Raw genomic sequence first — 288,358 nt, 5'->3', positions numbered from 1 at the left:
CAGATTATACATAATAAAGATCACTGACTCATATCAGCTGAAACAAAAAAAATTACCATCACTGTAAAGTATCACCAAATATAAGTCGAAAACAGTCACTATCAGCAGCTTTCACTGGTCAAACCAAGAAGATGTATGTGACCCAGGAGGGAACCCTATTACCTGCTCACACCCTTGCATTTTATAGTACTCCACTCCTCCCTCCCGGGGGAATCGTTAATATCTTAACACAGCATTTTCTGAAGGCTCGGACCAATTAGGGCTTGATTGATATGGCTGGGATTACCACCCTAACTGTTGAGGTGGATTAATGAGAGGTAAGAGCCCACCCCCTCTAACCTGATGCTGTCTGTGGAGCCGCAGGCAACATAGCAATATGTAATGGGTGATGAGATCTGCCTTCATAACGGCACCAACTTTTGTGAAGCCTGTACATTCTAGGTTGTCAAAATGGTTGAAACTGACGAATCAACTTCACATCAACATTTTCGTATTCACAGTTTTTATGTTGAAAAGTTCCGGTTCAGACAAGGGAAAAAAAAAAAAAAAAAACTTTGGGGGACTGTGAGACAGTCCATTAAACCACTGCAGATGAATAGGGGGCAACAGGATGGACCACTGAGGGGCATCTCCGTCACTGTTGACGGTCTCGTTGGTTGCAGTGCTGTCCAGAAGGGCACTGAGGGAGTGTAGCAGACTGAGTCCAGTGATCCGTGGATGGAGGGGGCAGAGTTGTCCATCAAGCGGTTCCAGAATGTCAACTGCCTCATTGCAGGGTATGAATCTCATACTGCTAACACAAAGGATCCAATCCCCACTGCTTCTCTGCCTAAGGAAGGAGCACACAGTAGGGCTCAGAGGCAAGTGGTTTCAGTGTGCTCCGGAAGCAAGCAGGACTACTACGGATATGATGTACCTAGTGTTGTAGGCTGAACAAATCTGGCCATCACTTGCAGACAATATCTTCTTCTCCAAGTTAAGTATTTTGTGCTTTCTTAGTGGTTGCAGGTTGCTGGAGAAAAAAAAAGGGAGCTGGCTACATGGTCTCAGGGCAATTTGTACTCAAGGTGAGATTGTGAGTGGGGCCCACATGTGAGGTGGGCCGGAATTAAAGCTGGGCACAGTGCAGGCACGCGAGGGATAAAACCACTTCAGATGGCCTGCTTGGTTCCAGAGCACGTATTTGCATGTTCTCCAGTGCTTGAGTGGGTTTCCTCAAGTCTTCCTCAAAGACTCTTCCTCCTCCTTCTTTCTTAAGTGTATATGAAACCACAAAATAACAGACAGAAGCTGTTAAAATAAATACATAACATGCTTGATAGGTCAACAGCCAACAAAAAATAATCAACAATCCATTTTCCAAAGAGAGACACCTGGTCACAACAAAAATCAACTCTGAGAAACATTGATTTGAATGCACATCACGAGCGAGCCATTGCTGAAGCTGAATGTAGCTGTCACCGGCCGTGACCTTTCAGCAGATAACATTCTAATCCGAACAGGTACAACTCTCCAGGGATCTCCAGGCACTTCTGCCATCTCGTCTCCCTCAGGAAGGAGTACCATTCTGGGACGCAGCCTGAAGGGAGAAGAGGATGTGGATAAGGAGACGCTGACATTTCTTTGCACTGGGATCTGGTCCTGCATGGATTACTGCCATACTTGAGTCCTCTGGCAGTGGCTGGTGGTAATAGATCTTCACCTTTTGACCTCTCACGTCCTCTCTTGTTTTTTCATTAGCTCGTCTCTCCTAACTGAGAATGAGTAACGTGGAAGTGGAAGTTTGTGTTGACATACCTCTAATATAAATATTACAATTAAACATTAAGTATTCATTATGATATAAACATGGCATTTTTTTGCTACTCAGTGTTAGTTTGCTCTTGATAAAATCACCAGGGTGGGAAAAGACTCATGTTACACTAGAAACACCTCATTTTGAGCTGCCTCATCTGAGTGAACCTCGTTTCTGTGGCGCACCTCTCTTCCCGCCTCTGCACTGTTAAACCACACACGCAGGAAAAGTCAATTTCAAGGTCAAGAAAGTGCCGGGATATATGGTTGCGTCACCATGAACAAAACGGCCCAGTCTCTGCGGTCACATTACGTCGTACCTTTTTTTAATATTTCCTGGGAACCATAAATCACACGTTTAATCTCATCTGCACCAACGCTCCATAAAATCTATGACATTTTGTACTAATCAATGACTTCATGGGTGGGTGCGGTTGCAGGAGCAGAGCGTAGCAGCCCTTTCTGGGACATAACCGCCACAGTGAGAGCTCACAATAGCGGTGAGGAAAATGTCTCGTCTCATTCATTTTAAAAATGATTTCTTATTGTGTTCCTGCCTCACCTGACCATGTCAACACAAGGAAACGAGGAAGAGACCACGGAATGTAAAGTGACGAACGCCAGCAGCTGGATCTGACCCTGCAGTTTTCTTCTTCAACCTGAGTGGGAAAAGAGTGATGGAAGGAAGGAGGCGAGGCAGGGAGGATGAAAAGATGAACTCATAAAATAAAAGTGGATAAACATATAGCTGGCAAATTAGCAGTAGTGAAAGATAACTGCTTTTTTATGAGCGCTTCTAAATGTGTCATGCAGATTTTCATTTGAAGGAAATAAAATGTGTCTTTTCTGCTAAATATCACACTTCTCTCTCTCTCTCTGCATGACTGACCCATATGCAGCTGCAGCGCTGGAGCGGCTGCGTTTGTCATGATTACCTCCCTCTCAAGTCACTCAGTGCCATGCTTGACTTGGCATCAGCATGTTCAGTGCAGCTCAAGCTCAGCACGCACACACAAACGCTACACGTGCTTTCACGAAGGGCGCACAGGCTACATGTAACTTACTGATGCATGGAGACGCACGGCATTTTGGTGGCGAATCTCCGAGGTCTTCAGAGAATATTTCACATGAGAAATTAGCTGTGTAGATTTGATAAAATCTACATTTGGGCTGTTTTAGGAAATGAAAAATGTGATCCAACGTGTTTGGAGATGAGCACCTCAACAAGAGCCTGTGGCAGAAGCTACCAAGGCAGCTGGCTCTAGCTGCCTCGCTGGTCGCTTACAGACTCACACGGACCACTGCAGCCAGTACAGCCAGGTGTGTGCAAAATATACCCGGCAATGAAGTCACTTCCACTGATTGCTGCTGCAGTCGGCTTCATGGTTACCGACCTCAGCGGGGGCCACTGTTGTTGTCAAAAATGACTGTACTAAATTAGTGCGCTTCAGTTGCTGGTACTGGCTATTATGATGCACACACTTGAGAGGGGTATCAAACAAAGCAAGCAAGATTATTCCCAAAATGTTGAACTGTTCCTTTAAGGAGGTAGACAGTCTCATCGGACTTGCATTTTAAGCATCAGGGTGAATGCTGCACGGGGGCCGAGTTTGACATTAAAGAGTAATGAACTGGAAAAATTGGAGCAGAATTTGAATTTTAGGAAACCATTATACAGGTGAACTCTAGATGAGGATGAGCAGGAGATTCAGTTTGATGAAAAACTTTGCACTGCAAACATTTCATTTAGGCTATGGGGAGCACACAAACACACTCAAATTTATACAGGGACAGAGACAGACAGAAAAAGTCCTGAGAAAGTTCAGATAGATCACCTCTTCTCTCAGCTCCTTAGTCCATAGATTAAGTCAAACAGCAGGAGCGAGTGTTTCTTTTCGAGGACAGGAAGTGATTTGGATTTCTGAAGATGCATACTGGTGCTGGAACACAAGCAGATTTGGATCCATCCCCGAAACAACTGTTATGACCCAGATTTAGATTTAGCCTATTTTTAACCTCATTCACTGCCAATGCCAGTTATAGCCTACTTACAAAGTGGGAGATCAGGCCGATAAATCACTCAGTCGATAAATCACTCAGTAATCTTTCACTACAGTGGCAGAAAACTTAAGAAAACACATGCACGCCATTGCATGTGTTAGCTGCTCACAGCAACTCTATACAAACAGGGGTCATCAGGGCTCAACTGTATTGATTCTTCCCTTACTGTCTCTGAAGCTCAAAAGCACAAGGGCGAAAGTTGTGTTTCAGAGCTGTGGCAACTTCTGATAGATTTAAAATGTTAACTCCTTTTACTCTAGGATTGTGAAGTATGCAGATGACACCATAATCTTCTGGTGAATTATAAACAGCAAAAACAGTTCATGTTAGGAATCAACAGTGTTAGCAAAACCAGTAAACTGACAAAAGGACAAAAGAATAGACAATCCCCATATTGTCAATGGAGCTTAGGTAGAATGTGTTAATGTGAACAGTTTTAGGTTCCTTGGAATTGAAGTTACAGGTAACCTGCCATGACTTTCACACATGTGATGTGATTAGATGATATGTGACTGATGAGAAGTTATGCCATGCCAGATGAGCAGAGAAAATGAGCTGCTGCTATGCTATCAAATCAGAGAGTGGGAGAAAATAGAGGGATGGCAAGGCTGGAAATAGAGTAATGGCTTGAAATGGGGTGGCGCATCAACAAGCACCGACATGTGTCTAGCCGACGGTATGGGTGGGTGATAGGGTGGCTGTTCAGCGGTGGTGGTGGTTGCACTTTAGCAGGGGAAGCAGATATATAGATGAAAGGTTTTTTCAACTTTAAATTGAACCCACAATGACAAGAAAAACTGAAGGCCAAATTATCTGCAACACTGCCATAATATAAAAACTGACTGCAGTAAAGCACCAGATCTTTGCTGTAAATTGTCTCTAAGCAGGCCTCTGATAATTCTGCTTTAGCCCAGTGCACATTCCGTCTGGGGGTTTCAATGACCTGGAAGTAGGCTGCTGGAGTCGGTCCCACAGCAGCCAGAGTATTTAGTTGAACACAGTGACACCACGTGCCTTAAATACACATGTCATGTCAGCGAGAGGCACAACATTTCCATTTTACACATTGTGTATTTTAACATGGGGCATTTGCATTTACTGTTGCATGTGTGTGTGTCATGAGAAGAGGAGGGGGGAGGAGTGAAGTAGCCAACATGATGCTTGGCAGCAGACAGGATGAGTCTCCACAGTGACATGATGTCATTGGCACACAGTGCAGGTGGTCAGCTACACACCCACTCACACACATTACAATCAATGAAATGTGTTTTGTTGCAAATTCATTTCCATGTTGTTGTTCCCTGTCACACTGTAGTGTTTCAAGAGCCCTCTAAGGGTCACCAGGCAGGAAAAAGAAATTGGATGTTGAACTCTGTGGGACAGGACAGGTCATAAGAATGATCATGTTTATTAATATGGGATGGGGTGTGGGTGGGAGAAATAATTCATCTTGATGAGGAGCATATTACCAAATATGATTACCCTGTCCAACAAAAAAAAGGATAAATATTCAATAAAATCAGATATGAAAGAAGTACCAAGACCAATGAGTCAATGATGAATACAATGAAATTGATTTAAATGACCAACTTTGGTTACTTGCAGTTCAAACGTGTGGAAGGTCCCATTGTTCACCGCTCAATATGGAAAGTAGCTCCTATAAACCACTGCCAGCTCACCAGCCTGGCCCGAGGTCCTGGGAGTGCTAATAAAAGTACAGTTGGGTGAACATAATTCTATCAATGGGCTGTAATCCATCTCTTTCTGCCAAGTCTCAGTCAGAAACAGAAACTTTTGGGGACCGTTAAATCAGAAGATTTCGCGACTGACCGAGCATTTAACAGCGCCATCCTAGGGGGCACAGACTCCCCACTAAAAATCAGCCCAGAAAGCTTCACCAGTGGTCGTATCAAGCTGGTGGCCAAATCAGTACATAAAACTAATGATCCAGAGGTCTGATTGCGAAAAACTTTTACCCGATTATAACATGTAGGTAAAACAACTAGGATCTAAAAAGGAGGCATGTTCACATGTTTTTTTGGAGCTCCAATATGAGCAAAAAGCCTTTTGTGAGCCATCAGTCAGAAGGTCAGACCATCATCCATTTAAGGGTTGCTACAATTAAACTCGAAGAATAATAATCTCTGTGGCTCTGTTTTTATTTCAGCCAGCCCACAGTCTCTTCTTGCTTTTCTATGTCTTTCAGTCCTCTTCCCCGCCCCTCTCCAATTAATGATGGAGCAGATACTTGGCCCGTGTTGACCATGTTAATAACAGCAAAACATATCCCGTCCGCTCGGGGCAACACAAATCAGAGCTGAGATTCCAATTGGCTGCACTGACTGCCACACCATGGCGAATTAATGCCTCGACATTTTCACACTCGTCACCTCTTCAGCCGTTACTCAGGGTGGAGGATTAGGCGGCGAGTGGCCTCTGACAGTGTGATGCAGTAGACATAAGGGATGTGAAAGAGCTGTCTTAATTAGAAAGGAGGAGGTGTCCTATCTATTAGCTCCCTGGAGTGTTAGAGGCATGCATTGTGATGTTCCAGTTGATTCGTCATTGTTAAAGACATACCTAATCACTTGGGCCTCATGACTAATCTCAGATGACTCTATCATGTATACAACGTTACTGAGCAGTGCACTACAAGCACTGCTCAACACATGCTGTGGCACATGTATAATTAACATTGTTTTGACAGACCAACAAAAACTACAAAAGTAGTAAATGGCTTCACTTATTTAACACTTATATCCAAAGCAGTTTACACTTCTCCTCTCATTCACCCCTTTACACACTAGAGTCTCGTCCTGTCAATAAATCAGCTGGTCCTGATGGTTTAGACCCACATTTTGTACAGATTTACAATAAGTATATCGCTGAACTGCCGATGCCCATTTTAACCTGACTATGAAAAATGGGATCATGCCTGGTGTGTAAATAGGCGTGTTCAGCTCATAAATATTCAATTAAAGGAGTTTTTATAAAGATATAGCATTTTGAATGGTTTACAGTCTGGTCAGATAAACATTCACAGTGCCTCCCAAGTTTGAAGAATACAGATGATGGGGTCTATGAGATTGTTATTTTAAGTGAAAAGGGTACTGAACAAGTCTCAAATTATAAATGCCTTGTTTTTTCTCTTAGAAGAAAACCTGTCTTTTAAACCCCCCATCACCATATTAGAACAGAATTATGGGTGAATTGAGTTCCTGTTACAGTAACGATGCTGGTCCTGGTCTGCGAGCAATTCCGATTCAGGACTCTGAACCAAGAAACCGCCGCTCCGTGCAACTCCTAAAGATTCTCAGTCTCTGCCATCTCATCACAGTCTACAGTCTCAACTGCTCTGCCTCTGCTATTCAGCCAATCTGCCCTCTGCCAGTAGCCACTATTGCAATAAACCTGATTGAATGTTCATTCTTAAATACTACCTACCTGTACAGTGAACATTTATCTTATTATTAGTAGACAGTGGCATAGCCCAGCTATACTTGAACACCGGATTTCCAGCCTGTGGAAAAAGTAAGTGATGATTCACTCTGGATACTCTTTCCCTCCTCTGCCGGCATCCTGACTGAGGACCACCTCACCCGAGCAGCCAAATGGGAAATTGTTCCTGGGTAGGGAGTTTCCATGGTGACCAGCCTCAACTTCTGATGTGTCAGGCTTACACTGTGTGCAGGCGCACAGACGCACACAAGCACAAAAACACACGCGCACACATGCACAGGTGTGGCCATGTACAGAGCAATGACAAACAGCATTGATTCCCCTGGTGCCTGCCAAGATGAGGTTAAGGAATTGCTTCAGAACGCTGCGACAATTACCACTCCATTAGAGCAGATAGATATCACAGAGAACAACTTAACTGCGACCTGTACCACCACACACACACACACACACACACACACACACACACACACACACACACACACACACACACACACACACACACACACACACACACACTGCTATTGGCTTCCTGCCATCTACACCAATCACCAATACAACTACTGCTAGCACACACACCAGTATGGGACGGTGCTGTATAGAGTGATTTTATTTATTCACAAGTGATTTTATGGTCACAATGTGCATATTAATTTTAGCAGGCTGAATAATTAATAGCTGGTGCAAGGCAAGGGCATTCCTCGCACACCCTAGAGCTAGACGGAGAGGAGGGGAGGAGGGGAGAAAAAGCTATTAGTGAATTATCCACAATCTTTTGCAAAACGAATCATGGGTAATCTGATAAGACAACGGGGGCCAAAAGAGTACAATTCTGAAATAAATTAAATTCCTCTCAATTAAATGATCACATTAAGATCATAATCATCATTATTATTATTGACAAGGTCAAATTCCTTCCAAAATGACAAGTGCGACACCACCCTCTGCCTCAGAAACAAATGGAGACAGATTGCTTTCCCCTATCTTATGCATTTCAAACAGAATTCCCTCCTTTTCATTGGCAGAGGGATTATGTCATCGAATGAGATGTGAGAAGAGACAGTGGTTTGCAGACACATTTCTTTTTCATGCTCCTGCTGCCATCTTGTGATAATAGGTGAGTATTACAGGCTAGACATTTCTTGTATCACAGAGTGCAAAAGAAATAGCTTGAAGGCCATTCACACTCAATTTCCTCTCGACCGTCTCCATCACTTGACATTCTTCAGATAGAGAATTCTGATGTCAACTTTAAAGTCACTGACAAAAGGACAGGGTGATACAGCATGTTAGGACTCTAGTTGGATTCCTAATTGCTTACACATGCTGTATATAAAGTACCTGAGCTTCAGCAGTAACACCAAAGCAATACTTTATTTGATTTTTCACTTTGCAAACTATAAATGCATTTTTCTGCAAAACTCTTTTTACCAGTCAACAAAAGAAGCAGAAATACTTTAATGGTCAATATCAAATATTAGACACATGCGTCCTACAAGAGCAGAGGCAGAAATTAGAAAATTAAATCAGGGAATTATTGTTCAAAGAATTTAAAAAATATATGTATTTAAGTATGAATCTAGCCATCTGATGCCAACTTTCAATACTCGACAGACTACAGACACTTTACACTTGGTATCAAAGACTCACATAGATTAATTTCACAGCTATTTCTCAAAATCAACGGTTTTACCAGATCTGACTGGTAATTCTTGGCAGCTTGTTATGTCCCAGTGACCACTGGAAGTTAAGCAATTGTTCTACCCGACTCATTCAGACAGAGGCCTGGTCTTGTTAGCCCAAAATAACTGCCTGGGGCGTTTCCAAGACGTCTACCTATGGTGGCAAGACTAAAATGATTTTAAGTAAAATGATTTAATCATATAGGGGAAAATACACTTAGTGTATTTTAGTACAAGTACAAAACCAAAATGGAGCTCATCAAGGACTTGAGAGAGCTGTAAAGAGCTCAAGCTCGAAACTGGCAGCTTCAGGTTATAAATCTTCAGGCTGAGGGAACTGACAGAAGCCAGGGGTCAGCTTGTGAAGAGAGACTTCAAGGATTTAAAAATCTGACAAAGACTGAAAGCAGAAAACTCCAGAGAAAGATGGGATGAATACAGCTTCTGTACAGAGAGGCCTGCAAAGACACAGTGAAAGTTGAGTAGCTGCAGCAACTGACGTAAAGAGGCAGCTGACTTGGGGAGAGACATCCGCCAGTTGTGGTGATCAAGGTTCCAGGTCACAGTAGCTCTAAGTAATATATGATAGGCAGCTGGACTTTTTCTTGAAGACGTCTCACTTCTCATCAAAGAGGCTGACATATCAGCCAATCCTGTTGTTGCACTGATGGACTGTTGCAATTCGTGACAGTTTTGTCCCACTTGGTTCGGTCAAGTGATTCACATGAGGAAGCTTGTCTTATAAAGAACATGTACTGTACAAATGTTTCTCTGTTACGTTCCTTATCTAGAAAGTAGGTTTTTACCAGTGAGTCACCTGAGCTCACGCTGCAGGGATATTTAATGTTAGTAATGTTTTGTTAAATACAACTAGGTCGAAGCAAATGCCAGTTCATCACCCTCGTCCAATGCTTTACCTTCCCTAAAGAAAACATGTGTAACAGATCATAACCAGGGGTGTAGTTAATTATCGGACCGCACCTGAGACCCGCTCACGTCTGCGTACATGCCCACGCCCACTGACATGCAAGCATGCAGTTATCTTATTTTTAACAATTAACAGTTAATTCACAAAGACGCAGAAAAATATTTTACATGTTAGACATGTGAGTACCACACAAAGTGATATCTGTGATCCCTCTCCAGTGTTCCTGGTGATCGTTTTAAGCGTGCGGTTGTCCGATGCTGTGCATTCCCCTCGCAGATGCCAGCGGTTGAGTGCGCTGCTCATCTCTGTCCTCGTGCTGACACTGGTCCTCGCCGCTGCTATCATCTGGAGACAGCCACAGAGCACAGCTAAAGCTGCTTTCATGGTAAACTGGAAGGGGTGATGGAGTTGGACAGGATTTCACGCATTCTGAGGATTTAGTTCCAAACGGGATATCTTGTTAGGAGGGTCAGTCCGTGAACCTTACTACAGGTCCGTTGCAGGGCACAGAAAGTTTGTGGCGAAGATTTGACGTGCCCATCGAACGGAGGCCAACCCAGGTTACACAGAGCTGTCTGAATTACAAAGTTTTTCATTTACAGAACAACATTTTTGTAAAATGTTGTAACCCACAAGCTTCACAAACTGTGATAATTAGAGTTTAGCATGGTGATTTTATGTAGAGACTTATAAGTGAGCACTAGAGCTGCTTGTATGCAGATTCATTTAATCAAGCCTTTTTTTTTCTCCCTGTGTTCAGTCTTTGTGCTTACCTAAGCTAACCTGCTGCTACTATAGTCACAGTTGCATGTCAAGCACACATGAGTGGTATCAGTCACAACATCTAACTTTCTTTTATTCAGCTAATGAGGGAATTTTGAAAATATCAGTCTTTGGCTTTATATACAGAACCAGCCATGTGCTCATATGTTTTTTGTCTACCTGTAATTTCAGTTTTGAATGTCCCATATTATATGTTTTTCATTAATTTCACACAGCTGTCAGAGGTTCAACAACACTGTATTTGATATGCATTGCCCAAAACCCATCCATAGTCCTGAATTTCAGCTGTCTAAAAGTCGCTCAAGTGAGCTCTACTGAGAGCTGGCTGTTTCTGTGCTGGCACCTTTAAATGCTAATGAACTCCGTCTGTCAATGTCTACGTGCCTGCTATGTCACTCTCAGGAAGACGATACCTCTCACACTAGCGGTAGCATGTGCTTATGTTATGGTGGATGTATAAATATGTATAGCGGCTCGCGGAGATACTTCCATTTGACCAGTTTGACCCAGAATTGGACCCAGAAGGAGAGGTTCCTGAAGAAATACAGACCCTGCGGCTGCTGCGGGACATTTCAGGATGGTTAGTGTGTCTGAATAATGTTTGTTTGTATATGTTGCTACAGTTACTACTGTGTAGCTAATGGCTAACAGCTAGCAAAAGCTGTGTTTGTCTCCAACACAGTCTCCAAACTCTTGGACACTGTTCGCATCGTCTCTGTCTCCAGTCTGCACGTTTCCAGACTTTTTACTGTGACAACCAAGCTCCCTCGTAATATTATCGACATTAAATTCACTTCAAATGCCATTGCATAGTGGACTGAAGCAGAGCTAACTAGTTAGCCAGTTTCAAGCTGACTTCACCATACTTGTAGGCAACTGCTCAGGTGCAGTTGCTGGGTCCGGTATGGTTGGGACTGATCCTTTTATGAGGGTCAGTGTTGAGGCAAAGCCAGCTTTGTACTGACCCTCGTTACTGAAGCAGTCCAATGTGAAGTCATTAGCACACACATACAAGCTAACACGAACTGCAGCCGGCACACTGTCGTTAAAAAATGAAACGCAACCACCGTCTCTTCTGTTGTTCTGTGGCTGGGACAGAATATAGGCACTTGTGTTGATTTATACAACCAACAACAGAGCAATTTGTGTGTCTAACTCTGAACAACGACATTGCCAAACACTGCTATCTTACCGCTGGACACACCGAACTTCACCTCAGGGATGAATGCCCCCCTCTCAGATATCTCTCCTATCACCGTGCAGAGGAGGCCTGCCTATATAAATGACACCTTTCGTTATGTACAAAAGGAGCTGAATCTGAACAGCATGTAGGAGTGCCATAGTTGGTGGGCTGCAGAGACCATACAGGAATCGCTTGTTTCCCTCATTGTGGGAGTTGGCAGGATCAGGGAGGACCAGCTTATATATGTCAAGACCAGTTTTTCATAATATGGGACCTTTAAGTGTCTAATCAATCAATCATCAAAAAACCCAATAGTAAATATTGTTCATCTAAATGTTAATGTTGCTGCTTGACGCTGTGTGTAGACTTGTGAGACATACTGCTTTCCATTTACATGAATTAAGATGGCCACAAAATTCTAATAATGATCAAGAGTTCAGCTCAGAGCAAGATTTACCTGTTTGTCAGATGTCTCCTGATACATACTTTCATGCTGACAAGTGCTACGTTGATATGCTTGTTGTTACATGACAGAACAGAAAGAACAGATCTAAGCAAATCTGTAGAGATGTGTTAATTCTTTGTGGGTTCATTGCACAACAAGCAACAACCTACACATAAACTTTAAATCTATCATTATACAAGATTTTAATTCATATAGCTTAAAGGGCTTGAAAAGGGTCTGTTATCTTGTTGTGCCTCCCCTGTTTCAATTATTTTAAAGTTCTGTATATATGAGCCCATACTGGCTCCTCGTCCACGACGCCTTGTAAATGTTAAGTTAACTTGCTTTGTCAGAGCCACTGGTAATAACATTAACGTTAGATAATTAGCTGACGTTAGCTAGCTAGATATAACGTTACATACTTTATCATGGCAAGCAGCTGGATATATCAGGTGACATAATCAAGACTGACAGCTAACATCACTGGCTAACGAACCTTAACTATCAATAATCAATAATCAGGCATGGAAATGAGTCAGGGGTGATAAAGTTGAGAAGGATATGACCCCTCTCGGGGGGTCCGAGGGCATGCTCCCCCAGAAAACAATTTTGAATATTTCATGTTTAAAAGCATCAATCTGATGCATTTTGAGAAAAAAAATCAAGCAGAATTACAAGACAGTATGAATGTGTAATAAAGCATCTGTGGTCACATTATGCTGCACCTTCTTCTTGTGCTGTTTGACAGTGTGCCTGCAGTGCATGGCTGCATTTCTTTGCATAGTTAATGTCTTTCTGACAGATGATGCAATGTGCAAATCCCTGCTTACTGATCTTTCTGAACATATCTGCTTGATGGAATGATAGCTCTCGTCCTTTCACTGTGACTTTGCTTTCTAGCTTGAGCCATGACCAGTTCCAGCTGCACTTGATCCCTGCATCCAGTTGTTTGGCAACCACAGCATTTTTCTCTCCTAACACACGCATTTTTGAAAAACAATGTCAATGTTATGGTTAACTTATGGTTTAGCCCAAAGTTAAAGTTAGCGAGCTTATCAGTCTAGAAAAGCTAGCTAGCACAAAAAGCTGACGTTGTTAGCTTGCGCCAACTTTACCTTCAGCCTCCAGTCAGTCCTGTAGAGTTTAGATTCTCTGCCTGAGCCCAAGCCTGAGCCTGACAGTCAGGTCAATATTTCCCGCCACTATCCTCAGGCCGGGCTGGGCTGGGCCCTTGATCAAGCATTTGTGTTTTTTTTAAGAACTCAAAATAATGACTGTATTTCCAGCTAGAAACCGCGCATCTCTTCCCTCCCTCCATTGTTGTTTGTGTTTGTGTCGCTGCGTGGTGTTACACGTGAGTTGTCCTCATGATGAAAAGGCGACTTGACGCGTTCGTGACATCACTTACCGTGACGCAAGAAGAAAGCAATAAAGTTTTTACTAAGGAAAATAACAAAAATATTGCAGTATGAGTGTGCGTGCGCCATGTACAGCGGTTCATTATGAGACTGTGGCGGGACAAATTAGACCATGGCGGGCCGTCACAGTCTAGGTAATTAATGGGAAACACTGGTGTCATATGTTAACTGTTTGTCAGCAAGATTTATTTTGAAAGGCTAGCTGGACGTTGCACATTGCTAACTTGGCCTAACTGGCACTAGGTAGAGAGTCTTAGTTTGAAGCCTCAGGCCCCTCGTACACGGATAAGACACAATCAAAATCAAAATAAAATTTGTAATTGTATTTTTGCCTCTCCTCCAATACAGACATCTCTGACCATGAACAGTGTCCTGTTGGTCGACATTAATCCACCAAACACACTCGACAGTTTACAGTGGAAACACTCTCTTTGGATATGTTGCTTTTATACTTTGTAAATTGCGTTTTTTAAACTTCCGGAGACAACAAATTCAATTGGCATTTACCTGTATTGTATTGAGGTGGAGGCAGAAATTGTAAAGGCAAATATCTGAAATCAAGTAAAAGCCCTAATCATCTGCGCTGCTAGATAACAAATAGATAGGAATTTTTAATTTGGATGAATTGACCCTTTAATTTCTGTGCATTATTTGCCGCGTTGACTAGTTGAACCTTTAATCTTCATCTTCGTACTCCTGACTTTATTTAAACAAAGTTGCACATAATGAATAACGATGGCTGCTATTTCAGTGCATTGTTCGTCATGATGTTGACTCACTCTTTGAGCCGTGTCCTTCCATCTCACCACTCTTCATTACATCTCTCATCCGAACATCGCCCAGTTCTCAAAACACTCCATTCTCCATCTATCCTTTTGTCTTATCCATCCCTGCCACGCCCTCCTTCTCCACTGCACTCCCTCAATCACAACTCTGATTGATCTTGTGAACGCCGAGCTTCGTCTATTACGGGGTGTCTACACAAAGAGGCTAATTTATGTAGCCAATTTAGTGTTCATTTGTCAAGCATCACTCATCATTTGTGGAGCCTGCTGGACACGCTGCTGCCAGTCTCTGAGGGCTTGACATATGTTGTTTTGTTGTTTTGATTGCAATTAGAGGATGTGTCTGCATATTAAGGAAGCAGTGGAACGTGGCCACCACAATATGGCCGCACCTTCTCTCCTGTTCCCCCCTTTTCTCCATCCTCCTGCAGAGAGAGAGAACAATAGGAGGAGGAATGAGGGAGGGAGTTTCTTTCTGTCCTCCATGGCTGTAAGGAAGTTTGTTGATATTGCACAGATAAAAGACTGTGATTGTACAGTTTGTTCACACAAAGGAGAAAGAACAATATGGTAAATGCATACAGTATTGTACTGGTGTAAAAAGACAGTCTACAGTCATGCCAGCAGCTCTATGAGGCTGTATTCAAAATGTAAATGCTAACATCAGCAGCACACTAACATGCCCCAAATCGCAACATCTGTGTGCTGATATGCAGGTATAACACTTACCATGTCATCATTACTTCAGTTAAATGTGCAATTTCATCTTTTTAGCTGCAAGCATTAAATAAATAACTGAAATTACCAACAGAATGTGAAGAAATAACAGTTTTGACATTATGATGTCTGTGTATGGTGTTGTAGAGACTGAAGCTGGCGTGGTCACCGGCTAGCTTCGACCTGTCTCAGCCCAAAGAAGCTGTGCCGGAGGGTAAACACCAACACTTTCACAGTGCTCCGAGCTCCCAGTCTGAACAGCTAACAGAGCTAATCGTAATGTCAGTTGTTAATTATCCTGGTGGTGTGCGGCCCCCTATTTGTTTTGAGTATGAATTTGACAAGACAAGTTGGTGTCAGTCTTTAAGGACAGTTTCCTGTAAATGAGTTTGTTCTCATACTCTGATCTAGAAATCTCCACTTCAGTAGCTCTTACATACACCAAACTTTCCATTTATTATCTGTAAGCTGAAAGTTTTTACAGAGGGGTTTGTTCATATGTCATTCCCAGCTGATTTATAAAACATCTTATTCCTGAAAACATCATGACAATGGAGGACTTTTTATTTTATTATTTTGCCATTCACAATTTATTTTCTGGTTTATGGATTGATTAAAAAGAGACATCCAAAATTCCCTCTGTGAACGCCTTTGATTCCGATATGTCAACAAAATGAAACAAGAATTTTGAACCCGGCTTTAGGCAGTGTTCAAATATTTGTCCTGAAAATGTATGCAAATAAATGCATTTTTAATTCATCAGTGCCTGATTTGCATTTTAAATATATCATTTCAGATAATGTACACATAGTGATGGAAGTAATTAACTAAGGAAGTATCTTCTTGATATGAACATGAAACTCTCTTGTCTTGCTTTCAGAACCAGGAGAGAAAACTGTGCTGAGAAACAGCCGTAAATCTGACCACCCTTATTATAAATTCTCGCGTCCACGCTTCCAAATATGTGAAATTTGCTGGGCTAATGTGTTTTAGGTGAAGAAAATAAAATGTAGAATATTTCCCCTTATTCTGCTCCAAGAGCCGTCAGATCTAAGAATCAGTAGCTGTTAACAGTACCAGGGTCCGGGCTTGGAACAAAGGGGGATCATGCTTTTATGGTGTTTTAAGCCCCTGATGATCAGCTGAGTCAGTGCCTCAATTTAAAAAGCTTTTACAAACAAAATTGTCCAGATCAGCATTTGGTTGAAAAGCATTGCTCTTTTATATTTTGTTTTGTCTCTGAATGTTTTATGTTCTGTGTTTCAGTGCTCTTCAATTCCCTTTCTTTACTGCACTTTATTATCTTTGAACCTATATTGTATGGCATTTTGCTCTGTGACGCACATTGTGGCATAAGTGATGCACACTGAGACTTTGCTTCAGAGCACGGGCACACACAAAGTACGCACACCAACCTACAGTATCTCGTCTGTCTTTCCCCACATTTTCTGTGTTGTCCTGCCCCGGTTTTTATTTCCTCCTGTCAGTCTCTGTGGCTCATCTGAGCAGCTGACGCCACCAGCGCTGAAAATAAGTCCATCAGGACCCCAGACAGATTGGCCGTCCCGAGGCCCAGATGTCTGTGACCTCCCCACGCCCCCTAAATGCGGAGTTATTGTGATTAAAGCATGATTGGCAGCGCTGGTTATTAATTCTAATCTTGGGCACATATGCAGGGTGGTGGGCAGAGGGCAGGCAGCGGTGTGTGCCAGGCGGACGCCACACGGAGGCTAATTCACTCTGACACGCTATCAGAGCACGGTCACACACATCCCCCCCGACACACAGACGCCAGGCCTATAAGCTACACACAGCTACCCTCTCCTTTAATGCACAGGAGAGGGGAGGCGAGGAGAGAAGGTTATCCTTTAACAAGACATACACTCACACACAGATTTCACAGCACTCCAACACAAAAGTGGCATTTTCTGAAAACCATTAAGGCGCTCTGTACCTTCAAGTACATCATTTGAAAGCAGGTGCGGTGCGTGCGAAGCAAATCAAAGGTCTTGCATTTACCACTTAGAAGCGGAAACTCAAGTGATGGGTTATTTTGAATATATTTTCTTCCATCACGGTAAAAGCCTTGAAGCAAATGATGTCTCATCCGTCTTAATAAGTCTCTTCTCCGGTTAAGATGTGTCCTCAGAGGCTGGAAATCACTGCAGCGGTGTTGCAGACGGAGCGGATGGAGTCTGATCACTCATCAGGGCGATGTCGGCATCACAGAGCCGAATGAGGATGACGGCCAACAGAGAGCGAGTCAAAGGTTAGACCGACCGTACTTGTAATGATTTGGTAATTTGCTAAAGACATCATATCAAACAAAAAAGTGTGTGAACAAGGCAAAGTTTGTCCTGAACACCAAAGTGAATGAATGTTTTTGAGGCTTGTTTTTCCAGCATGCCGAAAGCAGCAACAGCTTTGCTGATCCGTGCCAGATGTCAAAAATGTGGTGTCTTCTTAGAATTCAGCGTGAGCAGGGAAGTAATGGATTTGAAGTCAAATCTGAGCATGTCGGGTGAAGAAAGACTCCTGGTTCTCCTCTTTTTCCTCTAGAGGGCATTGTGATATCGTGCAATCAAGAGTGCGCTCACACACTGTTCATGATGACACTGAGGAGGCTCATAGGGAGTCGGTGTTTGCTTTAATGTATGTGCATCTCTAAATACGTTTATGTCACCCTGTGCAGACCGGACACACACAGTCATGCTGACAGTCATTTGTCTTTGGGAACATTAAACAGTGTTGTACAAAAAAAAACTACAACATGCTGCCAGAGGGTATGTTTCACTTCCATTATGAGAAGCATTTAGCTCAGTGATCATCCACCACATCCTGCTTGCTGATGGCATTAAAAGAAAAACCCCGTTCACCACAGCTGGCAGTGAGGGCGCAGATATCAACTGGTGGAGCGAGTCTAAGCACGAGCCAAGTCGGCAGAGTAAGATGTTGGCATTGTGTGTTCATGCAAACCGCAGATACGCTGAAGTTGTTTGTGCGACATGTATCATACATACCAGCATTTCTTATATCCTGACTTTCATGTTAGGAGGAGGAAGGGATGGTGGTGGCGAGGCAGCTGTGAAACAACTGGATATTTTTAAACCAATATTACTCCTTGCTCCCATAAACAGTAGCCTGGTCTTCGGCCATACACCCCACTACAGTTTGACACTGTAGTTACCCCCTGGCGTCACTTCACGAAGTGTCTATCTAGTGCAGCAGAATAAAAAGCGAAGAAAGTCAGAGTCAGGCAGTAGTCGGCTGGGTCATACAGTGGATTGTCGCTCTGAAGACTGGGGTTTGCATCCAGTTAACGTACGTAAATGATGTAACTTATGTCACTTGCATAATGTGACATGAGTTATGTCATTTACGGAACTACCAATACTGAACATAGTTATTTTAACCTTGAGCATGATTATTTTCCTAAACCTAACCAAGTGGTTCTGGAGCCTAAACCTAACCAAACTACAATGGTTTAACAGCATTAATACAGTCTCAGTTTTCCTCTGTTCCCCTCTGTCTTCTCACCTTTGACCGACATTAGTCCGAGGTGCATCCTTCCATGACCCCTTACTCCTCCATCCCTCACTGTTTACCCCAATCCATCCCACTTACATAATCTAAAATAACCATAACATGCAATAAACTTCAAAATTCACAATGTCCTTAGTATGGTCATTGTCAGTCAAAGCTCACTTTGTGCCAATAATGACTGACAGATTGTCTGTTTAAAATAAAAACCAATGGGCCTTGGTGGGACAGCAGGAATACTCAAAAATTCAGAGTAGACTTCACTTCCCAGATAGCAAGTTTTGTCCAGTTCTGATTTATTTGTTTCACTCTTGGATGACATGTGGCCATGGCGTGGCCTGCTTGGGGCAAAGATCAGGCAAACAGGCAAACAGGAGTGGACCGCCTTAGTGCAATCAGCCCACGCAGTGTGGAGGCCAGATGAACTAGATACAATACCGGGCCAGATCTGAGCCACAGCAATTTCACTATCCGGGTTACACAAGTTTTGCTGGCTGTAAGAATTGGTTGACATCTCCAAAAGCCAGTCAGCAAATCTGCGTGTTGTATGTGTATTGAGTGCTTTCTTGTTTAAGATCCATATACAGTAAATTCCCCTTCCTTTCAATTCAAATTCACTTTATATACAAATTTCAAGATGCAAAGACCCCAAATCTTTTCTATAACTATTATCATTGTTCCTGCCTTTTTCTTCGTTGTTTGTTGCTTTGATATATTGTTTCACTGCAGGTGTTGTAACAAACACTTTGGTCAACAAACATCGCAGGTTCCTAAAGGTTCTTTTAAATCTTTACGAGTTCCGCAGGAAGTGCATCTGGAAATGGAGTACAGCAAAAGGCAGAGACTGAGAGAGTGACAGAAGTCAGTGAAGTGAGAGAGCAGGGACTCTATAGGAGAGGATGTTGATTATAATTAATAGCCCGCAGTGCATTATGGCGCATTATGGTGGCTGGTCGTAAACAGTATGGAGTCGAGGACTGAGGTGAGAGTGCTTTAACAGGCTCCCACCATCTGCACGTCGACGTTTAATGACAGCAGTGCGGGCCTGTATGACAGCAGCCCCTCGCTGCATTATTAAAGCGACACACACACACACACACACACACACACACACACACACACACACTGAAACCACCTTGATTATCAACAGCGTTTACATAAGTCATCGTGTTTATCTCAATAATGACTCCCGGGGGCTTGAATTAGAAGAAACGAGTTATTCCTAACATTCCTTATCCTGTCCTTTTGCCGCCTCTGCTTTCATTTTCTCTCGCTCTTCATTTCTCCCTCCACTTATTTCTTCACCCCTCCCTTGAATTCTAACCCTTCCCTTAAACAAACCCGTCTCCCCTTCGTCCTCTCTTTCTTCCTCATCCCTACTCCTCATCGGCATACCTGGAGGTGTGATTCGAAACAAGCCGATTGCTATTTCTACGCGAATTCAACATGAAAATAGGTGGGGAATGACAGAGAGGAACATCAGGAAGATAAACTCAAAGCCAAAAGGGACACAGAATGCCCAAGGAGCAGAGAGCAATTTTTCATTTATTCAATTAGCTAACGAGGCGAGGGAGCCAGACACCAACGGAGGATTGATGGTGGGGGAAAACTTCTCTCAGCAGGCGATGCTTACTCAGGACTTTCGCTCCTGTCTCCCTTTGCTTGTGTCTGTCTCCCCCCTTTACACAGGAGGGATGTTCATATGGGAGAGAAAGAGACTTGAAGGAAGGGGGTGTTGACCTTGAGCAACTGTTTTCTGTCTTGGAGGACAGAATATAGAGCAAATGAAGATGGGAGAACAGAAGTCTCTTTGAGATGTTGAAATACGTAGTCGCCTGTCTGTTCTGTGGTAACTTATCATTTAGGTATGGCTTTTAGTAGTTTACAGAGATGACTCATCTAATCCCAGCATGCTTTGCCAGTGGTACACAAGCCCTCTTGTGACGTCAGGACTCCTTACTCTTCTTTGGGCTTCAAGTAGAAGCCTTGATGTGTGTTTGGGTTGATCATCACAAAGATGCAACCAGATGTTGTTGACCCCGTTTACACCAGGTATTAAAATACGATCTATATCTGACATGTTAGTAGGATGAGGATAAACACAGTCTGGCTCACATTGCGTTCGAATCTTAGGGTAGAATAAGAGCAATCTGTATCTGTATCATGTTGACATCATGACAAATTTGAGCAATTGAGAGAGGAAACATGGCTTGAGTTACATTAAAAGTCAATTTGGTGCCACAAGTCGAGTTATGTACGGAGAATGAATGACATGCAGTAAAAGATAACTCTGTGAGTGACTCATCTATGTAGCTGATCTGGTGTCAGCAAAGCATGTTTTTTTAATCTAGTCACAGAGTAGCCTACTCACCAGCTCTGTGATTAAGTTACTTTTTTACCTACTAATGGTGTGGTCACTCTGGGTCTGCCTGCTTGTGTTTTAGATGCAACTGATCCAGTTTCTGTAAAGTGTTATAGAGTTCCTTGATTGCCCCCTTAGAAACCTTCGGTCCAGCCCTGATTTGACACAGACAGAGCCCCTCTTTTTTGAATTTGACTTTTCACTTTTGAATACTCAAACTCTAAGTTGCATAACTATTGTTATTCAACAAAAGTTATGCAATTATATTTTGAGATGAAGATATTCAACGTGATTTCAGACTTTTGGACTGCATATCTCTGTCATAACCCAACTTCTGGCTGAACCTTGAGACACTTCATGTCAATTTAAACGGTTGCCGCTGAAAACACACAACAAACGACACTTATCGGGGTGACAAGTGACTCACCGTTTTGTTCAGCATATCCGAAAGGGTGCGAAATGTCACTGCACACAAACCCTATAGGTCATGGCAGAGGCAATGTAAAAAATATAACAGGACACAACCAGCCTTGGCACTTTCACAAGTCTGTCACATCCTAAAACCTCTGTCTCACAAAGAGGGAAAGAAAATGAGAAAACTTCATACATGACAGTGGTAAAAGAATGTGTTAATAACATGTGGATATTAGGTAAAAACAAGAACAAAGAAACAAAATAATACAGTACAGAGGGTCCAGATTTAGAACAGATTAAATTATTTTAAGGAACACAATCTATTGCATATTGGGGCCGCTGGTGGTGGTGACAGGTAACATTTATTAACCACAAAAAAGTAGTGCTAGAGTAGTACTGATCTTGTCATATAGCTCTTCAGCAAAAAGGTGAGAGGGCATTTTTCCCTAAATGTTGAACTACTCCTTAAAGAGCACCTGCTGTGACCCAATCCGTACGTATGGATGAGATTAGAGTTGCTTCCATATTGCAATTTTCACAACCCAGTCAAAACCCTAAGTGGTGGCGGATAAAGTCGCTGACAGTCTGAAGGTGGACTGGAATGTTTCCTGGCTGACGAATGTCAAAAGCGGCCTTTTTTTAAAGCCACAATCCAGTGCTTGGGGGTGAAGTGTTGACCCCTGGCCCGAGGTCAAGGCTTGACATTCAGCTTGACATTTCAGAAGGACATCAGCTTCCAGTAAAGGTCACTGTTGCTGTCCTGTCAGCAGGAGGTCATGAACTCTGACCCTGAGGGGACGCCAGGATGGAGATTGGACAAAAAGAAAGAGAGAAAAAAAGGGTGTGCGACGGTTTTAAAGAAAGAATAGGGACGAGTGTAACAAATAGTTCCTTCAGACGTCTGTGTTGATCAAGGCATGCAACCGTGCATACACACACTGCTGACCGTGAGGGGTGTTGGATTTGGGTCAAGATCAGAAAGTCTCACAGCCCATCTGTGCTACTCTGGAAACCCTGCAACTGCACAAATCCACTGGGGATTTGTTTGGACCGTGGAGGACACCTTTCCTGTTGTGACTGAATAGTGCGATACGACAGATGCCAAAAAATCAGACGTGGTTTGTGACAGTCAGAACAAAGAATTCTGAAGCAGGAAAAATAAGAAAGGAAATGAGTGACAGACTTGCAAATAATAAAATGTGATGCGAAGAACTTTGGTACTATTCAGTTCAGTGCAACTGTTTAAAAAAAAACGTCCTAGGGCCTCCAATTGTGTGTGAATGCATATATATGTGTCACCAGGGTGATATCGGAAGGCTTTCTTTGCCTTATTAATACTATTATTCATGTTTTAAATAAATAACAAAGACACAGAAATGACGCACGGATAGGGACTAATATGACATCAAGATAAGGACTGAAGACAACGTAGGATTTTGAGATAAACTGTGTGATGCACACAGTGAAGATGTGTGGTGGTGTTTGTTTTTTTAGTGGTAATATCCCACTTGGCAGCTCAACAGATCTGGGAATTTTTTATATACTTTTCTTTGAATTGTTGGGACTGTTTTTCTGTTGTTTTTGTGTTACCTTTTCTTACCACAGATTTAACCACTGTGAAAGGTGTTCCATTTGAGCACAATTGTTATCTTAGCAATAGTCAGGACTACCAGTTGAAATGATGTGATCTGTTTGTATGTTCTTTGTTCCATGTAGGGTGATTTTGCCCATTTTTTTTTTTTTTTTGAATTTTTATATAATTTGCAGTAATATGCTTTGAAAGTATTTTTTTATGGTTCGGGGGTCCTGGGTGTTACTCCCTGCTGAGTCTTTAATTGTGGATGTGATTGATTTTTCTTTGTTGCTGTCGAGTTGGTTTGCTAGGTATGTTTGAAGTGGTTATAGCGTAGCGATTGGACCACGAATTGTGTTTTTGTGTTAGTAATGGATTTTTTTTTCTTGTGTTTTTTTTTCTTATGAGCAGAAAAATAATTTTACCTCTCAATAATGCTTTTGATGTTTCCCAGACGGGTGTTGTGAGAGGTAATGTGCGGAGAGTTGTTTGTTTCCATGAGGCATGTCCAAGCATATGCTGAATTCTTTCTCTTAGACCAATGATCTTTGTGGTGTCAGATACGTTGGTCTTTGTTGAGCTACTTGTTAAAGAGTTGTTCATTCTTGAGAATGATTGGCAGAGTGGTAAAAAGGTCTAAATTATCTCTGGAACCCCAAAAAACTTTGACCAGACATCAGCAGTGTATGGGTGAGAGCAGGTGGCTACCTGGGATGGGTTCTGTAATGAAACCAGCATCTGGGAGTCTACCCAAGGATCTACTGCTGGTGGGGTGTAACAGGAAAACTTCAAAAGGATGGCGCCCAGGAGGTCTCAAATGCCTGAACCACCTGGCTCCTCTTCATGCAAAGATACATTCTTTTGGTCACTACCCAGAGCTCAACCATTGTTGAGGGTTGAAACCTGGAATGATGGGCAAATTAGAAGCTCCTTCCAGCAGCTTCCTCTTCACCACAACAGTTTAGTACAGAGTGCACATTACTGATGATGCTGCACCATGCTGACTTACCATCCTACCCTCCACTTTTCCCTTCACTCATGAACAAGAGCCTGAAATACTTGAAACCCTTCACTTGGGCAGTAACTCACCACCACCCAAAGAGAGCAAACTACCACTGTCTGGCAGAGAACAATGGCCTCAGACTTAGGAGTGCCGATTCTCAGCCTGAGAATTTGATATGAACCATAAATGTCCCCGCCATGCTAAGAACATGGTCTGATGAAGCCAACAGATCAACCTTATCTGCAAAGAGCAAAGATGCAATGCTATGGTTCCCAGATACAGACTCTAACTAGATCCTGTCCATAAAGATCACAAAATGAAAATGTTTTGTTGGAACATTTGCACCTAGAGAGCTGGCTCTTGGCCTTGAAATGGCCAAGTTCCCACAATACTGCAGCGCAGTGGTGCAGTGTTTGGCACTATTGCCTCACAACAAGATGGCCCAGGGTTCAGAGTTCAAATCCCAGCTAGGGCAGAGTCTTTCTGTGTGAATATGCATGTTCTCTGTTGTGTGTGATTACTTTGGGTGCTCTGGTTTCCCCCCAAAATCAAAAGACGAATATCAGGTTAACTCTCTGGTCAGTGGCCTCGACCGAGGCTCAGGCTTGGATCCCCAGTTGGTCCCGGGTTGCCGTATGTTGGCTGCCCACTCCCTCTCCGAAAGGAATGATGAGAGCTACTTTCACCACACTGTACACTGCATGTGATGAATAAATTCTTCATAATAATTTCCTCTTCTTCAAAGAAATTGTAACAGCTGCTGGCTTGTGGTAGAAGTACGCTAACAACTTTAGGGTCCGGGTGACTTTTCATTTTCAGCGTGTAGGTTGTTGCTTAGAGGTTGAGGTTGTTGTTAACAGTGAAGGGTAACATGCAGATAGTGAAACAGGGAGTCGGGGTTGCTGACTAAAATAATCAGCCAATGGCAGGCTCATACCGACAGTCTACATTTGGTGAGCCAAACTATTTCTAAAGTTTTAAGTGCCTACTTTGGAACTTTTCTGAACAAAGACTTATGAGTTGAACAAATAATGGTAAGCCTAGCACGGAAGAAACAAGCAGTAGGCCTTAAACTGAGTTTATCCAACCAGCTGGCTGTAAAGTTGAGTAAACTCAATGAGACTTTGCAGCTGGTTACTTATTTATTTTTTATTTATTTTTAAATTTCTTTTCTTTTTTTTTTACAGTGTTGGAATTAGACTAAAGTGCAAACTTCAACCTCAAACCTCAGCAGTATTTTACATTCTCACTATCTTCCCCTTCGCTTACGGTCATTATTCGCGGAGAAAGTAAGCAAGGGTAGTTATAGGTGTTCAAACAAGTGACCAATGGATACTTCTCTCCGCTCTCTTCTTTTTTTTCCTGCTGCACTCTTCCTCTTTCTCACCTCCATCACCCTCTTTCTCTCTCTTCCTTTGTATCCTCCCTTCTGTCACCCCATTAGTTCTCTCCTTCTCCAGTACCTCGGTTTAATCTTTTTTTCCTCCTCTCCCTTCCCTCTTGTTCTCTCCCTCCCACCTTCTCTTCTCTCCCTCCTTCACTCTCTCTGTGATCCTGCTGTGTTCCTTCTTTATTTACCACAGGAGCCGCTGAGTTTTCCAGCAGGCCCCGACACTTTAGGCTCTGATGGATAGGCCTGTCAGTGGACGAGTGTGATAAACGGTAAGGTGATGGATAGATGTGCCGGGGCGTTGGAGACGTCCCAGAGCAGTTTCACTGTTTCACAGCTCCTCGCCAGGCAGCGGGAGCCCGAGGGCGGCCATTTTGTGCCAAGCCATGGGCCCCTAACGGAGGAGCTGGGGCCTAATGAGGCCCGATGATTAGACAGCAGAATGATGGGGAAGCAAGGGGATGGAGGGGGGCCAGTAATCTGACTCCAGCAGAAGTGGAATGACTTTACTGAAGTAGTACCACTGGTGGTAAAACCTGAGTGAAAATGCAATATATCCCATTAAAAAGACGCTTTAGAGTTTAAATGCAATGCGGTTTTAAAATAAATGCTCATGCTGTATGCAGTATGAACAAGCCATTGACTACAGAATCAGTGGACAGCAGCACTGTGACGTCAGCCCTTTAGGTTTCTGCCTGCTCTGTCTACTGCCCCGCTCCTTCTACTGTCAATCACTCATGGACTACAGACAGATTGTGATGCGACCTCTTCCATCAAATAGAGGCCTACTTAGGCCAGTGTTTTTTGTCCAAACCTCTACCAAACGCAGCTCACCTGCTGTTATTACAAAAAATCCTGATAAAATCCCTTGTAATTAGGACCGTGGCTGTTTTGAGTGCCAGGTACTGAGTTTGTTTTTTTAACCTTAGAGATTAAATACTAGTTTTGTCATCACTCATGAAGACAAGCAACTTCCTTCAAAATGTAGTTGATTCATAAAAGTAATTAATTATTAATTTATACATTTTGATGGTGCATTTCTGAAGAATGACGGGAAGCTGGAACACACCGATTGATTTCCAGCCTTTTATAACACTACAGCATCTTCATTAGAAAGCAAAAGCTAAATAATCAGGCGTGCATGGTGCGTTGTTCCTGTGAGACGAATAAAACCACTTGAGTTGAATGTTTTGTATGTTGCCATCTGTTGCGTCTTTCCACCTGAATGTGATAATATACCATGTATCATCTGTTGTGTCTCTGCATTAGTAAACACACTTTTTCCTCCAGCTTACCCACTGTGATGGAGTTAAAGCACATCTACTGTCAGGGATATGAAGAGTACAGCCACTGTCTTTTTCTTTCATCACTTCGAGAGGATCTCAACTGTTTCCAAGTGAAGTCACGGGTCATTCGCATTTGAATTAAGTGATTTTATGTATATGAACAAGTTTAAAGTAACCAGGCTAATGATTTTAGTCTGACTTAAATCCAAAAGAACATAAAACATATGATATATAACATTATTCATATAACCGTCTTCTGACCTGTCACCACTGTTGCTATGTTGGTTGGACTAAACTGAAACCTAGGGCTCATGGCTACAGAAAGAGACGACACTTGGGGGAGACACAAGCCAAAAATGGGTAATTTTGTTTTGTGTCTGTGTAAAGGTGTTGTTTGGGCAGAGCACATAACAAACTGACTCCACATTTGATCTTGCAGAAATATCCACAAATGTGTTTTAAACATTAGAAATAAGAGAAAGATGAGTTCACTGACATTTTCATTATCTGTGGTCCACTTTTCTGACGACTGGTTGTAATGACAGGGAATGTCCAGCAGAGATCTCTCTTGTTCTGCATTTGGACTGAGACTGGAGTCTTTCACAGGCCGTGTCCTGAGGCGTCAGTCAGCTCTCTGTGTTTTATGTATAAAAGAGAGACCACTGAGACTAGAAGTAAAAAGAAATGTCAAATGGTGCTGTCGGAGTGACAGAACCTTTATTCGAATGTGGGCCGTCAGAGGGGCTCTAATTGCCTGACACGGCGAGACCAGTGGAAAGAACTTGGACAAAATTGGACTCTCGCTGTTTCTAAACACAGAGAAGAAGAATGAATAAGACACAACTGTCCTGTCCTGAGGCAATCATATTGAAATTCACCTGTTATGATGATCAATACACAATTAATATGTTTCAATTGAGCAGAGCCCGACTCAGCCCAAACTGCAAATGAATCTCCACCAATAAAACATCTTCCATTGAGAAAGTAGCAGATGTTCTGAAATGATCAAATCTTATCAAAGGGCTTGAAGCTATATCTCGATGCCGGTGGAACGCCGGACCTGATTTTCATATAAAAGTCATGCTTGGAGAGACATTAGAATAATTTAATGCTCAATAAATCTCGAGGCTCGCATTCGATGTAGCGACAACAAAAATCTTAATAAAGCTCCTCTACTTTGTGAACAGAAGTGTCACTCAGCATCCCCAACTTGGCCTATAAAAAGTCACTTTTCCAAACACTATGCTGATATCATTCCTGCCTCTGTGGATCACTTATGAGATTGAATGTTGGTAATACCTAATAGCACATCTTACATGCAACAGTCGTAAACATGTCCGTCACCCGATGCTTAATGTGATGATAGCTCGGCTGCTGCCGCAGGAAGCTACCATCAGCCTGTTACACTTAGCAGTCATGCTCTCAGCTGGCCACTTTAGTAAATAAGAAAAACCTTGATTGTTGCATAGATATTTTATACAGTGTGACCTTTTTTATTCAATGGAAAACGCTTTAATCACTATGTTATAAATGTTTCAACCCGGGAGCTCTTAAAAGACAGTCTGGCGGTCAGACGGTCTGCCGGCTTCTGAGTTGGCAGGGCAGACAGTAGCTATTCTTAACAGTTCAATGTATTGGGAATTATATTCTTGTCCTTATGGGAATAAGGCTTTCTTTTAAATTGGAAATGTAAGGAAAGTTCTCAATCATATGTCTGCATATAGAAAAAGCCTGGGGAAGGTTTGAGTTAGTTTAGTTTATTAAAGTCCTGTGCCTAAGTATTGATTTTAGTTACTTGTACTTAACTTTCCATTTTGTGAAACTTCACACTTTGTCTTTGTACATCTATGAGGAAAACCATTTTCTTTTACTTCACTATATTTGTCCAATAAGTCATCTGCATTTACCTGCCCAGTGAAAACCATGTACCGAATGTCCAGGTGTGTTGATGTTGTTCCTTTATGTGTTTGTTCTCTTCCTTTTTAAGCTAAATAAACTCTTTTAAAAACCGTCTTGTATTGAAAATGTGGTGGTTCTCACAGGACAGTGGAGCTACAATGATCTCATAGAGTATGACGCATGGCTGTAGATTAAACTAGGCAACAGTTTTATAAAGTGGTTAAAAATGAGCTCAATCTTAGACACCTTAGGCAAAATGACACATACTCATTGATGCAGCAGTAATATTAATCCACAAACATCAGATGTGAGAAGAAAGCACTTAAAGGGAACAGTTTACTGAGACACCAGTACTTACACTCTTCTTATTGTAAGTGGTCTACTTCACATGAAAAACCTGCACCATAGTGTTATTACAACGGTTGTTGCGGTTAAGATCTGCGAAACCAGGATGATGCCCATTTTTATTCCATAGATAATAACATTTAATATCTTTGCTTTAATATCTAGCTTTGTCCAGAGTAAAAATATATGTCTAAATTTCACCTTTAACAAATCCAGCTTACACTGTATGTATTTTTATTTCAACCTAAACCTACAACATACAAACAGAAATTTAAAACCATCAGATTGTCACTTTACAGCGTTATATGCTGGAACTAGTTCTTGGGAAAGCAACTGCTGGGTGCGGAGACTTGTCAGAACCAATGGCTAAACACAGGTTGAAGGTACTGTGGGTGGCGGGCAAATATCAGCTTTTACAAACGTCATTTCAGCGATTCTGTATGATGATAGCACATTAGATACAATGTGTAAATCAGCTCTGGTAGACATTAAGTGTTCGCAGATTTTGTTCAACCTTAACAGTAACCCGGGGTAGCTGTTTCTTTCTGCCTACAGGCCTTATGCTTGACTAGGCTGAACAGGTCTTGCATCCTGCAAGACTTGTAGGGACAAATACCCCCACATCAAAAAAGTCAAAAACATGTCAAACATTCAACAAACAGGATGACTCTAGTTATGGTTGGACTGAACCAGGCTAGCTGTTTACAGTCTGTATGCTTAGCTAAGTTAATCAGCTCCCAGGGTAGCTTTACATATAATCGATATTGCTTTAAATAATCAGGGCACAGGCAGGTATCAATACTCTCACCTCACACTTGAGAGTGATTTCCTTAATATTATAGTAAAGTATTTCTTAAGGGGTAAGGGATAGTGTCGTCCTTTAATCTATAATCATAGAATTGCTGATATTGTAAAACTGTTTGTTTTTCTCTCTGTTTTGGACCTCCATTTAATGTAAATCTGAAAGCTGTATTGATATATACTGTAGACAGACAGACAGACAGACACATAGATGGATTAATTTATCATTCTAACACCTTTGTGTTATTCTCCTTGCTGTTACATTTTTCTCTTCTTTTCATCATTTTTTCCTCCACCGAGCCCCTTCCCCCACACGAGCACTTGTACTGGACTGAGTAGACGTACACACACTCACACACAAAAATGCTGTCACAGACACACTCACTCACACACACACACACACACATGCGCTCACGCGTGCACACACACAAATGCACACACACAGACACACACACACACACACACAGTGTGTGACGAGGAGGTAACTTTTTGTGGCGGCTAGCTGTGAAGAGAGCCACCTAATTAAAAAGATCATGAATATTCATTAGACACTTGTACTGCAGCAGCTAATTACATATTCAGAGAGGTTTGGTCGCCGGCGCTGGTGTGAGTGGTCTTATTCAACTCCGAAGCACACTGACAACTCAATAAAGCGCAGGCAGCCACGTTTCAACCCGTCGCACCATCAGTGTCTGGACATAAATGTGATCTCCTGGCTCCATAGATGTATATAGTAATGTATCTATAAGAGAAGAAGAGGGCGGTGGAAGTTGTGAGGAGCCATGCCGTGTTAAAGCCCTGACAAGCGGAGCCATGCTGCCATGACGTGAGTGTTTTTTTTTTTCCCCATGCACTGCACAGCTCAGCAAGGTAAAGGTTTTGCTTGCCGTCAGTCTGACTCACCAGATGTAGATAGAGTATCTGCTGGTTACTGTTTTTAAAGTCAGGAAACAACGACAACCTTGCAGCTAGCAATCTACACTCTGAACATGGCAAGCTACCCTAACCAGGCTAGGTACCAACCTGAAAGAAGCGAGCAACTGTTACCTTTCCTCTTGCAGCAATTTAGCCTTTATAATAAGAGGCCTCCATACAATAAATAAGTTCCCCCCATCACTATCATGCAGGGGGCACCACTTCTGCTTCCTGGGTTTTGCACCGCTCAAGACAATTGCGAGTGGTTAAAAGAAATACAAACAAGCCAGAGCATTATTTTCCCCACTTGATCCAAGAATGAGAATTGGTGCAGCCAGGCCTTTCCTCAGCACTGTGGAGATACTAACTTGTGGTCACAAATTACAAATGTGGTCACGAATTATACTAGAGCTAATAAACGTCCGCCAAATTGCATATCCTATGGCTTCTTCACAATAAAAGCATCCAACCTCATATCAGCAAACCATGCCTCTTGTGTGCAGCAGTTTATACTCTAGTTAACAAACATAGAACGTAAATTACAAAACGTGGGTGGTGTAACACTTTTAATAGGCTTACAGTCTGATGGAACCATGTCCCCAAAGTTCACCAAATTTGTACCTGGCATAAAAAATTTGCACAGCTTTATGTCCCTCTTCATGGCAATTTCATTAAACAAATTGATTTGCTCTGATCTGAATTTCACGGCTTTAAATGCTGGTACTGAAACGGAAGATGATCAGATTAAGCAAAAGATTAAACAATCAGTTATTCTGTATGTCGAAAGAAACACAAATATAGCTATCTGTTGCTGGGAAAAAAAAAACAGGTGACATGTTGCACTGCAGAACACGCTGGTCCAGCTCCAGTCAAATCAAGTGTACACCAGTCATGTTTCCATTTATTCTAATCAACGTGTCTATCAGAGGATATTTTTCAGTTTCAAACAAATATTATCAAAATTAAGCTGCACTGAAGTTATTGCTGAGCAGACAGTGTAAGCCTCCGCAGGAAGGATTGCACGGGCGCATGACGAAAAAATTCAAACACATTACCCAGTGGACAACTCCTGAAGGAAGGATGCTAAAAAGAAAGGGGGGGGGGCGTGAACTGAAAGACTATATGGAGGAAGTGGTGATGGGAATTACAGTGCAGAGTCTGATGGGTCGGCTAATCACCACTTTGCCCTGCCTAATGTGGAGCCCCTGTGGCAACAGAACATGTTTTATTCACTGATTTATTACATCCCAGTCCACACTCACTGATAGTTAGCAGTTAGCAGTTAGCACAAGAGAGCAGGAATGAATGGACGCCGGGCAGGATCTCCACGCAAGCTATGCTAATCGCAGAAATGTTAATCACGTTGCGCTGGAAAATAACATATAAGATAACGATAACGGTATCACTAATGCTCCGTAGCGCACGTGTCCAAAGTAGAGATAAAAAACACAGCAAGCCTACCAGTAGCCTGCAGCTGCACTTTCAAACACTCATGTGTGCATGAAGACAATACAGGAAGTAAATACAGCCGCATCAGAGAAGCTCAGTCTACTGACTTTTTCATAGATCCTCTCCTGATTTGGTCGGGAAGAGGTTTTACTCAGGTGTGATTTGAAAAACTGAACTTTCTAACAGACAGGATTCCTTTCTTTTGTTGTTTATTGGCTGAATGCCCAATGGGTGATGGGTTTGGTTCATCTCTAGAATCTTTGTGTTTGGTGACTGTTATTCAAATATTACAACATTAGAGGATATAAACCCTATACGTGCATTACCCCTGGTCATTTTAGCTACATATTTGTTAAACCTACCTGTAACTGTTTGATGGATATATAAATGAAGAAAGGCAAAGCAAATGTTCTTCTGTTTGTAAGACTGTAATTTTTGTCTTGGTGTAAAGTCGGTTTCTTTCTGCATCTGTCTTCAGAATTGGTAGTCAAATCTATTGTTTCGTTAACAAGTTTCTCCTTGTAGGTACAAGTGCTATTTTCTAGGGATCGTCTCCACGAGGAAAGCGGAGAACAAAACTAAGATCTTGTACTGTAAGTGACTCATAACATGGGAAAACGTCTCACCTCATTGGAACACTCAGAAATGTATGTTTTTAGATTCATCATAGGACCTGTTTGACTTAAATGTGTAACAGAAACTGAAGGGTAGCAAAGGTGGACCTGGATTATGTTCATTTTTTAATTTCTTTTGCAAGAGACTCTGACTCAGAGCAACCTCCCTGACAACACAAATGTGTTGAACAGGAGAAAGAAAAAAAAATGGAAAAGGGGGAACTCTGGATTTAAGATGAGTCCTCCCAGAGTAATTCACATATTTGAGCACGCGCTAATTATTTTTGCTGTAGTGCCGAAGTGTTAGTGTGTATGTGTCAGAGTCTGTGAGCTCACTGGGCATTTTTGTGGGGGACATGCTGGCCATATGGAAAAGACAATGAAGCAGAGTAATTAAAACAGAACAAAGAAGAGAAGCGCTGGCACCATAATTAGAACACTGATTAATCAGCTGATAATTTTATCTTGATTAATGTGACTGATTTTCTCTTCATTTTGACCCCAGCCAGTCAGGCCTGGTCCAATTAAATTTAAATTATGCGTCGGAATCTGTCCAGTCCGCCTCCCCCTTCCCTCCTCCGTCGCCCGAATATACCACAAAACACACAGACACCTCAACACACACATGCACATGCACATCACACCACATGCGCCGAGTCCTGTTCTTTCTTTTTTCACTTAAAGGAACAGTTCACAAGAGAATGAAAAATACAAATGAAAAATCATCTTCTCACTCCCGTGCAGGTGGGAAGTTTTACTGTCTACAAATCACTTTTCCGGAGCCTCAAAGCAAAACAGTGTCGTAGCATTCTCCGAAGCAGCTGAAGCAGACTTGTTGTGTTGAAACAGACAACCCAGATGACATCCTCTTGAAGCCTAAATCATCACTGTGCCATGTTAAGCTAAAAGTGTTGACCGCTGAGACCCTCAGGAGACTTGAATTACACCGGGCGACCTGTGTGGTGCCATTTTATGATATTTTTCTGCTGATTTTTTGGAGTTTTCAGAAGAAGTCCCATTTACTTGAAGTTGTTTCGGAGAATGCTGTGACATTGTTTTGCTGTGAAGCTCCAGAAATGTTTAGTGGACTTGGTGACGACCAGGGCCCTCGGGGGGGAACCCCTGGTGCAACATGTATGTGAGACTCCCCTCTTTTCGTCCTCCCTAGCAGCTCCAGCAGCAAAGCATTTTATTTAAAAACACATCTAGCACAAAAACCGACATACTGGCTGTCTGACTGAGAGAGGACAGCCCACAGGAACTGGGCAGAGCCGGCCTTTAAAGCTTCCGGCTTCAAGGCAGGAGCCTATCAGCTCCCTGGACAACCTACACTCACTCAATGAATCAAACTCACCTGAAACTAATCACAGGCACACACACATACACACACAACAACTCCACAAGACAGTGCAGACTAATGTGGGTGACAAAGGAGTGAAAAATCATTTTACAAAATGCAGAAATGTGCTCATAGACTGGCATGCTGTGAAGTTTTGAGAGTGTAACAGTTTGAGTGTGGATAAATCAAAGCTTTTATCAAGACAAACACATGAACATCAGTTAGTTTCAGAGGGAGCAGCTCAGTTTCAAGTCTTAAAGTCTCCTGTCATTGCAGATTCCTGCCGTCCCCCCACCCGCTCTGTGGATGCCCCCCTGATGCCCTCACCTACAGCACACCTGTTCCCCATTCCCCTCATTACTGCCTAAACACATTACCCATCATTCCCAGACAAACCGAAGTAGCTTATTATGAATGTGTAAAACAATGACTTTGTTAAAATGACGCCTGAATCATAGGTCAAAAATAATACTCAACCACATCATGAAACAGAAACATGTTGAAGCGTAGGCTATGGGGCCACGTAGGATCCATTTTATGATTGCAGCCTTGTAGTCTCACACAGACACGACGTAATGACAGTTAACATGCCGTAGAACATATGAATCCATGAGGGACCATTCCACGAGTCCGCTGGGTGGCCATTTGGATTCAGCCTCCAAGTGGCTTATCGTTCCAATTTCGTGTTCTGGTGGGTTTGAGAACCACCAGCGACAAAACCCTCTCATAAGAAAAATATATAACACATATGTTGAGCTCACTATAGGTCACTGTTGAGTAAAACCAGTTGTAGAGGTAGGTAAGTGAAAGAAACGTTGGACGCACTGGAGCAGTTGACCCCCTGATTTGCTCTCTTCTCTTTCCCCCTCTGGCGTCCCCACAGGCGCCAAAACTCATTTCTGTGATGCCCCACAATAGCAGGTGCATTTATTCTGTCAATTAGAAGAAGAGGGAGAAAACAGTTGGATAGCTAAATGAAAGCGAAAATGCTCCTCTACTTTTCCCTCTCTTCATCCGTCCCTTGTTCCCTCCCCTCCTCTCTGGCTGTCTTTTTATTCCTGGCTTTGGCTCAACTGACTGGCCCGGCGCCAGGGCCTGCCGAGTGACTTTGGGCATGGCTGCCAACGCGAGCGAGCCTGAGCCACACACCGATCCTCATGTGCCAGCGTTGGCGGGGGCACGGCGGTTGGAGGGCAACGCTGCTGTCGTCCGTGGCCCGGGTCCCGTGGGGGAAAGCATGCGGGGTGAGGGTGTTAATGCTTTCAGATCTGGTTAAGAGCAGGGTGACAGCTCTGTTACCTGGGCAGGAGGTAAGAAGTGGGAGGGAGGAGGGGAGGAGGATGGAGGGACTAAAGGGCATCTGCTCCCCTTCCAACACTCAGACATCCAACAGGATGAGGCCGCGGAGGACGCTTCAGCACACTTATCCAACGCTATATATGTAAGCATACGCTCGCACAGGCACACAGTATGCTTGAAACTATAGGAACATATTGCAGGCCAGTGTGTTGCATACAGCGCGCTAAGTGCTCTGAAGAGCCTCTCTGCATCGCCACCTCATGTCGTGACTCGTCTTAGAAGAGGGTGGAGGGAAATAAATCAAACTTCGGCACCTTGTTCCAGTGAGGAAACCTTTGTGAAGAGTTTATAAATCAGTTACTAAATGCTTCATGGATCATTGATTTGTTCATGATTGATATTCCGTTCATCTTCAGGTCAGTTCGGTACTGTAGATCGGGATGGCCACCAATCTAAAGTCTCAAATATCTAAAAACCTGGGAATGAAACTCAACAATCAACTGTCTTAAACTTCTTGCCGTTCCCGTCATCCTCTGCTGTACTTTATTCTGGACTAATTAGCTAAAATCATATAACTTGCTGAGCTAAGATGTACTGGTAAACTGTACGGAAATCACAACCAGCACTATACGTATCATAAATACTTTACGCCTACATGTTCAGAAAAAACGCGGACTACCCAACAATACTCGAGAGATCATAAAATAACTTACATCATAACCTTCAGCTCGCACCATATCGGGCCTAAACTGTGGCAGAGCTGTTTACATGACAGCAGACTCATACCATGCTCTCAATCACGTGATCATATTTGCGTGGAATTTAATCAGATCCAGGACACTGACAGTGTCTGCATGGATCGTGACTCTGCCCTATACACCGACATTTTCTTTCCTCGTAGCTTTCTCTCTCACACTCCACTCTGAATGGTCTCACGGTTATGGGAGGCTACTTATTAAATCCTGAGAAAATAAAAGCGTCGGTGCCTCTGCTCAGTGGCTGCCGCCTTCGCTGTCAGTGGTCAGCGGGCTTTTCCAGAGAAATAATGTTGTCTCCTGTCAGCCTCTCCGTACCTCCTGTCCGAGGTCCTCGCATTAGTGTGCCAGCCTTGCTAGGTGATAAATAAATGATGAATTGTGAAATTAATAAAAACATGAATGACTGTGGCGATGACACTGTGTGACAGCCCAGAGATGGGAATTAGGAGCTAAAGCAGCGCTAAAACTGGGTTATTGGGCAGGGGCCCCGCTAACGAGCCGTGAGATTGAGTTTGACACGTCGAAGAACAGGTGCTCGTTTATTTTCCCAAATAAAAGGACTGTGCCACATCTCGCCTGTCCAAAATAACACATAACAAAGTAAAGTCCTCGGATGTTAAGCTTCGCGAAGAAACCTACCTAATTATATTTTCCTGCAGGATTGTTTTTGTTTACATCTCTGGCTGTACTCTAAGCCAGCTTGATGCCATCGTTGACATTCTTCAGATGTTGTCGGACGCCTTCCGGGGCTGTACCGGCATTTTGCCGGGCGCAGGTGTGGCGGTGTGGGCAATAACAAGCGGAGAGTAATTACCACAGCCATATCCATAACAGCCCTAAACCCCCAAAGTGTGCTCAGGGTGCCCCTGTACCCCCTCATCTCCTCCGCCACCTCCCTCCATCCTCTCCTCTCGCTATCACTCTCTCTCCGGCTAAATCATAGAACTGGGCTCAGGTCCAGGGGCCTTTGCTGCCGCTGCCCGGTTTCTGGCGGGGAGGGAAATAAAGCTGGACGGGCCTCTCGGGATGCTCTAATGTCAGCGTTAATTGTGAGTTATGGGGAAACATGGCGAGAGCGCAGAGGTCAGGCCTGTCAGCAATCACACTCTTCAGGCGGAATTTACGCTTCCTATTTATCTCCCCATCAATGGGGAAGAACGCGAGGAAATTAGCATTAGCACACCGATCTGTTTCTATCGCACCCTCTAATTCATCCCCCACTTTTTTTTCTTTTTTTTTTAACTCCGCTCAATCCTTCCTGGCTGCCTATGTCACCCCCTTGGTTACAGTATGAGCTGGAGTGGACCAAAATTTGATAGCGAGTCCTTTTATTTCAGCAGCTTTGGGAAATATAAGATTTTATAATACCTCTGAACAGGGTAATACTGTAATGTTATTCATTTAATGAGATAATCTAAACTCTCTGGCTCAAAGGTGGAATGAGAGCAGTAACGGCGCTCATGATGGGCCATTTTTCTCTATGAGTCATTGCACACCCTGAACCCGGTGTCGATGTCCCAATCTCTCATTAGTGCGTCGGTACAGAGCCAAATTAGCTAAAACAGACGGTGTCAGAGTGTGCGGAGAGCCAACTTGCATGTCATAGACATCAGGATGAAAGCCAGTTTAAAAGCCAATAACTGAAGTATATTCCCTTTTTAAAATAGAATCTATGCAAAGAATGATGGAGATGACGGAGGAGATCGGAGCCGGTTTGGTACTGAACAATATATTGCTGTAATAATTTCTCTGTAATTTACTGTTCCAATTTCAGTAATCCTATTACACTTAGCAAAGCAAAAAAAATAAAAAAATAAAAATTTATCCCTTTCAATTCACAAAACTATATCTTACTGTATCTCATGATTTTTTTGTGTTCCTCCCACTGTCAGTTCATTTTACTGACACTGCTTAGCTTAACTTCTGTTGTTGGAAATATGAGCTTTACTTTAATGGCAAATGGTGGAAAGAAGTGGACGGCATACTGGCAATGCTACTGCTATCCATATCTGTCCTGAGATATACACTGGGGAGTTTACAGGATAAACATTTACGGGTGACAGCTCTGCTGCTTGGCGGAACTAGTGTAAGTAACGTTACGTATCATAATAAATAATGCAATGGCAGCACTTTCAAGGCTTTGGAAACTTAAGCTAAGTGGGCTTAGCCATATGAATAGTGTTAAGTGTTAATAGTAGTATTCACATGATAAAGTCGCTAACCTAGATCTTTATGTACCAATTACTCTAAGAAGGAGGATTAGTGTCCTGTTACCGTGAAAAACGCAGGTTCTGGTTAGCCTAAGTGACTGAACATGCCATAAATTGTGCCCATAATTTGCAAGGTACCGAGGGGAGTTGGAACGAGGTGGACACTTAAAATTATAACAACAAATGTGCAACAACTGGACAACCCAATGTTAGTTATTTTCCCAGTAAGAGTCTACAAAGAGATGGCTAGGATCTCCTCTTTTAAGCCAACAAAAAAAAGAAATGCAGTCTTTTGGTAGCTAGGAAAAGTACAAATTAACTTTGCTGTTAGCAATTAGAAATTTACTCGCTAGTCTATCAACTAGCTAACTTTGTCTGCCTGCTGTTTGTTGAATGGCAGGATGATGGGCCGTATGCAAGGGTTGATTTTTGGCCCAGACAAATTATTTGCTAGATAATGGTCTAGAAGACTTGGATGACAAAGACAACACTTTTCGCATTATACATTTAATCGACTGTTTATACAATAAGAAAAATGAAAATTTTCACAATAGCTGTTGCCAGACCAGTATAGTTAATTTGCACATATTATGACTGATATGGTGACATCTCAACAATACATATCACCTTCACATTAGATGCAATTGTCATGTCAAGAAGTGGAGGGAATATGGGTGGAGTTGCAGGTTAGCAAGAAGCGTTTCAACATTTCTAAGTGTGACACCACTGACTATTTTTAACAGGACGTGAGGACATTTTCCAGCGTGTGGCGACAGCAGGTATTTCAAGCTAAAACTTAAAAAAAAAAAAAATGTTAAAATAATTTTATAACTCTCACCAAGCGTTTTTTGTGCTTAAACTTAAGCATACCATTGTCACAACATGCATTTGAATAACTGAACCAAAAGAAACATTATGTCAGAAGTTGGATTCTAGCACTTAAGCTGTTCATCCAACACTGGTGACAGAAGAGATTGAAATCAGAAAAAAAGGGTGGAGAGATGAAAATAATCCTTTAGCAAGTTAATATTCAGATTGAAAGCCACAGCTAAGGTAAGGCAAAGATCAAATCTGAATTCATGACAATGTGTTATCATCCTTGCAGCCTGCAGGCCCTGCCTCCAGAGCAGAGGAATGAGGTAGCATTACTTTAACAGCTGTGCAAATACATCTAATGCCTGCTACTGCTGTTTCTCCTCCCAGTATGCTGCACTGCTAATCATAGCACATGGCCTGTGACCCTCTGAGACTTTACCTAGAAGCCCACAGAAGCAAACCAAAACGCACCTCCAAAAACAACATCCTCCTCCAGCTCTCTCAGGCATTACATAGAGGATTAGATGGGCCTAAACCTGAGCAGGTTTAACTGGACATGCTCAGTTAAGTGACTGCATCAAACCACAGATAACACCGGCAGATCAACAACCCTGACCGCCGCTCAGAGGTTCTCTTTAAAGCACATTTTAGTTTTTCCGATCACATTCTGTATGTTCTAAAAACCTCATTATCTAAAAGTTCTGATGTGACATTTCCGACCCGGGTCAGCTTTTTCTCAGACTTCTGCCCTGCCCTCTTGGAATTGTTTGGGCTCAGTGCGTTACAGGTAAGGCTTTAAGACAGAATGGGGAGGTGCTCATTAGAACAGTGGATGCAACACAAACAGCAAATATATAGGGAAATTGAGCCCTGATCCAGGATTGTGAACTATGTATCACAGTCCTGTATTGTTTCACGGAAAATCCGATCTGAGTCCTTCAAAAATAAATCGACAGTCCAGCAGCATTGAACAACTTCAACAAATCATGCACAGGCAATGGAGAGAAACAAGGAAGGTCTCATTTTTCCTTTCAGGTTAAAAATTTGCTCATATATGGCCACAAAAAAAAAAAGAAAGAAAGAAAATAATATGTGAAAAGTATTACAAATTGTTACATATAGCCCCTTTAAGAAAAATCACTTTTCATTAAGATGGATGTGAAATGTCCAGTATATCCAGTATAACTTGGAATATTAATATCAGTATATCAGTTTTTACTGTGTTTCCATCTTACGCATGGTCAGACTTCTTAATGACTGAATGCAGTCCTCATATATACACACAGTATGTGAACTTCATGCATACACATTCACGTCAGGAAAAGATATCACTCGTTTCTGATGTAATTGTCCAATCAGCTCACTGTCCACTTCTCATAAGATGATATGGTGCTTTTTTCATATTTCCATTTGCACTAATCAGCACACTCATTAAGAAGAGATGAAACCCGATCCCTCCTGGACTGTCACTGAGCGGACGCTGACCAGCAGCGCTGAGTGATGCGTGTACGTACAGATAGAGTATGTTAAAGCAGTCATGAATAATACACAAAGGACATCACAGACAATACTGCACACTCAACTCAGCTGTCCCCTCCACCCTCCTCCTCCCTCCCTCCTCCTGTTTTCCATAAATAATTCAGTAAAAGGAGGAAGAGCTTGTTTACTTGTGGTTTGTGTGGCTCTCCTCTGGCAAATTATTTCCCTCTGTTTGACTGATGGGTCAGATGAAGAGGAGACTTCATTTTCAATATCCTTCCCTTTTTTATGCTTTTATGAACTTGTTATGTGTGTCTACCGTAGTGAAAAGAAATATATGAAAAAAATAATAAAATAAATATCCAACAGCGACTCCTCTGTATTTTACATATGCAGCAACGCATCGCGGAAGACATCTCCAGAAGACAGACTGTCAAACTAACACTGCCAGACAACTGGTGAGTTTGTATAGTGGTGGTCTTTTTTACACACAATTTGAAAGTGTGACATTGCTGAAGGTTGAGAAATGTGACAGAAATGCCAACGCAGTCGTACCGGACTGTTAGTGTAACCATCAGCAGGTTGTTAATTGTTCTGTCTCAGAAAAAAAGTGAACACTTCCTCAGTTTGTTTACCTCACCAGATGCCATATCAACTATAGTGAGGAAAGTCCTTGGTTGTGCAAAGACTTTTTCAAATATATTCCACCATTATGTTTCCCAAGCAAAGTGTCGACGGAAAGCAAAAAACGCAACTCCGCCAGAAATGCAATATGTGTACAGTACCGGGAGACAATTAAAACCACAAACTATAATGATTGAAATAAGGGTCTAATGAAGAGGCTCAGACAGAGCATCGTCGACCCTCTCTGACCCGTACATGAAAAGGGAAGCAGTCGGCAGAATGCCTACAAAGCGGCGTCCCTGCCTCTTTGAAGTGACATGGAAAACTCGCCATCTGGCGTGATCATCACATTTTCACTTTGACAATCCTCAAATTCTCACACTTAAACCAACTGGCTGAAGCAGCTCCGCTCTGCCTCGCATCTCCTCCGTGACGCCTCATCTGCAGCACAACACAGGCCCGCTGCTCTGTTTCACGAATACACAGTCGGGTGTCTTACCTTTGCTTGTGCTTTAAGGATTACTTCAGGGTAGCACTTGAAATTAGTGGTGTTTGTGTGGATAGCTAGTCTTTCCTGCCATAAGAGACTACGGACATTGATGAAAAGAGCTAAAACGAAGGATCTGTTCGTAATGGATGTCTTTAAAAGACGGGGGATTTTCGTGTTGCAAATAACTTAAACAAGTGTGTGGAATACTGGAAGCCAACATCATGATGAGCTACTCAGTCCATGTAGCTTTACGACAATCAACACATCCTTATATCAAAACAAATGAATGGGTTGATTGCAAGTGACTGCCAAAGTGACATATATCACCGTTCCCTATGACAACACAACTGATGCAGTGGACCAGCAGCAGGCATACTGAGCCTTCACCGTACAGTCGCAGCTTGGCTAGGTTTTGCTAAGAAAAACCCTTGGTTAGGTTTAGATTAACATTGTTTGGTGTTATTGCTGGCACCTCAGTTTGCAAAGACAACTAGATCATTTCCATTTTCCTCAGAGTTGCAATCCTGAATTTGTTCAATCATTTAGTCTATAACAGAAATAGCTTCACTTTTCCAAAGAGATTGGTAGGATAACAGAAAAAGCAACTATATGGTCACATAGCAGGCTGCAGTTAACTGGCAGAAGCTACCTTGGAAGGTTAAAAATTAAACAAAACACGGTCGGATATGTCATTTATGACACCCTTAATATGCTGTAAAAGGCTTCTATGCCAAAAAATTGAAACAATAATAAATTGCATTATAATAAAAGCCAGCTATACCTCTTTCATTTCTATCTTCTTCAACTGTCATCTAGTCACAAGTGTCATTGGACTTGATGAAACTTAATGACATAAACCTGCAAAATAAGGCCGACATTGTTTCAGGTCTGCTGCGTTGAGACTTTTTTATACATGGAGGTGGACGCTTACTATCATTTGTGAGCAGTTCTGAAAACCACTCTGATAAACATTTTTTGCTAAGCTCTGTTTTCTCTCATGGAAGTCTCCACCTATTGTAGATAGAGGGCTAAACTTCAGTATGAGAGATCAGCTTTGGTGTCTCCAGATTAGCATGGACATGACCTACAACACGGTATGATCAGTAGAAATAGTAGCTCATATGTTCTCCCTCCCCGTGTTCCTGTCGAAGAATCAACTCTGCTTCTGAAGTGTGTGATGCCGCACCTCAGCGCATCTAAATATGGCTTAGCAGTGTTGAATCCAGTAGTGTTAAATATGCACAGAGAAATCCATCTTACACTGTTAGTGTAGGTGCAACCGTCACCACCACCACTCTGTCCACCCAACCTGGCAACACGCAAGTGTGAGCCACATCGCCAAGCCCTCAACCTGGCACACAGACGTGTGATCCTCACTTCAAGGTCTGTAAATTATTCAGGTCAGATGACAAGTCTATCAAGTTTACTTTATTTCTTTCTTTTACTTTTAAGGATAGGGATGCTTGATGTTGGGGGGCAAGCTGCCTGGTAGTGTGATATACTACTGGTTTGTCTTTCTTGATAAAACTGGTCAGTATAAGTAGCACTGTGAACCTATAGTCACTTTACCCTCTATGAATTAAATTTCCCTGCACTCAACTCAAAAACACTGGACAAAAACACTGGACAAAAACAATGTTGTCATTTTAGTGTGAAGGTATGATATACTGAATATGGTTATGGGAAATTGCTGCTACAACAACTTCTCGAATTAGTTTGTACATGCCAGTGGTGCTCATTTGCATTGCAAAGTTAAACAAAAGCGAACTGGATTAGTTTGATACTATGGGGGGGGGGGTATGATATTCACAGCACCATAGTAAATGTGACTGTACTTAGTCCACCATGTTTGCTGAGTGATCACAAGTGAAACATCACGCTACATGTGTTCTTGCTCGGCTGCTGACTCGCTCTGCTCTGCCTCTGATCTGCTGACATTACTCTGACAGAGTAGGTTGCCAGTCCTACAGTGATCGTCAGCATCCACGGATGTGTTTTAACTGAGTGAATACACATGACACACTACGTTACCATCCCCTATGGTTTCAGTCATTCTTCTTGTGAGTCTGATCGACTGCTTATGTGATCGGCCACCACAGCCGGCTGCGTTACTTTTTTTCTGAATCCAAAACAAACTGCCCTCATTAAAATGAATGAGTAAACCTGAGTTTCTGCAACACCACTGGATCAGTAGTTCTGCTGCTGAAGTGATTGAAAACTGCGGGTAAATATAAGCTAGCAGCTAGTGGCTAGTTAGCGGTCCAATTCTCTAACTTGGCCTCAGGCAGCCAAGCAATAAAGCCACCTTCTTACTGTATTCCCTGTTGTCGAACCGGCCTCCATCTCTCTACAGACCGAGTTGGTGGACTGCTTGTTCCCTGGCGAGGAGGCATAACACACATTTAATGCTATTGGCTGCAAATGTTAATCAGTATCCCTCCCTACCTGACCGCTTTTTACAGGAAGCGCATAAATATGCAGAAGCAAACAGCACTCGGCTTTCTGTTTCATGGGGACTTTAAAATACAAGTCAGTTCTTTTTCATTATTTGATCTCAGTCCAATGGCACCTCTGTTACGACAATTTACTATACACACACAGCTCTGAAGACTTTTATTCACTATTTTTCAGTGTTTGTGAATGTCCTCCTCATATTTTACCGATGTTTTACTTGCCCACTGGGTGTCATCGGAATAAGAATGTCTGTGGCCATCTTCCAAAAGATATTACCAGAAGGAATTTGGGGACTAGTTTGGAAATAGAAATAAACTTGGTGACAGGAGATGATTGCGTATTGTGCATGCCTGTGGAAGCATACGCACGCGCGTATGTTTAAAATCCAATATGCACGTGGATACATGCATGTGTGTGTGTGTGTGTGTGTGTGTCACGTACGCCGCTGGTCACAGGTGAGTGTCATGTGTGATGATCATTATTGCCATACACCTGCTCCGCTCCCGCAATTAACTTTGCCGATGCAAATGAGCCTTATTGCATCACCGAGGCCTAGCCTCCTCCCCAACAGACTAGACGATGTTCATCTGCTGGATCTAATTAAGGTAATGAGAGAGGGAGGAAGAGATGGAAGGATGGATGCAGCAGTGGAGGAGGAAGGCGGAAGGTGGAAAAACAGGGAAAAGGGGGGATGAAAGAAGATGGCACGAGAATAGAAAATAAAGGCAGCAGTAGAGATAGGTGTCTGTGTGTGAGCCTGCGTGTGTGGTTGTATTTTTGATGTATTTGCAAAATTTCATGCGATTGTGTTTCCAAGTGTGTACAGGCTCTTTTTACAATGTGCATGTGTCTATGAATTGATGAAGTGTCGGTAGGAAAAAGGAAGCAGGAGAGAAAGGAGGGGAGGAGACAGCAGGTGTTCTGACAAGGACAACAGCCGTCACACACAAAAACACACACACACACACACACACACACACACACACACACACACACAAAACACAGACTACAACAGAATTATGCACATGAACATGCAGTCAAACACAAATGCAGGTACACACACGTGCAGAAACACACCTAAGCACAAATGCGTCATTTCGCCCCTGCACACACACCTATACACATTTGCACTCGGCACACGTGGCTGTTCACACACACACACCTGAGTGTTCCGCGTTCTCACTTTGACTCTCAAAATACCTTTTCACTCACACCTCGACTCGAACTTGAACGTACGAGCAGCTACAGTAAAGAGACACCGCCTCCTGCTCTCGGATTCGTGCGGTGTTGAGTAATTTCTTTAAGGATGACATCAACATTTCAGCGACACACAAAAAAACCCAACTGTGCCGGGGGAAAGTGGCTGCGGTGCACTGGCATGACAAAAGTCTAAACTTCTATTAGTGTCCCCTACAGGGTGCAAAGTGGTTTATACGAGTAATGAGGAGAGAAAGGCACAGTGGAAGCAGCGGGGACGCCAAAGGAAATGTACTAGGTTATTAATGAATAGCAAAAAATACAGAGCTAATTGTTTCCAGAGCACGATAGCTAGTGTTTCTGGTGACCTTTTGACCCTTCGTTTAGAGACACCGTCAGACAATCGATCTACGAGTAACGGTGTGTTACTCATGTGCGTCCAAGTTGGAATTCGGATGGAATGGAAGTCGGGGTTCAGCGACATAAACAGACATCACATCACAGCAGCACAGTAACGCACACTGTGAACACTTACTTTCTACCTCCTCATCCCTTTTTTACTTTACATAGTGTTTTGTTTAGTGAAACATGCAATAAATACAACTTTGTGGTTGTCAGTTTCACTGTTATTCAGTTGATCTGTACCGACTTCTGACTTTGAATGGAATGCAGCCTGAGGGTCAAGTTAAGTTTGTGCGGGACGAGAGTGTTTGTTGGATGGTCATCCTGAGGCCCAGGTGTAAAAGATGTGACGGGTGAAAAAGTCCCCAAAATCTTTTGTTTGTGTTCACAGTTCCAACATGTATGCAGTCGACTGTTTATTCAGAAAATTGTGCTGCAATCCAATGCAAACATTACATGGTGCTTATTGCCCTATTGTGTTGCATTCAAACATTTACGTGCGATTGAAAAGGACAACATTTACAGCTGTAATAATAAAATCAGATAAAATGTCGAAATTTATTGCAATAGCTTGAAAAATATTTATATTCTACACCATTTCCAATAACAGAGGGCAAAACTGACACTGCAAAATAACAAGTAAGTGTAAAATATTAATCTTTTTGAAACACTTGTTTTCTTCTTTTAGTCCAGGCCTTTCAGAATATTGTGCTGGGTTTCCACCAGAACAGTTGTTAGACCTGGTGGGGTGTATCAGAGACGGGGTTTGTCACTCAAATGAGAAGAGCGCCTCTACCTCAAAGGTCAGCTCAGGGGGACCCGGTGGAAGTTGTCTCTTACTCCTTGATTAACCCCCTTAACTTTAAGCAGCAGGTGGGAAGCAAGACACAGCATGGTTCAGGTCCTGAGGAGCTGTATTTATTCACCCCTGAAACCAGGGGTGCCCAAACCTTTTTCCCTGGGACGGCCAAAACTTAAACTTCATTGGCAAGCCTACAAAGACCTATTGTATTGTCTTTGTAGTACTGTATTGATGCAAAATGGTACAAGGGTACTGATTTACCGTAATTGGCCGTGTTACAGCTTACACAAAAAGGGACTCTGCCGGAGGACACACAGAGGCCCGCAGTGAAAAGAACAAAAAGCACAAACATACGTAAAGCGAGGACAAATCTGAAAAACACAGGGAATAAAATCAGGGAACACGGGGAACACACGAGCACCAGGGAGACACAAAGAGTGAGGTGAAAAACCACAGGCTCAGATACACAGGAACCATCAACTGACTGAACACAGGAAACAGGAAATTAACCAAACCAATAATCCAAACCCAGACAGACCGCGAGAAGACGTCGGCCCGATGAGAGTGTCTTTGGCTTATTTCTGCCGTAACAGTAACGTACTCACCCGATGACGGCCTCGTCTTCGCCGCGCCCCGTCCCGTCCCCGCACTCTCACCTGCTGCTTTCACTTCAGATAAGAAACGTAGTCCCCGCTGGGTTTACTAGCCTCGTACGCGCCGACAGATTTAACATTTTGCCGTTTGAAATGATTTTTGCATCATGTCTACATGTTTTCCCGTTCTCAGATATTGTCTCGTCCTGTCATTATAAACAACGTTATGCCACAATACATCCCGAGGTGTTAGCGTGAATCACTGCAGTGTATGATTCACCAGGTGCTGTTCTCATCACTTACCCGGTAAACGGTACCAAATATTTGACACGTGCAGTGTTATTGTCTGCGTTTCTTCGCTTCAGCTGTCCTCTCCCTGCTCCTCCTCTCTCCCCTCTGCTTTTTCCCTTTCTTTCTGTCAACCTCCACCGGGTTTAATCTGACTAGCCGCTGTGGTGACTGATTGACCAGCGAATGAGCTGTTTATTGGATGCAAGGGAAACAAATTGCAGTTTGACGTGTTCCCCGAGTTGTCTAATGAGAAGCAGGATGAAGTATATCACTCTCTGCTTCTGCTCTCCTCTCTCAGCATGGGCTAAACCCAAAACAGGGTTTGGACCTCTGCCAGGCCAATCTCAATCATTCTGATGCACCAGAGAGAGGCCAGACAATGTGGTGCGTCCGCGCGTGTGCACGTGTGTGACGGCAGAAATTCAGGACACCTCCCGAATTAGCTTTGCGGCTCGTACACAGAACACTTTCGGATGACTTTGCCTTTTATTCTGTAGGTTTTATCGGCTGTGACTTAACAGGACGGTGCTTTGTCGCCAGATTCACAGTGAAATTATTGCACACTCACAGCAGTGTCTGACTGGTGAAGGCCGGCCATCTTTGGTGCCTGAAGATTTGTTTCCCGCTTCGGACAGTTGCACAAAAAAAGAGGTTAAAGCTCATCGAATGAATGAATGAATGAGATAAATCAGCTTCTCTTTGTTGCCTATGTAAGAATCCTATCTCTAGGATTACATACATAGAACCAACAAATACTTCCTAAGATGTTACAAAAATATGTAACATCTTCGATGAGTTGCTAAATGCTGAGCACTTTTATTTCCCTGTACACAGATGCTGAACACCAAAACTTTCTTTTTTAATTTTTTTTTTTTTTTTTTGCCAACAAACCGAGAACCCATGCACACAAAGTTTTCTCCAGTAGGTTTCACTTCGTTCGCGTCCTGTCATGGTGACCGTGTTGAGCTATTTAACGGTTAAGATTTAGTATTCATGCGGCGTGCTGCAAGATCGCAGCACATAAAAGCTCAGCCTGAGTCCATCACCAAACAAACGGGAGCTGCGTGTTTTTCTGATTTATTAGAGGGGCCCTCCCTTCTTGTTCTCCTTCTCCTCCTCTTAATCTTTCATTATTGTCTACCCCCCCCTCTCTCTCTCTCTCTCTCTCTCTCTCCCTCCTCTCCTCCTGTGTTACAGTGTGAGGACGGCACGCACTCACTTTTTTTTTTTTTTCACCGTGTGTGCGAGTGTGTGTGTGTGTGTGTGTGTGTGTGTGTGCGTTGCCCTTGTGTGCGCACGGGTGTAAACATGACGAGTGTGTGCATGTGCAGGGATGTCACATGACGTGTCCTTAATGACAATCTGTCTGGAATCTCACATTTCTCTCCTTAGCTTCTCCTGTTGATGAAGCATGATGCTTTCCTTTTGTTGCCCTTAATGGAGGCTTAACGTCTCTACTCACAGATCAATATGACTTTATGAATTACTTGCTCCGCGGCTGTTTTTTCCTCTTTTTTTTTTTCCCTTTTTTTTTCTCTTTTTCTTAACACTTGCTCATTAGCATGCCGTCTTTATTAGCCGGGGCCACTGGTGTCTACTTCTGCTCACATGTGTGTGTGTGTGCACGTGTGTGTGTGAGCGTGGAGTGTGTACTTTAGGTGTTGTGTGCGTATAAGTCGTGGTGTAATTAATCTGCTTGCCCTCCACTCTGATTAAGCTCAGAATTCTTCCACACAGCTGAACACTCTCCACCTCCTGTCTCTTTGGCTCCTGCTCATCAACACGCTGTGAAATACGCAGTCGAATATGATGATTTTTTTGTGTTTTTTTTTTTTTTGTTTCCGCGTGTCAAGATGTACAAAGCCCGACAAAGAAAAGACGTCGGGGGAAGCGCGTTGGAGACGATGTAGATTTGCATCCACTGAAAAAGGAGCTCAAAATTAGGGGCTGCACAATTACTCGACATGTTATCAAAATTACGATATGCTAAATGTGAACTATTCAATAAAGGTAAAAATGTCCAGCAAACAGCATTTTGATGAAGTGCTGCAGAGACACCTGGTCTACAAATCTCGTTCTTCAGCTTTGGAAAAAAAAAGGAAACATTTGTTTGGTTCAGACCCTAATAAATGTCTCATCATTAGGATTTTTTAACTGTCTTCCCAGTAAAAAAAAAATAATAATAATAAAATGAAATAGTGAATCAGAAAGGATGATTTCCTCTAATCGGGAATCAAATTGCAATCGTAACGTCTGTCAAAATAATTGCGTTATGATTAGTTTTGCATACCTCCTCCAAATCGTTCCCTGTCAGATGTCAAAAATAAAAAATAAAAGTAACATCTCATATAAAAATTGTGTATAAAATTACCAACCGTTGCTGAACTGGGGTGGGGGGGAGGGAACAATTCCCACATGCATACACAATAAAAGAAACAACAGAAATATAATTCCCCTATTTCATGGCTGTTGCCCTTTAGCTGATATGAGAAGTCAATAAGCTCTATTGTACAGATCTAATAAAAAGCTGCTTTATGTGAGTGTGTGTGTGTGTGTGTGAGAGAGAGAGAGAGAGAGCGCACACACACATACTCTCCTCCTCCCCTGGCGTAATCTGTAATAATTGTAGCCGTAATAATCTTGCAAACAGAGGAAAAGGTCAAGTCTGCGAGGTGAGTACGGGAGGAAGGAGGAGGTGAGAAGAAAAAAAAAAAAGAAAGAAAAAAAAAAGAAAAAAGGAGGAACAACAGCAGAGTGACTGAGAACGAGAGGAAAGGTAAACAAAGATGACGAGAACGAAAGGGGAAATGGAAACTAAGTGGAGAGGAGAGGAGAGGAGAGGAGTGGAGAGGAGAGGAGTGGAGAGGAGAGGAGAGGAGAGGAGTGGAGAGGAGGCCGGGCGCACGTTGCCGCCTTCCGCCACTAGTCTCTGCTGTTGCATCGAGGATGAGTGATGTTCATCAGCGGACTGGAGCGCCGCACACTTCCTTCCGTCTCCTGCCTTTATTCCCTCTCAGTCTTGAAAAAAGCCCAAGGTCTCCCAGGCTGTGTGCGAATTCCTGTCGAACCACGCACACGGAGCTGTTGCAGCCCCGCGCCGCTGACAGCTGTGTTGTTTCCAGTCGCAGGAGAAACAGCACATGTGCCCACAACAACAAATCGTGCTCCACTAAACCACGTTTTTCCCTTATGGAGGACAAAGGTGACACTCTACTTAAAGCATTATATGGAGCATCGTGCATTGTGGAGTGTTACATAATGTTTACAGTGCGGCTCATTATGGCTCTCGTAGCGGGCCTAGTAAGCAGGGATGGAGTGGAGGATTAAAGCGCCTCCACTCGTTCGGCTCACCTTTTCAGACCGCAGGGATGAAAGATTTATTCTGAAGTCAGTCTTCATCGACTGTTGAATTTCACCAATGAAACGTTTCCATTCCTGCCACGACTTCAGGATTCATCTTCTGTACACAGTGAGTGGTTTTTTTTTTGTTTTTTTCATGCAAAATCATACAGTCGAGCAGTCGATGCAGTTCAATTCAAGTCAGCCTTGTTTGATCCTGTAAATTAGGCCTCACCTTCTGCAGTGTTCAAGAAAATGAACTCATTCGGAAATGACGGTAAAGTAGCGGGGTTATATTAATCCCCTGGTTTCACCCTTTATACGCAATATATTCACAATTTAATTAAGGGTTTATAACACAAAGGAGAGATAAGGACATTTTTTAAGAGTTAATTAAAGTAAAAACAAGTCACTGACTGTAACTCCTCCTGTGAAGCATCTGTGGCAGATAATGACTGACTGATATTGTATTACATTATTCCTATAAAATGAGTTGTGTTACTTTTATGAATTAAATAATCATGCTTGTTATCTTTAAGTTATGAATAAGCTTTATATATTCACACTCTATTTTCAGGTACATTCCATAAGATACATGTCACAGCCACAGAAGTGGGCCACGCATCAACACTTTCTCGGCCAACCTCCTATTTTCATGCACAACATGTCATTTTCTTCATTTAAATGAGATTGATCATTTTCATAAAAAAAACATTGTAAAAAAAAAATAATGTTTTTTTAAAGTCGTATTACACCCTGTGTGGTTTATTTTTGGTTTCAAACTAATTAGTTCTTATGGTCGTGGCCATTCTTAGCGCTATGCACCAAAACACAAAGGCATATTCTTTGTTTGTGCAAACTTTCTTGGCAAAAACTCTTTGATTTATTATGTTATCTCTCATTCATTAACTGTTTATTCCTCCAAATTTGACCAATCATCTTCATCATGATGCCGTGTTTGGACAAAATTCCAAGGTCATGCGGCAGACATCGGAACTGGAAATAGCCAGATTGCATCTTCCTCGAGGGATTAACTGTGAGCGCACAGAGATCTCCGACTTTTGCTTGAAATGTTTTATTTTATTTCTTCTTTCTACGCTGAAGTTATGGGACAATCGGTTTGTTTTTACCAAACAACAGAGCATCTCTGTATACACCATTAACTGTTTGCACAGATATGCTGTAACCTGTTTAAAATAAATGGATCATCCAAAATAGAGTACATCATCATTTAATCCTGGGAGGGCCATGCAAAATGTCTCAGTCTGTCTGGTACATGATGGATGGTTGCCTGCAAAGTCGAGAAACACTACAGCGAGCTGAACTTCCAGGAGAACCAGGGGTGCTCCGTGACTCAGCTGTTTTTAAATATCTCTTACTGTGAACCATTTAAAAAAAAGGTTCATCATTGTCACACCAAAGCAAAATATAAAGATGTGATACATATTACACACCTTAAGGGTTTATGTGTGTTATTAAATCATTTAGTATGCATTGGCAGGTTAAACGTCCATATGGTCCAGGGGACTGAATAATCAGAAACACATAATAACACGCACGGTGCTCGGTGAATACCACCAAAGGTGCTGTTTTACTTGTATTTTGGAAGGACGGTGTCTTTACTAAATAACCATTAAACTCATCTCATTCTGTGACGCCGCAGTCCGTCATTAAGGTGGCATCCTCTTCCTGCTGAACACTGGATTTTTGATTTCCTGGACATTGACCCAAACCATTTCACCCTGATAATTATTTGAAACTCAGATCACAGAGGAAAGATTGGATCCACTGCACCTGCAGGTTTAACAGTTCAAAGGTTTTGCTAAAGTGGATTGGCTGAGCTTCTGCCTCCTGATCATTACACCTGTTTGGAGCCAGCCCTCTGCAGCATGGGCACTGTCTGCTTTCTTTTTTCCTGCTGGTACTCAGTGCTCTGCCGTGCTGCACTGAACTGGACCCAGGACGTTGTGAAATTCATAGAGATTATGTCATCTTTTACATAGACAGTGTGCTTCTATAACTATACATGACAAAAGTGGATATCAGTTTTGTCGAGTGAAAACTGTACCTCAGCATAGCATCATCATTATGTGTTGCTATTTAAGCAGTTAAAATTCTAATAACACAAACATGAGAAATTAGATTTCACAAGATTATATGTTATTATTATTACAGTAGTAATGAAGAAATATAATAAAGTTAACAACTTTAAGATTCCTTTTGGAAATATTTACTTTAAGAATTCCACCTGGAGTCAAAACAATTTTAAACACTCTATAAAATGTAAATAAGAGAAGAAGGCAGTGATTCTCTCGTCCTTATTGACGTACTGGAGTACATTACAAAGACAAGAAATATTATGTTCAAACTGATAAACTTAGTGTTTTTTTGTTGTTGTTTAAATGTACACTCATTATGAATATGATGCCTGCAACATTTTCCAAAAGAGCTAGGACAGAGTCATGGCTAACACTGTGATTTCTTTCAACAGAACTGAGTGAGTGTTTTGGAAGTGAAATTCTTTCTTGCTTGGCGACACCTGGATGGCAGTGCTGCCCGAGTAATCAGAGGTCACGAGCTGTGTACCTTCAGTGGATTATGGATGGTGAAATTACCAAATCTTAAGCAATTCAAGCAGTCTTTAATAAAGTGGTAAAACCTTGCCCGTCCTTGCTTGTGAACAACTGAGCCCTTTGAAGATGCCCTTTTCATACCCATATCATGAGACTATGAGACCAGACATCATCTGGTTGAACTGAACTTGTTTACCTGTGGAATGTTCCACCAAACAGGTGTTTTTGGAGCTTTCCACAACTTTCCAAGTCTTTTGTTGCTCCTGTCCCAACTTCTTCGAAACACATCGCTGCAGATCCATCGCATTCTGTTTTCATTTTAGACAAATTGTAGACAAAGGAATCACACATGCATTCATATCTCATTCTTACTTTGCAGAATTTGACAATTCATCATTCAAAATCATCTCTTTGTAGATATCAGAGTCACATGTCTTAAACTTCCAGCGCTGACAGACAGAATATGACTTTAGAACTTATTTGAAAGCAAACTTCAGTGTTGTGGAGAGGAATAAAGGAAAAAGGGAAAAGTCATGCATGGCAAATATCACACAGCGCTGATTCACTGTGTGACCAAACGCTGAGCCCAAGTTGAGACTAATGAAGTCTTTAATTTGGTTATAGTTTATTAATGTCAGAGACACTCCCCCATTAATCATATTATAACGCCCCTGAGTGTGCACACGCTCGCACTAATGTGTATAAGGCCTGTGTGTGAGCGCGAGTGTCACTTTGTAAGCATATGTCTGTGTGTTTCTATGAGTGCGTGTGAATGTACACATATAAGAGTGTGTGTGTGTGTGTGTGTGTGTGCGTGTGTGCATGTGTGAGAGAGAGAGAGAGAAAGACAGCAACAGAAAAAGTGTGGCGCTCTCCACCAGCAATAATATCGCATACATTTTAAAGGACCATTATCGCCGCAGGTTACCCCGCGGCCCCCCATCACCAACCCCACAAACCATTTTCATTCCAAACTCATTAATATGCAAACTTATTCAAATGAGATTGTAATTAAGCATCTACTGAGTGGGAACCCTTTTCATGATAATTTATGATAAACTCCTCGGCACCTTTGATTGAGATTGATTTTTGGCGCACGCAAGGCGACCTGAATACAAAGCTACACCTGAGAGACCTGGAGGGAGAATAACACTTTTAAAACAGCAAACTTATTTCATGGCTGATTGTGCCACAATCATCTTGGAGGAGTAACAAAGATCTATTTGAATAATGCATTCCCACTGTGCTGGCAATGTGCGCAGCCTGAAAAAAAAAAAAAAAAGAAAAAGAGAAGAAAACTTGGGTATATCTGTTCTTGGCATCGAGGTGACAAAGTGATGTGTACGGATGTGTCTGTGTGTGGCTTTTATAATGGAAGGTAAACCAAGCAGAACTGCGTTTACCTAGCATTTCACTGGAAGAATTACATCCCTTCTCTGACTGAGACTGACACTTTGAGGAATATCACCAGTTTAATGTTCATATGAATGCTCTTTTGGCCTCATGGTGATTATCTGATTCCCATATTTCATTTACCGTGATGTCATCAAACGTTGCATGTGCACACAACTTGTGGGCTGTTTTGCCACCATGATATGTTGTCGAGTTACATTATCCTGCATGTTTCATGCAATGTTCAAACCTGGAGAAATCCACAAACATACTTGCGGTAAAATGGTGTGTTTCATTTCGTCACTGGTGCTGTAACCTCTGGGAGGGAGTCAGAGAGTGAGGGAGGAAGTCGGGTGAACGTGACTAAACATAACATGACTAGAACATTACCTCGTCAGTGAACATGAGTGCCCCCGGAGTCACACCGGGCAGCTATGGTGGATGTGTAATGCTGTATTCACACTGGCGTTACTCGCCAGATTACATTACCGTACATTACTTGTAAAAAGGGGGCAACGACACTCACCTAGGATTTGTGTTTATGTGTTTATATTCAAGTCGAACCTCTCACAGATCTCAGCACTTAACAGAGACTCTCTCCCTTTTCTTTTTCCCCTCTCCCCTTTGCATGTTACATTTATGAAAGTTTTCCCCCTTCTACTTCAGTCAACAACCGTGACAACGGAGGTCACCTGAGTGGATCGCTGCCGCAGTCAGATTGATAAATGTGAGTGCAGATAAATCCACTTTTTTTCTTTTTTTTTGCTTTTAGCGGAGGAGGACTCTGTTTGACAGGACAGCTTGAAGAGTTGTCAGGAAAGCCAAGGACAGATCCTCTGTACATAGGGTGCATGCTCAACCAACTGGGCGAACAAATAAACTCCATAAATCCACTTTTTTAATCCAAAAAGTTAAAAAGCCATCTCTGAACACTCATCCTGTCGATAAACAGCTCAGGATCAGGGCAGAAGCCGATGTGACCATGGGTGTTCATTACTCCGGAAGGTCTGACTCTGAACCAGACTGTGAGCAGCTGAACTGAGCTCTTGAGTAGCTCCAGGACACCAACCTGCTCTAGATCTCTTTCAGTCCTCGAAATACCTGCTTCGTCCTTGATCATGATGGACTGTCAAACCAAGGAAAATGGTCAACCTTCAAGGCAAAGTCAAAGTCATAGAAGACAAGCCAAAAAAACAAAAACATCTTGAACATGACTGATTTGCACACTGTTCATCTGCCGATGTCACAGCTTTGTCTCTTTGTTTTCCAGTCGTCACCTTTAGTGAAAACCGCTTCATCACGTGACACGATGATCCACTTTCCACCGAACTTAAAAGTCCTCCTCAGAAGTGTGTGTGCGACCCACATCAGGATCCTGGCCCGCAGTTTGGGAAACGGCGGTTTGGATGCAGATGGTAATCGCCTTTGTAATTAACACCGAGTGAGCACCAGTGGGGGATGAGGAGAAGGAGAGCATTGTTGTTTGAGGAACAACATCAAAGACAAAGGTAGTCTCTGGCAAATGATAGTTGTGTAATTGCCCCGCGGTACCTGCGAGCCGTATGACCGCACTCTCCGAGCTAGTTAGGAGCCCCAGGTGAGAGAACAGTAGGGCCGGATCTCTGCATCCCCCTGTAGTCTGCACACACACACACACACACACACCTGCATAAATTGGATAGAAACTTCGGGATCAACATCAGAGACGCCTTTGTGTTTTCAAAAAGTATATTGTTTATTGGGGTCAGAGTGATTTCGGGGCGGGACTTGGGATGAAACAAAAGAGAGGCAAAGTGCTGTTTGTTTGTGCAACTGCAAAACTCTAGTTAGCATAAAAAATAAATCAATAAACTCTCCTCTGCCAGCAGTGTTCCTTTGTTGTTGCGTTGGATGATTCGTATTGCCGCGAGGAGGGAAAATAGGTGAGTCTTGTTAGTGCGAACGGCTCGCGGGCCAGCAGCCTCTCTCCCGATTGTGAGGTGTGTGAGCTGCTGCAGGTGTTCACAGGAACAGATTTTTTTAAAAAAAAAAATTTTTTTAAGATTCCGAACGTAAGTTTTTTCTAAATGTTTTTATTTTTCCACAATGTACACATGATTCATCCTCACACTGATGTCTGCCATGTTTTTTTCAGAGAAGAAAAGGAAACGTTTCCTTGAATGTGCAGACGATCTGGAGGCTCAAATGACGGCAACAAGTTCTCGACTGATATTTTGCAAACAGAGCTCTCCCTGTCTGGACGCGATGCCTTCGAGTACTTAATGTTTCTGCATTTCAAAGCAGGAGGCAGGGTTTCTTTACCTAGAAGCTCACATGGAATACGCAAATTGTACAGAGTTGCCTCTGATTTGCTACACAAATAAATTCCTGTCCATATTATTTACATCAGAGTCATTCACATATCCCAGATAGCAAAATTGTACCAGACACCCTCATCTGTCCCACCAGAACAGAAATGAACTGTTGCCCTGATTTGGGTCAGTTCTGGTTCAGTCTGTTCGCTCTTTGCTGCCATGTGTCCGCAGTATGATCTGCTGGTGGCTCAGATCTTGCAAACAGGAGTGGACCTCCCATGTGCCATCACTCCACAACAATTTTGCTATCTGGAAAGACACAATTAATCTTGTACCCTCAGAGATAAATGCTACGTAGAACATCACGCTACAGCCATCACAGAACAACATGTTGTACTACAGCTCACATTACACACATTTTTGCACAGATTGAAGTTGACAATGCTTTTTTCTGTCCTGGTTTTCTGTTTAAGAACACCAGCACCATTTAGCAAATGATGGGCCCCGTGTACTGTCGGCTGCAGCCTTCTTGAAAATATCATCATAAACCACCATAAGCTACTGGTCCAATCCAATTCTGACTGTCGAAACAAGCTCAAAAGTGTTCTGTTTTTCTCTTGTGAAGTTTGCAGACAGCACCACCATCATCGACAGAAAAACAATGTGTGCAGACTGGTGCCCAGTGAGCAATCTACTGCTCAACCGCCACAGAACCGAGGAGCTGATTGTTGATTTTAGAAAAAGGCAAAGACTCACACCCTTGTCTAAATCACTGGAGCTGAGGTGGAGTCAGGTGAACACATTTAAGTTTCTGGGAAGCAACGATACAAGAGAACCTGTCATGGTCATCACACAGCACCACTCTGGTAAAGGAGACTCAGAAACAGGAACTCAAGAGGGCAAAATTCCTGTCAACTTTAAGATGGCTGGAAACATTAGCAAGTGGCATGGTCTGTTTTGAAACTGGCAGACTCAAGTCAAATTTATTTCAAAAAGCAAATTTACAGCAAATCACATCAACATCAAAGTCTGCACAGACCAGAGCAGGTTAAATACACAAATACAAGAAACATAGACAGCCCAGAACGCCACTGGTACCCATCTACCGAGCATTGGTGCTAAAGCGTGGTGTCTGTACAGAGCCCCAAGGATCCTAAAAGACTACACAAAAACATCAGACCAGATTTCCCAGAAACTTGGATGGGCCTCAAATCGACCCCATGAACTTTGTATGATGGATGTTAACATGTTAACACATAGTTGTGCCCTAGTCCTCTTATAAGGCCTATCATAAAAAAAACGTTTACAGGTGTATTAACCATATTTGTACATTGTAAACCAAACCTGCGTTTTGCCGGATGTGAATAATGTCTTCTGCGGCCCCCTTAGGAGCAATTAGAGCAAGAGCCATGACACGTGGCTGACAGTGACAAAACTGGCCTCGCTGGATGTTGTTTACTGCTTGATTTATGGTTCTTAATGTCCCTAAGGCCCAATAAACGGATAATGTTGATAAGCTGCTTGAAGAGATTTTCAAACAGTCACAAACACTGACAAAAAAAAAAAATCAAGTTTCATGTTCTTCAACAACTCATACAGTTCTTCAAAATGTAAAACAAACAGCGTGTTGGGAGAGCTCTCCATTAACAGGGTGTTGAAGCCTCCTGTTTGCCATAAACAAGTCAGCAGAGGGTAAACATCATCATCCTCATGATCCGTCTATTTCATCTTGTAAAACTCAATAATCAGAGACAGTATAAATGCACTGCAACTGTCACGCTATCCGTGACAATACATTTCAAACCACAGCTTCCTTGTTATGGACCACAGCTTCCTTTTTTGTCTTTTTTTTTTGCATCTGTTAAAGTTCAAATGTTTACAGAGTAATTCTGAACTTTAACAAAACTATTTCAGAACTTGAACTTAATCGCTGCATTTGCAGAAGCTCTCGAGAGATATTTATGTAAAGTGATTCATCAGATGAAATGAGAAAATCTTCATTTGTATCAAATCTGCTTTCTGTATTGGATAAATGGTGCTCTTAGATTGCCGTTCGCACATCTGCGTTCTCAGATTGTCATAGTAGATGTTTGAGTGGATCTTGGTGCTGGCCAAAAAAGAAGAAGGAGAAGAAGATGAAAAGAAGAAGAAGAAAAAGACAAAGACGACGAAGAAGAAGAAGATGCAGCTTGATACTACCACAGTGTGTGACTCTGGGTGCTGCACTAAATCATTTCGTCGGAGATGACCAACAAGGGTAAGACACTTCACCCCAAGTGTGGGTAGGTAACGCAATATTTTCAGCAGGGTAACAGAAAAATACTGGCCCAATTTTCAGACAGAGTTTGTGGAGGTCAATTTTGGAGGGAATCTGCATCAGGAAGGTAGATAGCAAAATTATTTCCACTTTGCAAATAAAACAAACTGGCCAGTTGGCCTCATCTGCAGCCACTTAAGCCGAGTTCACATTGCATGATGTTATCTCTGATCTAAAGCTCCTGCTAACGGCGGTCGGTGTGAAACGCTCAACGACAAGAAGCAGGAGCTCAGGGACGTCTTGTCGACATGTCGTCGACGTCTGCTGGACATCTAGCTGCCTAAATATATGGTGACAGGAACACGCTGCAGCCGGTGAGAGCAGACGCTCCTCTCCTCTCCTCTCTCCCTCTCTCCTCTGCTGTCATCATCAGTAGCTCTCTGAACCCAGTCTCATCATACATCTGTTAGTCTGGAGCCGGGGCAGTAACAGCCCATAGTTTTGATTAGAATAAGACACATACACACAGGCGTTTCAGTACATTGTGAATCCTTACTGCAACCACTGCAGCTTTATGTCTTCCAGCTCAACACTATCACTTTGCTTTGCAATCTAATCCACTCTCGCACCTGTATTTTCTTCTCCCAGACTATGAGGCAGAAAGTTTTGTAGCGTGAACAGGGCAGCAAACTCATGACTGATACTTGAATCCAAAAGTTGGGTTTGTACATCTGTGCACTGTTGCACCCCTATATTGCAATAATTCCAAAAAGACGGAACAGGTATCATCCTGTAATTCCTCTCCAAATCTTACAAGAGTTGATGAGAGTGTACTAATCGATTGTAATACTAGACCCGATGAAGGGAAGTATGTGCAGCTACAATAACATTCAAGATGAGGAAGGCAAACTGCGGCATTATTACATGAAGTACTGCAAGGAAGTCACAACGCTGGAATTTTCTTTGGTCTGACTACTTTGGTTAATTCTCAGCCGAGACTCTGAAGGTACAAAGAGGGTCCCTATGTGATGTGCGACTGTTTTGTCGGGAGAAATGCTGCCGTGACCCCAGTCCGTGAACTGCCCGACAAAGCTACATAGAAGAGTGAAGAGAGGCACGGTCAAGCCACGGTTTAAAACCATATCCAATCATTGGCGCTCAAGGTAAGATGGGGTAGAGACGATGAAAAGTGTTTCAGAATTTCTTGCGTATTTTGTCACCTTTCTCTATCTGTATTCTTTCCTACTCCACTGGTTAACACTGGACTTGGTGCTGCCTTGGCCAAGGTCATCCGAGTGAATGCGTCAGGCTGTGAATGTGTCAAGTGCCAGAACACGCTGCTTTCTGCGGCGCACAACGAAGGCAGCTAGGCCAGCAGTCCGACATTCCAATGCAATAAGACAATTAATTTCATTTCGATCATCCCTTTCGTCTCACTTTTTCTTCATGTGCACATCCCAGATTGATGTGAAACGTTTGACAGAGGAGCTTCCAGTGGTATTGTATCGATCATTGTCAGAAGAGATAATTGATATTGGGTGTTTAGCTGTTGGAGGCTATGGCTACTGTCAGGGAGACCTTGAACAGATACAGTGAGGCTGTGGAGAGAAAACAGTGTCTTATTATTTATTAATTTCACTTATGAGTGGATTTTTCATTTAAATAACTGATTAAATGTGCTATGTGGAGTTTTCTTGAACATTTGCTTTGTCCTAAAAGTTAATGTTGGCCTTCTATCTTGTTCACACTAGCAGTGCTCAAAATGGTGGTATTAAACAATTGCTAGAATTTGCTAATTGATGCCTGCACACGCACACACACACACACACACACACACACACACACACACACACACACACACACACACACACACACACACACACACACACACACACACGCACACACGCGCACACACACACACACACACACACACACACACGCGCGCGCATGCATTCACAAAACAACAAAAAACTGAGTACAGCTGGTGGGAGCATACATAGCTGTTTTTTGTTTTTTTTTGTTTTTTTTTTTAGTTTTTGTACACTAAATGTGCCATTTTTTAATAAACAATTTGTGTCTAAGTCCATAAATTAAACTAGTTTGCTAATGGTTTGCTACCACTTGGGCTTAGAGGTCATGTGGGCCCTTGACCAGTGCATTTACCTTTTTAAGGCTTACAGCACTTGTCAAGAATCTAGTCCACACTGAGTTACCCAGTCGAATATAATGCATTGTGATTTTATTGGAGAACTGATCGATAGTCTGGTTGTTTATGATGAGCCTTTGAGCTTAACTGACTCTGATGCAACGCTTTGATTGATCTTCATATACTACCATGAAGACTTTACCCAGCGGTGGTGGTGGTGGAGAAGTATTTGGATATTTTACTAAAGTAAAAGTAGTTCACCTTTAAGTATGGAACTTGAGTAGATGTAGGCCATTAAGTTGCTTTCCACCACTGCTGCCACTGATACAAAAGTCAGACAGTCAAAATAATTGATTTAGAATTAGGTTTTTAGACTAAATGGCATAACAAAATCCTGTTTTCAAACCTTCACTGATATACTCTTAGGACCGCTTAATTCATTTGCTTGGCTAATATACACCAGAGAAAACAACTCATAAGTGCGTACATTTGAATTCAGTGAAGGGGGTTGCTGAGGGGTTGTAGATTAACAGAAGCAAACAGGCATAGCATCGCAATGCAAATCCAGACATGCGTCTTTTGTTCATGTCTCTTAAATGCAATGTTTGCATGAAACAAAGCAAATTACAATTAAACAGCTACATGTCTCCAATTTCCAACTGCTGGGCCACATCAGGAAACGTAAAGGACTAAATGATGTTTGGTTTGGGCTTTTACATTTCGCTATTTAGCCTCAGGTCTGGAAGCCATTAAGGCCTAATCTGAATCCTGGTCAGTGCTTGCTCCCTGAAGCAGAAAGTATGGTTTTATTAGCATCAAATCATACACGGCGTTTGGAATGCACACACAGACGCACACACACACTGGCAAAGACCCAGCCCACAGCATCTCATTACTGGCCATTAGATTTGTATTACTTTCATTTGAACCGGCAATACATCTCATATTCATAAACGGAACAAAGTCACAACATGAAATAGTGACACAGCTGCGTGATGGGAGCTGAGAGACAAGGCCAGGAACAAATGATTCGTAAAATGAAACGGTTTGAAAATGTCATTTATGATATGGGGCAAACTGTTACTGACAAAATGTAACGCCCACTGGTTTTCTGACAGGTTGGACTACTGTAGGTAATTAAGCACATAAATACATCAGCTTTTTTATTTTTTGTGAATGTGGTCCAGTCTTTCATTGGAGCCTATGTGTAGATGTATGTGTGTTTGAGTGAGCGAGTTAGAGGAATAGAAAAGAGGGCAAAGAGAGTCAAACCTCCTCCATCTCTTTGGCACAACGTCCATACTGAGTATCTCTTACTGACGGACACAGCACATTAACTGGCTCATTATCAGCCTCCCACCATATGGACTCGGGTCGGGGTGGGTCAGAGCCGCGGCCGCCCGATCCGCACCCCCCTAATTAGGACAATTACGCCATCTCCATCATGAGGGCCGGTTACACAAAATGATGTCACGCCCTTGCCGAGATTGGTGTCACCGAGCCCAGACTACGAGAGGAAACCGCAGTGTCGTTGGGAAGGCATCGCCGAGCTCAGAGCAATTACCCCAGGTGAGAGGTGGCAGAGTCAGAGGGGGGAGAGAGGGGAGAGAGCAGGAGAGGTAGAGGGCAAGTGAAAGGAGAGAAGACAACAGAGAGGAAATGGCAGAGAGATGGAGGCAAGGGTTAAAACCCGGACCACAGTGAGTGGTTACAGTATCAATGAAGTTAACACTGGTGACTTCTGGATGGATTGGGTATGATGCTGTACAGCGGTGTCCTGCTGGATGGGGACAATAGCTTTATCTATCATTTAACCTCTATTGATGCCCTGAAGTGAAGTGTCTTCTACTGCAGAGCTGGTTATAGGAATGTGGTGCAGGGCACACTGACTCTCTGCAAAAGTTCAAAAATTCCACCATGACCACTGATCACATTTTCTGTGGTTAGATCAGGAAACTTGTGTGGAAATAATGATGCAGCAGGATGAACAGCATGGTCCCATGTGGTCAAGAAAGTCCAACAAGGTCAAAACTACAAAATGAAAGAAATCATAAACATGGTTTAACACTGATTGCTTCCACCATATCTTGAAAAAAATATGTTTGTATATTACTAAATTCTTCTCATAACTATGTTGTGCTGCAGCATGGTGATATCAAATAAATCAATATCAAACATGCAAAGTTCAGGACTGTCAAGCAGTAGTTGGTGATTCATGTCCAGACCAGAGGCTGAGTTTGGACAAAACAAGCACTTTAGTCCAGGTTAGGAAGAGATTGTTTGTATGGTTAAATTGTGATTTAAAAAATAATATAAAATGTGTCTAGTCACTGCTGAGTTCCTGCATTTAAGGATCTGTCAGTGTCTAAACATTCACATTAAAAAGTTGAATAAAGATGTGGGCTACTCACTGCAAGTCAATAGTGTATTGCAAGATTGCCTATCCAGGTTGTGTTGATTAACATTTCCTCATTTTGTTTTCAGAAAACGTTACTAAATCAGCATGACATTTCCCTCAAAGCATATTTGCTGTTGTGAATCAGTAGTATAATGTAATTTCTCCAAGACAGGTCTAAACACTTACTGCCACATCCTGTCTGTCAGAATCAGCATCTGTCACCACTTTGTTTGCATAGATTGCTTGTTTTTATCACTGTACCTCCTCAGGTTGATTGTGAGTTTGTTTTTTGTTCTGCGCGTGCAAGAGGACACTGATATTCTGTCTCAACAAAGTAAGATTTAATTGGATTTACAGACAAAAGGCCACCTGGCCGCATAAATGCACCTAGATGCACAGATAAGATGCTTTCACAGCAGGACACTGCATCCAAGTATATATTGTGTCCATTACTTGGCTGGACTAATTTTTTTTTTTTGGCCTTTTCTGGCTTTATTGACAGACAGGACAGCGGAAGAGTGTGACAGGAAACAGGGTAGGAGAGGGGGAGTGACACGCAGCAAAGGGACCTAGGCTGGGACTCGAACCCGGGTCCACTGCAGAGCCTCAGCACATGGGTCGCGCGCATGTTTTCTCTGGTCTCTACATATATAAGCTGGTCGTCCCTGAGCCTGCCAACTCCCAGAATGAGGAAAGCAAAAGTCAGCTTGACATTGGCTAACTAGTTAGCTCCTCTTTGGTCCACTATGCAATGACGTGTGAAGCGAGTTTAATATGAATAATATTACAATAGAGCATGGTTGCCACAGTAAAAAGTCTGGAAACATGTGCAGACTGGAGACAGAGACAATGCGAACAGTGTCCAAGAGTTTGGAGACTGTGTTGGAGACAAACACAGCTTTTGCTAGCTGTTAGCCATTAGCTACATGGTAGTAACTGTAGCAACACACAGAACAAACTAACATTATTCAGACACACGAACCATTCTGAAACAAGCTGCTGCTGCAGCTGCAGAGTCTGTACTTCTTCAGGAGCCGATTCTCGTCAAACTGGTATGGTTGAATGACAGCATCTTGGCGAGCCATAGCGATACATCCACCAGAAACATTAGCGCATGCTATCGCTAGCGCAAGCAGCAACGTCTGCCAGAGATTGGCGTGTAGCAGGCAAGGAAGGCGTTGACAGACGGAGCTCATTAGAATTTAAAGGTGCAGGCACAGAAACAGCTTGCTCTCAGTAGAGCTCGCTTGAGCAGCTTTTAGATAGCTGAAATTCAGGACCATGGATGGATTTGGAGCAATACATTTCGAATACAGTGTTGTTGGACCTCTGACAGCTGTGTGAAACTGATGAAAAACAGTACAATATGGGACCCTTAACTAAGGTGAACCACCAAGAATTATTTAAACATACAAATGGGCAATTAATATTGATTAAGACAGATGTACACACATTTATATATAGACATGCATTAGCTGGAGAGATGTCAGGAAATGTTATCTCTAGTATCTAGTGAGCTTTTGAATTCCCGGATCTTACATATCCTATAATGCAACAACTTGTTGCCTTATATAAAAGTGATGAACAGGAAAAACAAGAAAGTTGCAGTGGGTTCAGTTGGAAAGCAAATGGCACACAGGTTAAAATCTGTTCAAGGATACTTCCCTGAAAGACATTAAAGTCCAAAACTCTGTAAGGATATCTTGCAGTGCTGAATCAAAAATGTATCAACACCACACTTAGGATGGACACATTCGTAAAAAGATGTAAATGAAGGACGGAATAATTAAAAGAATTCCAGAGCCAATTAAAGAAATAAGAAAGAAATAAGCTCAGTTAATAGCAGGCATTTAGGTGCACCATAGGCTCTGTAGTGCAATAATTAGGCCACATTCATTCGAAGTGTCGTTCCATTGATCTTCAGACAAACAGCGCACACGACTTAGAGCTCATCTTCAATCCAAAGCAGGCCCGGTTTCCCCCCAGTTTTCCTTATAACTACCTGATGTTCAGCCGACGATGTTTTATTTTCTTCCTTTCATAGCAGAATCCTTGAGTCTTAAATTAGGCCCAGAGGATGCCTGTAGATCGATAGGCTCACTGCAGGTGCACGCCAACAAGAACAACAAGAGAAGGCTTTTTCCCTCTCCTTTCATCAGAATAAAACAAGCTTGATTAGGGGCGATGAGCGGAGAGAAACGTGTGAGTTTTCTGTCCACCAACAGCTCCAGCGTTACATTTGTTCCTGCAACCTGTGTTCATTAGCCAGGCGTGGTATTGAACATGTTGTACAGCAAAACGGAGGTCAAGCTGGGCTACAGCAGGGACGCCTGAATTCCTGAAAACAAACTGCTATTGATTTGTGAAAGTAAGTTGAATAAGCAGTATACAAGAGGCTGCTGGGAAGGCCCGGTCCCTTGTCAGAATCCAGCACCATCTCTGCCTCCGTTTTACTGCATGTTGCTGTGAGCGCTGGCTGCACTTATTGAACATTCAAAGAGTTACTCACGCAGAGGTGAAGTCCACTTCAGTGTTGTGTAACAACGATATACCAGCATCTGTGTCAAATTTTACTTCATGGAGCACCAGACATACTGACTGACATGTTTTACAAGGCACAGGAGGATCTTTTTTAAACTGAGGTTACCTGCAACATCAGTGTTGATAGAACTTAACTCTTAGAGGAATTATTGGAATTATCTGCTCTGTAAAGCCAGCTGACCCAAAACTATTCAGTGGCAGGGAAATCTCATAAATGTTTAGACTTTACATGAAAAGTTTACCTTGAAAATGACAGAATGATTAAATAAATTAATTCAAAAGAAAATACATTAACATACAATTTTGCAAGCGAAGGACACTTATGGTTAGGGTTCTAAACAGAATTTGTTGTATCCAGAGAATATAATGACACAGATCCATAAACAAAAAAACTGTTCAAATGAGGTTATTGAGGTTTATTTCAATTATCGTGGCACTAAGAAAAACCTTCATGCTGAGAATTGCAGTGCTAATGTCAACGATCATGATGATTTTACACCAACCACTGAATGGGATCTGATGTCACAAACAATATTTCTGAAGACAATCTTGGATGCTGGAGAAATAATAAAGCTGAGATGTCAGCTGGATGCTTGGTCGAAGAAAGTCCACTGATTTCTCTTTGGCTGGACAGTGAGTTTTTACTGAATACGTTCACACATTTGTTTACCATTACATCCAGTGAGCTGTTAGCATGCTGCTAGCTTTGACCACTGACTGTAAAAAAAAAAAAAGAAAAAAAAAAAGAGCCACATTGATGTCACTTGTAGGTTTTTGGAGAGCCAATGTGAAGCCCAAAGTGGGTGGTACCAACCGTCGTCATCTTAGCAGTGAGGTGGAACGTGCATGGGTAAAGCTAAGAGCCGAGTGAAACCTGGCCACTGAAACATGCCCATGTGTGTTTACTGTAGTTAGACGCACTTTGACTGTGGGCTTATTTGCCCAAAATAGCCAGGACACCTCACTGTACATTTCCTGTAAACTAACTAGCGAGCAATGGCAGGCAACAAGGGTGTTGTGTATTTGTGTTCAGTTTAGTCTCTGATTCTTCCTTTCTGTTATCTTCCTGCCTCTTTTCTTTTTTCCCCATACATTTGAACATTCATTAGGTAAATTGCATTTCTCCTCCATCCAGCAGTCAAATAAGACAGAATTACAGTACAGTGCAGCAGATTTTGGCAGCTCCACACTTGTTGCGGCAGAGGTTGAGAAATGAGAGTGAATACAAATACATTTTAATCCCAAAAGTTTAAAGAATTAACACTGAGCTCTCCTCCCGCAAAGGTAAATAGCTCTGGTTGTCCCTTCCAGAGCTTGCCAGCTGTAGCAGCTGTCTGCCAACAGGGTCGCTTGATAATCCAAAACACCAGTGTATGTCCCTTAGTCTGTTAGAACAATTAACCGCACAACAACCCATATTATTTGTCAGATATTTGTATGAAAAACTCTCCAAAAGCCTCAAGTGGCCATTCCAGGATCGCAGTTTTTGGCACTTCTGCACTGACTTCATTTTTTAAGCCTTGACGAAAGGATTAATCATCCTTCTGGCTTGGATGAAAAGAAGAGTCGCACCACATCTTATGTGTCCTGGTCAAGATCAAGATGAAAATTTAGATGCACATTAAATACACCCTACAGCTGTGAAGTTACACGAGTATTCATCTTCCAGGGTGCTGAGCTTGAGCCGACCCAGTAAAGCAATATAAACATAGAAATTTCAGCACAGACCAAAAATGTCTAGTTTGTCCTGATTTATAGTCCAGCCCTATGCAATTACAAATCTCTGTGTGAAGACCGCTTTGCATTGTGGGTTCTTGAGTCTTATCCTCGCAAGAGAGAGTTATATGCTTTTGAAGCAAGGACATTAACATTTCTCACTGCATCCTCTACATTAAGCAGAGGCAGCCTTCATGAAGCCTATATACATATTACATGTATGGATACCACAGCATAATCAAAATAAAATACAAATCTAATGTTATATTAAAACATTTATTCAAGCGTGTCATCTGATTGTCGAAAAGTTTGCTATATGTCACATCTGATTCTGACAGAAAGGGAAGTGAGCCAGAAGAGATGTATTGTTTTTTTGTGTGTGCAGATGCTCAGGACAAGTTCCCAGGTGGTCAGTGAGGCAGATATAGTAAATGCCAGTTAGTTCCCAACTGTATTCAATGACTGAGTGAGAAGAACCCATGATGAATGAAAACCTCTCAAACACAGTTGGATGCATGTTAATTTGCAAATGTTAAATCAACAAACAAAGTTTTATGGTCAGAATCCAAGAAAAAAAAGCATTGGATGCCGCTGTCGCCTTCTTCACAAATGTGCACTTTTTCTGTTCAGAGGCTTTTATAAAACTGCAGGTTTGGTAGCATGGGATTATTTAGTTCTCTTCTTGCCTGGAGCTATGGTTTTCCTATACAATATGATATTGGCTTCCAAAAATTTGATGGCTTGTAATCCTTTAATTAATGTTTACCTTTAACCCCTCGTCACAAGTTGGAGACAGAGAAATTAAATAATTTTCTTTTAACAGTTTGTTTTTTCTTATGTTTCTAATCATCTCAGTTAACCCTTCTGAGTTATTGCCGTTGTAGTTCTCCCAATTCTAACATTTGAAACTGTATTCAGACTGGTGTGATGATTTTCCACAAAACCACATAAATCCTGACTGACCATCATGGCTGACCTGCTGTTGCCCTTTTCTTCACAGACTATCTTTATATGCACGCTGTTAAAGTGCACTTTAAAATCTATTTTGATAAGGAGTACTTTAACATACTTCTCACTTTTAATGTAAATGGTGGTGAAGGTGGTGTTTATGTTGCTCTTGTTTGTAGATTACCAAATGTGTGTGACAGGAATGTTCAACCTCAAATAACAAATATATCAATAAAAAATGAGGAAGATATCAGGTTCTAGCCTTGATTGGGATTGGGGCAAGTCCTCTAATAATAAATTACATCTCCAGCACGTTGATTTGTCGGCATGAGAGGAAATACTGCCTGTTCCCGCCTCTTCTGCTTCTCTATTGGATGAAGGAACGTTGAGAAACTTTTTCTTGCGAGCTAATTGGATGCGCGGCGTTGCCCAGTGACGAGTTTCAGGAAGTGAATACGTTCATGTTTTGGTTTCTATTTCGCGCCGGGTGTTTCCCAAGAAGGCGTAACATTTCCTGAAAAACGATAAAGTGTTAATTTGGACATCTTATTCTATGAAACACTCAACTGAAGACAAACGACTTGGGGTCCCTTCGGAGGGCGGTGTACACTCTAGCATGTGAGTCTCATAATGGAGCTACTCCTCTTGCTACTTAGGTTAGCTTCTAGTTTAATAGCGTTACTTTAGTTGTTCTTAACTGCCCGAAAATCAGCGAACTGCACTGTGATTAGCCCGTTTCTTTTGTTTTAAGTTCAACTTTACAGCTATTTCAGATGCTATTCACATATTTTATCTGGCTAAAACAAACAAGCTACTTAACCGTTACGTGTATTTAAAGTTGCTAGCTTAAATACTAGACACTCATTCACACTTAATACTGAAAAGCCACACTACAAGACGACAGAGACTACATCCAGTGTGATAAGAGGGCTAACACTAACCAGCGGCATACTCTCAAACTATTGTGTGGCTTTTAACAACAGTTTTGTAGTTGTTCAGATACTGCCACTCAAACTGGACAATAGTACTAGATTTGATAATACCAAATTTATGTCATTTTCTGAAAGATGATATATTTCAAAATGGTGTTTGCGGACATTGTCCTTAAATTATGCAACAGAGAAATTGCTTTATGATGTAATGTTTACTGTTCGCTCGCCTGCAATTGAATTATTATTGCCCTTATATTGTGTCTCTATAGCCTGCAGTTTTTTTGAGCAATTCGGGATCACAGCCATATCAGAAAATGTCATGTCAATCTGTTTTGCATGTGCCCCTAGTATATCAAAATATTTTTCAGTGTTGTATTTTACATGTATATTCTGATCTTCAGTTCTCATGGCGCCACCAAAAAAGAAGGGGTTGCCAAAACCTCTTCCAGAGGGCTTCATACTAGCTGATACTGAAAAGAAGAAATGGAAGCTGGGTAAAATAATCGGTCAAGGTGGCTTTGGACTGATCTATCTAGGTACACACCCTGTACATTCACACTCTGTCACATACTGTATGTAGCATGCATGTGGCGCTAGCAGTATGTACACGCATGCTTGCAGACTAGTAGAATAAATCCCTGTCTTACTCTGACAGATACTCACAGAGTTTCTGGGAGAATCTGATTGATCTGTTTTTCTCTTGGTTGTGAACGCCTTTTGAACTCTTCAAGATTGCTGCAGGAGTGTCAACATTTCATCTTGTCATGTACTTTGTAACAGTTCCTTACCCTCTTAATCTTTAAAGACCTCTCCAATAAGTTATAACTCCCAACATTTGTTAATTCATTAGTGCTTAATGCAGCATTTTGTAATTTTCTGGCTTGGTTGAATTTGAAAAATCTAGAAGTCATGGTCTAGTCCGGGACTACACAAAATGTATCACAACTTTATAGACTGTATTTTTTTCTCATCTTTCCTTGTCTCCTTCGGTCCCAAAGCCTCCCGGGATGTGGGTGGACCTGTAGCAGCAGACACTGGCTTTGTCATTAAAGTGGTGAGTACATCTGTGCTGCGCAGAATAGCCGATTCATCTCAAGGGACACAATAATTTATGCTTATTGTAAAGTTAGTAAACCGCAGATATTAACTGTTATTGTGGTTATGGACAATGATACATTAGAAAATTGTTTATCTTTATGTTATGAGGACTTTTAGGAAGGTCCAATCTATTTTGGCTGATCCCAGCAACTGCCTGTCCAAATAGTTTATGTTACCTCTGTCAGGCCGAAGATAGATTTTTTCAGTTTCATATGACTCAGAGTTGCGGTTTTAATTTCAGTATCGTACACATGCAACAGGTGATGCTGATGGCAGCTCTTCTAAACTAACTTGAGTGTACACCCCATTTTATTTTTTTGCCTCTCTGCCTTAAAAGTGTAAGCCACTTGGTTTCTGGGAATTTCCTCAAAATAACTTTGAACCCCCCCAAATAAAAGTATTTGTACTTAACTTGATTATTCATATTTTCTGTTCCTTTACTCTTCTACTGCACTGCATTATGCTCCAAATGGTTTTGTTTGCATATCAAAATCACTCTAGTTTTCTTCCAGGGGAAGAATCCCCCTATCTTGCATATCTAGAGTTTTCAGGTGTGAATTAAAATGCCTTTGTCTGTGCAGGAGTACCTGGAGAATGGCCCCCTGTTCTCGGAGCTCAAGTTCTATCAGAGGGCAGCCAAACCAGAGAGCAGTGAGTAGCGCTGCCCGTCCACCATCCCGGCAGGTCGCTGGAACACGAGTGTGTTTGACTGATGAAGTGGCCGCAGACACAGAGGCTTGCTGTCTGCCGCACAGTAATTAATAATAAGCCAAAGCAAACATGCACCTCAGTGGCAGTTAGCCCCCTCTCTGTGCTTGTCTGAGCTCTCCAACGCCTTCGTTTGGAGAGGAGCTAGAAAGAGGAAGCCACTCAGACGTAATGATGGCTGGGCCTCCGCTGAGCCCCTAACCACCTGCCAGCCTGGTTGAGCGCCAGTCAGGCCAGCCGCCATAGAGCCCTGAGCCAGGCCCACTGCTTTGTCTGGAGCCTGTGTGTGTGTTTGTAGTTGTGTGTTTGTACCCTCAATACAGTAAGATTGATATTTGCTTGCATGCATTATTACACTTACGAGGACAAATTAGAGTTCTGGACAAAAACATTTTCTCCTGGAAAATAAGAGGTGTTAGCTCTGTTAGTGGGGGTTAGGTCAAGGTTAGAGAATCATTAGACTCACATCAAAACTTTTTATAATCACAAACCATTCCCTTCAGAATTGTTGTCTGTTCAGCTAAGTGGTCCAAAACATCAGGCTTTTCTGCTTTCTCAATGTAGATATTGTTTTGGAGTTTTAATTGCATTCTTGTAAATTTAATTAAGTTGGTGGTTTGAATCTTGTCATTCATTCTTTTGAGACACCCAGGATTGTGAAAATAGTGTGTGTGCATGCACAGACTGATTTTTTTCTTCTCTAATCTTGTTCTAGTTGAAAAATGGAAGAGAAGTAGGAAACTGGATTTCCTTGGCATCCCAACATACTGGGGATTTGGGCTCACTGAATATAATGACCTCAGGTAATGATGTAGCCAGCACATAGTGAACAACATGTTATTGCATCATTAGATAATGAAAATAAACATTATCTATGATAAAATTAATGGAACACTTTAATAACACAACTGATATCCCTGAAGTTTAGCTGACTTGGTGTTTTACTGTGACAATGTGTTCCCTTAATTTGAGCGGTGGATTACATGTCAGTGTAAAAACATGAGCATTTTCTCTGCACTCTGCAGTATTGTGGAGTTGTTTCTAATATGTTGCACCTCATGATGGCATTAATATATAATTGGAGCATACTGTTGTGACTGGAACATTTTATTTCTTGTTTTTGTCTTGTTTTGTCATAGACAAGAGAAAAAGTGAGCAGGTGCAAATTATAAAAGCAGATTTAGTTCCTTAGACCCCATTTACACTTGGCGTTAAAATGTTATTTGTGATCAGAACGTGTTTGTATTAGCTAGATGCTGTCTGGAAGTGACTAGCCTCGCATTGCTCCAGGTGTAAATGCAGTTTGTACTTCGTGACCACATTCTTCAGGCAGCCAGCTAACAAGAAACACTATGGTAATAAAATTAAACAGTAGCTAAAATATTTTTCTGCAAACGTATTAGGAGAAAATGGTCAGTGAACAGGATTGTGGTAATTTGATCAGAATTGCCTTGTTTTATAGATGATCTGAGGTCAGCCTCTGTTTTCAAAAGACAGGAAACATTATGATGTCCACTTCTGGATCAAATATTTTACCAAATCCAGTCGAACAGTACACTGAGATATGTTTCTGGAAATATTTAAGGTAGTGTATTAGCTGAATCTTGGTTTATAGCTTATAAGCACTGCATAGTTTAAATAGTTTGATCACTTAATTCGAGAGAGAAAGAGAAACAGGGGCAGCTCTCTCTTGATCCAACTATTCTCTTTGTGTCCGTGGATGTTGGCATACAAAAATGCAAACATAGTTTGTAGTTGATACAACAGCCCTGGAATCCACCAGATGTTCCATTTTTTTGTGTCATTTAGAGGATTTTTTCTGGCAAAAGAGTTGGGGGCTGTGGATGAAAGCAAAAATGAGAGAAGTTTATCTGTGGTCATTTGCGTGTACTGCAAACACAACATGCCTGGATGTGCATTTGAAGCACACTGGAGACTTCTGCTAACTGAGCCGGCTAACGTCCAGTGTAGTACATGGCTAACTTTAATGGGGATAGTATTTATGCCTGTCATGTTGTAGGTCAGACAAACTGTGGGTCCTAATGTGAAATGTGTGCACCGAGGAACCAATGAAAGTATTCTATTTGCCTGTATTCTCAGAAGTGTGTGTTTATAGACTTTAAACACAGGTTTCAAGTCACATTCCAGCTACAGCTGGGTCAGTGGGCTAACTTTCAGGCTAGCTTTTAGTTACCCAACCTTTTGCATTCCTTTTGACCAGTGAGAAGTTCAACTGAAGATCTATCTTATTTGTTAAGTCATTGTATTTCAGTTGACATACGTCATTGCCTTTGAAGGAGGGCTTCAAAAGTTGTCCAAACTCTGCTGTTTACTTTTTTTCATCTTTTGGGTTAATCCAACATTTTTTTTTTTTTTTTAATATAGTAATCCAAGTTACATGTCAGGAATTTGACCTCTGATTTTTTCCCTCTCAGGTATCGTTTCATGGCCATGGACCGACTGGGCAGTGACCTTCAGAAAGTCTGCGAGCACAGTGGAGGTCAACTGAAAAAGGCCACCGTGCTCCAACTTGGTCAAAGACTGGTGAGATTACCTTATTGGGAAAAAAGGCAGATCCTGGTTCTTTTATGTTTATTGATTGTTGTTTAAAGAAGCTGAATAGAGCTGGAGCTGGAGCAGCTTAGATAAAAACACAGAGTCAAAGGCCACTTCGTCAGATAATGACCCCTCTTTGCAATCAGAGCATGCCTATGAAATTGTGCCTTCACCTCTATTTTATCACAGTGTGCTCATATTTGTCACTCTTGTTTTTTGTGTCTGTGCCAGGTTGATGTATTGGAGTATATTCATGAGAATGAATATGTCCATGCAGACATTAAAGCTGCCAACCTCATGCTGGGTTACAAAGATCATGAACTGGTGAGTCAACTGTGGACATCCACGAATTATCCCACATGTGCGTAGAAGACAGGTTGCTCTGTTGTGCATATGCACTTGATGTATATAATGCTATTACGGGCTAAACTTCTGTTGTATAGTAAAGCAAGTGGTCGGTTATCATTTATCCATTTTAATGAGGATTATGTTTCTTTAGAGGACAAGCCACTGTTAAGTGGCTTTGTAATTTGTGATGTATATGTATCCTGGTAGGTCTACCTAGCAGACTATGGGCTGTCCTATAGATACTGTCCTGATGGAATCCACAAAGAATACAAGGAAAACCCCAAGAAAGGCCATAACGGAACCATCGAGTACACCAGTGTTGATGCCCACAAAGGAGTTGGTAAGCCTTTCAATTCATAAGAAGATCAATACTAGAGACAAAAGAGGCCCTGATGGTATGTTCATACAGAAAGTGAAGTGATTTTCCATGCATGCTGATTACATACAAAGTCAATGCAATGACTTGAATAGACACGAATTTCGAATTGCGAGCAGAGGATGAGATCAATGTTACAGGAGTGGCAAACAATTATTTCTAATGCACTGCCATTGTTTGGAAAGTGCTGCCTGTTGCGTAGGTAAAACATTTTTGCTTGTGGAATGCCAGCCTGCCACAGTTGCATGCTATCTATAATCATCCACTCGGGTATCACTGTAAAATATAAAACCAGGTGACATGAAGCGGGGTCTTCATTGCGGCAGTTTTGTGCAATCATTGCAGGCTTCAAACTGCTAATATTTATGAGTGATCTTAGTACTTCTTTGTGTTACTTGTGAGATGAAGGACATTTATCCACAATTTACTGTATTCAAGTATTTGTACAGTACCAATATTACTGTAGGCTCTGCTCTCACTGATTGAATTCTTTGTTTGTCAATACATGTAAAACAGTCTCTCCACCCTGCCACCCTCTGCCTCCCTCGGCTGATATTGGGAACACATTAACTGGCAAATTGCCTACATGCTCCCTCTCTTCATTGACCATCGATTCTCTATCCACAGCCGCTGCTGAATTCTCCGGTACCATCTCTGTTTAACAATTCCCTAATTAGCTGAAGTCATAACCTGCATCGTGTATTCATCCCCCATTAATTAAGGGCTTTGATGTTTGGTTAGAGCAAGGCCCCAGCCACTGATAACCTCTATGAGCCCCACACCAACCAACTCCACTACCCTCCGGTTCAATATTGTGAGTTAGCATGGCTCAGACTACCTAATCGCTACGGTAGTGTTTCTATCAACTCAATCGATGAGTAAAAGAGAGGCAGAAAATGTCCTGTCAGCAATCCCTATCAAATGGAAGTCATGTTGATTTTACAGTTATTGAAAGGCAAGGGAAAGAACAAGAGAAAGGTGAGCAGGAAAAATTGTGATGCACTGTTTTGCTATTAAAAGTAAAAGTAAGCATATATTTCCACTATGTGCTCCTATTGGAGTTACAACAGTGTTGCAAGTCTGACAGGTAATGGTCATTTAACCACAGATCCATGCCTATATTACACTAGTCAAGACCTGAGGAAACTGCTACATGTGTGAAGAATCTTTAACACCTGCTTAAAACCAGACAAGTGTTGAAGCATTTTCCACTGCGCATGGAGATCAGGGCTGAGGACCAGACCCTTATCTGCCCTTCCCTGACCCGATGACATCAATCCCAGTAAAGATGTTAACAAGTTGCCATGGTGAGGTTTGGTGAACACAGCTGCCGACTGGCAGGCCTTTGAACCTGGAGCTAAACGGTGTAATTACCAACATTCAGTGGGCGTCCAGCGGACAGAGGACCGTCTTTAAACGACAAGACTGTGAAGCAGAAGGGTTAAGAGTGTGACACTGCAGCATGCTTTAGGGAATCTGAATAACAATAGGAGATAATTAACAACAACACCACTGCCGCCTCACCTCCCTGTCTAAAGCATGTAGAGAACATGAGTGTGGTGTGTTTGTATGTATTTATGGTGGTGCTCTGTATTTATGTATTGTGCATGCCCAGCCTTCCTTTGAGAGCTGTTTAAATGTGTGTGTGCGTGTGCGTGTGCGTGTGCGTGTGTGTGTGTGTGTGTGTACATGCATATCTCTCTGCACTATCCTGTGTCATTCCTCATATGAGGGCAAAACGCATTAAGTACAGAGGAGCAGACACACACAAAACACTATTATGAGCTTCAATAACATGCCCAGAGCACGTACAGAGGGCAGCAATACTTAATGTAGTTGTTGATCTTTTTAATTGTTAATCTATTATGGTGCTCTGGGAGTTGCAACACTTTTTCCAGTGTCAGTATCACATTTATTTTTCATCTTTATTCTCCTTTAACAGGCTCTCAGTAGCAATGAAGTGTTGTGTAATTATTTAAAAACAATAGCAAGCCACACTGTAATGCTGAGTAAGTGCGTACTTTACACCCACAAGGGCAAACAAGCATAACTCTTATTATTATTGTCTTTATTATTATTATTGTTATCAGAGTTGCTGAGATGTAGTGTATCAATCAGTTTCATATTTTAAGATAAGGTATAGTTGACACTTGATGCTGTTTTCACTGCATGTTTCATTGGATCTGTTTCTTTTAAAATCGGTTGTAAAAGATGTAAGTCAAAACTTGTTTTACTATGCTCCCCTGACCTATCCTAATGTAGAAGTCAGCCTACACACTATATTTGAAATAATTTATAAGCAGACGTAAACATATATTGCCATAAAGAGGGCATACGACCGATGGACCACCACCTGATCTTATCATTTGCATTGATCGTCATCATTTTTGATGTGATTTCCTTTCATCACTCACATTCTTCTCACTTCCTTATATCTTGATATCGTGTACCTATGTTTAAAAAAAAAAGTGATCACTTTTATTTCATAAACTACATATTTGTTAAGGTGTAATCATATTACTGCCCATTGCCCAACCATTCAGTGTAATCTGGTCCTGTGTGGCAGTGACCATGCTCCCTCTTTAGACCAGCCTGTTGGCTGGGGAGGATCAATGTTGGCCGTGGCTCAGGGAGGAGATTTCTCCCCTCTGATGGAGCCAGTCGATAGGTAATTTCTCCAGAGATGTGTGGTGGCCGTTACAGTATTGAGTTGCTAAAACTCCCTGGGCTTGACCCCTCTGGATGGACTTGGTCGACAAGTATTGATAGACCTCACACAATAATGCAGAGCCATGCAATCACACGCTCTCAATAAGATGCAAACACACTTTTGAACTTAGCAAACACACTTCAAGAAAGGCTTAGTAGATGGGGTATCACAACGGTATTATATAAACTATTTTTTATGCCCTTAAATACCAAATGCCCTATATTAAATTTTGTCGCTAGCCCTTTGCAGATCCGATTCCTGAAGTACTGAAGGTCTTTTGGTTATGATGTTGTGAAATGCTTTTTTAACTTCAGGAGACATCCAAATCGCAGTTACACAGCTGTTTACAGTTTTGTTAATAATTGAATACTGAGGTGTGAAGCATATTTTGAGCACCGGAGTTCTTCAGAGTGCTGTTAAACACTCCACAGTCCACAGCTGATCCTTCTGAATGGTGCCCTTCAGCAGTAATATCATTCTTTATGGATAAACAGACAATAAATAATACATTTGTCACCTTACTTACACTCAATGCACATAGTGACAAAAACATTTCAACACTTGGGCAGTTTCCAAGTTTTCTTTAAACCATTTAAAAATGTTGCCCCTTGTAAAGAACTGCAATGCTATTATTATGAGAAGTGAGAGATATTTTTTTTTTATTCTTTCTGAAAAAGACCACAATGCATTGAAATGACAGGGCTTTGTGCTTATTTGCTAAGGTTAGCATGCTGACACAATAAACATGTTTACCCATAAAAACAGAATTAGAATCAAATTGTATTGTTAATCTTTTAAGTGAAAACATAAAAATGGTTTCAGCTGTTTCAGTAAGTGTCCTGCAAAGACAGAAGTTTGAAAGAGGTCAATAGTGCTGTGTTTAACTCTGTAAGATGGTAGTGATTTGGCTTCAGACATTTCTATGTTGTACAAGTGTCACTGTAAATTAGTATCTGTACTGCAGACTTTTTGCTCTATTTATCTTTGTGAATCACAGATTGGCTTTGACTTGCGAATGTCCAGCCTTGACTGCTCTAAGGAAAGATCTATTGTTCGAAAATACTATGCAGTTACTCTTTGTGGTACGAGTGAAACTACTACTGAAGCTTGTTAAATGTTGTTATAGTTTTTGTTGAATTACTCTAGAGATCTGAACTGGATCTTAATATTAACCGCAGCTCGATATTAGATGTAATATTTATTCTGACCGTCTTCATGCCTTGTGTCTTAATAGCTCCATCCAGACGTAGTGACCTCCAGATTTTGGGTTTCTGTCTCCTTCACTGGTTATGTGGGACTCTGCCCTGGGATAGGGTTCTCAATAACCCAGTTCAGGTCCAAGAGGCCAAGGTCAGGTAGGTAGTCACTTTAACTGTTTTCACAGCAGAGAGTTAACACAATGTTTACCAGGAGAGTAGTTGGATGTGTCCTAACTGTGCCTTTTTGTTATAACCTATACTATGAACTTGTGCAAGTGCAACAGCTCTGCCCTATAGCTGTGCCCCCCCTCCCAGCAGGACAACGCTCCCTGACACACAGCAAAAAACTTCTCAGGAACAGCTCAAGGAATGTGACGAAGACTGTAAGGTGTCAATATGATATCCAAAGATCTGATCCCCAGGTCTCAGTGTGATTGAGAATCCATGGGATGAGCCAGAAAAAGTCAGAACCATGGATCGGACCTTTGGTGGTGTCCTGGGATGTCAGGCGGCATGAGCTGGCAGTGGATCCTTTAAGCCTTGTGGGTTGCGAGGTATGGCCTCCATGGATCTTATTTCTTCCGTCAGACTCCCGGATGCCAGACTGGATCTGGGGAATTTGGAGTTCAGGTTGACGCCTTGAGCTTTTTGATATGTTTCTTGGGTCATTCCTGAGCAGTTTTTGCAGATTGTCCTCTGGCTGGGGGGCTACTGGTGTAGCAAAGAGGGGGTGGTTGGGGATGTCCATGGTCTCTCAGCAGAGCATTGTCACAAGATGGAAAAATAAATCCACTTGGTCTTGCAATATCATTAAATTCTTAACCTTCAAAAGACTGTTGGAGTGATGTTGATTTGAGTAGTCAGTATCTGCAAGGTTACTAGGAACAGCAATATTTGAACTGATAATTGCAACAAATAAATGCATGTTATTGTTTTATGTAACATAATTTGGGACAGCTTTCTCTGCTGCATTCTTCCCATCCTGCTTTCTGCTACATCTACATCAGTCATGCTGTTTCTGTCCTCACTCTCACTGTTTTATCTCCCTTTACTCCTCCATCAGACTGATGGATAATCTACCAGACTCAGTCCTGCATCTGTCAGTGAGCGGAGCCAGCACAGGTAAGCCAGGTCTGCAGGGCATCCTCAGAGTTATAGGACAGGACCATTTACTCCTCAGGTTCAACAAGAAGTTGGAAAGTAAACACTCTAACCAAATATTTTGATTGTTCTGACTAATTTAAAAATGAATAGCTGACAGGAAATGTATCACTTTTGAGTTTGTCCTTCATCTTGATTATAATGAAAATTAGGTAGATAATGAGTGATCTACCCTTAAACTAGACACGGGGATATGTGATTAATTGTGATATGGGCACATGAGACCCTCAATAGACTTTTCCAGGAGTCTATGGAAACAAAGTTAAACAACAGTCCAGACTACATGAAGATCAAATCCTTTATCTGCTGAAGGTTTCCACCCAGAATGAACCACTCCATCTCTCCTCAGTTGCCTTAAAGTCCTGAATAACTTTGTTCAAATTAACAGCTGTCCCATTGACACACTATTCAAAGTTTGTCATGTTTTATCTCTCCTCTCTATAAGGAGAGGTCACACCTGTGTGAGGGCTTAGTGTGTGATGTATGGTTGGAACCGGGTGCTCCTTTGCTGACAAGCTGCCCGCCTCAGATAAGAGCCAGGGTATGCATCAACTGTGTGTGTGTGTGTGTGTGTGTGTGTGTGTGTGTGTGTGTGTGTGTGTGTGTGTGTGTGTGTGTGTGTGTGTGTGTGTGTGTGTGTGTGTGTGTGTGTGTGTGTGTGTGTGTGTGTGTAAGATACAAGTGTACCGCAGTATGTGTCATACACGTTGTCTGGCCAGTGTGTGATGCATCGCAGCCGGCTGTGTATGACACTTCCACATACACACACAATGCATGTCCATAGCTGTGAGCATGCCTAATCTACTCTCTGTGGGAAGATACATTGCCAGGCAGGGTATTATCTATACTGTGAGACCTTCAGGTTCATCCTGCCTTTACTGCTGTATGACTCAACTAAGAAATTCACACTGACGATGCAGCACTGGTGAAGCTAGTGCCTGTCTAATATGGTATGTCAACTGTAAAATCAAACCAATGTCTGATAATAGCTTGTGCAACAGATGACACACGGTTCACGAACATAGTGACTTAACTCGTGACTTCGTTGTTTGACATTCACTCTGTTCCTGTCATCAGATGAGCTGGCTGAATTCCTCCTTTATGTGAAAACAATGGGCTACCAAGATAAGCCAGACTACCAGTATCTCAAAGTGCTATTGGCCAGCACTGTCACAGGGAGGCTTGACTTCTCTGCACCTCAAGGACCTGCAGAGGCGTCAGCCACCAAAGTACAAGATCCCCAAACAAAGGAGAAGGTGAGAACATGACAGGGTCAGGGGCTCAGTGGCTTAGACTTACTAAGCTATCTCAATTTGAAAACAGTTTTTTCGTGCAAAAATGATTTCTGTCTTCAAACGATCTATTTAAATAGAGTTCCCTTAGATTTATACATTTAAAAAATGAGACTGCATTGGTCACTGCTCAAAATGGTGTTCCCACTGACAGAATGTTTCCCTAAAAGACTTGTATGAGGACTTCAGCACAGGGAGCAAATCAACCTAATAGCTCAAGTTTGGAATCTCCCCTTTTGTGTCTCTGCCCACCTACAGGCAGGTACAGTGAAAAGTCAAATAGGTGGCCCTCATCACTATCCTGCTGTGAGAATGTCTCAAACACAAATATTCTGAATGTCTGCAGTGACAGAGGTGCATAGATTCAGTTTGAAGTCATCCAGTTTGTCCCTGATGCCCTGACCTGGTCCAACAAACAATCACTTACTGCTCATCACTTGTTTTAAATTCAAACAGATTGGCAGCCCGATGTAAAAGTCACATTAACAGTACTGCGCTGTGTGCACGCCACCCCCAACTGCAGATAGTCAGGAAGCTGAGGAGATGGCTGAAGGTGTAGTGGTATAGGACTTGAGCTCCTCCAGCTGTTTGAATTTTTCTTCTCTTGGTTTCAGATGGATGAACATGCACAGGGTGTTGTTTTGGAGTATTGTTGGACTTGTGCAATTAGCACTGATAGTATTTCTTCCCTGTATTTATTTTTAAACTGATTACAAAGGCCTCACTTTAGACTTTTAAGTACAATAATCACAGTGTGGATTGTACAGTACATAGATTAGTGTATAGGCCCAATATGTTGGTGTGTATGTGCTTTTGCTACAGAAAGTATGATTGCTTATTAACAGTTTGATAAGATTTCTGTTTTACATCAAAATGGTTCAGTCAGTGTGGAATATTTGACACAAAAACATTTACATTCAGTGAACATCTAACAACTTGAGTGTTGGTCACAAAGATTCTTGTTCCCTGTGTTGAGTCTCTTAACCCCAGAGTGGAGAAACGTGAAGGGGAGGGTTAACCTGCCCCTCACCCCACGAGCATGTCAACCAGGGGTTGGCAGGTCTAAAGCTGGAGGAGGACTGTGATTCTCATCAAATTTACCAGAATCACTTCTTGACCCGTCGGGCCCTGCGAACGCCCTCTCGATGGTCCAATTTGAAGAAGTTGATGACACACACTTTCCGGAGCACAGGGTGTCTCCAATTATGCTCCTGATTTCCTCTCCTCTCCTTGTGTCATTTAATTTCCATGCTAAAGTGCTGGCCAGTTTGATAAACAGAAGTGGCCATTTACTGGCGGCTTAGTGAGGAGAGTAAATGTCAGCCGAGATAAAGGCCACTCGGTGGGCATGTTCTCTAAATCATTTGTCACAAGTATGTATAAATATACGATTACTTTATAGATGATGATTGTCATGTAGTGAGGTGAAATTGACTTAAAGTAGTCAAATATAGTTTAAAATCCTACATTTTAGTGTTATCTGAATTAAGTTGTTATATGTAAAAGCAGCTGTCACTTGTTTAATTTGACGGGGACATTTAAAGAAAGGGTAAGGTACCAGCTGCTAATACAGCTGTACAGTGACTTAATAATGCAAGTGAGATTCCTGTCGCTAAAGGGGCATGAATGTTGAGCGAAAACTAAGCTCTGACTGCAGTAAGGACGTGAAAACATGCAGTTGAAATCATCCAACTATTGTCTCAGCATAAACCAGGACGAGCCAGAGGGAAGCCCAAAGCCAAGGCTGTGCCCAGAGAGGAGGATGATGAACAAGAAAAGGAAATGAAGTCTAAACCAGTGCTGCCTCGCTACATAAGAGGACCACCCATCACTAAACCCCAGACACAACAGGTAAGGTCTCAAATAACACTATGTTAAAGTGACTTTATTTCATTTGTGGTCTGTGGTGCTTTCCAGTGACACAGATTAAGGAGTATTTGGCAAAAATTATACACATTTTGTGCTCCTAAGCAGCTAAAAGGAAAAAAAAAATTAACGTCAAACATTTACGATGTGAAGAATGAACAGTGTTCATAGACTTTACTTAACAAAGAAAAAGATCCATGGTGAAGCTGGCATGTCTCCTTTTGGGAATCCTGTTTTAGAAACGTATGGAAAAGGATCCCTGCAGTTAGTGAGGCACTGTTAAAGGTGGGTAAACAAATCCATTCACATAAGAATTGAAATTCTTACCTTCATCATTTTCTACATTTTAATTAATACTGTAACATGATGGAAAGAGAAAGGCAGAACTCAACAGCTAGGGCAGTGCAGCATCAGATAGTTTACAGCACGTACGCCCCAGAGTTATCTCATAGTTCATCTTTAGAAAGGGCTGCGGTTGCGAGCATTTCTTGTATTTACTGATTCAATAATTACCTTTTGTGAAGTAAATCATGTGTCTGTGAATGCTTTATAAGATATTACCTGGAGACAACAGCAGCATTTAGCAGCTTATACAAACTCTGTGCTAAAAAACAAACTGTGTTCTCTTAAATCGAAGAACCTGCGCCAGCTCAGCATTTTGTACAACAATGGCTCCCCCGGAGCTAACAGTGCAAGAGGCAGGAGGCTGCTCTCCACTGTCAGACTTACAACATTAATAACACAGAGGAACACACCACCCTGTTTTGTTATCCGTGTGCAGACAGAACTGTGGGATACTGTCAGATTCCCTCATTAATTAAGGTCTTTTTAAAAAAAAGATATATTTTTCCAGGAACAAAGTCAGTGGTTGCGCAAGACAAAAAATAGTGGACCCTCTTCTAATTATCAAATAGAGAAGTGATCACGTGTCAAGAATCTTTCTGAATTATAAATCAATTCCAAATCGGCTCGGACACCCATGAATTGGATTTGAATCGTACTGAACCCTGTCAAACTTCTTGATCAGTCACTAATGAACAGCACATTTTTGTTGATTGCTCCTAGGAGGAAAGAGTTTCGCCTGTTGCTACAAGATCACTGAGGCCGAGGCCTGGGCATATAAATTATGAAGAAGATGACAGTGAAGATGAGGGCAGTGAAGATGATGATGAAGAAGAGCAGTGGGAGTCCAGGGCCAGACCCATTCCTGCATGCAATTTGAGACGCCCTCCAATAGGCTCCAGGGCTCAAGCTAAACAGGTGTGAGGCAAAGAGACTGGAGCTCCTCATGTATGATTGTTTTTTTAATGCTCATTATTTGGTTTGAAATTGTTTTACAAAATGGCTCTGGCACAAATATTTCTTGTAAGCCTTTATAAAAAGACGAAGATGCTCAGACTTACTGTTGTGACTTGAGTTCTCAAGGAAGTTTCACAGAAACACACAAGCATTTAGTTGGCAAACAAGATTTTATTTTATGTTTACATCATGCAGAAGAAGTATGTTATGGTCAGTTCTTAAAGTGCCACCACTTGCATTACCTTCTTCAACAGAGACTATCAACATCGAGTGGCAGGAAATCAGACGACCTCATTGTGACTGCCGAAAGACGGGAAGGACGACAGAAAAAACATAGAGAGACAAACAACACACACACGGCGTACGGGGATAGATGGGAGGATAGATGCTATGGTGACTGGGAAGGGTCTGCTCACAGAGGTCCTCAACAGAAAGCTGGTCCCACACAGGCGAATGGACTGTTCTCCTGGTTTGTCACAGCGGGCCTCTCCCTTTTCCTTGGTGCTGTTCTCAGTGTTGGAGTTAGTGCATGGAAAGGTCCCATATTGTAGAACATTTAATTTACACATCTTTATGCACACTTTCCATATTCAGAAACTGTGCCTTCAGGTCAGCTGTCAGGATTTGTATGGTTTTGATGTCACAACTATACAGTCACCACCCTCACAGAGGAAAATGGTTGCCCTGTGAATATGGTCTGACATCACACTCAGAGTGGGGAGCTCAAATGTTGTACAGTTGTTCCAGGTAGTAGGACAACACGACAAATTATTGATTAGCAACTGAAATAAACAATAGGTGGGAATCCAGAGGGACTTTGGTTTATATTTCCAGGGTTAATAATAATATTTGATAACCCTGGAGCTTCTGTTACACAACAACTAACGTCTAAAATTTCACACACATCTGGAGCAGATATGTTTGAGCCAGGAACGGTTAGCTAGGAAGTAGTTGAATGCTAACGTTAGCCAAAGGGTTATCAAATGTTTTTTGTTTACCTTGAAATATGGCCCGATATCCTCCAGATTTCCACTACCCTCATCCATGCAGTGGCTGATGAATCAGGAAATAGTCAAATAACAATTTTTCAGATGCTCCATATTTACAAGACGTGTAACATCCCAGCAAACAAGCCTCTCACCCTGAGCATGCTGTCAGAGAAAGATATCATGTGACTATGGTCTATGCCTCCAGCATGGCTCATGCAGACACAGGATGATCAGGCCTGTGAGGGCTGACCAATCAGAGAAGACCAGACTTTTTGTAGTAAGGCCTTAAAGAAACAGGCGCTAAAACAAAGCATTCAGACAGCATTCAGGGTATTTTCAACATTTGAGCATGTAAACAATTTGAGTAGACAACCAAAATAAAACAGAATATGGGCCGTTTAAACCTTTTAGAACAAAAAACAGATGTTTGAGTAAATAAGGGACCCACGAGGTTAACATAGTCTTTTGAGGCCGTTCCCCATTGTAGAGACAGGAGATCACAGGAGCACAAAACCACTTCTCAGGACTTCTGGGCTGCCATTTTCACAGTAATGGGCTGAAATAAAAGGAGTTTGTTCTGCTTATTAAATGTTCAATATAGTTACCATTTAATGTTGTATGAAGGCTCACTTTGTGAAAAAATAAAGTAGACTCGTTTCTTACTGGACTGTAGATGATGGACTCCCAAATGCACTCAGAAATCATACACACAGTGAGAGTCTTCGCTGTATTCACAGATATCGAGTATCACATACTTTACTCACTCCTTTATCACACAAGGAGACGCTTCAGTCAAACTGACTGAATGCAGTATATTGTTGTGAGCAGGCTTTGAGCAAAGAGAAGGCTATGTGATGCATAGAGCCATTCTAATTAAGTATGCTGAATGTCTATTGACTCTGCCGTGAAGGCCTTTATGAAGAACCGTGAAGGCGGCTGTCAGTCACTGTGATGTGGGGTGCACACGTACCTTGCTGCAGTAAGGACACTCTCCAAAAACAATGTTGAAGCTCTGCCTGCTGGAAGGGAGCGCTCGCAGCCACTGAAGGGGGGAAAAAAAAAAAAGACTACTTCATCAAATCACTACCTTGGATCTGACGTGTCCGTGTCAAGTGATAATAATGCTTGTTTCAATGCATGAGTATTACTGCACACTTTAAAGGTATATTCAAGATTTTTCAACACTGAAGTATTACAAGGGCTTTATGTGGACATTTTCAATGTACTCCTGACATTTTTTTATCTCTCTTAAAAGAGATGTCAGTATGCTCAGTCTCAATGAATGTGGAGGATATAAACAACATCATCCCAGTTCAGGCAGATGGAGCTCATTTCCTGTGTGTTGTCAAGCTGCACCAGTCCAACTCAACGATCCCTCCCAGTGCCAAATGGAGAGGCCTGTTAGGACCTGTGACAGTCTTACTTTTCAATTACCCTCAGCCTGGTTTAAACAGCTACATTCAGACCTTCAATGACCAGGATAACATCAGCATTACAGCTGTTACAAGTTCCTGCTTTTTAACTGTGGCATTGAATTATTTACATCCGCAACAGTGATGTGTACGAAGAGGGCTATTAATTTGTTTCACATCTCTCGTGGCTATGAGGAGCACCGTCAACTCTGAGAACAGTTAGCGCTGCTAGTTAGTTGATTATTTTGATAATCTATTGTTTGAGTGATCAAAAATGTCAAACATTTTCTGTTCCAGTTTAAATGAAAGGATTTGCTGCTTTTCTTTTTGATTAATGTCGGCTAATGAAGATGAGATTAGATGTTTTCTTTTTTACAAAGAAAATGTGTGTTCAAAGGGTTTCAGACCTTAACAAGACAGGATCCCCTCAACCTCTGCTGTTTTGATTGAATACTTTTTGTGAGGCCCCCAAACTTTATGTAATATCAAATCCCCAGAATCCTCCTTTAACTGTCTCTGTTCTCTCCATCATCCTGTAAGTGTGTATTATTTTGACTAATCAAATCCTGCTGCATTTAAAGCACCCAGGTTTGTTCTGTTTTCTCACTATGGAAGCCTGTGCAGGTGTGTGAGTCAGTCAGTCAGTGTGAGTGTATGTGTGTGTGTCTATGTGTCTGTTTCCATACCTCGTACAGACATGCTTGATGGAAGGGCTGGCCACAGCGAGGGTCGTTGCACACGTGATCAGGGATTGCAGCTTCGAGACGATAGGAGTAACAGATCCCACACTCAACGCTGAAGGTCTACATGCAAAAAAATATATATATTCAGCACGCTTTCACACGTGCACTGTGTCTACAGTTGCTTAAGACTTGGGTGGGGCCTCTGTTACCACTTAGTGTTTAACAACCTTCTAGTTACAACTCCCATGCCAACATCATCCTGTACCACACCTCTCCCTCCCTCTCTCCCTCCTCCCAGTCCCATCATCACACACTCAATACACACTTTCCTCTCTGCTCTCGTTTGCATTTTGGCGTAATGAGAAGCTCCTGTTTTTCTGGGGCTATCCATTAAGAGAGAGGCAGGTAAAAAAAAAAAAAAAAAAATCAACATCTGGTCAACTCAACTTTTTTGCACTCCTCTGAATGTTAATGAAGCTGAGGCATTAATCACCGCGGCGACAGCGAATAAACACGACGCCCTTTTAACCCATCGGCAGAGAGGGGAGGGGAAACGAACGAGTGTTTAAAAAAAGAGAGATAAATGGTTTTGCGTGATTAAAGCGATTTGATAGTGCAGAGAATTCTGCCATCTTTGTTATTCTAATGATCTTTTCTGTAAACAACCCAATTAAAAGGAGAATTTGTGCCCACCTCATGGAAAAACAAAACACGGAGAAAAAGAAAAAATATGGAAAAATAGGCAATAGCGTATGTCCGCCCCCTTATAACTTGAAGCTCAAACAGACACACAAACAAGCAGGAGGACGCATGCATAGATATAAACACACACGCGTGCACACACACACACCACCTTGAGGTAATCATGATGGGAATGGACATGTTTGAAATGGAAAGGGGGCAACTGTGTGACATACAGATTTTTCGTGGGTGGCAGGTGACGGGAATTCGATCTCCAAAACATCCCGGAGGTTGTGCAAGACGCTGGAGTCCGGGTTCCTGCCAGCAGACCACAGACAGCTCCTTCACACACTAATTAACCACATGCAAATGAGCCTGCAAAGACACTGGGGGATGATTAGGAGACTTTTACCACTTGTATAGAAATATAGATAAAAAAGATATATATATATATATATATATATATATATATATATACATATACACATACACACACACACACACACACACACACACACACACACACACAAAGGAAGAGTGTCATGGAGGGAGGCTAATGTTAAAACCTGTGGTGAAATTAAAATCTCTATTTTACTTTTAAAAATCAAGCGTGATTGTGTGTGTGTTTTTTTCCCAGCTGCATGGCTTGTCTCATCAGACACTGATAACTCCACTGCATGTAATAGTGGGACAAAATAGAACTGGTTGATATATAAATGTATCTTTGTAGCATTGGACTTTGGCTACACATTAACCCTTGTGTATGCTTTTCTGACATATTAGTCTTATTTGTATTTTTAATGAGTGAGTTAATTGTCTGTCTTTCTGTCTGGGAGATCAGTAAAGTATTTTGAATTGCACTGACAAATCTTTATACCTACTCTACTAAAACATATTAATAAGCCACGCTGTAGCAAACAGTTGGCTTTATATGCACATTGAGCCAATCTGGAGCAACCTTAGCCTTCACTTTGAGTCATGCTTCTGACCACCACATGAATCCTAAAACCTTATAGACACTGGGGCGCTTTTTTTTCTACCATATTTGTGCCTGTACAGGAATATCAGTCGATATATCAATGTCAGAATTTTCTTTACTCTGCAATTTTGGTATCTGCCCCAAAAATCCTGTATTGCTCAGGCTCTATTAGTAACAAATTGGCAAAGAAACGCCATTAAATAATTATATTGTATTTTCACCCAGTAAAATCTTGGTGAGGCAGAGAATCTTACCACAAGTGCATGTTGGCGTTCAGTTTATTCCTCAGTGGGGTCACCGCTGCAACAGCAAAAGAAAGAAATTATTTGGTAAACTGCGACTAATAAAAGCTTTAATTTCATTCTAAGTCTCTTTTCATTTGTTTTCAAGCAACCTGCAGATACACTATTATTGTATGTAAGCCCTCAGAAAATTAGACTGTCTTAAAAAACACACTCTGCATACCCACAAACCCCGTCTGTTATTTGACAACAGCCCGGTCCAGCACAGACAGCGGCATCACCACTGTCAGATATGAGCCATCATTGCTTCCTCTGTTCCACAGGGGAGCTTTGTCTCCGTGCAGCACTCATCACTTTCACTATTTGTTATTCCTACATGCAAAAAGCAATATTTCTGCGCGACCCCTCGTATTTGAGGGTCGCCGCCTGCCTCCCGTCTGGGTAGTTGAAGTGTGTATGTGTTTAATATCTTTTGAGTTGCATTGCTAGGCAACAGGCTAGGAGTTGCATGACCTTGGGTTTACAGAAACAATGGCCGACAACTGATAGGAACTTAAATAGACAGCTGAAGCTGAAGCTCGCCGGCTTGCCCTGGTGTTGGTGTGGTGTGAATGAAAACGTGCCGTCGTGGAAGCAAGTCCTTTGACATGACAACAGAAAACAGTCAACACAAGTTGTCTGGTAGAAGTTCAGACATGTGGAGATCAGAGAAAAAGCAGCACTGCTCCTTTTTTTCCCATCTACACCTGATGGCTTCTCCCTGATCTGATCTGAATAATGCTGGCCACAGGCTCAATCTGTACTTTATTACCTGTGTTGATCCTCGGCTGGCAGGTTATTTATTGACAGTGGGCGTCTAACCTCAGTGATATGGGCCTTACTAAGAGGCTCAGCTCAGTCATTCTCACTAGTGATGAAACAATTAATCAATAAGTTAATTTCCCTACGTTTCTGATAAATTGTTGCCAAACATCTGCTGTGGATCTGCTGCTTCTTACTTTTCTCTTAGAACAATGCAAATGGAACATTTCAAAGGGATTTATTTGGATAAAATAAGGAATTTACAGATGTTGCTCAGTCACAACAGTTTTAATCATAATCACTTTATTTCAATGTAATCGCTGCAGTCTGTGGCATTTCTTGAGGTGCTTTTTCAGTTTTGTTAAACTTAAAATACGTTTATCAGTCACAAACCGTCTTGATAGCAAGGGTGTGATGTTCACAGGGTACAGCAGGAACATCACCCCTTCACCTGTAAAATTCCAATTATATCCTCCCCACTTTAACAGTTTGGTGGATTTTTTTTTCTCACACCTTTAAACTGACAATATCCAGATGAGGAAATATTCTCCTTCAGTTATCAGCATGTGTTCCGAGCAGTATTACATAGCTCCTGTGCTTTCTTGTCTTTTTTTTGCACAGGCTTTCAACTCTAAGGACAGACAGAGGTCTGAGTGAGGTTACTGAGTCTGTACACAGCCTGAGAGGAAGATTTACATACAGGTTGTTCAGCTTTTGAGTTAGATTAACTCACTCAGATAAGATAAAACTATATTATTACTACACAGAATCAAATCTGGTTGCAACAAAGTGCAAACGTGGAGAAATTATTTGTTGTTATTCATTTGATGACAAAACATTCTACAAAAATAATCCATTTCGGGACAAATTTCGACCCAAACCAGTGAAAAATAATTGGTGAGTCTACAACAACATAAAAAAGTATCACAAAAATTCGGAAATTCAGTTCAGTATGTCAAAAAGACACGTCCCTCCTTCACTTGCTGACTGCCATTTGTCAGTTAAGTCAACTTTTTATTGGTGACTGTCACCTGTGAATCCTTAAACGACCTCAAAAAACAATTTACTTGCAATCCTCATAGGCACCAGATGACTGCATTATAATAAGGAGAGGATTTCACACGCTGTAATACAGTGTGTCAGTTCTGAGTGTGCATTAGTTCAGATATACTTATCATGCCCTTGCACTGCCTGAAAACACACTTTCAAGTGTTGCCATGTCTCTGGGGTGCTACCCACCGTGCTCGGCTCCCAGCAGGCAGCACTCTGGCAGCATCTCAGGGTGTCTGGGATCCACCTCCACTTTGATGGATACGTTGTTTCCTGCACACACGGATGGGAATGTATTGCTTTGTTATCATATGCTATGATTACTGTTATGTGGAGATAATCATCTGTGTCCATTGAGATACTTAAGTATATATTTTGTGGGCTATATATTTAAATTGTGTTACTTGTTTTTGACAATGCTGTGATCTCTTTTTATGTGTACCGTACCAACAGCGATCCGCCTCATGGTGTCGGACCGGCTGGGTTTTTCCGGCTCCAGAATCCAGGTCTTGCTGTCAATCTCGTCCAGGACGTCCCAAAACTTGGTCAGGGACTCCAAAACCAGAAGGAACTGATTGTAAAGCTGGTCCAGAGTACTCTAACACACAAGAAGACAAACACTGACACGCTAGAGAATTCCAAGGTGCTCCTACAGCATTCTCTTCATTGTTACTGAACATTACCTGCAAATGTCATTTCTTTCATTGCATGCTAGTAGCAGTCCAGCATCAAACAACGAAAATGAAACTGAGTTTAAGCCCCTTTGTGCTACATAACAAACTATATTCTATAATGGTAGTAGGGCGATATTTATGTGTCTTTTGCCAAATGACAGCAGGAGGAATAGACTTTGGTTGGGGTGGGTGTTATCTTTTTGTACCCATTGAGCTTTATATAACAATAATTGCTCCAGAATTTAGCCTTCAAGATTCGTCATCTGGGATTATGATTGCATTAGTCTTGAAGCCTGCATGAAAGGTGTTGAACTCCTTGGCCAGAGACATCAGCAGTCAGCCTCCTGGAGGAGCTCGCTTTCTAGTCTATTATACTCCACAATCGCTGCTACAAGTGTCTGGATTCAGTCTGTTGTAATTGTTATTTACTGTTCTATGGACGTTATGTGAATGAGCTTTGTATTCATCCATGTTTACAGTTACAAGTGGCTGGGCTGGCCTTCAGAGCGTCACAGACACAATCGACAAATATCATCTTAGAGGTCCTAACTGCAACCTTACGAACAGTATTGTTCACCAATTTGCCAGTAAATCCGACAACAAAGTCTGTAAACAATCAATGTTTTTATTAGAGCTGGACCTGAAGATATCCCAGTTTACATCACATAAAGCTTCCTGCAGAGCTGTCCCAGTCCAGCGGCTTAACCAGAAAATCTCATTTCAGCCATTTAAACCACCAGAGTGCCAGATTTGCTGAAAGCTGGAGGAGACTGCGGTTTGTTTGCAACCTTGATCGATGTGCACACCCTTCGAATTTAGCACTGTTGAAATCCTCAGTAACAATGAGGGCTGCATCTCCATTGTTAGCTTGGTAGCTAAAAAGGACATCATTCAACTCAGACAAAGCAGGTAGCCTGCACTGAAGTTCACTGAGACCAATTCCAAGGAAAGAGAGAACTGGTCGCATTCGATTGTCAGGAGCTTCAAGCTGGGCGAACAACAGAGACACCACCTCCCAGTCACCTTGAGTTTCATGTCCCTAGCCTTATGTCTTATGCCCAGTTGTTTCTCTTAGTGCCTTCTTTGCGCCTTCACACCAGCATTTTCTCTCTCTTTAGAATTGTGCTGGGCAAAACAGATGATGAAAACCTTCATTTCTGTCGCATGAATCCATTCCAATTATCAAGTGTGTGTTGTGTGCGATGAAAGCTGAAGTGATCAGTTCAATCCTTTGATTTTATTATTAGTTTGTAGTTTAGATAACATTTAAACAGCACACTGAACTGTAAATTTGTATTTTTTTTATACAACCAAATGAAGAGTGCTACTACAGCTACCTTTCATTTGAGACAACTAGAGTGAACTGAAAGCACTGACAGCAGCTGACCGATTGGTAAAAACTAAGAAGACACACACACACACACACAGAGAAGAGAAAGGGAGGCTGATAGAGGTGTCGGAGAGCAATACAGATGGAATGAGAGGGAAAAAATTAGGGGAAAAAATGAACCAAAAATTATGGGTCATTGTGCCAGCACAGTGCACACAATTAAGCATCGTCCAGGTGCTGAGAGCCTCAGCAATTACAGCCCAATTAATGCCAGTGGCATGATTATGGTTATAGCTCAGTATAACTACGCTAGGCCCAGTTCAGAAAGAAAAAAAGAAAGAGGAAAAAAAAGAATAAGAGCTGGTAATTGAATTCTTGCTGTATCTGTGAGAAGAACATGAGTGAGAGCAGAAGTCTGTAAGAAAGTATAAAAGAGCCTGAATCTGAGCTGAGATATTATCTATTTATGCTATCTCCCACTGACCTCAATTTAGCTCTTTAAAGCAGCCAGACCGAAAGAATTCACTCCTCTTTGAATGGATCCTATTAAACTGCACTGTTTTAACCTCTTTTCAGTAAGTTATGTCTCACTGAGCAACTTCTGATTTATAAAGTGATTAAGACTGAAAAAAAACAAAAAAAAAACACGGATGAATCCCCACAGTCTCAGACTGCTCTCAACCTATAGGTGTCTTTAAAATCACAAGTCAACACTTATTTAAAAAAAAAACATATTTGTCTTATTTATGTACAGTATGTGTTGAAATCTACTGTAAACTGGACAACATCACTGTATTCTCTCTGGCAATATAAGTACAATACACATTAAGGTAAAGCAGTTATTAACTGGAGTATGTGTGAAGTGAATACAGCGTGTAATTGTAGACTTTAAATAGACTTACTAGTCGGATCCTTACAACTAATTTGGGACTGCATCTAACAATTATTTTATTCATCTGATTGACTGATTGTTTTAATTAAAAAAATATGCAAAAAGGGCTGGATTTTGGACTACTGGATAAAAATAAGAAATGTGAAGATGTCACTTTCTGCTCCGAGTATTGTGATGAGCATTTTTACCTCTGTCAAGGACTTGTTTCCTCTATGTTGTTGGTCGATTGGTTTGTGAGCAGAATAAGAGGACAACTACCAAACAGATTTCCACAAGATTTGGATGGAGGATGATTCTTGGTCTTGAATAGACCCCATTCATTTTTGGTGTTGGGCCAGATAAAGGGATGTATCCAGGAATTATTTCTCAATTCATTGCAAGATAGGGACATTTTCAATAAGTTCTCAGGGAGTAATGCAAGGATGTTGATGGGAAAAATCTATGAGTGAGTACAATAAGATACTCTATAATACAGATCCTAGATCTGGTGATGTTAAATTATGGTTTAGAAGTTATGGGAGGTTTCAATTTTAAAACAACAAAAATAATACTAATATTTTAAAGTGATACAGGGCTTTCAGGTTGGATATTGAATTAGGCATGATTGGCAGAGGCATGGGTTTTACTGACGGCAATTCTTGCTCATTTTTGCTTGAAAAATGACTGGAACGGTAATAATCAAAATAGATATCTTTATATTATATGATCATTATCTTTCTTTTGATTGATGACTTAATCAATTAATCAACTAGTCATTGCAGCTCTTCATTATATGGTGCTAACAAGACACAGATACGAGACAAAATACACAGACACATACATACAGTCAAGTATTGAGTCAAGCTATGATGCACGTTCAACGGTGCTTCTGTTTCTGGTGTTTACACTCACTTTCACCTTTTTTATTCACACTGAAACCTCCTGGACGTCTTAATTCATGCAGGATTTGGTTGTTAAAAATCACCCTTGTGTAGTCTGCGAGCACAAAGGACACAAACTACACACAGGTTTATTTCTCTTCCCATTCTAGTTCCACACAAATGCACAGAGTGGCATGTCTTGGCCCTGCAACAGAGCAGGCAATAATTACTCATTCAAATGAACATGTCAGGACTGTCGACAGACAGGCCCTTCCCCCCACCACACACACGCACACACACATACACACACATCAGACAAAACACACTTGGCACAGATGCAAGCACATACACAAATGCGCGCACACACACACGCACACACACACACACACACACACACACACACACACTTCATGTTGCAGTGTAGGAGAGATCCATCAACGACCCAGCAGGCAGACAGGCTCCATACGGTAGCGCTGTTCTAAGCTGGTCCTCACTGTACGCCTGCCATGTATCAGCTCAACAGTGCACGCACGCACATGCACTCTCTCTCTCTCTCTCTCTCTCTCTCTCACACACACACACACGCACGCACGCATGCACACACACACACACACATTTGCATCTCTCTGCTCAAATTCTCTTTCTCACTGTTCTATGCTCTCTGATTTTTGTCTACACTGTCACACACACATACGCACACGCACTATATTTGAAACACTAGACAGAACAATCCAGTGCTCAGATATGGAGCAGTAGTTTTCGCGATGGAAAAAGAAACTGCGGGTGTTACACCCCCCCTCCCAAGACGTATATCTGTAAGTGTGTGTGTGTTTTTGTTGAGTGAGTACAGACAGACACACAGACTGAGAGGCAGTGACAGAGATGACAAGCGGAGTCGTGGGTGAAAGAAGCAAGACGGCAAACAACAGTAACGAGGAAGCAAAGAGATACAAAGAGCGCACAGCTGGTTTTACATCAAAACAGTTTCATGCCAATTATAGTGGACTACATTTGAGGGGCTGAAAGAAAACGTCTTCATACAGCAGGTGGAGAAGTGTTTTGTCAAATTATGCAATAGGTAGCACAGGATGAGTCAAGTTTTATTTGTGTAGCCCTTAATCACAGTTTGAGTCTCAGAGGGCCTCAAATTGTCACATTACAAAACATCAAACACGCCTGTCCACATTTGAGGCTCTGAGGTTCAGCAAAAAAAGAACCTAAAAAATATCAAAAACATCTGACAAAGAAATAATGTGACAGACTTGGCACAACAGAGTCTCACAATACAACAGCTGGAAATTTGTGGCCTTGAAATGTCTATTAGATGTCTTTCCACTGTGACCTTTTAAAAATGCTGCACGTCATGGCGATTGAATTTGGCACCATTTTTTACCGACATGAAACATACAGCAAATAAAGGATAATCAGGGACAAGTTCTGCGAATATTCAAAAAATAAATCACAGAGCACAGGAGAACACATACCTCCGGATTTTACAGTTTCAGATTCATTCTCTTGCTTAGTGTCCTCTCGACTGTCCAGCTGCCAAACTACTAGATCAGGGAGGTGAGTTGATAAAAGTACTGATTTGCTTATCTGGATAGGCCTACAGTGAGGTTTATAGCAAAACTGCTTCAGCAGCAGCAGTAAGGGCACTGCGGAAGTTCTACCTCTCTGGCTACACAGCTGCCTTTCTCTCTTATAGGTGGAGACTGTTGACATATACAAAGATGGAAGACGCCAGGTGCGGATTGGCCATCAGGAGCACTGGGAGCATTCCCAGGAGCCTAGCAGGCTGATTGGCCTGGACTGTCTGGCCAGTGCTATAAAATGCTAAATTAAAAATGGGTAAATCTGAAAGAAAACACCACAGGGCAGCTACAGTCCCCCAGAACTGTACACCGTCCCCCTCCCATGTTGTAATCGCATCAGTCGGTGTGGAGAGTGCGTGGGGCCGTGACGTGGCGAGGAAATCGACAGCACAGTCTCAACAAGAGGAAGAGGGGAAAAAAGTGCAGAGAGAAAAGCCTGGGAGGAAAATGCCACTAAAAGCTGTTAAATTACAGATATCTTCACAAGCAAGGGACATGGTTGGTGTTTAAATAAATCAAAAAAAGAGTCTAAATTATGTGACCTCAGTGATAATTCATGTTTATGTCACTGTTCAACGCTAAAGTCTGATTTTTCACTGACTTCTGTTTCAGTTGTGTAAATGTTTGTACTTCTTTGTTTCTATTGACCCTCCTGACAGAATAACACCTTTTCGCAGCCTTTCCAATGTTTGCCAACAATTTCACTATACAGATACAGTTTGTGTGTACATGTACATACCTGTGGTGTCCAGGTTATGACCAGAGGGATTGGCAGGTCAGCTGAGCATTCAGGAGCCTCTGCAGGGTGCTATGGGTGTAGAAGATGGGCTTAAATTAATATCTCATTACACATAAAAAAAACTCAAAAACTGATCTTCTGAAACCCTTCAAGTCTGTAACAGCACAAATTTCTTTAATGTGATAATATGGGGATTCGTCACTAAATATGAAGTTTCCTGACACCTCTCTTTAGTTGCCTCTCCTCAATCTCAGTGATCAGCGATATACAGTCTCGCTCTGTTCACCTTCAGCAACAAGCTACTTCCAGTCCTCTCCCTGTGCTACTCCTCTCTCACTCCGCTTCCATCCAAGCCCTCGTGTGTCCATGCCAGTGCTGCCTCCTCCCTAACTGTGCCTGGCGAGGGATGACCCGTCTCTGGATCTGGCGGAAGCAGCTGGAACACAGGGAGGACTCCATGCTATTTTTACGTGGTGCCAGAGGGGTGAGGGGGGCCAGGTGGGCAGGTGGGCAGGTGGGCACAGAGTGGGGTCCAACCACCCTCCCTTGTCCCTGGTGGATGTCATCTGGCCTTAGGTAAGCACCACCACACTATGCCACTCACCCACACCACCTACGATATGCAACCCCACTGTGAGATGTTTACACTGCCAGCTACTAGACAGTCCATTCTGATTTAGCTTTACTGAACTGTACTTTATACTTCTGCTACTTAAACAACAGGAAATTTGACTTCTTTGAATTATTTTTAAAAATGTATAGACATTTCATTGCAAATGTTTTTACAATTTTACAAATTATAATACAGGTACATTTATTTATCAACATGTCAATATGTCAGAAATCACACATTTCTCAGAATGCAGTGTAACATGGAGGAGAGTTGAGGTGGAGCGCTACTGTCTTCCAGCAACAACTATCCATGCGATATCTCACGTGACTTTTCCGGCTTTTGATTTTAGTATTGTTTCTTATATAAGGCTCCTTTTTCAACTTCAAGGTCAATATTGTTTTTCGTTAAGGACAAAACAACAAATTATCCGAGCATTTATATGAAACTGAGCTTTAGGAGCGTTCCACCTTAACTCTCGTGCATGTTACGTCTCATTCGGAAATGGATACTTCTCCACCGGTAGGACAGCGGCTAGCGGAACAAGCAACTGCTAATGTGAGTTGTTCAAAAACGTTCTTTTTAGTAAACTCTGTGTACACAAACAATGTTCTTAATGCTCGCATTCATGTGTAGAGACCCTGGTGAAAAGTTTCATGTTGTGTCGAGCCTTCTTAGTGTTTTAAAAATAGTGCCCATAGCACTCCCACTGAAAATGAGTTTGACCCGAAAACAAAAATATGGTAAATCATAAAAGTGCCTCTTTCGTCATAATTACGCGTTTGCATGAAGGTTTGACTTGGGTACATTCACACAAAAAGCCTAGGTTGCATTTTGGCGAGAGTTTTGCTTTGAGCAGTTCGATATGTCGGGTCAACAGTTTGACTGATGTCTCTTTTTATGGCAGTCAACCATGGATGTATTAAGAGAACTGGATACACCACAACTAAGCAAGACCCCCAGGAAGACATTATACATAATTTTTTATACTGCCAAATAAAAGTAAACATAAATAAAAGTTTAAATAATCAGACTGCACTCTTGGCTTTTTTACAACCTCTCTGACTGCTACTGTTTCTTGTTCCATCCATATATTGTTGCTTATAATGGGGTCCAGGAACTCATGGGTAACATTGAGCCTATTAGAGGAAGCTACCAGCAACATGAGGGGCATTCTGATGTCACCATTAATTGAGACTGTGGATGTAGAAATATAATAAACTGACTAGTAGAGAGTCTCATCTGGATGCAACTACAATTCAGTATTAAAATCAACCATAACTGTTGCGTGTTCCTGGGAAGAAATATCATTATCATATCATAACTCTGTCACCTCTTGTCTGACAATTTGGAGAAATGTGACATGTGAGCATTTCAAACTCTGTGTAATACACTGCCATTTCAGAGACCTACATTTACCTTTACCTACAGTGGGCAAAGGTTTTGTGTACTTCTCTCAATAGCAGTGATCAGAAACAGCGGCTATGCAGATGAGTGTGGGTGTATTGGTTTATCTCTATGCATAGAGGAAGATTTTCTATCATGCCGGGGTCTATGTGGAGATTTTATCTGTACTACATCTCAGTCACAGCGGGTTATCATGTCTCTCCACACCCTCTCCAGTTTGACCTAGATTTTGGGGCGCAGATGTAAATCACTGATTTGCTATCAGCAATTTGAGCATCCAATATGCGTTTGGTGAAGTTGGCCTGTTTGGATTTGGATTGGCTATAGGTCAACATCAAGCTGTAGAGTATTCCATTTGATGATGAATAATATTCAGTGTGGAAATTATCCAGTCCTCACAGTAAACTGTGTGTGTTTCTGTATGAGTGTCTTACCTTAGACCTGAGTTTAATAGTGAGGATGTGCTCCCTCCCAGAGGAGTCCTCTGCCTTCAGTCTCAACGTTTGGAACTCTGTGTTTATGAAGAGCAGCCTAGAGATGGACGCACACAATACATGTGCAATAAATCAACATCCATTCACGGAGAAGGGTACACATAACTCTGTAAACTGACATCAGCCATCATCCGCCGTTAATCACTGCTGCAGAGAGCAATATTGAGACATCAACTCTGCCTTTAGATTTATCGCTGCAGGTTCCAACACCGTGATATTAAATCAGGCTACAGCTACGCAATCACGCCCCAAAACACACAGGACATAACTATAGGCTTTTCTTTTCCAAATTCCAATTTACATTCTTCTCCGGATAGTGTCTTCCTAATGCTCTAATGGAAGAATGCCACGAATCATGCATAAAGAGATCCAACTGCACGGAAGCTGAGAGCATCATTTCCATGCTGAGTAACCATCTAAACATCCTGAATTCTTTGCTTTCTAATATAATGTGCTCTGACACGCTGACGTTTGCCCTTCAGCTCATACACATCTTACCTGCCACCTACTTGGTACTGTGCACATACACATGTTCTCAGGTGAGACTGCTCACTTTTTGAGCTACTTTCATCCTCCGGGAAAAACTGTGTGTTAACCTCTTTCTGAGCACTTGCTCAAACACTTGCAACTGAGGTGCTAGATTTACTACCCCTATGTGGCATTTAACTTCCCCGGGTAAGGCTGCTGAAAAGTGAGGCTACAACAGTAGTCTTCCCCAGTCACTTGACCCTTACATTGCATGCAGGCCGGAGAGCCAAATGTCTTGCCCACACCGTCCCACAGTGACTACGCACTTGACATAACATGAAACAGTTTGTGTGCCTCCACCTTATTTTGACTTCATCCCCCGTGGCATGCTTGACCCTTGCCCTATTGCTTTTACTGCTTGATTTCTTAGTCCTTGGCTCTGCCTCGAATACACAGCACCACTCACCAGCTAGTCAGCTGCCTGTCATCAGAGGCAACCATCAACAATAGTTCTCCCATAATCAGTAAAACAAGGCCCATTCAAGGTGCAAGGTCGACTAGGAGAACCAATCAGTTCAAGCTGCTGACAAGTGGCTAAATGACAGTACACAAGTTGTCACAGACATTAAACGTCATCATGCTGAACACAGGAGCTCTTACTTTAGTTGCAATATAGTCTCACTAACTTTACAATGTGTAGACTTATTCATTTACAGAAAATGTGTACAATATTTGTGTAGTGGGACGCGTCATGGTTGTGACATTTACAACAGAACCAGGGCAAGGCCAACTTTGGGGTTGGCCTACAAAAATATGTCATCCCACCACAATTCATCGTTAATGGTGAAATTGGGACATTAATGTTGATGTCATTTTGTCAGGGCTCAGCGAAATATTCATTAAGAGTTTGCTTAAAGACACTTTGGTGGGACTCATAACTAAACAATAAAGACAGGAACAAGCTTCAGCCGACATCAATCTGCCACTTTTGAGTGAAAAAAAAATGTAATACTAACACTGCAAGGACTTTAGCAGATAGAGGAGACCGATTCAAGCTCTCATAGAATTATGCGTCTCACAGTGACCTTAGGAAGGGTTCATATTTTCAAGCTTTAGTCAACCTGTAAATCAGACCCCATCCTTCCTGAGCTAATTATAACCTATTGAAGCTGAGGACAAAACACTCTCAGATTTACTGCTGCTCCAGCAGTCACTTCCTCCCCCTTCGTGTCCCTCTCCAGTCTACTGAGACCCGAAGACTAAAGACTGGTCTGAGACAAAGGACTGGGACAGTCGTCCTCCTAGATTTACAGTACAGCACGATGGACGCTCTATGCTGAGGCTGACATGGCTGTATATCTGCTGAGGATTTATGGAGTGTGTTAGAGAGGAGTGATGTGAGCAGTGTGCTCAGGAATGACACACACACACTTAGGGAAGTGATGGAATGATGCGAGACAGTGTCGGATGTGCCCGATTCATAAAAGTGTCTGCTCGTTCAAACACTTGCAATCAAACGCAGGCAAAGGGCAGCAGAGCTGAGGTATCATACACACACTAACATCTGCACACACAGACACACAACATCATGATCACACCAGCTCAATGCTGTGTTCCCATCATGCTGACCTCATACATTTCTGCTCCCAAGTTTGCTTACTTTCACCGCCCTCCACTTCCCTCTCTCTCACTCTAAACCATCACATATTAATATCCATTCCACATTTTAGGAAGGTGTCACCACTGATGTGGGACATACACAGGCCAAAATAATCTAGCAGCACTTCAGAAATGAATCCCAGGTTACTTCATATTCACAGGTACACATTTAAAGAGAGTACAGGCACATAAAATACCCCTTACTGCTTACAGCAATAAATACACAAATCTGTCAAGCAGGACCCGGTTAATAGACCTTTGCAAGTGAGCGAAGTGACAAGCATCTAAATGAACAAATCAATAAATATGAAGTTGAATGGTTGAAATGAAGTGCTGGTGATCATGATTACATTAATCAAAAGAACGGTGGTTCTCTAAAAAGGGAAATCTGTTTCCCTTTAATCCCATTTCATTTGTGATACCTGAGTACGTTGACACAAATCCTTTGTTTGATTTCTGCAGTTACCTGTCTATAAAACATGGCTGGCGAACACAGACTGCATGATTTTAAAAAGCCACATATTAGACATGAATCTTTACTAACAGTGTTCTACTAGAGGGACAAATAGCACTTTGCACATCCAGCTGTAACTGTAAAAGGTTACATAAATATGACCATTCAGTTTCAATACTGTATGTATAAATATAGTGAAGTAATGGAGTCCTAAGCAGAGTCCTCTATTTAAAAGCAGGACACAAGATGGCATCAGACTCATCATAAACTCTCATTTTGCAGCTAAACCGTAAAAAAAAAGAAAAAAAAAAGTTGGTCTCACAATTTGATCAAGTTGTTGTGATATATTATGTTATCTTCAAGATTCTCAAAAGAATATGGATCATTTCTCATGTTTGTGGATATGCACCGTATCAGGTCAAATATGAACTTGGTATACTTCATGAGGACATATTCTATCCTAAGATACCAAACACATCTTATTTTTGTCATGTATGTGGTCCAAAATGACCTCATTTCTACAGTACCTGGGATGACATGAACTCGTGATTGAAGTACTATAGTGGTCCCATACTGGGAGTTGGCTATCTCCAAACATGAAACCTGTGGCTCTCTCTCTCTCTCTGATCAGAGACTATCACCATGGAGATCATCATATTTGGATCATATCTGTGAGTACTCAAGTTATAATATCTCTAGGTTCTTGTTGTTTTTTTAAGAAGGAAATACTAAAAGCAGGGCTGACATAATAGTCGATTTCCAAGTGGATATTAATGCTGCAAAACAATAAATGTGCGGAATGCCAAATAAATAAATAAATAAATAAATAAATGATATTCAGCTATATTTCACAGAGCAGATACAATGTCAGTTAGACCGCTTATTTAATAGAGGACAAGTTAGAGCTCAGCATCGACCAACTTTTAAGGTTTAGTGCAGATTCAGAAGTGATTATGTTGGTGCATTACTAACACATATTTTCCATCTCCTCTCCTCCGAGGTCTCACACCCAGGATAGCAGGGACTAGCTACTTGGCCATGATGGAAACAGCGTGACAGTCAGATATCCTGCTGGTAAGACTGATGAGAGCATCCCATTTGCAACTCCACAGCCAAGTGAGCTGCTTCCAGACAGTGCACACCACGCACATTTGTGCTTATATGTGTGTGTGTGCACACGTGTCTGATTTTTGTGTGTGATTAATGAACAGTGATATCAACACATATGTAGTGCTCGTGTGTGTTGCATGAGAACTACGGTAGTGGAATACTGAGGATGCCATAAGTCACATGCACACAAACAATGTATGTGCATATCAAGCACACAAAAACACCAATATCATAAGGAAAAGACACATCTACTGTATATATTAATTAGTTTGGTTTTCAGCCTAACGGTGCTAACCAGGACATTTCCATTACTTACAGGAAGTAACTGCGTAAATCCCAACACTATTTGTCATTGAATTTACATCACATGATTAACCCATTAAGACCAGATCCAGCGTATGTGTTTAAAGGAGTCATTTATTAGCTGGCCTAATAATGTTACAAAACAAATAAGAAAAAAAGATCAACTTTAGAAAGCATCTGATCCCTCAGCCCTGGGCCTGGTCGGCCCAGCAGAGCCCTGCAGTCATAGAGCCAACAGAAGTGGCCTCACAAGATCAGCAACACGGTGTGACAGAGTGCTAACACTGTGAGAAGAGACGACTCGCTGTATGTACACCGAGAGGCTAAGAACAAGTAGTGCCAGCTGTGCCAGTAATGAGCCCAGGAGCTTCTAAGCTCCAAGTGATCGCCACTGAGTGATGGCGGCTGACCTACTTGACCTCATTTTCCATTAATTAACACGTGCTACGCCATCTCCAGCCAATTAAGATGACCACACTCTCAAATGCAGAAATGGAGACATACAGAGAGAGAGAGGAGAGAGAGAGAGAGAGGGAGAAAGACTCACTTACCTGGCCCAATCAGCAGACAGAATTACAGCTGAAAACCCCTGGTGGCTATTAGCACGGCCCATACCAATTAAGACGCTAAGCGAATCTCGAGTGCTTTGGAGATAGAGGCCCACTGTGTATAATGCCTCCTAACCGTAACACGACACTGAAAATGATGTTGGTCCCATTTCCAGCATAAAGCATACCTTCACCCCCACCCCACCCCCTTCTCCTATTACAACCTGAGAGTCTTCAATTAGAGCCATTTGCATTTTGCTAATATCATAATTGTAGCCATGGTCATTAATAGGAAAGTGGAAAATGAGTGTAGTAGTCAAGGCTTAATCCGAGCTGGGGGAGAATACATATCTTCCAACTAACTACCCCCTCCCCCTTCTCTCCTGACGAGTGGAGAGACGGTATTAGCCGGGCCTGTCACTGCACGTGGGCTGAGAGTTATTAAATGTGACCTGGATTTAACTATAACTCAATAACTAAAAATAAGGAAGTCATTAAGAGCCATTTGTTAATGTGGAGCTGTGTTGTTGCAGGGTTCTCCAATCACTTTAGACTGCTGGGGGAACAAAAACAAGTGCTGCTCCATATACTAAGCTGTTTAGAGCAGCGGAGGTTTATAGCCATACACTCACCTCGGTTTGTTAATCTTACCTCTGGGGAAAATACACATGTCGAGAAAACTTACATAAATAACATACAGTTTCAATAACAACTTTCCTTGTGTATTGCTTGCGAGTTGCATTTGGCCCACAAACTCAGAGGTATACAGGAGAAGCAAACAAGTTCTCCATGTACGAGGTGTCTACAAGTATAAGAAACTTACATTTTATGCATTTAAGACATGTTCAAGATAATTTAGGAGAAGAAATGTTGCCCAACTTCCCAGTGGCATGGGTTGCATGTCTGAATTTTTGAGTGAACTTTTCCTTTAAGACCAATATCTAGACAAATTTTTCTTACGGCTCAAGTGGCTTATGTCTTTTAAAACCTGGTTCCAGATACATTGATAGTGCTCCTAGTAGTCACTTACTTGGCCCATCCAAGGGTCTCCATCTCAGAGATTAGCTGAGAGTAATACTGTGGAGGTGGGATGGAGCGGCACTCAGGAAAGCTCTTCAGGCCCACTTCCTGCAACAACAGAGAGAATGCTTTGTATTTTAAGCCCAGTTTACTATACACATGATCACAACGACCCCACTTCTACATTATCTTCTACGACAAGCCAACAACATGACTACAGCTAGACTGAATCAGAGCCATTACATCTTATGGCATTGTTTGGTGGCAAGCATGTAGACTGGTACACTATTCATTAATCTAATGTAATTTTAATATACACATACATATGTGCCTCACAATCAAGGCTATTGATATTGCCTGAAGGTTCCCATTTACTCCCTATTCATAAAGCAACCACATCAAAGTGACCGGGCTAACCACTGTGTCATTCTCCTCCTTACCAGGACGGTCTTCAGCTCCAGAATGAAACTGACAAGATCAGGCGACTGCTGTAGCCTCTGTGAGAAGGCAAACAAGAGAGAAAAGACATCCTTGAATGGGAGGATAATGAAGTGACAGTGTCTATTTTTTTTTCTCCTCTAGCCAGCCATTCAAATCAAACACAGTGTTTGTGATTAATGGGGGCTGCCACAAGCTTTAATAATTAATGATAGCTTAAAGGCTGTGAAAATAATGAACTTTGCAGCCCGGGGTGAAATATCAATCTCATCCAAATAACCCTGAGGGGCCACATAACAAATAGGGACATTTTCCAGGCGATGTTAATTAAACAGTGAAAAATATTTTTCTCTACTCGTGAGCGAGGCGAGCCTGATGGGTGACAGAGAGTACCAGAAAGACACCAGACACGATGCACAGAACACAAAGGAGCCAAAGTGACATGACAAATAACATGGATCACAGAACAGTCAACCTGATCTCAGAAAGAGCTGGCAGACACAGAGCAACAAAACATATCATGATGCAATTTGCAGCAAAATGTAACACAGGGTTTTGTGCTGGATGCAGAGTTTACCTGCTTCACTATGTGCTCATACCCACGCAACAGGTGCTTTAACTGCCAGCAGCAATGCAGCCTACAAGAACGGAGAAATGCACAGTTAGAACATGTGAATAAAACACATATGTTGTCCATTTAGCAGCAATACTTTCTTGAACGTCACGTCATAAATTTCTGTCAACATCAATATTCACAGATCTTATAGATTGAAGGCGTGATGACAGTTTCTACCTGCTCCGCGCAAGCTGACGATCTGGCGGTAGATGTAATCTTATCCTGAAGTCTCGTTCCTGTGAAAATCATTACATGACTGTAAGCGACATGTCAGGCACAAAACAAGAGAAAAGAGCACGTGGTATGTCAAACTCCACAAGGAAACTTACAGAGAGTTACTGTGGCTATTGGCAAACTGGGTAGAACATCAGGTTGCACCAGTATCAACTTGTCACTTCAGCACACACATAAACCGTAACATTCAACTTAAATGTGGCTTTTTACGATCTCCGGTATTTCTGACACAGTGTTCAACTCGCGTCTGTTAGCTATGTGGCATCGTAATGCAATTAATTAATTAATGTGTGCACACTAAAACAAAATAAAGGTAGTGAGTATTAGACATAAGCCGAATTTACCAGAGGTTCGTATACTTTTGTGAAAGGTTTCTAATTATATTGTACAACTTATATAAATTTGTCCACAGCGAGCAATCATTATATTGACAAAATGTTGAACGCAGTTTGGCTAATCGTTGTTTTACCTAGGTAAAATACCCGACTCACGCATCAACTTACCTGGACTGTTATGAATCCGTCATAGATAGTTTTCTCCTTGTTGAGGGGTAAAAGCAGCGGGTTGTCTTTAACCAGTGAAGTCTCCATCGCTCTAGCTGTTAATCTTGAAGTCAACATGAGTTCATCAGTCAGCTGTCGGAGCAGGAGCGCTGCTTCCTTAGCTAACGTTAGCAAGCCTGACGGGACCAAATGTTGTTTTAAGATTTCCCCATAATCCGAACGCCTGAACACAACACTTGAGCTTCAAAACTTCAGTTAGGGGCTGTTCAATCGCAGAATTTACCAAGAAGTCACTTTCAGCGGAGGACTTTTCGCCGGGTCACAGTCATGAACCTGTAACCAGGTCACAGTTTGCAAAGCTGACGGAGAGAGAGCCTCGCGCCACGAAAAACAAAACAGACAACGTCACAGCGTGAGTCACACAGCTGCATTCAATGACTTCAAAAAGTGTCGGAACTAATGTGCGTTATCGTCTGTTTGTACGTTCACTGAGTAACTGTTGTTTGCAATGGTTGCAATGTCCATTTAGTCCTTATTTGTAATTAACAAAAGCGTTTTCATGCAGTGTCTGATGTATAACCTCTGAAGAATCTTGTGTTGCTGATATGGAGCACTGGAAATTGACATTAGCTGTCAGCTATAAAGCAGTTGCACTCAGGGGGAGCTCAGTAATGTTTCCTTTACCCTCGTGTCTTTTACCTTGCCTGATATCACCCTTTTCTTCTGGTCTTTCATTGCCGCCCTGCTCAGGTTATTACAGCACGGGTTGATTTACAGGTTGTTCTTTGAAGGGGAAGTTGTGACTGTGACTGAAAACTGACTGAGAGATTAATCACCACGGCACAGTCCAATTTTTCTGCTGAAAAGTGCCATAAAATATATTATCAGGTAAGAGCAGAGTGAGCTGACTTGTCTTGGCCTAAAGTTATGAGATTGCAATAGGATAATGACCATTTTTTCTTTCTCATAACAAGTGATATAGATTTATGCAAATTCCAAATACTCATGTTGAGGTGTTTAAACTGTCATCTTCACTTTATAAATGTCTCTCATTAAATGTCTCTCTCATTTCTGTCTCACTTGAACTTTTCTTATTTTTTGGAGTAATGTAAGAAAGTTGACAACGCACTTTAGCATGTGGTATAAAGGCAGATACAGGGGAACGACTCTGATTCTTATATGCTATTTTAATTTCATTCATCAACTTACCTCAAAAGGTGACTTGAGAAGATTTCGTTCAGCAGACGCTATGAGCACACCTATGCCAATCTCCCCATTTAATTGTGTATGTAGCTTTAAATACAGCCAATGGTTAGCAGTATGTCTTACATAATAAAACAAGTTTAGATAACACATTTAATGACGTCACTCCTAACATGTTTACTCCTGAAGCAGATGTATATGTCATTCCTGGGACTAATCTTGGAGAGCTGTCACCAACCTCATTGTTGGTGTATTTACTTTAGAAACAATTGAGGCAGCTTTGGCTGTCAGGCTTCAATGCATGGGAGGCTCCGAAGCCAATTTTACCAATTTTACATAGTGGCCAAATTGTGCAGTTACAACATGTGATGAACAAGAGTCAAAAAACTTTTCCCCACAAGCTTACAATGTGCAAGAAAGGGCTTTAAAACAGTGAATTAATATTTTTGAGCATCACAACCCCTCATTTCACCATCAGAATTTGAAGTGTGGAGCAGCTGCACAATTATTTTATTCTTTATCTGGAAGTTAAATGGCTCATTTGGCATAAGTTTAAAGGGTGTATGCTTTAGGTGCCCCATACTGGGTAATATTAATCGATTTATATAGAAAACTAGAAGCAAGATTTTAATATGGCATCCATTCAAACCAATTTAAATGGCTCATTTAGCACATGCGCCATAACAGTTTTCCAGCTTCCCGTTTTACTCTCTGGTTGTTCAGCCCATAGAATATGTGCAGTAAAGTCTACTCGTGAGTTCTGGCTTTACACTGTGATGATGTCACAAATTTTTAAATCCCTTCTCTCAACCTCATGGAAAGTGTTTCAAACCTTTGCAGTTCAAGGTGTCCTGTCAGCAGTTTAACAGACTTCTCTTTTGTAACGGTGCTCCATGGAGAAAATGTTTTCAGGCCGCGAGGGAATTTTTTGTTGCAATACCACATGTGGCCACTGGGCAGGACTGTGGGCAGTACTGAGCAGTGCTATCCTGTCTAGGTTCTATTAAAATGTTTGGTCATTTCACAGTCCCTCCAGAGAAAACGCGATCATGCGATCGCATAATTCAACGCATAAGAAGCCAAAGTCCGCACATTTATGCGCCGCATTTTTTCAAAGACACCGCACTTTCACTTCATAAATCTGCAAATTGCGGGACTTGCATGATTTCATAATCCCCGCATTTTCGTTACAAAAAAAGTCCCATATATCTTCGCAGAAAGTTGAGAATTGTTGCGTTTACTTCACACAAGAGCCATTTTCCTGCTGTTGCCTTGGGAACGTTGTGAAGTGACATCATCAGAAAGCTGCAAACCCCGCGAAGAAGACATGATGAAGTCCGCAAATCACTCTCATTTGCCAACAAAAGTAAGCGCAAAAGACTGAGCAAAGTATTTTCTCGGTGTGTTACATGACAGTGGAGGCAGATTATTTTGAACCCGGGGCAACTGCGTGTTGGACCACAGGCGGAAGTCGACGCTGGACAGCCACTTTGCCACCGCCAAACACTCGAGGATGGTTACAGCAGCAGCGGAAGCAGCTCACCTACACCGAGGCGGCAACTTCCAAAACACTTGCTAGGGCTGAAAGAACCAAGGTCAGTAGCCTACCTGAGTAAAGCTTATTGAAACGGAATGAAACAAAGAGAGGTTGCTATAGGTTACTCTGGATTTTGTGTGTGGTGTTTTGGTATGTGTGTGTGCGGTGTGGTTGTGTGTGTGTTGTGTGTGTGTGTACATACTATAGCCCAATGATATTTAATTGAATATGAAAGTTATATATCTAGTTATATATGATAGTTTTGGCAAGTTCCCGCAATTTTTGCAAATTTGCAAAAATCTGGGTCAGTTGTGGGCAGTGAAACAAGCTGTAACTTAAGCACAACACTGGCATATTATCACCCGAGAATGTGTTAACATTCTAGCAAACAGTTCCTTGTTACCCATCCAGCAGACATGCAGAGCAGCATCAGTATTCATAGTTATGTAGCTGTGTTTCTTGGTACCTGACACGTTTAAGACTGATAGTCTGTGTCCTTTTGTGCTCCACTTCTGGGTCTCATTCAGCAGCTAAATTTTCACCAGTTGGTAAGAGAAGCCAACTTTGGTTTGTCTGTTGTGTGGTTCTGTGCAGGGAGTCTACAGTTGGTTCATCAAAGTTTTTTGTATGCCTAAAACAGCTGTTTGCTTCAAATACGGACAAGTTTGACTCAGATGAAACAGTCAAATTGCATGACTTGAGACTAAGACAGAGAGGTGAGCCAGTTTTTATTTTACTGTAAAATGAAGCCTGAAGACAATGATACGAACAATACTGAATAGGCACTTTGCTTTTTTGGTCTTGACACAGACTTGAGTCACATTTGGATCTGACTTGATCCTGAAACTGCACATATTGCATTCACTAGTAGATTCTTGTTTGGGCTAAAGAGAACCTTTGAATACATAAGAACAATTCATCCGATAAGTTGATTAAAAGGGGGTAACAATCAAATGGACACCTTCTGATCTGTGCACGTGATTACTGTCTGTTACCAACGTACATTCATCAGCCCCCCCCCCCACCTTTATTAACCAGTGTGCATAAGATTGCCTCACCATATGGCAAATGGAACTCTGGAGATATAGCGAATTCCCATTCTAATCCAATCAAAACATGATTACAACAAAAGCACACTCCAACAATGCACACTTGTCCTTCAGTTTCCTTTAGAGCCCATATTCATCCGTGAACCCGCGAGCAGAGAATAGGAATGTGTGATTATACTGTATAGAGCTGGTGAGGGGAGTGTGTCAAAGTGTGCATGCCACACAATGTGCCTGGAGAGATTGATGTTTTTGTCATCCACCTGCTTCAAAGCTGTAAAAAAAAAAGAAGAAAAAAAAAAAAAAAGCCGGCTGATGCAAATAGAGAAACCTAGCCAGGCAGGCTCACAAACAAAAGAGGGAGAACCTCACTGCTCCTCTTTGCACATCTGTTTTGGAGGAATATCTGAGGTTTTCTGTTGTGACGCACAGTGGGCTCAAATGAACACTGAATCTGAGTCTTGTGTCTGGGAGTGGGTAAGTGCTGAATGCCTTTTTTTTTGGTTCTCTTCGGGAAATGGGAACAATTTAACGCTTTTTTTGGGGGGGGTGTTGCTTCTTTTTTGAATACGATGCGTCGGCACAGTGGCAGTAGGAGAAGGAAGCAGCAGCAGCAGCAGCTTCCCTCCCTCTTTTCTCTCTCTTGTCTTTTTCTCTTTGGCTCGCTCTCTCTCGTTCTCGTCGCGGAGAGCAAATCTGCAGGCGTTTTGTGGCTCGGCCGGCTTTAATGGCATTCCAGTTGCAAAAAGGGCGTCAAAATGTAGCATCAGAGGATGGCAGAGGGGCAGATGCATATAGGCGGTGAGCTCTCTGTCGTCTTCTGTCTCTGTCTGCTTCTCCTGCTCTCTCTCTCTCTCTCTCTCTCTTTCTCTCTCTCTGTCTGACCGCTCTGCCTTCTGCTGCCTCCAGCGCCGGGCTCCGTCTGGGAGAGGAATGATCTATGGTGCTTTGTTTATCACTGGCCATGGTCACTTCTCTGGAATGCAATTGGCTGGAACTACACCGTGTGGGTCCTGCACCCTGCGTCTCTCTCTCTCTCTCTCTCTCTCTCTCTCTCTCTCTCCCTCTCCCTCGCTCTCTTTCTCTCTCTCTTTGAAGCAAGACATGAGCAGGGGTGCCTTGTCCGACGTGTCTTTTTATCTCTCGTTTCGTTCTCTCTTTCTTTTTTTCCCCTCTCTCCCTCCTTCATGGTGTTTTGCATGTATCTGAATGATAATGGGACATATTGTTCCGCGGACGGGTGATTGATTGAATGGCTTGACAGCAAAAATCTGTGGAAGACATTCAGAGATTTTTTTCGTGCATGCCTGCTTGTAGATTATTTTGTGTTTTGGTGCTTTTCTGAGCACCATTTTGAACGGTGTACTTTGTGTCTTTATTTTAATTTTGTTTTGATTTTGGTGTGTTTTTTTTAATGTGTAACACCGCACGATTTCTACACACAGCCGTGGTGGGTTTGCATCTTTTTTTAGCTTTCAGTCTCAAGAAATTCATTTCCACAAGCCATCTATTTCTGTTCTTACTAGACAAAGCTTTTTTTTCTCCTTTTTTTGTAGTTTTTATGGAGAAACATCTGCAATATGTCAGTACACTTAGACTGCAAATAGCCAGTTGTATCAAAGTCAGATGTCTTGTACAAAATCGTAACCTTTCTTTCTTTCTTTCTTTCTTTCTTTCTTTCTTGCTTGCTTGCTTTCTTTCTGCTACATTGCCTATAAGATTAAGTAATGTCGACACAGTAAAAATTACTTCCCTTTTCTTTTTATCCCTGTTTTTTAAATGTTATAGTCCATTTCAAGTCTTTTTTGTTTAACAGATACAAAGCATGTATCAGTGTGTATTTATACATTGAGCTGAAACCATAAAGCATGCTTATTACTCGGCACACACACACACACACACACACACACACACACACACCCCACCATGACAATGGTTTCATGTTTATGCGGATTCTCAAGTTATTCATACTAAGGTAGAATATCATGTCTTCCTACGGAGACAGATTGAGTGAAGCAGCCACCAACTATCACTTTTCTCTTTGAGTATGTTTTGGAGTGTGTGTGTGTGTGTGTGTGTGTGTGTGTGTGTGCGCGTGAGTGTGTGCTTCCAGATAAGTGGGAGCGCGGTGTGTGAAGTCTTAGCCGTGGATTACAGGCCTCACAGATAGGCTTGTATCCAGACTAGCTGTCTGACACGAGTTGATGGGATTACAGGAGGCGGGTGTCTGTCCTGCCGTCCCTGCCACATCCCTCCACGGGTGGAGGCGACACTAGGAGGAACTGGGGGTCATTGTGTGTGTGTGTGTGTGTGTAGTTGTGTTTATGTGTAAACCACTGCAGACTGTACTATAGGTAGCTGCTTATGTTTTTCTATCGAACTTGTGAATAACTGATGTTGTAAAATGTATGAAGTCACTTTACTACAGTTTCAGTAGAACAGTGGTCACATTGTGTGTGACACTTGCTTTGAATTTGGACAGAGAACAATAAATGAAATGCTGACACTTTGTGTGACGCCAAGGTTCATTATGCATTGCAACGCATTATGAATCTACTGATGAGGCACCCACAGTGCTGTAGAATCATATTTATAATCAGTCATGAATATTCATGATTCTTTATAACAATTATCATAACTAATTAGGACACCAATGTCTATGGTGAATTACACAATACTTCGAATGTGTTATGATTTGCCTTATGGTTAGTAGTATAATTTATAGTTATAAGCAATCAGAAATATACTGACTGCTTTATAACAATCATCATAACAAATAAATATGGTGAATATTTACTGGTCCCTCATAATGTATTCCAATATTCATTGTTGTACTACATGTTAGAATTATTTTACAATACGTTACAGTCACTTTTATAATGCATTGTACTGTTATTATATGTCACTGTGGCCAGTGGGTGCTTTGAGTAAAGTAATGAAATCTCACTGAGAAACACTATAAGTGGTTGTTTGTATTAAGTAAAGTGATTAAAAATATATATTAAGTCAACACCAGAAGAGCACATGAAAGACAGTGAAAACATTTTAAACAGGTCCTAATAATGTTGTGTAAAATCAGAGCAACCCAGTATAACAGTGTTCATGATGCATTATAGACACTGGTGTGATAATAAGTTCTGATTGTTGTTATAAAGTTATAAAGTATAATGAATATCCACGAGTATAGGCACACAAAAATGCATTACAAGTACGCTTGTAATGTGTTATGATGCATTATGGACATGGGCTTCATGGCAAATGTTTGCAGAGTGGCGAGGGTGAGGGAAGCATTTAGAAGCAGATCATAGAGGTAGCGTTGGTGTTGGCTGTGTGTACTCCCTTCTCTGACCCACACTTTGCACGAACACTTAATTTTATCACCAAACACCACAGGAACCATCCCTCCTCACTGCACCTTGACGCACTCATTACACTGAGGGGTAAATCACAGATAACCTTATCTATTGATACCATTCAGATGATTTCATAATCTAAGTCAGGCCCGCCTTTGTGAGCCAAAACGCAAGGATGTGGATGCAACGCAAGTCCACTCTAGCTGATTAGTGTGTGAAGTGCGCTTGTTAGGCATACTGTGAAGTGTGCTTGTTATATATCCAGCCCTCACGCTTGATTACTGCTGGCGCTTTACTACCGACGGCTGTGTACAGAGACACTGCTGGGATCCGATGTGTCCGGTGACTAATGGAAATCGAGACGTATTAGCAGCTCCTGTTTTGCAAACAAGAAAAATCTCAGAGAAAAAAAAAATTGGATGAAATTAAATCGCACGACAGCCAAAGTGAATCGTCTAAATTGCCCTAAAAATGTCCTCCAGTAATCTAATATATATATATATATATATATATATATATATATATATATATATATATATATATATATATATTCTCAGGAAGAAAAAAAAAACCTACTACCTAACATATCCTTCTGTTCTTTTTTTCTCACCCTCTTTTGTAGTTGGCTAAGCTTAAGTACTGCCAATTAAATATGTTATTCCATATGCTGTATTATTGGACATGCTCCTCCATAATGCATGATTTCCAAAAGAATCCCTCAGTAATTGTGCGACTGAGTCTAATACAGGTTTTGAAATATAATGTGAATATTTTGGGGCTGGAGGGGGGGTGAGATATCCTGCTGTGATTCTCCATCTGGCCTGTGCAGTATTGGAATGGACCATCCTCCTTTACCATGCCGGCCCAGAATAAGCTTCACTTTAAAGGATCAATGCTTTTATTATTGAAGTCGGTCTCTGTAGTGCAGGCTAATACATTCTGCATTGATCTCTCCCGCCGCTGCCCCCCCCCCCCCCAAACCTTTATTGCCATTCCTTCCAGCGAGGCTCGCATTTAAAAAGATATCTTCGGCCGAATAAAGATTTTACAAAGTGACTGGAGGACAAATAAGCCTATAAACTGGGGTATTCACATCTTAGTGGGAAGGAAAGACAGGGGAGAAGAAGGAGTCGGAGTTGCCAGCAGGCATTTTGAATATCATTACCAGCTTTGCAGGGAGAAATTGAAATCATAAGCATAAGGAAAGTACCTGGTAATTAAAACTGTCTCGCTGCGCCAAGGCTTTGATACCTGCTCGAGAAAAGTATACGCCAGTGTGTTTCTGCCCGCATGTAGATACTGCAGCTGCAAGAAATTTGGGTGAGGTTTTGACATAAAGCAGAGGATGTGAGAGTGTGTTTTTGCTCTTTTTTTTTCTCCCCACCCCTCCGTTGATGACAAATGGTGTGTGTGTATGTGTGTGAGAAAGCAGCCATGGATTACTGTGGGTTGTGGCTCTGGGTTATGGTAGGGGCTAATGTGTGCTCAAATTCATCAATCATTTTGCCACTTTTCTGAAATCACATGCATCAGCACTGTTGATTAAATGGAATTTATTGTCGGACTCAAACGCGGAGAAACACATGCCACCGCCATGTTGTAACCAAATGTGTCTCGGCTCTGTGGCCTGTGGAGCCGCCACACACAGTCTGATGTGGCTGTATCAAAATCAAACCCCTGAAGCATGCGTGCCAGACCCTTATTGAACAAATTTGCGCCAGTGAAGCCAGCAGTTGAGGACATTAATGATCTGGACCCACTTGGGTCTGGTGCTCCGCGCCCACAGGCTAGCTGCTCGATCCCCAATCAATAGCTTTTTATTAAAATTGTTTGCGAGGCAACACAAATCCATATTGTTTTGCCTCAGACAGGGGCTGCCTATGTGAAATATGTCGGACATATTTATATATTTCTTTCCAGATGAACGCGGAAAATGACTGGTTGATATGCATGAGAAAAAAAACAGAGGGCCAGTGGTTTGGCATTATTGGAATATCCATTTCAACATTGATTTTCATAAGAGATGCATTTGTGATTATCTTATTTTCTCTTCCCTCTACAGGGTTGAATTACATATCATATTATCCCTGGTATTAAGGCAAAATTAATAACACAAGTAATTATAATACTTATGTCTAATGATATGCTGCGAGGGCCCTATTGATTCAGTCGAGATGCATCTCAGGGAGATGGCTTGGAGCTTTGCCTGACGACAGGCGCTGCCAGCGTGCTCGGGCTTCTGTGTGCGGAGTGACAAAATAAGATCAACAGCAGAACATGAGCTCGAAGCCGCAAACCGCGTTCAGACGTCGCCTCATACTTAAAATCCAATCTGTGGCCGATGATTAAGCTCTCGGTACAGTATCTGTTTTCACCTGTTTTCTCATAATGTAACCCCTCTGACGCTGCTGAGTCCAGGCACTGATTGCATTTGAAGTTTTGATTTTTTTTTTTCCAGCAGTGTGTCACCTGCTTTTTTTTCCCTCTCTCTTCATTTTCAGTTCCAAAACCGACGTGAATTTATTTCTTCTTTTTCTGTTTTTTTTGCAAGATTGCAGAGTGACAGAAAAATACACAAAAGCCAACACGTCACAATCAATTGCAGAGCATCCGTTTAAAGCTTTTTTATTATTATTAGATTATAATAGTGATAGTGACGTGCTCTTCATGAATACACCTGCCTAGAGTTGAGAATGTTTTATTAGAGCTGTGGTTTTCTGTGCTGCTGTGATTGTGAGTGGCCATCACAGCTGTATGTGCCCAGTGGTTGACTTTCATGTATAGATCTCTCCATTGGCTACTTTCTTCTTACTGTTATCTTATATGGCTTGTGTTCTCACAGTGAGTCTGGAACAAAGTAGGCTGCAGAGGGACTGGAAATTGAATCAACCCTCACCCCTACGATATATAAAATGCTGTAGCACTTTTTTCAGATTGTTTTTGTTTTTACTTTTTTGATGGTTTCAAACTGAATATTATTTATTCTCTGTTTTCATTTTGTGTTTGTCTCATCTTGTGGTCAGTTTTATGTTGTCTGTGTTGTTTTCACCATTTTTTTCGGTTCTGTCTGGCTTGATTGAAAAGACATATTAATGAGCCTTGGACCTGAACAAGCAGAAACGATGGTTACACAAAAATATGTTGGCTGAGACAGAATGAAGAGAAAATATGTTTTTTTGCACATTTTGTCTAGATCTCATCCACTTTGGCCTACCGTGGCTCTTTGTGCTGTATATTCATTATTCATTTGTACATTTAAAATGAAAACCTTTGAATGTTTTTGCCAACAACGGCTGCTCCACCGTTGAGCCTTTTTCGTGCACTAAAAAAAAGATTAGACAGTCTTGAGTTGCTGCCTCTGAGGTGAGAGGACAGTGAGGCGCAGTTGCAAGCGCCCACCAAAAGAGGGCAACATGATGTCAAAATTGCTCCCCCCCCACTGATGCCACTGCCTCCCTCCATGGCCGACTGCAAGCCAGTGAACACGGAAGAGGGTGGGGTGAGGTGTGTGTGAGTGTGTACGGGGGGGCGGGGGGTTGTAGGTGCTGGGTTAAACGTGTAAGTAATAGTAATTTACATTTATGCCTGGAACGGCTTCCCCTGCACTGTCAGTCTGCAGTTCAAAGCGCTCTTCCACTCTCCTGGCAACAAAGCCCGGCGTCTTGTTACACAGGAGCCCAGATAGTGCGGCAGGAGTGGATGAAGTTCTACACAGTCAAGGTGTCATTATGGAAGACCTTGCCTTGGTGCAGCGGCCTGCTTCGAAAAAAAACAAAAAAAAACCAAAAGAGGATGGTGGTGTGATGGGGTGGGGTGGTGGGGGGGGGGGGAAGCTGGGAGGACTTCCAGGCCCCCCTGAATGAGGCTTCAGCCAAGGACGTCCGGATTGCAGGGCAGCTCGGAGATGCCGAGATGATTGTGAAATTTGTATTTTGATTTGACACACGTGTGTTTCGCTCTCTCACTTTGTAGCCATTTCCATCCTCTTTTTTTTTTTTTTGTCCTCATCCTTTGATGAGGTGGAGCATGGTGGCTGATACTCGTTGGAAAAGAGCAGTAGTAGATCACATACCAACTGATACCTTTGCCATCCCTTGTTTTTAGACCGTAAAAAAATAATAAAAAAAAAAAAATCCCACAGCCCATTTGTCCTATGATGTGACAGCATTGATGATAGGATGACAGATGTCTTACCAGCCCACCCTTCAGTGCCAACAACCGCCACCCCACCTCCTTACCCCCTCCTTACCCCCTTGTCTCACACACACACATTCTGAAACAGTTTGCCCCCATTCGGCTGGGAGTCAACCGAAGCGCACAGCTGCATTGCTCCAGCGTGGCGGAGCCCTCTTCACCCCCCCCACCCCCATGGAAACCTTCCCTCCTCTTCCTCCCTCTCCTCCCCTTCTGAAGGAGAGAGTGATAGGCCTCTTTGGCACAGCGCTGCCTCTTTGTTCCCTGCCAGGTCGGCTGCAGGAGGCAGGGTCAGCTGTAATTCAGGCGCCGGCCAGTAGAGGACGACGTGGCCTGCGCAGCAACAGGGGGGCAGTGGGCCTGCAGGAGAAGCAGGAGAGCCTCGGCATGGTGACAGTTATTCCTCTTGTGGAAACCAGCTGCTTGTACCCAACACCAGTAGCCTATTGGTTAGCGGTTATTAATAGGCATGAGGCCTAATTAAATGTATTGTAATTGGTTTCACACACATACACAAAAGTACGGTGGTAACAACTGTAATCCTTAATACTGTAGCACCGCACTGTAGAATGTTTTCAATTACATTGGACATGATGTACAATTAGACTCGTGGAGTTCAGCAGGGTGTATGCACAGATCCTGAGCTGAAGCAACTGGCTGAATAGTTGATAGGTGAAAACGTCAAACAGCAGCTACTGTAACAGTGCATTATTCGTTTATGTCATTTGTGGAATGTGAAAACTTCATTTGATCCTTCCTCTTACATTTGCCACTCTTCACGCTTTTGTATGGGGGAAATGGAATGTTTCTCAGGTTTTGAACTTTGGGGGAGATAAAAAAAAAGCACTTTAAACATATTTAAATCCACAAGGTCCTGATTTTTATTTGGATCTGCGTCAACTTCTACTCACTAGTAGACGAATATCTAAAAGTTTTTTTTTCCCCTTGTGTTGTTACCTGAGGAATGAATGAAATGTTGAAAATAAGGACCTACCTCACGATGTTAAAGAAAGTGAGAAAAAGTGTGTTCCTTTATCCGGACCCACACTAAAAGTTCATGGGCTCTCGTCTGAGCAGAGACTTGTCCAAGTTTTGTTGGAAATCTGTTCAGTAGTTTTTGTGTCATCCTGCTGCCAAAGACCGACAAACGGACAGGGGTTAAAACATAACCTCCTTCGTGGAGGTAATTCGTTAAGTGACAGAAAGCGAATCAGCAACTGTTATAAAAGACGATTCATGGTTTTTAGTAATTTTCTTGGCAATAGTGCAGAATTTTCTTTGCTTTCCGTTTCTCCCGTTTGAACATTCATGCCCCCGATTTATATATATTTATATTTTATATATTTTTATTTATATATAAATGAACATATTCACTGGTTTCGGACTCTTGACAGATAAAACATGCACTTTGACAGCTATAGGCCACAATATAAATCAGTTGATCAAGAAAATAACTGGTAAGATCATTCAATAGTGACGATTGTTAGTTGTGGTCCCACAAAGGTCATTTTTCTTTCTGTGAGTCTGCATGTTTGTGAAGTCCATAAAGTGCAGGGCTGAAATATTAAACATTATTCATTCAATATTGACAGGTTTTGGACCAAAAAAAAACACTTTGGACTTTGCACTTTGGCCTCTTTTATCGTTTTCAGACGTTTTTCTGACCAACCATTCAATCAATAGATGACGAGTTGCAGCCCCACAGAGATGATTTTCCACTCAAGGCCGCCGAGTCCAGTTCTCAAACATTTAACCAATGCTGTGATTTGGTGCTATTTCAATTTGTTGCCGGGAAAAAAAATTAAAAAATTAAATAAAATGGACTTTCAGCACTGTGCCAGGTCTCATCCTGACTCTCCGCTGACCTCCTCCACTGTCTCACACACACACACACACACACACACACACACACACGCATGCTGCTGTTTGTGCAGCTCTCCATCCCATCTGCACCGTCTCCTCCTGTAATTTTCTTAATCCCACGCATGCTACAACAGGCAGCAGCAGCAGCAGCAGGTGCGTTTAGGCACATTCTATGTAAAACAAACTCTTTCCTATTGTACGAACACTTGAAACAAACAAACTCATTAGAAATACACAACCTGCTGCCTTTTTGTTCTTTGTGATATTTTATCTAGGCTAATGTTGAATGGATATTCAGCGCAGACTTCTGCTGAAGTCGTCATTTCGCTTCACCAATGTACACTGTGTGATTGTGTGTGTGTGCGTGTGCATATTTATTATTATTGCCTTGATTCCCTTTTTTGCCAGGTTTTTGTAGAACATTTAGCTAATTGATTATCACATACCTTGGCCTTATCAGCAAACCGTTATTTTGTAAATGAATATTCAGCAGAGATTTCTCCTCTCTTTGCCTTTGTAGTGCATTATTTGTGGACAAAATATGCAAACATAGAGAAAGGCAGCTCGCTTTTTTTCTGCCTCGCCGCCTAATTACATTTTGCGCATGCACCTATACAGAGACACGGCGTGTATTTATAGCGGAGGAGAATGAATTCACACACTCCCCCGGCTGCAATCGTATGCCAGGCATCTGCTTATGAAGTGGCTCTTTCTCCGGTATCTGCAACCGGCTCTCCCCCCCTTCTTCCACGCGAGGAGAAGGGGAGAGATGGAGCCTGGTAGGAAAAGAGAAAGAAGAGAGGGAGAATAAGGAGCTTAATCGCTCCTGTCTGTTTCATGCCCCCCGCATCACCAACACCACCACCACCCCCCACCCTAAACTGGCTCATCTTCCGTGGGATCAATTTGACTTGTTTATGTTTACGCGCCGTCGTTTTCTTGTCGCCGTCGCCATCTTTGTGAGGAGCCTCGTCGGTGGGGGTGGTGGTGGTGGTTGGGGGGGAAGGAAATGGATGGCAGTGACAGAGGGGAAGAGAGAGAGGGGAAAAAAAGAAGAGAGGAGAAGGAGGGAAGGATGGACTGACAGGTGGAGGAGAGGGAGGGAGGGGGGAACAGAGAGTAGAGGGATGGAGTGACAGAGGGGATTTGACAGACAGAAAGCAAGAAGGGATGGTGGTGGTGGTGGTGGTGGGGGTTTATCTGCGACATCCCCTTGTCATCATATATGTAGATGCTTTTTGAAGTTTTGCAGTCGTGTTCCCCCCGCCGCCTGGTAATGCAGCGTGCACCCCGGCGCACTAAGATTTGACTAAAAAACCCTGAGCACCTTACTGCGCCCAGTTAGGCTGCGGCGGCTAATCGTTCTTGGCAGAACATACTCCGCTTTAATTTTAGCCATAATGACGATGAGAGGGGCAAAACGATACTTTAAAGAGCAGGAGAGGAGAGTGGAGGCAAAAAAAAAAAAGAGAGAGAGAGGGGGATGAAAAGAGTGAAGAAAGGAAAAGAAGAGGGAAGAGAGGAGAGAGGGAGAGAGAAGCTGTGAAGGTGATTAGTTGTACTGGCGGATCTTGGCGGTGGAGGAGGTTGGAACACTAATCCTTGCTTTGGTTGGAGACATTTTCGCGCAGTAGGTCCCTTCTTCCCGCCCCCTCTCAATTTTAAGCCCCGTGTCAAGCTCAAGCCCTTCTTTTCCAGCGCTCACTTGCTCTCATTTCCTCTGCCTTCTGGCAAGCCCTGCTATTTATAAGAAAAATCATTTTTCTTTCTCTCTCCCCTTCTCTCCCTCTCTTTCTCCTTTAATTCTTTCCTGGCGTGTTTGATTTTCTGCCCTGCTTAGAGAAGGTGCCCAGATGAGTGGCAGCCAGCCAGGGCTCGTCTCTCTTTTCTCTCCGCTCTTCCTACCTCTCCTCTCCTCTCCTCGTCCTCCCCTCCTCTTCCTCGTCCTCCCTCACATGTGGCTTTTTTAACAGAGGCCGCCGCCGTCAGCACACAAACACATATCAAATTTACATTGAATAACAGTAGCGGGGCTGCTGCCGCCGCCGCTGCTGCCGTTGTATATTGATGACTAGCTCACGTTTCGAAAGCGTTCCTGCCGTTTTGCATAACCAGTGTAGCAATGTGAATTGGCCCTCTGCCCAGACAATAAGCCATAGATTTTTACAGTATGACATCATTTATCCAGTGCATTATTTGATTGTTTTGGCTGGTTTCTAATTTGATGGATCTCACTGTTGTCTCTTAAAAATCATCAGCATCAGCTGCTTAATCCGTTCGGTTGGAAAAAAAAAAAAATGGAAAAAAAGAAAAGAAAACGAGGAGGGAAATATATGTATTTAGCACATGGCAGCCGCTGGAAGCTTCACCACTGCTGCTTTAACTGCTTCAAATGCACGTATTGAGCCACGTTAATCAGGACAAAATAAGCGTATATTGGCGCTTTGGCCCACCTCGCTGCACATAAAGAAAACTGCACTTTTCACATTTACATTCATGCCAAACACTCCGGGGCCTGTCAATGCTTGGGGCCAGATATCATCCAAACTGCCATTGATTTGTTTGTCCTTTGGCCCTTTTTCATGGTTTGGGAAATGAATCATGGCTTCTTCTTCTTCTTCTTCTTCTTTTTTTTTTTTTTTTTGGTTGTTTGTCTTGGCATCATCTGTTTAATCCATACACTCCTCGTTTTTCCATAAATAACAGGGCAGAACTCGGGCTTGGACCGGCTTGTAACACCGAGTGCCTTTGTTCTCAAAAGGATGACAGCTGTGCTCGAGGTGCTTCTCACACACACACACACACGCACACACACACATCTTTAACCACTCTTTTAGAGGTAAATTGAATTTTAGGGAGCACTGAAGAAAGATACACTTCCATATCTGCGATGCGACAAGTTCAGGTGTCACAATGTATGCACGGCCATAACTGAGGAGCATATGACCGCTGGAATCAACGGAACCAACTCATCAGCTGTTGAATAACGCAGTTTAAAAAAGGTTCAAGCTTTGCTGGATGTCTCACTGTATGGGTAACCTTTCTGCTACTCTCAGTTTCCGACTCCCTTTTTCTCGGTCTTTCCCCTGCAACAGTGGGCAAAATTAATTTCTGTGACCTTTGCATGGCCCCGAACAGCATGGGGTCAAATTCCGTTGTTCATTACTCTGCCGTTTTATTTCACTATAAAATATGTGCAAACTGGATAACGAGAGCTCTGGGAATCCGAGTATAGATTTTTGTGTCATGAACCTGGGAAAAAAAAGAAGAAGAAAATAATTAAGGGAGAATAAACAGCCACCTGATCGGATGAGGGGGGTTGAGACGGGAACTTTAAAACAATGACAGAAGTGGTTGGGGTTTCTTCAGTTGTGTGTGTGGGTGGAGATGATAGCGCAACATATGGAGTTCATGCGATGGTAAACGATCTGTGGCCTTTTGTCTTTTTTGTGTGCGTGCTGGAATGTGGATGCAGATGCAGACATATGCAAACGGTATACACGCGCTCTGGATTTGTGTTTTTTTCCAAATCTCATTACCTGTAAGCTTTCAGGCTGTTTCAGCGGCCGGGTTTAAACGTTTTTCTCTCTGTAATCTCTTTTTAATTTGGAGCTAGCTGCCATAGATCTTACATTTATAAACTTAAATCGTTCCACACATTCTTCAGAGAAGTGGAGGGGGGGGTCGGTGGCTTGTGTGCGTTATCTGGAGGTTGCTTCATTCCATAATGCGCACCAAGGCAATTGTGCCAGGTGTGTGCCATGGACGTAAACACTGTGTAAGCACGATAATTGTGCCACTTAGCAAGCAAAGCTGTGTGGGTTTACCTCCAAATAACCTTCCCCAGCCACAGAACCTATGGGCCAACAGCTGCCACGTAGCAGTGTCAGGACTCAGAGCTCTGTATTTAATACTCTATAGGTGAGGAACATCCAATCCTGTGATATTTGGGCTCCTAAATAAGAGAAGATAGATTTGTTCTTTGTATAACACTGCACATGCGCTTTCTATGAGACAGAGCTGCTCTTAAAGCGGAATAATCTAACTGCTAATGGTGGAGCCGGTTAACATCCGCCTGAATGGCACAGGAGGAACAATGTTTTCTTCTTCTTTTACCATCAGCGGCTGATCGTTTTACTCTGACAGTTACCGGCTATTTGCTGCTGGTTTGAACCATGGATCCACAGAGGGAAAATCTAGATGCAGGGAGCCACAGAAGTTCAACTTCCCTACAAAATGAACCTATATGGCTTGTATAATTTAGCTGCACAGCTCTTTAAGACTTTCCGAATGTTATCCAACTTGAATGTATCAAATTCTGATTGCGTAACGAGTCTTTACATGGGGGTAATTGCTGTTTTACAGACGCTACGTTACGATGAGAGTCTTTTTGGGCCCCTGTGCATAATGTCCTCTGTTTGGTATGTCAAAGTCTGCCAGGCTAACTAGCTAACATTATTTGGCATATATTGGGTTTTTTAAGTACTAGCACATTTTTGGTATCATTTATTAGCTCGATCACATATTAGCATAATAGCAGTTCATTACAACTTTTGAGTTATTGCTGTCATTTTGCTGACCAACACCTTATTGAGATCAGGGGGCACAAAGACATCGCTGGATAGGAAACTGGATGGCAGAAGAAGCACAAGATGTCAAACCAGGTGGTCAACAGTTTCACCAGATTATCTAGGCTTATACAAGTAATAACTCTCCATTGCATTCGAAAGCTACAGAAGGTTAGCCGGGCTATGTAGCTAACATCAAAAGGTATAGCTATAATGTGATATAGTCAGTGTTGTTTTTCAGTAAGTAGCATTACGTTTTCTAATAGCTTGTTATTTATGTAATTTTGTAATATTAACTACCTCAATCACCTTTTTTAAAAAAAAAAAAAAAAAAAAAAAAAGGCATAATTAAAGCTTTTTACAATTTTGGACTTATTTCCATTGTCTTCTATGTCATTTCTATCACTTAGGACAACATCATACTCACCAACAGATTCTTGAGATCTAGGAAAACAGACTTTTATTTAAAACAACCTGTGTGAGAAACATCAAGGTGTCAAACCATCAGACATGTTGTGACTAACGGTTGTGCAAGACTGTTTAGTAGTTTCATTTGGAGGTGAAAACAAGTGTAATGATGCCAGTGCCTGTCCCCAACTGGACTGGTGAAACTACGGCAAGCTATAGAAGGTCAACCTGGGTTTAAAAAACAAAAACAAAAACTGGTTGATGATTGTCTAACTGCTCGTTTGTTTTGCCCTGTTTGACTTTGAGATGAAGTCATTGAGTGCACAGATCTTAGTAATTAACTTGGATAACGCTTGCGTTGTTATGACTTACAGTAATCATGACCGATACTACAAGAGCCTCCTCGAGCTGTCTTGTATATTATTTCACTCTAGTAGAAAGACAGATATCAAAACTATATTAATTGAAACGTTATGGATTCCAGCTTTTTGCTCAACCTTTAAAGGCATCCTGGCCTTAGCGCAATGTTTGCACAACGTCTGCCACAATATGAAGGCTATTAAATGGGTGTTATGAATGAAACTGAGACTGACTACGAGCATGTTGTGTGTAGTGACTGGAGTCGCCCATCTGTAGGTTAACCATAACTATAACTCTGGTGCTGCGCTCTGCATTAGCTGTCATGTGCAGCTAATTATACAAGTTCTAATGATGTTAATGGCCCTGCGTTGAGGTATGTAAGAGCGCGCGCACACACACACACATACACACACACACACACACAGATAGATACGCCCTACACATTATCATTGCTTAAAAGACCTGAACACGAACATCCCTTCGAATTTGTCAAAATGTCAGTCTCGCCAGTCAGTAATGGACTCCATCGGTGTCACATACTGTTTGATTGATAACCCCCCTTCACCTCCGTGGGGCAAAGAAACTACAAACTGTCCCTTTCCTCGAGTAACTTTACCCATAATAAAAAAAATAAGAATAAAAGAAAGATACAAATCTCTTATAATCCTCTCACTTTTGCATGTCTGGCAATGGCAAAAAGTGAATAATGTTGTCAGCCTGCCTCATCCAATCAAAGAATGTCCTCTTTTTTTTTTTTTTTTTTTTTTCGTGGTGGGGGGTGGCAGTGGTGACCATCGTGCTCTTAAAGTCACCGTCTGGCAGGGTTCTCGCCATCCACCAAACTCCATCAACTCGGTCTGACAGCTCGGCCCGGAAGAGCGCTGGACTATAAATGGAGTGAAACTTTTAGAGGTGTGTGCGGAGGAGTCGAATGGAGACAGAGGCTTGACGAAGTGGAGGAGGAGGAGGTGGAGGTGGAGGTGTAGGTTGGGGTGGGGGAGGGGGAGTCGGTGTTCATCTTTTAATGGTGGCGAATGCGCGGGGAGAGGATGCAGAAGGAGGAAGGTGGAGAGAGAAAAGGGGGAACGTTTAGTTCTGATAGATATTGATAGAGATTGTAATGAATGTGGTGAGGGCATGGCACCCTAAAGCGCCGCAGTGGTAATGCAGGGTGACAGTGTATTTGTACTAATAACCCTTAAAAGTGGTGATAAAATACTCCACTCCCCTCCTGGAGCCCCTGATGGATGTGCTGGGAGTGATTAAACTACATTAGGCTGCGGGTCCACTTACCCTGCATCTATACGTGTGTGTGTGTGTGTGTGCGTGTGTGTGTGAGAGACGGCGTGTTCGAATGTCTTAAAACACTCCTCCCCTCAGGAGGATCAGGCTATTCCAGGTAGAGAGGGCAAGTGTGCAGCCATTGTCTGTGTGTGAGAGAGCTGTGTTTGCGTATATGTTGCCGCGGAATGACACGTACTGTACATCATTTGGATCTGTTATGCGGAGTGTACACCGGCTCTCACACTTCAGTGTATTCCCAAAGGTTGGGAGTGCAGTGTCAGTGTCATTGTCATCCAACATGTTGCTGTATTTTGCTGTTGACAGGGAGGCACACTCCGCTCCGGTATCTTTTTTTTTTTACCACAGGAGATGTTTTGACTCAACATTGAGCCAGGGGAGAAGCCTGCGGCAAGACCACTGTACGAGGCTCACTGGGAATAGCACCGGTCCTGCATCTACCGTCGCGTTTTCAGTTGGCACTCGACCACACACACACACACACACACACACACACACACACACATCGCAAATACAGTTGTGCAGCTGTGCATTTTGACGCACACAGCAAATGCACATACGTGAATTCTAATCTTTCGATAACCATCAAGAAAACATATGAGCAAAAGATGAAAAAAGACTCACAAAGTACACACATACACACACACAGACACACACATTCCCCTTAAAAAAAAAAGAAAAAAAAAAAGAAAGAAAAGCACAGAAAACACGCCCGTCTTCGCCGCGTTTGATTCTCGAGGCCTCACATCACGGCTGGCACCCAGGCGGGTCCGATCTGCTTTTAATGACCCTCCTGGGAACCCCTTACCTGATGGGCCAGCTCAGCCAACGTGTCCAGGTGCGGCAACATAAGCATTTCATTAAAAATTGAAGCCAACGTTTTGTAGAGAAAAAGCTCTCAGTCGGTGCTGGGTTAAAAAAACGAAAGGAGAGAAAAGGAAAGGAAAGTTAAAAAAAAAAAAAAAAAGGGAGACATTCTGGCACAGCTCCAAAACGAGATGTATGTGAGCTTCTTCTTCTTCTTCGTCTCTTTCTTCCCGTCTGTCTCCCCCTCCCCCCTCACTCCCTATCTCTCCCCTCCTCTCTCTAATCACACTCTGACTTTACTTGACCTTTCTGCGGCTAATTAGTCGGCTTGTGGAGAAGGACTGTGTAGTATATCTCCAACGAAGATGATGATGATGATGATGATGGCGACGCTCTGGTTTTTCTACGACTTGCAAATGTGCCGGTGATTAATTCAGGGAGGCCATTTAATCTTTTTTTTTTTTTTTTTTACCCCTCTCCCTAAAACACACAGACTATAAAACACTGTCGGTTGTGGTGACCTCAGTGTTGCCAGTGGGCTCGAGGAGAGAGGTTGAGGCTGGGAATGTGGCATAGGGTGTCCTCACTACGGTGAGAACGTTCAATTCTTTTTTAAAAGCACAATGTTATATTTAAGAGAGATACGTTAAGGCAGACATACTCCTGAATCTAATCGCTTTTATGATCACTCTTCATTGAATAATTCCAGTAATTTGGTACCAGCTCAGCAGCTACGAACACACGCTTTATTAAAACTGAACGTATGATGCTGCTGTTTAGACTTAGAAATAATTAAACTAATGCCAGTTATTAGTCTCACGGGGGAGATCACAGTTGTACTTAGTTAGTAATGAGTGGGTGGAATGGCACTTGGGGAAAAAAAAAAAAAAAGACTTTATTTATGTCAAATGTGTTTTTTTTTTGCATCTGCGCAAACATGCAGCGGAAAAAAAATACTTTGGTGCATGTGTGTGTGTGTCCATGTGCGTGTTTGTGTGCGAACAGCTGGATATGACTCAAGTCCTGAGCTGATGGCTGTTCTTGGCGTGTTGACGTGTGCCTTCAGGTGCATAGTGTTCTCCATTTCACGCATAAAAGAGTTAGCTCGCGCTCACACATGCACACATACACACACACACACACACACACACACACACACACACACACACACACACACACACATATGGTACATTCACACACACGGGGGGGCGACAAGGTAAATGCATGCAAAAACATCCGCCCACACACACAGACACACCGGGGAGAGGGAGAGGTAAAAGCAGGTGTGTGTTATGTGTGTCAGATGCTCAAAGTGAATCCCGTTTGATTGACTGTGCGTCGGATGTTTCGGCGTCTGCTGCCTCATTATTACAACTTACATGTGCTGTTTTTTTTTTGTTTTTTTGTTTTTTTGTTTTTTTTTCAGATTTAATAATTGATCTCTTTTTAGCTGAGAAGAGGAGCGTTTGAGAACACCTAAATCAGGTCCCTGCAGATCCGAATTTAGAGAGCTGATAGCATCCCTTGGAAAAAAAAGCTCACGTAATAATTAGTGTGATTGTTGACAGTGGCATTTTGCAGTATCGATGTGTTAGTAGTCACATTATAATACATGGCTTTCAGACAGATGTGTTACCAGTTCCATGTGATGCATTGTGATACATAAAAAAACACTGTTACATGCATGTGATAGTAGCCACACATATACTGTGTAACTAAATGTGTATGCTGGCATTCACACCCTGCACAATGCTTTATGATGGCAACCACTGTGGGAGTTTACATGTTACAATTAAAAAAATAAAACATATGCAATTTAACTTGAGTATTTTTAGATGTAATATGTTTAAATCACACTATTTTCTAAGGCCATCACAATAATGAATAAATAAAGAACTTGTGGGGAGAAAGGCTTTTGAAGCAGCTTAATGTTGGGCATTACATTCTCCAGAAGAAATAATGAAACAGATCAATACAACACACTTTATACAGCCATCGTTAATACATGGTAAATTAAGCAAATGTCTGTTTTTTTAAAACTGACATTTATAATACTTTGAATCTATATAAACTAAAACTAAATTATTTGGATGGTCATTATCAGGGTTCAAACAAATGTGTACAAACCTTTGCAAAGACTAAATAAGGTTTATAAAGCATCTCGTTCTTTGTTAACAATCATACAACTATTAACTCAAGTTTAATACATTATCAATTTACCATTTATTAAATGATGGTTATTATCAGGTGTTACCTGTATTTTTTTATCAAACGATTTTTCTCCTATTGGGCATTTAATGTCATCATTGCTCCATTATTTCTGTTGATACTTGGTGGTATCTTTCTAAAATGTATTAATCAAATACTACACAGAAAATGTTCTTGTTTATTACCTCATCTAACTTAACCTGCAATTTTGTAAGCATCACATTTTATGTGTTACTGTTGTACTTATACTCTTTTCACTACATTGATGTACCTAAATGTTATTTTGTTAATTATGAAATATTCTTTACCCATTGGAATGCAGCGTGTTCTGTGAATGAGCCCAAATCACAGGTTAGCATTTGAAACCAAAGTGATTTTCCTTTCCTTCACTGTTTTGGTCATATATTTTTTGGAGTACTGCTATTTCACGACCAAAAAAATAAATGACAAGAGAGAAGTCATAAAAAAATATACCCAAGTTTGTGTCGCAGAAATATGTTTTTTGTTCTCTTTCTATCTCATCGTGATCCCTCGGTGACCCCACTAACCACTGACTTACATGATGATGGTGTGTGTGTGTGTGTGTGTGCGCGCGCGCGCGCGTGTGTGTGTGTGTGCATACATATACACCTACATGCATACATGCACATAAATATAGAAGTGTTCTCTGGTGGTTAGGTCATGTGTTCAGTCGCAGCATCACATCTCACTGTTGGTTTAATTTACTGCACTCTCTTCACCACATGCATTGATCATCCACCATCCTGCACCTTTCATTCCATAAGTGGAACACTCTGTTCCATCAAATCACAATTCATCTTTTTCACAGCCCCGCGTCGCCTCAAACAAACAAAATGCATTTTCGGTTTCTCATCCCAGCGCTCAAGGAAATACCTGCTACTCTCCATCAAACATGCATCAATTAGGCGCTGATGTGAGGAGAAAGGACAATCTATAGTTTGGAGGATTTATTCAATTTGCATCCGTAATTGCGTGCAATTTACAAACTCATTATTTTACAATTTAGTGCATTTAACAGCAGCTGGAGGGCAGATAATGGTGGGGCTATAGGGGGCTAACACGGGCCCCAGATGGACCCCAAACATGATGCGAAGCACTCAAATGATGATATTCATCTGTCTGACTTTAAGAAAGTTGATTCCAGTAAGAAGAAAAAAAAATGAGCTTCCAGTAATGCAGATGATGGTATTTTTACAACCTGATAGGGATGAAGTGCAAGATATCAGCTCTGAATAATTCATAACACATGGGCAATCACACAGTATTGATCGTTTTAATTTGGTTTTCAATCGAATATATTTTTTTAAATCTTTAATGATGAGCGTGCACCAACTCGGCGTACAGTGTAGCATACAGCAGAAACCATAACTAGTCAAAACGAGAAAATTTATGGCTCATTGTAACTTTGAGGCTCAGACCAAGAGTTCTGTGAAAGCACTTTAGTCACTGATACTTTGAAGGTGACACAGCCATAGCACCTAACAGCCTTTGTGCTTTTATTACATTTGGCATATCCACAAGAGTCCATGAGACTTTTTTTTTTTTTTTCGCAGCAAAGGTGGGCGACGCTCTGCTTTTTTTCAGGCCGCGTTTTTCGGATTTGGGCTTAATCTTCGGGCAAGATGGCCTTGTTAAGCTCCAATAAAAGTCGGTGTATTTTCAATGTATGATGCTGTACTTAAAATTAGATTCCGGTCTCCTCGGCGTGTCACACTTTGCTGCCTGTGTGTGTGTGTGTGTGTGTGTGTGTGTGTGCGTGTGTATGTGTGTGTGTGTTTGTGTGTGTACGTGATGGCCTCTCCCTTCCTCTCCTCTCATAACTGATTGTTTACTGAGTGCTTTCCACCTTTTTTCCCTGAGCCTGTAAGTATAAAATTTTAATTAGGAACACTGACAGGTCTGGCGCATGATCCACAGCCTTGCATCCATCACAGGGAAAAAAAAAGGGGGGGGGACAGAAAGAGAGTGAGAGAGAGACACACTTTCTTTCTCATCTCTCTACCTCCACATCCCCCCCCCTCGGTCTCCCCTCTCCTGACGCGAGCGCCGGACTTGAGCAGCAGGTGCCATATTACTGTGTACAGAAAAGCAATTAGGCAGCATATTGGATGAATGAGGAGTGCATTAATATTAGCAAGTGCATTTGTCAGTGGCGTTTGATGCAAGTCCTTTTCTTTTCTTTCTGCAACATTAAGATTGTGGCGCTCATAAATTCACTGCTTAAACCACCATCTGCTGCACTGTCAGCCCACACCGAGGAGAGAGGAGAGGAGAGGAGAGGGGAGCCATTTATTCCCTTCTGTCTCTCTCGCTGGGGAAAGAGAGTGAAAGACAGATAGATAAGAAGAAAATGCATTCATTCCCTCCCTTTCTTTGCCTTTCTTTTTTTCTTTTCTTTTTCTTCTTCTTTTTTCCACCGGGAATGAGTGTGTATTAGGATTTATGGAGATGCTTGGCGCGCACCGAGTGACAATGCTCTTAAATCTGGCTCTTTTCCTATTGTCTGGAGCGCTACCTTCTGCTTACCGACACATGCGTAGACACATTGCTCCTCATTGTGCTCAACAAGGAGATAAATTCTTACGCCCCTGTGCCAATTCAAACAAGAATCGGGGAATAACTTACAATAAACAGGTGGTTTTGCAATCATAACTCAAGCGCGGTGTGTGGCGAGAGGTAGGGCTCCTCCGTGACCTCTGTCCTTGTGCTTTCCCCTCTTGTGCTACGTGTGTTCTCTGTTTCACGCAGCAGTGCCTGTAGTTAATGGAGGAGGTTGAAGATAGTGTTACTTTTTAGTGTAAAGAAATTACAGAAAATGACAACAAGCTAAATTGAACTGATCTTACTAAATGGCGGCCTATCGAATTTAAATCCTCTGCGTCATAGAGGAGCATTAATGAGCCGAACCGCTACAGTTATCAAAAAATGTGTATCAATACATGTCTGGAAATAGTCCCCAACAAATGCCCTTTTTCTCCTGGTCTGAGTTATATTTATTGTGTCACTCATCAGTGTTTGCCTTCCATCTTTGTCCATTTTTGACTAAGGCACACTAGTGTTGAGACATTAGATCTGTTTGCACAACAACACTGTGCTTCCGTGCCCTTTTTTTATTTTCCTCATGGTGGTGGTGGTGGTAGGTGATGTTTGGGCAGACGCATTACCGTGCGCCGGTGCATCATTGCATAAACCTATTATCAGATGCATTGTGTGTATGTATTTTTAGAGGCAGGGGAGGGAAAGGCATCTCCGGGCTGGTGCTGGCAACGCTCGGCATCGTGCCTCCGTGTTGTCGCCTTCTCGGGGGACGATCGCTAAGTGTCATGGTACCTCTGGGTTTGGTAGGGTGTTGTTATTGTGTGTTGAGAGGGGGCTGACAATGCCCCCCCACCCTCCACCCAAATCCCCCTCTCTACCCCCCCCACATTAAGAAATCTAAAAAGAAAAGAAGGAAAAAACAGAGAAGTGTCACTGGAAGATTACTGTCACACCGCTGTCACCGTGACGGTGCCCTGCGGGCAGTACGGGGGCGGGATTGGCAGGGGTCCGATGGAGGTGGGGGGGGCATTTGAACACTACTCCTCTCTCTCTCTCTCTCTCTCTCTCTCTCTCTCTCTCTCTCTCTCTCTCTCTCTCTCTCTCTCTTTTACCCCCCTCCTCCTCTCAAAACCCCTTGCCTTCCTTGGTGATTAGCTTGCCCCGTGGTGAGCGCTAAGCGGCGTAATCTGCAACTATGAGGTGGTGGGTGTAGAGAGGCAGAGAGATGGAAAGACAGACGTAGACAGAGAGTGACGGTACGCAGTTTAGGGTGAGAACAAACACACACATGCACACACACAAACATTAATTATTGGAGTGGCTCATTTTTGCGTTTGGATGATTTTGCAGAGCTCCAGTTCTCTGTGGTCTTCTACATGTAATTGCAATGGCTTTAATTCTGGTTCGTTACACCTCGAGTCAGTTGACAAAAAATCCTTAACTCAACGGCCACTTACTGCTTTTTTTTGCTGCATCTTTCTCATCAGTAATGATGGAATTGTGCTCAGGTAATTGCCAGAAGAAGTCTAGCGGTAAACATTAACAGTCAGGTGCTAAGGCAGGGAGGAGGAAATGGAGGAGGAATTTGAAAATATTACCCACAACGCACCACAGTTACTTGAGTGGCTTTCTGGTTCAACTTCGCCCCACCCTATGATGAGGTAACAGTAACACCCAAAAATGATAAACACAGTCATTCTGTCACCCTGATGCCGAGCATTCCAGCGTTCTCTTAAATAACACCAATTTCCTAACAAATCTGCACTTATACTAACGAACAAGCTGTTATATGAGGGGCTTTTTGGGCTACTTGGGGACTTGGGCAGTTGTCCAGTTAGCCTAGTTAATAATCCAGCCTTGGTTCTGAGCGACTATTACCAGCATGTTAGTTACACCCTCTTCTGTTGCTGACTGATCATTTTTAGCGAAGTTCTCCTAGTTCTCAGCAAACGTCAGTACGATGTCATCACACGTCATTTTAAACTGGAATGATCAGTTTGTGAATCCAGCCGAGGGGAATGAGACGCAGGTGTGAAGGAGAGCCTTTGGAAGTTGTTTGGAACCTTGCTGTATGTCCAGTTGGTGAGAGACCAACCATTCTGATGAACCAAAGAAAGCGACTGCAACTGGATGTGTACATTTCCCACTGGATCAATATAGTCATTATCTATCTATCTAGACATCTAGACATCTCATCTGACATCTCATCTGGATGCCATCCTGGGCATATGGGCACCATATTGTATTTGATAAGTGGTGACTGGTGGCGTGTGTTTTTTGCCATGGTAAAGCAGCGGCTCTTGAAGTGTTGTGAATTCAGCACTTTGCAAGCGTACTGTCTGTCTGCGAGGGTCCCTGTGGGCTGCGTACCACTGACACCTTCCTCCTGTACACAGATTGTGTAGTCAGCCTTAAACAGCCGCACATGCAGATGCACTCGCTGCGCGCGTATACACATCAGCCGTGAGCACGCAAACACACGCTTTCACTCTTTTATGAAGCTAAATCACCCGTGCGAGGGCCCCTACATCTGCCTTTAATCACAACTGATCAGTCTCCCCAATCAACCATTTTGGCCCTGACCGAAAGGCTCCATTTCCTGACCCACCTCCTTGTCTCTACTTGCTCTTAGTCTCTGTGTCTTCTTTTTTTTTTTTTTTTTAAAAACAATCCCTCCCCAAACACTGCTAGCGCCAGGTTTGTCAGCCGCTGTAGATTTAGCTGCCTCGTCGGTAGCACAACTGTCCTAATCTTTATCACAGCCTCAACTCTGGCCTCGAGGAGTGATCAGACGCAGAATGAGCAAGGGAGAGAATAGGGAGAGAGGCAGACTTGTGCCAGAATTGCTTTTCTTTTTCAAATAAGCAAATGTGTAACGTGGCAAAGGCCCAGTGCAGACCTACCCAAGAGGGTTGGAGGGGTGGGTGGGAGTAGGGGGTTAGAGAGGAGAGGCAGACTTGGCACAACGCTCTGTCTAGTGTTCTGAATTAGTGAGGGTCCCTTTCACCCCCACTCCCACCCCTCTGTACCTTCCCTCCATTATTTTCTTTGTGTTTTATCTTTAATCTATTTTTTTTTTCACTTACTCCAATAGCTAGCGGATTGTCATAACGTAGGCTAATTTATGAAAGCTCAACTGTGCTGGCCTGCGATTTAAGGATCACATTAGGAGCATGTGCTTGTTTTGGGCTCGTTGAGAAGCATGAGTGATTATGTGTATTTGATTTCTTCCACAGCTTCAGGTCGGTACTGTATTGCTTTATTTTCTATACATGAAAACCTCATTTCTAAAGAAACAAAGATGCTGAAATAATAGACCACCCATGCGTCACTTTTTCTTTTAACAGGTGAATCAGCCCCATCAATATGTCTCCCTCACTATTCAAACTAAATCTCAACAGCAATCAATAAATCAAATGCCCGAGCAAATGAAAGACTAAAAAATCTCTTAGCTGCGGTGGATGCAGGCCTCTAATAAGCCTATCCGGTTGTCTTGTTCTGTCCATCTGAAAGGACAAAATTGGTTACCTGTCTGTTGACCTATGACCCTGTTTGCCTGCATGCACTCTACCCATTGCACGGAATGGCAGAGAAGGTGCAGCCAAAATTACCACGATACAAGCATACTAGCTTGACAGCGTTGATTAACAAAAGCCATGTTTGTTGTTTACGTTCTTTATGATTCCTTACATTTGAGTGATGGTTGCGGGTATGGTTGGTTAGCGACAACAACAGTTTGCTACACTCACAGTACACAGCCTCTGAGCCTGCTCTTCAGCAGCTTGCTAACTCTGTAACACGAAGTACACAGCTCCTGAGCCGAATAACGAGTGAGCAGCAGCGGCAGTGACACACTGTTGTTCAGCCACTGACCGAGTACCACAAGCACACAGCCCCTGAGCCCAGTAAAAGAACTGCTGCTGCAGAAACACACTCTTATAGTGACTAAAGATGGCATTAAGCACGAAGATCCTGAGCCGAATAGAGCTGCAGCAGCAGCAACCGCATCCTTCAGTGGCTAACGTTAGCACAAAGCACACACCTATATGGCAGTATGAAGTAAATATCGTGCTGGATAGCTTTTTAGTTTCTCCATTTGGGATGGCTTTTTTGCTTGTCTTTACATGATTGTGGTATCAATAGAGTTGTTTATTTTTACTGGAATAAAAAAGCGAAGAGAGCTTGTGAAACGTAGCAAACTAGCTGCCGACACATCTTCCAGCTGGCAACAGAGCAGCTAGAATCAGTGTAGATGGACAGTGTGCATTCATGTGCTTTGGTTGAGTCTGCAGGCTTGCTGAGAGATATATAGAGTGGTTGCATTCACCGGCTTCTTCTCAGTTGCCTATTGGAGGGCTCCCATCTGGTCAGATCCTTATAAGCTATATCAATATGTTAAAAGATTGTCAAATTGTCCTACGGACATTTTAAATGCCTTCTATGGCTCATACGTTAGAAGATGTTGTGTGGGGGAGCTCGCTGAAGTCCCTTGCGTTGTCTCTAACGTTCCCCAAACACACAGCGAGTAACCCCGAAGAATGACATTAATGAGTGCACAAGTAAGTCTTACCACACAGGGATTTTAAGGGCACACAATAAAACTGATGTCGGTGTCTGTTTTGAAACAGATTTTACTTTCATTTAAACTTTAGGGTTGTTTCATAAAGAAATATTCCCATTTTGGGGTGAAAACTAAAACAACAGGGATCTCAAAAAGCAGAATTAAAGGGCTCAGCGGAACAGGTTGTCTGTGTGTCTTCTCAACTACTAGTAACAGAGATAAGAGCGGAATGTGCTGCAGAGAATATGGGTTATATTACAATAATAGGTCCAGAGAGCAGTGAGTAGTATGTGGGTTAAATTATACTGTAAGCAGGGACTGCTGGACTGTATGTGGGTCATATTACACTTTAAATGGGGACTGGTGCACATGATGTGGGCTATCTCCCAGTTAAATCCAGTCAAATGTATTCAGATTTTATCCCACTATACTCTTGTGCACCTCAGAGGTTCAGCCTTTATTGGTGAACCTTTTTGTTCAACTCAAATACCACCATAGACATACACTCTAAAAATCCTCATAGTCCACTACACAGCAAGGTCATTGCTAAAACGTGTCTCACATATCTCTAATCTTACTCAGACATACGTACACTCACACACAGGAGCAGCTCATCCACACCTCAGTGGCCTGTAAGCCCTCAAATATATAATTTTCTTCAAATGCACCTTTTTAGTTTGTCTGTATCCTCAGTGCCCTTTTTCAATCTGAGCTGCCGACTCATCCTGTCGCGTCCCATCTTTCACAAATCACACAGCGAGCGGGGCCATGATCGGAGAGGGACAATTTGTCAGCTGTATGCATGAGTAAGCAACAGATTCACCATCCATTACACTGACCGGACAGAGGAAGGCGGGAAGAGAGGGGAAGGAGGGTTTTTGCTTGTGTGTATGTGTCTGTGTGTTCATGCTTGCCAACCCTTCTGAGAATGATTTTAAATTTTAGACCTTCAGAGAGAGGGCATTTCTGCAAAGTGAGGACATTCTGGCTGTTCGTCATTTACACGTCTTCGGGTGGCGGAGATGTGGTTTCAGGTTAAAGGAATTCGGCAAGGTCAGGGAATGGTCAACTGAGCTGTTTGGCAAAATGAAGAAAGGTGGATGTTTAAATAATCCTTGACAGGCCACAGGGCTCTGTGTTGACTTTTATTTCTAGCACAAAATGTATGAAAATATGATCTTTTTGTATTGGTTTTGTGTAGCCCACTTGAGCCTTAGCCATTATTATTAAGTTGTTGTATGGCAACAGAGGCTCATGAAGATATAGCGGTTAGTAGCTCCTCCAAATTATGATACATTTTTGTTTTTGTGACTGCCACGTTTTTCAGTTTTATTGCGGAAACACATATTGCTCATGGCAGAAATACCATCATCAGCATTGGAGAATAGAGCTGGTGTTTTGGATTGAGAGCAGCAGACTTTTAAACCATTACGGCCTGCTAAGAGCCATACTTATCCGGCATGGTTCAAGGCTGCTCCTGAATAGTGTACAATCACAGGAAAAGGAAATGGACAAATGGGACACAGGCTGGCCAAAGAACGTGAAATTAGAGTTGTGCCCACAGAGACCTGTCTCCACCAGAACATCTCAGACCCAAGTTTTTTGCTCGCCTTCTGTCCACTCATTCAGACTAGCACTAACCTGTCTTCGCCTCCTGTTTCAATCCTTCCCCCTCCCGCTCCCCCAGCCTAGAAACGTGCGGCAGTTTTTGCAATATCACCTTTGAGCCACTGGACTCACCTTCGAGTCAGGTGGAATTTCTGCTTTTACTCTTTCTCAGCAGTTGAAGTTGAAGTCCATTCCCCAAGGTCAATACCGCTATTCTCACTTTGCCTGTGCGAACTGTCAAAAAGAGTGTCTGAAGGTGTCAGAAAGTATGATGGCAAGGTTGGTCAAACTGTGGCCACAGCAAACGCACTTTGATGTTTCACTACTGTTATAACGAATGAGAGAAATGTCGGCAGGAAATTACACATGGCATTCAGCTGCCTAGTTATAGGTTTTGTTCCGATAATTGGTTGATGAAGGTTCTCAGTCATCAAGGTCATGGTAATTCTAAGTGCTGTGTCGTAGGCAACTGGACTTGTTTCAGTTTCTTTAAGATGTTTCACGTCTTACCGAAGAGACTTCTTCAGTTCCAACCAACTGGAGGGGAGTTGGCTGGTTTTTAAACTCTGTATGGGAATGTCCTTACAGAGTCGTTAAGAACACGTGTGAGCTCCCAGTATCAGAGTCGGCCTGGGTTGCTAGGGCTAGGTGAGCCAAGGTGTGAATGGTTGTCTGGGGAGGGAACTCAGTCCTGCACTGCAGGCGGGTGATAGGTAGTGTTGTAGAACACATTCTCTCTTCAAAGACGGCTGTTCTGGTTTGAGATAGATTCCTTTACTCCTCTATCAAACCATCTGTCTGGACACAGGTGTTTGTGTTAGGGACAAATGAGAGAAGTGATGCCCTCAGTAATGAGGGACGAAAGGGGTAAGCTATATGTTACTCTATACTGATAGTTGCTAGCAAGGCTAGCATCACTTTTGCTTTGAGGTGTTTATGATTGTTAAAGATAGCACCTTTTTTTTCTAAGCAGCTCTTTAATTTTTTTTTTTTCTTCATCATTGTCTCAATCAGCTTTGTCATATGTCATGGTGTAGGCTAAGCTTATTCTGGTAGCGCTGAAATAGGTAGATATGCCTGTTCCTGGTCAGTCGCACTGGCTCTGCTGCCAGCCATTCAGAGGGGAAACCTCTTTGTATAACTCTCACACCTTACTGGATAAAGTGGGGACAGGGCACAAGTAAATTAAGTTAACTGCACAGTGGAGGAACTCTGAAACCCATGTTACTGTTCAGATGTGTTTTCCATTTCACCAGTTCTCTGCAGAACAGATGAAACTTTTCAGAGCCTTTGATGTGTTTGCATCCACACATCTACCCAGCATAATCCGTGTTCCAATGGAGCAGCCATATAAATTAATATATTCCCAAAAAGCACATACGCAGTTGGGGAATTGACACAAAGTCAGGAGCAGAGTCTGAACAGATGCCAATATGTTTAGTTATGTTTAGATTGTGCAAAATCTGAAGTCCTCAAGGAAGGACTCCCATGCGGATATAGCCTACTTTTTTAATCCTCCAGGTACACGGAAAGTAAGCAGACGAAGCTGTGAAATGTGCTGCTTGCATCACAGTTATTTGCCCTCACATTAAAATGCATCCGTACTTTTGAATAGATGGGCAACAGCGCGGTAAAAAGACACAGAGGAGAGATTGAAGTCAGAAAACAAGGGAGAGCGAGGAGGCCACAACTTTTTGCCGCTTTGACATCACGCTGCCATTTTATGAATAAAAAAGCAGCCTGCATACATATACACCCTCCTGTGAAGATGATGCATGTGTATGTATGAGGTTGTGTGTGTGTGTGTGTGTGTGTGTGTGTGTGTGCGTGTGTGTGCGTGTGTGTGTGTGTATCAATGGACTCAAGGAGGACTTTTAGCCTGTATTTGGTAAACTTTCATCATATTTTTAGCTGCGTGTGTGAGATCACGCTGAAACTACCCCTCCTGCTTCACACACTTGTATATGGATGTGTATATAGGTGTGAGTGTGTGTTTGTGTTGAATCTCCATATGAAGGTGGTTTGATGCCAGGCCTCCAAGGCCCTGAATAGAGTAACAGACACATCTCATACAGCTGCTTTTGTTAGCGCTGGAGAAACCTCTGCACGGGTGTGTGTGTGTGTGCGGAGTATGTCAGAGAGATTAGCAGAGTAGCAGCCAAGTTTTGTAGTTTTACAGAACATGAAAAACCACGAGTGGTCCCACACCGCCAGTGAATGAGAACCTCTCTCTGCTTGTAAAGCTCACATCTGAACTCTGGAGTCGTCTAACAGCACCACAAAGACTTCACTGAGACTTGTTTTAACACTCTGAGCCCATGATTGAATGGCTATTCAAAAAGGAAATATTTGATATATCTTTTGATTTAAAAAAAAAAAAAAAAAAAATCTGTTCTACTATGTTTGGACCAAATTGGTTTTGTCAATCTGTTTATATTACTAGTGCAGTGCCTGTTCAAAATATGCTACTCACAGACCTACTTATATCCAACATTAGATCAAACAGCAGGTAGGACCACACATAAAAGATCCTTGAAAATAAACTGTGAGTACATTTTTAAAAAAGAAAATGTTTTTTTTTTTTTTTTTTTTTTTTTTACACAAACTTCACACAGAATACACAGGTGCCATGAAGGTGTGCCTCTGAGTGTATTGGTTAATCTTCACAACTTTTATTTTTATACACCGAGGGTGAAGAAACGGTGTACAAGCTCAATTCTGAGAAAAGGGAAGTAAACTTCTGCACAAAAAAAGAATTCTGTTAGCTGCTAAAAGAACAGCAGCACTGAAGAACAGCACATGCAACACAGCAGCACTGTTGTCTCTTCATAAACTGTCAGTACATGTGAGTGCAGAAACGCATCCAAACACACACACACACACACATCTGCACCTACACACTTTCTCACATTGACTTCTGCACTCCTCTGTCCGTACACAAAGATTTTCCACACACACACACATACACACCTCTGGTGTGAATGGCCCTTGGCCACAGGCAGAGTTTTCACAGTAAACTAACCTTGATCAATAACCTGCTATGGACCTCAGCAAAACCCACTGTTCTCCCTACTGCTGGATTTCAATATCACGCCTGTTTGAACACTCTAGCCACAGGCCAACTGTGTGTGTGCATGTGTGTGTGTGCATGTGTGTGTGTATGCATGTACAACTGCTGCCGCTGCATGAATTTACGAGAGCCTCTGAGCATGTGTGAATGTGTTTTTGGCCTTGTGTGTATGTGCTCAAAGAAATCTTTGTGCATGAATTTTAGAGTGTGTGTGTGTGTGTCTGAGGGAAGCCTCAGGGTCTGCTGTGAACGGTGCTAACTGGCCCTCTGAACTCTTCCCTGTGAAGAGAAAGAGAAAGCCACCGGGCATGTGCAAAGGACAGCATGCCATTTACCTGGGCTACGGATGGTTTTTAAAACTGGCATGAGGGACTTCCACACACACACACACACACACACACACACACACACGCACACACGCACTCTTGCTTGCTCCCTCTCTCTCTCTCACACACACAGACACACACACACACACACACACACACACACACACACACACACACACACACACACTGAAGACTCTCCTGCCTTTTGCCTCAAACTCTAAAGCACACCTTTGCTCCCTCGCCTCAAACACAAACACACTTCAAAAGTTTTTTTTTTTTTTTTCATTTTTTATTTTTTATTTTTGGAAGCGATACAGTCAGTACTACCCCTGCATTTAAAGAGCCTAACCGCTCCCTTCATGTGCCCTTTTCTCGCTTCCTGCCTCTGCGAAAAGGCCCCACCGCGCCAAAAAAAACGCACTAGTTTACATCCAGTGCTACAACTTGAGACAACCTTTGGCTCTCCAAGGTGTTCGCCTCACAGTGCTCTTTATATACAGTGAAGTGTGAAGTGTATACGGCCCCTGCTCCTACTCATGCTGGGCCTTTAGAAGAGTAATAGATAGTATTTTAGCATGTGTGAAAACACCAAACTCTGAACTCTGAATGTGGTCATGTGGATGCTGAACAATAGTTTGTCTTGAACCAGAATATGTCACTCTGCGTTTTCAGTAATGAGAAGTGAAACAGCCACAGCTTTTATATTTTCATGAGAGCTCAGTAGTGTAAAAAAAAAAAGAAGAAACTCGAGCCCATCTGCCTTATCTGAACCTCTGTGTATGTGTGTGTGTTCATTAGTCTTAATGTACCTGTCTGGGCATGTGTGTGCGAGTTGGTGGTTGAATACAGCTGACCCAGATGTGTTAAGTGGGTCATGGGAACACCACCGCCCACACACTTGGGGTTATGGGTAGGCAGAAGCACTCTGGTGTATGTGTATGTGTGTATAGATGGGGTTAGGACACTGGGGCAGTGCCCTGATTATACTCAGATTAGTTTTGGGAATTCATTGCTCCTCCTCCTGAGCTTTACCCCCCCCAACTCTGTCTCCCTCTACTTTTTCTCTCTTCCCTCTGTTCCTCCTCTTTGCTTTCTCTCTCTCTCTATCCCTCTCTTTTAAGCTTTAGCCCAGTCTTGTTTTTTTATGGTCATGAATGCGTCTCCATATTTCTCTCTGAATAAAATAAAATAAAACAGAGGAAAAGTTGTTCTTCTGTGGCTCTCAGGTTGTTAAATGTTGTCTTGTTCCACACAGTAAAGTAAATCACAATGATAATGTGTTTGAATTTTGTTTTTACTGCTTAACAAGTAAACAAATTGTGCCAATAACCTTTTTTAAGTGTTTAATCCTTTATTTATTCATATTTGATGTAAGAGATACTTTTATCCAGATTTTAATTAATTATTATTTTTCTTACATTTGTCCACTCCAGGTTATAATGTTATCCACCAAGGACCTTAAGACTATTTGATATGGCTGCATAATTAAACTCTTCAAGTGTAAATTATATCAGAATTTTAAACAAAACATGTAAAATAGGGCTGACCTTTTTACTCCTCTGATTCTTTGAGGATGAAAGAATTTAGAAGTTATTCCAGAGGTACTGGGTTCATCACGTCCTCCTTCCACATATTTTTCATATTGCGCATCATTGTATTCATGATTTTTCAAAATTCAGGCTTACTTTGTAAAGCTTGTTTATCAATTAAAATAATGTGTAATGCTTAAATTGTGACTTTTAAGTGTCAAAGTTTAGGACAATATTTTGGCTTCATGTAGCTTGTTTTCTGATCTAAATTTCTTTTTTAAAAAAAAGAAAAGAAACAAACAAACAAAAAAGATGCAGGAGACAAGAAGAAATGATCAGTTAAAAGACACTAAAACAATTTCATCCTAGGCCTTTTACTAGGTTGGTTAGTTGGTGACACTATATATATATATATATATATATATATATATATATATATATATATATATATATATATATATATATATATATATATATATATATATATATATATATATATATATATATATATATACATATACATATATATATATATATATATATATATATATATATATATATGTATATGTATGTATATGTATATGTATATTTATATATATATTATATATATATATATATATATATATATATACATACATACATATATATATATACATATATACATATATATATATATATATATATATATATATATATATATATATATATATATATGTATATATATATATATATATATATATATATATATGTATATATATATATATATGTTTTTTTTAAAGAAATTTACATCAGAAAACAAGCTACATGAAGCCAAAATATTGTCCTAAACTGAGTTCTTGTTGGATGCAGATGTAGTGGCCATTAAACAGGAAGTACTTATAACTTCTGTTATCACATGTTTGACTTCTTGTGACTTCCCAGTCTTTGTTTGATCCGGTGACTACCTGAATACTGACTGGTCCTCCTCTCCTTTTCTTTCCGGTGCCATTCTGGTTGCCTCCCCAGCATGAAAATGGAAATGGGGCATGGAGCTGGGTGGGGCGGCTGGGAGGAGAAATGGCAGCCAGGGTGGCACGCTGACTGGAGGAGTGCCAACTGCTCTCAAGCAGGTAGGGATCCATGCCAACTCTGCCTCCATCTCTCTCTGCCTCTCTGAACCAGTGGCCGTCATGCTCGCTGACATTCAAAGTTTGCTACCCACAGTAGAGACTCACTACTTTTTTTCTTATTACTTTATCTGTCACCCCTGCAGTGGCGAATAAGCTACAGCACCACTGTTGTTATTCGATGTGGTTCTCATTGCCTCAGTGTGTGTGTGTGTGTGTGTGTGTGTGTGTGTGTGTGTGTGTGTGTGTGTGTGTGTGTGTGTGTGAGTCTGTTTTTAGCTGTCTAAAAACAGATTTCCTCATTACAAATCACCGAAGCACGATACGTTTATGTGTATCAATTTTCAAGTTCTTTCTTGTAGGATGCACAACAATTACAGTGAATAGGTCGTTTCAATGAACAAATGATCAGTCATACAAATATGCATATCCTGTTCTTAAAAATATTCTCTTCTACAAATGACACTGTGGAACTACGTGTACTGTTGAGCCCACATTTGTTACACTTGCAGGAACGATGACGTTTGATCAATAATGTGACTGTGTTGATCAAACATCACTAATTATGACCCATGCTTATATTTCTTGCTGTCATGTCATTAGTCTAGTAGCAAAGGAGGATGTCAGGTGAAGTAATACAAGAAGGAGGATGATTATGGTCGGCTTTCTTTGTTTAATTGAAATTACATAAATATCGAGGGTGTGTTTGGACCTGAAGAGACAGAAGTAACACAGTTGCTACAGATACAGGGATGACTGACCTGTAACATGTGATCACCAGCTTTTCTTGCTCTCACGAATATATGAGGCTGATATTTTTAATGTTATCTAACCTGGAGAAAGTCTGTAGGAGCTGAAACTTGTCAACTCACAAAAGGGGCCAAGTCATTCTGGCTGAAATGTGATCATTTATGAAGTTGGTTGTGAAGCACTTTGAGCTGCGTTTGCTTGTTTTCATGAATGCACTCAAAGTACCGCACCATCACTTAATGTTATGATCTACGCGCTGTCTGCCAAGCCCAGACTGCCAAAGGACAGTGGCTGTAACTGGCTCTGAGACAGATTGAGAACATCAGGTGTTTTAATTCAACCGGTGTCAGCCTGTGAAACACGGCTGCTCGGGCCAAACTGGCCCTCGGCTACACACTCTAATGTTTATATGTGTAAGTGTGAGCCAAATGCATCCCCTCAACGCACAGGTCAAAAGCTATGAACTCAGAGTGGGCATGAGCCAGAGACACGGCGGGGCCTGCCAATTGCTACAAGCCTGTGGCCAGACGGCGAGTGTACAGGGGTCAGGAGCAGCCAAGTGGAGTCCAGTGAGGGATAGCCTGGTTTAGTGTTGGCCAAACAACGCCCCCAGGCTGGCTGGACTGACTCAACATGACTGCTGCGTTAGTAGACAGACTGAGACATAGACGGCTGAGCCTGTCCTCCGTGGGACTGATTTGCTGTTTACCGGCCAGAGTGGGTGATGGGATATCTGAGATGGATATCCCCTCTCTAAACATTATACTTGTAAAAGTTTAGAATTTTGTGTTGTACGTTGTGTCTCCACAGAGGTTAGAAAAGTTTTTAGCCTGTCAGACTGATGCCAGTACCAATATCAGGAAGCAAAACAGGGTCGCGGGGCGCTGGTGCCAGGCTCAGCTGACATTGGCCAAGAGTGGGGTACACCCTGGATCAGTAGCCATCACAGGGCTGGTATACAGGGACACATTCACATTTACCAGATATTTAGAGTGACCCATTAACCTCACTTGCAAGTCTTTGGATGATGATAGAGTTGATCAGCTTCGTGATCCTGTGTGTTTTTGCCCACCCAGAAATCAGAATTCAGACACGTCAGCTCATCCAAATACATTAACATTCACATACTCTCATTTTGACTTGGATACAACGATAACATGATCTAGAAAAACTTGGCAAAGTAACAGTAGTGTAGTAACAGCAGTTAAGAATGAGATTTTTCTCCCCAATTATTTTTTAAACATGAGCTATCCATTTTCCCATTTACAGATATTAAATTACACACACACACACACACACACACACACACACACACACACACACACACACACACACACACACACACACACACACACACACACACACACACACACAGTAGATGAAATAGTGCTGACCCCCCTCCCCCCAGGCGGTCAGTGCCTCCCTTTGGCACAGCCCTGGTTGGTACAAGTCCAGAGTCCTTGAGGTAAGATGGCACAGGGCTGATCTTGGCACACGGGCACTGCAGTGGCTAGTGTCTGTACTAGCCTTTGCACACACAGTACAGGTGCCACTCGGCTAAACACACACATACACACAAACATACACACACACAATAGCACACAGGCTCAGGACGGCCAAAGCTAAATCTACCGCCAAGTCCACTTACAGGCCATGGGAGGATAAACACACACTTTGGCCAAATACACACACCCATGCAGCCAAAACCAACCTCGACCACTCTGTGGCCAAAGGCATTTGCAGCACAGTCCCACTCAGCAGGGAATCCCAGCATTTGGCTCTCCATCACTCTGGGAAAATCCATCTAAGAGGGAAGAAAAGGAGGGAGGCAGGGAGGGGGAAGGGGGGGTTGTGGTAAGAAAAGCTGGACAATCAAATATTACACAGTGTTTAACACTTCATTTTCAATCCCAGCCGATTCCATTCCCCGCCAGTGTTAATTGCTGCTGTGCTACCTGCCACCAGTGGTCCTTTATGAAATGACTTCTGAATTGAAGCATATGGACGAGGAACCGCAACGGGAGCCGGGAATGACTTGAGGAAGGGTCCCATTAAATAAGAGCTGGCTAATTACTTTGTCCTCCCTTTTGTCCTGCGCTATCCGGGCTCTCGCCGCCGTTCATATATCTTACTGTAATGAGTAAAGCCAGGGCCCGGGCACCTGCGCTCAGTAATTAAACATATAAATTCTCCCCACACGGAAATATGTGTACTCACCAGGATTGATTTATAAGGCTCTCTAAATTGCACTGTTGAGCTTATTTTCATTGGCTGTTTTTTTTTTTTTTTTTTTTTTTTCAGAGGGATTGGGAAGGGGAGAGTCGTTCATCAGCTCACTGGTGGAAAGCTCAATCTTTTAAAACACTTGTCTTCTCAGAGTCAAGTTTCCTTTTTTCCCCCATTGTTACTGTTTGTGTTGTGGGCGAGGATGGGGGACAGGCGGGCCTTTTTTGGTTGCTGAAATGAGCTCTTAAACATTCGTAGCCAAGAACTCCAGTGAAAAATGTTCTCATAAAAGCATAGCATGATCAAATAGAGATCCCAACCAAACAGGTCTGTGACTCATGTAGGGTTTCTTCTGCTATTAACTTACTCATACTGTACAGTAGAAAACACTGAAAGCAATGGAAGGATCGGTTCTGTCATAGTTCACATGTTACTTTTCTCAGTATGAATATTTATAGTAGGTCTCATTTATTGAGTTTTATACCTAGTTCTACAGTATGTTTCCACATTATAGATGGATATATGTGTCTTTAGGCTGCTGTTAAAAAAAAGAAAATGTATTGTGTATTATATCAAAGGACCGATTAAACCAAAACATTTAAATTCAGTCATTATCTACGGGTTTCCTAGCCTTATCAACATGTCTGGAGCTTCATAGCAAAACAGCATTGCGGCATTCTCCTGAACAACTGAATTAGCTGGGGACTTGATTAATGAAAAATAAAATGAAAAAACAAAAACATAACAAACATTAAATGGCTCCATACAGCTTGTTGGATGTTGTCTGAGTCTCAAGAAACCCCAAGATCCCACATTAATGTGAAAGAACATTATTTACACCCTTTTTAGGCTTGAATTTTCACTGTATCTAAAAGCGTTAGTGCACACTGCAACTGAAGTGGTTGCATGAGCTCGGGTCCAGTGTTCAAATAACTTCTGTGACTCAGGAAGTAGAACCAACCTCAGGGTTGGTGGATTGATTCTCGGCCCCAGTCGTCTGCGTCTTGAAGTGTCCTTGGGCTCCCAGTGGTTCTTCCATTGACGTGTGAGTCCGTATAAATGGTTATCGCTCATGGTGAGCAGGTGGCACCTTACATGATAGCCTCTGCCACCAGTGTGTCAATGGGTGAGTGCTGACTTGTGTTGTAAAGTAGCTTTAGTGGTCGCTAAGACTTGAAAAGTGCTATATAAGTAGTCCATTTACAGAGACTTGAATAATGCCAGACAAGCTGTATGGAGAGATTTTCAGTTTTGTTGCACCCCCCAGGCCCCTTTTATTACATCAGTTGTTCATGAGAAAGCTGCAATGCTGTTTTGTTGTCCAGAGCTGTTTTGTGGACCATGAAACTTCACCAGACTTTCCATCAGCATGAGTGTGAGTACATACTAACTGAATTTCCCTTTTTGGGTGAATTGTTCCTTAAATAAATGTATAAAGAAGGTGTGACAGAGGCACAGCCTTTCAGTTCTTTCATGATACATTGGATTCTTCTTTTTCTTGTAGATTCACCTTCACTGATAGCTGGCATTGGATTTTATGAAGTATTGATGCTTTTTAAAAGCATCAATGCCATCCAAATGTTGAGCCTACTGTTGATTCCACTGCTCACAGCTGAGGAACTGTTGACCAGGGTTCTGCTAAGATCTTATGAGGGGAAGGGGACCCAGTTGAAAAAATGATATACTTCAACAATGTGTTTCATTGACAAGATAGTTCAAGGAGTTCGTTCTTGACCCTGAAAACAAGATTCTGACAAAAGAATATCACAGAATAAAACATATCCACACTATTTTTTTCAGAAAGTTTCAACCTCGTCTCATGGTGACGACAAGGAGAGCTACTTCAGTGACAACTAGGCAATCTCTATCTGCTGGCCAAGAAATGAGACGTGGTTGAAAGTTTTGGAAAAAGGACAAGAGTGGGTCTTAGAAGTTTTTGAGAATTGATCAGGCAGAGAGTGTCATATCCCACCCTGCTTCTCACTAAATGTCTTTCAATGTGTCATTTGTTCGTTGTTTCCTGATAGTTTTGATGTACTCACCTTTTCTCTTGTTTCAGAGATTTCACATCTTGTCTTTGGGTGATGGTCCTGATAAATTGTACCCATCTCTCATTGTACTCCTCTTCCTATTTAGTCTGGGTGTCTTCTTGTTGGTAGTCCGTCTTCGTACATCAGTGTATGGACACAAGACTTATGGGGTGTCCTGTAGGGATCTGGTACTGGGATGTCGGCAGTGGATCTTTTGGGTCACTGTCATTAAGGAGTAATCTTGCCATGTAGGAGTGTACTTGTTCCATAACAGTGTTTAGATGGGTAGTGTGGTGTCAAGTGGCATCCACATCAATGGCAGAAACCCTAGCAGAACATTGCATTCAGACAAGATGGTCAATGTTAGTTACTTCATCTTTTATTACTTTTAATTGTGTTGCTGTTTAGAGTTCAGTGTTCCTGTTTATCTTTTTTAGCACTGCAAGTTTAAATTGGTTTCAGTTTAATTGTTCAAGTGTCCTACGAGAAATGTTTAACGTAGCTGCTGTAGTTATATCAGAGGGGAGTATTTCTTGAGCAATACATCCTTGCAGAGTCACTGAAGGCTTTCCTTTTCTCCCGATTCATCAAATGGCTCCACTGTTGGTACTCCCCCACTGATAATCTGATTGTAAGCCCATGACCGCTGATAGACTGATGGTTTGTCCAGTCACCTGCCAAGTATTTCTTCCTTCTCCAAACCAGTCTCTAGCGGCTCCTTTCCTGATGGTAAGAGATCGAGCAAACCATTCTGGCACGACTGGTTTGGAACTTCTCCAGCTGTTACACTCAAGCATCTAATGAAACTATGTTCTAATGAAAGTCTCCAGTTGCATCATGGGAAGTGGACGAGGTGGCATGGTGCAGAACAAGCAACAATAGCTGCAATTTGCATGTTATGTCTCTTTTATCCACAGGGGCAGTACTGAGTGTGTTGAGTTCATATTGATAGGATTTTACATGCTCTTTGTATTTACATTGGTTATTTACGGTAGATGTATGAATACTCAATATAAAATGTTTCAATGTAAATTAGAGCAAAAGGTCCACATACTTGTGTTGGAAGGGACGAATTCGGACCATCACTGGTGTAGAGGGTTAGGGTCCTCTTCAGTCAGTCACTGACAGAAACAGCTAAAATAATGCATTATCATCTAATGAATGAGAATATGCTTTCTAATAATATTGTTAAGCAGCAACAACAATTGCACTAATGGAAATAGTATGTATTTAAATGTAGCCTATGAGAGCAGAGGTTTCAGTGGATATACTCATCAGCACTACTTCTCCACAACTGATGGTCTTTTTAAATTCCACATATGCAGACTCTGTGAGGCAGCATATAAAACCATATGAGCCTCATTCTCCTCCATGGCTGATGGAATTCCCTATTAGCCGACTGGAGAATGTTTCCCAGCTGGGAGTCTCAGTTTGAATGTGCTGTGTTAAAACCTAATGAATGTCATAATTAACTGGATATACTTTACATTTAGAATGGGATCGGCTGTTATAAAACCGTCTACCTTTTAACCCCTTGTTCACCCCTTTCTTAGCCTCTCCTCGTGCTCTCTCTTTATTCATTTCCAAAGATGACATTTTTTTTTTTTTTGTATTTAGTTCGCATTATTTTTTCTCTGTTTCATGTTCAATTTCTTTTATTTTTTTTTTCTTTTGGTTTTGGCAGGGGCCTGCAGCTTTCGCAGCATTCCAGACACTTTTGTTAATAAATCATTGGGAAGTTAATGAAAACGGCATTCAGGCATATCCAAAATGATTGTGTTCTTTGTCATGCTAATAAAGTGAAAGATGTTCATCCAATGGGTGAATGCCTGCACATTACCAGCAACTTCTGATTATGTGTGTGCCTGTTGCACCTCCTTCTCTCTCCCTCACCCTACCCCTGTTTTCTCTCACCCTCTCCTTCTCACAGACGAATGTTTTAGCATATTTATCTCATAGGTTATCAACATGAATCCAATGGGTTCCCGAAGCAGACATTTGTGTCACTCTAAATTGCTTGGAGGGGAAATAAAAGGAGATGGTCGCCTTGACTTGTTGATGACCTATACTTTTTCTCCTCGACACCCCCCCCCCCTCCCCTCCTGTCTTCATTTACCACCTTTGTGTCTGGGCTCCACACGCGGGAGGACAGAACTTCATTTACCTCAAAACTTTGAAATGAAGTTGGCGGCTTCTGACGGTGGTTTCACGGGCAGTGACATGCAGGAGGTGGCGAAGTCCACCAAGTCAGGCAGGTTGTTAGAATACAGTATGGCACAATGAAAAGAAAAACATATACATGTTCTATTTAAGCACCGGGAAAGTAATCTCCTGATTAAAAAAGGAATCCTGAACTTATTTTAGGATTCATTCTTGTCTCCATAGTTTTACGCCTTTTAAAATTTGCAGACTCCTTAAGCCAATCTTGCTATGCGCCGTGTGTTCTTTTATTTCCTCCTCAAATGCTAAAAATGAATCCACAGCGCTGTTTTTGTAACAAATCCCCCAATTCCCAGTGAGTTTTGAAAAATGTACAGTACTTTTATTCATTTTTTTGTGACTCTGTGTTGTAATTGCAAAATCTATTGTGTTATTATTTATTATTCTCTGGGAACAAGGACAGCATTTTTAATTTGAGATGAAATGATTTACAATAACAGGCTGTTTTACAGTGAATACAGCACGGTATAATGATAAACCTTAACTGACATCTGAATGTATTTCACAGTAGCAATACTGAGGTGAGCAGCATTGAAACATGATTGCTGATCACTACAATGCATCTTTGTCCTTTTGTTTACCGTCAAGATGTTGTAATTGGTTTTCTGTTACAGCGTAAATTGTGGTTCACTGTTTAATGCTTTTCATCATTATAGCGTAGTACTGGCTTGCTTTATAAAATGCAAACTTAATGTTTGGTGTCTTACAGTGAGTGCTAAAACACATATGTTTAAAAACCACAATCATCATTTTCCCTTGTATTTATGTATGCTAATTAACTGTCACATAACTGTCAGACTCTGGGTCAGATTGTCTATATTTACAGTAAAACAACACTCAATTTTACAATTGCCTTGGAGTTTTTGATTTTACGTTCCATATATTGATTCATATATCACCAACATCGGTATTAAATGACATTTACATGCAGTCCGATAATGCTCAAAGTTTATCAGAGCATGTTGACATCGTATTTGTTCACAATTATATAATGATAGTAATTGCATTTTATTAGAAAAACTAATGACATGATTTTATTTCTTTTCTCTTCTGTATCCTGTGATCTGATATTTAACCCTGCGACAGAGAGTCATTTCATTATGACATTTTGAAGGTACGGAAAAAGGAAAGAGATGCTTATTAGTGCTGTGAAATCATTAGAAATTATTTTTGCTTAGCTTGGTAATACTGCTGCAACATGAAGACGTGTTTGTGACTGCCTGCTAAGGAACCTGAACCTGCACATGTTGATATAAAGTGTCTGTATTCACTTTAATTTAAAACGTGTCATTTTAATTTAAGTCATATTTCCCTAACATTATTAACTGTTATTTATAAACATAATGTTTCACGATTTAACTTCTGCATAGAATTACTAAAAATGTTTGATTGTGGCCCTTTTTCTAAAAAAACAAAAAAAAACATCAGTGAGTCAAATTCAGTGATCAACATCAGTGTCACAAGCTTTAGGCTAGTGACTCCTTAAGATCAAAGCCAAGGAGGCTTTTTAAAATTTTTTTTTTAAATGTATTAGAAAACAGGACACAGGAGATTGAAGGAGTAAATTTGTGTAGCAGAAATATTTTTTTCCTGGTTCCTGTCCTGCTATTTATCCAATGATCAGTTTTATCTTACAACCCCCATGTGGATGGTCACAACCTCCAGGTTGGGGGCCGCCGTTACGGTAGATATCAGAATCAGACGACTTATGAAAAGACTATGAATTTGACTGAGCCAAAATATAAATAATTTGTAATTTCCTTTTAAAATAAGATTAAAAAGCCAAAACTGAAAGTACGCTATTTTTTTGTTCCTTTGTACTCAAAACTAAAGAGCTTCACATTATCTTTACAGATATTTCTCACAACCTTAACCGTACCCCACTGACGTGTACATCCTGTCTCTTTTCTCTCTTGTGTCTCGTCCATAGATTGGTCAGGCCTGAACGCCTGCAGCTCCAGGTACACTGGTCTGATTTTTTTTCTTCCACTTTTTTTTTCCCTCATAAAGCCCAAGTGTGAAACAGGGAATTGAATATTTGATGGGGATGGGCTCCCATAATCAAGCTGAAATCTCCATCATTATCCCGTATCAGCCGATCCCTTTTTAAAAAGCACTGCGAGTTACCGGTGTTTTACATGAATTTTGGGGCTCCGCGGTGCTACCGGGAGCCGAATACATTTGTCAGGTCGAGCCTCTCTTACAAATGCACTGCATGCAGTCTACCTTTTTTTTATACGCACACAGTCACACACAGTCACACATAAACCCTTCAGTAATGGCAAAATCACAAATGAAGCGGGGTAAGCTGAACAAGCGTGATTCTGTGTGTGCGCGCATAGGAGACAGAAAAACAGAGAAAATGTGTGTATTTAAATATAGATGCATATAATTTCTGATGGCCAGCCAGTTTTCTGTAGTTTTGTTTTTATTCTTATATTTTAGTAGGTTTAAAACATGTTTTGTAATGTGTTTCTTATGGGAATCCTAAAGAGACACCTTCAAGACTATTCTGTGATGTGACCTGGCAATGATGTTGAAAAGACTCATGTGCATGGACTAAAACTACAAAAATAAATAATTAAATAACATCACCCTTTTTCATGCATGATATTTCTTTTCACTTCTGTACGCTGCTTCTGTTGTTGTCTTGGTTCTTTCACATGCTAATACTAGTGAGATGTTGTCATGCAAACTAAAATTACGGTGTATGACCGTGTGTCAGTTTTACTTACTATTCTGGCGAATGTGTCAAACTGTGTTTTTTTTTTTTTTTTGCACGTTGTGTTGTGCTGTGCAGGAGTGTGTAGTTAGACACAAGCACACCAGAGCCCAAATGGCAGCGCCTGCAGTTTGTACTGGACTCCATGTTGGAGCAGGTTACTGCAGGTGAGGGCAGGGGGGGCTCCAACACAATAACAACACTTCACTTAGTCATAATTAGGAAGGCAAGAGAGTCAGAGTCTGTGCAATGTGTTACATGGGAAGGCAGAGGGTTATCATAGGACAGTTGACTGGAAAGAATCCAGCATGTTACATAGTTTTAACAATCTACACTCCAAGCTTAATAGTTTAGCCTAATGAAATGTGTAAGTATCAAACAAAACAAAAAGTCTTCCCATTGGCATTAGATTATTTGATTTGAAAGCTGTGACCTGGTTCAAGCCTCTAACGGTAAAATTAGGAATTTTCTGGGATCTAGTGTCATTTCTTGTCTTTGTGTTGTGTCTTTTTTTTCTCAGATCTAAACCAATGGTATTGTTATTGCTGTTATTATAATTTGCATACTTGTCGGCCATATTGCTAAGCCGAATAGCAACACATCCTTATCCCTAAAAGACTGAATGGGTCAACTGCCAGTGATGTCACAGTTCCCAAACCAAATTGATCTTTGCCGTGTATCTTTGTAGTACACTTGCAGTTTGGTTAGGTTTAGGAAAACATTGGGGCCTGAGTTAAAATCACTATGATACCTATGTCCATTCAGTTACATAACACACGTGACGTCACTTAACTACGTTAGTTATATAAAGTAATTCACGGTTGACTTCTGCTCTCACACTGGACATGAACAGCGGCTTCAATGGGTCAAAGTCCTATAATTGTTTCATCCTCTCCTCTCTATGCCGAATTCTTCATAATACTTCTCACTTCCTCATTTGCTGCAGTAATAATTACCACCGCCACCAGAGGTCCCCTTTAAAGATTTTAGTCTGTGAGGAGCAACATGTTAGTTCACAGCTAGTTATGGGTGTGAAGACATAACTTGTTCTCAAACATATACTGGGACATAGTGAAAGTGGCATTTAAACTGCTGATAGTCAAAGTCCTGCAAAACATCTGCAGAATATTTCTCCACTCCCACAGTGGCTGATCACACTGCTGGACACAGATCCAAAATGCGGCAGCTTTATGTTCATGGTGGAACCTTCATACACGGAATATAGCTGCTTGGTATTCTTTCTCTGCTCGCCTGCATATTTCTTGCCACCCCTTCATTGTTATTATGGATATGTCCAAATATATGGAGCGTTGACATCAAAGCAAAAACAGTCATTATTGCTGAGAAGTCAGTAGTCTCCTGGGTGCCGCCCCTTGCTCAAACCACACCGAATATGTGAAAGGAGCTATATTTTTATAGCATACATTTAGCACATGACTATATAAATCTATATATCTCTATATATCTATATATCTCTATATATTTATATATCTATATATATCAGTATATATCTGTCAGTATATATCAGTACCTATATGTCAGTATAGGTGGATTATTACAATACAGTGAAATAAGAATAATAAGAATCCATAAGAATTCTTACCTTTAGCAAAAATACACATACAAACTTATTTACCACATTGACTTCCTAGGCTGCACAGAAAAAAAAACAACAAAAAACAACAGTAGTACAAATATATAAAGAGCACAAGCATCGCCCAGAAGTCATGTGAACAGAGTGTAGTGCTCCTGTCCTGGGGCATGATTTCCTGTGAGCACCTTGAACCACACTCTCAAAGATGCTTGCCAAGAAACCCCCCACTCCCCACCCCCCAGTCCACAGCCTGACTTGTTGACCGCCTTGACCACCGCGCTCCCGGGGAGGTGAAGTCAGGGTGCTGAGACAGAGGTTGGGGCTGCCCCTCAGCACTGAGACTCAGGCCAGTTTTCTTCAACTTACTCACCCTGCACTGCTTTAAGGTTTAAGCCTGGGTTTGTGGGGGGGGGGGCAGCTGTTGAGAGCTGCTGGCGAGGGCACTGCGCACCTCCCTAGGCATTTAAAAAGGCATTCTCCCTCCGCAAGACACCTCCATAGTTAGACGCCAGGGCAGGAAAAGGCAGTTGCCGGCCAACATTTAGCTTCCTGCCGCCGAGAAGGAAGTGGGAAAAGGTCTTGGAAAGTTCCACCAACTGACTACAAAAGAGGTAGACATTGCCCCGAACCACTGATGAGAGGTCAGCTATTTTTTCCTTTTTCCCTCCCTCCCTCCCTTCCTCCACGCGGCTGAGGTTACAGCATGGAAAGGTGAGCCTGAGCTGATCCCGCGCTGGGGAGGGCAGCCGTCACCTCGAGCATCGGGCTAACACTAACATCCACCAGTTCCAGTGTAGCCAGGATGAAAGAAAGTTGGAGGGGAGCGGACTGTACTGGGCTCCGCAGTATTGATGTCGGAGAAAATGAACCGATCGATCTGCAGAGGGAAAATGTAGAAATAGAAACGGTAAATCTGGCTCTCTTGACTAACAGCTTAACAACGACCCCCCCCCCCCCCCCCCCCCCCCCCCTTGCTCTTTTTGTTGCCTTCTATGTAAACCAGGCCAATATTCCCGCATTGATGTTTTCTAGAGGGCAGTAAAGCATTTGAAAGCTATATTGGCTTGTTTTGTTCTCTTCTATGTGAGAAATGCTGTGTTTTCATGATCAATAGAGCAGGCCTGAGTTACCGTTCAGGTTACTGTTACCGTGGACAGCGGAGCAGTCACACGGGTCTGGCATGTGTAGCTGTCATTTGACTCCGGCAGCAGTGCCTATGGAAACATATGGTGGGATGAAATTATCCAAACATGCTTTTGATTCCTCCATATGTTTACTGTGACATATCAGTGATGTGGTGTTAAAAATAAACAGAGAGAAAACTGTCATTTGATTATCATTGTGAAGGAAACAATCACCACCAATTAGAGTGAAATTATGAGGGTCGAGGAAGTACACTGGGTAGCCCACAGAATCCATAAAGGGTTATAAAAGAATCAGTTCTCAATTCATAGTCTCACCCAGTTCTGGTTTAAGCCCTGGCCATTCTGAGTGTGTATCCGGATGCAGATAAAGGTGTAATTCCATTCAGCGCATTTCCATTAATTATTTCTTGTTATTGTTATTATTATTTTCTTGTTTTGTATTGTTACCTTGTGCATTGGCATGATGTAGCCAACAGTTGTGGTCAAAGGTTTCCATACACTTGCAAAGAACATGTGCATCATGGCAATCTTGATTTCCAACTATTGCTACAAATCTCATTTTTCTGTGTCATTCATGAAGTTTGGATAGACAGTGAACTAAAGTATGGGTTTTCTGAAAACATGATAAAATAATAAAAACAAATATATACATAATTTCATAATGTAATGATTATAATAATTGGTTAAATCTCCTTTTTGGCCATTGTAACCTCAATCAGGTGCTTTTGATAGCCATCCATGGGCTTCTGGAAGAGTCCAGCTGACGTTTTGACCACTCCTCTTAAATTGGTGAATTTAATGTAAATTTGTTGGCTTCCAGGCACTGACTTGTTTCTTAAGCACAGTCCACATGTTCTTAATGGGGTTCAAGTCAGGACTTTAGGAAGGCTTTTCCAAAACCTCAATTATAACCAGATTTAGCCGTTCTTTACCACTTTTGATGTGTGTTTGGAATCACTGCCATGTTGGGACACCCAACTGCGCCCAAGACCCAACCTTCTGGCTGATGATTATAGGTTTCTTCTTAAGCATTTGGAGTTAATCCTGATCCTTCAATGTTCCATTTACTTTCTTAAGAGCACCAGATCCACTGGCAGCAAAACATTCCTACAGCATGACCATCCGCATGCTTGACAGTAGGTTTGGTGTTCTGCTTGGGGTTAAAGGCCTAACCATTGCCTCCAAACATATTGCTGCTCATTCTGGACAAACAGCTATTTTTTTGTTTCATCTGACCACAGAGCTTTCCTCCAGAAGGTTTTGTCTTTGTCCATGTGATCAGCAGCAAACTTCAGTTGAACTTTAAGGTGCCACGTCTGGAGCAAGGGCTTCTTTTTTGCATGGCAGCCTCTAAGCTCATGTTGATGCAAAACACACTTGAATGTGGATGCTGACACCTGTCCTCCAGCAGCTTCAAATTCATTGCAGACTTGCTTTTCAGTTAACAAAACAAAACATATCAATTCATTTATATTTAATTTGCAAAGCAAGCCAGTCCTTTTGTTCTTTGTTTCCTGAGTTCACAGTGCCATATTGCAAACTTCCAGGCCACATCCTGAAATGGAAGAGTAGTCTATTAGCAGTAAGTACTGCAAGGCCCATCTTAAACTAGACATTTGTCACTAAACCCTCCATTAGTGTCTTCTATGAGTCACTGCAGGGCCGTTTCTTGACCATGGGGGTCTTGTAAAGAGCCCGTTTAGAGGGAGTTTGGGAATCGCTCAGTTCTCTCCATGAAAGATGTAAAGCTGAGGTCACCATGTTCGCTTAACACAATAGAAAAAAGATCTTGACCTGCTCTCACCAAAGTAGTTTGGAGTGATGATCAGACAGCAAGAGAGAAACAACAACAGCTCAACACAAACAATCAACACAGATTTGATTGACAAGATCCCTGGGCGGCTGCCACCCATGGGACTAGACTTAATTGTTGAAGCATCACAGGATGCAAAGTCATCACTTTCTATGATCAACACACATAATAATAATCAGACTTAATCAAATGGTATTGCTTATGCATAATATTTAAAAAAGAATTAGCAATACAGTTGCGCTGTCTGTTCTGACGATAGCTGGTACACTGAGGTTACTGCTGGATGATAATGTTATGTACGTATTATGTAAATATGCAAATTAGTACATCTATCTATCTATCTATCTATCTATCTATCTATCTATCTATCTATCTATCTATCTATCTATCTATCTATCTATCTATCTATCTATCTATCTCTGACTGTCTGTCTGTCTGTCTGTCTGTCCATATAATGGTTTTATAATTTACATCACGATGACGTTGATATTGGATATAATCCAGATTATGTTTTGGTGATTATTGCAGTAAAATAAAAGCCAGTACTGACCCATTAGATTTCACAGGTTAAAATGAAGACACAAGATGATATCAGGGAATTTTTCATGAACACATCATCTTTTAAAGCAGCCTTTAGCTACTTTCCACTGAAACTGGATAATATTAGCTAACAAGGTAATCATTAGCTGACCAGTCAAAGCAAAGCGTCACAAACAGTGGTGGGTAGAGTACTGAAAATCTATAACCTACTCAAGTAATATCAGGTAAGTGTAATTACTCCTGTGAAGAAATTTCTCGAGAGAATCTACTCAAAAGTAAAACGGTGCTTGGATAATAAATTGTTTAATGTGCATGTTTATTTACATTGATTTAACTGCAATTCTGAAGGTAACATTACAAACTCACTTATAGTATGTGCAACTCACACTGTGTTTTTTTTTATTTTAAAAACTCCTCTTCTAACCTCCTAAAAGGTGAGGGATTCCTGTAGGAAGATAATTGAGTTCCATTCCAAGTCGACAAATGTATGAAGGGCAAATCTAGCAGCAAATCAAGTAAACGGCAGATTATTGTCTAAAAATATACTTGCGTAAATAAGTACAATTAGAGTAAAAAAAGGGGCACATGAAAATGAGCTGTTTCTTAAAAAAACTTTTTCACTCATGTACATTACATGTAATGTGTTCCTACCCAACCCCTCCTTGTCATTAGTACCATAAGTACGAAATTACATACTTGTCTCAGTTTGTAATGACATTTTTTTCTTATCATAAAAGCTATTTCATTATTATTATTATTATTATTATTATTATTATTATTATTATTATTTCATAAAAATGAAGTGCATATGCGTACATGATGCAGATATAGATGTTGAGTTTTCACCATGTAATTTGTTTTTCCCTGGAGGAGTTCCCTCTCCTGGATAATCCTGGCTCACACAGTTAACACCAATCACCCCTCCATATCTGTACAACTGACACACAAATTAATTGATTTCAAATAGTATGAAATACACTGAGGATTTTATTAGAATATATATATATATATATATATATATATATATATATATATATATATATATATATATATATATCAATAGAAAAAGAATTGCCAAGGTTTTTGCTGCTGTGCAGTGAGGTAAAAACAACAGCTGAGTTCTGTTTTCACTCCACTTTGTTGTTTTTGGGTGAAACAAAAAAAGCTGAATCTAATTTTTCCCTTCTGCCACTGAAAGCTCTGAGCGGAGTGCCCTTAGTATTTTCATCTTGCACATCATGTGTTTAATTATGGGACATATTGAGCAGCGTGTCCAATGCACAATAGCTCCGCTGGAATATTCATGTCCAAAGTTGGAGGAAAGTGGAAAGGGGAGGGAAGTGAGATGTAATTGTAATTAGTGAAGAACCTGGTGCTGCCAATTCTCAACGGAGTATCTGAGTCACCTGCTGTGTGTACGCCGGTGTCAGTGTGTGTGTGTGTGTGTGTTTGTGCATCTGTCCTCCTGGCTTAGTGTACCTGGACACACCAGGGAGTGTGTGGAGCTCTCTTGGCTTAACTAGGGGATGTACCTGTCTGTCTCCTCGCTCTGGGCTGAAGTGGCTAGTTAGCATATGCGCCGCCATGCGTGCATGTTTACCCCTATACGGACGTGTGTGTGCGGGCACGTGCACGTCTGTGCATGTGTGTAAGAGTGCCCGTGCATAGGCCTCATCTCAAGTCTCACCGGAGTCTTGTTGTCTAAGATTAATGAAGGTCACCAGAATCCTCCAAAGTATTCCGATAATTAAGGCTTTGTTTATCAAAAACAAGTTATATTAAGAGCAAAAAGATTCATGGTAATTATTCATAATCTTAACAATTCAAGTGTAGCCACCTCATTTGTGCCTTTAATTCTTCTTGTTAATGTTTTGCATAAATCTGCATAATTACTTGAGATGCCTGTTGTATTTTTGACAGCTACTCAGTTCGTGTGCACTAAAGGGTATCGAATGTGCCGCGCGCTGCATACTTAAAAAGCGGCTTGTATGGCTGGAGCCGCAAAGCATATTTCAGCCATCAAGCCGGCTGCGTGGGGCAAGCAGTGCACGCAGAGAATGGGGCTGTTTTCTATCAAAGCCAGTAAATGAATGCTTCTGCTCCTGGTGATTAGAATGAGGGCTTTATGAGCGAGGCGTCCCACCGAACCGCGCCCGCCGAATGGGGGCATCGGCTGATAAATCAGCCTCTCTAAACAACCGCGCTGCAAAACAGGGGGCTGCTGTGAGATTTGCTTTTGTTTTGATAAGATCAGGTCCCCTCTTATAGTGTACACCCATGACATAATTCAATGTGTGCGTGCCCCGAGTCGAGCTGAGTTGAGCCGACCCCCCTTGCGCGATCACCGCATAACTCTGATGCAATAATCACATGTAAATGACCGCTGCATGGAAATACTCTCTCTTGGTTTACATAATCTTGTAATGACCTCTTGTAACACACTGTGATATTGGCCCTAATAGATTGTTCTTGCTTATTTTATTTTATTTATTTTTTTGCAGCGCCGGCCTCTGGAATTACATGGAGAGCGAGGCTGGCCTATTAGCACCGTGACATGAGTGATTTAATTTACCCTCAGTCTCTCTCTCTCTCTCTCTCTCTCTCTCTCTGTTACTCTGTCTCTCCTCTTATTTAGCATGCGACAGGCGTGGACAGTAATGCCTGTGTGATTGGGCTGCGCTGGGTGATGATTTTAATAAACACACACACGCCGAGGAGGCCAACAGGTCAACAGTGTTTGGATTCATCAGCCCCATAGGTAGGATTGAGCTGTGAATGATTCAAGAGCATGGTACACACACACACACACACACACACATATGCGCACACACTTTTCACAGATGCACCTTAAAAAACTGGTCCTGAGAAGGAAAAACTTTAGCTACTTCCTTTTTCTAGTCTGCTCTTCTCCCCACTTGTCCACTGATGTACAGTATGTGTGCATTTGCAACCTCTTTTCACTCCCATGGCATTATGCACAGCAGCCTGATCGTTGGCCTGAGTTTGACAATGTACGTACCTCTCTAGTGTCACCTGTTGAGGAATTACTGGAGTGCAGTATTATAAAGAGTGAGAACTGTCAGTAAATTACATTTCATACTGGCTGCATTTGTACCTGTGTACCATCAGGTCAGTATGTTGGGGGACTGTGGCTCAGGGGTAGAGCCAGCGTCTTGTTATGGGAAGGTCGCTGATTCGAGTCCACTGGTCTGTATGTCAAAGTGTCCTTGGGTAAGACACTGAACCCCAAATTGCACCTGATGTGCTGGTTGACACCTTGCATGGCAGCCACCGCCATCAGAGTATGAATGTGTGTATGAATTACCATAAGCACGCTTTGGACAGAAGCGTCTGCTAAGTGGAAATGTAAGTTACAACACTGAAAACTGTTGTTTTAACTGAAATAATGATCTTTTCCTAAACCTAACCATGTTGTTTTTGGGACCAAACCTAACCAAACCGCGACAGTTTGATAATTAACATTAATAACAGTAACAGTCTAAAATGGCATAGTATTTCACAAAATGTAAACTGGTTTTCGGCAAGCATTAACTAATTGACTGCTATTAAACTTGACCATGGAACCTTTACCAGCAAAACTGACGCTAGAGCGGTGGATGGAGCATCATAATTAATTGCCCCATGGGGACAAATAATTTTTTGAATTGAATTCAGTCTCAGGGCCACTGACCAAGCTGCTGTATTTGTCGAGCTGGGACTAAGAAACGTGTCTGTGTTTGTGAACAAACTCTGCATATCTGCATGTTAAGTGTAGGTTACAGCATCTGTGCATCCTGTGTGTGTGTGCTATCACTGTCCACCGCTTCACACTTCTCTGCGTGCCCAGCTCTCCGTGCAGGCCTTGTCCTCCTCCTCCAGGAAAAACACGCAGGTCTGATGTTAATTGAAATTCGTCTAATGAAGTAAAGTCAAGAAAGGGAGAGAGAGTCGTAGGAGAGGATGTAGGTAGACCAAGGGAGAGGAGAAGTAAGGGGCAAAAAAAAAAGAAAAGAAAAGAAAAAGAAAGCTTCAACTTTCTTTAATTATGTTTACCCAACAGGCTTCGCTTCCTCATTTAAACAGCATAAACATCTGGCCGTGGCGCGCCACTAGCATGACGGCAGTAGTCAAGCAAATCTTGTGGAAAATAATGAAATTAGATCCCTGGTGCTGTGACAGTGGAAGGGCAGAAGACATCCGCTCCATGTTAATAAAATTGCCATGAATGAGTGAATACAATTAGGAAATTGTCAGTGGTGGCAGTGAACTTTTGTAACTCACCGATGTTTGCATCATTCGATTAAGGCAGCAATTTGGACTTATTATTTGTGGCTGTTGTGGCTTTTATTAATTGTGACCCGGCAGTGATTGGCCTGCGATTAAACCAGTCACATATGATGTGGCTGAGGGTGAGGGATTGATTGGTGGGCAGGCTGATGGAGGACACTTTATTATTGTTGTTTATCTTGGTGAGGAAGATGGAACCGTGTGTGTGTGTTTGTGTGTGCGTAGTGAATGTGTAGATGTGTGCGTTTCAGTTGAGGCAGTGAGGATGTGTGATTTTAATTACAGCTTCTTTTTTTTTCCAAAAACAGTTTCAGTGGATACGATTTGACGCCAGCCTCAAATTTATCTTTTAGCTTAAAAGCTCTGTAATTTTGCGAAACATATTCGACGTAAATGTGATGCTGTTTTATGAACTCCACTACTATATGACAAACCCTCGATCGCCCCGTCCTCTGAGTACTTCACGTACATAATCCCTCTCTACTCATCAAATCATGTAATGTTCCGTAACATCATGTAATGTCATGTATGGTCATGGGTTCTGCACTTTTTCCACTGTTCTCAACCTGCCAGAGGGATGACTTCCTGTGACTAAATTTGGGCAGTACTCAGTCATATATATATATATATATATATATATATATATATATATATATATATATATATATATATATATATATATATATATATATATATATATATATATATATATATATAGTATCTTTACAGACTGTGCTTTGGAATAAATCCCTTCAAATGCTCTCAGTCTTTATCATCTTCACTCCTCGGGTCTGGCGTTCACCACTCTGAGTTCCCTTTGCAAATTTGAAGTAGTCCCTACCCTCCGTGCTCTGTGCTTTCTAGAGAGAGGAGTGTGTTTACTTTACAGCCTCATGCAGGCAAGGGAAGGGATTACATTTGTGGAAATGAGTTGTCATTTCAGTAGGTAATAATGGATTTAGGCCTGAGAGCTCGACAAACACAACATGGTGAGAGCGGAGAGGATGAAACATGGGAGCTGAGGTAGAGAATGTGTGTGTACATAGCGGATTTGTGCGCACACAGGAAGAATGGGATAGACACACACGAGAGCACACACAGTCACACGCACTATTTGGCTGGACATCTGTACAAATGAGAGAGTACTGGTGGATTCTGTCGGGGTGCCTGGTTGGGGGGTGGATATCCCACCACAAGATTCCTCCAATCTTCAAAGCTCCAGTCCGGTTGGAAATAATGGTTTCCATCCCCGTTGCCAGATTGGGTTCGTCCTGTCATCACCGCTGTATTTACTGACAACCATGTTTTATCTTTTGTCTTGGCCGCCCTCAGAATTGCCTCCGTAGTATTTTACTCTGACTTGAAATGTCTCTTTTGTCTTTGGCTGGAGGTTCGGAAGTTCCATTCTCTCCTGCCAATAGAAACAGGCCCTTCATGGTTTGACCGTCCTGTCTGTAACTGCGACCTTTGGACTGCACAGTAGTATGCCAGTCACATTAAGTCCACTGTCATAACATACTTCTTTTCATTTTTCTCCCACATTCCACATGAAGCCATGCCTGATATATACATCTGCTCCAATATCTTTATTTCTGATGATGCGCCACAAACAAAAATGGATCCCTGAGTTCTTCTTCATACTGATCTAGAATGATTTAGAGCTTCATAACTGTCAGCTAGTGTTTCATTGACACACACTCCAACAACTGAAGTCGATGGGCTACTCAATTTCTGTTTTCTTTATTCATCAATTAGTTGTTTGGTCCACACAATTTGAGAAAATGGTGAAAAATGTCCATCAGTGTTTTCCAAACTAAATGTCTTTTTTTATCCAGTTTACTGTCATAGAGGAGTAAAGACACTAGAAAATGTTCCCATTTAAGAGGCTGGAGCAAGAGAATTTAAAAATGACTCTAACCAATTGATATTATCGTCAAATTGAACTGTGACAACTTATCACCTTTAACGGTGACAGCTTATCCATGGGGCCATTCTAGGATCAGGTCTTAGGGTTGCTCAGCCCTGAGATATCAAATTCTATTGTGGATGAAGTGTTTTTTGTTTTTTTGTTTTTTTCCTCAGCTGAACATCTTGGTTTTTTTGCAATATAACAATCTCCCCTATCTGCCCACTATCTCATCTTGCTCTTTCTCTCCATCTTTCTCTCCCTCCCTCTTTGCACTGACAATCACATACAGACATATTGTATCTATGCACCTCGAACATGACAATTTGAACAGAACACTTAGGACACAAATAAATGTAAGAGGAGTTTAGGTAGAATCCACAAATAGTAACTGGAGCCTTTATCAAAGAAGTGCTTAGCAACGTGGAGTCCACTGCAATGTGGGCAAAAAGAATTTGCGTTATCAATATGTGCCGTCTGTCTCTCTCTCCTCCTCTCTTTCTTTGTGCTGTCAACAAAAAGGCAAACTTAAGAACAATGAAATACATTTTGAGGCGCTAACGTCTGCCATCTTGCCTCTCTCTTTCTGTCACACACACACACACACGTTTGATGTGTGATGCTCGAGTTACTGTAGTGTTCAGTTTTCAGTATAGTTACTGTGGTCATAGATGTTTTATTATGCTGTACAGAGCAGTAATCTGTGCATCTGTGTTGTAGTAACAACTGCTTGTGGTTGTTTGAATGGTGATTCATTTCCTTCACTGTTCCTTTAAACATTAAATATTTCCACAAATATTTAAATGTTTAAATGAACAGCCTTCTTTGAGACAGTTTTCTCCATTTGGTTATTGGTTATTTATCGTGTTGCTGTGGTCAAAACAGACACAAACCCTTTTCTCACCTAGAACCTAGGTTGTTTTGCTGAGCTAACAATAATATCCATCAATGGGTGTGGGAATGATTTAAATGTGAGTGGGACGATTTAATCAGTGTTAAAGTTTAAACATATGCTAAATTTCTGGTATGTGAAACTTTAATTTGCACCGAAAATGCATATCGGTTACTGGTCTTCTCAGTAATCTGTATTGGCCCTGAAAAAAACACATCGGTTCACCCAAATTTGTTTGCCAGGGATGGTTTGGCTCCGATCTTCCCCCTGGTTGGTATAATTTTCAGTCCTCCGGGGACACACAGTGCAGTATTCAGGCAAGTGTGTAAACAGTACCATTTATGTCTACACAAAAACACTGTTCAAAAGCAAGGATCTAACCCTTTTTCTTTAGTTGAACCTGGTTGCACACATCTATAATAATGATAATAATAATAGAACTTAATTTATAGAGTACCTTTAAAAGAAGGCCTTGCAAACTGCTTTGACAGACAGAGCAAATGCAGGCCACTCAGGACGATGATCGAAGAAGATAAATGCTCAACGGACAAGCCAAACTAGGAGTTAAAGCAATAAGGCAAAAAACAAGAAAACACAACTACATACATACATACATACATACACATACATGTATAATATGAGCATACAATTAAGCGAACAACACCAGCCACCCTGCCACAGTGCAATGGTCTGCTGGGAAACCCTGGGTCCTGCCATCCAGGGGGGTCTAACAACATAGTGAGGCCAACCCACACTGTTAAACAATATCAAAGACTACAAGGTGTAATTTAGCAATCATCAAGCCTTAGTTACACAAAGCTTTGAAAGGAAGAAAAAATACGTCTTTATGAAAGATGGCGGGTCATACCTACCAATAGGGGTCCTAGACAGATCTTTTTTACAGGCTTTTGCATGTACTTCATACCTGATGATGGAACCATATGCTTGAGCCGTTGAAAAATGTCTGCGCCTTGATGTGTGTGAAATAATTGTTCCAGGTTATGCAGAGGTCAGGGGCAAAGAGGTTTGGTTATATGGCTAACTTTCTTAAATAAGCTCCATATTCTAGCAGATGCATTTGTCACACGCAGCTGCAAAAATCCCAGGTCTTTTTCTTTTGTTAATAATGATACATGTGGTAAGCCACAGGACTTACAGTCGCTGCACATTTCATAGAAAATGTCATTAGCCTGAGTCGCTTATATGGGGATTTTCTGTGAGGTTAGGTGATGTCGTAGTTATGTATGCATCTGTGTGTGCATGAGAATGTTTGCATCTGTGTGGAGAATGAATTTGTGTACAAGTATCTACTTCTGCATTTTGTGTGCTTGCACGGATACACATGTGTATCTGTGTGTGTGTGTGTGTGTGTGTGTGTGTGTGTGTGTGTGTGTGTGTGTGTATGTGTGTCATGAGACAGATGGGTAATAGCCCCTGTGCTGAAAGCGGGGCCCTGTGTAACGTGCAGCCCTGATTGCAGACCTGATTACCTGCCATATGCTAGCTGAAGGGTTGAGGGCCGGACCAAATGAGAACAGTATGCAAACGTTAAGGCAGCGTTTTTATAGCGCAGTCATTATGCCCCTGCTCTGGCAAATGAAAACGAGCGTGGCAGGGAGGGAAAAATAATGAAGTCATAAAAAAACGGACGGGTCATGGTGCGTGGTTGCCGCCGTCGCCACCTCCTAGCTGTAATCCCATTGGCTGGAGGAGAAGGAGAAGGGTTCCCTGCTAAGACGACGGTAAAGCGTCGGTTAGACCGCAGGGTGGCCCTGTTCGATTGAAAAGCCTTCCAGAGGAAGCAGTTAAAGATCAATCTGTATCTTTTTTTCCCTGGCACATCACCTTTGGTTCTTGAATAAGTACAACAAAACACAAGTTTTGCGTGTGTGTGTGTGTGTGTGAGTATGCATGTGCCTGTGTGTTATGTGATTATGTTCCTATTAGCCTTTGCATTCTCCATTATGCATGCAGCGTGCAGGGCTAAACTGACCTTGTAAGATGATCATTGACTCTCCTTGGAAAACACTTGTTATCCCAGGATTAACACGCACACCAATTACTACCTGCTTGCCACATGAGCTCAGGAAATTAAATATTACCTATCTGTGTCTCTTACAAAAGGGGACCTCCAAGCCCCCTGTGTACACACACTTATGTGGGGTCATGCATATACATATACCTTTTTATATGTACTTATTTGTTGTTGGACTGTGAATGTATACATTAAAGGCAGAATATCTCAGTGGCATTGATCTGGATGGGCTGGTTGTTTATGCTACTGTTAAAAGCCACAGTTGAGATGTACAGCACATTGTAAAAATCAGGAAGAAGGAACAAAAAACATTGCAGTTGGCAGTTAAGTGTGTTGTACGTAGAAAAAATGGAAGGATATGTCCAACCAGGTGTACAGTAGCAGGAAACAATGGACAACATGGAGGCAATTAATTCGACAGTAGCTTTTTTTTTTTTAACACCATAAAATCGGTAGATTATCAGTTTCCTCACTAGCAATATCTCTGGTTCCATAGCAACAACCTGAGGGTTTGACTAATAGCTCGGTCAATTGTTACCATCCAGTATGGTTATATTGTGATGGAGATGTTGTGCACTCATCCAGTAAATAGGATAAACCTTAGATACGACTTGGTGATCGGAGATAAACTAAACCGCCCAGCTCCCAGAACACTTTGGCTCAGCTGGTAGCCAGAAAGGTGATGTCATCTTCACAAAATTCAAACTCACTAACATTACATACAGGTGAAATAAAAGTTATTATAAGTTGACAGTGTATATATAACATAAGACTAGCTAGGTAACCAGCTATGTCATTGTCCCTAAAATCAATACCAAGATTTCCATTAACAAATGATGATGCAACCAGATGTCGGCAAATTGAATAGTGGATGGTAAGTTGGAGTTACAAGTACCAACCTGTGTTGTTCAGAAGATGGTGCACTGAAGGGCTATATACGTTTATGTAGTTTCTTAATTTGTATAAAGGCTGTAGTGCATTCATCTGCAACAGTGACAGACAGTTTCACTGGAACTACACAGTAGTTGTAAAATCATCCATTTGTTGACACATTGCCGCCAATCAGAATCAAGTGTTCACCCAGACCATGGGTATACTTTTTGAAGTGTTGATGAAAATTGAAAAGCATGCATCATTATGTTTCCTACCAAACATATTATCCAATGCAAATGGAGTTGCATATCTATGTAACTTTTAGAAGGGGGCACTAACAATCTAACACCTACTCCCTTATGCCTCTTAACACCTCTAAAGCCACTAATTAACTCATGGTATCTTCTTTGTTCAAGAAGAGGTGTAAAAAAAACTTTTGCTTTTAGGGGGAGTTCTGTGCAAGAACAATTTCTTGACATGCTGCATTTAATTAATATAACCAGTACTTCTGTACATTGTCTCCAGCTATACATGTTGCCAGATATGGTCAGCAAACACAGGTTTTAATCTCTGTTCAGCTACAATGGTAACAAAACCTGGCAACCCCACTGTGACAGCGCAGCCACATCAAACTGCCCACGCAACCCCCCAACCAACTTTTTGAAGTATTTCTTCAAGATTAGAATGACAGTATTATCTTAAAAAGGCTGAATACCTTTACCATATCAATGAATATCAAATTATGATTGGTCTATTCTGTTTGATGTCATTACAAATTGAGTTTTCTATTCTGGTTATGCTCAGATCATGTTGCTTACGGAACACTGGGCTCCATGTAAATCCAGTGTGACATTCTACGTACAGTACGTTGTCCACGTCTGTTCGGCTTTGGTAACAAAACCGATTCCCATTTAACAAGCTGACAGTCACACCTTATGACAAACTTGTTAGCCGTGTGTGAGGATTGACTCCTGTTGCCAGGGGCTCCCCATCACTTTTCCCATTTCCATCCATCAGGAGAAAAGGGGAACTTGTGCATAATCCTGAAGCCCATTGTGGCCTACTTAGTAGGAAGGGAACATGTCTTTCTGACTGGTTATGCCTTTGTATGTGGGTCAGCTTCATTCAAATTCTCTTTCATTCCAGCTCTTCTTCCGACACTGTGGCCCATCATTAGCTGTAATATAGGTCACCCCAGGCTTTGTGAGGCTCCAGCCCCATTTGCATTCTTGATTCAGATGTAGCACTCATAGAGTGACTGTAGGTAGGGAGGTGGGAAGCTAAGGGGGAAGGTGGCATCAGAAGTAAAGGCGAAGCTTTTATCACTTTTGATGAAAGGATGGGGTCAGTGTGGATACATGCTTAAAAGGATCAGGGTGTTTTCCCAGTGGTGGGAAGATGAAACTCCTATAGATGCAGGTTGAAACGTACAGTCGGTATCTTGCCTGTCTTTTACCTTGTGGTGAAAAAAAGGAGAAAATACGAGGAACTGCAGTTAGACTTAGTGCTACATGTCACATCCCCCCCAAAAAAAATCACTGTCAAGGTAAATATCATTAGATTAATGAAACCTGTAATGAAGACCTGTAACTGAGCAGCCTCTGCCTCGTGCAAATTCATTAAATTTTATAAAGGCATTAGCCACTCTCTTTCTGCAGTCAATTTAACTCAGTAACCTTTATTTGAGTTTTTAATTAAAGAATGTGTAGATATACTTACCCTACTTACCCTAGCCCCACATTCAAATTCAAGTTTAGTCTTAAAATATGAGCTCTTCTATGAGACCGAGCAGAGGGTTAAGACAACGAGCTGAAAATAAATAAAGCTACTCTGGTGTTTTATTGTCCTGTCACATGCTAGAACTGTTCAGTGTGAATGGATATTTTTGCAAACATTGATAATGTGTTGCGTCTTGACCTGAGTCTCGAACTGCAAAAGTCACATTGAATAATAGTTAAGCTTCTTCGTCGCATCCTCTACTGATGCTACCGTTTGTAACTATTTGTCTACATCCCCACGGTGGCTTTTACGCCCAGCTTTCTTCAATCATCCTCCAACCAGGGTTGACAGTAATGCCTTAAATACATGAACAGCTCTAACAGCTGTCCACACCTCAAGGAGACATATGCTTTAGCGTAGGTTTACGTCATCAAGGAGCCCAGTGTGGTAGATAATGCAACACATCCACATACCTAAACAACTGAATTGTTTAATTTCCGGTGAGTCCAAATGGCATGCCACTGCAAATGATGAGGATGCTGACGAAGTGCAGAGTGGTTAAACTATGACTTGAAATAAGAAATAACACATAGACCTGCCACACATCCCCCAGAATTACGTTTATTTTGGAAGATACACCTCATGATTTACGTCCAGTGCCAGTGCAGGAAGTTCTGGCGTGCAAAGCTAATTAAAGCTCAGTTAACATTCCCCTTTTTGTAAATGTGACCATCATCTTTTCCTAACCTTAACCAAGTGTTTACGTACATTTCTTAACTTGTAACTTTCTAAATTCACCTATTGTTTATTCACCACAACCATAAGCTTTTTATAACCACAACAGTACTGTGATGTTGGCATTGGATGTTAAGACTAAGGTTTGTTTTGAACTTAATCCAGGGTTTTGCAGAATCATTCAGTATCGATGTTCTCGTCAGGTTAGAGGTTTGGAGGACGGTGGTCGACAGGAGTTGGAAAACTGAAATTTTGATCAATATTGACCCAAATCAAACAAGCTGCCCTTTTTTTTCTTGTCAACACTCAGAAAAGAAAGCACACAATGTTCTTTATCTCCAAATATGCGCACATGCACAGGCTGGTCCATTCTCATGTTTACACTGTGAAGCAGAGTATTTCTGCTGTGTGGTATCCTGTTTGGGGGGTAAAGAGGCATTAATCACGAACCCTAAGTCCTCAGCGCTACAGCAGCCCAAGCCCCCATGTTTAGTATGCAAAGGCAACGGGGCCTATTGACAGTTTTTTTTTTTTCTCCTTGGCAAATTACATGTTTCCACCTTAATTGTTATTGGAGATGTTATCATGAAGCGGATGCAGCCTTCGCTTCTGAACCGTCAGTGGTGTGAAGGGGGCAGAGGAGAGGAGTTATGCAAAATACGGCCTATGTATAATTAATGACCCCCACCCTCACCACCACCACCACCACCACCACACACACACACACACACACACGAACAGCCCCCTCTATCCTCTTTAGGATGGACAGCTGGTGCCAGGGTGTCTTTGTGACCTCTAAGGGCTGCAGTGTTAAATGGAGATACTGAGGCCGAGGAGGGAATGGGAATTGGTAAAGGGCGGATGCTGAGGAGAAGACACACACACACACACACACACACACACACACACACACACACACACACACATAGAGAGAACTAAAGGGCCAGTTATATAACAGGAAAGCAACTATAAATATGCAATTTGGTAAACTTTACATCTACATAATGTATAACCTCAGCCTTAGCCTAAAATATGGTACTGCCAGACCCTGTCAGAGAAGACAGAGCACGATGGATGTTCTGTTATTACATCCAAACCTGACTTAAGCCTGATGCGGTTAACATAGGCTGAGTTTGTGTTACTGTGTTACACAGTTGTTACCCTGATTAGAGACATAATTAGTAGAAGGTAACAAATGGCCTCTATGCTGTGCTCAAAACGTGGTCACATAAGCGAAAAACCCGAGCACTTAACCTAATTTCTGTCCAAACTCAGCAGACCTGGTAGCTCTGTGGGGCCTGGTATCCGTGCTCTAGTGTCACTTGGATGTTAAGTCAGAGATAAGCCTTGCTGATGTCGGCTTCTGGGACTTTAAATGCGCTGGTTGCACAAAATGAGCTGTGACTGTTTTCTGTGTGTTTGGGGTGTGCTTCAAGTGTCGTTCCATGAAGCTGAGGATGAGGATGACTTCTATCAACTCAACATTAATCATATTATATATTTTTTAATACAGCAGCAATCAACAATTATCTGTGTTAAGATACAGTGGAGTAACTGTGTCCTGGATCAGAGAATGATGTCTCACTCCCTTGGTGTATGTGCTGTGATCTGAGCTTGGTAAGAAACTACACACAACAGTGTGCTTTAATATATTTATTAAAAAAACGATTTGAGGTTAGAAATAGGCCGTGCAGAAACAGCACTGCCTGATTTTACAGTCTGGCTCGTGGCGTTAACAGTAACATTTGAAATCAGGGAGAAGCTACTCAGCGACATTTTTGATTAGCACTGCACAGTTTTGGCCTGACATGACGGCGACTCACTGTGATATCTAGCAGCAGCGAGTGTTGTTTATTCAACCTTTAACTTGCTGATTAATCAACTGATCATTTCGGCGCTAAAAAAATTATGCACTTGAGCATAATGCGGTTTAACAAAAGGGTAAATGGGATGGCAGAGATGTTTATTTAATCTGTGACCTTTTGCGAGGTACCAGGCTACTTTAACGCAAAAAAAGTGAACTTCATGTCACTGTTTCATCTTTTTTTTACTGACATCCAGAGATCGCACCAAATCGTAGCTAATCTAGTCCAAGATTAAAGTAGCCAATATGTCCTAATATGAAATCTTATACATCTGTATATCTGTACTCATTTGACATATTTTGCCTTTAATCCTACCACTGGCAACATCACCTGACCAAAGACTCCCCTGCCCCTTTAAAGACGGACGAAACATCGCCATGGTTGACTTTATTCAGCTTTCCATCCTTGTCGACACGAAAAGCTTGCAAGCACACACACACACACACACACACACACACACACTCATGAACACACAGCTGACTTTTGCTTGCTCTTGTCAGTTTACTTACTGTATACTCCCTATCTTTCCATTAATTGATCCAAACAGGCTCAGATTATCTTGGCTCTTATGCAAAAAAAAGCCAGAGTCACTGCCAACTCTTTCAAGATAGCGCGAGGCGAGACAGACAGAACTTTGGCTGAAACTCCTCCTGCGTCTTAATTCCTGACGGGAAACACGTTAATATCCCACCAGCCCCCACGCACCCCGCCGCCACCGCCACCCCTCCCTCTTATCTCAACCCTGAGCCTCTTTTGATGTCCCAACTCTAATCAACTCGTCCGGGCCGACGGATGTGCGCCTGACATGGGACAATCGGCGGGATCTAAATCGTTACATCTCCCCTGACATTACCGTGGCATTTTTGTCGTGGCAGAGGTAAGGAGAGTGAGGATCGGTTCACCGGGACCATAATTCTTTCTGTTGGGAGGTGGTGGTGGTGGGGGGAGGGGGGGAGGCGGGTGGCATATTCATATTAGTGTGGAATTAGGCTCTTTTTAGATGTGCTGGGAATCCAGTGTTGGCGAGTAGAGCGCCGGAGTCCATATGCGTCCTTATCAGGCACGGCGTAGGCCCCTATTCATACTGACTGGTATCAGCATAATTCTTTTTGACATTTCAGATAAGCATCTTAACGGAAAGCTCCCAACTAGGCAGACGGGGGAGTTGTCAAATAATGAAGAAACCCTACATGTTTACTACTAAAATATCAACCTTTTAAATAGGTGTCTGGATTTGACTGTTATCTGTGAACCCTCGTCCTACTGCTTCCTGTATCTCACTGAGGGACAGGGGTTACAGTGTGTGTGTGTGTGTGTGTGTGTGTGTGTGTGTGTGTGGGTTTCTGCTGATGATTTACATCAACACACGCAGGCTGCACGGTGTCCGCGCGTCTCCACTGTATCAGAACATGCCATAACACCACACATTAATCCTATCTGCTTCTAATCTGCTAATATTTCCTGGAGAATTATCCGAGGACACTGTTTCATATGCAAATACGCCCAGAGGAACGGGGTAAACACGGTGCTCACCGTCAGCTGGTACAACATCTACCGCACCCAGTGTTCGGGCGGAGATTACGGCTTTTCGACTGCACCGCCTGTTTGCGCTAGGTTGCGGCTGCGAGTAAACACAAACAAATTATCCTTGGATTATGGATCAACCTCTAATCACCGGTCAGCAAGGACAAAAGGCCTCACTCATACTTTAGATTAGCCGCCTGGAAGATGCTCAGCTACAGCAGAAGTTGATACAGAAGTCTGGCACGATGCCTTCACTGTATACACTAAAACACAAGGCACAAGAAAATAATGATTAGTTTAGATGAAACCAGAAAATTGGAATCCAGGTGCTGTGTTGTAGGCAGCTTGGACGTTTCACTCTCTCATCCAAGAGGCTTCCTTAGAAAATGTTAAATATTGGTAAATATTTCCACTTATTAAAACTGTGTTGGTGGAATTTGGTGTATTTGACTTCTCTTCTGGAACCTTGTACATTGACCAGTTTTGAAAAAACACAGAAAAAGAAAACCGTCATATGAAGTTATTGGGCTAATGACAAACCCAGTCACCAAAATAAAAGTTGCACATTCTTGAAAACAATGGATATGTTGAAACTTGAAGCAGCGCTGTCTTTAGGTTTTGGCACAAAACAGAAAAAACAAATAAAAAAACTCTTAAGGTTCAAAAAGCTCACGTTTTGGCCTACAACACTTGTTTTTCTCCACAAACGCCGCTGGAAATCATCCCAAGGTCTCCTCAAAGCACTTGATTGGCACGAAAAAAAAAAAGATGATTCTGATTCTGATCAATACCGTTCCGGGTAATCCTGGAAAAAAAAAGAGTTGCGTGGAAAGCGACGTGTTTTGCATCTTCAAAATCCTTTTCAAACCAATGCCAGGACTTCAATAGAGGGAGCAGACAAAAACAAGCACTCAGAAAAAAAAAAAAAAACCTGAAAAACTCCTCAGCGCAAAATTCCAAAGAAGGAGCATGTCACAATGATAACCACGGACCCAGAGATGAAGACAAAATTAATAATAATGGAATCAAATCAAATGAAAAGCAGTCAGAATGACACTTTCAAGAGGCATCAAGTGTGATTTTTTTTTTATATTCTCTGTGAAACACAAACAGGTTTTGTATGAAGAAAGACAAACAGTGGCATGTCAAGGTAAGGTGTATTTATTCTGTTCAAGCACGGAGAGGGGAGGAAAAAAAAGGAAAGAAAGAAGAGTGACTGAAGAAGAATGTCACTAATAGGACAGAAATAATCAACAGCAGCGCCTGAAGAAAGCTGCCACACATGCACGTTCATATGTTAGAGGGCTGTGGCCAGTCAGCCACATAATAGAACAATCACTCCGTCACTCATCCTCTGCTATTCCTGTGGCTGTTACCCCGTTTAAAAATTACAACAAAAAAAAAAAATCCGGTGTTTTATCCTCCTTTGTCCTTCTTCTCCTCCTGTCATTTCCGTCTTCCTCTCGTCTCTGTCCTGCTCTTTGTTTCCTCTGTTCCTCTCTCAGATCCGTCCTTGGTCACCATCTCCCATTATGCCTTCATCATGATGCATTGTGTGTGTTTGGCAACCAACTATTTTAATGCGTCTTCCTCTCTCCCGAGCACATTCTGTGTCCCGCGAACACTTAAATGAAAAGAATCTGCTTTGATTTGTCAGGATGAAAAAATTGCATTGGCGGCGATGAAACAGATCAACTATTGTGTCTTTGTGAAATGATTTCAGTGGATGTGAACAGGTTTTTTTTTTGGGGGGGGGGATGCGAGGGGCACGACACTTTTCAGGCATGTAAAGCATCGTGTCAAATATCACTTGAGATTTTCTAGGAAAAAAGGTGTACAATTAGACAGCAGGTATGAGTGCTTTGCTCTCGGTGAGTGGCGGGTGCTTTGCGGATGGGAACAGCTTAAGCTTGGTTTCTTTAACATTTAGTCTTTTAATGTAAAACAAAACAATAAAGAAGCTAAAAAATGTAAAAAAAAACAAAAACGCTGTGGATATTATTCTGATTTTACTCAAATAACTTGAAAATTTGAATGTGGGTTTAAAGTGCACGAAGTATAAGCATTTTAGTCAAAGTTAAAGCCGCACAAATGTAGAATTTTATATGAACAACGGGCCGAATAACTTTTAGGATGTTGATGCAAAACCAAAACTGCAATAACCTTTACAGACACGAAAATGACGGAGACAGGGGTAAAAGGAACATCAAGTCAAATTGCCTCAGTTGACTTGATGAGCGCAGCATCGATGCACTCCGGTACAGCAGGTGGCATTGTGCACCTTCAAACTTTGAAAGTCTCGCGTTCACTATGCTATTCGGTTTGCCACTCTGCAATGAAAACAGGAAGAGACGTTGTTTTCTGTGGTCGTTATCCACGAAGTAATTAACTGGAACAATTGTGGAAATACTCTACCTTGCACAAAAAACAGAACCCTGCTGATTGAGGAGGCAAAGAGGGCATTGGTTCAAAACCGACATTCCTATTGGTTTTGTGCTCTGCCTCTTCGTAGCGCTGACATGAGGTTCCCAGGATCAGTAAGGTTGTTTTTTTTCCTTTTTGCTTCGGATAGTAGCCCGGCTGCTAGCGGTAGCCGTGTTGCTAATGCTGCATATCATGCCACAGTGGCAGCCAGCAAGTAATACCACAGGAAAACGTGAATTTCTATTGGAAATACCATAATGAGAGTGTTTCCCTCAGATTAAACAACACGAGGGAATGAAAATGGCAGCGTCAAAAGGTGATTATTTTAGAAACAGCATATATACTCAACCACCCATCCCCACAGACACATATGCATATTATTAAAAGAAATACAAGCACTGCACATCTCATAAACATTTAAACTCATGTTTCAGACTTTAAGACATCCTGATAAACTTATTTCTTAGATTTTTAGTTGCAAAAGCTTCTCATGCTTCCTCTATTTGGTAATTATTCAAATATCATCGAGTGTATTCATTTCTCTGTGTGGCCGTGCACCCTGTGTAAGCTGCCACTTGTTTTTTCGCCACCTTCTGTTAAGCTCTTGAGGACGTAGAGCGCAGCCAGTTTCAGGCTCCGGCAGACGTACGTAACAGTGAAGCTGACCCCGGGCTTGCAGGAAGTGCAGTTTGGTAAAAGAAAAGCTCTCACTTTCCAGATTCTGCTGAATTCACCTCTTGTTTTTTTCGTTAATGTTTTAAGGAAATTAGTCACAAGTGTTTTTGTTTTTTTAGTCTCTGCTGTGTACTTGTTAAGGTAAAAAGTCACTGACAAAAAATAAATGAATAAAATCATGCCTTTTACCTTGATGGTGTGATCTTGTGAAATGCAAAAATGGCTCGTGCAGATCAAGATCACACAACCAATCGAAAAAGGGGGGGAAAAAAACCCTTTACATTCCTGTATTTTTCCCATAAGTGTGCCTCCCCACTCTGGTGGCATATTTTCAATCATTATTAGAATGCCGGCAGCTCAAGGCTCGCAGGCTTTAACCTCTGGTATGTTTGGCGTGTGATAAAAGGTGAAAGCACTATCAATCTTTATTGTGTGGCCTGCACACTGTAATTGCATTCAATAGTCCACTGATTCTCTTGTCTGCGCTAATGTTGGGAAGCAGAGAGGAGCCAGATGCTCTGACTGCATCTCACACACACACACACACACACACACACACACACACACACACACACATGCAGATAGACACACAGGTGCGCAAACACACAGTTCAATCTTTTTATGCTTTAAAGAAAATACCCATGCAAGGGTGCTTATATTGGAAAAAAAAGAACAAAAAACACACAGATAGACACACACACACACACACGACATGGCGTTACTCGGCCCCTGGCTGATAAATTGTTGACAGTATGGATTGTGAGCAGCTGTGTGTCCACAAGTGTTGTATAGTCAGAGCTTCATCCTCTGGTTTCCCGGTCGCGTTGTTTATGTGTATGTACAGTATATATTCGTGTGAGTGTGTATATGTGCTGGTGATGATGTCACCGTTGGGCCAGGTTATGTATTATTCAAATTTAAGCAAGCAGAAGGAGGGGTGGGGGGAATGGGGGAGGGGTGGGGAGGGAGAGCTGGAGGAGTGCCAAACTCTCGATTGGATCTCAATGAATAGTAAAGAGGCTGACAGAGGTGACAGAGGGAAGGAGAGAGGTGGGAGAGAGGGGGAGACCTGGAGAGAGAGGAGAGAGAGAGAGAGACAATCAGCGCGAACGAGGAAAAAACAGACGTGTATATACGTCGTAGTAGAAGATGTTATTTAGATAGCCCCTTGTAATACTTCATCCAACACTCTTAATGAAATCCAACCGCCGCCTTTTTCTTTTGTTATTCTACATAAGCCGGCGGAGAGTTTACCAGAGTATGAAGTGTGTTAGTGAGCTCTCTTTTTTTGTTTGTGCATATGTTCGCGTACGAGCGGCGTGATTCCATATTGCCAATCTTTGGTGGGTGCGAGAGAGAGAGAGAGAGAGAGAGCCTTCGAGTCGGGTGGTGGTGCATATTGCGGAGCCTCACACACACACACACCGTGGGGCAGCCTTGATAACAGACACGCCGAGCTCCAGGTAATAGATTTGGGCTTCTTGTCATATCCACACAGAGTGCACAAAGCCTCCAACCCCGAGGATCAAGCCAGATGAAAAGCCGGCCCTTTGATATTGGTTATGCCAAGACCACTCCTACATTATTTTGTCGAAATTCTCAATGACACACGCTGCGTTGATATATATACACATGTGATTTTCATCCTCTCCTTAGTTGTGCAAGGGAATTCACAGCTGTGGCTGTTTGGGGTTTGTTTGTTTTTTGTTCTTTTTGCTCTGCAGGAACAATACACTCATGGGTTATATGTGGCGCTAATTAATGCTTTCAGTGGTACTGTTTTTGTTGCACTTTTAAGTGGGCCAAGGCTAACAGGCTAACTAGCACCAAATCCCAGTTGAATTGGATATAACCGAGGCTCTGGTTCTATCCCACAATCATGCACTCACACGTCAGAGGTTGATTATCTTTGCGGACGGTGAGGGCAAACCAGTCTTGGCACGGATCTGTTGCTTTCACCGTAGGATCGTGATCGCGTCCACTCTTCATAACGTTGTTTACTGCTTCCTCTTTGTGCGCATACATTTGCATGTTACACACACGTGCATTCACATTCACACATCCACTCAGAGTCGGCGGGGCATACAGCCTGCACACTACATACAGTAATACATTGCTGAATATCAAAGGAAATTACCCTTCACCTTGGTGCATGGATCTTAGCGAGTTCCTTAACCAGAGGAATGGGCTTTGAACCAGGCTGATTCCCCCAGGGCCCGTATCCCGGCCCCTCCCCGGAACACCGCGCCGGATAAGGGCCGTAATTCCCACTTTTAGGTTTCCATTAATCTGATCCTGACACAGGGGAGACGGGCTGCTTTGCATATCGCCTTCCCAAGATGGAGGGCTATTTACATGATCGCCTCCAGATTGAATATGATCAGTAGCCCACCTCCTCCGCCGTCCTCTGCAGCTGAGACGGAGAAATGCAGATTTCTTTTTTTTTTTTTTTTTCCTTTCCTCAGCGGGTATTTGCTGCATTATCATGGATGAAATATTATTCACCGAGGTATATTCACTATAGCGTTTCGATATGTCTCAAGTTAGACTTGATGGATACGTGTTGCGGATATTACAGCGTCGTGCTTGATTCCCTTGACGAAGGCCAAATTTCTTTTATGAATGTGACAGCAGAGATGGATAGATCAACCCATTTATCATCGCTCACTGATAGCGCTAATGTGAAGAGAACTACTGCCCCCCCACACACACCCCCCCACCCTCCGTCTCGACAAATGTGAGGAACACCAGTGAACAGTGCTCCATTTGAAACCATGAAGGCAGACCCCCATGTAAATGTATCTGTAATGAACGCTGCGTACAGGAGGTGCATTATTCTCTTTCTGCTACATTTATTTCTGAATATCAAATGAATATGATAAATGTGGAGCGAGGGGGCGGCGGTGGCGGGGTGGGGGAAACAAAGTAAGCCGAGGATATGAGATGAGTGATATTGTTATTACACCACCGACGATGAGCAGCAGAAGTTGAGATGGCGTGAGACCGTACACGCGCTCCCTTGCTCTTTCCCGCGTCGCCTCCTTGTCTGTCCGTCATTATCCATCTCTCGAAACTGCCTCCATCTTTTTTTTTTTTTTTTTTTTCACCACGTCAAGCCGAGACACAATTCCACACTCATGTGATTCCCAGTTGTGAGCTGATACGCAGTGAGACAACAACAATGGGACGGGGAAAAGGAAAAAAAAAGAACAACAACAGAATATCGCTGTACAAACACCACCGCTGTTTAGTGTGATGAAAGAGTGCAAATCCGCGCTCACGTGGCGCCGGTGAAGCATCGGTAACAAGGCTGAGGAGATGTGCGCGCTCTTGTGTTACTTCAAAGTATCTCCACCGTCGGCGGGAAACAAGTAGGTGTCTGTAATCAAACCAGAGGTACAGATGCATCTCGAGCAAGACAATAGGTTGATTTATGTATTTTTTTTCATTTCAACCTCATTTCTGTCATGCGACATATGAACCCCCTGTCCAACTTGATAATCACCCACCGGGCTCTTTTGGGGCGCAGAGAAAAAAATATTTGAGCTTTCCCCCTAAGTGCATTTCATGCTTTTAATTGACACCATTGCATGTTAATTCGAAGCATGTCACGGATGTGTCACACCAGTAAGCCGCCAGTGTCCGACCTCATGTAATGTCGAATTACATTCCTGCTGCTCATCGCCGTGACAATAGATAAGCTTCTCCTAGGCAACACCAAGCGGTTCAAACAGTCGTGTAGCTGAGGTGTGTGTGTGTGTGTGTGTGTGTGTGTGTGTGTGTGTGTGTTTTTTCTTTCTGTGCTGTCCTCTTCACTTAGGCTGGTAACACATTATTGTTGTTTGGAAATCCATTTCCCCTGCCTCTGATCACTTTCTGTGGCTGCCTCTGTATCTAATTCTTCCTCTCTTGGACTTTCTAAACTACGGTAGTAAGGTAGGGTCCATTCGGACATTAAAATGACAACCTCGAAAAACATCTGTAAAGGCAAACAACTGCATCCACACTCATCAAGCAGCTTCCACCTCTTTTATTGCTATATTTGTCCCTACATTGATGGGTCTCTACCTGTAATCTTTACCTCAACAGAATAGTACAATAATGCTTGAAAACAGGGATATGCCTTGATGATTTCAGTGGAGCATAATTTTACTAGAGCAGATACCGGTACGTTATGAGGGGAAGAGTGAGCCAGTGACACGCCGATGCCAGGCAAGGCACCGAAAAAGCGACAATCGACAAACACAGTCGTCCTCCTTTTTCTGTCTCCATTACTGGCCAAATAACAGACAGAAAGTATTTTTTTTAATCGGGCATTTGAAAAGGGCATTTTGACACCCAAGATAAAGTAGATTATGGTCCTGGTTCAGATGTTATAGAACCAGCAGAGGAGCGAGGTGGCTCACCTTAAATGTCCATCCACCTTGAGTGAGCCAGGTTCAAAGACGTCTCTAATTCTGCGGCTTCACTCTGATCAGCTGGTTCCACCGAGCCGAGTTAAAATGGCTTGGATATTGAGAAGTTGTAGTGTGTATTCCCCGACAAATAAACGCTGCAAACTTCATACCCGCCGTCACACGTGCGCCCTCTGCTCTCCTTAACATTTTGTACCCAACCAAAGAGAGTCACCTTCGGCCTGCTGGATGCCATTCTTGCAATGCAGAGGTGGAACCCCTGCCCAATAATCTGACCTTTTTGAGGCCATTTTTGCTCTGGTTTATAGAAAAGGGCCACAAATTATCCTACACATACTGTGTTTACATACTTAAAGGTTATTGTTGCACTTTCGTAAAGTCAAGGAACTTAAAAGACATCAACAAGATAATGGTCATCCACGTCCCCAGTAATAAAAAATGTTAAGCATCTGATCAGCAACTGGCAACCTGCCGTGCGCTCCTCTCTTTTGCACTGCACGTTTTGCCTTTCACGCTGCTTTTTTTAAAAGCTGAAATATCCTCAACTTTTAAGTGCGCGGCATGAAGTGGAAATCATAGAATCTTTTCATTACACCCTCGTCCCCCTAAATTCGCACGTCTTTCAAACTCTGTGCCCCAGTTTGTAAGCCAGTTAAAAGTGTCTTCAGGGCCTTCACTGAGCTTAATTGCAGCACTTATTCTAAAATCAAAGAAAGGAAATCGCTTATGAATGGAATTTTTTGGTGTCAAAAAATGGTGAAGAGCGTGTGTGAGGCGTGTGGGTAACTTTGATGGATTCTTTGGAGTTAACGACAATATTAATAGTTTATATCGCCGATGAGTTAAGACGTGGTGTCACAAAACACCACGCACTTTATGGAACATTGGTAAAACCCATTAAATATCAGCATGTCACATGTAAATGGTGGCAATAAGCTGTGATCATGCTTTTTTTAACAAACATTCCCACGTCGCTCTGCGTTCCCACCAATCATGACCACAGCGCGACCTTTATATCATTTGCACCATCTCACGGTCCCAAGTGATCGCGACAAATTTAAAAAATGGCCACCGTAAAATGGCTGCAAAATGTAGAAAAGTGTAAAAAGCATGATGATTGGCTGTGACGCCTCCTGGCCTGAGTGAGTCTCGCACTGCAGGCTCTGGTCCAAGAGTGATAGCACCGGGCCCAAGAATAGCTCCAAATTATTCATGGCGAGGTATGACGAGCTCTGGTGAAAAAAAAAAAAAAGACTGTGTCTGAGTCCATCGCCGCGGGCCAGAGGAAGAGATTAAATATAAAGCTGTTAGCCGGTAAGTAATACACTATCAGATCAAAGGGGCAGAAACCTATCGCTGGACGGCAACTCTGTGACCCGGGGGGGTGCGATGTCTCATAGATGTACGGTCATTGCACGCCTCTTAATACATCGCTGATCACTTCTGCACATGATTTTAACAGGACTTCAAAGCTGAAGTGCCTAAACAACCATGTAGTGTCAGCAGCTGAAATTAACAAAGTAGGTTTAGTGACTCATCCTAACCAAACTGCATCTATCAGCACATTTCAGTCTCTTTTTATTTGTTTGTGAACAATGTCAAAGTTGGTCTGAATCTAGTATATGAAACACTACAATTGATTTTAGACAGCATTTGAAACAAGGTTAGATTTTTCTTCGGGCCCTTGTGGGGTTTTATTTATAATATGTTTTAATGAAATATGATTTGAGGTCTCAGTTGTGGACAAGATTGAATTTATAAGATGGAGAATTCAGTTGATCTTATATCTTGCATGGAAAAATCTTAATTTGTATTGCAACTTAAGATCTTAATGTGATATTTAATCATAACAAATGCTTTCTTATCACAATCAGTGGAGTGGAAAACTGCATGTATGCGCAGTTTGTGCGTACACGAGTAGAGAGAGAGAACAAAAAAGCCACTGTGAGAGGAAAATACATCGGAAGTTCAGTTAGCAGAAAGAGACAGACTCAACAAACCTCAAACACCAGGAATTCACAGAAACTGCAAATAAGCAGGTCAAAGCTGGAGGTCAAAGTAATGTGCAGGTATTTGAAAAAAGTCAAGGCAGCAAAGGACAGACAAACATTCTCAAATCGCTCTGCCCACATTTATTCTTTTGTCTATCAGATATCGAGCATGCTGGCGAGTGCTTGTTCTACAGGCTTGATGGGGGGAATGAAGTACAAATCATCAGGAGTTAGGATTATCAAAGTGTTACCGCAGCGCACAAATCCTCCACTTTATATAACTGCGTTATGAAGCGGCTTGTTTATTCCTTTGCCATAACCTTTAAGTATTGTACTTTATGCACTTCAGGACTATAGAACACACACACGCAGGGAGGAAGGTGCTACACAATAGGCCTGGACTCTCTCTCTCTCACTCACATACACACACACACACACACACACACACATAGTCTCACACAGTCTGCCCGCCCACACACACGGCTCACTTTTAGCCCTCAGGCGTCGCATTTGAGAGTTTCATTTACTTGATTAAATCATATTTGCATATGGAAATTGTTTGAAAATGATATTAATTTGTTATATTCAAAGGAGAATTACTTTCTCATATTAAAGCAAAATCAGACAGAGACTGCGAGAGTGACAGGTGATGATACTGAACTTTGTCAGGAGGGGCCCGTCACCGGGAACGCGCACACACACACACACACACACACAGATTGTCACAAATGTTTTTTTTCCTAGATGAATCAGTTTACACGTCCTTGTCTCAGGTGCATGTGTCTAAATCTGTGTGCAAATCCTCTTCCTCAATAAAGCAGAAGGTCATTTGCTCGGCAGTGAGCGGCAGGATTTTCCCTTCAACTTGTATGTTGTGTCCAGGTGTGTGTGACTGACGCGGCGCCGCGAGACGCCACCGTGGGACAGATCTCCTCCTGAGCTTAACTTAACTTATCAGGAACACGGACCAAAAAAATCAGGCTAATTAATTAAGAACAGTATTAGAAGTAATGGGATATTATAATATAAATTGCTACATTCTGGAACCAATTTAATCCAATTACTGGAACCCCTCATGAATATAATACCTCCAAAATCACTCCGTCAGAGTCCAAAGGGAGATGTGTCTGACTACTAAGACTGAAAGAAAGGAAAAAGGGGGAGAGAAAAAAAAAAAGAAAAAGATCTGCCTTTTAGCGGCGAACACCAATGATGATTTAAATGGTTGAGAGGAACTGTTAATTTGAGTAATAAACCTCATGATGATTTTTTTTTTTTTCTAATTGACATTTCGACCATTTACAACCTGAGTAGGTTTTTGTTTGAGCTCCCTTGTGTTTGATAAAGACGAACGACTGGAAAAGCTGATTGGTGCTTTTTTTTCTCTTAATGGCCTCTACCCAATTTAAAAACTGTCTTAAAAGAGACAAAAGATTTTTTTTTTTTTTTTATTCTCCACCAGTTAAAGTGGAGTGCATTTTGGAGGAGCGGATGGGATAAATTGACATGAAGAATCGCGGCAACTTTAGCGGCTCAGACATCATTCCATGAGGGATAAATCCACATTACACTGTATAAACAACACACGAGTGCTCTGGAGAAGATTTGGAGTGAGGTGGCAAGACTTTTACTGAGCTCTTATAAATTAGAATAAATTGCAAAGTAGTTTAAAGATAAGATTTCTTACATCTTACTCAGTGATAGAAGCAAATATGCTTCAAAAGTTTCCATGATGCACGACTTATTAAGAGTAACAATATAAAACAAAGATTCCTGCATTACAAGCTAAATGTACTTATGCACTGATATATACACAGAACCAGTGTCCCATTTTTACATATGTGCGCTTTTACACAATGAGGTTGGGTGAAAAAAATCATCTTAACTCACACTGCTTAAAAGACTCATATCAAACTGTCAAATCAAAGCCCAGTTTCGAGGCAAGGTATTGTAATAGACCCGTCAATCCACTGGAAGACAACATGTGTGTGTGTGTGACAGTTCGCCTTGACCTGGGTACTAAAAGGAAAAATGTGTGTATGTTTTGGCAGTATTCGCAGAGAGCGATCATGATGGGAGCGGAGGACTAATGTAGTATCCTCGGGGAGGTCACGAGGGAAGCGGTTTTGAGTGAATCTCCTGGTGCTCGTCGGAACATCGGCTCGGGATGCACCGGTGGCAAACTGTTAGCTAAGTGAGCTGCGTAATAATCATAGTCTTAGTTGTAGTCCACATTGGTAGGAGGCCAAGGTTTGTTGGGTGGTTCATTCATATGACTTCCACCCAGGCGACCAGGGTTTGGGTCCCACAGATGAAATGTTAACTCGGAAGCTCCTAATGAATAGTAGCTCACTGCAATTAATTTATATTGACAATGTCATAATGACGTAAACTCAGCTTTACAATTAAGAATGAACTAGCTTGCAGCTGGACAGGACAGCATAGATAACAGTCAATTCGCTTAACACGGTCTCTCGCTGAACCGAAGCAGAAGCAAACATTTTGAATGAGACCTCGCAGATATAATGTGTGAAGATTTAGAGAACTATGGATTCTTAAGATTCAGAAACACATTTTGGTGGATTTTGGTGCTCTGGTGAGTATTTCTGGCAGCAGAATGGTGCATGTGAGTCAAAATAAACTATGGTGTGTGTGTGTGTGTGTGTGTGTGTGTGTGTGTGTGTGTGTGTGTGTGTTCATGGTCATGAAGTAATACTGTATATCAGCCAGTACATCACTGTGGCTCAGTGATGTGATTTCAGTAGTTTTTGGACAGCGTCGGAGCTCTATGGCACAGATGGCTTGGATGCACACGTGTAGGTTCATCGTCTCGGGGTTCTCAAAACTTGGAAAAACACCGGCATAGTTGGAAAAAGCACTGGAATAGTCTTTTTTTATTTTTGTATGCCAGCCTCCAAAAGTGTAAGCAGTGCAAATATTTGTAAAATAAACTATGCACAAGATGATCGAATAATACTGAAACTGAGTTCCTCTATAACTCAGGATCTTTCAGAAAGAAACAGTCGGAAAAAGAAGAAGAAAAAGAAACAATTTTATTTGCAGTCTGGGAACTCAATGGCTGTTATCTTCTCTGTTCTCAAATCAAGACTGATTTCACCAGGCCAAGATGACCCCCATTTAAACTAATAGTGCCTCCCGCTGGGTGTATTACTCACATTAAAAACACAATTAACAGTATTTCTTTCAGGACAGTTACAGCCCATTGAACTTATGCTTTCACATACATTCTCAACCTCTGCCTAAACATTTCCCCACACATACATATACATATAAATGTACAGCAGACCAACTGAGTCTGCACCCTTGATCACACTATTGAAACAGTTAAGGAGAGAGGGATAACTTGAGATGTGTTAACTACTTAGTGAACAAGGAAGGGTTCAGAGATGTGTGTGTGTGTGTGTGTGTGTGTGTGTGTGTGTGTGTGTGTGTGCGCGCACAGTCAGCGACAGAGCTGCTCTGTCACAGTCACTTCACAAGACAAATAAGAAACACCACCTGACCTAGAGCTCGATAGTCACACTCCTCTTGAAACGGGGCTGGATGTGGGTCAGACGCTACCTTACCTGTTTTTGGTGAGCAGGCCTCTGGGGGATGGAAGATATATTGACCGAAAAGGAAAGAACGAGAAATATCTTACATGTAGACATCGGTAAGAAAGAAAAAGAACATTTAAATGGATGGAAGGAGAAAAATGAAACTGAGTGTTATGTTATTATGCATAATTTTTGGTAATTCTACAGCGTAGTTCTGTTTATACTTTATCAGTAGGTGGTTGTGTGTAAGATCTGAGTCTGACTCCAGACACCAACTATTCTGTATGTCATGGTGTAAAGTAGGATCAGTAGCACCAGTTGACACCTGCATGTCCTGTGTGCAATAAAGGGATTACTGACCATTTAGTTTGGCATTATTAGTTCCTGTCAGAAGCTCTGAGCACAGAGGCACAGTGATACTTTTGGTTTCCCTCGACCCCTCTGTGTCAGGAGGCAATTATTAGACTTTAATGAATCCAGACAGCAACTTTTTACAAGCTGGAAACAAAGTAACAAAGTAAAAAACTTTGCAAAGAAGAAAATGAAATTATTTTACTGGGGAAAAAAACAAAAACTCGGTTGCTCTTTTAATCAGCAACAAATTCAACCATGCCTTAATGCATATTTAATTACATCAACTTTCCCTTTTTTTAATCAAAGCGAGGGGGAAGATCTAGTTAAACGGAGGCATATGGACGTTAGTGTGAAATATTGAGAAGTATATGAAAGTGGAATCCTGTATTCCCCGGTGTATCTCTCAGACAATCGCAGCCAAAAAAAAAGGGATGGAGCAGAATGAATTGAGGTGCTCGTCGTTGTTGTTGTTGTCATCGTGACTGTTGTGGAGAAAATCTCCGGCTCACCAGTAAAGCTATTATCCCCTTCCACCGAAACACAATGAAATTTGAGTCAATTCGGTTTTATTGATACTCTCACGAGTAATTTAGCAGGTAGCGTTTGAAGTCACAGTCCCACCTTATTGTGTTCACATCAACAAACAATAGATAATGCGATAACACACAATGTCATTGTAACGGTAGACGCGGCGACACACAATACGCAGCGCTGCTTTGGAGGTACTGTGCCTATTCTGCCCAGTCGATTAAGTCGTCTTTGTGAAAGATTTAAAAAAGTGTGATAGACACACTTTAGTTAGTACTGTGGAAGCTCGTTCTCACTCCCTGACTAGTCAATAGCTGCAACCTCAAAAGTTTTACTCTGTAGTTACCATTCTAGTGTCATTCCTGGAAGAGCTCCTTTGGTGTATTAGCATAAAAAGTATGTGTTGGGGTAGGTGAGGTTCCTATATGTGAGCAGGTGTCAACCTTTATTTGTTTTAGGTTACGTGACATAAGTGAGTTTTGATTGATGGATATTCTTTTACTTGGAAAAAGTAAATCAAAAGCCTTTCAAAACCAAGTCAAGAACAACAAAATGAAAAGGTAAACTACATGATGTGCTTATGTAAGTAATGTCACTGAACTTGTGTATGTGATGTATTTAGTTTTTTAGCCTAAACCCAACCAAACTGCGACAAACAGTCTGAGATTCACAATACATCATTATTTTTTAAATGTTTGTCAGTGAACAATATTTTCAAAGTCTAACGAGACATTGCATCATACATCTTTTTGCTAACGTCAATCAAAGTTATAGTCAAATTGACACCAAACGCTGTTAGCCAAGCTGCCCTGTTTGACGAAGTTGGGAGTGAGAACCTGGTGACTTTGAGATGATAACTGCAATGACTTATTGGACCATCTCATTTTAATTGGAAGAGAAATACTCTTCAAAACCCCTGCCCCCTGGGGGAAAGAATGTTCTGCATTACATATTAGAATACAAGCAGAAATCAAAATGTTACTGAATCCTCGCGGATACATGGAAGTATGTCATATCAAGTATCAAATGACCCCCAACCACTTCAGACCAATGAAAAAGCACAAAGTAAAGGATGTACAGTAATCTCAAAAAGGTTTCAAATATGAGACAGTTTTTTCATGCAGAAACCCATCGCTCACAGTTCTATACGTAGTGATACGTAAATTCCAGGTACTACATGCAGTACATTGTAATCTAGTTTGTTAAATGTGCAGCCCAAAATATTGAGAAATGGAGTGCTGAAACCAGGTATTATGTGTCAGGCAATGTTGGCAAAATACTAGGTAAAATATCCAGTCCTGAAGACTGTAGTACTCAACAGTTTGCTGTTTAAGTTTTTTTAATAAGACAGATACATTGTTATATGATGTGTTTGATGTGTTCCAGAAAACATGAAATTTCAGGCAGCTGTAGTTTGCCTGTCTTCATTTTTTAAACTTCGCAAAAATCATGAAGCCTTTGAATTTTCATAGGAAATGCTTTAGTAGATGCTTACTAACAAGAGGATATGGATAGTTAATTACTGGAAGCATTTTATTTAGGCAGAATGACTGACCGACTTCTAAAAACTTTACTGATCCCAATCCGATCGTGGATCTGTGTCCGATCCAAAGAGGCCCCGATCCCCAACCCACAGGACCCCAAAAGGATCTGCTGCCAACGAGTAATACTTCATAAACACAAACTACATAATCCAGTTCTTTATAAGGGAAAGACTTATTAAAATACCAGCTACACACAACTAATAACTAAACATATAGAATTAGTACATGCATGAACAGTGCTGAACATTTAATGAATGGATGAAGACTACTTTTAATCAAATCAAGCCGTGAAAGAGGTGTTATAGAAGAGATAAATATATATAAAGAGATGTATTAACTTGTTTTTTTTACAGCAAATTTGGATTGCTTTTATGATCCTCTATAGAGCCTCTATAATACAAAATCTTTACGTTTCGTTTTGCAATGAAATGACCTGCTAAAAGAAAGAAAGAAAGAAAATATGTTGAGTTGCTGCAGGCATTAGACAAAGCCTACTATACTGTATGTCCGCTGTCAAACCATGCTGAATTGCAGTAAGTCTTTCTTTCATGTTGCGTGCAGAAACATGCAGATATGCAAATCCCAAGTAAACTCTCTCTCTCTCTCTCTCTCACACACACACACACACACACAGTAAAGGTTAGGTGGTAAACAGGTCAGTGTTATTTAGATCATTTTGTAGGGAATAATTACGATAATAAGTATTGTTTTGAATGCAGGGGCGCTTTTTCCACTGAAATGATGTCAAACAGACAGATCTCCATCAGAGGTGTTAACTCCTCTTAGCTTAACCCTTGGCTTATCTCTGACCTGTCTGTCACCTCTCTCTCTTTCTCTCTCACCCAGTCTTATTCATATACTCACAGCACTCCTATCCAAGTGTTGTGTTGACCTTTTTTTTTGCCCAGGCTGTTCCACCTTACTGAATGCATTAGGCCGCAACAGTACGGTCTACAATACCTGTAGACATTGCTCAGGTCTGAAAAAGTGCTGTCAACCTAGGTTTTTGGCTCAGAAAACAAACAAAAACATTTAACCTATTTAAGCTTAATATTCTCCTAAATGCATTGTAATTAAACACCAGCCAAAGATAAGACATTAATTCACAGAGCTCCTTTTTTTTTCGAAGACCCAAACACAACATTATTCATCAGATGTATGAGGAACACAACAATGATTTAAAAACATAACACCTCTGCTTTAGAATGTCTGTAAATAACTAGACCAGATTTTATTTAAAGCTGGGTATGTAAGAATTGATCACCTGTTGAATTGATAATCCGAACAAATAGGGAGCAACATATCACCAGACTAACCGCTGGCTGCTAACCGTGATCCATGACTGTAGCTGCCATTAGCTCGTTAGTGCTGGTAGCCATGCAGGTAGCCAGACCCCCAAGTGCGTGTTGGTGTTACCACCACTGGTTTAGACGCTTTGAACTACTATTTCTTCTTAATTCTTCAGATTCTGTTTAGATTTTAGTACATTTCTCGATGTTTTAAACTAAGGTTCTTGCATACTGCACCTTTATTGTGCATTTGGATAGCACACCAAGACTGTGGGCCTGTGTGTTTGCATTCAGGTCAACCTCTCGGTGAACTCAGCACTCACCAGAGATTCTGGTTCTCTTTCTTCCTTTCCCCTCTCCTCTCCGTAACATTACATATATGGAGTATGTTTCCCCTCCCAGCTCCAATCAGCAGTCAATGTGACGGTACATAAACACCCGCACTGGAGGTCATCTCAGCGGATGGTGTGAAGATAAATCCACTTTTGAATCCCAAAAGTTAAATCTGTTCGGGATCAGAGCAGAATCTGATGCGACTCCAGGGCTTTCTTTCTCCAGTAGGTTTGGCTCAGCACCCAAATTTCTCCTCCAGAGCTCGCTGGCTCTGAGCCACGGCTCAGCCGCAACACGTCTTTTATATTGTTTTGTTTTGATTGAGAGACCCCTCGCCACAGAAATGACAAATTGTGTGTTTAAGCAGGAATGTTTCTCTACCACTGTTATTATAACTGTTTGAATTTTTTGGACCATCATTTGGGCTCATTGACATTCAGACTTATCACTGATTCTTGGCCAGGTAACAGATAATGCAGTCTCTGTACATTTGTTAAGAAAAAAGTCATTAATTACAGTTAAACCAGACTTACTGGACAAATTGGATGGGGAGTATTACTTAATGTCCTCTGTTGCTCCGGGAGTGCTTTATTAAGTCCTAAAAATGCCCCTGGTGATGTCATAGTGATGTCATCAGGGTTATCAAAGCTTTGAACTGACAACAAGAAACTTATGCCAGAAACACTGACACTTTTTACGCATTCTAGGGACCCAAAATCAGGATAGTTTAGCCCATGCTTCTATGGTTTTAACCATTCTCTCTTTAATCTATTACCGTAAATCCCCCCTACCTTATAGTAGTCCCCCTTAAGGCTACAAACAACCCATAATACAACACTGTAATATGGGTACTTTCATCTAACAAGCTCACTGTGCACCACAAGAGCCACTACTTACCCAAAGGGAATTTGAATTGATGATGCAAATACGTAAAAGTCTGGTCCTTGAATATGATACACCTTTAGAAAAGTTATCTGCAGACACAAATAGTCTCTTTTCTTGCAGTAGGTCAGAAGAGTCAGAACTCCAGCAACACTTGTGATGTAAAGAGTAAACTTGATTGTCTTTATTTGGCCAAACACAGTTTGTAAAAGTGAAGCGCAATCAAAAAAAAGCAAGCACTTGTTGCGTACTTATGTCTGATACCCCTCTAAGATGATAGATTGGCCGCAAGGGACTGCCAGAGTATTATTTCTCATTCGCTTGCTGTTTAATGTAATACCAGGTGTATCCGGCCTCTTGATTTCTTCCTAGGTTAGGAGATCATGTTCCCAGGTGTTATTTTTCCGGCCTCTTAAGTCGGTTCCATGCCAAATTCTGATGGTGGTGTTGTTGCTGGTTGAAAGAGGGGTGGTCAGTCTTGAGGCTTCCAGGGACTCCGCATCACACAATCTCACAAGTCTTCAAGCTGAAGAAGTTTTTCTCTCACAGGTCCAAGTGTTCTTTTTGTTACCTTGTCTGCATCTGATTGTGAAGTGGATGCCTGTGAATGAATAAATCCTTTAACTTGAAGGTTCAAAGGCCATCTAATTCTGCAACACAGGGTTGCACAATGAAATGCAAGTTGTCATAGTGCACAAGACAAACTATCGCTTGCGGTTGAATGTTGAGGATGAGTTCAGAAGTCGCTCAGCCTGAAGAGATTAACTGGTTGTTTGAAGAAGTACCTGCTGTACCACCAGAATAGAACATCTGTATACAGCCCTTATTTGTAGACTGATGTTAGTTTTTACCGCTCAAGTTTGCCGTATTTAAATACCACTGCTACTTAAATGCTGGCTATTTCGTATGCAATGTAAACCAAACCTGGAGCAGCTCAGCCTCTGATAATTCCTTTCATCACAAACTCTGCTGGTGTTTGTGATTAAACTCATTTCGGTGCAGGTCTTTGGCAGGAGGCATAGAGGTGGATCTCTATTTGAAGCCGCTGATTCTTGGCCACATTCTCAGCCATACAGCGTTAATCGCATCAATGAAGGTCTTTTGTTACCGTGTGTGTGCGTGTGTGAGGTGTGCAGGTCTGTTTGTGTGTCCAATGATTACTCATGTTCACCCGTAAGCTGACTCTATATGTGGCTTCACCGACTATAGCCCTGGTGACTGGTAATGTGTGTGTGTGTGTGTGTGTGTGTGTGTGTGTGTGTGTGTGTGTGTGTGTGGGAGTGGATTTGGCCCCTCGCTCCTTTGTGATTGTGACTTTATTAAAGGTGTTTGTTCTGTCGGATGGCAGAGACACAGAAGAAGCTAAAATCGAAAGCACATAATCTGCACATTATACACATCATGTGTCAAAATATAGAAGAGTGATTTATGTGACAATCCCGATCCATGACATTTTGCTGCTTTATGGTATCAGAATGTAATGATAAATATCATTTATTATAAGCACAGCATAAAAATTACCATGAGGTACTTGCCAAATGCTGCTGAATGGAGGATTTGGTTTTTTTTATCTCTCAATTCTTTCATCACAGGGAACATTGTAAAAATATCCAATGAGACACCGAAGCTTATATGAGCCCCTGGAAGGTCAAAACAAATTAGTCAGGAATATAATTTGTTTATAGCAGAAATTGCTATTAAAAACATTTATTTAGTTTAGAAAAAGGGAGGAAAAAAAGATAAAGACTTGCTTTTTTTTTGCAGTTTAAAGCTGTAGTGTCCTATACAGAGTTTTCAGCAATGAAATAGTTTCAGAATCATTCTTGGCAAAGGTTTTTTCAAGACTTCTCAAGATGTCTGTCATAAGCATGAACATCTTTGAAAAGAATCGTACTTTTGAGTTTAGTGTGATAACTGTTGATCAACGGAGTGAATCAAATGCTCGGTCTTAAGATGTCTCTTTTTCTCTGAGAAACAAAAAGCCACTAATAGTCAGTGTGCATGTAGTATGCTACCAGTGCAATCTGTAAATTTACAAGAAACCTGTAAATAACAATGCATCTCAACCATTACAAAACCAACAGTTTAAATTTCCATTTAGCTTTTGTTAATTTCCATGTTGAGTTTTGTTTTCAAATCCCTGCAAAGTACGAGACACGTGGACTAGTGGAGCAGCTGCTACATGTAATGGGAACTATTTTTTCATTCCAGACAGATGAGAACTTGAACATTTCTGATCTCCTACTAGAAAAAGTACGATATAATGTTACTCAAACAAATAAAGTATACACACCTGTAGGCTACAGTAGACTACTGTGGATGAACAGTTTTGAGTTTGTTTCCAAGTATGAAAGTGCTGTTACCATGTTTTTCCTCCTCTATTTCGTTTAACGTATATATAGAAGGTGGCTGCACTGCTGACGGGTTCACATTTCGCATGTGTAGTTGCCAAAGAGACGTTCAGTTACAGTCAGCAAAGTTTTTCGTTCGCTTTTTGGTTGCATGTACCTGGAACTCTGGCTGGAAGTTGGAGATTTCAACAAGGAAACTGAAACAGCTGACATTGACCGGACCCTAGCACTAGGACGTCACTGACAGCTCAAGACTCCATATTGGAAATGTCCATGTAAACGCCGTAGACGATTACTGATGACATATGAGGGTCTTTAAGGGTTGTGCCATTTCAAAGGGAGAGGTCTCTGCCACTGGGACTCAGAGTAAAAAATTAGACTTGTGATCGAGGATCAACTTTACCTTGGACAGTAAAAACAACACATTTCTGTAAAGCTGGAACAATTCAACGTCCTTGAAACAAATTCTTGCATTTCCCAGCAAGATTTTCCTCCATAAGGTGCATTTTTAAAAGCATTATATTATGGTGTCTTGAGCTGGTCATACATCTGAGCAAAATGATGCTCATGCCAACATTTACCCTGCTTTTCAAAGCCCATCTCTCTGTGCCTATCTCAGGGCCTCCTGCCATACACCTTGATTGCTGGACGCCCAGAAATGATGGCATGTAATTGAGCCGCTGTAATTTGTAGTGATTGACCCAGAGGGCTGGCTATTAGCAATTGTCAGCTGTAATGATAGATCCCTTTAGCATTACAGAGCCGCGGCTGTCCCCGGCGTCCGCACCCGCTTAACTTGTTATTTATAGATGATGTCAGGCCTGTAATAAACATAAAGCATAAAACTGCAGCTAATGTGCTGCTAATGAAATCTGGACATGAGCAACTTTATGAAATGAAATAATTCACATGACTGTTTCAGTGGCACTGGGTGCCTCTAACTCAAGAAAGGTTAACAGTGTTCGTGTGTGTGTGTGTGTGTGTGTGTGTGTGTGTGTGTGTGTGTGTGTGTGTGTGTGTGTGTGTGCGTGTGTGTGTGTGTGTGAGAGAGCGAGAGCAGGTAGAAAGTGTGGAGCTGCCTTGCTCATTTGCAAAGTGTAAATGTATGTAGCGATTCAACCTCAATGCAGTCAATGGGAAAGTATAGTGCAGTGCTGAAAAACTACATTCAGCCTTTTTTTTTTTTTAATCGACCAAAAATATGACCTCCATACACTCCACTCGTGTGAGGAGAGCATTACAAGGGAGGTGAGTTGGATCCTTGAAACCTCCCTTTCATATCGCCTAGGCTCTTTTTTTTTGCTCGAAAAAGCTTTTACTGTGATTAAGCTTCAAACTTGATGGCTGGAGGGGTGGCATGTGTTCTCTGAAACCTAGTAAAAACTGCTTTAAATGAGAATATTCAGGGCTCACCTTCAAAAACATGACGTATCCAAACAAGACAATTCTATCCTTTCAATTACTATTTCAAATGGCATAACTCAAAAGCTTAACTCAAACTGATGTCATGTATAGATGATCTGAGATCCAGTCTGCCTCCTTTTCCCTGTTAAGTCTCCTGTCATTGGAGGCCCGGGCTACACCTTGTTAACCTCCCATAACTTAGATCCCTCCAGTTTGATCACCTGACCAGCCCTGCCCACTTCAGACCTGGTATCAACATATGTCCGAAGTGATCCGGTCACACGTGGACAGCTCCAAGTGCAAGTGTGAATGCCACCAAGACACATCTGAGGTCCAGTCACTTATACCACATTTAAAGGCGGTCTGGGCCAATGTTGTTTCAACTGATTTAACCACTGAACTAGTAATGCAATATCGCGAGACCCCCTCATCAAAAAAGAGTGAGATCAGGCTTACAGACTGGACACACTGCCTGCATGTGGAACGTCTTGCTTTTCATTTTCACGTCATGTTAACAGGTTGGAGTAGCCAGACTGCCGGTGACAGTAACACGTCTCACGCACATATCAAGCAAGGCTGCAGCGGGGCACCATCTAGAGATTCGCAATTCTTTACCACAACAGAAATAGGCCTGAAAACGACCTGTAGACAGTCATATTGACATCATACCATCATTCACCACAGTTTTCATGTCTGTATCTGTAGAATGTGTCACATTGTCCCCCCTTTTTTTAAACACACCGGCACCCTTTGATTCCTCATACCTAAACAGTTGAGAAAATCAATTGCAGTGTACCAGTGACAGTCTTACCGACTGTACATTCATTGTGTGGTTTGGTTCAGGCCAAAAATCTGCCTGGTGAGATCAGGGAAAGGTATTATTTTAATCAGAATATAGGGCTCACAGCAGCTTTAACTGCTTAACTAGGTTAAAGTAACACAAGGTTGACTTTGGTTTCAATTGAAAGCGACAATGGAACAGGGACATGAACAGCAGTCTGGACAACTGTCCACCCCATCTTCCACTCTTTGTTGTTCTTTATATTACGTCACTTTACTCCCTCCTTTGCTGCTGTAATACCTACTGCAGCCACTAGAGGGTGCAAGATAACAGTAAACATAGCAGAGTCACAATAAGCTGTTTAAACAGTCAACCTGTGTGGCTGTTTTCTAACAAAGGCAGGCTGTTTATTCCTGTCCGGCTGATTGTCAGCTGTGAATCTAACCTGCAGCTTATCCGCTTCAGTTTGCCTTCCGTGTTTTCTGCCTGGTTTACACCGCTGCCTGTTTACCTGGATTAAAGAGATTGGACTCTGCTCTTATTGTAATTGTCCTGAGTCATTGTGGCTCAGCAACCAGCATTAAACAAATGTATAATGGTGCTCTTCTTTTCTTTAGAACTGTTGCAGCACTACTGAGGGGATTTTGTTCAGTTAATGTAATCCACCACACTGTGAAAAGTTGTTTGTGTTACACTGTGTTAAAAAGCGTCATCCTGGTCGGATTTTACTGCAAGTTTAGTGGCCTTAAAATCGGCTGAAACACAACACGCACACTTTCTGCCACCAACTCTTGAAGTGGTTTAAAAAAAGTTTAAATTTAAGGAAACACGCCTCCGTTCATTTGTTTTGTCACTTTAAGTGTACTTTTAGGTTCTGAAAAACACCTTATTTTTTTAATCTGAAAAAAAACAGGTCTGAATTAAATTATATTGTCACACATGTTTTACATTTTTGAGAGGGAGGACTTAGTTTTTTACTTGTATATTGCCTTTACGCGTGTTTGTGTGTCTGTCTAGTGACATTTAGTTGGATTTGCTACTTAGCAATATTTGTGTTTTCCCAGAGGACCATATGTAATTTACATCATCCCTTCTCGTGTTTGTAGCAAACACTATTTCAGTTGCAGGAATCAGGTTTTTCATGCACAGCGTGGAATAACAACACACAGCTTTATTTTAAATCTTCCGACACGCGCTGCTTGTTACTGAACTGTAATTTATCATTGTACAGTCATACACACTGATGAGCTCTTCCACACAGATTCAGGTAAAATCATTTGAATTGACAGGCTTCCTTCTCATCCCAAAACACTACCGTCTGTCCTGCAGGCGGGATGTTTACGTGAATTCTCAGTATATGTAAATAGTCGAATGATTTTAATTTAGAGAAGTGGCATTGTACATGTTAATATTTAATCTAATATGAATGACTGAAATGAACTTTTATCTAATTACTAACTAATTAAACATATATTTAACATACAGTTAAATTGAAAAACTTGTTTGAAGGTGTAGCACTAACATCACATGAAATATGTATTTGATATTTTCTGTACAATGAAATTAAGATGCTTTATATCAATAATTGAGGTTCTGCATGACAATATTGCAGAAATTATTAATAATCTTTGTATTAATTGGAGTTGAAGTGAGCAGTCTATTAAATAATTGGTTGTCCACTATCAAAATAATCTCCAGCTATTTGGATACATTGATTAATCGGTTTCAATTGAAAAAGAAAGTTGAAATTCACAGTTTCCAGCTTCTTAATTATAAATGTTCTTGTTTTTTATACTAAACTGACTATCTTTGGGTTGTGGACAAAGCGAGACATTTGAGAAGGTCATTGTGCAGGAAACACTTTCTGACATTTTTCAAAATTGTGTGACAGACCAAAAATGTAATTAATCAAGAAATATAATCAACAAATCAATTAACAATGAAACATTATCTTTAGTTGCAGACGTCATATTATTCAGAAGAAAAACTGATTTTCTGAAGAGCCATTTTGGTCTTTGAAAGGGTTACAGAGGACTGATGTTGGCTGTGAATCTATCACTGGAGGTCACTCCAGCTCCACCCGTGATAGTTTCAGCAAAATTGCAGTTTTGTTTTTACCAATTTTAAATGTTGTCTTTCAAATCTCTGCTCAATGCCAAGACAACTAACTTGTTCAAAATGCCAGCAGTACCAACAAATAGTGATGTTGCTCCGGTTACATGAGTCATTCATTCATAACAAACCAGATAAAATATTTTTTGTCCCAATTCATGGCACATGAACATTACAAAGAAAGAGCAATGCTTTCTTATAATTTGGAAGTTAAGAAATAAAACAAGACAAAATATCTCTTGTGCAGTTCAGCCATCCACGAGCTGGTTTCCAGGTGAGCACGCTGTCCAGTGGACTGTGTGTTCGTGTGTGTTTGGGTGTTGTTCACATCAGTGTATTTTCCAGCACACACCGTAAAAAACTGCTTGTTTGCGCTGCTGTCCACGCTGTCTTGTATTTATTCTGTGTGGCTGTGTTTGCGCACACATGCATACGATTGTGTGTGTGTGTGTGTGTGTGTGTGTAAATCTCCTGCTGCCCCCCCCCCCCGTCTTATTGCTTTCTTGAAATCCTCTTGATTCGCCCAGTCCCCGAGGCTAGAGCCCCATACACAGCAGATGTTCCACTGAAAAGGCCATGAATGTTTAATCATTTGTGTTATTGATGCCGCCTTTTTGTTTGTTAGCAAGTGTGAGCGACTGTTGGGGTCTTATGTGTCTATTTTTGCATGTTATGCATCCGTTTGTGTTCGTTTGTGTGTGCGCCAAAGAGAGATCTTAGTATATTCATAAACATCTTCTTTTTTTTCCCCGTATGGGTAAAACTCTTCTTTATTTTATTTATTTATCTATCTATCTATCTATCTATCTATCTATCTATCTATCTATCTATCTATCTATCTATCTATTTATCTATTTATTTATTTATTTATTTATTTTACCTCACATGCCCTGCAATGAATGAATAATGAAGTCTATTAAAAATGTTATTCAGGATCATTATTGAGTGTGCTGTGTCAAATATCACATCAATGCACTCTCACAAAACAAGGCGATCTTTTCTTCTTCTTCTTTTTTTTTTTCCTTTTTGTCAAACAGAAAGTTAAACCCTGCTCCCCCCCTCCGATCATGGATGAACAAACTGGGCCCCGTCTCTAAACTGTGATTTGTTGGACTTAAAGCTGCTGTTTTAGTATTTGAGCTGACAGCCAGATTTGATCATAATTAGACAGCATGCCGTGGGCTTTGATTGGCACGGTAATTGGATTGTCATTGGGGCTGAAAAGCTATTATCTTAGGATCATGCCCCATGAAATTTGTTGGAAAAACTTCTGTGGCCGTCATTAAGTCGGCCATCTTGGGGGCCTCCGCAAATGAGCTTTTTCTTTGCGGCGGCGGAGTAGAGAGCGAAGAAGAAGGGAGGAGGAGAAAAAAGAAAAGGTACCTGTGCACCGCTGGGACCCTCAGATCCTTTGAATCGCGGCGAAGACAATCTGGGCTCTATTGATTAATGATATTAGCATAGCAGGTAGCGCTAAGTTGAAAAGTGGCGTGCTGGGTTATTGCCCATTGCGCTCGCCCACTCGCCAGTAATGGGGGTGGGGGTGAGGAGGGGGCGGCGGCGAGTAAAGGAATGGGATAATGAGAGAGAGGTGAGCCTGGGAGGGGAATGATGGGAGGAAAAGGGGGGAAATTGCCGGGTGGCTTTTCATTGGCAATTGTTTATGTAAAGTATCAGGTAGGAATGCCCATTTTAGGGGGAATAAGTAGCAATATGAGGTAATGAAAACGAGCGCAGGAGATGTGAGAAGTGAAATAGGCGGCATTCATCAAAGCCATTGGGCAATTAAGTCAACTTACACACCTCTGAAAGCCGGAAAAACACCAGTGGTGACATCTGAGTGCAGTTTTGCTCTTTCTGCATTTGTTTCGTTGCACTCCAGGGGTCATGAGTCACATACACACACACACACACAAAGGAATACCCACTCATACAAACATGCCCACACACCAGACAGATTTTTGGTGTATATTTATAAGATATCACAATTTATAAACCAGATGTTGTGTGTGCATTTTCAATCTAAAAGTCCTGAAATAACAACAATCACACACATTATCCACATCTTGGATAAAGTCAAACAGACCATAATCAGAAATCAGATTAAATACTACTCAAAGTTGGCTAATTTAACACGTCAAAATGAAACAGCTGTCCAAGTATTTCAGGGCTTTTTTGAGCCTTTTCGTGCAAAAAAACCTGAATGACTGTCTTTAATCATTACTGTGGGTAAAAAGCTAATGGAATGTATGTTCCCGTTCTCTGAAATCACACAGATTTTCTTTTTCTTTTTCGCCCAAACATTTTAAAATCTGCCATCTTAGACTGACAGACGAAGAAAAGCAGTTCTCAGCACTGTAACTAAAAACATTTGGCTTCTCTGTGAGATAAAACCAATTAATCATGGCAACGCTTGGTTACTGTGCATACGGTATGTCACACAAAACATTTTCAAATCATTTTTCTTGAAATTGGAATAAACTTGAATGTTTTCTGCAGGTTTTATTATTATTATTATTGGACAGTTATTTCCATTTATTCCCGCTGAAAGTTGACAACTGTTTATGAACCTGACAGAGCTAAAGAGCAGACTGTCGAAAATTATTAGGAAGTTGCAGATCCATAAAACAAAACATCTGCATTTTATTTCCAAATATGAAGTTCTGAATTCAGATCCAGCACCCTCTCCAAATGGAGTGTCATGAATCTTATGACTTTAGACTTGACTTTGACCTAAACACCAGCAACTCATGAAAAAAAAAAGAATTAACTCTTCGTGTTACTGTCTATTTCAAAAACAGAACAGAGTCTTTGAAAGGGTCAGCAGAGAGACACATGGTGAAAAAAGTTCAGATGAAAATGATTTGTTGTGGACAAAATGCAAAACATGTATCAAAGAAATCACAGACGCAAACTTTGTCAACATTGCTCGAAACTTGAGGCCGCTAAAACACACGGAAAACGATGCCATTAATATACTTGAATACGAGTGTCACACACGTGGGAGCATCGTGTTATGCTCTTTCTTACATAAAAACTCAGGATGTATGTGTGCATGTGTTATGCAAATACACTACCTCTGGTTTTATGACAGGCTTTCTGTAAATATAACATAATATTTAGCATATGGGTGCATGGTGTATGCAAAATAATGACTGTAGCCTTACATCACATCTGAAAGGTGTAAGACAGCAGCTCTCTATGCGCCCCCCTCTTCGCTTTTCATTGTGTCTGTGGGTGAAAGTTTCCGTGCAGGCATTGTTGATCATGGCCTATCAAGTGTCATCTGATTTGCATTCAGTGGACGCGTCATTATTCACAACATTTGATGTCCATGAAAACACATTAGACCTCCCTGTTTTTTTTTGTTTTTTTTTCCGGTGCTGAGTGGCGTTGGCCGCGACCGCCCAGACATCATTTGTGGCACCCAAATAGTCCAAATGTAAATTGATATGTAAGAAAATGCCCCATTAACTTTTTCATTAATGGTTATAATGCATTCTGAGTGTCATCCGCAGGGCGGTGTGCTTCCCTGAGCAAGGCCACGCACACATGTGCCGTGCGTGCGGGAAAAAAAAAAAAAGCCAAACAAACGCACAGGCATGTTTGAAACACGCGCGGATACACAAAAGGAATGCTGATGAATCATGCAGGAAAAACACAGAATGACATTAATCAACGCACACACATATACCTAACATCAAGCTCTGCATACATTCAGCTGTTCATGTTCCATCGTAAAAGCACTACATCCGTCGTGGTTTGTGTCATTTTTAACGCCATTACTGAGCCTTCACTAATTCAACTGCCTGGTGTATTCACAGCTGTTTGAATAGACACTGTGAGGCTCACGTCGCCTTCATTTTCCCACTTTCTATTGGAGTTGCAGACATTTCTGAGCGGTAAGTGACCCCCCCCCCCTCCTTTATGTACACATCCTGCACAGTATTGTACACACTGTCAGGCTATCACGAGGCTGCTGTAGGAAGCATTGTGGAGATGATTCACTTGTGTTTTAAGCTTTCCTAATGCACTTAAAGCTGCAGGTAGCTGCCACTCAGGTCACCTGGGTGGTCTCGTGCCAATATTTGCTCTCTCAATAGCTCTCATATTCTATCTTCATTTTTATTAGAACATCTCGCCTATTCTGCCTTCATGTCTCTTAACACATCCTCATTCTTTGAATTTATGTGCAACGTAACTATTGAGAGGAAGTGAGGGCACAACATTAAAACTGCCAGTGCCATTAAAGACACACAGTCATTTCCTAGTTTTTTAAGGTTTTCACAACCTGAGGAGGAATTCACTTTTTAACACCCACACTTAATTTTTCACTACTTTTTTTTTTTTTTTTAATTTACACAAACATCGGCATTTATCATTCAAGTCCAATATTCACGTCTTTTAGCTGTGTTTTGGCTAAGACAGAGAGAATTGGAGTCTCTGCGGAGTACTGACTCCAGTCAGTCACACACACGCTCAGTGAATGTTGCTTGCTAGCTTGAGGCTACTGCACGGTCAAACTAACCTGAGTAAGTTGAATAAACACAAACGATCCTGCAACCACACTCACTCAAACAACGCAAAGTGAAATTTGCTCCTCTTTTTCCACAGCTTGCTCATTAGCCTTGGCTACCTTGGTAGCTTCTAGCTAGGTGACCGTGATTGGGTAGTCAGGCACTTCCAAAATGGCACCTGGTCTAGGGCCACCTGCTGCACTGAGCTTCACTCTGGCTCTTCAAACCCTTGGGTGGCATCGCAGTGGCCTTGTCCACTATCAAGACAGTCAATGCAGGCAAGTCTTTTCATCCTCAACTTCCTCTTACCTGCGTCTCTCTTTTTTTCTTATATGCGTCTCTGCACACACATGCTCACAGCGCGTACACATGCACACACCAACACTCCCACCAGCAGCCAATGCAAGTGTTAATATGTCTATTGTTTGGCCAGCGCATCAAGTACTTATCCATGAGAGGTTGCAGGCGGCTGAAGGGAAAGAATTAAAGGTGAGTGTGTGTGAAGCTTTCACATACACACACAGGTTACCAGGCTGCAAAACCATGGCAACATTTTACGGGATCAGGCCTGAGTGGCAACTGTGAGCGCGCCATTCACCGCGGCGTTTGTGTGTTTATGAACATGCCCAAGCATGGAGACTGCAGATAACTTGGCACGGTAACTAAGTTGGCCACGGAGCAGAGAAAAAACAATTGTGCAGATAATACAGGAGAGCCCGCTGCGCCCTCAGATCCATGGATGCTTCACGCATTAGACAAAGTTATGATACTGTCGGTTATGGTATGTATCATGGGGGAAAAATGTGTGGTGAACAAAAGTTTTTTGTATCTGAGTCCTTATTAACTTTTGTTGACAGAATTTCTACTCCTCCTGCTTCATGATGACAGAGATTTATATTTAACTTTATATAATGAAGTATGAGGGCCACAGCATTCCTCCATCTCCAGTAGACTTTGGAGCTTCATGTTTGGTGGTAAAATGGTAATTTAGGATTAACTACAGTTTACTGTAGTTAATTCTTTAGCTGAGTTTGAAAGCAGTCGTTGATGTAGCCATGTTACCCTGTCGGAGATGAGTGGCACCTAAGATCAGATTTCATCTTTGTTTTTACTCTTTTAATACTTTTTTTAATCTTGTTTCTGATAGATCATTTTGCATTTTGCTGGTGTATTTGTAATTTTTAAGGTGAATTTAAGCCTTTAATTTTTCTTTCTTGAAGTGAAAGAAAAAAAAATCCCCAGGATACGCTTACGTTTTTGCAACCAAACCTTGTCAGGTGGCCTTACTGCAGGAAGCGTACCTTTTTTTCTCTCTCTCTTTCTCAGGATGGCGACGGACATTACAATTGTTCATTCAGACACAGCAAACAAACAATCTTGTTTGCTATGATTGAATCCAAGATAATCCAAGAAGGTTCAGGTTAGCGCAGGGAGCTGCGATGGATGTGAAAGGGGTTCGCTGTGATTGGATCGTTTCACCATCGGACATAAATAATATCAGCTCCTGTAAGAACTTGTATATGGCAGAAAAACATTTTTTTATTGTTGTTTATAGTGGGAATTTCAAAATGTCAAAAAGTTTGCATCTAGATTGAAGTATATTCATCTTTATTTATTCAAGTTTCGTGCAAAGACTGATATTCTCTTGATGTAGCTTTGAAAATATATATATATATATATAAAAAAAGAAACAACGTAATTATTCAAACACATGAAGCAACATTAAACAGTGCTGATTGTTGGGCAGCTACCAGTCAGCATATGTGGACCTCAGCAGGTGTGGCAGCCATTATAGGGAACAGCTGGATTCACTTGAGATCTTTCTTTCCCTTTTCTCTCTCGTGACATCGACTCAGAATAGATGAATAAAAAATGAGAACGCTTCAATATTTTCTTTTCTTGCTAATGTTCGCCCAATCCCCTTTACTCTTCCTATTAAATTTACTTTTGAGGAGCGAGGACATTAACGGAGAAATGTAACAGATAATGTGGACTTTTCATGTGTGAGCTGTGATATGAGCGATGAATTAATGGGGGAAAAATGATTGTGCATTCAATTACGGCACAATGCCTTCCAGAGACGTGTGTGCACGATTTGGCCGCGGCCTGCCACGGCGGGGGTCCCTCCCTGACTGATGAGCGCCCTAATCTGCTAATCTCGCCAACTGGGGTGGAGGTGGGTTGTAGAGAGAGGAGGGGGGGGTGGAAGCCGTTGGTTTATATGACAAGCCAAACGCCTCGACTCGCTGCCCGCTAACGGTGGCCAATAAAATTAAAGAGCCGGTGCGTGCCCGGGCGCGGAGGAAGATGAGAGAGGAAATCAGAGATAGATAAACAAATAGAATCATAAAAAGGCAGGGCGCTGCTGAAGTGGTAATTCAGTGGGAGTTCATTAGGGGAGAGATGGAGGAATGAGGAGAGGAGGGCTAAACTGTGGATGACATTACCTCTAATGTGGCTCCCCTGCAGAGTTTGTGATAGGGTGGCCGTTCCTCGCGAAAATAGGGTTTTTAGCATGACGCCACGCTCACAAAGACAAACTCCCACTAAATAGGATTTTTTTGTTTTGTTTTCCCTTTCTTAAGCATTGTACTATTTTAGTGCAGAAAAATGTCTCCAAATGGGGTTCTCTAAATGTGTTCAGGCACACAGCCAAGTTGAGGCAATGCGGACAAATGAGTTTTTTGTGGTGTGGCAAATTTGCGAGGCGCTACAATATTTTGAGCAGTAAGCCTGGAGCAACCTTTTTTTCCTCTCAAAAAAGAGCAAGACCACCCGTCAGTTACATTCCATCAATTGCGGTGTCTCGTACGAAACACGCATCGTTTTCTTTATTCGCCTGGACAGAGGGCAATTGTTGTCTCTAATGTGATGCTGCTTAACATTCAGTGGACAATTAACCTGTCAACACTTTGCGACGACGCAGGAAATGTTCTTTTATTTACTCCGTATTGCTCAAATTTCAGTGCAGATGATTCAATCTCTACGAGGGGAAGCTCTGACCGGTATCCATGCCTGCCTACATCTGTGAAAAAAGGGAAATGATCTGGGGTGTCTGCCTATCCTCAGTGCCCCCATCCCTGTATTAACCTACAACACAGATTAATACAATAAATGACAAGTGTGTGAAAGTAGAATGACTTTTAAGTAATCTGGAAGTATGAAGGAAATAAGATGGTAATTCTGTCTGACATCAGCAAAAGTCTTGCACCAGAAGAAATGACATTTTGGTGACGTTTGTCCCTCCATGTCATCCATTTTCAGCAGCAAACTGAGCGGTGGGCAGTTTCAATTCAGCTTCTAAATGCTGAAAAATTAATCTTTGAGACGCTTAAGTTCCGCAATCAAAATACTAATTCAGTCTGCACGACTCGATACCACTAGCACGACTGCTGACCCATTCAGTTCTGTTACTGCTTGTTTGCCTTGTCTTAGTTACAAACTTAGGGCAGCTTTGTGTCCATCCTTACAGTTTTCTGATTTATTATGCATTACCCAAAGCTTAAAAAACACCAGGGATACATTTTTTGGGGTTAGACCCATCTTCTCGTGAGTTAAGTCACAACGCGGGATGAGCTCTCACTTCATTTACAATCATTGGGGATTTGCAGATGTTCAAAGCATCAGAATAACAAATCTTCAACACGAAAGGATATTTACTTTTTCTGATTTGTGTCTGTCTTTTTTAAATACTTTCAACTGCTCTTAAATCACATCTACATTGTTTCATCCAGGGTTGTCACAAACAAAAAAAAGAAGAAGAAGAAAAAAAAACAGCTACTGGCCTAGAAGACGAATATGCAAATAAAGGAGCTGCAACTTAAAACGGATACATCCAAGACACTGATGTACGCACAAGACGCGGCCTACCGTGTGGAAATTTTCAAAAAGCACTACGTCTCAGTGCAGCAAGAGATCTCTGTATCCTGTTGCCTGGTTATAAATAGTCACCGAGGGGGATTACAAGTGAAAGAAGTGTGAGCGGAACAGTGAGCGGCATTATCTGACGCCATTGTCTGCCATCTACCTCTGGATGTCTTAGTGAGACGTCACTTTTCGTCTGTAAACAAATTTGCGTTGCTCGTAGCGTTCTGGCGGATTTGCTGTCTGGTAGAGCGTACTTAGCAGATGAAACGTGTTGTGGTGACAAGCATGATAGAACACATATGTCGCCGAGGGCTATCCTCCCTGCCTCCGCTGTTGTGGCTACATAAGCAACTCATTGTGTTTCTTTTTTTTTTTTTTCGGAGCGAGTGTGCGGCGACAAATGCAGTGGCAGTTGTTTTTTTTTTTTGTTTGTTTTTTTTTCTTTCCTTGTGAGCTGCTGGTATCTCATGGCGCTTTAATGTTGCCTGTAGCTCTAAGTGTGGTGTGTGTGCGTGTGTGTGTGTGTGTGTGTGTGAGAGAGTTGCTTCTTCCTTTCCTTCTCTTTATTACAGTTTTTCTTATTTTTTCAACCTGGCACCTTCAGAGTCCTCTCCTTCTCCTCTCCTCTCCTCTCCCTCTTCCTCTTCCTCTTCCTCTTCCTCTTCCTCTCCTCTCCTCTCTCCTGTTATCCAGCACTTCAGAGCAGATGTAATTGCTCAGACAAAGCAGGCGTTCAGAGCACTGTCGAAGTAAATGCTGCTCCACGGCAGTGGCTGACTTAATGAACAGCAGGGCTCGCAGCCCTCTGGCAGCACTTAAACTTTAAAACATCTATTATTGAGGCGTGAGAAAAAAAAAACAGAGTGGCCAACGCTGACCCCTCGATCATCCCTCTCTTTTTATAACTCTAGTCGCAGGGATGGCGGTGGCTGATGTTGTTGAGAGGTAAAAGTGCTGGGTGTAGCATTTATAAACTATAGTACAGTATATCATTGTCAATGACTTGGTATGAAGTGCAACGAATCAATGTGTCCATCACATCTACTTTTCCTTCTACAACTTGTCTCCTTCTACATCTTCTGTGTCAGCTGGGATTAAACTTTGTGCTCCCTGCCCTCTGTCCTGCTGTGTGTGTGCCCCTGTCGTTTCCCCAGTGTTCCAGAACAAAGCAAGTTCTGAGCAAGATCCGATGAATACGCTGGACGTGCTTGAAGGCTCCCATCATATCTGTTTTCTTTTACGAGCCTGTTGCAAAATGTTTATCTTCCACCTGAAATCGCACACTTGCACAAGATTTTTTGTAGGAAGGTCGCTCATGAGCCAAAGGGCAGCCGGTAACTGTTCGTGTTAACAGAACGCTGTAGGGAAGACCTATCACTGTAGGCTAAACTGGACGTTAGCATTGGCCCAGTTCCCTAGCAAAACAGTCGGTGGGATTTTTCAATTGGATTTGATTTTAAAAGTTTATGATACTTCGACGCCACTCAAATGATTTTCGAACATAAATGAAATCGGCAGAGGTAAAAAGCTAACGCAACAACGACCTTTCTGCAGTCACACAACTTCTGTCACCAACACAAAGCATCTTAGTACGCTTTGGTATACACACATGGGGTCTTCCCATATTTCTTACTTCAACTTGACTTCTGCTGATATATTCCATCATACTTAGCATAAATGAAACGTTTTGGTGAAGGACATGTACCAGCTTTGTCTGAAGTGTATTGCTATGTTCCTGTTGCTGGATGTAAATACAACCTTTAAGTGCAAATGAAGTCAGAGTTAGCTTAATGCTAACCTGTCCCTCTTTCGCTCTACCGCTTTTTTTCTGGAACTACTTTATACTCCATCACCTCCACCATCCACAGTGTCACTGCCATCACTGCAGTGTCAAGTGTCTTATTTCTGTATTAGAGGGGGAGAGCTAAGCGTGTTTGTCTCCCTCTCTGTGTGTGTGTGTGTGTGTGTGTGTGTGTGTGTGTGTGTGTGTGTGTGTGTGTGAGCAAACTTATACCTAATGTGCTACCCGGTGTATGCGTGCGTGTGAGTGAAAATATACTGTACAAGAGGTTAGTGGTGAGTGTGAGTGGGCCTTGCTCCGCTCTGGACGCACTTATCTCTCTTGCTGTGTAATGGATCCTACTGGATTATTTGCATAAGGTATGGAGGTGATGTCATTTGGTCCTCAGAGCTGCATTTCAATGATGGTTGACTGTTGGCAAAGTGGACACACTCAGAACACGCTGCACCACTTAACGTCCTCCCGTTCCAACTTTGATCAAACTTTTATTTAGGGCCTCAGCAGGACTGAAAGCGTTAGGAATGATAACTCTGGTTTATTAGAAGTCCGGGTCTTATGATAACAACATTGTCTAATTAATAACATTGTATAGAACTGTCATCAATCAAAAATGGTTGAGAAACACTGTTGTGACGTAACTTTGCAACTTCATTGTTCGAGTCATGGCTTGAAAACGGACAATCAACACAAGTCAGTTTAATTTTGTGTTCGATGCATTATCTTCCATCTTGATATCCCTCCCACTGTAGATATAAGAGGCTTAATCTAAGGCAACAAAAGCACAATGAGTCTAAGCTTCAAGTGATGGTGCATTAATGAGAAAACAATTATGAATATGACATTTCATTTCTACATTCAGGTTTCTGTAAGCAGGGCCTGAATCAGAGCCTGCCTTCCAATCATTTTGGAGTTTCTGAGATCAGCGTCGCTGTTCAAATGTCAGCGCGGTGAGGAAACTTTCGCGAACATGTTCAATACTTCAGCTTCCACAAAGGTTACATCAAGTCAGTTTAATTGTACTTACAGTATTTGGAATTCTCTTACAAGCTCTGCCTCCTTGCTGCCTCTCGACAACCCTCCCCTCACTAATAGCCGTTGTCTAAATGCCAAAGTCGGGTATTTTTCAGGTTAAATTTGGGGTGGCGACGCTGGGCGGCGATATTAATCTCGCCGGCGACGTCGCAGCGGTGGTAATGAAGGATGGCCAGCGTTATTTGTATCCTCGCGTGTTGAGTGTTTTGTCAAAAGTAGGCGAGTTTTGCTTGCCTGGTAGATTTGTGTTCTCCCCGGGGAGCCATGGCCCAGTAAGAGACAGCACTTGCTCGACATAATTAGAACGGGAAGGTCCTTGTAAACCCATTAATATCTCGCCCAGGCTGAAAAAGGGCTGGCTTGCCGGTTGTTTCCCTTTGGCGGAGAACACTGAAGGATTTTTGCGGAAGAAAGGAAGACGATGTGAAGTAAAAGAAGCAGGATGAGATGAGAGTTTGATGTGAGAACAAGTGAAGGTGTTCGTCATGAAGGGTTGGTTCACCGCAGAGCTCTACACAACCTTTCAAAAAGAAAAAATGCTGCTTGGGTGTTGTATTGACTACTTTAATTGTTGTAATGCTGTTGCTGTTGTTGTTTTTTTTTTTGTTTTACAGTCGCCAAATAATTTCTGAAAGGGTAATAAACAGATAAACTGAAGGGAAAATTCCATGCTGGGAGTTTGGCAGGTTGTACCAATGTGAAATCTCCCAAACTGAGAGATATCATCTAAAAATACAGAAGATGTCAGCCCTGTGTTGCGGAGAGAAACACTTAAACAGACACCACAGTAGAAGTTGTAAAAGTCAAAATCATCTTAACCATCCTTTTACTACCTTTAGTGATTAAAGCCGTTTCTCGGGTGACCTCGATGTGCGCTTGGTGAGCAGTGCTGCTGCATTAAAATACCATTCAGCCTGTCACCTCTGAAAAAAACACCCCCTTTTCACTATCTATATTTTGAGGATTCTGATTCTGCAGAAACTGGGGCAGGCTTGTCTGCGCAAGAGAGGGCAGTAGAGGAAAAAGGCCAGTTTGTGGATCGTCCCAGAATGCCCTGCTGTTCCTCTGTACGCACCGCTAAGTCCCTCGGGTACGCCGACACACTTTGTGACCTCTCTGCTCGGTGGACATCATCAGGCAGATTAAAATCAGTTAATGCACTTGGGGCTAGTTGACTCTGTCCCCCCCCAAACACACACACACACACACACACCATCAACCAGCCATTTCTCACTCACTTTTTAAAATTAATACCCATTGTTTTTGCTAAGCAGAGGATGTCCCCGAGGCTGCCTCACAGGGTTATATGTGTGTGTGTGTGTGTGTGTGTGTGTGTGTGTGTGTGTGTGTGTGTGTGTGTGTGCATGGGCTGCACATTAGATTCAGTGAGGAGAGGGTTTCAGTGGATTACTATGGCCCCAAAGTGCCATGCCCTTTCATTAACCTTGCCTCTTAGTCGTCTCATTTAATACAAAACAAATTTCTAATCTGCAGTCTGCTAAACAGTTCTGCAGCTCACTCTGTGGCTGTGTATGCGTGTGTGTGTGTGTGTGTGTGTGTGTGTATGTACGTGTAGTACTGTTACTCTTATTGCCTTGGGTTCCCTCTGCCTAGCCCCCTAATTACTCCCCGAAACAGGCGGCCAGGCTCCTCCTATGTGCTATCATCATTTTAAATTTATTTTGATTGATTTGTGTCAGCTTTAACTATGCTTTGGGCCGAGGTCGATAAATAAAGATCAATACTTTAATGTTTTCCTCTGAACCTTTATTAAAAAATAGATTGGCTATAAAGAGGGCTGAATTACGAGGAGGACTGCCTACTTCCAATGCATGTCAACTGGAATCTAATTGAACAACATTGAACCGGGGGAGATTAGTCCAGGGAATGTGAGCTGCAGGAGGCCCAGAGAGTGAGAGAGGGAGGAGAGGGGAAGACTGAGGAATTGATGCTGCGAGGTGAAAGAGAAAATAAAAGTTGGAGGATTGTTAGTGCTCCGGCTGAAAACAACTCTTCTGCTTTGGTCAGGATGGTGTCATGAGTTGAGTTGAAAATATGATCGTTCATTCCAAAGCTCAGTTGTCTTTGGCTTGGTTTAAATGACTTCAATATCATTATGAGATGTTTTAATTACTGCTATTATATTTTACACGTTTATATGATTAAGAGCTGTTCCAAAATGTTAATATTTGAGATACTGATGAGTGTAAACAAATTGAGTGTAAGCGAGTTGTGAATCATGAACCAGGGCCTTGGGATGGGCGATGTCACCTTAAATCAATATCAGGATTAACTGACACATTTACCTCTCTAGCAGTTAATGAAACACTGTTATTAAATACACCTGGGCACAAGATTTTGCAGATGCTTATGACCAAAGCAACAAGGAGCAGTGGTAGGAGACGCCATGCGAGTGTATGGCATCATTGAGATAGAAAGGAGAAGTGGGCTCAGGATGGGACCTTGTGGAACTCCTGTGATGATCTGATGTCACCTGATAGGAGCAACTTTTTGATAGAACTAGAGCCTGTTACCCATTTCACACTGACTGAAAAAATACACCAAGAACTGCTAACATCTGGCTTTTGTGGGTGTTTATGGTCTCTGGCTCGGCATGGCTGTGAAGCAAACGTAACACACTTACTTGCCTTTTCAGGCGCAATGCTATGACGTGCACTGAAGTAAAGGCTGTTGGCATGTTCATGTCTTTCCATCAGTCTTCAAGAAGGAGGTGGCTTGTGTGTCTTTCATGAGTGGATATTAGGTTTTGATAATTCTTGTGCATTTAGGGAATTTCGGCCCCATCAAGCCATTAAAAAAAAGGTCAGTAGGTCACAAAGAATTAAAAAGGTAGTCAGTGATGCTGACAGGCAGACAGCATCACTGCACTGCACTACACCACAGCACCAAAATGTAAAAAGGGCTCAACTATTTAATAATGTGCATGGAATGACCCAACCGGGTTAAGTCTCAGGGCAGGGCAGGAAGTGTGGTGGGGTGGGATTAAAATGCTCTTGTTGTTATTTGTGTCACTGTCATTGTCAGACAGACAGACAGAACACACTGTTCTCCGGCGCATCAACTGTCTCTCCAATCCACGCTGTGATTAACCTTTTGTACAGGGCACAGATTATGGCCTAAATGTGGTATGCACAGGCACAGACACACACACACACACACACACACACACACACACACACCGTGCACACACTAATGGACGCCGTAGTTGAGCTCAGAATGTTTTGCCTGTGGTTTCTCATGTGTAGGTACAGTGTCACACACACATAGCTAACACTTACATTATTTCTTAGGAAATTAGGTACTTATTGCAATGTTGATTACAGCTTGGGTTTTATTGTCATACCTTTGTCCAGTGGTTCAGTTATGATAAGACAGAAGCCACCAGTGTAATTGCTGAGATCTGGCAACAATGCTATAAAACTTGTCAGACAGCCAAGAAACAACAACTGGCCAGATGATTAAACAGGTTTTAAACAAACTCCCTGGTTAGCCAAAATTATTTGGAGGAGAAAACAAAGGTTAACATGAAATATATAATGAATCTGACTCAGTGGATTAGGGACCGCTGGCTCTCTTAGACGGACCTTGTTTGTTCACTGTACACATGCATGAGTTTGCAAGAAACAAGCAATAATGCATTTACAGTAATTTGGAACCTTTCAACAGGGAAACCCCGCTGAGAGGAAATTATTATTCACTGAAGTGCCTGTGTCTGGCAAAAACCACAGTAGAATTGGGTGGAACGGTAGGTTTGAAAATCGCTGAAGCATTGGCCTGACATTTTAGTATTTATCCAGTTTTTTTCCACATTTACAATACAGATTGTGATGTGATTTTTTATTTATTTATTTTTTTCACTAAAAGCAAGAATGGAAACATTTTTCACCACCACCTGAACTTTTCTGATTACCTTTTGTCAAGTAATAAAGTCAAATGAAAAAAAAAGACTGCACTGAAGAAAAAGTGTTAAACAGAAGGTGTAATCACTTCAGCACTTAGGATCCTATATTTCACGATACTGTCACTTTTATTTGAATACCTTATGTGTTAAAGCCTAGTTAAATGCAAGGGATTAAGCACAATATAAACTTGATCCCTTTCAGTAACTGGCTCTTAATCTGTCTTTGTCTCCGTCTCAGGTGGAAGAATACTGATGTACTCCCTCCGAGCGCCGCCGCCGCTGCCCGTCGCTGATCTCCCTGTAGTCGGGTATGTGACTGGAGCTCACACATATAATGGTGTGTGTGTGTGTGTGTGTGTGTGTGTGTGTGTGTGTGTGTGTGTGTGTGTGTGTGTGCGTTTGGAAAAAAAAAAAGAATAAAACGGCTCCAGATAGCTTACCAGCACTTAGTTTCACTGGTCAACAGTCCTGGTGAAAGCCTGTATGTCGAAAAGAAGACCTTGAGTTGGATACACACACACACACACACACAAACACACATACTCAAACACACGCATGGTGGCCAATGAAGGTTGGTTTGGAGGGTGGGCGGTGTTAAGCTGGCGAGAGTGTCAGAGGGTATGTGCAGCTCGCTATAGTGCATTTTGTTGTAATGGCGTCCCAGTTGTCTTGTCAGAAATCAATGGGAACCAGGAGTCTCTGCAAGCACATGGAGGTCAAGGCTTCGTCTGCCTAAATATTTAATCCTGGGAACACGTCTGGAGCTTTTAAAGATGAGCACACTGCCCTCTTTTCTCCTGCCACGACACGCGCTGCATCTTCTTGCTGGGGTTTACTGTAAATGCACCGCTCACACGCATGTGGAAACACAAAACACGCAGGCACAAATACACACACACACACACACACACACATTCATGCTTGGACGGCACTGCCTGTCCATCCTGGCTCAGGTCAGGGCTGGGTTAAAATCAATTCTAATCAATTATTAAGCGCCCGTATCTCAGCAATGCTAAAAAAGGGAACTGATGGATAGAGTCCACTCCTTCCATCATCGCGTTCCCTTGGACGACTTATGACCCCACCACCCCCAAAAGTCAAAAAAAGAACATCCTCGTATCTGATCTGTCCATGCGGGTGAGCCGATAGTCTCACACTGTTTTTACCTTACCACCTGACAAAAGGAACAAGGGATGTGCACAGGCGGTAAGAAAACCTTGACAAAAATGTCAGCAGGATGTAGAGACGCTTGAGTAATGACAGTCAAAAAGTTGAATTATATGGATGCATTTTTTGAAAACTTCTGCAGGGCATCACTTTCGTTAAGTTGTGTATATGTCAAGCTGTTCCATAAGTGATCAGTGTTGTGGTGCTTCGTTCCTCTTTTAGCAGTGATAAAAGGCCTTATCGCAACAACTTTACATTATTTTTTGTCCACTTTTCTCCCCCAAAACATTCCAACCATCTCACAGTATCATTACTTATACAGTTGATATGGCTACATTAATATGCTGACAGATCAAAGTCCAATGTTTTCGCCTTTTTTTTATTTTTCTCTTTTTGGTCTCAAGAGAAAAAAACATCTGTCTCTTTAGTTCCACTGTGTCCATCAGCTAGTGTCTGTGTTTGTCTGCTGTTTAGTGCTGAGCTGGTGGTGTACAGCGGGGTTTCACAGCTGTCTGATGGGACTGGGAACAAGGTCATGAGAGTGGTTGAAAACAGGAAAGTCAAGGGCCATAGAACTAAAACAAGGTCTGTTGACCTGTGTGAAACTGCAGAGAGGTGACTATTCTCTGTTGGGTTTATTCTCTTTCACAATTCACATGTTCAACAAAACTTAAATCAGTTATTTTATAATTGCATTACTTTCATAAATAATTATCATTTTACCTATTGATAATGAATAATAATAAAGAATACAAATTCATGAGGCTCCGAAGGCTCTGATTTGTTGTATTTGTGTATACAAGATGATAATTAGGTTAAACAGAAAAAAAAAACACAAGCCTGGTTTCATTTCTATGGGTCTATTAACATTAAAATAAACACGAGATCATCCAGGATCCACTATATGCATACATCCTACGTGTCTTGGTTGACAGTGTTTGTTACGCTCTGTCAGAGTCTTTTAATAACAGTTGAAAAGATAAATACCAAAATGTTCCAATGAAATGGGACAACCCTTCACGACCCTCATACATAATCAGCTGTCATTGTTAGTGCTTATGTAAAGAGACATGGACTGCGCATTTCTCAAATCAGAGCTAAATGGTAGGGAGAAGGGGTGTTTTGGGATTGGCCGTAGGCACGTGAGCCAGTTGTCAGACCTATCCCTTATTGAACATTTCTACCATAAACTCAGTAGTAAAGGGGAAACTTAACATATTTTGCAATCATACATTGCACCTTACCCCGAATGAAATATCTTTTTAGTAGCCGTTAATTGCATTTTCACATTTGTATGTTGTGTGTCGAGGCTGTGGCCCAACACCAGTCACGTCCTTCCCCCAACAGAGGACATGTCAGGGTGGGGCCGGTGTGACCCAGATGGGCCTAACTCCAATCAATGCCGCCTCGTCTTAAGTGTGATCACTAAAGACAGACAGACAAACACACATAAATGCACACACACATACACAGATAGGATGGCCATGCTTTGGTCGATGAGCCCCTGGGCTGGTCTGAAAAGGCGTCACATCTTAGAAGCATGTCGTTCCAGCCTGATGAGCAATCTGCCTCATCAAAAGACCTTTATCCCAATCAATAAGGCTTTCGGCAAGGGAACCCTGCACCGCCTGTCCACAGTCCCCACTGTGCGCCGCTGTGTGCGGCTGTGTCTGTGTGCACTCAACAGGGGTTATGTTTGTGTGTGTACATTGTGCATGTCAGCTGCAAGGTTTTCATTTGAGGCTGTACACTAATAAGAGGAGCGATGTCATTCTCTTTTTTTCCAGTGTTGACATCTGCATCTGCATCTGCATTGTGCTTGTGTCATGTTCAAGTGTGCATGAGTCTGACAGCTGGAGTGCTTTTGGTGTTTTTGTTCCACTGGAAGCCTGTGACTCGATCAGAAGGACTTCATTGTAATGTTTATGTGTACATGTCGCTGATGGATCCAAACAGGTAAACATAAAGTGTACTCATAGCTGAGTGTGCTGGATATGATGGTCAAGCTCTCCCCAACTTTTTCCCTCACTTCCATTAATGTGGTGTACGTAGGAGAGATTAGAGACTAGGAGGACTCTACGGTCATGCTAGGGACTACTTGAGACAGCACTCAAGGCTACATCAGCATTCTAAAATCCTTACATGGACAATACTAAAATGCTGATGTCAAGCAGGTGATGTTTACTGAGTTCATCATAATAATGTGGAGTGAAAAGCTACCATAAATATCATCGATGCTGCGGAAAAAGCACCAAGGTGGCTGTGGATCAAGAGGGGTAATACATAGTGTTGCGCGCTGCTTGGACACAAGTCAAGGACTGAGCACCCCTAACTCGGTCGCCCAGGAGAGTGTGTCTGATGATCAGCGACCCAAAACACCCTACAACCCTGGGTTCATCATTTAAGATGTGTCCGAGTTGCAACACTTGGTGTCTGAGAAACAAAAAAGTCTTTGGGTTGGAGAGGTGGACATGTGATTGGCACATTGCATGTTTGATCCTCAGACCAGGCTGGACCTGCATGTGCCAAGTGAAACTTGTGAACTCTCAGCTGCTGCTCAGCGGCCAGCGAATCACACTTTGGTTCGTCCTGGGGAGCTTCCAGGCAGGAATGTTCTGACACAGGACTTGCACTTGCATTTATATAGCGCTTTCTGTTTACCGACTACTCAAAACGCTTTACAACACTTGTCACATTTAACCATTCGCACACACATTCATACAATGATAAGCTGCCATGCAAAGATGCAAGGTGCAGACCTGCGATACAGCACTTCCTAACCAAAGTACCAAAGTCATTTCTATGCTCAGCCATTCTCACACAGCAGTGGAATGACAGCCGTGCCTGAGAGTCATCCTGAGGGCACGGCGTCTTTTGTTGACTATCATTGCAGCACCTTGATTTCAAACTTCATGACTTCAGATAACCATGAAGACATCATGAGCGGTTGTTAAATCTGAAATTGGTGGAGAATTGGCACTGTGTCTCTGTTTGATGTGTCAGCGTATGATACTCTGTCTGTGATGGCCATTACAGGAGAGCTGTGAATTCATCTCTTATCCTGCTCATCCCGCAGGGGGCCAGCTAATTAACCTAATAAAAACGCTAACCATTTTCCTAAGCTAAATTGAATTGACTTGTCAACAGTGTACGTCAATACACATCAGGAGCATTAGTACTTAGTGGGAAGAGCCTTTAAGGTGGCTGGTTGAGTGTTCAACGAGAATCTTGTAGAGAAATTGTTTTACTAGTTATCTTTCCTGGTGATCCAACAACTCTGTTTCTTGTGAGAGTGTGGTGAAAAGGAGTTCAAATAAAAAATATGAGCAGTGCTTTATGTCAAGAAGATTGGAGCACGGTGCTTGATTGGTGACTATCTTTTTGTCTAAATGAATAGATCTGAATGTGCATGTTTTGGTTCAATCATTTCATAAACACACACTGTTTTGTGTTCACAGAAGAAAAGGTTGGTAGGCATGAGTGTTAATTTAATATATATATATGCTTTTTCAAAACCTTGTCTGCTCTGCTAGGACACATCATCATTCTGTGCATGGTAAGGCAACTTTTGGCAAAGGTTTGACAGCGATAAATCAAGTTGGCTCAAGTATCCTTGCTACCTGTGTGTGTCGTCCTGCCAAGAAAGAATTGATCCAAAACTGTATATCTCAAAATTGACTTCATTCTCTTTCTTGTAAAAGGTCAACATTAAGACTTTGGAACATTAAGTCCATATACCATGTCAAATGTGACTGCAATTGAAGAATGTCTCTTGTAAAATGAATGTTTGAAGAAAATGTTATGATTTTTCTTACTGATCAAACACACATTTATAGTCAACTGTGACCGATACAATGTAACACAATGGTATGATGTTTATTGTAAATGCAAAATGGGTTTTGGCTTTTTGACCCCAGAAAGACTGACTGGTGCCAAGGGCATATTAATGGTGAGCCTTTTAATGATTTAGTGCTTACTGCAGCCTATTGTCCAATTCTGCTTTGTCTTATAAATGTCTGTGATGTTGTTTTTTTTTTAACAACACTGTACCACTACCTTTTTGAACTACCCTCATTTCCAACTATAGCAATGTCTTTCTGTGTTCGTAGAGTGGAGGGGGCTGCAATTGCATTCCATTGTGCAATACTGCAATGTAAGTAAAAGAAATAAAACCTTGAACCTTAAAGAAGGGTTAACGGTTTTGTAACATGCCCCAAAATGAGACTGAATTGAAAATAATGTCTTTACAAACAACACGTCCTTGCCAAATGTGTGATTAAACTTCATGACATTAACCTTCCACATTTCTTCCATTTTTGTAACTGTTTGCAGCTAATCTCACTAATAATCTAACTTGCGCAGAGAAACACTGTCAAATTTAAATGTGCTGGGTGTGTGTAGGCTTTTTATACAGTGGGGTCAAAAAGTGTGAGACTACTTGTCGAAATACTTATTTTTTTTTAGGAATTTAATTCTTTCAGTAGATGTGTAATGAAAGCTTCATCGTTTGAGTGAAAAGAGCTCCACAAGTTTGTGCACACCTCAAAGCTTTGCAAGAACTACATGAAGAGCAAATAAGGCAGAGGAGTCCCGACTGTCGTGGACTTTGCCCCACAGTAACCTGACTTCAACTCCACTGGATTTGTATGACGGCACATGAAAACTGAGGATGCCCAGCATTCTGTGACATGACAAGTACCCTTGTAGAAAGCCATCAAATCACGCTGGGATAACAGGATTCAGCAGGTTTTACACAAACTTGTGGAGTCCTTGCCAGCTTGAGTGTGTGCTGTCATTAAAGCAAAAGGGGGACATATGCAATACTAAGATATTATGACATTCATTTTTCAGATTTCCCTGTTCACTCAAATTATTAACATGATGTTATCATTTGGCACAAATGCAAAATTTAAGGAGTACACTAAGACTTTTTTTGAAGTCTCCCGGGTTGCTCAAACCAAAAAAGGGGAAAAAACATAAATTACCTCAAGCCCAGAACTACAAAACTGCCTGCCTGTGTGATAGTTATATTTGATTAACAGAGCAGAGTGATCTATGGGAAATGCAGTGTAACAACACAGCAGCAGTAAAGCATCAGCTCCAACATGGGGAAAAAAATAGAGACATGTTTACTCTTGGATTTTACTTCATCTTTCATGCTTCATTTTCTGGTCATATTCTTTTTTTCCACCTCTTTGTTTCTCTCTGCCTCTCTTCCTCTCGCACAGCCTCCTGCTGTCTGCCTTCCTGCCTCATCCTGTTAATGTTAATAGCACCGGCTGATGTTTTAATAAATTAGGCTTGATTAAGAAGATTGTCGCCCTTTTGATTCTAATGGGGTCTTAAACAAACTCTACCGTGATAGAATAATCAGGAGGAAAAAAAAAGAAGAAAAAAAAAGTGTGGAGGAGTGTGGAGTGTGTGAGATGTGTGTGTGTGGCGTGTGTGCTCAGCCCTCTGCTTGTGCTCAGAAGTGAGATCTGGGCGGGAGAGTGTGTGGAAGCACCCATTGATACAGTGTCTTCACTGGGGAGTGTCTTCTTCACAATGTGTGTGTGTGTGTGTGTGTGTGTGTGTGTGTGTGTGTGTGTGTGTGTGTGTGTGTGTGTGTGCGTGCGTGCGTGCGATGGTTTACGAGCGCTCTTCTCCCTCGACCATTAAGCTCCTTCCTCTGGTCTCTCCCTGTGGTAGTGTAATGACCTGCAATCAGCTCTGAGTGTATCTCCATTAAAAGGCCTTTTCCTTCCCACCCTGCACCGAGGCAAACAGCTCAGTTGGAGAAATTAAAACACACAGGAGGCTCGGCTACCACTCTAGTTAATACAGATCTATAGTTTCTCTTACTGCTACCACCCACCATGACGGTTATGGGTTGGTTATTCAGTGGGAAACTGAGATGAAAACAGTGTGTAAAACAGTGCGTGGAGTCTTCACTTAGTGCCTCTTTATCCCACAAACTGACTGCTGCGTGTCTGTGGTCACTCGTTATCATCCAAAAATCAGAGCCGTAAAACTGGATAAAAGCTGATACGCCAGAAAGCAGAACAGTTGTGGGATAGAACTGGAGCAAAAAATGTTTAAAGGAATGGTTTGTTGAAATTTTTTTCAGTCGATGCTCATTAAGTTTACAGATTTACACCAGGGGATGTGAGAAGTAGTAGCCGCTTAGTCAATTTGTGAGGAGAAGCTCTGTTTGGAGCACCTGCATATTGTAATGAAATACAGATTAGGCATCAGTGTACAAATTAATCGTATTCCAAGAGGAAGTGATATGACTAGAGCCGGATTGTTTCACCCCCAAAATACAATCATTTTTAGATGCTGGTACGACAGTTTAACATTTCCCATCTCGCAGTGCTGGCTCTAATGCGAAGCTACGCTGAACACGACCCGCGGAAAGAGAGCGAACGTGTAAATAACCGGATTCCACAAAATGTGAACTATGCCTTAAATGAATCTTTTTTTTTTTTCAGATCATAACCTTGTAACTCTTATTTTTGCCCAAGCAAAATGTTTACAAAGCTCTACTATTTCTTCCCGTGCTGTAATATTTGCAATACATTCTCAGCAGCAGTGGGCTGAAGGTGATTGGCAGGCCTCTGGTCTTTCTCTCTTAACCTCCTGACCTCTTCTCCAGCATGGTTTTTTATGCTGTACTGGAGGATTTGCAAGCAATTTCTCAATAGTACATTAAATATGAAGTCCAAGGGCAAACACACAGATACGTACAGTATGTAACCAGTGTTGTCCTACTGCTCGTCAGAAAGAATAAGGCTGATTTGAAGTGAAGTGTTGTCCCTTATGAATGATGGCGCCTCAATACAGGCTAATATATTTCACTCACAGCGTGTTACGCTAATCCTGTTGTTCAAACACAGGATCACACCCAACATTTCTTACTAGCAATGTGTATGGACATCTCCCTGAAATGAATTACATCTGTTTATGAGAAATGTAAGCTAACAATTTAATGTGATGTGGGCAGCAGCCGGTCTGATTGAATTATTGTTATAACTTTATGTGTAGCTCAGGCTCTGGACACTAGCAGAGAAGGCAAACTGTGTTTCAAAGGAAGGACAGTGTATATATTGTCTCCCCCCAGACACTGTGCATTAGGAGTGTATTGGTACACAGAAGTCACGGTTCGGTATGTACCCTGGTGACACAAGAGTTTTGTACAGCAGAAAAAAACAGCAATAAGTCCCAAAAGCATCAGGCGAGGTTTCTTTTCAACAGTAGTGAAAGTTAGCGGCATTTGGTGGTTTGTGTGGTAATATGCTGCCACCTATTCTTTCACAGTGTCCTCCAACAGGACTCCAATCATTACATCTTTCACTTTTGAAATAAATTTTAACTCATGCATTCAAATCAGCGCTGGATATGAGTATGAATGTAGTGCAACCAGCCTGCTTCTGAGTGTTGGGAATTCTGTGTGAGTGTTTTTCCTAAATTCTAAAGATAGCCTCCAAGGTCAATAGGATAGGTTGTGACAATAACATACTCAGGACATACGGATGCTTCAATGCACTGCCTACTTCTGTTATTACCATAGCAACCTCTCCGGCTTCAATGTCATGGCCGAGGTTGGGGATAGGTTGGCGCTGAACCACTGCCAAACATCAAATGCACACACAGTCGTGTCCCGTACACGGTGTACAGTGTCAGGTGTGTTTGATATGCAGTCAGAGAGAGTGCAGTATACAAACACGTTTAAACAGACAGTGCATGTAAAAACACGCACACACACACACACACACACACACACACACACACACACACACACACACACACACACACACACAGGTACAAGCACAAACCAGACTGACCTATATGATGTTTGAAACAGAAAGGAATTATGTGTCTACAAACTTACAAACACACACACACACACACACACACACACACACACACACACACAAGCAAACCCCTTTTCAAACATATTAATACGCTTGCTTATTCTTACCAAATTTACTGTATGTAAAAAAAAAAAAATACAAATCAACACATGCATGTACAGATGTTACACTTATTATTCAAAGAAACAGAAAAGATGTCATGGACTTACTTTGACCTGTACGCGTGCTGCACAGGGTTGCATTTTTTTTTAAAATTTTATTTATTTATTTATTTTAAAAACCCACTTACTCATCTAAGGAAAAACAGCTGTGTTTCTTTTCTTTCTTTTTTGAAAACTTAACATATGTTAAGTATGTGTTAATTAAGTACGGATGTGGCTTAAAATAGAAATGCTAAAATAAGAAAATTGTACCCAATAACAGTAGCTGGTTTACCTGGTACCATGTTTAACAACACACTGAGGAATAGACCATATAGCTAATATAGTTATTTTTGAGAACAGCAAAAGACAATTTCCCATTTTCCTAGAACTGAAGATGTTCAGAGTACTTGTTTTGTCCATATCACAGTTTAAAACCTCAAATGCTTGAGTGTAAAAGTCCAGTCTTGTACTCAGAAATAGCAGTTTGTCAAAAACTTGGTGGCGATGTTTATCAGAGGACAGGGTTTGCAAACTCATTGTGGAAATAGCACGCTTAGTGGTGGGCATGCCATTTACTAATGAAACCAAAAGATGCTGTTTTGAAAACTAATATGTGGACCTTCAGTGAAGATGTTTTTTGATCAACCTAAATGTGTATATTGTACTTAAACAATGTATTGTACGTAATAGATTAACAGCGAATGGTAACAATTTCCATTCATTAAAAGCTAAAACCAACGAGTGGTTGACTTTTTGTTGTCAAGTGATTATCTGGCAAACGACTTAATCAGTCCAGAATGGATACAAACTGATGTTGCTGAGAATTTTGTCACATTTTGTATCGTGTAGAAACAAGATGTTTCTCCTATTAGACTTAACAGTGAAGTCAGTTTCAAAAACACTGATTTATAATAGTCTAAATCATCCACAAGGAAGAATACACACCTTGTTTGTGCATTCAAGAATGCGCACATTTGCCGGCTCGTCCATACTAATCTGCTGTGTGCAAATAAAATGTCTGTGCAGCCGTGTGTGTGTAAATGCCTGCTTACTACTGGCCGTGTTTGCCAACTCATCCATACTAATACTTCCACGATTATACCACTAGTCCGTACTGGGTACAAATCATACATGAACAGCAGAATCCAGTCTCAACCCTTTTTATTTCCATTCTATGACAGCAGCCTTTATGTGGCCAAGATTATTTGGAGACAACAGTCCCTAGACAGAGTGAGGAAGTAAGAGAGGATCACAAAGTATGCTTCTTCATATCTTTTCAAAGTGAATATAGGGAAATACTGAATATGAATAAGAATATGACAGAGCACAGTTAAAAAATGTCATCAGCCTGATTGACATTCAGGTCAGTTCAGGTGTGCACTTGGCCTTGAACCTATAATCTTTTCCGCATGACCCGAAAACTGTAATTCTAGCCTTACACAGTTCCTCCCACAAGGTTTTGACATATATTTTGGAATACCTGACCGCTAAAATAAGGCTTAAGATGAATGTATTGGCTCCTTATGAAGCTCCAGTGTGATGCTGAAACTTGCTGTTGCTGGATGTGGTAGCTGAAACACCGGCAACGGTGGCACACGCAGACGGAGGGGAAGAAACATTGCTTCAATTTTGTTTGTGATCTGTTAGTTTTATATCTTTATTGCTAAAACACATTAACTATGACACACAAATGAGTAAAACAAAATCATCAGCATAGAGCAGCAGGCTTTGAGACAGCTTCTCTCAGCCACCCAACCTAACCCAAGGGAGAATCAGCGATCTTGTTCCCTGCTTATTTACTGCTTTGGTTAGTTAATAATTTGGCTTGTGTGAAATATTTCAACTGGCAGCAACAGCAAGTGGTGACCAGCTTTAAAAGCTGAAGGTGACCGATGTTTAAAGGCCTGGTAAGGGTCATATAGTGTGTTTGAAGTGTGCATTGCATGACAGCCTCTCTGACCTGCAGTTAGGGTTTCCTGTCTACCAGTGTAACCCTCACACCAACAGAACCAGATTCAAATCAATGTTAAACTCACTATCAGTTTTTAAGATAAATACACACCTCAGGTTTTCTCCACTGTAGTGAACTGTAAATTGCTTAGAATGTGTCGCTGAACTACTCTTGTGAATTTTCTTTGTCAATCTTGGGTCAGCTTTTGATTCCAGAGTCCTTCTGAAAAGAAAGAATCTCGGTGAAAGTACCTGATTAAATAAAGGATAAAAAATGACTCCAACTCGCCTTGATCGCCCACGCCTGTCGTGTTTGTTTTTTCCACCCTGCTGTCATTCTTTTTACTTTGTCACCCTGTCAGTTTCTTTGTGCTGCTGTTTAGATTGCCACCATTGTGCATGTGTTCACACCGTTATCTGCATCCGTAACTGCTGTGTGCATGTGCACATGGGTCTAAATCCGCATGTGTGTCTGTACTCGGGCATGTTTTCTGCTCCCCTCATTGTCTCATTAGAAAGCGGCCATCACACTCAGCATTGCAGCAGGGACCCGTTTACATCAAAATGGTACCACACACATGCACAGTTGCGACCCCGTGTATGTATACACGCAAACATGAGCACTCATCACTGTCAACACAAAAGACACATCTAGACTGGATGCAGTTCCAAGGTGAACACACAGACAAGCAAAGAGCCCTCAAACTGATTTTGTCTCCCAGTTTTATTCTAAATGTTTAAAATTTCGGAGATCAAAATAAACAAACTAATAAAAATAATGATTAATTAGGGGAAAATAACTCCAAGCAACAAGAGGCTGGCTCTTATAATGGCAGGGTATAATGGTTATGTAACATACAGAGAATCTGGTGATTCCCACAGCACATTGTCGTACAGTACCTAAAAGACTGAATGGGTTGATTGTCAGTTACTCCCAAAGTAAACATACATTCCGATTATCAATACAACATGACTGTTGCTGCGACAGGCATGCCGACAGCTGACAGTCATCTACTGCAGGTAATCGACTGACTGGGGATGAATACCCACATACAAGCCCACATCAAAAGACCCAAGCTATCTTTTCGAGCGCGGTTTCTCTGCTATGTTATCTGTGAGATGTCACTTTACGGCGTAACAAAGTCAGAATAACTCACACTTCACTTTTGGTTACACATTGGACGTGAACAAAGTTCTCCTGTGTGACAGTACTGTGCTTGTTTAACCCGACCATCTGTCAAAGAAACTTTGTTGCACTCTGCACTACTTCACTGGACTTCCTCCTTTGTTGCCTTAATAATTAAAATAGCCACTAGAGGTCACAGCCTAACAATAAACACCAGTATGGGTCCTGATAATCTGCTGTGATCCACTGACCCTCTTTCCAGAGGTTTTTTGTAGATGTCAGGTGAAAAACATGATCCTTACTTTCCTTCTTCGGGGTCCATCTCATTCAGAGAACTGAGTTAGCCATTTGCCTCTTAAGTTCCGTTAGCCTGACTATAAGCAAAGCAAAGCTTTTTTTCTCCTCTATTCTTAATCTTCTGTCGAACACAACGTCTGACTTGCAGATAACAAAAGATGTGTTGTGGCTGATTCTTCTCCAATTACTCCTCCTTCCTTGTCTCTAATGTCGCTTTACATTAAAAAGATGGTATGGAGTCAGACACTTTCATCTGCATCCTGTCTGCGTTTTCCAGTGTGTATTTCCACCGCTCTCCATCAGTCAGCGCGTGCATTTCACTGAGTCTCTTTAGGGAAGTGTTTGTGCGTCTGAATGTGTATTTTTTGCAACTGCCACCTCCCTCCTTCCTCCCTCTCTCTCCCCCTCACTGCCATAAACGCTCTCTCTCCTCGCTCTCTCTCTCCCTCAAACATACTCAGTTCCCATCTCTCTCTCTCTCTCTCTCTCTCTCTCTCTCTGATATACATAGCAATGACCCCTGTCTCAGTCATGCAGGCACCATGCTGTGAATTCCATCTGAGCAGAAAAACAAGTGGAGATTGTTATGCAAATGGCTATGTGGTGGGACTTGTGCAGGAGGGGGAAAAAAAAAATGGCGATGTTTGTATCCTCATGTGTGTTGGGAGGCGGTGAGAAGAAGGGGAAAGAAAAGAGGGAAGAAGATAAAGAAACAGGAAGAGCAAGTGAGAGGGGAGGAAGACAACAATCAGAAGAGAGAAGGAAAAAAAAATGGACGTTGGAAGGAAATGGGATAAAGATGCAGCAAATGCAGATCGGACGGGATGATAAGATGCTGTTTTGAATAAATGTTTACGGGAAATACATCTGCCATAGGCGCAGGTCTATACCATGTAACTGATCAGCCCAGCAAGCCTGCGTGTGTGTGTGTGTGAGCGTGCGCATCATGCAAATGAGTCCCTTTTTTGTCAGGAGTGGGGGTTTTTTTGCATCATATATCTATGTTTGTGTACATTTCTGAAAATGCTGACTCTCTTTGTTTCCCTTGCTGTCAACATCTGTAAAGGACACACACACACACACACACACACACACACACACACACACACACACACACACACACACACACAGCTACACATGCACACAAACACACATGTATACAGATACACATGCACACATACAGAGTGAAGAGCTGGGAGGTAATGGAGGGAAATGGCAGGTCAGTTACTGTTTAATTGTCATTGTACTTCGCTGGGAACACATCAATCCAGCATTGCTTCACTGAGCAGAAAACAATGGCTCCATACACACACACACACACACACACACACACACACACACACACACACACACACACACACACACACACACACACACACACACACTCGTGCAGAGATGCACACATACATAAATGCATTACAGTTGGCCTTACATGGTGAAGATTAAATACATGATCGTGTGTGAATTTGTCAACTCTTTTTTCCATATGATATCTTTATATTTCCTTATGCTTTGCCAAACCCATTCAGGAGCAAACAAAGAGGTGAGCATATTGTTTTTGGTAAATATTTTGGAATAAACAATACATTTTCCCCAAACTCTACACTAAAAGTATATTTCGACAATGATGGAAATACATGTATTTGCTTGATTTCTGATAAGAGAACATTTTGAAATTAATCTCATCTCAGTGCATTACGAATTAGGGGTAACACTTTAACCATACCACAATAACCATTATTACAGATACAGTGGATTTACAGTTAATGAAAACATGAGTTAATGGTTGTTTCACTGTTAAAAAAACAGTGAATGCTCCCATAACATTTATTAAGCAATTGAAAAGGTCTATAATCATCATAATGGCCATCCAGATAATGTTTAAAGGTGAACTACACAGTATTTATTAACCATTTACAAAGTATTTTACACATCAGGTGCAATTATACAACACACAGTTGCTTATAAATGGTTTGTAAATTCATATATTAATATATTAACTGACCGTTTTTTTCATAAAGGTTTCATAGATAAGTAAAGTATTATAAAGTATTGTAGATAATGGTTACATGTAGAGGCCTTTTAGTAATGTTAGCCTGGCGCTCATATCAGCCAGCGGTAGCACTGCAGACAGCGTTCTTAACATAAACCGGAAGTGATGGGGGGAACAGCAAACCTGGTCCAAGTTCAGAAGCAGGGCTGCCGACACTTACACTGCCCACTCCTGTAAATGTTTTTAACCAAACAGAAATGTCGATGTGTTTGTGTGAGTGCACACGTCTGTGTGTTTGCATCTGTAGCCGACCGGTCCCACCGTCCCTCTGACTCTGCTTTCTGTTGCTCTCTCAAACTTCTCGCTGACAAACACACTCACTCACTCTGTCTCTTCCACTTTCGCTGTGTTTATCTCTCGCACACAAACACGCGCCGCTCTCCCCTTCTCTGTCACTCAGTGTCTCTCGCCCCCTCACCCCCTCTCTCCTTGGCTCGCAGACACACTCGCACAAACACGCGCGCTTGATCGTTATCCAACAGAGTCATCAATTATTAGGTCTGGTTTATGAAACCCCGGTGCAACTCGCCACCAAACTCTCTGCGCGTATTGCTATTCATAGTGGACACTGATCCCACACACTTTTCTTTTTTCCTTTTGGTTGCTTTGTCTTGAATGAAGGTTGCATCAGTTTACATCAGCTGGCAGACACAGTGGCAGGATGGACCACCAATCCCACCCCCCACCCCCTTCCCAGCTGTGAGGGCAGCGCTGACGTAAGGGGAGCCACAAAACGGACCACGAATCACATCAGCTCAGATTTACTCGCTTTACGTTTTCTTATCGGGAAATGTTGGGATTGGTTTGGATGCTAGCGGCCTTTTAGCCTCATGTGAACCTAAGAGAGTTTCTAGAGCAACTCCCTGAGAGGAGGCTGAGATAAGACCCACAACTGACACTCCTATTTGGAGTCAAAAGTGTTTGTGCTGATTCAGGGCTGTAAACATGAGTTTAATTCAAATATACAACTGAAATTAGAAGTCAAGAAAAGTTCCCAGAATACTGAGTAGATGAAAAATAGATAAACATATAGATGACAAATGCAAGACAAGATGTTGTGTGTGACTCACATTTGACAGCTCATGCCAATGATAACAAAAGGTCTCTCAAATAATGACAAGACAAAAAGAAACAAAATCACATAAGGCTGTCACAGTCTGGGAGACACATAAGCATCCTCAATGATAAATGGAATTTCCGATATATAAATTTTATTTATGCAACCAAGTAAGTAGGTCAAGTTTTCGTGGAAGCCCACCCATCTGGTGTCCTGTGCTGCTCTGCTGTTCCCTTCTTGCAGGAGCCAGAGTGGGCGTCAGAGAACCTGGTTGCACCTGAGAGGTGGGAGTGGCAAAAGGCACAAATAATCACACACAGGAGAAATTAACTGTGGCAAATATTCAAATCCCATTCACTTCCATCCTGTGCGAGTGAAGGGGCAAATATAACTTTTGCATCCAGTGGTGAAGCAAATTTGCATCATGACCCCCCCCTCTGGTGGAGTCTAACACTGGTGAAGTCTCAGCCAGAACCAAGGCTGCCCACGTTCAGCACCGGCAGATCAGCACCGCATTCATGTCTATCTGACTGAGCCCTAAGGTCTGTAGTTTAATAGACATGAATCATGTTACTACTGTACTGTACTGTACTTTAGCTGCTTGTAACTTTGCAGATTTGCACTTCATAAAATAATGTTATATTATATTATATAATGATACACACACACACACACATACATACACATATGTTATTTACACATATTGCCTCACCCCATCTTAATTCCTTATTTAAATCAACTACTTTGGCTTCAATAGTGTGTGTGTGTGTGTGTGTGTGTGTGTGCGTGTATGTGGACTCCCTCTTGTTACAAGCTTGAGCCAAGTTTGTACCATTTTCACTTTCAATAATTTCTGGCCTCAGGCACAAGGGTGTTTTCCATGCTGTTGTTAGTGCTGCCTTCGGGTCCACCCTCTGTAGACAGTAAATTACAGCTGCAGGCTTGGCAAGCGAAAGAACGGGGGTTGTGACATCACAACATTTTAACATGTCACGCATGGGAAAAAAAACATAGATTAAATGTATAAATAACATCTGGATAGTCTTTCTACACAGAAGATGTAGTATTGATCATTAAAATGTTTACATCATATCAATTAATCTATTAATTAAACAGTCGATTGACAGACAGGTACTCAACAAATGGAGTGTGTTGTTTTGGGAGAGGAGGCCGTCTTTCACAGGTCGCAGGTCAGCATCTTGCACAACAGCTTTCAGGTTTTCAAAAACGAATGACTTCTTAAGGAAAACAATCATCTTATCAATCAACAGATAAAATAATCATTATTTGATGCTGTAATCATTTCCGTCATTAGAGGTGAATGACACTCACCGGACAAGATGAGGTTGAATCAAATTTCAGTCTAAGTCCAATATGCAGGAGGCTACATCTTAATGTCACCACATAAGTTAGATCAATCCAACTCCAACCTTTTTTAATTTTTTTAATTTGATTGCCACATCTTAGCATGTCTTCACTTATGACAAGTGCTCTGACACACAATGTGTTGACATTTTTTGTATTATGAGAATTGGCAAGCATGAAATTCCAGGTGAAGGTATAACAAAGTTAAAGTGGAACTATGGGAATCGCAGTTGAAAGGTGTAAGTTTATTTATAGTGATACAGCTGTGTGATAGCTCTAAAATCAAGTTGGCTATAACATTATATCATTAAACATGTTTAAAACATACATTTACACAGTGGTGTAAGCAGCGTTACTACAATTAAACTGCAAGAACCTTACAATTTAACGGAAGTACAGTCCTTGAGTAATGTAGTTGTTTTCCGACAATTTATTTTTGTCTGGCATTGGAGAGCCAGATGTAAGATATAAACAATGAAATTGTTTGTAATTACGAAACTTGTAATTGCTACAAAATACTATTAATAGCAATAATAAAATGTAAAGGAGAATCAGCCACAAACGCATCAGCAGACAGAGGAATAGAATATTTCCAACAATGTAATGAACACTGTGGCTTCTGGTGCACTGTGGCAGAAAAAAAAAGAAAAAGAAAAAAAAGTTCTATTTTCATTTTCAACCCCCACCAAATTCCCATCATAATTATGTCAATATCCCTCCAAATGCAAACACTTCCAATCCTGACAGAAAGTAATATGGTGAAAGGCCATTAAAAATGAGCCCCCCCCCCCCACCACCGCACCATCCACAGACACACACATTACATACACGCTCGCACACACATATGCACACCAATCACCTTCCAACTTGCCCCCGCCCTCCACCCAATAAAACTTTTGGCAGGCCTGAGCTGTTGTAATTGGCAGCCGGCTTGCCATGCCGATAGACTCTCCTCAGTCCTACGGGTCAAGAGTAATTTACTGAGCTGCTAAACGGCACTAGTTTCTCTCTCTTTCTCTCTTTCTACCCGGTCCAATCCCCCCTCGCTCTCCACCTCCTCCTCTCGCTCTGTTTTTTTTCCCCCAGCATCCATATTGGAATTCCCATCCAGGCTGTATTACAAGCCGAGATGATGACTTAATCCCTTGTTAATTAGGGACAACATCTCCAGCAGCTGAGGCTAAAGCAGAGAGCGGCAGAGGCTCCAGAGACACAAGGGCTCTGGCCGAGCTCGCAGCCCCAGCCACGAGAGCCTTGCTAGGGCTCAGAGAGCTGGCGAGGGATGGGATGGGGGTGAGGAGGAGGAGATGGGGGTGGGGGGCGCTGGATGAGGATTGAAAGGGGCTGCTGCCTAATCCCCCACTGATGGCTCTTCTAGGCTAATGGAGCCTGGACAACTGGGCAACCGGATGCTCCTGTTGGCTCACTCCACTCCACTTCAGCTGGGTCAGGAGGAGTGTGGTTCCACTGGTTCTTCAATGGAGACTTTTGTAGAGGCCTACGTCATTCATTTGGCTGGTTACCAGGTATAATGTGGTCGCCAGGTTTTTCAAAGGCGATCTATATGCATGTATTTGTGTGTGTGTGTGTGTGTGTGTGTGTGTGTGTGTGTGTGTGTGTGTGTGCACATTTTACAGACATATTTGTTTATCACCTCATCTGCTTTTTCTCGACAGCTATGGATCATATTTCCCATGGTACCCACAAAGCAAAGCCTCAGTCGCTCTCAGACGAACAAACAAACTAAATCTCAGTCATCACCGTCTCCACACTGTGTTTTCTTGTGTAAAATTGTCTCGTGCAGAAACTGTCCAGAGGAAAAATTTCCAGGTAAATGAGGGGAGAAGCAGTGGGGAGAAGGGGACGGTATGTTTGGGACTCAGCCACTTGAAAAATGAGGGGTAGAAAGGTGGATGAAAAGTGCATCTTCTTACATTTCCTCCTCAGGTGGCAACAAAAGCCCATTTATTTGGGCCCGCATTTTTCACTGGCTAAGTGTTGCAGGGTGGTGTTAGCAGAGTGCATTATAGATACAGCCAGGCTTGTCGCTGTCCCCCTTCTAGAATCCCTCTCAGTAACCAAGAACACCACCACCACCACCACCACCACTCCCACACCCTGGAAGGCCCAGACTCCTGGGGAGCTCCAAACACTAGGTAATTATCCACCATCATACCGCCTGCTGCTTCACTACCTGTGAATCCAGCACCACTGGAGAGAAGGATGGATGGGAGGGGTGGGGGGAGAGGGAGGAGGAGGAGGAGATGGATGGAAATGTAGAGGGATCAAGGTAGAAGGACAGCAAATGTGTTTGATTGTATGTGTGCGTGCAGCAGGGTAAAGCCGAGGAGAGAGGCAAAACGTGGAAATGGCGGCTGAGATGGATGAAAAACACATTTTCAGATGTCTCGTTTAAAGGAACAGTTCACCCATGTTCTGACTGCCCTCATCTTTATGAGTTAACATATCTACAGTACATGTAAATGCAGAGACATCTACTTATGGAGACACAAATATTCACTACAGGTGATATCGGTCAGAATGAAAAGGGGGATGCAAGTTCCTGCAAATCTTTTGACACTATTCCACTGATCAATAGAAGGGGCGACAACATGCCAAGATGTATAACAGTGCACCAACAATGGCGGGATAGAAGAAGAAGACTGCTAGCACATAAAAAAAGGATTAACTATAATGCCAATATTGACATTTAAAGTTTATTGTACGTAAACCAAATGTTTCTACGTAAATACTTGTACTTGCAAATGGGATGTCAATCAATCATCAGTCAATCAGTCTTTATTTGGATAGCGCCGATTCACACCTAAAGTCATCTTGTGACTCTTTTCAAGTCGAATCCCCCATGATAAAGCACTTGGTGACAGTGGCGAAACTTCACAACATGTCATGTTGTCCTTTTTACCTGACTGCATTTATGTAGCAGTTATGATTAGCAGCTACAGTTCACAGCCCCGATGCACCAGGCCGATGGTGGGATGTCGTCACTGTGTTAGGTGCTGTGTTGCCTCCAACGAAGGGCTCAAAGGTGTTAAGTTGATAATGATAGTTTTGCACTGACGCTGCCGGTAATAATTTACCATTTTTGTGTGCCAGAAAGGGACTTAGTGTTTCTGGCAGATGTTATTCTTGTCAAGGTGAAAAATCCTCTAAACCAGTATTTTGAATATTGTGGCTTGACACTGCCTCTGAGCTTTTACAAAGACATTTAATACCCTTGTTGGCCCCTATTTCTCCCCGGCCATTTCTCTAAAGAAAAAGGCTTAGCCTCTCTTACCTAAATGAGGGAGCAAGTTAAATTAATTCCAATTAAAAAAAGCCTTTTGAAACATAACAAAATCAGGCTTTTGGACACCAGTGACAAAGCGATGAACAAAGCCATGAGTCTTCGTCTTTGACTGAATGAAACGGTGTATACGGAGCATATGCTGAGCTGCTATTAAACTAAGAACACACCATGAAAATGAATAGAAAGTGAGTGAGGGAGAAAAAGAGAAAAAGCTCCCTGCCCTTGTGGCTCACCCTGTTAAAGTGTCTTTATTAGGAGTCAGGGACTGATCACACTGCTAAGTGACCTGCCAAGGTCACAGAGGAGGGCAGCCGTGGTAATTAGTATGCTCTTTGTTGCAGCAGGGCCGCATTCTGCTTCAGCAACATTAGTATGCTTCACTGTTGGACTAAGGGGTTACACTAAGCTTCACTAGCCATTAGTATGCTCACTTCTCACTGGAAGATGCTGTGCCGTGTTCATTATTAGGCTGCCCCATCCAGGGATGTAGTGGACAGTGACCACAACTCCAGCTCACTTTGCATTGTATATATTGTCTGGGTTTAATATATACATTACAACAATGAATCTGGTTAAGCTTATTCAAATGACACGTGGCACTGAGTTATGTTGGTTAAATGTGTGTATTGGCCAGCCCCTGCAGGAATGAGGCTTCTGGTAACCCTGAAGTTGTCTTATTCACATGTTGGTTATTTTTTAGCTCACTTACTAACATTAGCCACCCACAAGCCTACATTCAGGTATCCCCAGTTGTTTTGTTCAGGGTAGGGTGCGTGAATCTTTGGTGTGAGAATTTCTATATTGTAGTGTTCAGTCACCAGGCAAATATAGCTGTCAGTGTATCACAGTATTTCCTCCAAAATGTTGATGTTTTTTTTTTTGTTGTTGTTTTTTAACTAGCTGTACCCGTCAACATTTCTACACAGAAAGTGGGTCACACATCTTGAGTAACGTGTATCTACAAAGGGGGCACTCATAGTGAAGTCGCATTGAGGAGAAAGAACACTCGACTCTTCAGTTCACCCGAGCTCTGTGGATCATCAGGCGCTCAGCACGCTATGATATCACATTGATTCTGTGATCAGCGATTTGTTGATATCAAAACGTCTGCCACCAATAAGATTTCAATTTGAGTGAATTCAAGGGCCTGTTGATCGATGAGAGATCATATCATCCCATTTATCACATGAGGACAGAAAAAAAGCTGCCGCCCCTTTGTTTTGTCTGTTGGTTATAAGAAAATACCCAACACAGCTCATCAGAAAAACAACCGCATAAGTCGACTGTGAAAGCAGCTTATTATGCCCCATATTTACGTATCTTGTTGGCAGCAACCTCCAGTAATTAGGGACTTTAAGCAGTGATGGTAGAGGGACAGCTACAGTGCCAGCCAAACATTCCAATGGGTTGCTGTAATAGTGGAAAACAAATATCACTAAGCAACATTTATCTCACTGATTCACAACTGACAACTGCGACTTCTGTTTCTACCTTCTAACACTTTCTGACTTGCTGTCTACAGCAAACTGTGGGTTCACCCATAGTAGACTGTGCTACAACCTCAGGAAGCGGTGCAGTAGGATTGTGTGTGCGCAGTGCGGAGCTCTTTTATTCGCGAACCGCATAGCCATCCCATCAACAGTTGCTGCTGAGAAGGAAGTCAAGCAAAGTAATACAAAAAGTCATATAGTCCATAAAGGGAGGAGGTCAGAGACAAATGGTTGGGTCAGACGAGCGCAGGGCTTTTACCCAGGAGATGGTGGTTCATGTCTAGTGTGAATCCAGAAGTAAATTATTAAATATTTTAACTTACTGACATAGTGTTGTACAACAGCAGTTACAAATGTAGCCCAGGTACACTGAAGGTTGACTGATTACAGTATAATTCATAGATTTACTGGACTAATTCTAAAAACAGCATTAGCTACTGTTGCACTCTGTTAGCTGAGCGCAGAGAGGCACCGAGAAGAAGCAGTCGAGAATGTGCATGAAGTCAGTCCACAGTCCAGCAACATTAAACAACTATTGCAAATCGTCTACAGGCTTGTATAGGCAAAATAAAGAGATGGCAAAGGTCTAAGTTTTCGCATCACATTGCAATCCACTTACCTATGGCAAATGAAAAAGTATTTAATAAGTGGAATTTGTTACATACAGCCCCTTTAATTTACTGCACTGAATCAAAACAGTAACAGACGGCATCTTAAAGGTATTGATCAATGTCTCACACCTGCCTAGTTATGATACAGTGAAGTACTGAGTAATCAGTAAATTCATCTCATTACTTTTTGAGTAAGTATCTGACTAGGTGCCCTTCCCCTGCAGGGCAAATCTGGCCTAGCGGGCTCTAGCCATTAATATGCACCTTGTCAGCAGGCCAGTGACAGACTCGGCTACGCTATCCATTGTTCCGCCACAATCAAATTAGCCCTGCTGATGAGGCCTGAGCTCTGTGACCTCCTCAGGCCCAGTAGCTTCACAGCCCCAGAAATGACAAAAGAAGATCTGAGAGTCTGGGTCTTCAGGGAAGGTGGAGGCTCACATACTGATTTCTGATTATGTCTGCTCTCCTTTTATTTATATATTTACCCTCTGGAAGTAAATGAGACGAGGTGTTGACTGCAATATGTGAAACAGATGCCCCCAGCAAGCGCCATGTGAACTTGGCGTTGATGTCTAGTGAAGACAAAGGACTTGTGTGATGTGCGTGCATGTACTTTACAATTGTGTGGTACTTTTATTTAGTTCCTAGCAACTAGCGTACATGTCACGCCCCGACATTTGCAGTCAGCTCATCCCTCCCGGATCCCTCCAGACCATCCCTCCCCTCCCCTCCCCTCCCCCCTCTCTCTCCCCTCACCTCTTGTCCACATTTGTCTGATTTAGTGTGATCAGATCTGAGAGCCAACGCCTGCTGCTGTTGTTAATGCACCTTGGGTTTCACATAATAGCGACTCACTCTGCCTTTACTCCTACTCTGCTGTTGGGGGGGGGGGGACCATGAATCAGGTGGCAACTGGAGAAAAAAAAGAAGCAGTGGAATTAGACATGCGGCATACCAATGTTTACAGTCCCAATATATGCTGATGGAAGTAGCCCCTCGATGAATTTTTTGTATCCTCCAGTCCATTCGCTCCCGTCCGGACCCATCCTGTGTGCACCGAATCAGCTGAAATATATATCGAACAGATTTGTGAAACAAGACTTTATCGCCTGGGAGTTCTCCAAAAGCCTGGCTGACCTGCAGATTTGATACGGGTCAGTGAGGGTTCACCGGGAGAGCGGAGCATGGAGGAACATGGTAAAGAAATCACAATCAGATTGCACAATTACACTCCGGATGGCTGCAGATTGGGGTGGCAGCTTATGGTCCCGGTGAAAGGGGGGAAAAATGAGAGGAAGAGAGGAAGCAGGAAGTTCATGTCCTGTAATTTTCACACATGTTAAAAGTGATACCTTGACAGTTTGAATATTTTTCTTTTTCCCTTCGCCAGGCAGGTATCAAACCATGGAGGAAAAATTGTCAGCAGTCATACCTATTGGTAGTTAATTGGAAATCAGCTGGTTAGAGTTAATGTTCTGGATATACATGAGATGTTTGTATTCTGAACTACTGAAAAACTTTAATGTACATTTATAATGACTGTAACAAGAAGCCAACAATCTGCCTGATGTTTAGCCATTATCACAGTGGCAAATTATACATTAGAAAACATCATTAGAAGTGTTTTATCATTAGAATTGACTTTAATGGAGTACTTCCAATTTCTACTGCTCTATACTTTCATTCCACTACATTTTGTTTTTACTCCACTACATTTATTATTACAAGTTATTTTGCAGATGTCAAGTTACATCATAGCCAAAGTAGCATTTTTTTAGAAAAAAAAAGAAGCAGTTTCAATGCAATATCATATCCAATAGCCGATCTATATTATACACACATTCAATTAATTAATCAATATTTACATAAAATATATGAGTACATGGGCCCAGGAACACTTAAAAAAAACAGTGCCACACACATCACGGACTGAAGACAATTTTTTCTCTTTTGAAGGACGATGCAATGACATGTTTGCTGACAGTCCAGACAACAGGAATTTTTGATAAAGGGCATCTGTTTTGCCATTTCAGTTTGCCAGCACAGTCACACAAATATGGCTAAAAATTAATTAAATGATTTTTTTTTAAATAATCCAAGCTAATCCAAACACACTTTGAGGCCACTGGAAAATGATTCCCTGCCTTTCCGCGAGACACAATGTTAACAATTAGCAGGATGAGACTTCTCAGACACACTGCGGGCGTTGTGATTGCTGAGTTACTTCCTGTCGGATGTTTTTAAGAGGCTACTAATAATGCTGGTGCCGCTGTGACAGTGGTCAGGAAAATGCAATGCAAATTAAAATAGGAAAAAAATGGAGCAAAATAAATTCATGCCTGTTGCGTTGAAGTTCACTAAAACTTTTTGCACCCAAATTGGTGAATTGGTGAACTCCGACACAAGATCATTTGGTATGGTCTGCAGATAGCTGTGAGACAGAGTCCATTGCTTCAACAATGTGCTTTACTAAAAGAAACTTTGTTGATCTTATTGTCCTCTTGTCCTCCTGAGATCGTAATGTAGGCATTCTACTCATGACATCTGACAAGCTCATTAGGCGATGTGCTCATTTCAAACGTCCAACATGGGTCGCCTTTGGGTTGATGCTGCGACGCATCAAAAAGCCACAGTGCCTGGCGCACATTAGACAACACCTGGGGGCTAGCAGATAAAACTAAACAAAGCTAAAATTGTCACCACAAACAGAGCATCATTCTTTTCTAAATTTATTCCAACTTGCTCTGCCAGTTCTCCGATGTTCCTGGACCTGATGCTTTTACACTTGCAAAGCTTTCCTTCACTCTTATGATCTATTTGGAGATACAGTACATGGTTTGTTGTCCCAAAGTGGTGTTGCAACACGTTTTGCTGTGGCCTGGTCAAGTTCCTCTGCCCTCTGTCGTTTTCGTCTCAGTCTTTTCTCTATTCTACTCCTCACTGTCTTAGCTCACTTTATCTCTCTTTTCTTCCCAGCAGCTGGCCTGAATACTGATGGAGCTCTCTCTGGATCTGATTAAAGCCCCGCTCGGCAGAATCAGACAGTAGACATAAATATCTGGGGGCATTTGAGAGAGAGACGAGTCGGTTAAAGAGTACCGAGCGTGGATCGGGTTTCTACCCCTGATGAAAATCGATGCGACTTGACCGGTCGCAGACTGACTCAACATGTCAGCTCTAAAGAGACCAGCCATTATATCATTAGAACTAATTTCATCTTCCCCTTCTTGTGTCTCCATTGTTACTCAGTCATTTAGCGAAGATGTGCATCCATTGTCATTTTTTAACGGTCTTCAAACACCGACGCTGATTTGAATTACCAAAGTGGGTTTCTCTTTGTGGTGCGTGTGTGTGGAGATAATGGTTCTAAATTGTAAATAAAGTTAGGATTCAAAAGCTGTCGGTAGGTCAATATTCATGAAGGCAATCCATTTTTTATGGAGTGTCCAAAAATGAGTAGAGAAAAGAACCTGGTTTACTTAACTGCTTTTGTTCTACAAGTTATTCAGGAGTCAGTTCATCCGAAGTACAATCAGTGGTATCTAGCCATGCAGATAGTTTCAAGTTTCATTTGCCTATTAGCTGTAATCACGTAAGATTTTATGTCAGCATTAGGAGTCCTCCTTAATGGTGCTAAAAGTCCCTGGTTTCCTAATGTGTCTTTACAGACCTGCTGAAAATATTCACTACATGAACGGTAAAGAACGCTTGAGTTAAAAGAAAGGACAGACTTGACTCTGTTAGTTTAAATTTACACTAAGTCTATACACTGTATGATTATTAAATGTACACTGCATGAACTACCAAACAAAATGGGGTCTGAAGAGGGCATTTTATCTCTCACCATTGACATAGGTGATATAAAGATGGACACTTCCTCCCACTGTACAAAAATGTCATTTCGAGCCATGCTCTACACAGTAGTGATCAGGCAACATCAAGTTGATGCCCACACACCTGCTGTACCCAATTACAGGCTGCACTCATCTGTCAATCATGATGCCATGAGGAAAATGAACAATTGAACATACAGCAACGCAATAATAATTACCTAAAATAACATGACCATCTTTGGGAAAAATGTATTGATGTGTACTTGAGTTTTGTGTGTGGTTGGTTTTCCCAAGAAAATGGACTGGGACGTATTTAGATTGGAATTCAGGAATACTGAACATCTGACCGATGGCTGAAAATTTGAACCCATTTAAGTTGGATTTTTCGACTTGAACAAAAATTTGAAGAAAAAAGTTTGTTATTTATAATATGAGAAGAAGAGATGTTTATTTGTTTTATTTATTGGTTATGAGATGTTAGTCCATCCACACATTCAAACGGAATGTCCTTTGTAAGGCCCACAACACTGAAAAATGGAATGATTTTAAGACATTCTCAAAAAAAATCTCTTTCCAGAATCAGTGTCCCTCGTACTAGATGATCCACATCATTGTGAACAGTTTGTAAAGGGACTAGTTTCATGGCTGAAAGTAGTTCCAACAACACTCTTCAGTTTTACCTCAGTATGTCTTCTCACATTATAGTTATGCCACTTTGCCCAACTTGCCCATTGAGTGTGTTCATCACATCAATTATATTCCACAATATCTTTTCCATCCATTTGTGATAACAAATGTTGTCACGGTGTCAGTTCTCCCTCCCTGGCACAGTGACATGCAAAGCTTCTGCTCTTCAAGCAATGCTCAGATATCTCCACTAGAGGCTCCCTGTTGAGTGTAACACACACACTCACTCCTCCTGTGGCCACACACACAAACACTCTTTATTCACTCCCTCATGCTGTTCTCCTCAAACACACTCCTACAGAACAGGGACCGGGGTGGATTGCTATTTGGCGTTGCAGGGCATTAGCCGCTGATGTCTTAACACTTGTAAATGAACCCTCCGCCCCTCCTAATCTGTCACTTTAATGCACTATAGATTTTATTTCAGCCTCTGTAGTATCACATTCTCAATAATAATCATCAAGCAGACGCTGTTGTCCCCTCCTGCAGAAATTAAATCTCGCCGCTGAGTGCACAACTAATAAAAGATGTTGCCCGAGGAAATAAAAAAATAAATATGATGAATCATAAGCAGCAGGGATTTGTATTCAGATGCGAAAGACAATTACACAAAGAGTTTGAATTTATCAGCCGCTTCGCCTCTCAAAGGCTCAATAACGGGCCACCACCGCCGGGCGCTGGGAGCTGCATGCTCTCACACGCACGCACACACACACACACACACACACACACACACACACACACACACATACACATATACACGTATCACTCTCATGGACATCTGCGCAGACAGTGTACAAACAAACACACTCATGCATATTATGCATAAAGCATCCGGGCATACACACGTTTGCTCTCGCACTCTTTGACGCGCGGACACACACAAACCCACACGCTACCAAAGGGCTCCTTTATTTAAGTGTGTGCTTGATGATGAATAATGTCAATTTAAGATATTCCGTAATTTTCTATAGGGCCACTGTTGAGTGATCTTACCAGGGAACTACATTTTAAGCCATGATTTCTATGTCAAACTTTTCTTGTGGTGCAGTATGTGTGTCTGTCAGCTTTTTGTGGTGATCAAGGTTTAATAACACACATTTTTGTACTGAATAATCAAAATATAGTCAGAATAATAAATAACTTTAGTTTTACAACTGTTAGGAACTTGACATCAAAGGGCCGTTTTTTGACTCGATAGCTACTTGAACTATGATCCCACAGAAACTAAATTCCTAAAATCAGGAAATATCTCTCTTTCGACCACCCCACTTCACATTTCCAGCACATGGATGTAAAGGAGACATGACATAAATCGAAAATAAATCAATATATAACATTATAATATATAACATTATTTCACTAGCTATGGTAGCTCCCTTCACTTTAAGTTTACAGCCTGTCTCTATTTTGGAGTAAATCATGGCTGCCAAAGTTCGTGCTGACTGCAGCGTTACTCTGAAAGAGGCTAAATCTAGCACAAACTATTACAGAGGAGCTAAATTTTGTCCCGAGCTCCGTCAGTTGGAGCGCCGTTAATTTTCCTGAATCCTTAAATGCTTTCCCACTCCCAGGTTTTTTGCTCATCCTTTAACATCAATGAGGTGACTGTTTTCTTATACATAATATGTGTAACATTTTTTTTTTTTACAACCAAACGCTGCTTTCTTATATACCCGCGCTTTCTTTTACAATCCAGAAAAAGGCTTCTCACCACAGTATCAGTTCGGCTACACTCACATTATCCACTGGAATGTAACATTTTTGTGAGAAAATGATTAAATTGGCTGAATTAACATCACATCTCATGCACCATCTAGTAATGTACGTCTTTTTTTTTCATTTTATTTACCCAGATTTCTGCAAATACATAAAGAAACAAAAAAACTACTCTGGATGGCTAATCCACAGAACATGCTGTTAACTTTCCATTGGGACTATTTTTTACACAAAGTATATCTCAAAGATGTCTTCCCAAGGTCAGGTCTAATAATACCAAAACTATTTGCATAAAATTGTGTTGTAATTTGTGTGAGGCAGTACTTTAATCTCTAATGTAGTAAAAAGGGGGAGATCAATTATGTATTTTAATATGGGTATTTATGACACGCAACTTGAAAACAAGCACAATAAGATGAAACAAAACACCGCACCGAAAAACTCAATTAGTTGTCCTAATTGTGGATAACTTATGTGTTACTTCAATTGATCCTCCGTAAAATCTAAACCTTGAAAGTTCAGTCGTCACTGACTTAGTGTACAAACATTCAAAGCCTTTCATTTTAAAGTGATCCACATTGTGTGTTTTGGATCTAGTAGTACAGATAGAACACATGAGAGTCTATAGCGACTTGTTGTCGCAACAGTCACTGAAGAATATTGGGTGCAGCGCAGCGTTAAGACTCAAACGAGAAGCATTTGGGCACAGTGAAGTGAACCTTGAGTGTACATAGCAACATTGGTCTGTTCCAGTGACGGGCCACACTGCCCACTCGGTCCAAGTAAAGCACTGAATTATGGCCCATATCTGCTGGCCAGAAAAACAGGTGCCAATGACATTGCAATATCTTGACTTACTCTGTGACAATCACTGGTCTTATTAAGGCCTGGAATGAAGGCCTATGTCATACACTCCTTTGTCCTTGCTACCAGACCTGGACCACCTATGGACCAAAGTCATGTTGTATTTTGGCCAAAAAGTGCTGTGTGGCCGATCACTGGACCAGACCATTTTTGCTATGTTGTACTGCCAAACTTGTGAGGACCACATGTCCCTAAAAATGACAGAAAGATAGAAGAAGATACTTGGCTTGTTCTTTCATTTGGAATCAATCAAACAGAAAAGGAGCTACATGTCCAGAAATGTAATAAACTCTTTAAGCAATGAGAACGTTAAAAGCAGAAATAAAGTCCATTGTGTGTTAAGCTTTACCTTGCCTGACTTTTTCTTTTCTTTCCTACATGCTGTAATTACATATTACAAGTCAGCCAAGCACAGTCAGCTCTGATCACTGTGATGTGAGAACAACCAGCTTCTACTCGGCAGCGGTGCTTCACACCACAAAGCTGCCGGACAAATGTCTCCCCGGATAGCTCACACCTAACCCCTTGTCATCCTTCTCCTCTCCTCGCCGGCTCTTCCTCCTCTCCCCCCTGTCCTCTGTCCCTGGCTCTCCTCTCCTCTGCCTGGCTAGTTGACAGTTAGAGTCAGCCGGGGTCATCTCCCCCACTTCCCAGGGGTTTGAAGGGTGCAGCACTGGAGCTGGAAGCCCCACGCCCCAGCGGCTCCCTGACTTGCCCCCAGCGAGAAGTGAGTGAAGTGCGGGGAAGTGTGGGTCACTCTGCTGGGAGAGCAGGCTGCAGGCCCGGAGGTTTGGCCCAGACCCGGCGCTCCTCCTGTAGTGAGACCAGGCCAGACACAGCCTGCCAGGCGCAGCCTTGACCTCCTCAAACTGATGTGGCACAAGCTGGCAGAGCGGTCACTGCTGCCACTGAGTTTGGGTGGAAAAAACGATCTCTGCCCTTTTCTCGCTGACTACCTTCTCCTCCTTTGTTCTTATGACATGCCTTTTCTTTTTCCTTCATTTTCTTACCAAGTCTCTAACCTACACGGCTGAGAACTCTAAAGATCTCTACCTACTCTATTGTTCTAATTATATCCTGTATCCCATTTCTAGTATCTAAGTCAACATCAACAACTGTTGTATGTATTTTTATGTGTTTATGGTCTCTTAGGGCAGCTACTACTATGCACTATGCACTTTGAGTCCATGACAATCCTCCCCTAGGGGACAATAAAGTATATTATATTCTATTCTGTTCTATTCTATTCTATTCTATTCTACATGTCTTGTTTACAAGTTATTGTTGCTTTTTCATCATAAAGTCAGATGATGGTGCATTCAAGGAAGTCGTCATGTCAACGAAGTCATGAAAAGAGGAAGTCAGGTGGCATTGTTATAGAGAGACAAAGTCTGTCACTGTTCTTAACAACATACTTTTTTTGGGGGGGGGGTTGGGGGTCTTGCCTTTTTTAAACAGTCACTGTATAGACGTGTTAAATAATGAACCAACTGAATACCCCTCACCAAACCCTTGCCTACAATGGCCAGTAAACCACAAGAAATATGAAGGACCCTTGGAGCAAGTGTTTGGATCGTCTGTTCTGGGTCACTGTAGAAACAGGGAAGTACAACGTGGTGGAATGTAGGACTGTAGTTTCAGGGGATTATACACAAAAAAACCCCACAATTATGAATATTGGATTCTATGTTATATTGCATAACTTTTAGTCATTCATCCCATCATCATACTCTCTGTAAATCAGCAGAAATTCTGCCTTCTTTCCCATGAAAAAGACTCCTTTTTAAAAATGAACTGCTTCAAAGTCTTTTTTTTAAGTCCGCTACACAACATCCTACTCAGTTTTCTGGTCCCTCCAGCCCAACAAAACACTCTTGATATCAAACATGAATTACAATAATTAAATGTAAAAATAAAAGCAATCAGACAAGCAGGTACCTGAGCAAAATGGACCAGAGACTACAAATTAACATCAGCCACTATCTGTGAATGGCAGGCTGATACCAGTCAACAATGTTAGGCCAATAAATCTGTGCATCCCTCTTTAAAATTAGTGTGATAATATATCACTATGTATGTAAACTGAATTGATGACCCCACATGATTGCTTATCAATGCATATTTGTCATCATGCTTACACTTCTATTAAGGCTTACGTCTCTCTCAGAATGCCCTATTCTCAGTCCTTAATATTTTACACACTTTACCACAATGTACTTCTCTAAGAACTGTCTCGCAAGTGTAAGCATCCCCCAAAGTACCTCAGAGGTTGGAACAGAGTGCGACCCTGTCCGGGCTCATTGCTTGTAACCACAAAGAGACTGCAGTTTCCTGCTGATAGCCAATGATGGCTCCTCATAATTTTCCTTTTTTTTTCTTTTCGGTGGTCTGTCAGATACAGCATCAAAGGTCCAGGCTCTGGTTGGAATGACTGCATCCTGGGAACACATTAGCGAGTGCTACTGTTCCTGATCTTTCTCTCTCTCATCACTTTGAAGTTCTCTCCTTTCACTCCAGCAACCCCTCCACATCCCATTCCTTCCATTCGCTGACCCATTTGAGGATGGTACAAGGGAGGTGCGTAACTAAAAATTAACATGTCTCAGTACTTTGTTTTCAGCCAGTTGCCCAACCCAGTTTTTTTTCTTCCTTGGGTTGAAAGTGTTTCGAGTCATAAGAGGGATTATTTCAGCTAATTTGCACTTATAGACACAAATCATGAGAGAAAACACTTTCACAGTCAATTTATGAGGGGTGCCAAATAGCCACTAACAGAATGCTAAGTAATTGTGGAGCAAAACAAGATGAAATTCCCCAACAATTATACCCAGCCACAGCTCACGTTCGTGATCCAAGTTTGTGTCTTGGCTTTGACGGGTTACAATTTGGATTTGAAAAGACCTCAAATTATTCTATGCCGTCTACAAGAATTTAATTTCCTTTGATTACAGTTGATGCATCTCAAGAACGCATTTTGGGAGATTTCTCAAAAAGCTCTTATTAATTCAGCAGTCATTCAAATGATATCCTACACAGGTAAAGCGGGTTAATTGAAGATTCGCTACCTTGAAACTGTCTCTCAAATCCTGCCTCACTCTTTTTTTTTCTCCCGCAACCTCTTGACATAAATCATCCACAGCTTTGTTAGACTTGAATCAAACTGACACATTTTCAGACTTATTAAAAGTCCACGAAGTAAAGGAATAAAGAAGGATAAGGGGAGCAAAAAAAGAAAAGAAAAGAAGAGAAAAAAACAACAGAGCCAAAATATGGTGTATAATTATGTCTACTCTATCCCTCGCTCGCACTTTCTGCCACCTTTTCTCTGTCCATCTCTAGTTGTCTGTGACGGCTGGCTTCCTGAGTGGCGTTGGAAGGCTAAATTGGCCTGTTTCAGGCAGGGGAGCTGTTGTGTTTGGTGTCAGATAATGTGCACTGAGGAGTCGGAGGAGAGTGTGATTAAAGCCAAGCCACCGATAATTATGTCAGACTCCACAGTTGTCCTAAACCCGCCGCAGCTAGTTGAAAGAGATTTTTTTTTTTCTTCTCTGATGAGTGAAACAGGAGGAGGAAAAGCGAGAGTGAGGGAAAAAAGTGAAGAGGTCAAGGGGCCTTTTTTGAAGTGGGTCTTCCCATTACTGTTGTGCCCTCTGCTGTCCCTGCCAATTTAGGAAGAGTTTCTGCTGACTTCCTGGTGCACTGGGGATGCTGGGCTGTAAATGCAGTGCCAAGTGGCTGTTAGGTGACATTTGGTCCCATAAAGGTTGGCGATAACAGTAACTGTTGGTCTATCGTGCAGCCAGTGTTATTAAACCTGACCCTCATGTCTCGATCGCAAAAGCATTCTTTGTCATATTAACCCTCTGAAAGGCAAAAGAAGAAGAAGAAAATGCTGTAGAACATCTGCACATTCGCCATCTGTGATTGTGGCGACCAAACCAGGTTGGCACAGGACATGAATCTCGAGGTGCTAATTTGCCTGATATGGACAGAGTTCCTAACAATCTTTAAATCTCCGTTTAAAGACTAAGTGCCTCTACCCTGAATATGCAAACGAATGCCTCCCGCAGTTTACCCCTGCAGCCCCTCACCACCACCACACTCACATACATATAATACACACACACACTCATCAACATACTATTAGCTATCATATTAGTAAGGGTTTGTCCCCACAAAACACACTGGAGATGCTGCAGAGAAGCCGCATCCTACTAGCACTCCCCCTGGTGGCTGGTGTGCCCTGTTTGAAAGTCGCTATGTATATTTACAACAAAATATGTGGAATTCAATACAAGATATGGACCTCAATAAATCAAGAACACTATCAGGACACCCATTTTGGAGTTTGGGAGTTGGTACTGTCATGTTCTTTGTTTCCATCAACTTGATTTTTCTTTCTTTCTTTCTTTCTTTCTTTCTTTCTTTCTTTCTTTCTTTCTCTCTTTCTTTCTTTCTTTCTATCTCAAATTTTCCAAACTCGAGTGGAAACACCAGAATTGAAAATATACTAATGCCAGGCTCAGGTTGAAAGATGACATAAGATCAAAAACAGCAGAAGCCATGATAAAAAAAAAAAAAAAAACTGACTGAAACATTGTGTTTTTTATAACAGACCTTGACATTGCGGTACTCTTGTTTTAGCATAGACAAAGCATTCGTGTCATGCTGTCACACAGTTACATGCCTCAACTCCACCAAAAAAAAAAAGTACGGAGTATAAAAAAAGCTGAGGTGTCAGGGCTGCACAGGACTGCAAAGTTCACAGATTGATTCCCTCGTTGCCTGTCAGACCCCTCTCCATCACCATAGCAGCTGATAAAAAAAACACTGCACGGTACACGTCAATCAGGAGACAAATACGTTCTTTAAAAATAAGAGAGGGCAACACAAATGACATCAAAGGGGGGAAAGAGCGATGGAATGGCAAAGAATAGTTACTGGTGCTTGATTAACAATGTCCTCTTGTCACTTCCTCTTAATTAGACAGTATTTTCACAAATGTAATTGAGGGAAACGTGCACACACACACACACACACACACACAAAAAAGAATCTGCAGGAACTTGTGCCACAAATTAATGAAAAAAAAGAAAAAGATAGACAAATGGACAATAACAAATTAACAAAATAAATAAACCAATAACACAACCAAGTTAACTCCTTATGCAGATCATAGGCTACTCTTTTCTTTTCTTTTTTTTTTTCCTCCTGTATGTCACATCGTCTCCGAACTAAAGTATTCCAATCATTATGATCAGTGTGAAGTGCATGATTGCAGGACTTGGCAGGGGATGAAATCTCATGCAGAGGTTAAGCCTGTGTGCAATGCTAAATGACAGAGCATATATTAATATGAAATCCATCCAATTACCGCTAATGGAGCTCTCCGGTGTGATACTGTACCCAGTCATTTCAGGTCTGTGAGCAGACCCTCGGTGGCTCTGTCTCTGAGACCGTTTCTTTCTCTTTGTGCCGTCTCTCCTTTGTATTCACGCATTAATCATATATTCAACAATGTATAATGTCTGTCAAATAATTTACCCCTATACATGATAATTAGAGATGTGGATTAACGAAGCCTTAAAATGATTTTTATTTAAATTAATTTCAGTCCCGACTTTCGTTTTTCTTGCCGTCCTCCCCCTGACTCCTGTGTTTTATTGTCTCCGTAAGCGTGTCAAGATCTGTTGTGAGAGTGCCACTTAATGAAGCCGTACCTGAATTTATTTTCCGGCGCTTCTGCGTAGACCAAGAGAGGAGGTACCAATTAATAGAACGTAAGAGGACCCGGTGATTTATAATTAACAAGCATGCGGGTTATAGTAAACATAACACTCAATGTAATAGCCCAGGAGAGAGACGGAAAGTGGAGAAAGAACTGAGGAGGAGGAGGAGGAGGAGGAGGAGGAGAAAAAAAAAAATGAGTGTTGATTTGTCCCTTGGTGGATGAGCGGAGTCCTTGTGGCTGACGGGAGCTGTCTAAAGCGGCTAAATGAATAATCATCTGTGAGTTAGACTGGAGACAAACGCTTAACGAGGATGATGTGAACCTCGCTGACATGAGGGGGCTGAGAGAGAGCGACTGACAGAGAGAAAGATGGCAGCAAGCAAACACACTCGGCTCCGAAAAAATGAATGGCACGCACATTATAATAGCGATGAAGTTGCTTTACTCAACAGGCCGTAGCAAGCCTCCCCTGTAAGGTTGAGTAGTTGTTTGTCAGAATTTCTAAAAGGGCAATGAATCCCCCACTCATTTCCAGTGATTTGCCGCCGGTGCATGACGGGAACAAAAACGAATTTGCCGAAAGCAAATGTAATGCTGACAACGGTGACAGTTGAAGAGGGGGATCTTCTTGCAAGCATTTAGAAAACATATTTACCCCCCCACCCCCCCAAAACTTTGGCTGATCGGGTGGGATATTTCACTGAGCTGACGAGTCAAGACTGCAACGCCACAGACTCAAACCTGTCTTGCAGCCAATACTGCGCAGTTTTTCCTCCACCGTTTCACGTAAAGTGTTTCTGGCCGTGAGACGACGCTGCAGTGGATGGAGGACGAGAAGCTCGTCGCGTCGCTGTAAAAGCTGAGCGTCAAGTGGCTCATTGCTTTTGTAGAACGCTGAGAGAGGGAGGCAAGGGTTCAACAACTCCTGCATTTACTAATAGTAACAATTATATCATCATAAAACTTGTACCTTTCCGCCAAATGACTAATTCTTCAATAGCAGCCAAACAAAGCACCTTTTATCCTCATAACTATGTTTAATGCAACAAGGAAATGGAAGTGTGAGTGAAGATACACTTATGCATGGTTCTGAGAGTGTCCTCTGTGTCCTTGTTAGATCCACACCTTCCTGTCATTAGAAACACATTATTGTAACTAGCAAAGAGCAGAAGTTGTGGGTTACTCTAGCGAGACCGGCTGCCCCCCAGTGTTTGTAGGGCTACCATCGAATTCTGCCCTTCCGCTCACTCTGTAGTCGTGTCTTGCTTGAAATGTTGAACTGCACTGTCACCTGCGGCTACCGGAGGTACTCTGTTGGTTCTGTGTCTGTAAGCATTCAAGAAAGTTGCAGAAATTCGGATGTATATGTATCCATATGGGTATCTATCATAGAGAATACATTTAGTTTAATTTACTAAACTGTGCTTAGGCCGAAACTTAAACTTGGGGCTGAAATGGGAATGAAAATCTTTATAAAGTCTTTTTTTTTTTTTATTCATCTCCGTGAAAGCATCGTGGTCCGTCTAAATTGCTTCTCTCCCCATGTGTTCCTTGGCTGGAAAGAATTCAGATTTTTCAATTTAACACGTGTCAGATGTTTCCTGAATGTGATTTTCATTTGATTGCAAGAAATCAAGCTGGCTGACAATTATAAACTAGCAAATTCACCAGCTAGATCTCTTCTTATCCATCCAGTGGTTTAACGTCAATGAAGCTTTCACCCCAAAGTCTATGTGACTGTTTATTTTAGACTACTGTTTTTGTGTGTTAACAGCATTCACTTTGAATGACTGATTGACTAGTGAATGCTACCTTCATACACTGTAAGGTGTGACATGGGCTAGATAGTTAGTGAGTTACTCAAACCAGTTTCTCAACTCAAGGTCCACTAGCTTACTAATACTACATACAGGAAGTACTTTAAAGTGTATCATTGACCTTTAAAGTTAACATCAACTAAATCTAAACTCAACCTGCCACTATTGGCTCTTTCCAGAGCTTTCAACCACATCACACATTCTTTATCAAACAATGATGTTAGCTAAAGGGAAAAACTGGGCTTGAGTTTTGTGAAATGACTAGCTACAGAGTGAAGTGTGAAGTTTCATGCTAGTATTACCTCTTGGATGTGTGTAAGACAAAGAAAGGATGGCACGGACAGCTAGCATTATTCAAATTGCATTTTGCTCACAAAGACATCTTTGTTTTTGAAGTGTTTTGGCTTAAATGACTCAGCCAGTAAGAAGGAGTTTAAATAAAGCAAAATTACGACAGCACTGTCCTGCAGGGTTCCCACAGTAACGTCCAACCTCTCTGAATGCTGATTGGCCATCTGGTATTGTTTTATGTCACTTTCTATTAAGCTCATTGATCCCTCCCTCCCTGTCTGCGGCATGTGGTTGATCATCGCGGATCAGTGTGTGTGCCTGTAATATGAATATGGTACAATGGTATGATTACAGTACATGATGGTCTCTGTCTGCGTGTCCGCTGATGCGGGCCCTCCAGCTACGCTTACGCAGACTGCGGCTGTGATTGGGCTGTTTATGTAAAGGTTGCACTCAAGGAAGTGCAGAGTAATCTTATTAAAGGCATATGTAATTGGGTCACCGCAAAGGACAGTGCTGCCAAACATACAGGCATGTATGCATGTAAACATCGCGATCACGTACAATACTGTATGTGGTGTTCAGGGAAAGATAATGGATGATACAAACTCAAGCCAAATGACCAGACCCTTAACGAAAACTTTGCTTCATCAGTATCTATTATGGATAAAATGACTGGTGGGTGAGCTACGTCTTTAGAACCCGGTTTAACTTTTGCTGGCAGTATGTGTTTCTTAGTGTTACATCAATGTGAGAAACAAGATAAAAACTAAAATCTTGCTTCACTTGTAAGGTGCATTCAACTTTTGGTGTCCATGAAAGTTATAATAAGTAAGATTTCTGCATTAAAATGTGCAAAAAAAAATCTGAAAATGACTAAACCGTTGTTGTATTGTGTTGAGGTGCATACTTACATTATCATAAATCTTTCCATGAAAGCATTTTATTTGGTTGCCTGTGGCTGTAATGTCCAGGAGAGCATCAGTGTGAGTTAGGAAGGAATTTGGCAAATGTGGCTAAACATAACATGAATATAACTACCTCGTCCATTAACATTTTGACCCAACTCATATCAGATAGTGTTTTTTTAATAGAGAACAACAACTCCCATGATCCCACACTACTTAGATCATTTGTTTTGTCTCTGTTCTGAAACCCCTATTGGCAGAAATCTCATACTGTACTGTGTGTTTAAAGCACAACACTATCTACAAATGACAAATGTAGTTGTTTTTAAGGACACATGTTCTTGTCCTAACCCTGACCGAGAGTCATTTGTGCCTAAACCTAACTGACTGTAAGTCAAAATGAAATTGGAAACAGAACATTAAGAAACATAAAGTTGTGACTAAAATAAATGTAGACTTTCAACATATCAATGGTTTTCATACATCGCCAGCCTTCGTTTTGCTGATTGGGTGAGGTCACTATGGCATGGGCTCACTGCAAAAGAGCACCGAGATTTGGCTCTCATTGAAGTGTCTGTGGCATTTTGAACCACATACGCCACAACCGATTTGGAAATTCCCATAATTAATGTTTTCCAGCCCCGAGTGTAAATACTGAACTTTATCAGAAAAGAGCTTTTTTTTTCATCAAAAAACGTCTTCCCTTCCAAGGATTTTCCTAATGTGTCTTTCCTCACAGAGATACACAAGGGACACCCACCCACACTGAAAGGTGCTAAACCGGTCAGGCCAGCTGTGTGCGCGCGTGTGTGTGTGTGTACATACGAATACCTCCTGCCCTTCGCGTCCTCCTCAGTTTCCTTCTGAGGCTCATTTATTTACATTAGCAGCAGGCAGCAAGGCATCAGAGGAAGTCTTAAAGTAGAGCCACAATGGCCGATTTAAGCCGCCACCCAAAAGCCTTTTTTTTTTTTTCTTTTGGCTAAGAGGATTTGTGTCTGGTCCATGTATCAGACCTCTCTCACTCTATCTCTCAGGGACAAAGTCACCCCTCACACTGGTGCTGAGTAAAAGCAGCGTCTTGCCACTAGCTGCCTTGCTAATGACATTTATCCTTATGGAAATGGAGGAGGAGGAGAAGGCTTTAGATGCAGATTTGGACACACATATACACCTGAGACGGGCAGACATAAACCGGCTGGCTACTTTTATGGCATGCATGCTCAATGATTCACACAGAGACACACACTCACACACACACGCACCTCCCTTGCAGCGTCTTATCCCCTAACTGGCCACCAGTCAAAATAAGCCTTATTCTCCGGGGTTTATATTTTCTCCTGGCCGGGCTTGGCTAGGCACACTCCACTAAGATGGCAGCCAAACAATCTCTCCTCTCCTCTCCTCTCCTCTCATCTCCACCGTTTCGTCCTTTCTAATGCTAATGCCTGGATGGATATATCCCCGTTTTCACTGCCATGCAAGGGGGCCAAATTTGTGATTAACTCCTGAGACAAAGTTTCATAGCATCTAGGTCAAGATTCTTCAGCGGGAATGGAGGAATGTCAAGCTTTGTTTTTCCGACGGATAATATAACACACGGAAAAGAGTTGGTCACCGCACAGGACAGGTCTGACCTTCTCGAAAATATGAGGAATCATACCGAGAAAGGTTCGGAGGCCGATCCAAAGGGGGACAATGCAAGAGAGACAGATTGTCTCAAAAATGCGGAGAACACTGACAACGAGGGAATGTAGTCGTAGCTGCGTAGCTGTGTTGCTAAAAGGATAACAAGGTAGACACACACATCCCAGTACCCAGTGAGATGGATGCTGGATTACAAAATACCTGGCAGGGATCCATACACCAAAAAGCCTTCGTCTGAAGGTCTTTCATTTTGCTGTGTGATGTTGGGAGCACAAAGGCTCTCCCTCAGACTGCAAAAGTTGTATTGCTGAAGTCACATCGTCCATTATTTCAGAACATTTCATGAAGAATAACACCGGAGATACAGTTTTCGGTCACAAAAGATATTGCTGTTGGTTATAATTTGCATGCATAGAGGATCAGATTCTCTGACGTTGGCCTGGTGTTATTGCCATCCAACATTCAGAATGACTTTGGCGTCATGTACGGATCCCAAGTTTCTTCTTCTATTTTGGAATGCCAACATTTTGTCTGCCATTATACTGCACACATGGGCAACAAATAACACAAGTGTCAGGGTGAGAGTCTGCAGTACAACCACGCTTGTGGCTCTACAAACTGTACTTGTGCATTGCATTGTACTTGAGCACTGCTAAAAGCCACTTACATACTTAATGCATTTTACATGGCTGCAAGGGTCCGTGTGATATAAATTTCACCATCTCTCCATGCTGCAGGGGCCATGCCTGGACCCATGCACAAATAACATCTGGTTTTCCCTCTCAAACAGAAAAATATAATTGTACACCATCTAAATTCACGTTTTCTCTTTTAGCAAACTAAGATGAGCTCACTTGTTAATCACATTTCAGAAACATAATAAAACTAGCTGTAACCATCTTGGTTTTTCTTTCTTCTTCTTGGTTAGGTTCAAATGAACAACAGTAAGATGTTAAAATATTCCAGCTTTACGTGCAGTTTACAGGTGTACAGGTATAAGTCTGGTCTCCAACCGTGTTCAGTCGGAGGACACCGGGTCTTTGACCTGAGCCCCTGTAGGAGGTCACGCTCCTGATGGTCACCTAGTAAGGCCTGAGGGAACTTGCTGATGACAGCCCACTCTGCAGCCAGAGATAGCTACAGCAAAGAGAATAGCGGATCAACAAAGTCTGTAGGCTTCATCCTCTGGGGAACATAAATGTGTTGGACTGACGAACTAAGCAACATTACCATCTAGAATCATGCCTCTGGAGTGGCTGAAACCAACCTCAAGCATTTCTTCCAGGGCCACCTTCATCTTCTGAATGTGTGTTCTTGTCATGGATCAGGATGAACACCATTCCAAGCGGCGGACACCACTGCTTTAGTTTTCCCTCCAAAATCTCCCTTGCGTCTTCAGTTGTGTCCAGATGCGGTGACAGTGACGGTCATAGCATATGTTTCACATCATTTCCATACCACCCAAACCACTCGGTGACCCCATGCGGCTGACATGAAAGCATCCACTTTTGTTGTTTCTCCACTCATTTATTCAGCTCGCTGCATTTTGCACCACATTTTGACCACGCTGTTGTGAATGAAATGCTGACAGCTGTAACGGACGTCATTTATAACATATGGCAGGAACGGTTTTTGGACTGTATGGGAACCGATGGCTTCACTTCTTGGGAGTTTTTCAGGGAAAGTTTAGCCACATTTAGACTCAAAACATCTCAATGCTTGAATCTGAATCAGGCTTGCAAGCACTTTGAAGCCCACTGTCATCATTCCTGCCATTCTCTGAAACATACTAGTCTTTGAAAAAAAAAAAAACAACAGTCGCGCTCTTAAAATACCATCAAAATGTTCAAAAGGCCCTCTCGACGTTCAGATTTACCTTTGGTGGTTGCACATAGACACTCTCGTACACTCACTGCTGAGTGGTGATTGAAAGTCTTTGTCGGAATGCTCGCTGCTCTCTCGACGCTGTCAAGTTTACCTTTACGGGCTGCACACACACGCGCACACGTGCAGTTGTGACTGGCGCGAAGTTTAGCTGGTGTTTGTGAGATTTAATGGGAGGACGCTGGCATTTCAATAAAACACAGGGATAGTTTATGGTTCACCCTGAGCCCAGCCCGGTCACTAAGGAGCCTCATCCTCTCTGGTTATTAATTCTCTTTCCCCTGAATATATGTGTGTGTTTGTGTGTGTGTGTGTGTGTGTGTGTGTGTGTATGTGTGTGTGTGTTTGTGTGTGTGTGTGTGACTTCTTCCCTCCTCAGCCATTTTGGTTTCCCTACTCCTTTCTCCTCTTCCTCCCTCCTCCGTCTGTCTGAGATGAAGACATACGAGGACACTCCCTAGAGGGTGCAGTGTGGTTTTGGCAGCGTAATAAAGAATCTCGAGGTCAAACGTACACTGAAATCCTTCACCCCTCTCCCTAGCACGCTGCAGCGCACACACACGAAAACACACGCACAAATACAGACAGGTCAAACATACAGCTCCAGAGTTGGTTACATAAACCAGATGGCCGTGGCTGGCATGAAGCAGCTACGACATCTAAGGGTTGTGTGTCTCTTTGAGCATGTGTGTGTGTATGTGTGTGTGTGTGTGTGTGTGTGTGTGTGTGTGTTTATGTGTGTTTGTGTGTATGTGTGTGTTGAACCCTCTCTCCTTGCAAAAAAAACCACCAGGGACCTTGTTTGTTGTCTGCACCCCACAAGGGAAACACTGTCAGCTTTACAACCACACTGGATCACACCACACACACACACACACACACAGAGGATTCTCTCCTAAACAAGGTCTGCGTTTCAGTGTGTGATAGTGTGTGGATTGAACTTTTCCACCTTTTTGTGTGTCTGTGTTCAGTGTGTGTGTGTGTGTGTGTGTGTGTGTGTGTGTGTGTGTATTGGAGAGTAGTATGATGGGACCTGGAGGGCTTTCAAAGCCTTGCAGATACAACCCCCCGAACCTGACAATGACTGGCACTGTATCACTGATAACACACACACACCAAAATGAATTTTGTCCTTTTTTCCCTGGGTTATTTCTATCATTCAGCATCATTCTAAGATCACAGCACTATGTGTACTAAATGCTATTAAGACAATGTGACCTTTGACCTTTCAAGTACTGGCTGTTAGGAAAAATCTAGGGTCATTTAGAAGACTTTTTTTGTTCACTCAGCTGAAATGAAATGTACTTTTCTAAAAATGGTGTATAACTTTCTAGTATCTTCCAAAAAAAAAAAAAAAATCATGTTAAACCGTCCATTCTGGTATTTGTTGACCTTTATTTAATTCTAACTTCTAACTGTTCAGCCCACATAGGTCACCTGGTGGAGCCGCCACCCCAATGTGTAGCGGCTGGGTCGTCGGCTAAAGATTTGCTGCCCCACCAAGCTGGTCTATCTAAAATAAAGGCTACAAGCTCAAAAAATTATCTTTGGAAAAAAAAAAAAAAAACCTGTAGGATGACATGCAGTAACTTAACATGTACCTTGTTTTCTTGTGTATATAACTATAAAACATTTCTTCCCTCTCTCAGTTTATAGAGGCGTGCAGAGATTGAGCTGAGTCCCGGTGGAGCTGCTTCTTACAACAGGGGGGACTCCCAAACCTAATATCCACAACACGGAGCCTCCTGCCGTAAAGGTGAGCCTCTGTATGAAAACATAGACTCTTCAATCATTGCTTTTATGAATATGATACAGAGAGGCTTGAAGATAAAGCGGGTGTATATCATTTGGGGAGGTCACAGCAGTTTATTGTTGCAGTGTAAATCTTGTGCAGCTTTATTTGGGCACTATATTTGGACCGAGGTCTGGTGACGTGTCATGTGCCGGAATAAGAGACCGGTGTATACATGTCACTTTGTTCGGAGGTACGTTTAAACCTACAGCCTTTTACTGTATCTGATCACTGCGCGCTAAATCATTATCCCTCTGCCTCCTGGCATAGAGGTGACCAGAGAGAGAGAGAGAGAGAGAGAGTGTGTGTGTGTGTGTGTGTGTGTGTGCGTGCGTGTGTGTGTGTGTGAGAGAGAGAGAGAGAGAGAGAGAGAGAGAGAGAGAGAGAGAGTTGGCGTGTGTACTAAAGACCATGATGGGTGATGGCATCGTTCAGCATCGCGACATAGCCGCCAGGCATGTGTGTGTGCAACCATGAATGTCAAAGATCTTTTAGCCCCCCCGCCCCCGCCCCCCACCACCACCACCTCTCACCACCTCCACCCCAACATCAGTACACACACACACACACACACATGAACATATGCTCATAAACACCAGCAAAGAAGAATGTCAGTGTGTCACGTTGAGTGACAGCAACAAGCACGTCAATCCGTTTTGACAGGTCCGGCTTCTACCACTGCAAATACACTCACATACTCACACACACACACACACAAAGGCTTGTAAAGTCTATAAAACAAGTATTACATTTTGTACAGTTAATGTTTGTTTTTGATGTTGATAAAAACAGTAGAGAAATGTTGCCGTTAATAGTACAGTACAAGTATTAAGTAGCGCTCCTGATACTGGAGGTTTTAGCACTATTGTTTGTTTAGATTAATCTTGCTGCCGTATTACAGTTTGATTACATGTCTGTGATTAAATTACTTTTATATTACACATTGATTGAATGCTCATAATATGATTACACAACATTACATTCATGTTATATTAGGAGACCGGCAGTAGAGAAGAAACTGGATTACGTTCCTGTAATTGCGGCTTTTTATTATGCGACCTGTCTTTTTACGTGTAGGTTACGTATAGATTTTGCATTCGCTGCTAAGAAAAGATCCAAAAAATACACTTTTCTTCAGGAGTGATTATGTGTCTGGTAGCGGGAAACTTTTTGTGTGAAGGTGACACTTTGGAGAGAAACAGTTGAGGTGAAATCAACAAGACAAAAACCGGTCGCGACCAATCCAGACTTAACCTGCTTAATTGAGAATGCCAACACCACCGGCTACCAATAGTTTTTTAATCATCATCTAATTTGTTTACAGGAATCATTCCGAGCAATCGCGATTACTTAAAAAAATTAAAATAACCAAAGAGTGCATCTCAGCGCTCAAGCTCACAACCTCAAATCGCAGCTGTTCACATTCCTTGAATTACAGTGTTTTCTTGGAATGGCTTTCATTAACTAGTATGTCTGCATCTTATTTCTTTCCAATCCAGTTTCACTTTCTGTTGTGGCGCCAATTACACACAAACATCTGCACGAAAAAACCAAAACCGCCAAAGCTGCCCTCTCATTCCACATCCCTACAGGACCGGGATGAGGAGCGCTTCATAATTGGAAGGATGGCTCTTAACAAGCGCTGCGTTAATTTCTCCTTTTCCCACAACCGGGTTCCTCCACGCGTTCACCTCGCCGTCTCCTCATCCCCATCATTTAGGGAATGCTAATGTGTTAAATGCGAGCAACAAAGACAGGATGTCTTGCCATTTTCTGCTTACCCACTGTTTCCCCGCATCGCTACAGCGGCTAAATTAGACCACGCCAAATGCAGAAATTAGAGCGCTGGGGCCAGATGTGAGATTTGTTTTTCACACTGCGGCGTCAGGTAGATGTTAAAAAAAAAAAAAAAAAAAAAGAATGAGAGGAAAATCAAAACAGCTCCCTCATTGGATTTGGGACTCATTTTGATTCGCCGATGGTGGCCAGCTAATCATTTGATCCTGTTAGAAGAAGTGAAGTGTTTGTGTGTTTGAGTGTGATTCTGCCAGGGAAGTTAACAGCCGCTGTAAATAGGCCGGGGCTCGGTGTCTTGATTTGTGCACAGTCGCTGCTGTGTGTGTGTGTGTGTGTGTGTGTGTGTGTGTGTGTGTGTGTGTGTGTGTGTGTGTGTGCGTGCACGCATGTGTGTGTGTGTGTCTCCTCACTGGCTGTTTTTTTTTTTTTTTTTTTTCCCCCCCTATAAAAGCAATTTGCCCCATGCTCGGGCTAGGCAATGAGCAGATGCTACCATTGTAAATGATGATGCGAGGGGCCATAATAAAGAGTTGATAAACACAGAATTACTGCTGGGCCGTGGGCACGCAGAGAGAGGGAGGGGAGGGGAGGGGAGGGGAGGGGGAGCCGAGGAGGGAGGGAGAGAAAGTGAGAGGAAAGGAGGGGTGAGGAGAGAATCGAGGGGAGAGACAGACACACAAACAATGAGACAGAAAGAGTAAACAGAAAGGTGCAGGCCCACATACTGGCTATGTATGCAACTTGGTGATGGATACAACCATTTAACAATCATAAAACTGGGCTAGAAGTATGATGAGCCCACTTGAAATGTCTCTTTCTTTTTTTTACGATGCATACAATTCTCGAACACGTACAAGTGTTCGTCGTACATGATTAGTTCAAGGACCGTTGGAAACATGAAAGTCCAGTGAGAGTTCTAGGTTTTTAAAGTTTCTGGCTTTTGACAAAGTTTAATTGTTAATAAAGCTATGTTTCCTTCACCAAACCACGTGTGGAAAAACGTGTTGCCTTGCAGTGTGCCTTTTCCTCCAGAATCACTTTGGAATGATTTAAACCCTGCGCTGTCTACATCCATATTTATTTGCTCATCGTTTTGCTGGGATTTTGTGCTACATTTTCTTAGTGAGTTAACAACTGTCAATCATTAAAACTGCATGAAACCGGTCAGGTATCTGCCTGTGTGTAATAATGTGCGCCCCTCGTGAGCGTGCGAGAGACACAGCCGATGGCACTTTGATCACACACAACTTTATTCAGGAATACGCACCCCGTGAGTACAACGGAGCCTAAAATAGTAAAGTTATTTAAAGCAGTTTCTGCAAAATAACACTTAGTTGAGTTGATATTTAGTGACGCAAATTTACTAAAAAAAATGTACAAACTTAAATTACCACGAGCAGCTGACATCCTGTATACCTAGGACCAGGACTTTTAGGGCCCTTGATTAAGTACATACTTAATTAAAATGACCAGTAGTCCACCACTGATAGCTATGAGTACATGGTGGACTTTGTCTGATTACATATTTATTGCACATTCATATATCTATTCCAGTAAGTGGTTCTCACTTTTCCAGAGGATTCTACTTAACAATGCATGGCCATGTTTTCTTGGTCTTCCTCTAATGGTTTACACTCCCCGCTCTAAATGCAGTTACATGTGCTTTTTCACCATGACAAAGCGGGAAAAAATTGTATATCTGTGTTTTGAAATAGTCAAAAACTGTATATCATTGAATGTGAGTACACAATATTATAATATATACTTAGTTTTAAGTTATTATCATCAAAGCAAATTATTAGCCATTAAAATCCAACCCTTTTTCTTATCACATGCCTGTCTCAGCCTTCCCTGTACTTTTCCCCCTGGTTGTGGGACTGTTTTGATGCCACCAAGTGCCGTGTAAATGCTATGACCCCTGACTCATAGGAGACCTATGAGTGTGTGTGTGTGTGTGTGTGTGTGTGTGTGTGTGTCTGTTTGCTTGTGAGAGAATAAAGCTATGTCCCCAGGATGTTAGTCAAAGGGCTGCGATGTGGACCCTTTGAAGAGCCTGTTCACCATGTAGCATATTTTTTTTCTTCCTAGCCCTCCCATCCAAGCATCTCTCCTTCCACCCTGCATTTGACGTTTGCTGGACATTTTGTCAGGCAAAGGAAAAACAAGAGAGCGCACACAGGGCACATCTGACAAACACACACAAATAGGACGAGCACTTTTTTCGCGGACACACACATGCATTCTTGAAAACCTCCTTAGAGAGGAGCGAGAAAAAGAGATCGAGGGAAGGCGAGGGGAGGAAGAGAGAATGAAAGATGAGGACAGGGCGCAAATGCATGGAAGATTAAGAGGCCGAGAGGGAAAGACAGAGAACTGGAGAGAGAGAGGGAGACTCTCCTCCCTTTGGCAACAGCGCTGGTGCCTCTTTCATGTCGTCCATGCTTGGATCTGAGGCTCTGTCTCCCAGCTGGGCCTGGTGTGCATGTGTGCAGCTAAGTGCTGGCTAATTTCCCCTCGGATCTCTGAGCCGTAGCCTCTGATTTCCCCCAATCACCCCACCAACGCCATCTACACCACTGCCCTGTCTGTGTGAAGCAGGGATTGGTGGAGGGGGAGAGTCTGATGGCCAGTCAGGAAGAGATTCTGTACAGTGGTTACCTGCTATAATATGAAGCCAGACTTATTCCGTGATGGAAAAAAAAATAGAGCACACTGAACCACCAGCCTCCCTCTGGACTTTCTACAATAAGAAATAAGAGCAGCTGCTAACATGTGATACTTCTGGCCATTAGCCAATGCTAATGCTAGGAGTTTTTTTGCTCACGTGTCCTGTGAAATTATGACAGGGAACTCAAACGTGCATGCTAAATACATCAGAAATCCCAAATACTGCTAAATTTGATATTTCCCTTGCTGAATGTACAACGTGGACGTGCCATTGTTTCCTACGAACAGCAGATGGCACCAAATTGCATTTGCGTCCTCAGGATTTGTCGTACCACATTGGGTTTTTTTTTAGTTAAAAGACGCACTGCGGCTGGAGCTTTGTTGTGGTGCTCAGTTCAAAGATTTATCAATCCAGTCAGCTTCCTCTGCGAGTGCACATAAGAAGAGAGGCCCCAGTAATTGCTTTTTGGTTTGTGACCCGAAAATATCTGCATATGCATTTTAAGTAAACAATCTTTCGAATGTAGGAACTGTCATCCAGAGGAACTTCTAGACAAAGTAGACCGGCCCAGCATTTTATATATCTGATGAATGGTTAAAGGGCTTGTCTGGTAAATTTTATTAAGGTTTGACAAAAGTGTTGATTTTTTGCAAAAGCAATTTGTTGTATTATTATCATTTATCATTGTGAGAGATGTACGTTAATTTGATTCAAGGGGAAATCCAATCATTTTTTGAGGAGCCCCTACTGTGCAGTAGCAGAAAGAGCAAGAAAAGTCCAAGACGGGAAGCAAGGTCACGTGACTGAGCCTACCTAAATCACGTACTTGAACCCAAAAAAAACGATCATTTCCATAATCTAACCACAGAGCTGTGGTACCTAAACCGGAATGGTGACTGTTTCACAACGTTAAAGGTCCTTCTTGTAATTGGCTGGTCAGCACCTGACATGGCAGCTATACCAACACCGTGAAGCATGTGTGTAAATGGAATCATGTAGGGCCACGCTGTAAAGCTTTGGGTCCATTAAGGTAGAAACGCGCTTTATAAACACAGTCCATTTACCTTTTAAATATTTCAGGATTCTAAACCCTGAAGACATGCATGTAACATAGCTGTAAAATACCGGCATAACATAGGGCCCCTTGGGAATCCGGGGTCCTATCTGGGAGTTTAACGTGGAGTGGGCCTGGTACGGCACAAGCCTGATTCCAAAAAAAAGGTTGGGAATCAGTTTCTAACCCCTTTTGGCATACACTCAAAAGAAAACAGTACAAAAAAAAATGTTTTACCTCATAAACTTAATGATTTTTCTGTAAATATATGCATAACCTGAATTTAATGCCACTAACACATTAATGATAGTCGTCTGATGCCATGTTTTTTATAGCACTGAACAACAGTACAACATTTTAGCTTCTCAACTTGAGAGTGACGTCAGAGAGAAATGGCTGCCAAGTGAATATGTTTTTTATAATCTTGACTTTCAGCTTGTTCTCTGAAACATGACCCAGGTTTTAGAGTTTTAGAAGTATGATGACCCAAGAAATTAGGAGGATCTTTACATTTATTTAGGAATATTCCAATACTGTTTATTTGCATTTTCAGAGTCTTCTCCCAGGTTGTGCTGTGAACTCACATCCAGAAGGGGAGTGTGTGCAGACACCGGGGAGGCAGAAGGACTTAATACCCAGTCAGCATTTTTTTTTCTTTCTTTTTTTTCTTGTATGTGTGTTGTTTATGCACAGATGTGTGGTTCATAATGCACAATATATATTTACGTATGCACGGCTTGTGTTTGTCAGGAGTGTAATTCATATAGGTGCACGTATTTTATTGTTCATTGGCATACGCACATTAGTAGACCCTCATGTAGATGTTACAGATTGCTTTATGCATTCTCCGCACATCAAACAGAAGTGACACACTCCCTTTATGGGAAGATGACAAGGGAGACGGAGGACCCACAAAGGGTGGGAGGGTGAGAGAAAGAGAAAAAAAGAGAGAGAGAGAGCGCGATAACAAATACGAGTGCTGCTTCCAGCCATGGCCGAGTTTAGAAGGCGCCTCGAAAGAAGAACACATTCCAATGTAAATAACAAAATGGCCGCCTTTCATCAACGCTTATTTCATTCTAAAAAAAAAAGAAGAAGAAAGTGATGAGACATATGTCTAAATCTGCGCTCGAAGCGAGCCTTTTGATGTGGCAGAAAAACGTCCCGGGGTTGGATGATAGACAATGTGAACGCCACGCTGTGCATCTTCAAATTTGACTCTTCTGCTTGTTTGTTTTATTTTTATCTCTGTTTTAAGTCGACCATTTAAGGACATTTTTCACACAAACAGGATAATGTGTAAAAATGCATAATTTCTGCATGAGATGCTTTGCTCGTCTGCAGCCACAAAAGAGCGTTTATGCTAAATACGGGAGGCGCATTGAATGGTGAAATTAAACACAAAAATCAAATTGACTGCGGTTACAGTGAGCCATTAAGGCGCTGCATAGACACGCAATTACTGCGTTTACTCAGAACTGCTCCTGCAAGTTCTGAATGCAGAAACAGAAAATGTTTGAAGAAATAGATTTACACAATGCTCATTTTCATTCGAACGTAGACGCCAAGCTTCAGTGTTTGTGTCCATCTGTAGCGTAAGACTGTATGTGTGGTGCATTCAAGCAACTGTAACAGAGTAACAGATCGCCGTTAATGCTGGAGTGAGGCGATTGGGCAGGTCTTTCACTCCATAAAACAATATTTATAAGACAGGAAACCCTGATACAGCGTCATCCCATACACCTATGATCAGCTTTATGGATTTTTACTGCACAAGTAGGCTGCCTGCTACAGCGCAGAGCACCCAGTGTTACTGCCAGCCAGTCGAATCCAGCAGCCTGTCGTTACCCATCATCACCTCTTGAAGTGCCCCTCAAGGGCAGTTGTGTCAAGAACAGGTATAATACAAATCAGGGCGAGTGGTCAGGGTGTTTGAAAAGGGCATACAGCGGACTCTTGCTTTCACTGAGGTTCGAGTCCTGTGTGTGTCATGGTTTAGTTCTTTGTAAGTTACCTTACATATGTAATGTGACTGCACTTAAGTAAGCATTTGTGGTGGAGGGCGAATGAAGGCCCTTAGTCCATTGGTCCAATGGCCACTGGTCGTAGCAGGACAAGGACTAGTGCTAGAGATGCTATCGCACACACGAGGTGCATTAGCGGGTTGGCCAGCTGTCAGAGAGTGTGTGTTTTGTTTGCCTCTCCAGTTGCAGCCAGTCACCAAGCACCATTTAATGCAATTAAGGAAGGCATCAATACTACTCTGTGATTGGTTGGGAGGAACAGCAGAGTGCACAGCAAATGTATTCTACCTATAGAGACGGTAATTAGCACATGCTGGTCATTAGTACACACGCACAGCTATAGGTAGATACACACACACACACACACACACACACGGCGTGGCAGTTACACTCATAGGCTCACAGTGATGGGCAAGTTGCCACCTGCCAGGGGTACTTGTGTTTGGTGTTCAGTTTTGGCTGATGTCATATACAGAGGGAAACATAGACACATGTACGTTTAAAAGTCGCCCCAGCAATCACTCTGTGTGTGCCTGTGTGTGTGTGTGTGTGTAGATTTATTAAAATGACTTCTAAACATGGCCCATCTCTTTGAGGTTCCCATGAAGAGGTCCTGCAGTGAGCCTTTAAATGAAGGATCAGAGCAGACCCCTCTGAGATGCCAAACAAACACACACTCTCTCTCTTTCACTCTCTCTCTCTCTCACTCACACACACACACACACACACACACACACACACACACACACACACAGACACACAAGCCATAAACCACCCCCTCCCAATAATCCCTCTCCCTTCTAATAGTAGCCATTTGCCATTCATTAAGATCAAAATGCTGTTTTGTGCCAGGACAAATTGCAAAGCTATTTCATTCACAGCTTGAGAAAGGCCTGAGACTCCGTTGGGTTTCTTATGGCTGTTTGAGTGCCCAAGCAGGGCTAGCTAATGTGGCTAACAGCCTCTGAATTGTATGGTGAGGTGAAGTGGTTGGAGAGGAAGGATGGAGGAAAGCAAGCAGGATATTTGTTTTTTGTTATGTTCCCTGTCCTTTTTTTCTTTTTTGTGTTGCTTATGAACATGCTCATGAAATCATGGCTGATTTCAGGCTTCCTCCAACTGCAAATGTAGTAGTCTAAGCATAGTTTCTACCAGGGATGTGCATCTATGATTCTATGATTCATGACGTCATATTGCACTCGCATCAGAAGCTCAGCCCTTTTCATCAGCACCCTTGCTACATCGATGAGCTGGCACGTTCAGATTGATGAGAGACTGACTGATTTTAGGAAGACTTTAATAGGTAAGATACAATTAGATGTGCTAAGATAATCCTTTATAAATCACACAATGGGGAAATTTGCAATGTTACAGCAAAGGATAGCAAAGATAGAGAGCATCAGTTAAAACAGTAAGAATACATATGTGAAAAGGCAGTAGAAACGATATAAACATTATAAATAAGATACGGAATACCTCCACTCTGATATGATCAACCCAAGCGCCAGAATGACATTTACAAGGCTATGCTTTAGTTCCAGTCAAGTTTCGGCAACAAACAAACGTTCGTGTTTTGGTCTACGTGGTTTTGTTGCCACAAACACAGCTGGAAATATCCCCAACGTTTCCTCGAACAACATTCAGTGGTTTCACACTTATGGATGTTGAAATGCCATCCTCAGCAGCATCTCCAGCTCATTGTCCTGTATGTTTCTGCTTTTTATCCATGTGAGTGTGATCTTACAACTCTTTATGGTGTCTGTATTCCTGTGCACTCTGAGCCTGTGAGTCTGTGGTCTATGTGTGTGTGTGTGTGTGTGTGTGTGTGTGTGTGTGTGTGTGGTGCAGGTGGGTGAGGGGGTGGTAATTAACAATGACATCTCCCGAGCCAGGTCTAATCAGTGCTCTCTTCTCCTCATGTGCTATATTTATCTCTGCTCTCCATCCTTCCATCATAGTTATTATCACCTCATCTCTGTCTTTATTTACCTCCTCTGCACTCTCTCTTCCCTGCCTGCCGCCATACCCTGTATTTCTTTTTCACTTATTCTCTAGACAGATATGATTAGAAAGAGATAATAGTGCAACAAAGGGCTACAGATGTTTCCACTCACGATGGCTTGTATAGAAATATGGTTATTCTCCTCTCTCGTTCCTCGGAGAGCGGAAAGATGGTTACGACTGATGGTTTAATCAGAAAGCGCTGTTAATTGGAAAATTACGTTCACAGTAATTTGGCAGTTAAGGGTATATATTTTACTTTGGATGGTATATGTGAGTGCTGGAGGTTAATTAGCATTTTCCTCTATTTCTTTTTTTTTTTTTATGCAGATTGCGTCATTCCTTGTGTCAGGGGCACTTCCATGATGATTACTCAATTACATAAAAGCGCTCTATGATGCTTAAAAATTAGTTTATTTGTACTTGTGACAGTCAAGTGGAAACTCTGAAATTGCCTGTAGTTGTGAATGCGTGTCCCTCTGTGTGTCTGTGTGTGTGTGTGTGTGTGTGTGTGTGTGTGTGTGTGTGTGTGTGTGTGCGCGTTACACTACTGGTGACCCCTTCGCTCGATACATGTTTGGATAGGCTCCCGTCCTTTGTGAACCTACACGAGGTAAAGGTGGAATGGACAAGGACTAGCTCTAGAATGTGTGAGAGGAGCGTTTTGTGCTGTGCCAAACGTTCGGCAGGAAACTGAGTTTGTAATGACCCATGAATCCGACGCCCGGTCCAATCTCGCAGCAAAATATGTCATAGCTACGTTGGTCCACAGTGCAAGACGTGTAGGAATCTGAATCGTCTTATCTGTCCTACGTCCATGTCCTGTGACTGTTAAGCTTCTTTCTGTGAACATCCCAAATGCCAGAATAGTTTCTGGCAAAACACAAGTCTGCAAATCCACAGTTTGGTTACAACTCACTTTTCTTCATTCCGCAAATGTGTGTTTCTTTAGTGTTTTTAATGAGTGTTTGCTGTGTCTGCCGTTTCCTCACCGTGTGCCCGGCTCGCCAACTCATAGTACTCATTCGTCCACGTAAACTCCGGTGAGAAAATTAATAAACTGTGTCAATAAGAAATAAACTTAATTGCAGCTCCCACACTGTGCTTTGCAGAGACATTAACTGCTAACGTTTTATTCTGGAAACAAACAAAATTGACGGATTTCTTTCATTATCAGTCGGAAATGAATGAGCTACATGGTAGTGATGTGCAAAGGCAAAAAATAAATAAATAATCATCTAGGGGAGTCCAGGAAATCCGCCAGACTTTGAAGTCAATTTAGGCTTTTAAAATCCTCGTGAATTTACTGAAGGAACATCTTCAAACAGGCACATAACATAACACAAACACCATAACAGCTCGGATAACTACACAACACAAATTATTTGAACTTGCAAAGCTACATGATTTCAGCGATACGGAGTCCATAAACCACCACGGCAGCAACGGAAAGTGCTAAATTGCAACAGTTTTCTTGTCAGCCCTGGACACACCTTTGTGATAAAAGTAACAAACGAAAATGTCTTACACATTTATTGAACAGCGATAGGGAAATTATAAGGAACATTTTTAATCTGAATGCAGAAACTTTACTGAAATGTTGCCTTTTCCATGATAATGAAATATGTTTTGTTGATGTTGTTTTCCTTCGCAGGCAGAAACCCGACACAGCCACATGGATGCAGGACCTTAAAAAAAAAAAAAAAAAGGTAGAATAAAATGTAACTCTCTCACACTAATGCCTTCTCTGTGTGTGTGTGTGTGTGTGTTTGTGTGTGTGTGACCTCTAGTTCTGCTCATTGGCCAGCAGAAGGCAGGGTTGTAGCACCCTTTGTATCCGCCCACCCCCAACACCCCCCTCCCCTAGACACACACCTTCTATATGTACATACACACACACACGCAGCTCTCCAACCTACAAAGCCCCATATGTGTTTGAAAGTGTGTGTGTGTGTGTGTGTGTGCGTGTGTGTGTGTGTGTGTGTGTGTGTGTGTGTGTGTGTGTTACTGAGGCCAGTTAAAAAGCAGGATTTGGCAGCGCTGAAACTTCATGCTCCAGTCTGTTCAACCCCCTAGACCTGCACGAAGACAAGGTTATCATGTTCCCCAATCACTGCCAGACACACACACGCACACACACACACACACACACATACATACACAATAAGGCCCCAGATACTGAGAAGCATGCAGCCAGGTCCAAATGTGTGTACGGGCATTGGGCCAATGTGTGTTTCAGTTTGTGTGTGTGTGTGTGTGTATGTGTGTGTCTTGATGGAAAGCCAAAGAGGGATAGGTATAGAGGTTACAGAGGTAAACAAAGAGGAGGAAAAAAAAACTTAAACGAGGAAGAGGACACGAGGTTGTTCGGAGGGTCAGTTTTTACATTTTTTCCAAAATCGCGGAAAAAAGAAGAGGTCAATGGAGGCTAAGCTAAAACAAAGACCGAGCGAGAGAGAGAGAGAGAGAGAGACCAAGGGGTAAAGCAAGAAGGGACGAGTGAGCTGGAGTTGTGTGCGAGACAGACACGAGACTTATGAGGAAAGGAGGGAGGAAAAATATAAAAATCTGTTAAATAGAAAAAGTGAAGTGACAGAAACAAGTGAGGAGGACGAGATCATGAAAATGAACGGCGAAAACGATACAGCGAGGTCACAGGAGATGAAGCGGGAAGAACGCAAGACAGCGTCAAAAGAAGGGAGAGCGAAGGGGGAACGTAATGCAAGAGACAGAAATTAGAGAATATGTGTGTGAGGGGAGAGAGAGAGAGAGACAGAGAGAGAGAGAGAGACAGATAGAGAGAGAGAGAGAGAGAGAGAGAGAGAGAAGGGGGCATGCAAGTACAGCAAAGCGTCCCCCCCACCCCACCCCCCCAGCGCCCACCTGTCTAGCTGTAATGGGAGCCAAATGTTGAAAGGCCTGGAAGTTACATCTCTGGCTTCCAGCAGTCAGGAGAGTGCGAGCGATGGGATCCTGGACCCCAAATAACTCCTGCTCACCACCGATTACATTTCAACTTCCTGCTCACTCCCACGGGCTCAGGTCGGCCAGTGCTCGGGACTTCTTTCCTCGCGTTGTCTGTACAGACGGGTTTGCCTTTGTGCACACGATTCAGGGAGAGTTCCACTAGCCACACTGCACCGGTACTTATCGGCCATTCTGATGTCACGACTCAAAATTTCAGCATGCAAAAAACTGACAAGGCTCCCCCCGACAACTATAAGACTAGATGAAAGCTAACATGACAAATGGAATTTGTAAAAGGTCTTCTGCGTGACGTTGCAGCAGGTCTTGCGCTCTTTGTGCATGAAGCCACAAATCTCAACAACTACGCAACACCTCTGACCTGCTTGTGCAACTTAGTTTTGTCCCTTTCTCCACGTGGATACAAACCCCATCGGGGAGTGTTTCAAAAGTAGAGTCATTTAGTATATTCGGTTTGTGTTTATATGTTAACGTTTACTTTGTTTTATTTTGAAAACTGGACAGACTTTTTTATGCCGTTCTGCTGTTTGACTTCCTGCCCAGCCCCATCTGCTCTGCAGTTTGATTCTATCAGGTTCCGTCAATGATAGATTCAGTGCATATTATCTGCGGAAGAAAGGCGCGCTGATAGTGGAGAGCTGCTTCTGGGACTCCTCTGAAATGCCCCTGTGGCGTGCCTGGCGGAACCATAAGCATTGTTTAGAACGCCCTTTACTGTTTGTAGTGAGTAAAGATTTGTCTCGTCTGGTGCTGGTAAAGACTGCATGACTCACAGAAATGTAGCAGAGGTGACAAGAAGTTGTCTTTCACAATGGACACAAACAGAGTTCTCTTGAATGAAAGTCCTGTGATTGTCTCCATCCAGAGCCTCCTGTCCATACAGACGTTTCCCTTGTTATAAGACCTCTCCTCACGTCCTTCTTTGCAGCTGCAATGACCGCTAGAGCCACTAGAGGTCAAAGCTGAGCAGATGATGAATCTGAAACAAACGTGACTAACTATAAACAAAGACAAGGGCAAATCACAAGACGTATCTTGCGGTTGGCTTCACTGGTACAACGGCGGGTAATGACGAGAGATCAAAATTGTTGAACATTGGAAATATATTTGTCTACAAAAAAGGGCACCCTGTAGGAAAAAAAGTTTTGGAACCACTGCAGTAGACAATAGGATAAAAAAGAAGGGGAAAAAAAACTTTTCAGCTCATAAAAAAGCAAATGTAAGAAATGCACGGCGGTGTATCCGCCTCTCTGACTGTATCTGTCGTAGTGGACCCTCTCGATAAACAACCACACTGGCTACACGTGTGATGGATCAGCCAGAAGGAGATTACATTTACTTATGCCTCGCTCCTTCTCGCACTAACTTCCAGACTTTATAAAACACACCGCCGGCGCAGCTTCACAAACTGTCTCGAGTCAAGTGATGATATCTGGTTGATCTAGGCTGAAGATAACGCTACTTGACTCGAGGTAATTCTGATATTTATAGCTGGGAGTTCTGTACCTCACCTCATCTTGAACCAGGAAACATCAGATCTGCCGTGAACTTTTTTACCGAGTATGTCCACAAATTACTTTTTTATTACGAGCGCCGCGTCTCTTCCCCACCCCTGTAACTCACCCCTCCCGTGCTTTAAACCCACTGTCATTTGATCACAACATGCATAAGAGACGGTCCCGCCGCAAATGATCAGACAAGCTTACGAGTAATTGAGTATTCAAAGCATTAAAAAAACGGAGTCATAAAACCAGATATGATTTTTATTTGATATGGAAATGTTTATACATATGCATTGCAGCTTATTAATTATTCATATTGTCTTGTTTTTTTTTTCGTTTTTTTTTTTTTTTTCTCCCTGCTTGTCTGTGATATACATTATGTATTCTCTTCTTCCGACAGACACATCTTTGAAATGGGAAGAAGAAAGAGGTAGAAAGAAAAAAGGAAAGGATCAGTTGGCGTCCCTCACTTTGACTACAAACGAGTGAAAGAGGGAAAAACTTCATTATATGGGCGAGTGACAGGAAAATGTGAAACACAATACAATGACAGGAGAGGAGCAGAAATGAGGACATTTTTTTTTTTTTTGTCCACCTCTGTTTCATGTCTGTGTCGCTGAAAAACAAAGAAGCCATCTCTGTGGACCGTGCACACACTCTCCCCCCCCCACACCCAACACACACACACACACACACACACACACACACACACACACACACACACACACTGACTGACCCTATATCTCACACACATTGCCACCAACCACTGCCTGTCATTTTTTACTGAATGTTTTTACTCGCTCCATAATCAGCAGCACAGTGTACCGCCACCACACTGTTACAGCATAGGAACAGGAGGGTTTGTTGTGTGTATTTAAAATGTGTACCTTGTGTTAATAATTGACAGGGATAATTAACTCCTTCTCGCACATGAAGCCACATTTAATATATTTTTGTTTTGTTTTTCTCGAATAAACTCACAGGCATTATTAACCCCGATGACAATAAACTGAGAAAGTATCAAACTTTTATCTGCTATACGTTCAGTAACACGAATACTGTGAGGATGGTGAAAATCCTAAGGGAATAAATGTCACAAACTTTGTATCAAGAGTAATGTAAGAAAGCATTAAAGAAGTACAGGACATCTGTCTATATACAATTTAGAGGTACTATACAAATATAATTGAGTATAACTGCTGAATGCAACTAGGCAAAATAGCTTTTTGCTCCACTAACACATTGTTATTGATTTAATACCCAATAGTAAACAGATTAAAACTAGCTTCTGCTTCCACTATTACCAAAGTTAAATTCTCCTTACCCATAATGCTTCACTATCAATAAAGAAACTAATTGTACGTAATATTACATAATAAAGGTGGCCTCTGGGAACTCTGTATAGATGTCTGGCAATAGAAGGAAAAATTAGATTGAAAACAGAGATACTTTGAAAGACATAGCTAAACATATACGTATACACAACTAACTACTACTAACACAGTCAACACAAAACACACACTCACACTGCACCAAACCAGCTAAAAAGGTCATAAACTGAGTAAAACAATGAATGATAGTGATGCATTTTATGCTCAATGAGTACTTTTGCTTTTGACTTTTGCTTTTCAAAGTGCATTTGTTTGTTTATACTAATATATTGTTGTATATCACTTTAGATGGAGGACTTTTCCTCTCTGATGAAGTACTTTAGAATGTGGCATTTCTAGTTTCTGAATGTTCCTTTCACCACTGGCAGGGTGTGATGCTCACTTTACTCCAAAGGCGTCTAAATTAGTTCTTGTTTTTTATAACAGAATAATAAAATGAACAATATTCCTGCTAAGATAATTTGGTGACCTCTAGTTTGTCAATTACTAAATAAAAATAATAACAGCCTGCGGCTCAATTTTCTCTGCCTGTTTTTTTTTTTTTTTTTTTTTTTTTTTAATGCAACTTTTTAAAGCAATTTTCCATGTTGCTCTTTTAATTATTGTTTTGTTGGAAGGGGGATCCCTCCCCCTGTGTGTGTGTGTGTGTCTGGGTTATAGGTGCAGAGTACTTGTTTCTGTTAGTAGCAACCTATTACATGGGCACAGGTTGGTGGTGAGACGGTTCCGACACCTCGCTGGATACTGTGCTGTCTCTGCTGTTACTGGTGGTCGTCAAATATGGTGCTGAAACTTATCCCTACAAGGTGTGGTGTATGGCACTGGTTTATGTCCTTGTAATGATTTTCATATCAATGGACATATTAATGATACTATATTAGAATAAAGAGTTCCTATTGAGGGGATATTTAACCGGCCTGAGTCATCAGCTGTCTTGAGGAATCAAACATAAAGAGGTTTGTGAAATTTTGAATTGGCGCACAACTGCACCTGTGAAAAATCCAAAGCATGGCTGACCAGATGTAAGAGGTGTACTGTAACAGCAGCATCCCTGCTCTTTGAATATCTCAGCCACGACATGTATCTTTTATTTTGCATCAATAACATCCATGCAGCTGTTTTCTGCATAAATACACCATGCAGTATCTGTGGCTGTGGTTTACTAGTTGAGGTCTGTGTGTGTGTGCGGCTTGTTTTGACTGGCCACTGTCTTTTAAGCTTTTTTTTTTTCTCCCTACATTTCTGATGGTACACTGCCATGCTGCTGTTCAAAGGTCCCATTGGGAAATGTGTTCAACATCCACCACTGAATATGTGTGAGTGTGTGTGTCTGGCTGTGTCGTTCTGTTTTTGTATGCGGGAATATGTGTGTTGTGTGTGTGTGTGTATGTGTGTGTGTGTACCAACAGCACAGTAATCTGTAGGCGGGTCATCATTCTTAATGCAGCCTGTGTCATCAGTTCCCGTGACAACAGGGGGAATGATGCGGCCGATACATATGAAACAGGGTGCCATGCATAAACATGGAGGCTGCAGGAGGAGGAGGAGGGCGAGGGCAGCACAGGGGCGAGGTTATATGGGGGATATGTGTGTGTGTGTGTGTGTGTGTGTGTGTGTGTGTGTGTGTGTGTGTGTGTGTGTGTGTGTGTGTGTGTGTGTGTGTGTTTGTGTGCATGTGTGTGCACGCGTGTGTGCATGTGTGTGTGTAAGAGAGATAGATCTACCCTACCTGGACCTCTTTCTATTCCTGTTTATTATTCATGAGCCCCCCTCAGTGTGCTGTCACTAGCCCCTCCCCCTGACGTGTGAATTAGTGTGTGTGTGTGCGCGCGTTTGTGTGTGTGTGTGCATGTGTGAGCACGTGATGGATGGTGACAGCGTCAACGGATGGTAGATCAGGATTAAGATCAAACACAGCTCAACGTCACACTCCGTCAGGTTTACTGGACACGTTTGGCCACATGCGAAAAAACGCAAACAAACACACACACTGTTCTTACACACAGGTCTTACAAACAGTATGTGTTTTCTTTAAAGGCACAATCAATGATCTGTCTCACCTTACCTAAATAAATAAACAAATTCATCCATATTAAAATGTGTATTTTGTAAAACCAGATATCTATGATAAGATATGACATTAAATGGAATGTTGCCCTGACGAAGTATCGCACTTGTACTGGTAAACACACACACAGTGTTTGATTGGTTTGTCAAGGTGAAATAGCAGAAACTTGAGCACTTTCTATCGAACTATTCAATCAAATATAACTTGAGTTTTGTATGTAAACTTTTGGTCTCCAGTGTAACTATAGCTGTTTAATAAATGTAATGGAGTAAAACGCATTAATTTACCTCTTAAATGAAAAGAAGTAGGATTATAAAATGAGTACAAGCATCTCAACATCGCACTGCTTTTCAAATATATGTGAAAATAAATCAATTCAATCCATCATGACCCGGTTACTCAAGACAGTCCACTATTTTCTTTCCATGTCATCAAGTGTAAACGTGAACACATCCAGCAAACTGAGCTAACTAAGCTAGCTGATTAGCTATTAATGACTTGAATAGTGTATTTTTAATCCAGCACTTCAAATGGGATTTCAAAATCAGCTTTAAGAACGCTCTACTTCAATGAACTTTGAGCATAATAATCCCTTCCATTACATTGTGTTATTTACTGAAATCAAACCTGTGACTGTGTTTTCTGAACATTCTGAGTACATAATGTTAGTTGAATGAGTGTTTGTGCTCAGTATTTACAGGTAAGTTGTAATCGGGGGTCTTATTTGTTATTGGAGGATGCACACACACACACACACACACACACACACGGGCGCTGACAGAGCACAGGCAGTGGAGGCAGCTATGGCCTCCTCTCTTCACACACGGCATTCCAAAGGGAGATGTTTTCAATTCATTCATTATAGAGGGGTCACGCAGGGTCAAGTTCAATGCCAGTAAAAAAAAAAAAAAAAAGAGTGGCTACACTGAGGGGAGCGCCACCCACTCACCCACACACACCCCCACACACGCACATATTCTCACACAAAAACACACACACCACGCAGCGAGCAGAGCACGGGCAGAATTACTGCCAGCAGAGCTTGGGATTTTGGGTAAATACACCAAAATTAGCCCCATTGTGTTGTTTGTATTTCAACAGAGGAGGGGGGAAAAAAAGGATGAGAAGATGAGATGGTGGAAATAAAAAAAGATCAAAGCAAATGGGTGGATGGCAGAGGTCGAGGTGGGGCACGGGGGTTCGGTGGTGAGGAGAAACTTGCTGGGCAGTAAACACGTCTGGGTGGGTGGTGTGTAATGATGTCATTAGTATGCATCACAGCCTCCCTGTCTTACATGCCGCCGTACGCACGCTCGTCCCCCCTCGTTTTTCTGTCACTTCCCAATTGTCATTCTATCTCTTCTTCCTATCTGGGCTCCCTTCTCCCCTCCCTGCCTCCCTCTGAGAGTTGTAGACTTTATTTAGAGGAGATTCTGGTGGGTAGGAAGTGTGTACGGGCTCAGCAGTAGAGCGGGATTTAGAGGAAATGCACCTCATCAAATGGGACGTGACTGCTGTGTCCGATGTCCGTGGCATGGAGAAGGTAATCCGACCTGGCTACTGGGACTATATGTGAAAAAAAAATTTAAAAAGAAGGGAGAGGTGAGAACATCATCAACACAACTCTGTCTATGTCTCTGTCTGAAACATTTCAGTATATTGAGAGAAAAGAAGAGCAGGGATGACAGAAGGTATAAATTAAATTGGTCACAGCCTGTCAGTGCCCTGTTAATGAGCCCTGTGAGTTGCATCTCTGTACATGCAGACAAAGAGTACTAGAGATATAAGGTTGCTATTTGTAGCAGTTGCATACGAACAAACTGTAACTGTATAATAACCATAATCACGCGACACTGCCGCAGAGTCGGATAAGTAGCTTCCCTCTGCCTCCACAGGTCATTTTAGGCAGTGAGCCATGCGGGTCAGATTTGGAAGAAATTGCTTGACAGCCCAGAGGGCTAGAGGGAGGTATTCTGCCCAAGCCAACAAAGATCACAACTGTGTTGATCCACCCATAACATACCGGGTGGATCAACACAGACGGGAAGACAACATACGGATTAAAGCCAATCTTGAGCCAGAACAGGTTGCCTCAGACGTATTTTATAAGCAGGCCAAAGTTTTCATGTGCAGTCTGAGATTGGCGACTCCTAAAGCATTTACCACAGTGACAAGTGTGACAAACCTTCATCGAGGTGATCCATACTTAGCTCACATTATGCACACGATTGTTTAGGCTACGTTATCTTACAATGGTGCGAAGTAACTCACTGTTAACTTTTGGTTTCACATGCAGTGTGTTTGTTTGACCAATCTTTCTACCCCACCCAATTGTAATTGGCCTCCTTAATCGCAATCTGTCCCTTTTTATACTCCCTAAATTATTCATTTGTTGGCACAATAACTAATACAGCCACTGGAGGTCGCCGACTTACAAACAATCAATACGGATTGTAATAAGCTGCTTTCACAGTTGACCCATGTGGTGAGAATACCATTGGAACCATCCGGTGAATTTCTGGCAAATCAGACATGGTCTTGTTTTTCAGTTTGAGCACTTCCCAACTCTGAATTCCAAAACAGCCAGTGTCAGAAGATCTCTTATAAACTGTCATGAGTTTGCTTTGATGCTATTGTGGAAGTGATTTACATATTGTTTCTAAAACTCTAGACGGAGACTGCTGTGATATATAATTGAACTTGAGCTGCTGCACGGACAGACCAGACTGTCTGCGTCTTCCCAGAGGTCTGCAGCTCAGTGTTTCTCTCTTCTCTTCTGCTTTTGATTAATCATTAACATAGAATGTCAAATCATTTGGTGGTAATGGGAATGTATATAAGTATCTTGTTATCAACATTGCTTCTGTCTTGTTAATCATGACACATTGCTCTACTGTATTTTTTAAATCTGCACATTCCCAGATCTTACACATCGGGACTCTATCCAGGTCTTGGGAAGTATTACTGCCAAAAAAAAAAACAAAAAAAAAGTTGTATAAAGCCTTAAATGTCTTAGTGTTACATCTGATAAATTACCTCCCATGATGTCAGTGTCAGTTGTGGGGTTAACAAGGGAGTTAGCTCGCCAGACCCTTGGCTCTTCTTTGCTTGAGGCTCAAGGCCACATTAACTACAAAGAGCATAACACATCCAAACCTCTTCCAAAGGGCCGGCGGTTGAGTTGAATTTTGGCTAATGTATTCGCCAGGGTTTGACAAGGAAGAATACGAAATCACTGGTTGTGCTGTATTGATTTGCATCGGGGCTGAGTGTGTGTATCTAGCAGTGAGTGACAGATTGCAACCAACTGAACACCCCTCGTCTCACCTCCCCTGCATTGGCTGTGAAAAACATGAAAGGCACTCTCCAGACAGTTCTAGGCTACTGTGGATGTAAAACACTACCAGCTGCTTCTGTAGATATAAAGTTAAATCCAAGGTGACAGAAACACAAGACAACAATCCAAACTTTCAGGTAATTATACACTAATAAAAACATGCATGTTATATTACATTTCTGGCGAAACATCACCCCACATCCTACACTCTAGACCTTTTATTGTTTAGCGAGAGCCTAACAATGTTACCTAGTTGTAACATATTCTTTCAAGAGAATTGTGTAGCGTAGCTGGCGTATGAGCAGCTCAGAAGTCTTTCATCAGTGCCTCGACCAGATCAGTTCTGTGACAGTTGTGCTTAATAAAAAGGAGAGTGTCCGTTTTGTGAGACCAACGTTAGATGGCGGACGGAAAGTCCTGTCAGATGTTGTACATCGTGGAGCCCATATTCACACATACACGTAACGTATACAGCTGCAGGTCGTCAGTAAAACCCTCTGAATTTTTCTGTCTTCGGGCAGCTGGAACATCATCAAGTCAAGTATCTTGTTTCTTTGCCTGGTCCAGTAATAACAGGTCAGCTGCCCTCTGCGCAGCCACAACCACAGATGGTCAGTTTGAGCAGCCATCAAGCGGTCAACAGAGCGGGGCCGGCGAGCGTCCTCGGCAGCGGCAGTTGCTCCGCTACTCTCTGACAAACCATTGTTAGTTTTAAGACCTCATTATGGCAACAAAGTGAACCGCAGATTTATGGCGAGCTTTTGGACGACTACCAAGCATGTACAGTATAGAAAAAAAGGCATTTCTGTTCTCCTGACAGCTGTTATGAATCACTTGACCACAGTCGCTGGCAACTTAGGGCTACCGAGAGTCTTTGCTGTGGCATTTATTTTCTGTAAATCAAACATACAAAGCAGGTTTATAATAAAACAGGATGAATAAATAAAGGTGAAGACACAATAGTTAAGCTTTAGGGAAAAAAAAGAGGGGCTCAAGCAGTATCCTTGGAAGGATTCATGCATGGCTGCAGAGGGAGTCAAAATGTGTTTTACTCAGCTTCTATCTGCTTTTCCAGATAGTTAATGGTCCATTTCCCTGCTCACTGCCGCACCATCTTCATCAGAGGCAGAAAGAGACAGAAAAAAAACAGGAGTAATTAAAATGTCTTAACTTGTAGCTTAATTACGAGCCAGCCACTGAATCTCTTTGTCAGTGCAACTCTTTTCTCCCGGTTCCCCCCGTTTGCATAAAACAATAAAACCTCTGTTAAAAAATGTAATTTGCTCTTTGTTAAGATTAGATTCTGCCTTTTTTTTTTTCTTCCTTCTTGTCTAAGTTGAAACGTTAAATCAAATCAAAGAACAACACGTCTCTCCTTTCTCTTCTCTCTCTTTTACTTCCGAACCACGCTCCCCTTCTCGAGATTCCCCTACACTGTAGCCATGGAAATGGGACTTTGGGGATGAAAGGAAACCATAATTTTGTGGCGGGATTAATTTGGAGACATGAGCGATGCCAAATGAAATCCCTGTCAAAACCTCTGCTGATTCTTTTCATCGCCTGCAGATCCCTGAGAAATCTGTTCCCCATGGCGTTTATGATTTGACAGTCCAGTAGTTTTGGACTTAGTTCCCCCCTGATACCTCTGACATGTTGACATTAAGTGGTTTCCAAGACAGGCAGCACCCATATTTCAATCACCATTAAGCAGAGGATATTTGGCGTTAGTTTGGATGGGGGGAAAAAAAAAGCGCTGGTGACAAACAGACATTCGCAGATAAAACGGCAGGCAAACAACTGTAATTACATTAGAGGGTGAGCGGCAGCTGTTTCCTGCAAGTGTGGGGAAGGTAAATACAATCCACATCTGACCCTAAGATCTATCAAAAAGCAGAAAACTGATTGTTTGCAGGTGTCCTTGTCCAATGTCCTTTTCTTCACATCAGTCCTGTCAGCTGTAAAAAGAAAAAACTTTGTACTTTCTCACTTTTTACTTTGACATAACCCGACAAGAACAACAAAAAAAGGGAATATCGTCATTAAAGATTATGCCTTTACACTTTTTGACATGAGATTCAGTAGAATTTGATTGTCAACTTGGTACTTTTTTCAATTCAATTAAATGTAATGCCCGTTTCATCCTTTCTTTTTTTTTTTCAGCATACTCTGGCCTGTCGTAAGCTAAGGTCACATAAGAGTATATAAAAAAGTTATATTAAAAAATGCTAAATAAAACAGTGAAACAATATTTAATTCATAATACCTTACAAAATGACTATTCAATAGTGTTAAACGTATCTAAAATAGCAAACACCCTGTTGGATAACACTTCATCTTTTTCGATCACTGCATGGATTCCATGGATTAAGTGAGTGATGGATCGTCATAACAGGACACCATTATAAGATATTAAGCCTCTACCCAAATACATGATTATTCATTTAAGTATAATAGAAGTGCTTTCAGATTAATGCTGATGTCTTGATTATGAGCGGCCTTATGTAATGCCATGCATTTTCTGTTTCCAGCTTCTTGAATATAATGAAATTCTACTTGTTTCTGCTCAATTGTTGGACTTTGGATTTTGCACTGATTGTTGTAGGCATCACTTTGTGTTGAAAAGTGGTGATGGGGGGCATACAAGCTCAGATCAGTTAAAAAAAAAAAAACAAACTATAAAACATTTGTCTTCAAAATATGCACAGCATGTTTCAGGCGATTTAATGAAGGGATTGTCTGCGGTCAGAGTTGATAATTACGGGGAAAATTGCATAATAATTGCATCAACTTTCATTTCGTCTCATTTGTTAATTAACATTGCTTTGTGCATGCTATTTTTATTGAGCACCAACCTTAAAGGCTAAAAGTTAAAATGACAATTTGGAAAAAATGCTGTTATGGTATGAAAAGACGCCAGCCACTAATTTGCCGTATGAAGGTTTTATCACAGCATCATAACCATCAACAAAATGTTGGTGTGCCACCCGTGGCAAAGCTCAGTACCCCAGATTTTGTAAGGACCCGTTGTTATCTTCAGCTCCATCCCATCAGTTTCTAATTTCTCATGGTAAAAAAAAATTGCAGTGCTACTAAAAATTTTGAATGAATAAGATGAAATAAATACAGTTTGGTTTTTTTTTCAGACTGAGCAATTTTCAATCCACTTCCCTCCTCATCCCGAGCCCTTGACGCCCACAAATTGCACCTTGCATGAACATGTCCACCATGTCTTGTTTGTGTGCGAGAGAGAATTAGCATGATTCTCCCTGGTCCATTCAAATTCAACTTGCATTTGTACGCACACACGATGACACGAACACACACTCAAACACACAGACACACACATGCACCCACACAGAAGAAAAACACAAACACTGCAACCCACATCAGCTGGGACTTTATGAATTTCATATCTTCCGGATATACCTGCGTACTACATGGCTTACTGCCTATCCACCTGAAATCCAACCAAACAAAGAAATATATTCCCTCAGTAGAACTCTCTCTTACCGGAGGCTTTGCAGCCACCACCTGAGCTCCATTTAAGCAAACTTCCATTGTAGGAGCCTGCGTTCAATTTGAGACTGGGAGAAAACGGATCCAACAACTAGGCAGGCAAGCCATCATGGTTAGAGCTTGATGTGGTGGTTTTAGTGGGGCGGCAGTGTGCAAATTCTGTTGTGAGTATTTTTTTTTTTTTTTTCATCCCCTGGGTCTCTGCTGTCTTGTCCAGCTGTGCTTCGCAGCCAGAAGACAGTTTTTCGGTGAGGTGAGAGTTTCTGCTGTGAAGGGGAGAAAGTTACAAGCAGAAAACTTCCACGGAGAGTCAGAGAGGTTCCTCTGTTGGTGGTGGGGGGGGGACAACTGGAGAATGAAGGGTGAGGGCTGTGGAAGAAGGGAAGAGCGAGGTCAGTCAACTGCTCACCGACTCCCGCAACGTCTGGCAAGTTGCAAGCTCTCCGCAAAAGATCAGAGCGGCATATTTCTGAAATGCTGTTGCCTTCGCCATCACTAAACTGACATCCAGCCTCGCTTTACACACCCTCCCCCTAAACACAGATTAAAGATTTGCCTGTCAGGGGTGCACCGCCGCAGCTAGACAAGCCAACAACTTCCCTCTGATTTAACTTTCATACCTCTCTACAAACCCACTGCGATACATTATGGATGATCCAGAAGGTCAGGACAAGATCACAAACAGGGACTGCCCACACACTCGTGTCACTCCCCCACTAAAACACACTACAAACAGATGGCGGATGGTCCATTTCTTGTGTTGCAAGACCGGTTTTTCAACTGGACTTTTTTTTTGTTTTGCAAGCTCCCTCTGTCCATTGGTACAGAGTTGGTAGGGTGAAGAGGGCTGTCGCTTTGAAATGGTAAGTAGTGTCTTCCTACTCCGAGGGACTGTCATTGAAGTCTTTGTTTGCCCATCGGTGGCTCAGAGGCGTCTGTGAACTTGAGGGTCGGCACAGAATAGGAATGACCATGTAACCTACTTCGAGGTCACCTAATGAAGCAAAATGTATTCATATATTTTCCTGGTTGTATTAGTTCACGCAATATGCTTCCTTTTGAAGCCCAAGGTTGCAGGTTCATTTTTGAAGTGGTTTTCAATCATCCCTTGGCATTGAAGTTTCTTTTGCGCGGGGAATCTGGGCTTCACAGGGCTACAGGTCCTGTTCATCCGCAGAATATCTACATATGGTCCATAGCCCAGGAGATTTTGTTTAATTGTACTGTATGTCACAGAAGATTGAGTTTTAAGGAATTTAAATACAGGAGACCAGTCAGAGAAAAGGCTGACAAGTGAATATTTAGGACAGGATGCATCTGTGCAGGTCTCTCCTTTTCTGTCTGACCGTCCATCCCCTGGGCTGCTGTGTGGTTCGTCCAGACCTGCTGCGGCACAGTCGCCTCGAGCAATTTTTCCCCTCCATCATCACCTGTATTAAACACTCTCACACACCCCATCCCCACTGACATGCTACCCCCTGCTACCTCACCACATCCCGGACCCATTTCCCCACATTTTCAAGGCTCTTCCTAGCTGGACCCCCTGGTCGGATTCACAGCAGGGACCCCTCCAGCCCATCAGAGAAGTAATTCACACTCTGCCTCATTTGAGTTATTTACTCTATTACCACCCTGGCTGGCCCATTCCTCGTAGCTACCCACTGAGACCTGGAGCTCAGGCTGGGTATCCGGGCTTCCAGCAGGAAGGAATGGCAGTGCCATCCAACAGCCCCCCCCCCCCTTACACTGCATTATGACGGGTGCTGCCACCTCAATCTGCAGCTGGCACAGTATGGGGGGGAGGGTCAGGGCTGATATGAGTGTGGAGATTGCTCAGCTAGCTTGGAGTAGAGAGGTGTGGATGGTGCACCGGTGTGTGTTCATGTGCATGCACGCGTGGAAGTCGGGCACATCCTCTCCCCATTGGTAGTCTTCTGTAAGTCATTATCACACCCAAAACCTGTGCTTCTCTCAGATGACTTGATAGATTTACATGAGTCCGTCTGGGGAACTGTGAAAACGACAGAGTCCAGTGGAGAGACGGCAGAGAAGACCGCACCATCATCCTTCAAAATAAGAAGAGGGACGGAACAGTCACACCTTAATAAAAAAATGTCCCTTTTTTTTTTTTTTTTAGGGCGGGGGGGTGGAAGGCACCCCTCATACTTCACACAATAGGCGCAAGTCTCCATCTCCCCCATTGTAGAATTGAAATAGCCCTTTCTCATCAAAGATCCCCTCAAGCTCATCTGCCAAGGTAAGAAATGAGTGATTTCACCCATCTTCTTCATCTCATTTCAATCTCAAATCATGTCCTTTCTTTCACATAATACTATTCAGTATTATTCCAGCTTTTTTATGGATTTACCTGACTGCAATGCATTGTCTTCGACGTCTGACAGGGTCCCAGAGAAAAGGCACACAGCACAATTGGTGTGACTATTTGTGGCGCTATTACAGTTCTGTTGCAAATAGCAGGGGAGTGTCGAGCTGCTGTTTGCTGGGACAGTTTGCTTTTCACATCTCTGGGACAAGAAGTCATTAACAGTGTGTAGGTTTGGATATGTTTGTACAACTAAAAGTATATACAGCACACACTTGATTCTTTAGTCATCAAGATGCATTTCGGATGCTGGGATCTGGTGCGGATATCAAACTTTGTATATTAAGCACTCTCCATGGACGCAATGAAACAACAGGAGATCAAGACATGAAAAATTAGACATTATTTATGTCACAGCATTCGCCGACACCAGTCAGACATTGCCATCCTTGAAACTGACATTTGTCCCAAATTTGAAGTCTCCATTCATGTATCTAGACAATCTGGCTGCTGCAAGGCCAACAGACAGGAGGAAGGATAGACGGGCCCACAGAGGGAAAATTAAGGAGTTTAGGAGCAGTGCTGACTGTAAGTTAGGCTACTTTCATTAACTAAATACTACAGTTAAAGGGGCGAAGTGAAGTTTTAAAAAAATCATCATAAAACTTGTGGACCAGATCTGTTCAACTGGAAACGGCTTTAACTTTATCCCAGCCCTTGGAAAGTTATGTACGTTGCAAAGCACAAAAACACATTTATTGCACTGAGAAGTTTTAACCCATTTAAATCAAATCTGTTCAAACTGACATCCTACTTAACACAATAAAACGGTCCATTGTTTCAACACAAGTCAGACATAGGGAAGGTAAAAGACTCGCCCCTCTGTACCTCACTTTTATCTACATCTAAGATTTAAATATGTTTTGTTTTTTTGGTTTTTTTGCATTTTGAAGACTAAATATCAAGTTGCAGCTACTTTGACCTTATTTTTTCTTAATTCTCTCCTGAGTTGCCAAGCTGAAGGGACACCGCATAAACATTGCTCCTTTTTGTGTGAGTCGTGAGAGATAATAACCTTGATCCAAGTTGAAACTATGGGTCAAACCCCCAAAATACTGGATCCTGCACTTCCATGTTAAACCCTCCCTGCCTTCTATGCGCCAGTGTCAGGGGACAAAAGATCATCTCAGTCTTAAGATGAAGGCCAGCAAAAGAGGTGGTGTAATAGGTGTTTTTATCAGCCATATTCATGTTGCTTCATTTGGGAGCAGCAGGAGAAAAAAAAAAACTGACTTTGTTATCTTTTGTTATGGTATTTGCGTGTGTGTGCATGTGTGTGTGTGTGTGTGTGTGTGTGTGTGTGTGCCAGGGTTGTGTCAGAACAGCTTCAGAGTGTTACAATTGGTGTTTGCCCTCTTGTCCACCCCCAACTCTCCTTGGTCGAGCCGCGGCATCAGGTGTTGATGCTGCCTCTATTCAAAGTGTGGCTCACACCATTTAAAAAGTGAGGACACTCGACTCTTTTGCATATGTCAGGGTTCTGGGGGTCTCAGCACTCGAGTCCGTCTGGGTGGGATTCGATCATTGACACATCAAATTGACTTCCTAACAGTTCCCCATGTTTCTTTTTTTTTTTCCCCTTTTCCCCTTGTTCTCTACTTTTACATATAGGCATTTTTTTCTTCTCCGTCACTTTGACCTTGGCTGTCTTTCCTGTAGTCCTGGCCTCAGTTGATGATTACATCTTCCTTGAGCAAAATTTCGAGAATGGCAGTTCTGGTTAGACAGAATACCACCCCAGCAAACAGCCACCACCCTGCTGCCATCTGGCAAAAGATACCAAAGTCTCCACTGCTGCACCACCGGTCAACAGAGCAGTTTCCCTCCTCAGACTGTTAGACTCTTAATTTTCCCCAACATAACAGTTTTGAGAACTGCCTATTTTTATCACTGACCATTTGTTAATCCACCTCTATGTCCCCAACAGGACAACAAACTCCCTTCTCAAATCCTGTTATGAAATGTTAATAAATGAAAACTGTAACCTTGTTGTGTCTTTTTTTGTTCCTCATCCCAGTCCGAGTATCTGCAGAGCCTTGTCTTATATTTATATATTTTTTGAAATATTAAAATTGGATCCTACAGGAAAGCATGAAGCTTCTTCACCTCCATCCGTCCGTTTCTTTCGCCTGTCTGTCTGTCACATCCTTGTGTACGCGATATCTCCAGAACTCCTTGAAATTTAAAGAATTTCTTTAAATGTGGCAAAAATGTCCACTTGGACTCAAGGATGA

At 42.0% G+C, this 288,358-nt stretch overlaps 3 protein-coding genes across 18 annotated transcripts; 2 read left to right on the top strand and 1 right to left on the bottom strand.

Moving 5' to 3' along the window:
* The first annotated feature begins 69,617 nt into the window (after positions 1-69,617).
* On the top strand, positions 69,618-86,400 carry vrk2 (VRK serine/threonine kinase 2). 4 transcript variants are annotated; one of them, XM_037123109.1, is made up of 14 exons: positions 69,620-69,822; positions 70,538-70,672; positions 71,135-71,190; positions 71,816-71,885; positions 72,658-72,745; positions 74,378-74,486; positions 74,730-74,822; positions 75,054-75,186; positions 79,167-79,287; positions 80,195-80,253; positions 81,370-81,548; positions 83,289-83,435; positions 84,516-84,740; positions 85,004-85,142. In XM_037123109.1, the coding sequence occupies exons 2-13, from the start codon at positions 70,543-70,545 to the stop codon at positions 84,714-84,716; spliced, it is 1,386 nt and encodes a 461-aa protein (XP_036979004.1). In that variant the 5' UTR covers positions 69,620-69,822; positions 70,538-70,542; the 3' UTR covers positions 84,717-84,740; positions 85,004-85,142. The 4 variants fall into 4 exon arrangements, 3 of the variants coding, with proteins under 3 accessions (XP_036979004.1, XP_036979005.1, XP_036979003.1); XM_037123110.1 differs by lacking the exon at positions 85,004-85,142 and adding an exon at positions 83,690-83,735 and having other exon boundaries at positions 84,516-84,636; XM_037123108.1 differs by having other exon boundaries at positions 69,621-69,822; positions 84,516-84,710; positions 85,004-86,400.
* Positions 85,260-109,873, bottom strand: fancl (FA complementation group L). 4 transcript variants are annotated; one of them, XM_037123112.1, is made up of 15 exons: positions 109,573-109,873; positions 107,538-107,640; positions 106,978-107,036; positions 106,762-106,822; positions 106,187-106,243; positions 105,757-105,854; positions 100,125-100,221; positions 97,674-97,742; positions 92,034-92,184; positions 91,776-91,859; positions 89,748-89,793; positions 88,751-88,832; positions 87,837-87,953; positions 86,709-86,780; positions 85,260-86,294 (listed from the first exon to the last, which is right to left on the bottom strand). In XM_037123112.1, exons 1-15 carry the CDS (start codon positions 109,683-109,685, stop codon positions 86,259-86,261), a joined length of 1,245 nt encoding a protein of 414 aa, XP_036979007.1. In that variant the 5' UTR covers positions 109,686-109,873; the 3' UTR covers positions 85,260-86,258. The 4 variants fall into 4 exon arrangements, with proteins under 4 accessions (XP_036979007.1, XP_036979009.1, XP_036979010.1 ...); XM_037123114.1 differs by lacking the exon at positions 109,573-109,873 and adding an exon at positions 107,821-107,979 and having other exon boundaries at positions 107,538-107,713; XM_037123115.1 differs by lacking the exon at positions 109,573-109,873 and adding an exon at positions 107,821-107,954.
* Positions 109,874-109,979: 106 nt separating this feature from the next.
* LOC119033256 lies at positions 109,980-275,338 on the top strand. Of its 10 annotated transcripts, XM_037123116.1 has the most exons (12): positions 109,980-110,106; positions 110,205-110,335; positions 145,045-145,148; positions 216,039-216,108; positions 234,193-234,340; positions 234,491-234,644; positions 234,878-234,970; positions 247,724-247,905; positions 259,256-259,362; positions 265,471-265,555; positions 270,597-270,651; positions 273,830-275,338. In XM_037123116.1, exons 1-8 carry the CDS (start codon positions 110,068-110,070, stop codon positions 247,798-247,800), a joined length of 816 nt encoding a protein of 271 aa, XP_036979011.1. In that variant the 5' UTR covers positions 109,980-110,067; the 3' UTR covers positions 247,801-247,905; positions 259,256-259,362; positions 265,471-265,555; positions 270,597-270,651; positions 273,830-275,338. The 10 variants fall into 10 exon arrangements, 4 of the variants coding, with proteins under 4 accessions (XP_036979011.1, XP_036979014.1, XP_036979013.1 ...); XM_037123119.1 differs by lacking the exons at positions 247,724-247,905; positions 259,256-259,362; positions 265,471-265,555; positions 270,597-270,651; positions 273,830-275,338 and adding an exon at positions 241,205-246,304; XM_037123118.1 differs by lacking the exons at positions 247,724-247,905; positions 259,256-259,362; positions 265,471-265,555; positions 270,597-270,651; positions 273,830-275,338 and adding an exon at positions 241,202-246,304.
* Positions 275,339-288,358: the final 13,020 nt, after the last annotated feature.

This window comes from Acanthopagrus latus, chromosome 15 (assembly GCF_904848185.1).
Source record: "Acanthopagrus latus isolate v.2019 chromosome 15, fAcaLat1.1, whole genome shotgun sequence".
Lineage (NCBI taxonomy): Eukaryota > Metazoa > Chordata > Actinopteri > Spariformes > Sparidae > Acanthopagrus > Acanthopagrus latus.
Note: the sequence above shows the minus strand (reverse complement) of the source record. Positions and strands in the feature narration are given on the sequence as shown.

Excerpts from the sequence above, each read along its gene's own strand:
- vrk2 (XM_037123108.1), top strand. The coding sequence starts at position 70,543 with ATGGCGCCACCAAAAAAGAAGGGGTTGCCAAAACCTCTTCCAGAGGGC. Across the intron at positions 70,673-71,134 it reads CTTTGGACTGATCTATCTAG|CCTCCCGGGATGTGGGTGGA; the intron begins GTACACACCCTG and ends TCGGTCCCAAAG. Across the intron at positions 72,746-74,377 it reads ACTGAATATAATGACCTCAG|GTATCGTTTCATGGCCATGG; the intron begins GTAATGATGTAG and ends TTTCCCTCTCAG.
- fancl (XM_037123112.1), bottom strand. The coding sequence starts at position 109,685 with ATGTGGTATTGCAACAAAAAATTCCCTCGCGGCCTGAAAACATTTTCT. Across the intron at positions 106,823-106,977 it reads CGTCAGCTTGCGCGGAGCAG|GCTGCATTGCTGCTGGCAGT; the intron begins GTAGAAACTGTC and ends CCGTTCTTGTAG. Across the intron at positions 106,244-106,761 it reads ATGAGCACATAGTGAAGCAG|AGGCTACAGCAGTCGCCTGA; the intron begins GTAAACTCTGCA and ends GCCTTCTCACAG.
- LOC119033256 (XM_037123116.1), top strand. The coding sequence starts at position 110,068 with ATGATGAAGTCCGCAAATCACTCTCATTTGCCAACAAAA. Across the intron at positions 110,107-110,204 it reads ACTCTCATTTGCCAACAAAA|GCGGAAGTCGACGCTGGACA; the intron begins GTAAGCGCAAAA and ends GTTGGACCACAG. Across the intron at positions 145,149-216,038 it reads TGCCAACTGCTCTCAAGCAG|GTGGAAGAATACTGATGTAC; the intron begins GTAGGGATCCAT and ends TCTCCGTCTCAG.